The sequence below is a fragment of the Carettochelys insculpta genome, chromosome 2, assembly GCF_033958435.1.
Source record: "Carettochelys insculpta isolate YL-2023 chromosome 2, ASM3395843v1, whole genome shotgun sequence".
Taxonomy (NCBI): Eukaryota; Metazoa; Chordata; order Testudines; family Carettochelyidae; genus Carettochelys; species Carettochelys insculpta.
Window position 1 is genome coordinate 277,122,453 of NC_134138.1, and position 286,945 is coordinate 277,409,397.

The 286,945-nt window shown below is 47.3% G+C and overlaps 4 protein-coding genes and 1 non-coding gene across 24 annotated transcripts; 3 read left to right on the forward strand and 2 right to left on the reverse strand.

Moving 5' to 3' along the window:
* Positions 1–25,748: 25,748 nt before the first annotated feature.
* On the reverse strand, positions 25,749–70,809 carry TMIE (transmembrane inner ear). The gene is made up of 4 exons (XM_074985528.1): positions 70,770–70,809; positions 70,537–70,617; positions 37,271–37,420; positions 25,749–28,760 (listed from the first exon to the last, which is right to left on the reverse strand). Exons 1-4 carry the CDS (start codon positions 70,807–70,809, stop codon positions 28,453–28,455), a joined length of 579 nt encoding a protein of 192 aa, XP_074841629.1. The 3' UTR covers positions 25,749–28,452.
* Positions 70,810–86,996: 16,187 nt separating this feature from the next.
* ALS2CL (ALS2 C-terminal like) lies at positions 86,997–168,165 on the forward strand. 7 transcript variants are annotated; one of them, XM_074985263.1, is made up of 28 exons: positions 87,004–87,050; positions 89,596–89,677; positions 89,869–89,969; positions 122,095–122,203; positions 123,547–123,739; positions 125,275–125,340; positions 127,151–127,316; positions 130,101–130,244; positions 132,623–132,742; positions 134,331–134,407; positions 136,021–136,090; positions 136,586–136,782; positions 140,460–140,525; positions 141,895–141,993; positions 144,287–144,445; positions 146,508–146,619; positions 148,606–148,683; positions 150,806–150,933; positions 153,654–153,827; positions 154,447–154,540; positions 155,883–156,040; positions 158,623–158,691; positions 159,257–159,430; positions 160,044–160,086; positions 161,815–161,876; positions 163,118–163,267; positions 165,470–165,566; positions 166,626–168,165. In XM_074985263.1, exons 2-28 carry the CDS (start codon positions 89,674–89,676, stop codon positions 166,698–166,700), a joined length of 2,985 nt encoding a protein of 994 aa, XP_074841364.1. In that variant the 5' UTR covers positions 87,004–87,050; positions 89,596–89,673; the 3' UTR covers positions 166,701–168,165. The 7 variants fall into 7 exon arrangements, 6 of the variants coding, with proteins under 6 accessions (XP_074841364.1, XP_074841365.1, XP_074841366.1 ...); XM_074985264.1 differs by having other exon boundaries at positions 87,005–87,050; positions 136,024–136,090; XM_074985265.1 differs by having other exon boundaries at positions 87,005–87,050; positions 130,116–130,244.
* TRNAR-CCG (transfer RNA arginine (anticodon CCG)) lies at positions 112,589–112,661 on the forward strand. Its single transcript has one exon. It is a non-coding gene; the product is annotated as a tRNA-Arg (tRNA).
* On the reverse strand, positions 125,125–184,697 carry JMJD4 (jumonji domain containing 4). Of its 7 annotated transcripts, none has more exons than XM_074985275.1 (8): positions 184,651–184,697; positions 182,199–182,883; positions 181,001–181,178; positions 179,378–179,503; positions 177,481–177,748; positions 175,068–175,214; positions 173,370–173,426; positions 125,125–125,160 (listed from the first exon to the last, which is right to left on the reverse strand). In XM_074985275.1, the coding sequence occupies exons 2-8, from the start codon at positions 182,461–182,463 to the stop codon at positions 125,140–125,142; spliced, it is 1,062 nt and encodes a 353-aa protein (XP_074841376.1). In that variant the 5' UTR covers positions 182,464–182,883; positions 184,651–184,697; the 3' UTR covers positions 125,125–125,139. The 7 variants fall into 7 exon arrangements, with proteins under 7 accessions (XP_074841376.1, XP_074841374.1, XP_074841377.1 ...); XM_074985273.1 differs by lacking the exon at positions 125,125–125,160 and adding an exon at positions 144,304–144,360; XM_074985276.1 differs by lacking the exon at positions 125,125–125,160 and adding an exon at positions 144,867–145,155.
* A 118-nt stretch (positions 184,698–184,815) lies between these two features.
* Positions 184,816–215,216, forward strand: SNAP47 (synaptosome associated protein 47). Of its 8 annotated transcripts, none has more exons than XM_074985279.1 (6): positions 184,865–184,897; positions 187,409–187,593; positions 191,861–192,404; positions 196,818–197,302; positions 201,442–201,566; positions 213,349–215,216. In XM_074985279.1, the coding sequence occupies exons 2-6, from the start codon at positions 187,524–187,526 to the stop codon at positions 213,493–213,495; spliced, it is 1,371 nt and encodes a 456-aa protein (XP_074841380.1). In that variant the 5' UTR covers positions 184,865–184,897; positions 187,409–187,523; the 3' UTR covers positions 213,496–215,216. The 8 variants fall into 8 exon arrangements, with proteins under 8 accessions (XP_074841384.1, XP_074841380.1, XP_074841381.1 ...); XM_074985280.1 differs by having other exon boundaries at positions 184,873–184,897; positions 187,533–187,593; XM_074985282.1 differs by having other exon boundaries at positions 184,876–184,897; positions 187,538–187,593.
* The last annotated feature ends 71,729 nt before the right edge of the window (positions 215,217–286,945 follow it).

The following is a 286,945-nucleotide window of genomic DNA, read 5'->3' on the forward strand; positions in this document are numbered from 1 at the left end:
GGAAATTGGAATGCAAAGGTTGAAACAGATAATGAAGGTTGAGAGAGAGTCATGGGAAGGTTTGGATATGGAGAAAGAAAGAAACAAGGTGAGAAACTACTAGAGTTTTCTGTAGAGCATGAGATGGTGATCTGCAACACGAGATTCCAACAAAAGGACTGTAGGACGTGGACATGACAATCGAATGACAGGAAGTCCAAGCACATGATAGATATGATTTTGATAAGAAGAAGATGGATAACATCAGTACAGCAGTACCAAACTTTCCAAGGAGTGGATACAGACTCAGACCACAGTCTAGTGATCGCAAACATCAAGATAAAACTCAAAACAAAATGTAAGACACGGTTTAAGAAAAGAAGAGATGTGGTGAAGCTATGTGAGGAAGAAACATGGAGTGTACACAGAGCAGTGTTAGAAGAGAAGATTAAGAATATCACCTCAGAGAAAGACCTAGATAAGAGAGTCACAGAGACAGCCACTGCTATAGAACAGGCAATTGACCAGACTGTTCCAGGAGAAGAGAAGATCAATAAGAAGTGGATTACTCAGGAGATGCTGAAGTTGGCTCAAGAGAAGAGAGCACTGAAGATCAGAAGAGATGTTTCTGAGATGGCGGAACAGCAATATAGGGTGAAATGCACGGAGATAAGGAAAGCACCCAGAAAGGATAAGGAGAATCATGTATCTGCAATTGATTTAACTCCGTAGCATAGACTAAGCCTGAGACTTTGCTCTCCTTCTGCTCTAGCCAGCCATGGCTGGCTCCTGTTCCTTACAGTCTTCTTCCCCAGTCTTCTACCCTGGAGTGTTATTCAGTTTCACCTTCTCCCATGAGCTCCCAGCCACGGGACACCAATCAATCAGGCGACAAAATCCCCTGTCTCTTTCCCTGGTCCCCTTCCAGTGCACTCAGCCAGACCTCCTTGTGAGTCTTTCCATGGATCTTCTGCCTGTCCTTTAATAGAGAACTCACTCCCAGGCCTTATGTCCTACGACATCTTCCCTTATTTAACACAGGGTGCACTCCTATCTCCTAGTAAGCCCAGACTATCTATCCCCCCCGACACCACTCCTGTCCATACACAAAACCCTCTTACTTGGGCTTAGTGGGGCTTGGAATTTGTCATATTTTTTCAGGGGCTGTCATGAATGAATGCCTGTGTAGTACACAGAGGCACTGAGACCTCAGCTGGGATAAGTGAAGTTTCTGCTCTACAGCCTTGGCTAAGAGCCAGCAGGCTTTAGCTCATGTGGTAGAGTGTAGGGTTTCAGACCCTCTACTCACAGGTTCTATCCCTGGTGCTACCAACCCAGGTCTGTTGCTGTTATACCTGCAAAGGGTTAAACCCTGAGCAGGCAGGTCCTCTTTGGGAAGCAATGGGGAGAAAAGAGGGATGTTTAACTGACACAGGGGCCTGCTGAGAGATGTCATTCTTCTGTGGCTGGAGCAGGGAGAGACTAATGTGCTTGATGTGATGAATCCAGTAAATAGCCTGCCCATATCATAATCAGAGTGTAGGTGTGTAAGTAGAAGGGAAATGTTTAGTTCAAAGTGATCAGGTTATTTTTATTTTGGGTTTGGGGTGGCATTTTCTAGACTGGCTGATTTATTTTCCCCCTGTACTCTATAACATTTAAGCTGAATCCCAGGGAAGTAGCTCTTTGTGCTCTAACCTTAATGTGTTTGTTGTTTTAGTTATACCCAGCAACCAAATATGCTTATTTATTTTCTTGGTGTTTTTTGTCTTTTGTGCTGTTAATAAATTACTTTTTTAAGCAATAATTTGATTCCTATGTCCTAGAGGAGTGTCTGTGTATGTTCATGCCTAGACCTAAAAGTTAGCTATCAGATTACAGTTTAATTTCTTCTCTTTGTTTCCAAGTCTCTTCCAAGGGAGGGGGAAAGCTTGGGGTTACCCCACAGGGAAACAGTGACAAAGGGATAGCCGTGTTAGTCTGTATTCTGTCAAAACAAAAAAGCAGTCAAGTAGCACTGTAAAAACTAACAACATGATTAAGTGAGTCTTCCTGGGTTTTAAGGGGGGTTTCTCATTTGGTGGAGGCAGCTACCTCCTAGAGTCAGGGAATCTGTGACCTTGGGGAGCCTTTTTAATCTGAGACGATAGAGACTAGGCATTTCTAAGGTTTTTGTGGGCCCCCACTTTCTGCATTCTGAGTGTCCGTGTGGGGATCAGCCCTGATAGAGGCAAAGTTGCTCAAAAATGCCATTGTGCAGGGTGAGGGGAAGGCACCAAACTATTTACAAATCGGAGAAATGCTTTCAGAAACAATTGTATTTTTTTGAAAGGTCGAAGTGCTTTGTTTTGACAATTTTGAAATGGAAAGTTTCTCCTTTCCATTTCAAAATGGTTTCATTTTGAAATTTAGCTCATTTAAAATAATAGAAACACTCCAAAACAAAATGAAAACCGATGAAAGCAATTAGTTTTGGATCAATGGAAATGCTTCCTTACACTCACACCAATATTTTTCTGGTTTTGGGAGGATGGTGGCAAATAAGAATCCCTCTGTTTTGATTTGACCTGCAACAATATTATTCCTGGATTTTTCTGTTCAGCCATCAAACTTAAAGTTCTCTTATTCACACAGTTCCAGCTATTCTGTCAATCCAAGGTAGCAGGCACCACCACCATTGTGAGTTACAGCCACTTTGCTGTCTGGATGCCTGGTAAATGACTTTAAGTGCCAATAGTCCTTCAGTGCCTTCCCATAATTCCCTGGTGTGCCCAGACAAGTTCTCCCACAATTCATTGGGAAAGAATCATACAGTGGCCAAGCTCACTACAACGCAAACACTCATGGGAAGTGTCTGACAGTTTTCAAGGTTACTCAGGGTGCTCAGGGGAAGTCACTACTACCTACGTAGATCATAAGAGAACCTCCTCTGTGTCCACAAAGGAAAAGCCTCTCAAATCCTCTGGGTGCCATGAGCCCCAATATTTTCCTCTTCAGGCTTGTGTTTTACACATGCCACTTCATTACACTTGAATGTCTCGAGTCGCTGATCTGCGGCCTTTTCCGAAGCTGTTTTTCACCAGGCTTCACCTCCATTCAATGCTCTCCTTAGCACAAGGCACTTGATGTGTCTACAGTAAAACCAAGCTGAGGGTTATTAAATTCGGCTGGAATTAAGGATGCAACCAAGTGCAAGGGATAGGATTTAGAAACATAAGTTTACAGGTGACAGAAACCTCCAAAATGCAATCTAGAGCCTCTACTTGCTCATCAGGCCTGTCTAATGATGGTACATGCAAAAAACCTGGGATTCGCTTTGCATGAGACATTCCTGTCAAGGCCCTTCCCTACTCTGGCACTCTGAGAGCACAAGTTACACAAGTCTTGGCATTGTGTCTGGTCTTTGATAGACCAGGGTGGAGGACTGCTGGAGGCTGGAAGTATTTCCTGGAATTTCCTGAAGTTGGACAGATAAACACCATAACTAGGAAGGTCTTTAGAGAGGGAGACCTAGTAATCAGCTGACGAAATAGTATTAAAATGGAGGCACCTCACTCTGTTGGTGTAAGTAGAAAACCCAGATCCCTGTCCACCACACAAACATAACACAAAAGTCTATTCAGGGTGGTTTTGCAGACAGATGTTCTCTCGATGTCCCTAGCAGACAGAAAATCTTTTGAGATGTGAGGTCAGATCCTTAGCCAATGTAAATCAGCATCATTCTGTTGATATCCTTGAAACAATGGTGATTTGCATGAGCCGAGGTTCTGGCCCTGTTGATTCCAGTGTGGAGATATTGAGTTGAATCAGCAAGTATGTAGCCCATGAACTTTCATTTGGCAGCTCAGATTCATCTGTCTGAAGCTTTAATGCTTAAAGCAGCAGCCAGATATTACCCCTGCTAACCGTTTGCAAGTTATATTCAGTGTGGCCCCAAATCTGAGGTCCTTATTCACATTTTACATTAATCCATGGCCCTGGCCATTACTCATCTCCATTTTTTCACCCTCCTTCTCTCTGAGCTCCTCCATACCTCCATATTCTCCTCAATTCAGTCCAGCGGCAAACTGGCTGCTCAATATTCCTTCCTGTATGTCTGTATCACCACCGACCCTATTTCTCTCCCTTGGAATCACCCCTTGCTTAGCACATCACATTTAAGAGCCCCATTCTTGTTTTCAAAGCATTGCAATGCTTTTAGGCCATTCCAGAGCTCTGATCTCATTTCTTTCACTGTCACATGAAGCATTTCACAGAGATGGGCAAGAACTGTTCTCATTTATACTGCCTGAAGAAGTGATGCACGGAGAGATTGTAAGACATGTCCAGGGACATACAAGAAATCTGTGGCAGAGGCCACAATCAGGCACATTTCCTTAGGATCTAGTCGGAACTAGGCCAGACCCAAACTCAATAGGAGTCTTTCCACTGACTTCCATGGGCTTTGCATCAGGCCTCCTTCTAAAACCTTAGAGCTTATCCTGCCCTTGTTTCACTTCCTGCAAAACAAGCAGGAGCAGGGCTTTTGTGTTATCTTTCCTCCAAATCCCTCTCTCCCCTTTTCCCTTTGTTTTTCCTCACTCCTTTTTGCTTCTCAAAATCAAGGGGTGTATTTGAAAAGACTGCCTACTTCTCTCAAGATGAAGAACATCAAGGACAGAGTGGAGGGGGCATGGATCGAGACATTGGTTTTGATCAAAGAGGCTGCAGAACAGTTTTAAAACACTTTGAGGTCAAATGCTGCTTGAGGGGGAATATCCTCTCAAATCTCACCATTCTGATGTGTTGGTGTTTTATCCTTGATTTACACAGCACTGCTAGACAGACACTTGGATGGGATCTTTTAAGCTGTCCCAATTCAAAATGTCAAACTATTGAGTGCTAGCTTAATAAGTGCAGTCACTCTAAAAGGTCTCTGAAGTTTTAGTCAGTTCCTATTCAACTTTCTGGCTGTGCTCCCCCTCAGATTTCAAGGGTAAGGAAAACTCTTCTTATGAAAGCTGCTTTAAGGATAAGCAGGGGATATTTCTTTCCAGTGAGGTGAATTTGTCATCTGTCTGGCTGCCTGTCTATGCTATTTGTAAAGCATTCATCGTGGTACCTAGTATCAGTCATAAACATATAGATTAATAGATTAAAGGGTTATATATGAACCATTTGGATCATCTAACCAGACCTCTTGTATAACATAGGCCAGTAGTTCTTAAGGAGGGGTATTCATACCCCTCAGACTATACAGAGGTCTTCCAGAGGCTAATATTAGTGTAGTCTTACAACAGGCTACCTAAAAAGCACTAGCAAAGTCAATACAGACTCGAATTTCATTCACACAGAGACTTGTTTACACTGCTATCTATGCTACACTGAAATGTAAGTACAATATTTACATTCCAGTTGGTATATTAGATAATGATGTGGTAAAAATTAGGAGGTCAGAATTTTTTCCATAATAGAGTGCTGGGACACGTCTGCATTTTTGTTCCTGCTTTTGTAAGCAAGTCGGGTTTTTAAGTGAAGGGAAACCTGGGGTGCAACTCAGACTGCTGCAATGGACACAGAAGTTTGGAAAGGTTGAGAGCCTTTGACATAGGCCGTAGGACTTCTTTGAATTCTGCTAAAGAAACAAGACATGCCACCAGCAAAATAAAATCCTCTGCTGAAGAGAGAGAGAGAAAGAACAGGAACCAATAAACCATATTTAAATTTTCAAGGCTGGATCTACACTGGCAATTTCAAACACCAGCATAAGTGCTGGGGTCAGAGATGTGGCCCCATCCCCCCACCCCTGTCCCGGTTTGAAGAGGTTTCCGTTAAGCAGAGTTTACAGGTTTGTTCAGTGGTTTCACCACTCTTACTGTAAGAATTGTTCCAGCCTGTATGACCACAAGCGTTTGGGTCAGCCCGTAGCAGCAGCTGGATCAGGCCCTTAATCTAGAATCTGGATCCAAACTTTGATAGTGTCACATGGTGATTTTTCAGCTTCCTGGGTGGTTGCCTGAGTGGCTAAGAGAGAACAGTGAAGCGAAAACACGCACGTTTAACAGTCTCAGAGGGTAGCTGGGAAGGGGTGATAGGAAGAATACTTGATGGTTGCTTGTTCTCTTCCTTCCCTCTTGGGCATCTGGCATTGGCCATTGTCAGAAAAGAGGATCCTGGGCTAGATGGACCTTTGATGTGACCCAGTCCAGCTGTTCTAATGTCTCTCACACTGCCAGGATTTGGCACCCCTATTTTCGAAGACCTAGGCTAGGCTCTTCGCTATTGAACCATCACCCTTGCAGAACAGAATCTCCTGCATTTTGAATTTCTGAGTTCCCAGCAAGAACAAGGTTTTAGAGCTTGTCTGTGCCAAGAATGGCAGTGGCTTGCCTTCTGGTGCGACTTTAATAGGTGCAAACCATTGTACCATCTTCCACTTCAGTTTAGCTCAAAGCTGATCCTAATCAACATAAAGAACTCCCGACTACGAGCAGCCTTTTGCTCTAGAAGCAAGTTTATAACCTCCTGCTCTGTGAATGGGAGTGATTACTGAGAGAGAAAAGATGGTTTACTGGGGGAATTGAAACTTTCAGAAAGTTGGATTTTATGCAGTTACCCATAGAAAGGCAGTGCCTGCACAGATTAGGTGTATTTCAGCAACCACGGTGGTCATCTGATGTTTTTATTAGGAATCTGAAGTTATCTTGTTTTTCTTAAAACTCCAGCTCTGGGAACTGAGAATTTCTTCTTTCACTTCGAAAAAAAGCAACAAAGGGTCCTGTGGCACCTTACAGACTAACAGAAAAGTTTTGAGCATGAGCTTTCGTGAGCACAGACTCACTTCATCAGGTGCTCCTGATGTTACAGATCCAGACTAACACGGCTACCCCTCCGATATTCGAAAAAAAGATGTTTCTATCCCTCATGGCCGAAGGGAAATGCCTGAAAACACAAAGCAAGTGTCCCTTTGAGGACTCAGAAACCACAAAGTCAAAAAAAGAGCCCCAGCTCTCTGGTCTTTAAAAATCTTGTGATATTTAAACCAGCCGCTTAAATTTGGAGCGTCTGACTTATGGATTTTGAACACATGGGACTCTGACATATTCCTCTGTTGCATGTAAGTTTGCTCACCTAGGTCCTATGCTCTGAATCAAGCATCTGACTTACTGGTTTTTCCAAATGCTCAAGGTGACTCACACATACACATTGAGCAAACTCTTTCTCATCGGCATTTGTGTTGCCTTTGCATTTGCATGGCAGCCTATGAGTCTTTTCCAGCAGCTCCTTGTCGAACTAACACATGCTCTTTAAAGCCCAGGAGAAAATTACTAGCGAGCATGAAACTTACTTAAAATGCGGCCGAGGCCACAAGACCAAATAAAAAGGAACTTTTTTTGTTTTAAAATCTCCTTTAATACCTCCGAGAGATTAATTGTGGTTTGTCCTTCCGGTGCTCTGACATGCTCGTTTGAAAGCTTGCGAAGATCAAGCCAGTCTATGTATGCCCTTTTAGAGGAATAAAAACAACTGTTGCTTGGGGTTTTCTGGAGCTAGTATAGGACGGGGAAATCAGTGGAGCACAAGAGAATGATTTCTCTGAACAGATAAAGCAGCCTTTTCATGGGTAGCCACACAACCTGATTTTCAGAAATTGCTGGAAGTCTGAAGACGTTTTGAGAAAGTCAGAGGAGAGCCTGATAGCGCCTGGGGCTAAACAAGGCCTTTTTGCCAAACTAGCCCATTTTACCTGGAGCCAGAGCCAGGGCTGGAGGGAGAATAAAAGGAGGGAAGCTAATTCAGTTCGAGGCTGACCAGCAAAGAGGCAGGAGCTGGTTCTGCTGCCCACAGAACCTAAGCCAGAGCTGTCTGTTGGGTTGGTCGCAGGATAATGCAGCCTCCAAACTCTCTCCCAGATGCCAAGTGGGGAGAACTCCAAAGAAAACCCCACTGAGGAGTGGGAACTTGGACTCTTGGGGCCAGGTTCCAAACTGAAGGCACAGACTAGTAAGTTGACTGAAGTCCTACACCCGAGCCCCTGGGTAACACTGGCACCTAACCACTAGGGCACACCACTGCTAGGGGGAGGCTGCTACCGATATCTTAGTGGATCAGACATGATGTGGTGCTCCACTTAGGACTGGTGGTGCAACCTGAGAGGTCCTGCTGCACAGCAGATGAGGAGAGGCAGAGAAGAAGAGAAGAGCATCAAAAACTGCCTTGCACTTCTCCAACAGCTACCAGCCCCTGCCCCTTCTGTGATAAGACCTGTGGCTCCAGAATGGGGCTGGTCAGCCATCACCAGATTCACAAATAGGAGGGTGACATGAAGATGTCCTACTCATTATCAAGTGACCACCAAGAAGATAGTTTTTCATTTATTATATATGTTTAAGAGCATCTCCACTCCCTTTGGTCTGAAATGATGAAGGGCAGGTGTGGTTTTTTTGTTATTCATTCTCTCTTAACCCTGCTAACCTGTCACCTAGGAGAAAGAAGTGTTTCCATCTCAGTTGCTCATAATCATAACGCCTAACTTTTAGGTGCCTAGAAAAATCCCAGGGATGTCTCTGTGGATTGCTAGGTGCCAAGGCCACCTATGCAACGAACAGGGCCCAACGGACATCTCTGCAGGTGAGTCACAAAGCTAGCAGGCTGGGTGGGGAGCTGCCCAAACTAGACAACAGGCCCTGCCAATCAGAGGTGGGCATGCTACACCTATCCCAGTGTTTGCGCTGATTGTGATTCACAACTGGGGAAAGGTAGGCATTCTGTTTCCTGAATCACACATGGGGTCCCATCCTGTGGGCACCTCACTCCCCTTTAGACTTGTTCAGTCACCCAGGGTGTGGGAGATCCCTCGTCTGAGTCCCACTGTCTATCTGGTGAAGAGAAGGGATGTGCCAAGGCCCCGTGACAGCCCTAACCACTAGGCGTAGAGTCACTCCAACTCTTTCACTGCCTTAATTACTATTTAAATTAAGGATAGTAGAACAACTCCAGTAGAAGCAACTGAGGGAGCCCCGCATGAGAATTTTTCCTAGTCCAGTGGGTAGCACAGAGCCGGTAGCCCCTCTATGGAACCTTGCTAGTGAATTTAGCCTTCCCCATCCCCCACTGTCTGATACCTAGTACCCGAGACTTAACCTTAGCTGTGCAGTAGAAATTACAGCCAGGTCTTACACAGTAAGCTCCTTGGGTCAGGAGACATGTTGCAATGAAGGGGCCAGATCCTCAGCGAAAGTAAACTGAAAGCTACAGAGTTATTCCAGTTGACATTAGCTGAGGATCCGGCTGATCATTTTGTGAATTCCCACATGAGATTCCAGAGCTTGGTCCTTTCTGCAATCACAGTCACTTTTAGCCATGTTTAATGACTTGAGTCCCTGAGAATCACAGAATCATAGAATCCTAGGGCTGGAAGGGACCTCAGCAGATCATTGAGTCCACCCCCCTGCCCAAAGGAGGATCAACCCTAACTAAATCATCCCAGCCAGGATTTTGTCAAGCTGGAACTTAAAGATCTCTAGGGATGGAGATTCCACCACCTCTGTAGGTAACACATTCCAGTGCTTCGCCACCCTCCTGGGGAAATAGTTTTTCCCAATACTCAACCTATATCACCCCATTGTAAGGTGAGACCAGTGCTCCTTGATCTGCCATCTGTCATTACTGAGGACAGTCTGTCTCCATCCCCTTTAGAGTCCCCCTTTGGGAAGTTGAAGGCTGCTATCAAATCACCGCTCAGTCTTCTCTTCTGCAAACTAAATAAGCCCCAATCCCTCAGTCTTTCATCATAGGTCTAGTGCTTCATCCCCCTAATCATTTTCATTGCCCTCCACTGGGCCCTCTCCAATGCATCCACATCCTTTCTATCCTGGGAGTGTGGGGAGCAGAACTGGACACAGTACTCCAGATGTGGCCTGACCAGTGCCAAATGCAGTGGAGTAATAACTTCTCTAGATCTCCTGGAAATGCTTTTCTTATGTACCCCAATATGCTATTAGCCTTCGTGGCTAGAGGGGCGTGCTGTTGACTCATTTAGAAATAATTGGAGATACACATCTCCTAGAACTGCAAGGGACCCTGGGAGGTCATCTAGTCCAGTCCCCTGCCCTCTTGGCAGGGGTCCATCCCTTACATCTATTTGCCTCAATCCCTTAATGGCCTCTTCAAGGATTGAGCTCACAAGCCTGGGTTTAGCAGGCCAATGCTCAAATCACTATGCTATCCCTCCTCCCCAACAGCCTCCCTCATATCCAACCTCTCATACACTTTCATTCCCAGGTCCTTTTCTGCTCCACTGCTACTTAGCCAGTCAGTCCCCAGCCTGGGTGCTTGAGATTCTTCCATCCCCAGTGCAGGACTCTGCACTTGTCTTTGTTGAACCTCATCAGATTTTTTTTTGGCCCAATCCTCCAATTTGTCTAGGTCACTCTGGGCCCTTTCCCTACCCTCCAACATAGCTACTTGTCCTCCTAACTTAGTGTCTGTGTCTGTGACAGACCAGACAGCCCCATTTGTTTGTTTTTATGGCCATGGGCGATTTGTAGACATGGCCTTGAAACCAAACCCCTGAATGCTGGCTAAGTTTAAATCCAGTTACCCACTTTTCAAAGAGGGCCTGTCTCTCACCGATTGAACCGTTCAGCAAAAGAGACCTCACCTTTGTCAGTTACAGCCTTCTCACCAAAACAGCCATTTCTCTTAAATAAAGAGATACCAAATACTTGCCACGTGCGTGGGTCATAGCACATTCAGACTATCGATTTAACGAGTTTACTTTACTGGCCTGCAAATATTCCCTGGCTCTGTTATGGCACAGTGGTGTGTCTCAGCAACATTAGCATTTCCATTAGGGGATTTTTGTTAAATCATTTTAAACGTCCCTTGAGACTTTATTAGAGTTTCCTGCAAGAGGACGGGGAGTCTAATACAGTGAAACAGGAGCTTAGACTTTCACACACACTGCTTGGCTTTATATAGGAAACACATTCACACCCTGCAGCCCATAAAACAGGCCCTGGGATAAATGGCCCGTGTGTATATAAATAGAGGCTAATCATTTCATTTCTATGGCTTTCTGTCCAATGAGTCAGAGAGCTGGGAAAGGACAGAACTGCTGTGTAGCCCTGGCCTAGCCGGAATGTGCAGTGATGGGCGTGCCCAAGGGGATAGCTGAATGGGGGAGGCACTGAGGGCTGCTTGGCTTGTGGGTTTGTGGGTATTAATGAATGGCCTGAATGCATATTTGGCCCTTTTCATTTCGCTCAGAGCCGGCCACGGGGAAGCCCGGGCTCGCTGACGGCCATTACGACAGAAACGGGCCTGTTGGAACAATGCCATCCAGACACTGTGCCACCTGTCCATCGTGGCATTGTTGGGAAACACCTCCTGGGAGGACCTGCCTGGTCAGCCCACAGCAAACAAACCCTGGCAGACAGCATTGCTGCAGGAAGCCTCTCCATGGAGACCCACCTCTATCCCCAGGGCTACTGATGGATGGAGGAACCAGGCAGCATTGGGAGCTGAGCAACTACCTACAGGGAGGGTCAGATACCCTAAGACGATGATCACTACTGACTGAGACAGGCAGGAGAAAAACAGAATATGCTACTTCTTATAGACGCCAACGCTGTGCAAGCTCTGGGCCTGAAGCATCCACAGAAGAGCAATAGTGCTCGGCAAGCTTCACTGATTAGCTCTTCCCCCTCTCCTCAGAGCCTTTGGCCGCTGCTGACCAGCTGTTCAGTGGTGGGCAGAAGGCACTGGGGAGAGCGGAGGAGGAGGAGCAGGAAGAGGTGGGGTAAGGGAGGGGTAGGCTTAGGGAAGTGGAGCAAGACAGGAAAAGGCGGGATGGGGAGGAGCAGGGCAGGAAGAGGCGGGGCCAAGGTAGGGTTTGCTTGGAGATGGCAAGCAGGACAGAAGAGGCAGGATGGGGGAGGAGCAAAGCAGGAAGAGGCGGGGCCACAGTTAGGGTGTGCCGGGGGAAGGGAACAAGACAGGAAGTGACAGTACAGAGCCAGAAAAGAGGTGAGAAGAGATAGAGTGGTGGTGGGGTCTGAAATGGGTCAGGGGCTGAGCACCTTCAGGGAGATCAGAAACCCAGCACCTACGCTCCTGCTGCAAAGAAGGGAACTCCTTTGTGGTCATAGGGCAGGAATCTTGCACCAGATTCTCCACAAGAGCGTGCGCGTGCACAGACGCGCACGCGCACGCACACGCACACACACACACACACACACACCGGACAGGTGCAGGGGTGCCCAAGTACCTCATCTCCAGAGCCGGCAGCCACCATCACCCACACAAACATCAGGTTCGCTCCCCAGGTGCAGGTCTTAAGAGCTAACCTAGGTCTCATCCTCATGGCATGTGGAAGGCACAACTGCTCCTACAAGCTGCGAGGGAGAAGGGAAAAGAGGCGATATCCACCATGGAGCAGGAGGTCCCGCAGGGCCAGAGTGCTGCTAGAATGGGAGCAGGTAGTGGAAACCAATGAGTGCGTGCTGGAGAAACACTGGGGGGAACAAGAGGTATCCTTGAATTTTAGGCTGAGCCCCACAGACAAGTCGCTCAGCCAAGAGGTAGCCTCCTAAACCAGTCTGTCCCCTGCCCCAGAGATCTGGAGGAGGGGAATGGATCCAGCCCTCCATTGGCAGAGGAAGGGGTGAAGTTTAAAGATCTGGGAGAGATGGTCACCTCCTTGACATTTGCTTATTTAAAACAAAAAGTTAGTTTGATGTTAATAGCTGAGAACCACATGAACGCTGTTCCTCTGTTATTCCTTAGACACTACAGACAGTTTAAAGGAACATTGCTTAAGTCAAGTTTCTCATGGTAAACAAGCTTTTGTGCTGTGTTTAGGAAGCTGTTTTCTAAAACAACAAAGGGGAAATGTTATCCGTCACTCCTGCTGTTGAGTTATGGGCTTTTGGTCACTGTTACCCAGCAGAGGCTCTAAACTTATCCCAGCACACCCGACCAATGCAGGCCTACTCTGCACCCACCTCAGCTGTGGCTTCTACACTGAAACCAGAGCCAGACCAGATGTGAGAGAGAGGCGTGTTTTTTTCCTGTGGCAGCCCTACGCCGAACAGCACAGAAACCCGAGCTGGTGGGCACCCACCCAAGTGCTGGCTTCACATTATTTGAGAAACAAAAGGCCAAAGTTAAGGGGCAGAGGAATGTATTGGCTGGGGAAGCCAGTGTCTTTGTTTGGGGCATGAGATCCCCTCCATACATTCTGCTAAGAGATGTGTCCTCTTGTTGGTGATAGAGCACCTAGGATGCTAACAAGACAGGCTGTGGGGGAGGGATAGCTCAGTGATTTGAGCATTGCCCTACTAAATCCAGGGTTGTGAGCTCAGGCCTTCAGGGGGACCATTTAGGGATCTAGGGCAAATAGGAGGGGGGAAGGGAATGGTGCTCAGCCCTGCCAAAAGGGCAGGGGAGTGGACTTGATGACCTTCTGAAGCCCCTTCCAGCTCTGTGAGATGTGTCTCTCCATAGACCTTATGTGGTGGTGGACAGGGGAGGCAGAAAAAAGCTGGGGGACACATGTCCCTTGTCAGCTGGCAGTAATAAAAAGGGTGTCGTTTATCCAGTAGCAACATATCCTTCCACCATCTTCTCAGCTGCAGAGCAGCCCACTCCTCACAAGGGGCACACACTCTGCGAGCCTGGCCTAAGACCTTCAAGCTGTCCCAACAGGACCTGTTACTTTCTTCCTGGTCTCTCTAATGGTCCTTCCCTCCTTCTGTTGCCTGGCAGGATGCTGACTCCATCCAGCGCGGATGGGCTTTCCTTGTCCGGCAGAGCATGCAATGGTCTGTCAGAGGCCAGCACTTCACACCAGTCCGTGTCTCCTTCCTGGCCGGTAATTTACACAATTTACAAACACTGACTGTGCAAACGCTCACCTTTTACTTGGCAAAACAAAGGAGGTTAGCGCAGGCAGCAACTCACAGGCATTCCCTGAGGGCTTAACATTTTCCTATCACCCTAACATGGATGTCACCAACACCAACAGACAGAAGAGCCCGACGGAGCCCAGCTGGTGGAACAAAGTCTGGACACCTCGTATGAAGCAAGCAGGAGGATTTATTACACGCAACACTGGTGGCGTGGCGCTTTGCCCATCAGGACTCAGTGGAGTGCTGCCAAATAGGTTACAATTGATTATATAGATCATTGATAGCCCAGGGGGTGGGTAGGGGGAACTACGGAATGGGTGTTACCCAAGCCTGGATAGGTCCTAGCAGCAAGAAGAAATGAGCAAACTAAGGCAATAATCTAAAAAGGTTACGTAGTTCACCCCCCCACCCCCCATTGCTTATAGAACATTTTATCTCTGGTACAAGTGGTTTTCCTTAACAAGTTACTTAAACAAAGCAGACGTTTAATGACATCTATGTGTCTAATTGGATTAGTGATGCGTCTACAGGAGTAATGATGACACCTTCACATGGGCATATCTAGGCGTGAATTATCTAGCAGATTGAAGCAGAAGACAGGAACAGCGCAGAGCAATAACACATTTGTTTTGAGTAACAGACTGGGATAGCAAATGGGATGGTGCTATATCCTGGTTCTCGCTTGCGTGGCCCCTTCTTGGAATGCAGTTGCTGGGGCAACACTCCCTCTCTCCAAACTCCAAGGCTGTGTCCGAGGTGGGGCGACCTTCCCTGGGTCTTATGAATGAAATGGGCGGGGGCGGGGAAAGCTGGGATAACCTTCCATTCATGCTAACTGGTTTTCAGAACCATAGGATAATAGGCCTTCTCCAGACTCTAGGATTCACTTAGGGGGTCTTTAGCTGAATACCATAGCCTGCCTCAGAAATTTCCATCCTACACCACCTCTGCATTTGTCAGTGTTCATTTGGGGCCTGCAGATTTTGGCCTGAGCCTGCCCCTCCTCTGCTAACCTCCCAGCTCTGTTTCTTGTGGTCCCAGCCTATTAGAGTGCATTAGGAAGAGCATTTCAAGCAGATCTAGAGAGGTTGTTTTTCTCTCTGTTCGTCATGAGGCCACATCTGGAATATTGTGTCCAGTTTTGGGCCCCCCAGTATAAAAAGGATGTGGATGTGCTGGAGCAGGTTCAGCAGAGAGCAATGAAACTGATTAAGGGGCTGGAACACAAGACCTATGAGGAGAGGCTGAGGGATTTGGGCTTGTTTAGTTTACAGAAGAGAAGACTGAGGGGTGATTTATTAGCAGCCTTCAACTTCCTGAAGGGGAGCCCTAAGAGGGATGGGTAGAAACTGTTCTCAGTGGTAACAGATGGCAGAATAAGGAGCAATGGTCTGAAATTACAGAAGGAGGGGTGTAGGTTGAATATTAGGAAAAACTACTTCCCCAGGCGGGTGGTGAAGCGCTGGAATGCGTTGCCTAGAGAGGTGGTGGATTCTCCATCCCTCGAGGTTTTTAAGTCCCGGCTTGACAAGGTCCTGGCTGAGATGACTTAGTTGGGGTTGATCCTGCTTGAAGCAGGGGACTGGACTCAATGAGCTCCTGAGGTCCCTTCCAGCCCTAGGATTCTATGATGAGAACATCAACCAGAGGTAAACTCGAAGGCTGTTAATCAGTCCCCCTCAGGGTAATCATTTACACTATCATCCAATAAACCAAGTAGCACTGCAAGGGCAGGCCCCATTATGGTGCCCCACACCTCTCTAGGCAGGCAGCCACAGCCAGAAGAGTGGCAAGAGGAGGAGGTAGGCTCTGGGCTGGAAAGCTGCCCAACGACCATACTGGGGAAGTGACTATGAGCTGTAGCAGTTTCAGGGCCGGCTCTAATGTACATCGCAAACTGGAATGTGAGTGGTGCAAGAGCGATTTAAAGCTGTTTTCCCAGCCCTGGGCTAAGCTACCGTGCTGCACCCACCGGAAATTGAGCACAGATCTTGGCTCCTGGTCTCCCCTTGCTTTCTGGGTGCATTCAAAGCACCAAAGCAGACAATGGTAGTCTGGGGCCCTGGCACACAAAGTCCATCTCCTCCACAGCATTGCTGTGCTGCGCTGCTCCCGGCCAGCAGTGTTGGGCAAAGCCTTTCCCCTGCCAGCTGCTTGGGGCTCCGCCCCCCCTTGAACCTAGGGTCCCAGAGCAAATGCAACACTGCACCCTTGTTAATCCAGCATTGAAGATCACCATCATAGCTGCTGATGAAAGGAAGCCAGATGCCTCTCCCTAGTGTTGGTCAAAACCAGTGTGTTAGGATAGCAGTCGGCACAAGTATTTTGTGCACAGGCTAAATGTACAGGGAGAGAGAGAGAGAGAGAGTGTTGGAAACATATGTTAACTTATCAATTACACACTTTCGACATCCCTGTTCATGTCAGGCACCCCCAGCCCTTTGCAAAGCTGACAGCAGCCCTTGCACAAGACAAGAGGAAAGTTTTCAAAGCAAAGCTGCAGGAAGACTTTGCCCCGAGTACACCTAGGCTGCCCTTGCATGGTACATTAACCGCAGGAATGTAGTATTCCCAGTGAGATCTGGGAAGGTACAGGACAAAGCCGGCACAAATAAGAGGGTTAAACTTATACTTCAAGCGATGAACAATTGCACGTAAAAAAGCAAAGGGTAACTAGCAGGGGGCTTGAGGCTCGACCGTGGACGCACACCTTCCGCATGAGGACAACGTGCCACAGCATCAAAATTCCTTCTTGGAAGGAGGGCCTGGGGGCTGGTTTGAATGCACTGCAATTTTGTGCAAATAAAAAAACTCATAACTCAGCCCCACACTCCAAAAGTGCATTGCGCCAAGCTGCCAGAAGCACAGCAACTGTTTTTACAGAGCTACTAGAAGAGTTAAGTAATTTATTCTGAGGTCAAGAGAAATCTCTTCCACTCAATGGCAAGTGGCCTCCTGCAAATGGCACTTGTTTGATTACGTACAGTAACCACCACGGCGGCACGTAGAATAGGTTGGAAATCAGTTTTCAAGTGGGGGAGAATCACTCTGCATGTACTGCTTTGTCCTTAGGCTGTATGTTTGGCTACGGGTGTGTCTACACTAATGGGAAGATCAAGCCACTCGGGGTTGATTTTCTGGAGTTTGAGTTCATGCTTCTGGTAGAGAAGCACAAAATCGAAACTGTCTTGGGTCAGAAGTTGAGCCCTGTGCTCCTCGGTATGGTAAGGAGTAAGGGAGGTCCATGGGAGAGCTTGTCCTGTCGACCTCCTTCTGTGTGGACAGACATGGAAGTTGATTGCAGACAAGTTGACTCTAGCTACACAATTGCCATAGCTAGAATTGCGTCTCTGCAATCGACTTAACTCCCAAGTGTACACCAAGCCTACATGTGGTCAGCTGCTGTCTCGAACATTCTGAACAGTGCATCCCAAGTGTGGTCCGACAATTGGCTATGCTTTTGAGTCGATAAATAGAGACTTCTTCCCGGACCAGAAGACAACCTGGGAATGGAAAACAAGTCCCAATGCTACCCCAGCCCCACATGCTCCAAAGGTCACCACCCCAAGGGCTCTGCTAGCTTGAGTCAACATCCATGAAAATTAATAGGACTCTAGTGTGGATCTGTCCCTTTAACATTCCTTTGAGACCCAAAGAAGAGTCCTTCTGTGGAAACCGTCCTCCCACCAGCCCCTGCGTTCCTGCTCATGGATCTGCATTGATCCTGGCTGGCAGTATTGCACTGGAAAACGCAGTCTCTCGGGCAGTTCCTGGGCCTTGTTTAAAATAGGCCTCTGCTGCATGGGCAGCTAAGCGTCCGCAGCCTTTCCGAGGTGGAAGGCCGAAATTTGACCTTTCGACCTCTCTGTAAGGTTGGAGTGCCAGGGATACTTTTTAAAGTCACTAATAATCCTGCGTACAACAGCTTCATTAATAAATGAAATAGGATGCAGAGCTTTACTGTTTGGGGGTTTGGGCTTATTTAGTTTACAGAATAGAAGACTGAGGGGTGATTTCATAGCACCCTTCAACTTCCTGAAGAGGGGGAGGGGCTCTAAAGAGGATGGATAGAAATTGTTCTCAGCAGTGACAGGTGGCAGAAACAGGAGTAATGGTCTGAAGTTACATAGCGGGAGGTGTGAGTTGGATATTAGGAAAAACTATTTCACCAGGAGGGTGGTGAAGAACTGGAATGCGTTGCTTAGAGAGGTGGTGGAATTTCCATCTCTAGAGGTTTCTAAGTCCCGGCTTGACAAGGTCCTGGCTGGGATGACTTAGTTGGGGTTGTTCCAACTTGAAGCAGGGGGCTGGACTAGATGACGTCCCAAGGTCCCTTCCCCCCAAGGACTCTATGATTTTAAATATCTAAAAATGTCTGGGATTTTAATACAGATTGAACCTCTCTTATCCCGGATTCTCTGGTCTGGCAACATGTGGTCCAGCAGTACCGCGGATGTTGCTTAACCTGGGACACAGAGGTTGCTAGGGAGTGGGGGCTCTGCTGATCTGGCAGGCAGCCCCACTGGCTGGGAGTTGGAGCCACCGCCGGCTCCAGACTGGGAGCCACTGTGGGGAGCTGCATAGGTGGAAGAGGGGTGGGGATGAGCTCCTGCAGAAAATCAGCTTGCATGCCACTCTTGGCCCGTGTGTGGGGGTTGCTGGCCCCGGCACTACACCATGGACAGAGGTTGTTTAACTTCACCTATAAGCGAAGGTGAAAGTAAGCCGGTGTGTCCTGCTGGGGCACACTGGTCGGAGACTGGCTGCCTGGGGGTGGGGCTTGTCGGGGGTCACAGGGCACCCTGACTCCAACCCCGGGGATCCGCTGGCTGGGAAGCATGGTCCCTACTCACTGGCCAGCCCCAGCTCTGTGCTTCTCCCACCTCCAATTCTCTGCCCTGAGCCCAGCCCCCGATTTCTAAACCCCCCACAACTCCCTGCCCCGTGATCTGTGCCTCCCACAGCCGTATCCCTGCCCTGAGCTCCCCGACATCCACACTCACCCCAAACCCCTGCCATGATACGCCCCCCCCCCCCCCCACACAACCTCCAGCCCACACTTAACTGTCTTACTGGTACTGTCCTGTTGCAAACCCCTGCCATGATACCCCCCCCCGACACACAACCTCCAGCCCACACTCAAATGTCTTACTGGTACTGTCCTGTTGCAAACCCCTGCCCTGGGACCCCACCCCTTTGCAATAGGGCCGCACCGGTAAGAAATGTAAGTCTCTCACCCCTGCCTATAAGCCAGAGTGTATTCAGCAGCTTCCAGCGTTAAACCTCGCTCAGAGCAGAGACTGAGGAAGAACAAGAGTCCCTCTAGTGGGTGATTGTGGAATAACAGGCCGAGGGGAGAAGGCTGCTGCAAATTCCTCCCATCACTGACGGAGGGAGGCTACCACCCTGGGACACTGGTGTTTCTCTTACTTTGAGGGCTGGGGTCAGCCTCCGCTCATGCAGCTGCAGATGTTTCCAGTACCCACACAGGTGTCTGATAATTTCAGCCGAAACCTTACTATATGCTTGCCTAGAGCCTATTGGGGGAATGCATGTTTTAATAGCCATCGACTCAATCACCTATGGGTTTTAAAACAAAAAAGCCATCCAGTAGCATTTTAAAGACTAACAAAATAATTTATTAGGTGAGCTTGACTACTTGACTATTATATTATTAGATTTTATTTCATTAAATTATTTTGTCAGTCTTTAAAGTGCTACTGGACTGCTTTTTTGTTTTGATAGTATATCGACTAGCACTGCTCCCTCTCTGTATCTATGGGTTTGGTTTTTTTTCTGTCATGATCCAATTTGCAAAATGCCATTTCCATAGCTCATGTCATTACTCCGGGGTGGATCCTGGGCTGGTGGAAATGAGTTATTTTGGACCTGTTTCCATCCTGTTCCTCAAATCCAGGACCATGGGCACAGTATAAATAAATGTCTGTGGTCGGTGTTCCCGTAAGCTGAGTGCTTAGGCAGCTGCCCAGGAGAGATTCAAGCTCTGCCCAGGTGATTAGCAGAGTGCCCCCAGTGGGTAGCATGTCTTCCTATTGGTGGTTCACATGCTTCGGTGCACCTAATAAAATTTATTCCACCCACAGATGGAAAAAATATAGAGGGAGCATTACCTGTCTTGTCAGAAAGACAGATAGAGGGCTGTCTAGGTAATAGCCTGTGCCTGTCACTTCATGCTCCTTTCAGTTCTTTCTACCCAAGTTTGTTAAGTTAATGAAAAGTTTCATTAAGAGCAGTTCTGAGAACTCCACTGCACCATAGACATGAAGCCGGCCACAACCTCTCACTCTCACGAGAGACACTGCTTGCCAAAATGAAGTATCCTGGGACTGAACTGAGCTCCGTGCTTGTTCTTCTCAAAGGAGAGGCATCACTTTGAAATTAACAACTTGTTTCTGTTGCATCGGAGGGGAAACAAAATCAATATGCTCTAAAAAGTCATGTGCAGAATGTGTTTTCCTTCTAAGCCTACCCTAAATTAATGAAAATTTACTTATTTCAATATCTCAAAAGGATGCAAAAGCCCGACGGGTGCCTCTTTTCTTTTTTGAAGGGAAGAAAATACAGTCTGAGGGATGGTTCACAACACACGTCCTTAGCAATTCACTCACAGCCAGAGCTTCAGCTGGCAAACAGTGAACAAAGCTTCAGTCTGCCAGTTTATACCAGGATAGGTGACAAAGACCACAGACGAAGAACAGAATATACAACTGTCTTCTGCAACACTTAAGCCTATGCGATGAAATTCACCACACCTATGCCCGTCACTTAAGCTCTTAAAATGCACCATGGGCCGGATGCTCACTGATGTAAATTGGTGTAGAGGCACTGGACTGACACCTTTCCAGACCAGCTGAGGATCTGGCTCCATGTGAGTAAGGGCTGCAAGGCCAGGTTCTAAAACTTTTACTCACCATTTACACATTCTTTTTCCCCTCTCACTGAAAGTGAAATCACATAAAGGAGAGTCTTTGGGGTAGACTCTAGCTGTTGCTTCTTAGTTAACATCTGGGCTTTCTAGGAAGTGAAATCAATTCCCCCTGACTGCCAACAGGCCCTAGGAATTGGGCTACGCTCAGCAGTTTGATGTTAGTTTTTTAATAATTTCGGTGGATGATAATGTTTATCAGGTGGTCCATGACTTACGAACATAGCGACTCATGACCATTCGGACTTACGACCAACCTCCAGCTCACCACCAGCACACGCCAGCTCGCCTCCCACAGTGGGGGGCTCCAGCCGCACGCCTGGGGCGGGGCTTCCCTCCTACCCCCGTGAACCTGGCTCCACCCCCCGTGCCCCAACCGCATCACACTCGGGCCTGGACCCCCCTCCACCCGGCCCCAACCCCAATGGACCCAGACCCAAGCTCCCAACCCCCGTGTGGCCCCAGATTACCCCTCCCCATGTGGCTGGTTCAGCACATGTGGGGCTCCAGCCTGACCCCCTACTCAAGCACCCTGCCCCAGTGCACCCCCATTCAACCCTCTCTGCCACCTGACTCAACTGCCCTCCTCTGTGGTCCCAGCTCCCCCCACCCATGCATGGGGCTCCAACTTCAACCTGTGCCTGGGGCTCTGGCTCCAACCCCCCTGCACTCAACCACCCGCCCTGCCGTATCGCTTGTTCGCCCCCCCACCCCAGCTCAACCCCCTCCCTCCCGTGGCCCCAGCTCACCACCCCCCGTGATTGGGGCTTCGGCTGTCAGCCACCACCAGTGTGCGCAGAGGCTGTATCCCCCCTACCAGCTCAACCCACCTGTGCCCCTGTTCACCCCTGTTCAATACCCCCTCCACCCGGCTCAACCTCCCCATCCCCAGCTGACCCCCCCAACATGCGCTGGGCTGTCAGCCACCAGCCCCTGGGGGGCTCCAGCTGTCAGCTGCTGCAGACGCATGAAGCTCTACCCCTCCCAGCTAACCCCCTGCCCCAATTCACCCCATTCAACACCCCCCCCAATTCCCCACGGCCTCTGCTCACACTGCCTGGCACATGGGGCTCCAGCTTCAACCTGCACTTGGGGCTCCAGCTTCAACCTCCTCCACCCACAACCCCCACAGCCCTGGCTCCAGCCCTCTGGCTGGACTCAACCCCTGCCCCAACCTCTTGGTGCCCAGGTCCAACCCCCTGAAAAAGCCTCAACTCAACTGAACCCTCCCAGCACCCTTACCCACCCCAGGCTTAACCTCCTTGCCCCTCCCAGGGTCCCAAACGACCCCCCCACACCCTCCCTGACTTCCGCAAAACTCCAGGTACATGAGGGTTGTGTGGAACCATCAAAGGATTACAGTATAAGGGTATTTTTGACTTACCGGCAAATCAAGTTACGACCAGGTGTTTGGAACATAACCCGTTCAGAAGTCAGGGACTATCTCTACTCTGAAGCATTTTTTTTCTGATTTTATTGATTTAACATTTCACAGTAGCACAAAAGCATGAATTTTAAGCAATTTTGAACAATTATTTTCCTCTGGTAAAATGTTCACAGTCATGGAAAATTAGAGGCAGGCTCAGTGAGTAATTATTTAATAACAGCAGATGTTGAGCTTCAAAATACTAACACCTGATAACCATTAAAATGCAAAATGTCAAAGTCACATGACAAAACGAGCACCGCTTTCCTGGTCAGTTCCCAAGCAGCATGTTTCTTTCTTTGCTTGGCTCTACGGTCCTTTGCGTAGCGAGGGAACATTGTTTCACAGGTGTACTCTGAAATCTATGCTTACGGACATTTATTGATGAAAGCCAAAGCCTGGTTTGCCCCTTCTTTGACGCTTGGCCCTGACTGCCCTTGTCAGGATCCTGGCACTGGGGAGTGACACAGCTTAATACACTGATGTTTGTCAGGTGCTCCATTGTGGTGGTGGCTGAGTCCATCCAGGAAACTCACGAAAGAGAGGAGAGATGCTTAACATGGGACGGCAGAGAGCCCAGTGCTTGGCTAATTGCAGAGCTGAAGCTAAATCCTTTTCCCCCACCAGCTTCTTCCACAAGAGGCAGGCTGGAGAGAGGGCAGGATGGGCGTAGTACCTACCTGTGCGTTCTTGAGACATCGTCCTGAAGATGCAGCTTACAGTCAGGACACAAGTGTAGTCAGAGGACAGTCACAAAGTTACAACTTGGCAATGCGTTGGCTGCGTATTTGGAAGAGGTGATTGGATTCCCAGCATGATTGCTCTCGGGTGAGCACCAGAGAGGAGATTAACTGTAGACCATATTTAGGTTGAGTACCCTGGATATTAAGAAAAACTTCTTCCCCAGGTGGGCGGTGAAGCACTGGAATGCGTTTCCTAGAGAGGTGGTGGATTGTCCATCCCTTGAGGTTTTTAAGTCCTGGCTTGACAAGGTCCCGGCTGGGATGACTTAGTGGGGGTTGATCCTGCTTGAAGCCGGGAGCTGGACTAGATGACCTCCTGAGGTCCCTTCCAGCCTTAGGATTCTATGATTCTATGATTAGTCTCACGTTAAGCAAGTGCCAATTGACTCAAATTTGCAAATGTTTGTAAATACCAGTCCAGACGCTGCACAAACACAGGACACAAATGCTTGTGCACCATCTTGACTGGTGTTTACAGGTGTCTGCTAACTCATGGAATCGGATAATTGGCTAATTCAAATTAGAATAGGAACAAAAAGAACTAGCCCAGGCACAGAGCGAGATGGAGCAAGCGTGTGCTTTGTCCACGTGTAGCCAGCTCCCCTGAGATCCTGACCCTCCCCAGCAGACGTGCTGAACAATGCCAGCCACTTTTGACTTCAGTAGAGCATGGGAGCAATTCTCACATCCAGGTGTTACAGGGCTGGGCCTGCTGTCATGCAGCTTGGAGTGGCTTGTCCCTGGGAGTGCCTACCTCTGGGCAGATGATCAGAAGGCAGACAGGTCTCCCAAACTGGTGCTGTACTTTATAATTAGATTTCACCAAGCCTGTGACAAATGTCAACCCCTGGATCACTCGACCTGTCAAATAGTCCCCTTGGATTCTTCAGTCTAATTTGACACCTCAGGCCAAGTGGACGTTGGGATACAGGCCACCTACACCAAAAATCACATCACTTTTAGGCTTCTTCCAGTCACAAGAAACCAATCACTTAGCTCCCAATCAAGTGGTGCTATAGATCTTACACCAAGGACAATGCTGGTAACAAATTAATACAGGCTGATTAGCTAAGGAGGTTAAGTTACTGAGAGTTAAAGCATGTAAAATATCTGCACAGCTGAGTCACATATGAGGAAGACATTAGGACCCACCCAGAACAAGATGGCACCTCTGAAATCCAAATCTGGTGAAGTCATCGCTGACAAAGCCAAACAGATGGAGCGCTGGGTCGAGCACTACTCCGAGCTGTACTCACGCGAGAACGTTGTGGTTGACGCAGCCCTCGATGCCGTCGAGCTCCTACCAGTCATGGACGAACTGGATCAAGAACTGACTGTGGACGAACTGAAGAGAGCCATCGACAGCATTGCAGCAGGAAGGGCCCCTGGTCAGGATGGTACCACCAGAGGTAATCAAGTGTGCCGCGGGCACACTCCTGGAACCCCTACATGAGCTACTGTGCCTGTGCTGGAAAGAGGGTGAGGTTCCACAGGATATGCGCAATGATAACATTGTAACGTTGTATAAGAACAAAGGAGACAGAAGCGACTGCTACAACTACTGTGGAATCTCCCTCCTAAGCGTTACTGGTAAACTGTTCGCTCGCGTCATCCTTGGCAGACTCCAGAAGATTGCTGAGAGGGTGTACCCCGAATCGCAGTGCAGATTCCGTGCAGAGAGGTCTACCGTTGACATGGTCTTCTCTCTAAGGCAGCTGCAGGAGAAGTGCAGGGAGCAGAGAAAGCCACTCTACATAGCCTTCATTGACCTGACCAAGGCCTTTGACTTGGTCAGCAGGGATGGTCTGTTCAACTGCTCCACAAGATAGGCTGTCCTCCACGGTTACTCAAGATGATCCAGTCATTCCACGAAGACATGAGAGGAACCATCCAATATGATGGCGCATTATTGGATGCTTTCAGAATCAGGAGCAGCGTCAAACAAGGATGCGTGCTTGCTCCGACATTGTTCGGGATCTTCTTTGCACTCCTCCTGAAGCATGCCTTTGGATCTTCAACAGAGGGCATCTTGCTGCACACAAGATCTGATGGGAAACTGTTTAACCTTGCAAGGCTGAAAGCTAAGTCTAAGGTGCGGGAAGTCCTCATCAGAGACATGCTGTTCACAGACGGTGCTGCTGTAGTGTCTCACACAGAAGACCAGCTTCAAAAACTGCTGGATTAGTTCTCCAAAGCATGCAAGGACTTTGGGCTTACCATCAGCCTAAAGAAGACAAACGTACTCGGTCAGGATGTTGCTGAATCCCCATCAATCAGCATTGACAACTATACGTTAGAGGTTGTCCACGAGTTCGTTTACCTCGGGTCCCCCATCACTGACACCCTGTCGTTGGACACTGAGCTAAATAGAAGGATCGGAAAAGCGGCCACAACTCTGTCCAGACTCAGCAAGAGAGTGTGGAATAACAACAAGCTGTACACTCACACCAAAATGCAAGTCTACAGAGCCTGCATCCTCAGCACCCTCCTTTATGGCAGCGAGACTTGGACCCTGTATGCCCGCCAGGAAAAGAAGCTGAACGTCTTCCACTTGCGCTGCCTCAGGCACATCCTTGGAATATCATGGAAGGACAGAGTGACCAACACCGCCATCCTCGAGCAAGCTGGAATCCCAACCATGCACACCCTCCTCAGGCAGCGTCGACTCCTCTGGCTTGGCCACGTCCACAGGATGAATGATGGAAGGATTCCAAAAGACATCCTGTATGGTGAGCTAGCCTCTGGCAAAAGACCTCCCGGACGCCCCCAGCTGTGTTACAAAGATGTCTGCAAGAGAGACCTCAGAGAGGTAGACATCGAGCTGGACAGTTGGGAAGAGCTAGCAGACAACCGCAGCAGATGGAGGCAGGGGTTACACAAGGGCCTTCAGAAGGGCGAGATGAGGATCAGACAGCTAGCAGAGGAGAAGCGAGCACACAGAAAGCACAATAAGGACTTGCCAGACACCCACTACATCTGCAAGAGATGCAGCAAGGACTGTCACTCTCGTGTGGGTCTTTATAGTCACAATAGATGCTGTAAATGAAGTCCTCAATTGAAACTTTAAAGGGCGCGATCCATAGTCTATGCAGACTGAAGGATGCCTACCTACCTACCTACCTGGAAGTGATGATAATAAACTGCCTCATCCCCAGAGACAACCTGGTACCCTGAAAAGACTTTTGGGACTCTCCACTTTGCATCTGGCACATTTCTGTCTTAGATTCCAAAGAGTCCAGAGATGCAAGATGTCTCTTTGAGTCCACTCCTGGCAGCGTTACTCTGGGGAATGCATTAGAGGGTTTGGACCTTGAGTCATCACACAGGATGCCGCTTGCTTTGTAATTAGTGCTTTCCCTAGGTGTTCTTCCTTTGCATTCCACAAGGCTTCTGTCTTATTTGATGGGTTCTTTAGTTACAGGACTATGCACACTGTCAGTGTTTGCTCGTGCATGATAGCAGGATTCAGATACGTGAAAACAATGACAGTAACATCCCACTGGTATTTCATGTAGTTCGAACAACAGATACGCTCTCATAAATTTAACAATCACTTTCATCTACAGGACCAAGTTAGCCTGGCATGAGCTGGCACCTGATCTGCCAGCATCACAGCCACAATCAACATGACTTAAAGCTGGTTTAAAACAAACACAAGGACATATTTCTTCATGCAGCACATAGTTAACCTGTGGAACTCCTTGCCAGAGGATGTTGTGAAGACCAACCTTTTAATAGGGTTCAAAAAAGAACTAGATGAATTCATGGAGGTTAGGTCCATCAATACTTATTAGCCAGTACCAGTAGAAATGGTGCCCCTAGCTCCTGTTTGTCAGAGGCTGGAAATTGGGAGGGGTCACTTGATGATTACCTGTTCTGTTCACTCCCTCTGGGGGATCTGGCATTAGCCACTGTCAGAAGAGAGGATACTGGGTGAGATGGACCTTTGTCTGACCCAGTTTGGCTATTCTTATGTTTTTTTGACTTAAAGAACTGAAGGCAGCATCACCAGTATCTTAAGGTGCTGCTGCTTTATTCTACATTTGGCATACAGCCTCCTTCGTATGACACCTTTTGTAAAAATATACAGGCTCGGGCTTTTGGAAAGTGTGTTTAGATCATGTCAGGAAAGTGCTCCTGTCAGCATCCCTGAAACATCTAGGACAGTTAGGAAGAAAAGCAAGGGGAAGAAGAGCCTTTTCCCAGGACATCTGTGATCTAACTGTAGTACCCAGAGGCACTGAGACCTCATCTGGGGTGAGTGAAGTCTCTGCTTGACAGCCTTGTCAGAGGCCAGCTGGCCTCTAGCTCATGTGGTAGAGTGCAGGGCTTTAGACCCTATGCTTTCAGGGTCTATCCCTGGTGCCGGCAGCCTGGGTCTGTTGGCATTACATAAGTTTAAAGAGCTTCCTCTCATGGTTGTGTCCCCCCGTAATTATTCAGTACCTGAGTTTGGCCCTCTGTGGAAGGCTGCATGCCCCTGAAGAGTGGTGGAGGGCTCAGCTAATGCTTACCAGTCATGTTGATTTCAGACGGAGGGGGCCAAGTACTCCCCCATAGGGGTACCTCTACACAGCAGTCAGAACAGGAACAGCAGTACATGTAGCCATACCAGAGCTACCTTTGATCTAGCGAGTTTGGGTACCGAAAGCAATGAAGCTGCAGCCACGTGGGCCTGCCACTTGAGTATAGGCCCACGGTTGTCCCTGAATCACTCTTCAAGTCAGACAGTCCTTTTCAGTGCTCTTGTCTATGTTGACACCCAGACAGACTGGACTTGGAGACAAATGGACACATCTACCAAAACCCATATCGCATTTAGGTTGCTTCTGGTCCCAAAAAACCAGCCGCTTGCCACCAGATCAAGCAGTGCGATAGATCATGCACCGAAGACAATGCTGGTAGACAACTCCACGGTAAATTAACCACAGGTGTATCAGCTAAGGCAAGGCAGTTACATTATCAAGAGGTTAAAGCACATACAAAGTATGCACAGGTGAACCTCTGCTTCCGCCCCACTGCTGCAGCTTCCCTGTGATTGGTTCTCGAGCCAGCTAAATTAAAGTTAGCTCGGATACGCCTGTAAACACTGCTGTCACACCTCTGGCAGCCATAGAGACATAGATCTGAGGTTATAGCTCTTGCCATCTCTGAGTCAGTCTGTGCTCCTGTTTTTCACACCAGCCCATGGGCTGGCACCAGTTCTCAATCACATAGCCAGCACTGCATGGGCCATTGGTATTACAGGACTCTCTCTGGCCAGGGAGGCAGGTTTCCCTTTGGTGGGAACGTCACCTCTGGAGAAATGGTGACTCCACATTTCAGGAAATAAATCCAGGAGTTCCAGGGAGCCTCAAATTACTTCCTGGCCTCCCTTTTCCCACTGCGCTCCCCAGGCTGGTCTCACCGCATTACTGCTGTCAGGCCTGAGGTATTGTGCGTGAGCGAGGGGAGCTGTTGCTTGGATCACTTCTTCTGTGGGGTTTTCCTTGCTGCAGACTTGCCATTGCCCCTGGCTTTGCTGCCCACTTGGGTGCTGCCTCCTGCCTTAGTTTTGTCTGGCTCCTTCTGGCCCTTCCCCTTTCTCCCACATTCGGGCTTCTTTTCCCCCTCTCCCTTTCCTCCTTCCTTCTTCCTGGTCCCCTCTTTCCTGGAACCTTCCTTCTGCTCCTTTTTGCCCTCTTTCTTCTTGGAACTATCTTTCTTGCCTTGGGCCCGGTCCACTTTCCCGGAGACGGTGGGCACCTCTTCTTTCTTCTCCTCTGCCACCTGGGCTGTAGGGATTGGAGGGAGAAAGAAAACAGAAAGTTACCACAAAGGAGACCAGTCCTGCCACCCACATCCAAGCCGTGTCTACACGTGCACGCCACTTCGAAGTAGCGGCACTAACTTCGAAATAGCGCCCGTCACGGCTACATGTGTTGGGCGCTATTTCGATGTTAACATCGACGTTAGGCGGTGAGACGTCGAAGTCGCTAACCCCATGAGGGGATGGGAATAGCGCCCTACTTCGAAGTTGAATGTCGAAGTAGGGCACATGTAGACGATCCGCATCCCGCAACATCGAAATAGCGGAGTCCGCCATGGCGGCCATCAGCTGAGGGGTTGAGAGACGCTCTCTCTCCAGCCCCTGCGGGGCTGTATGGTCAGCGTGTGCAGCAGCCCTTAGCCCAGGGCTTCTGGCTGCTGCTGCTGCAGCTGGGGATCCATGCTGCATGCACAGGGTCTGCAACCAGTTGTCAGCTCTGTGGATCTTGTGTTGTTTAGTGCAACTGTGTCTGGGAGGGGCCCTTTAAGGGAGCGGTTTGTTGTTAAGTCCGCCCTGTGACCCTGTCTGCAGCTGTGCCTGGCACCCTTATTTCGATGTGTGCTACTTTGGCGTGTAGACGTTCCCTCGCTGCGCCTATTTCGATGTGGTGCTGCGCAACGTCGATGTTGAACGTCGACGTTGCCAGCCCTGGAGGACGTGTAGACGTTATTCATCGAAATAGCCTATTTCGATGTCGCTACATCGAAATAAGCTACTTCTATGTAGGCTTCACTTGTAGACGTAGCTCCAATCACTTCAGTCTAAGGCTGGGTCTACGCTAGAGAGTTTTGTCGACAGAAGAGGCCTTCTGTCAACATAACTCAGAGAACATCCACGCGCTTAAAGCATTCTTTTGACACAGTCTCGACAGAACTCTGTGTTTTCCTTGACAGTGTTATCCCTCAAAAGTTGAGGCATAACAATCTCTGGACAGAGTTCTGTTGACAAAGGTGCGGAGTAGACACGTCTGTCGACAGAGACTTCCTGTTGCTGGGCGGCCCTCTTTGCAGAGCTGCCGTTCCACTTTCTGGCACCAGAGGGCAGTGCAGCCTGGCAGTTCTCTGTCGACAGAGCAAGTTGTGTGTGGATGCAATCAGCTGACAGGTTCTGTCGAGATTTCTCCATGGACAGTAACTTTTGTCGACAGATGCTTCTAGTGTAGACATAGCCTAAGAATCCAACAACAGTGTTCCCTCTCACCTTTTTCATCTATGTGTGGATTTTTAATTCCCGGGGCAGACCACATTTTTTTACCTGCACCAAGGCCTGTGTGAATGTGCACCACCATTAGAAAGTATCGGAGGGGTAGCCGTGTTAGTCTAGATCTGTAACAGCAACGAAGGGTCCTGTGACACCTTATAAACTAACAGAAAAGTTTTGAGCTGAGCTTTCGTGAGCACAGACTCACTTCATCAGATGCAGCATGTGACGAAGTGAGCCTGTGCTCACGAAAGCTCACGCTCAAAACTGTTCTGTAAGGTGCCACAGGAGCCTTTGCTGTTGGCACCATTAGAAAGAAAATAGATCTGTGAGATTTGCTAATCTGCTGGACAGCATTTGAATCTCTCCCACAAGGGTGCAACTTACCTCTTGCTTGAGCCCTGGAGGGAGAGGGTGCTCTGGAGGGAGAGGGTACCACGGAAAAAGCAGGGATGGGGAAAGGCAGGGTGAGCCAGGGGAGCTCTAGCCAGGAAAGCCCCAGGCTGCAGGGCCTGAGAGAAGGCCTGAGGGTATTAGCACTACAGGGAGGCAGCTAAGGCAGCAGGTCCAACTCTCTGCCAAAGATGAGTGGCCATTTCAGATGGGAGTTTGCTCCTGAGGTATGGGGCGAGATGACGACTAGTAGTGGGTCACTGAGGCAAGGTGGATATAGGGGATTTAGGTAGGGTGACCATATTTCCCTGTCCCAAACATGGGATACAGAGATATGGTGGGAAAGGGTGGCTCTTCCAACCCCCGGGGAGCCGGGAAGAAGGCAGCAGCTGCCGGCGATCCCCCGCAGCCCCAGGGAAGCAGCAGCCCCCAGCGCTCCCTGAGGTTCGGAGGAGAAGGCCCAATACGGGACAATTGGTCCCTTTTAAAAAATAAGTCGAGATGCCTTTTTGGCATCCCAAATACGGGACCATCCTGCCCAATATGGGACAGATGGTCACCGTAAATTTGGGGCTTCCTGGAAGGGGAGAACCCCAGCATGTGAGGCACTGTAGTGGGACAGTAGCCTGAGGGAAGGGGTCTGTGGTCAGGCAGGGACATGGGTCGGATATAAGGTGGAGAGCAAACTCCAACAGTGGGGAGACACCGGCCAGAAGGGGGAGCTCTGGAGGCTGGATGAGCTGCCTCCCAGGTGACCAGCATGTGTCCCAGCAGTGAGTCCTGCCCAGGTACACTTTGAATGGGACCAGGATTTGGACCCAAGATGACAATCAAGGCACATTCCCCCACAGAATTGTCCAGTGTGGGACAGTGTCTCCAGGGAAGCAGCAGAACCCCTATGGTTTGGTCTGTTTTACAGCTGAACTGGGTTTCTCTTGAGGGAGGCACATCCTTTCCAGAAGACTGGACTTACTTACTGTGCCTGCAGGAGAACCTATACTAAGCTGAGCATGGACTGATGCCTCAAGAGCAGCTCAGCTGGTTCTGTCCATCGCAGCCTGAAGAACAAGACGTGCCCTTCACAGGTGTTACTGGCTAGGACCAAATAATCCGTGAGCTGAGCCAAGGACAGCTGGCTGGAAACCTTTTTTATCAAAACCTTTTTTCACTGAAAAATGGCTGTTAATAAAATCATTTCAGCTGGGCCACCATTTCATCCCTAGCCCCTCCCTCCTACCAACAAAGGGTTTCAAGAACGCCCACATTTTAGGAAGAGAATTTTTTTGTTTTGGCTTGAAAACAACTTTTGAAATTTAACTCACTGGTTTTTTTCCCTTGAAAATTTCTTTAAGCAAGTTAAAAGATCAAAATCTGAACAAAATGTTTGTGTTTTATTAGATCAAAACATTTCAAGTGATATGCAATGAACACTTCAGAAACTGGTTTCGCAGGAAAGGTCACTTTCGGTTTGTTCCCTCTTGCAATAGAATTACTGTTTTGTACTAGGAAGAGTAAGATTTAAATCACAGAATTTCCCGTGGCACGAGTTATCTGGTTTCAGCTCAGCCATAATGATGATTACCCTGCATCCCTTCTCCCCTTCAAACTAATGATAACAATTTCACATTCATATCATTGCCCTATGTCCTTAGTGTTCTAACTAGGAATCTACATAGAGGTGATTTAACTATACCTATGCATACATCTTGCCTAATTTGTGCCACGGCTTGTCAAATATGATCCTGGCACCTCTAGGCTTGGCAGTTCATAGCCCAGGCATCTCTGGGCTTGCTTCACCTGTGATCAATGTTAAACCATTACTGCTTGGCATCTCTTCATTACAAACTAAGTACTGTCCAGACATACATTAAACATCTACGTCCTCAGCTGATGTAAATCAGCACAGCCCCATTGACTTCAATGTGGGTTAATGCAACCAACACAGGCTGCAGATTTGTCACGCGGTATCCAGGGAGGTCTTTGATTAACGCTTTGTGTGCACCAGTTTGCTGGAGTCTTCCATGTTAACTACAATATAGAGAAAGTGTAGGCGTGGCAAACCGATGTCTTATGCTTCTCATAGGCTCAGATTCTGAGACTTACTTATCTCCATTATACCAACAGGGAGGCAGCGTGGTTTGTTGGAAAAGGCACTGGACTAGGATTGAGACCTGGCTAATATTCGTGACTCTGTCACTGACCTGCCGTGTGACCTTGGGCATGTCACTTGACCTCTCTGGGGCTGTTTAGACTTTAAGCTCTCTGAGGCAAGAACTGTTTTTTATTACATGTTTGTGCCATCCATAGCACAATGTGGTTGTGATCTTAGCTGAAGAATCTAGATGATCCTGTAATAAAATAGGCAACTGTTCAACAGGAGAAAAAATTCCACAGTCTGGCCCTTAAGTATTAGATGTGTCAACCCTTTATTAATTCTGGCACAGGGTTTAATAATGAATTGTTTTCTTCCAAAGAAAATGGCACTGTTTTTTCTCCTCTGGATTTTTGAGCAAAACATTTGACATTTTGAATTTCTATTTCAAATTATGAAACAACATTCCACCAAGGATCAAATTTCACATTTCTATGGAGGGAAGAAATACAACACTTTGCCAAACTGCAAAATGGTGACAAAGCTCTGCCAGAAACAATCTTCTTAACCCATCCCTGCCTCTGACAATTCCAAATGTCAGCTAGAGGCCTCTGTTCCCAAAACATTTATTCTGGGGCTATATTCCTGCCCAATAGTTTACGCATGGCCAATCTGTAGAATTGGTTCTGAGTAAGTAACCGGATTCCCAGCAGGTTTAACTTTCCGTATCTCCTCCACTGACTTTGGGAGCTACACCAATCTGTACCACCTAAGTACCTGGCTTGTTTTGATTAAATTTCTCGCCAATGTAGTCACCACAAGTGACATTGGTCATGGAAGATTGTGATCTATACATAGCTGCTGTAATGTGTCTACAAATTATTCAAAGGGAGCCGAAGAACAGAGTGAAAATAATGCAGCCTCTTTCTTGTGATGGGAAGGAAATTCTGACACCTGGTAGGAAATGTCAAGAAACACAGATCACCTCCTTGGTCATGATTGTTACAGGACCCAATTAGCATTCCTTCTAATTTTTAACATCCATAAGTGGAATACAGTCTTTTATGTGCACCACCAATAGAAACACAGGCTGCCAGCTGTGGGCACTGTGGGCTCTGCTAATTAGCTGGGTGGCACCTGAATCCCTCCTGGGGGGCCACCCAAGAGCTCAGTTTAGAGGGAACACTGATCTCAATCTAGCTGCTAGGCAAGCCCCTGGAAGGTGGATCAGGCCCTTAGAACCTACACTTGTATCCCCAATCAGAGCAAGGGCCAAACCCTGCTTTGCGTTGCTAACATGACTCAAGGAAGATGACACATGGCAATGTCTCACAATCCCACAATGTATGGACAATCTCATGCCGCCCCTCGTGTGCATCCAGAAGAGACATTGCCTCATGTTGTACAGTCAAGAATTCATCAGAGAACCAATGATCAGCTGGGCCAATCCTTTATGAGAGTAACAGTGAGACAGAGAGGATCATAACAACAAGCAATAACAGTTAATGGTATTTAATGATCGTAATAAGATTGGCACTTAGCATGTAAGTAGTGCTTTCCAGCCTCAGCACACTTAATGATGGTTCATTAATTTAAAATAACTATTTTGTCTTTTGCCTATTCACAGGAATAAAAGCACCATCAAACCACAGGCCAGAAGATCATTGTTGAGCAAATTGATATGGCTCTTTGGACTTCAGTGGGGCCATGCTAATATACCCAGTTAAGGATTTGTTCCTATATATTTGGAGGCTAAATTTTGCACTCTTAAGTCATTTTTGATCCCGATTAACCCCATAAGACTTCAGAGGTGCATAAATTTGTTCGGGACCTCTGCATGGGGGCAAATGTTACCCTTTTAGGGACAGGTCCCCAACTGGTGTAAATCAGCATTAATCCAGGGCAGTGAGTGGTGCAAATCCCCTGCCTTACACTTTGGTAGACAAAAGTACACCATCCTTGAAGTTAGTGGAGTTACACCAGTTTACACAGCAAAGGCTCTGAGCCAGAAGGTGAAACTGACCAGCCCAGGTATTCAGTTATTGGGAAAAGAAACAGGTGGGCCTGATTTCTCCCGACCCTGCAGCACGTGCCACTGACTGTACAAAACAGGAACTTGTCTTTTTGCTGTGCTTTTGCACAAAGGGATCCTGATCTGTGTTTGGGTGCTGCAGCAATGCAAATCAGTAACACTTGATACTTAATGGATGAAGAAATCATGTACACATGGGCAGATGAAGTGTAAAACCCTGCTGAAGAAGAATGTTACATTTTCCTAGCTCAGCTCTAAACCAGGGGTCAGCAACCTTTCCGAAGCGGAGCGCAGAAATTTGACCTTTTGACCTGTGTGTAAGGTCTAAGTGCCGGTGATACTTTTTAAAGCCACTAATAGGCCTACATACAACAGCTTCATTAGGAAACAAATGAAGATGCAGAGCTTTACCAGTTAGGTGATGATTGGTAGCAGTAGTTGGTCTTTTGTTAATCCACAGGCGGCCTGCTTGAGCAAGCTCCCAGCTGCAAAAGGGAGGAGGGGAGGGGCTGAGCTCCTGCTTCGCAAGTGGATGAAAATCGGCTCACGTGCCACTTTCGGCACCTGTGCCAGGGGTTGCTGACCCCTGCTCTAAAGCACCATTGCTCACATGTGGACACACCTTAGCCTGTCCTTTGAAATATGATTTCCTATTTCCATGACTAGCCCAATTCTGCTGTCCTTTACGCCCAGCCCCACTGGGCCAAAGGCAGTCCTTGATTTTACTGTGCTTACTCTGAGGTTGGATTCAGTCTATTGACTTCCAGAAGATAACTGGGTACAGGACATACCCCAGGGTCTGCCTGACTTCATGCTCCTGCTTATGGCCACAGCCTATTACAGCACTTAAGAATGTGATCAATCTAATTAAGCGAGGTCTTGAGATAAATTGGTATAACTTCTGCATGCAGTGGGGCTATACCAGTTTATACAAGTTGAATCACTCTAATCCGGAACTCTTTGGTCCAGCAGTATCCATAATCTGGCATGATTTTACTTAGCCAGGTGGCCACTTATTTGTGGCCAAGTTTCCCACAGTCCCATAAAGTTTGTTTATAGCCATCAGTCCTGGTTCTCAGTGTTCTGTGCAGTCACTTAGCTGTAACTTACCCCTAAATGTCTTCTAAGAACCCATAAGCGGAGGAAGCGTTCATAATGTGCTAGACAATACTGCCCTTTGGGGATCCAGCAAATTCTCTTGTTTGGTACCAGTTAGGTCCCCAGGATGCCGGATGAGAGAGGTTCAACCTGCACCAGCTGAATATCTGACCCGTAATTTAAATCGCAATACATATGAATGCTAGTTTGCACTGGCTTCTCTGGATTTTGGATCAGACCCATGTGCTTAAAGTTAGCTGTGTTCTTAGTGCTATTACTGGGGCCTGAATTCCTTCAGTTTCTCTCTCCATTTCACCCACATAACCTGGATTGGGTTCCTGTGAGGCCTAGAGTCTCAGGCATATTTAGGCTCCTAACTCCTGCTGACGTCAGTGGAAGTGAGGCAGTTTAATACGACTGAAAATCTGGGCTTGAGACAAGGAAGTTCTCTGGAGCTGAGCAGCCACCTGCCAGGCTTACAGAGCACCATTAAAAAGAAACCTCTTAGGAAGAAGACAGAGTGAAGGTGAAACATAGGAAAGAACAATGAGTTCTGAAGTCCACATCTCCTCTGGGAAGCCAGGGAGGGGAGACTCCAAAGAGACAGACAGACATTCCCTCTAGTTTCCTTGCAGGATCATTTCATCTTCTTCCTTCACCACAGGCAGAGAGTGGAGAGGTCTGGACTGGACATGAGCAGAGAGAGAGGAGAGGCTTTCAGCAGAGCCTAGAGGATAGAATTGGGAGAGGCGAGTGACAGGAAAGGAAGCCATGACAGGATCCCAGTGACAGAGGCAGTCTGGGCTGGCCGGGCGGTTAAGGGACAGCCGAATGTTAATCAAGTGGACGGAGGGAATAATTTAGTTTTCATTTCAGAGGCTGAACCCTGCCCCCCCCTCACAAGTTCATCTGGGGTCTAAAGGAATGTTTTGCTTGAGCCCAAATGAACTTATTTCCAGTTTTGCTTTTTGTTTTGCATCCTTCTTGTTTATTTCTCCCTCTTTTTTAAATAAAAAAGCAAAATTTCCAAACAAAGTGTCAGTGCAAAAGGAAAAACTGAAACATTTGTTACTGAAGTGGCAGAAACAAGCCATTACTTTTTTTTTTCCCAAAAACCATTTTTTGGTTTTTTTTTCACTTTTTTCCGATTTTTTCAATTTTTTTTCAATGTTCAGAAATGTTCTTCTGCTTTTTTTGGAAGAGGGCGGGGTGGCGGCCTGTTTGGAAAATTCAACCTGAATTCTCCAACTGTTTTAGTGTCCTGAAAAATGCATTTTTCCCAGCGAATCTTCTATTTGCTGAGGTGCTTTTTGCCCCACTCTTGTTAACAACTCATTTGCTCCCTCAGGATCTGGCCTTTGAAATGGAAGAGCCGTGTGACCCGGGGCTCAGCTAGTTTAAACAGTTGACATTAGTAGAGCTGTGCCCATGGACACCAGCTGAGGATCTGGCCCTTGTATCTCAAAGCTCATGCTTTCAGCCACAAAAGTCACACGATACAAAGAGTGCACACAAAGCCGAGGAGCACGGGGCCAGAACTTTCATTGGTGCAAATTGCCATTGAACTCCCTGGAGCAACGCAGATTTGTGCCCCGTGGAGAATTCTACCCTTGGTGCATGCACAAAGAACTCCCGAGAGAGGAAACGGGTGTGGGCCTACCTCCAGGGATCTCTGTCAGCTCGCTCAGGGGTGGGACCGTCTCCAGCTTGTCTGCGTATGTCTTGGCTGCCTGCCGCTGTGCGTACCGTGCTTCAATCTCTTTCTTTGTCCGCGGAATCCGGCACTTGAAGATACAGCACAGGGTTATAACTGAGGGAGGGGAGAGAGCTGGTCTGAGTTAAGTTTGCTAGCACAAGTGAAGGGTTGGCCAGATTGTTGCCAGCCGATTAGTAGGAGAATGCCAAGCCCTGTAGAGCTATGACTTGGGCCCCATTGACTTCACTAGAACTGGCTGTTGAGGCTCTCTGTCTCCCCTTCATCACCCCAAAATGTCAGCTGATGACCACAGTCAACTCATGTTCTCCTCCTGGGCTCTGCGGTAGCTAAGCTAGGAGCAGCCCCTTACACAGCTGGGAAACGTGGGAGATCAAGGGACTTGCCCATCAACTACATCGGGAGTTTGCTGCAGAGGCCTAAAACTGAACTCAAGTCTCCTGAGTCCCAGCCTGTGGCTCTCACCATCTTCCCATACACCTGCACATCCACTAATCTGATATGGGCCAGTGATATATGGAGATACACATCTCATAGAGCTGGAACGGACCTCAGGAGGTTGTCAAGTCCAACCCCCTGCCTTCGTGGCAGGACCAAGCACCACCCATTTGCCCCAGATCCCTGACTAGCCCACTCAAGGATTGAGCTCACAACCTGGGATTTGGCAAACCACAGAGCTCTCCTTACCCCAAATTTCCAATGCTCATCTGCTATGGGCATTAGACAGTCTCTGTGCTAAAGGCCGAGTGGACAAACATTTAAAATCAGGCATAGTCACACAGCATCTGTAAGTGATCATTTTAACTTCCCTGGACATTTAATAATGCATTTAGAAGTAGCCATCCTTCTACCAAAGAATTGTACCACAAGCAGACAGAGGGAGACCTGAATTGGAATTCATTTGCAAATTTAGTACCTCTAACCTCAGCCTGACCAGAGATCTAGACAGCCCTGTGCTTGTCTCTGACAGCATCCAGAATTAGCAGCTTTAAAGGGAGATGAAAGAAACGCCAAAGTGGAAAATGATAAACTATCACGGCCAGAGGGACAGTTTCCTGCTACCCAGCATTCCGGTAAGCTAAGCACTTGGGCCTCTGCCTGGGAGAGATTCAAGTGCTGCCCACGTGATTAGCAGAGCGCCGACAGCTGCCTACATGTGTTTCTATGTGTGGTGCACATCCATGCTTCGCTTGTTGCACACAACAAAATTTATGCCTCACAGGGACTGAAAAAAAAATTAGAGGGAACGCTGCTCCCACCCTCCAGTTAGTTCATACCCAGGCACAACTTTTGAGCTTCTTTTCCCCATGGAACTCCAGCCATTCGCTGTGCCCAAATAGCCAATCCGTGTCTGTCCCCTGCTCTGCTCCTGACTTCAGTGGCATCTTGTGGCAGTGAGTTCCGTGGGCTGACTGTGTATCACAGCATCCCTTTTGCTCCACTTTCAACTGCTCTGCCGTCCTTTTGAAATGCACAACCCCCTGTATTATGAGAGACAGTAGGCAGCCGCTGATCTACCTTTCTGAGCACTGGACGATCAGGACCAATGGACGTGCAGTAACAGAGTTAGAAGTTACCCTTCTCTACAACAGAATTTTATCACCAGATTACAAAGGGAGACATCTGACTTGGAATTTGTTTACAAATTTGACCCTATTAACCTAGGCTTGAACAAAGACCTTGCTGGCTATCCCATTACAACTGCCTATTTGCAGTTCTATATCACCTGCCATAAACAAGACCCATCAGTCGTGTCTACACTTGGCCAAAATTTCGAAAGGGCCATGCTAATGGCCAAACTGGAGAATACTAATGAGGTGCTGAAATGAATATTCAGCACCTCATTGGCATGCTGCCGACTGCGGCACTTCGAAACTGCCACGTTTCGATTGCACGTGGGTCGTCTACACAGGGCCCTTTTCAACAGGAATAAGGAGATTTCGATATTTGTGGGGTCCTTTCAAAAAGTGTCCCCTGTAGATGAGCCAAGCACAAGTGAAACATGGCACTTTTGAAGTGCTGTGGCTGGCAGCTTGCTAATGAGGTGCTGAATATTCATTTCAGCACCTCATTAGTATTCTCTGATTTGGCCATTAGCACGGCCCTTTCGAAATTTTGGCCAAGTGTAGATGTGGCCATCCAGTTTAATTTTCTTGATTACTTGGTCCTACTAATGACAGGTAACATCCTTTTCCTTCCTTCTCTTTTTTTTCCTGGTACATACATCCTGGATTCTATCATTTCCCCCATCTGATGACGTGTGTTTTACCCTCAAAAGTTCATGACCTAATGAATTTGTTAGGCTCCCTGGTGCCACAGAACCCCTTGTTGTTTCTGAAGTTACAGACTAATACCGTTACCCCTCTGGGATTAAGCACCAATGGAGTTACATTGCTAGGAGTTCACAGTCAGACCATGGGAAGAGCAAGGAGAGAGAAGCCATTCCCTTCTCCATTACTGCCTGGTGTTTCTCATTCACTATGGGTGAAATTTATCCCCATGCACAGGATCAGCAAAGTAGCTGGGCATCACATAGGTCCCACTTATACCTTCAGAGAAGGACTCCTGTGGTGCATGAGCCTTTTGCAAAGGTGAATTTCACTCCCTGGGAAAGAATTTGTGCTACACCAGGCTGGGCTCTCGTAAGTAGGGAGGACACGCTGACAAAAGGCAAAGGGTTCCCGAAAGACACCCCTTTATCACACAGAAGCCGTGTCTACACGTGCACGCTACTTCGAAGTAGCGGCACTAACTTCGAAATAGCGCCCGTCACGGCTACATGTGTTGGGCGCTATTTTGATGTTAACATCGACGTTAAGCGGCGAGACGTCGAAGCCGCTAACCCCATGAGGGGATAGGAATAGCGCCCTACTTCGACGTTCAACGTCGAAGTAGGGACCGTGTAGTCATTGTGCGTCCCGCAACTTCGAAATAGCGGGGTCCTCCATGGCGGCCATCAGCTGAGGGGTTGAGAGACGCTCTCTCTCCAGCCCCTGCGGGGCTCTATGGTCACCGTGGGCAGCAGCCCTTAGCCCAGGGCTTCTGGCTGCTGCTGCTGCAGCTGGGGATCCATGCTGCATGCACAGGGTCTGCAACCAGTTGTCGGCTCTGTGGATCTTGTGTTGTTTAGTGCAACTGTGTCTGGGAGGGGCCCTTTAAGGGAGCGGCTTGCTGTTGAGTCCGCCCTGTGACCCTGTCTGCAGCTGTGCCTGGCACCCTTATTTCAATGTGTGCTACTGTGGCGTGTAGACGTTCCCTTGCAGCGCCTATTTCGATGTGGTGCTGCCCAACGTCGATGTTGAACATCGACGTTGCCAGCCCTGGAGGACGTGTAGACGTTATTCATCGAAATAGCCTATTTAAGCTATAACGAAATAAGCTATTTCGATGTAGCGTTCACGTGTAGACGTAGCCAGAGTGAGGGCATGTGATCATTTTCAGTGCTTTCCTTGCTCTCTGTGCTGGGCAGCCAGTGGAACAAAATGACTGCTCCTCCTTCCAGAGTGTGTTGCAGAAACGATCCCTGGCTTTAAACAATTCACGGAAGAGAAAGCATCGCTAAGGGTGGCTGGAGGGCAGGAGAAATCTGAAGCAAAGGTTAATTGTGGGTAACATTAGGGACTGTAAAACATTTGGCTGGCATTGATCTCTAAGTGGGGCAGTCCTCAAGATGCTTTTAGCCTTTTCCTTTTGCGCTGTCAAGTATTGACATTAGGAAACTGAACTTTGCCTGGGCTGTGTCTTTGTAGCTTTATTGCTACCATGATGTTGCTGTCTGGTGGGCCCATACGTGACCACACTCACATCTGTAATACACTGGTCAGTGTAGGATGTGCAGTTCATTGCATGCCTGATCTCCAGGTTCTGCTGCAGCTCCCCGGAGCCAATCCAAAACCCTTTGTAGTCACTGACAAGGATCTCATTAGCACAGGGCTGTTTAGCCCAGGACAGAGGGACTAGGGAAACCCATGAGTGTTACAAACACTTTTGAGCATCTGGGCTGTAGTTCGGCTATAAAGGATTCACTCACAAATGGTGGTTTATAAATGAACCCCTAGGATATACCTAACATTTTTCAGCCAGAGATCTCAAATTGCTTTTTCAAGGAGGTCAGTATCATTACTCCATTTTACACAGGGGGAAACTGAGGCATGGGCCCTTGCATAAAGTCACAGAGAGAGGAACAAAAGCCAAGTGCTCTGTAGCTCACCTCAGTGCATGGGCCACTAGATCACACTGATCGACCCCCCCGGATGGCTGTATCGTCATATCACAGTTCTAAGCCTGCAGATCACTGCACATATGACACTGCAAAATATTTTGGACCCATTTTGCCAATCAGAGCAGAAGAAATAGCCCCTTGCAGGTGGCTGCAGCAAGGCATGACTTACGGCTGCTCTACATTATCCTAGGGCTGAACTACTCCAGCCCAGCTCCAGGAGGGTGTGTGTGTTTGGGAAGGTAATAAAAAGTCCCCCAACCCAAGCTTTGCTGAGTGCCCGTCACAGATGAGGACTGAGTCCTGTGATGTCACCACATGCTGGTGGTATATATGACATTTTATTATTAGCTGTAAAATGAGAAATAGGCAAGTGAAGACAATCAGGTGAACAAAAGCACTGAAAGAAGGTGGTTCCATATTTCCGCCTTGCCTTCCTTCTTTTATTTGGACTCTGTGTGGGATCAGTTTTCTGTCTTAATAAGAGTGGAAGCATGAGCGGCTTATTAGGAGCGGGCTGGGGCACTTCAGGACAATTTGTGCTCTTGCTAGTATTTATCTTATGGTTTTCCCACCTCAGGTAAGCCTGAGCTAATTGCATTTCCTGAGGATCTGGCTGTTCACCATCACACAAGAAATCAAAGCAACCCCACCTGGGACTCTGTGCCTGACCAACTTAATGTCAGTGTGCTCTAGAAAGCGTCCAGCCTTTTTCATTGCGAAGATCAGCAGGAAATGTAAGCTATTAGTTACACAGTCCTCTGACTGGATAGGAAAAGCTATCAATTTCCCATGGGCCTGATAAGCCTCTCACAAGGCAAGTTTGATTCTCAATTGTTCTTTAACTTTTGTTGTATTTCTTCCTACAACTATGCAGTCACATAACGGGACTTTAAGGCACAGAAACGAACCCCATGGCAGGGTGGTAGCTCTTGGGGCCCTTACTTGTAGGCATTGTGGGAAAGGTAGTTACCTCAGAGGACCTATGAAAAGAGGTCACATGACCACCTTTGGTACGATATAAGGAATAGCTTCAGCTTATCTGACGGGAAGAGGAGGGCTAAGAAAGACCCTGCCTGGGTGACAAGTATCAGAGACAGCAACGAAGGGTCCTGTGGCACCTTATATACTAACAGAAAAGTTTTGAGCATGAGCTTTCGTGAACACAGACTCACTTCATCAGATGCTGGTCCAGATCTCGTATGGCCAGTGACTGATGGGTGACGCCTTGTAAACCAGTGTGCTCAACCTTTCCCATGCTCTTAAAATCCCATGGCTCACTGGTGCCGGGACAACTGTTTTTCTGCACATAAAAGACTGGGCCACAAACAGGGCATTTGCCTGGGTCCCCATGCCACAGAGGCTCCCATCAAGCTACAGGCCTCAATTTCAGCCCAAGTGGGAGAGCTCAAGATGGGTAATTGTCCAGGAGAGATTCTGATGCCATTCAGCTGATTAGCAGAGCACCCACAGCCAGCAGCCTGTGTTTCTCCTGGCAGTGCACATCCGCACAATTCTCAGTGCACATAAAATTTATTCCACCTACGAATGGAAAAAAATAGAGGGAATATTGCTCATGGCTCTGGACTTCAGCCCTATGTGGTGGGGTTTCAGCTTTCTGCCCAGTGCTCCGGAGTGTCTAATACTGGCCCGGCTTAGCAGCCCCCCTCAAAACCTGCTTTGAGACCTAGACTCCCTGGCTGAGAGTCACTGTTGTAAACAACAAACATTCCTCCTTCTCTGTACTGTATAAACCTCAGCCTCATCTGTGCTACAGCATGCTGCTGGCTTCTTTGTTGGTTGGGTTCTGAACACCACCCCATCCAGTCCTCCGACGAACGGAGCTGAATGCAGCCACCTCTTCTGGGGTGCCAGGGGAAAAAAAAAAAGCCCAGGGCTCTTTTAAATTAAATATCAGCTCTGAACCTCTGATCCTGCCTTTGATGTTTCCTTTCGATGCTCAGCTCGCCAACCATCACAGCACTAAATCACTTTTCACTGTTGGAAGGCTGGAAATGAGAACTGTAATTTTTACAACACAGAAACAAGCTACTTTTTCTCCCTTTATTACATATGGATTTAAACATAGGCCCTGGAAAGCATGTCTTACAACAAAGGTGCAAAAATGACTTCCTTTATTGCCGCCTGGAAGATCGGGACATGCAAGTTAATGGACTTCTCACACGCTATTTGCAGCTTCCTGAATCTTAAAATTGTTTTGTCATTTCTAACAAGACAAAAACTTCAAAGGGGAAGGATTGATGGTCAGGTAGGTCTACCAATTGTGGGAGGACCTGAATATGACTCCACAAAAATAATGAGCAGCTGAAAGAGTGGAAACTGATATTTAAATTAAGATGGGATTTTTTTTTTCTCCTGAAAGCTAGTACAAACAGGAATTAATTTGGGGGATGTTATGCAGGACAGAGAAGATGGTCACTGCAGCCCTTCTGCCTTTATAAGCTATGAAATTCACGGCCAACAAACTAGCTGCCCACTCTCTGTGGGGAAAAGCTCCCAGTCAAAATCTCTGAAGTTGCCCCATCCTCCTCCAAGCCTCTTCTCAAACTTCCCTCATCTACAGGGCAGCTGGAAAATGCAGTGTGTGGTAGTTAGTTGAGAAGGGCACGCACATAAATCAGAGAATCAGAGAACCCTAGGGCTGGAAGGGACCTCAGGAGGTCATCTAGTCCAGCCCCCTGCTTCAAGCAGGATCAACCCCCACTAAGTCATCCCAGCCAGGGCCTTGTCAAGTCGGGACTTAAAAACCTCTTGGGATGGAGATTCCACCACCTCTGTAGGCAACACACTCCAGTGCTTCACCACCCTCCTTTACCCCCCTCTCCACAACCTGCACCTTGTTGGGCTCATCCTCCTCGTATCATGTCTCCTGGCCTGTAAACACTTCTGGGGCATTTACTCTGCAGAGCAGGGCTAGGGAAGCTTTTTGGGGTCACAGGTCACTGAGCCATGGAAAAATCAGTCAGGGGCCACACAAGTGAGAAGAACCCCGCCCAAAGAACGCCATCCATGACATAGCCTGCAAAAGACATAGACTGCAAAACAAACAAAGAGCGAGCCAGCATTCCCCCTTGTACAGCAACCCCAGATCCTCGAGTAGATTTTATGGGCCTCCCTAGGCTCTGGGATGGGGATCAGAGTGGGTGGGGGCTGACAGGAAGCTGGCTTGGCATGCGGGGGTGAGGGGGGGCATGCAGAAATGGGCTGGGGGCCTGGGAGGGTACTAGGGTTCAGGAGCAGGCTGGGGGTGGGCAATCTGGCTGAGATGGGGTGCATGAGTGGGCTGGGGATGGGGATCTGGGTGGGAGAGGAGTGTAGGAGCAGGCTGTGGGGTTGTGGTGAGAAGAGGTGTGTGGGAGACGCCTGAGGGTGGAGGTGCAGGGATGGGCTGAAGCGCTGGGTCTGGGCTGATTACCTGGTGTAGCTCCCCGACAGCTCCCAGGCACCTCCTCTCGCTGCTCTGATTGGCTGAAATGGTAGCCAATCAGAGCGGAAGAGGAAAAGACTCTCCTAGTAGCGCTCTGCTGGCGTTCCCCCCCAATCAGGGGCCAGGGAGCAGTGGCAGCACATGGAGTCGTTTCTTCCCCTGACCCAGGGGTGCCCGCTGGCCAGATACAAACCACGGGCCAAGGATTCCCCACCCCAGCTGTACAGCATGCGACGGACAGACCTCTAACAGTTCATTATCATCATCATCATCACCATCATCATCAATAACCGTGGGCTCAGCGCCCATTGGTGTCTGGTGCCTCTGTCACTATTTCCTTCCCTCTTACTCTGTCCAGTGCGGAGTGGCTTAGTTTCTGTAGACTAGCTCCGCACCAATCTACTACATCATCCATCCATTCTCTGTGGGGTCTGCCTCTCCTATTCGAACCATCCATTACGCCGAATACCAGGGTCTTGATTTTTCATTCGTCGTTCATTCTGCAAATATGTCCAAATAGTTGTAGCTTCTGTTTTATACCTTCTGCAGCAGGTTCGCTTTCGGCTGCATCTTCCTATATAATTCCTCATCGGTGACCTTCTGCAGTTTCAGGAGGATGAGAAATAGCATAATGGCCCACTTAAGATTTCACTTGGGAATCTCTGTTTCCTTCACTGTGGATGCTTGGACAGACTATGTCTCAACACTGAGCCTCTCTAGGAAGGTTCACAAGAACTCCGGGGACTGGCCAGCTGGACTCCCTGCCCCGCACCAGCCACCCCATGGCTACGTCTACACGTGCACCCAACTTCGAAATAGCTTATTTCGATGTTGCGACATCGAAATAGGCTATTTCGATGAATAACGTCTACACGTCCTCCAGGGCTGGCAACGTCGATGTTCAACTTTGACGTTGCTCAGCCCAACATCGAAATAGGCACAGCGAGGGAACGTCTACACGCCAAAGTAGCACACATCGAAATAAGGGAGCCAGGCACAGCTGCAGACAGGGTCACAGGGCGGACTCAACAGCAAGTCGCTCCCTTAAAGAGCCCCTCCCAGACACACTTTCATTAAACAGTGCAAGATACACAGAGCCAACAACTAGTTGCAGACCCTGTATATGCAGCACGGACCCCCAGCTGCAGCAGCAGCAGCCAGAAGCCCTGGGCTAAGGGCTGCTGCCCACGGTGACCACAGAGCCCCGCAAGGGCTGGAGAGAGAGTATCTCTCAACCCCCCAGCTGATGGCCGCCATGGAGGACCCCGCTATTTCGATGTTGCGGGACGCGGATCGTCTACACGTCCCTACTTCGATGTTGAACGTCGAAGTAGGGCGCTATTCCCATCCCCTCATGGGGTTAGCGACTTCGACGTCTCGCCGCCTAACGTCGATTTCAACTTCGAAATAGCGCCCGACGCGTGTAGACGTGACGGGCGCTATTTCGAAGTTAGTGCCGCTACTTCGAAGTAGCGTGCACGTGTAGACGCAGCTCATGAATCCACAGTGATTTTTCAGCATGGGCAGAAAGCTCTCCTCAGCTCCACTGTTCTCAGTCCCTTGTGGTTCTGCAGCCTGCACATGGCTGAAATAGCATCATCTCCCATCCCAAGGTCCACATGCCATCGCAACAGCAAAGGATGATGGGATTTGGTTCACTGGGGGGGACATTTTTTGCCAGCCTTCTTGTGGGCCCGAGAAACAATGTGTGCACGTATGGGGAGGGGCAGCCAGGGGGACAGATTCTGCTTGGCGGTAACACTCGCGGGTTGTGCAAAGGTTAGCGAGGCTGAGTTGCAGGGCTACAGGGGCCTGTTTGAGGGTGGCATGTGGGAAGAGCGTACCTGGTGTCCTGCCCCCCTCTAAAATGCCAGCTAGGGGCAGAGCCGGAAGGGAAGAGGTGATCCCAGAGACTTTCCTCCTCTGGTTCCCACACTGCTGCCTTTCAGTACCGTCCCATCCCAGGCAGGCAGCATGGCCAGCAGCTGGCTGGGAGAGGACAGCACTCTGCCTCACCCTGGTAACGTGCTATGGGGAGAGTGCAGAAGCCCTGCGGTGGGGGGTGGAAACAAATCACCTGGGGGGTGGGGTGTAAACAGGTGTGGCCTCACTACTACAGCACCTCCTGCTGCTTACCCCAGGGATTAGCTGTTCAGCCCCTGGAGCACCCTCTTCTGGCCAGCGTCTCACCTGCTGTGACCTGCTTGTTCTCCCCTGTCTAAGTCAGCAACCACATTCCCCCCACTCAGGCTACTGCCCTGGTGCAGTGCCCCATAGCCCCTCCCCCTGGGGGTCCTCCCCTCCCAGGGAACACCACACCCCCCATACCCCCCTTGCCTCAGAGACCCACTACCAGTCACCATCTAGCCCCTTCCTTAGGGGCAAACTACCATCTGAAATGGCCACACACCATTGGCAAGGGGGTGGACCTGCTGTTTCCTACTGCCCTAGCTGCCTCCCTGCAGTCCTTGTATCCTTAGGCCTTGCCCCGGGCCCTGCTGCCTGCAAGTGGGACAACACCACAGCTCTGCCGGCCTTTCCCCAGCCCTACTCAGTCTTAGGAAGCTGCTATAGCTTCCCTGGCAGCCAGCGTCCCACATGCTCCACTGCTGGAACAAGAGTCTCCTCTCAAGGAGCCCTCTATTCATAAAGCCCCAGCTGGGCCCTAATTTGCTGCAGCCCTAATTGGCAGTTAATTGCCTCAGCTGCTGGTTCTTTCAGCCTCAGCCCTGCCCCAGGGCTGAGGTTAACTCTTCTCCTGGAGCAGGGTAACCAGGCTGCACAGGGCTGAGCTCTGAGGGGTGGAAAGTTCTGTAGGGTAGGCAGGGCCATAGGCAAGTTGCTGCTCAGGGATAAGTGAGGGCGGAGGCAGTAGCAGGGTAGGAACAAAAAAGGCCCTGCCTGGTTCCCTACACTGATCCTGTAGCTCTCGGCTGGCGCGCACCATCAGCCCAGCACCCATTGGTAGCCAAGTCCCACCTGCTGGTTGAGCGCTAGCTTCTAGCGCCCCCTGCTGGAGAGAGGAAGCTCCTACACTGATGGTGATGGCTGCACTCTATAGCTGTGTCTACACGTGCACGCTACTTCGAAGTAGCGGCACGAACTTCGAAATAGCGCCCGTCACGGCTACACGTGTTGGGCGCTATTTCGATGTTAACATCGACGTTAGGCGGCGAGACGTCGAAGCCGCTAACCCCATGAGGGGATGGGAATAGCGCCCTACTTCGACGTTCAACGTCGAAGTAGGGACCGTGTAGTCGTTGCGCATCCCGCAACATCGAAATTGTGGGGTCCTCCATGGCGGCCATCAGCTGGGGGGTTGAGAGACGCTGTCTCTCCAGCCCATGCAGGGCTCTATGGTCACCGTGTGCAGCAGCCCTTAGCCCAGGGCTTCTGGCTGCTGCTGCTGCAGCGGGGGATTCATGCTGCATGCACAGGGTCTGCAACTCGTTGTCGGCTCTGTGTATCTTGTGCTGTTTAGTGCAAGTGTGTCTGGGAGGGGCCCTTTAAGGGAGCGACTTGCTGTTGAGTCCGCCCTGTGACCCTGTCTGCAGCTGTGCCTGGCACCCTTATTTCGATGTGTGCTACTGTGGCGTGTAGACGTTCCCTCGCTGCGCCTATTTCGATGTGGTGCTGCGCAACGTCGATGTTGAACATCGACGTTGCCAGCTCTGGAGGATGTGTAGACGTTATTCATCGAAATAGGCTACTTCGAAGTAGGCTTCACGTGTAGACGTAGCCTATATTCTGCTGGGCAGGGGTCGGCCACCAAAAGAGCAAGAAGAGCCACTTTTTTTCTAATTCAGTAAAAAACTCAATAATTCAAGAGCCGCAGTGCATGGGAATATGAGACGGTCCTTAATACATAACTTCAAGCCCTACTTTGTGTAACCCCTGTTTTAAGAATGCAGCGCACACAAAGATTTGTAATGAGATACAGCAGGGTCTCGACCTTTGTGAGGGTTCCGTGTTGAGGAGCCTCGCAAATGTTGAATTTTGCAAATATGGCAGCCGCTCCCACCTGGCGCCCCAGCGAGGCAGTGGCTGCTGGTGCTCCTCACGCTGGGGCCCTAGGGAAGCAGCGGCTGCCAATGTTCCCTACCCTGGGGCCCTGGGAAGCTGCAGCTCCAGGCACTCCTGCTTGGGACCCCGGGGAAGCGGCCACTCGCGAATAATTGATTTTACAAACCTTAAGGTCACGAATGTTGAGACCCAACTGTGCATATTTACTGTAGGATGTTCACAAACTTTTTATATATTCTATTTCCTCACACTTTGTGGCTGTGTGTACACTTGCATTAGTCTTTCGAAAGAGGCATGCAAATGAGGTAAATCAAATGCAAAAGAGGTAAAAAATTCCAAATCTGACACCTCATTTTCATATTCTTATTTCAAAATAGCCTGTTTCGAAAGAAGAAAACCAGCGTAGACACTGCTGTATGGGTACATCTACACTTGCATTCCTCTTTCAAAAGAGGCACACAAATGAGGTAAATCAAATGCAAATGAGGCATAAATCTGCATATTTGGCACCTCATTTGCATATTTTAATTTTGAAAGAATTTCTTTTGAAATAATAAAGCCAGAGTAGACACTGCTCTTTCAAAAGTAAATCCCATCTTCGAAAGAATCCTTCTTCCCATTAAATAAAGGGAAAATGGATTCTTTTGAAGATGAGTTTACTTTTGAAAGAGCAGCATCTACACTGGCATTCTTCTTTCGAAAGAAGAGCTTTCGAAATTAGAATATGCAAATGAGGTACCAAAATGCAAATTAGGGCTTAATTGTATTTTCAATTTACCTCATTTGCATACCTCTTTCGAAAGAGAAACGCAAGTGTAGATGCACCCTATATGTGTGTTTGTACCACTGTCTTCCTGACTTTCACTACCAAATCTTCTCTCTCTCTGGATGATACTAGTGGGAGTTATCCAACGATTTGAGAACACATTGTTTGCTGTTTAGATATGAATTGTTCACTTTTGGGCTTTTAGCTGTTCATAGTTTATCGAAAATAATCAGGAGGGATTTTTCTTTTTTTTAACTTTGCAATTATAGTGTCGGTAGCCACAAAAAAGTCTTTAAAGAGCTACAGGTTTCAGACATCTGCTTTAGAGGACTATGCTTATGAATATGATAGAACTGGAAAATGTTTTATTCAAAATACTTCCTGCAACATATCATTAGAAAAGTTATAATCAGCTGAGTGTGCATATTCCATTTCTGTGGGTGTGTTATTTTTATATCTGAAGTTAGGAATGTGAAGAGTAAACATGTATTACCAGTGGCGCTATGCTAAGTGAGAGCCATTAATGGTACTTCTGGAACTTGATGACGCTTTAGCAAGAAACAATTACATATTTTTCCTATAAGACAGCTCCTAGGAGGGGCTGAGAGTCCCCTCAAGAACAGTGTTTGGGTCATTTGGTATGGGTGTCCAGCTTCAATTTCAACAAGAAGACCTGTGGCACCTTAAAAACTAACAGATATTTTGGAGCAAAAGTTTTCGTGGGCAAAGACCCTCTTGAAAGAGGAATGCAAATGAGGGAAATTGAAAATGAAAATGAGGCACTGATTTACATATCTTCTGCTTCATTTGCATAATCTCTTTTCAGAAGACATTCGTTTGAAAGAAAGAAAGCAGTGTAGATGGGGCTCTTTCAAAAATAAACCCCATATTCAGAAGAACCCTTTTTCCTATTTTGTTTTAGAAACAACAGCAGATCTTTTATAAAAAAAAGAATCCAATCAATTTAAAAATGACCCCACACTTAGCGAGTAAGAATGGTTAAATACCTTCATTGTTAAAAATTTATACCTGTAAAATTTCCTATCCGAATTTGTCAGGCTCCAAATTCCACCCGTTGGATAATTAGATCTTTGTCCACCAGATAGAAAAGCCCTATTTGTTCCACATGTAAGTACTTATAGACTGTGATAAAGCCCACCCTTAAATTATCGGGCACTATTGTCGTCTTATCCTTTCAGCTGCAGCCGGCTTACTCCAGATTTACTAGTAAGTGAAAAGATTGCATGTGAATGAAGATTCCCTGCTCCACAGCACTGGTTATAACTGGTTATAATTTAGTATCTAGCATATCAACGAAAACCAAGCAGTTCCCTTAATTAACTAGAAATGACCTAAATACTCATCAGGGTTCCTCCTCCAAGCTATAGACAATTAATGGAGCATTTAATTAACGCTTAGCAAAGTAATTTTTGTTGCACCAAGTCTATTAAAGAAGTCATTCCATTGCTAATACTGCTGTCAATTAATGCAAATTTATTTAAGCAAGCTAATGGCAGTGATCTTATTTGAAGAGCTTGCTGAAACACCTGGGTGCCTTGTTCACTGCATTCACACAAAGATGTGTACACTCCCAGGGGCTGTCCACCCCAATGCCACAGCATGGGAGCACCTCACAATAGTTCATAAGGGAGAGACTGGTTTTTACAGAGGGAAAAAGGTAGAAACTGAGTTTTCTAAAAATCCCAAGAGGCTCTTTTATGATTGAAAGAAACCTCAGGAGGCCATCCAGGCCCAGCCCCTGCTCAAAGCAGGACCAACCCTAATTAAATTGTTCCAGCCAGCACTTTATCACGTCTGGCCTTAAAAACCATTAAGGATGGAGATTGCACCTCCAGCCTAAGTAAGCCATTCCACTACTTCAGCACCCTCCTAGTGAAATCACTTTTCCTAAAATCCAATCTAGACCTTCCCCACTGCAACTTGAGACCATTGCTTCTAGTTTAGTTGTCTGTCACTCCTGAGAACAGCCTCTCTCTATCCTCTTTGGAACCCCCTTACAGGTAATTGAAGGCTGGTATCAAATGCCCCCTCACTCTTCTCTTCTGCAGACTAAATAAGCCCACATCCTTCAGCTTTTCCTTGTAGGTCATATGCTCCAGCCACCTAATCATTTTCATTGTCCTCTGCTGGACTCTCTCCAATTTGTCCACATTGTCTCTGTAGTGAAGGGTCCATAACTGGATGCAATACTCTCATCAGCGCCAAATAGGAAGGAATAATCACTTCCCTATATCCGCTCAAAATGCCCCTACTAAAGCATCTCGTTATGTCCAAAGCCAGCTTGGCAACAAGGCCACACTGTTGACTTATATCCAGCTTCTTGTCCACTGTGATCTCCAGGTCCTTTACTGCAGAACTGCAGCTTGGCCAGTAGGTCCCCATCCTGCAGCATTGTTTGGGATTCTTTCATCTTAAGTGCGGGACTCTGCACTTGTCGTTGTTAAACTTCATCAGATTTCTTTTGACTCAATCCTCCAATTTATCTCGGTCACTCTGGACCCTAGCCCTACCCTCCAACGTATCTACCTCTCCCTTAGCTGATTGTCCTCCATGAACTTGCAGAGGTTCAATCTGTCTGGTTTTCCAGATGATTAATGAAGACATTGAATAAAATTGCCCCCAGGACCAATCCCTGGAGTACTCCGCTTGATATCAAACACCAACTGGCCACTAAGCCATTCATCACAACCTGTGGTGCCCAATGATCGGTCCAGCTTTCTATGTGCCTTACAGTCCATTTACCCAAGCCATACTCTAACTCACTGGCAAGAATATTGTGGGAGACCATATGAAATACTTTTCTGAAGTTCACATATATCACATCCACCACTTTCCCCATACCCGCAGAGCCAGTTATCTCATCAGAGAAGGTAATTATGTTGTTCAGGCATGACTTGTCCTTGGTGAATCCATGTTAACTGTTCCGATCATCTTTGTCTCCTCCAAATATTTCAAATTGGATTCTTTGATAACCTGCTCTTTATTTTTAACTGGCACTGAGGTGAGGCTAACTGGTCTGTAGCTCCCCTGAAATCTCCTTCTTCCCCTTTCTATATGATGACACTACATTTTCCTTTTTGGAAGTCATGCACGAAGAAGGACAGAGTAGGGAGCTGGCCACTGCTCTTCTACAACCCATTGGAGTGCCCAGGCATCTGGGCTCTCATTTCTCATCCTGGAGAGTAGTTGTTTCTCATTATGTCAATCGCATACCTAGAATCAATGTATTTGCAGTTGACTATTATTAATGGTTCTCAATCCTGCCAGAAAGGTATAACAAGTGGGGTTCTGCAGGGGTCTGTTTTGGGACCGGTTCTGTTCAATGTCTTCATCAACGATTTAGATATTGGTATAGACAGTACGCTTATTAAGTTTGCAGCTGATACCAAGCTAGGAGGGGTTGCAACTGCTTTGGAGGATAGGGTCAAAATTCAAAATGATCCGGAGTAAACAGGATGAAGTTTAATAAAGACAAATGCAAAGTGCTCCACTTGGGAAGGAACAATCAGTTTCACACATACAGAATGGGAAGTGACTGTCTAGGAAGGAGTAGGGCAGAAAGGGATCTGGGGTGATAGTGGACCACAAGTTAAATATGTCAACAGTGTGATGCTGTTACAAAAAAGGCAAACATGATTCTGGGATACATTAACAGGTACGTTGTGAACAAGACAGAGAAGTCATTCTTCCACTCTACTCTGCGCTGGTTAGGCCTCAGTTGGAGTATTGTGTCCAGTTCTGGGTGCCACATTTCAAGAAAGATGTGGAGAAATTGGAAAGGGTCCAGAAAAGAGCAACAAGAATGATCAAAGGTCTAGATAATGTGACATGAAGAAAGGCTGAAAGAATTGGGCTTGTTTAGTTTGGAAAAAAGAAGATTAAGGGGGGATATGACAGCGGTTTTCAGGTATGTAAAAGGGTGTCATAAGGAGGAGGGAGAAAACTTGTTCTTCTTGGCCTGTGAGGATAGAACAAGAAGTAATTGGCTTAAACTGCAGCAAGGGAGGTTTAGGTTGGACATTAGGAAAAAGTTCCTAACTGTCAGGGTGGTGAAACACTGGAATAAATTGCCAAGGGAGGTTGTGGAATCTCCATCGCTGGTGATATTTGAGAACAGGTTAGATAGATGTCTATCAGGGATGGTCTAGAGAGTACTTGGTCCTGCCATGAGGGCAGGGGGCTGGACTCGATGACCTCTCAAGGTCCCTTCCAGTCCTAGCGTTCTATGATTCTGACTGTGAAGTCTGTCCTCACTGAGGGAGGTCGGCCAACGGGTGTGTTTCTCCTGTCAACCTCCCTTACTTCTCACAAGAGCAGGAGTACAGGGAGTCAACTGCAGATCCCAAAGAGATCAATTTCACATGTCTTTACCAGACAGATGAAATCAAACTCCTGGAAGATTGACCCACATCCTGGGAAGTATGCATGCCCTGAAAGTCCAGAATGTGTCAGACAGGCAAAAACACCACAGCTTACACCTACAGTTATCCCTTAGCATATGTCGGCGCTGAAATCCAGAGATGTCATTCACAAACTAGTGAGGCTTTGGCTAGTCAGAATAATTCTACCAGTGGAGCTGCTGTAGCCTAGGCTAACTGCCCAAGCATAACCGCCCCCAGCCAGACTTGTACCTGGGACTTCTGAAGCTCAGTGCAGGAGCCTCTACAGTTTGAGCTAAAAGAGCTTGTACTCAGGTTAGGCTGTAGAGGAGGTTAATTCATTCTTTCTCTCTATGGCTACAGCTGCACAAGGGGAAAACTTCAAAATAGCCATACTAATGGCCAAATCAGAGAATACTAATGAGGCACTGAAATGAATATTCAGTGCCTCATTAACATACTGCCAGCTGCAGCACTGCAAAGGTGCTGCGTTTCATGCGTGCGCGGCTCATCTACACGGGGGGTCCTTTTCGAAAGGACCCTGCAAACGTCAAAATCCCCTTATTCCCATCAGCTGATAGGAGGACAACTCAAATCAGCTGATAGGAATAAGGGGATTCTGATGTTTGCAGGGTCCAACTGAAAAGGAACCCCCATGTAGACGAGCCACATGCGAGCGAAATGCGGCACTTTCGGAGTGCTGCAGTCAGCAGCATGCTAATGAGGCACTGAATATTCATTTCAGCACTTTAGTATTCTCCGATTTAGCCATGATCATGGCTATTTTGAAGTTTTCCCCTAGTGTAGATGTAGCCTATAAGTGATCTAGCTGCTACTACCTGGACACTGAGCCACACCAAGGTGTGTGGGTTACACAAGCACATACCTTAGGTAGCTAACCTGTCAGGCAATGTCTGGACTAGAGGGTTTTGTTGGCATATTTGCCATTTTGTTGACAAAACCCTGGGGAGCATCCAAACGCTGAAGGCCTTCTGTCCACAGTAAATCAACACAATGCTGCACTTTTGTCGACAGTCGTATGCCTCTCCCCACAAGGAATACACCTTTGTCGACAGAGATCTGTTGACAGAAATCCAGTCTGGACATTATGGGGGCCCCTCTGTTGACAGACAGGGCTTCCAGGACACCGGGCAGTCCTGCCTGCTGTACTTCCGGCTGGCCGTTTTGTGGAGACACCGGCCAGGCAGTCCAGCCACTCTCTATCAGCAGAGCAGATCGCTCTGGCGATCGGCTCTGCAGTTTGGCCATGATTTGTAGATAGACGTTTTGTCAGAAGAGCTCTTCTGATAAAAACTTCCATCGACAAATCCCTGAAATCTCGACATAGCCTGAAGCAGAAACCTCCCTGCTCTTTTTAGTGAGTAACCTTGAAAGCTAGCTCAAGTAGGTCCACACCTGCTGGGCTGATGCCTTGTGATTGCTGTGTAGACATGCTGAGGGAGTGGTACAGCCTGTTCCTACCACCCAGCTTTGGAGACTGATGCAAGCATAAAGGAGGGGTGATGGGCTCACCTCCTCCACCTTTTGGAACAGTTTGTGCTCTGAGAGGCCTGGTGTTCTTGATGACCCTGCTCTGAGAAGCACTTTGAGTGGCTGATCCACTGAGCACGTGGCGCAAACAGGCTTAAGCGGCGTCTACACGACAGAGTTCCATTGACTGAAGTCACCGTTGACAGACATTTCCCAAGAGAACACATCCACACCTAATAGGGGCTCCCCCGTCGACACCCTCGGTCGACAGAGAGAGGCCAGACTGCCCTGCTGTCTGTTGACAGAACAGCCAACTGGAAGCTCTTCAAACAGAGCTGCCCAGGGAACCGGAAGCTCTCTCTGTCAACAGAGGGCCCCCTGGATCATGTACACTATTTTTCTGTGGACAGAATCTTTCTACAGAGGTGCTATGCCTCAAACTTTCAAGACAGAACTCTGCCGGGTAAAAGGTTGTGTTCTGTCGACAGATTCTAGACAGAACACGTGTAGTGTGAACGTTCCCGAGTTTTGTCAACAGAAGGCCCCTTCTGTTGACAAAATTTTGTAGTGTAGACACAGCTTTTGTGTTTTAATTCAAGTGTCAGAGGCTTAAATGCTTAGCTGGCCTCCTAAGACCCTTAGCACGTAGTCAACTTCAATCCCTGGTGGTATCCAAAATGATAGTTGTTACACAGAATTAGTTTAAAGAATGACTTGCACTCAAATGGCCATGCTCGTTTCTAAGCAAGGCGAGGACACAAACAGTCAAAGCAGACGCTCTGGGAGTCAGGCAATTTCTGCTTTGTTCCCAGGCTGGTACTGGCTCACTGTGTGACCATCGTCAATGTGTGTCTGCAGTACAAAGCAGAGACAATATTTGTTCTTTTGTAAAGCACAGTGAGGGCATTGTGGTAGTCCTGATTCTGGGTTGGTGAAACCTGCCTCAGTCCTTTTTTTGCAGTATATTATCAAGCCACTAGATGTCTCTTGGTGGCATCCTGAGTTCCAGACAGGAGGTGTGGACCTTAGGAAACAAAAGCCGGCACTCCAAGTCTGCGTCTACTCAAGCATGCTCTTTTTTTTAAAAAAAAAAAAAACTGGCCTTTTCCGAAAGAAACTGTAGAGAATCCACACCCAAAATGTGCTCTTTCAATCTGAAATCGAAAGAAGGCAGCAATTTTCCAGTAGCTCTCTTCCTCTCCCAGATGAGTAAGGGCACCTTTTTCCAAAAATCAGAGGGCTTGCCGAGTTAGTCTGTATCTTCAAAAGCAACAAAAAGACCCGTAGCACCTTATAGACTAACGGATATTTTGGAGCATAAGCTTTCGTGGGCAAAGACCTGCTTTGTCAGATGCATGAGTGGTAGGTAAGGTGAAGTGGGTCTTTGCCCACAAAAGCTTATGTTGCAAAATAGTGTTAGTCTATAAGGTGCCACAAGACTTCTTGTTGCTTTTTTTTTTTCCTGTTGCTTTCAGAAAAAAACATGTGTAGACACCTGGGGAGCCCTTTTTTCGAAAGAGCAGTCCTCATGGCGCTGGATTTTTTGATCCCCGGCTCCTTCTTTCAAAAGAGAGGGGGCTTTTTGGGATGCTATCGAAAGCTCAGATCGGGTTTTTTATCTACTTTTTTGTGTGTGGATGTGCTCATTCAAAAGAAGTTTTTTTCAGAAGAGATCTTCTGGGACAATCTCTTTCGAAAGTTTGCTGTAGTGTAGATGCAGCCAAGCTTTGTGGTAGCCTGATTATGTCTATATTTTGTCATTGTTTAATAAATGCCTCCTGGGTTAAGCCGGACTGTGATGATGTAGATCATGATGTGAGCAGTGAGTTATGTTATGCTGGTGCGTTTCCTGTGTTTGGGTGAAGTTTTGGGACAGACTTTGTTTATTTGATCCCCACCTGCTGTCTCTCTGTGCGCAGTTTTAGATAATACAACAGCCTTTCTTCTGCCCTTTGTCCTAATTATCCTTTCATATTGCAAACATTTCAGGGCACGGCTGCCTAACGTAGTCTGTTCAGCATTCAGCATGAAGCTCAACTGAGGCCAGAACAAATCAGGGAACCAAAACATTTCCTGCGAGATTCTTGGAATAAAAAGTGTTTTACTCTAACATTCAGCTGAAAAAATGTTGGGTTTTTCTATGGGAGGTTTCAAACTGACTTGACATGATAATTTTCGTTTTGAATTGGTGTTTTGGAAATCAAATGGATTCCTTTAGTTTAGTGGCATTCGGTATTTTTTACACCAAAGGAGAAACAAAGATCACTTTAATTCAGATGAAAAAAGAATTTTCAGTTGTACATTCCCAGTGGGAAATATTTCTTTTTATCAGAATGGACTTTTCCTGGGAAAACTCCAGCTTTGGGACAGAACTGTATTTATATATCAGGTAAATTTTTCATAGGTAAAATCTCAACTATTTTTAGTCAAAATGTGTATGTGCAAGTTACTCTAATCATAGAATCCTAGGGCTGGAAGAGACCTCAGGAGGTCATCAAGTCCAGCCCCCTGCCCAAAGTAGGATCAACCCCAACTAAGTCATCCCAGCCAGGACCTTGTCAAGCGGAGACTTAAAGCCCTCCAGAGATTCCACCACCTCTCTAGGTAATGCATTCCAGCGCTTCACCACCCTCCTGGGGAAATAGTTTTTCCTAATATCCAACCTAGACCTCCCCCACTGTAACTTGAGACCATTGTTCCTTGTTCTGACATCTGTCACTACTTGGAATAGCCTCTCTCCTTCCTTGTCAGCGCCCTCCTTCAGGAAGTTGAAGGCTGCTATCAAATCACCCCTCATTTTTCTCTTCTGCAAACTAAATAAGCCCAAATTCTTCAGCCTCTCCTCATAGGTCACGTGCTCCAGCTCCCTAATCAGGTGACAGCATTCATATGTCTCCACTGTGTTGTTAATTGTATGCTCTTAACTGGGGAAAGAACCGTACTGATTTTAGCATTGTAGTTTGAAATCTACAGGAAAGTTGCAATACATACATATATATATATGTGTGTGTGTGTGTATATATAGGTATATTAGCTGATTAAAAAGGAGAGTTGGATCTAGAATCCAAGTCAATGATGGATCAGACAAATTTTAAATATTATTTAAATACATGATACTATTGTGTTGCTGAAATTCTATATGGCCTTTTATGCAGAAAGTGAGATTAGATCATCATGATGGTTCCTTCTGGTTTAGAAGCCTGTGAATAAAAGAACAGTGCAAAACAGGACAGTGTTTCCTGCTGGGGATGACACAGCTGTCCTAGGAAGCTGAAGCAAATAGGAAACAGCAGTTACTTTATTTGCATGTAACTTTGTTTTATCTCTCCTAACACACATGCAATATTTTGGCAGTGTGTTTACTACTTCATTGGTTTCTTCTACATCCCAAGGAGATAAGAGTCCACTGTTGAGAAAGGAGTTGTGATGTTGCAATGATAGTATAATGTGCTGTACTGGGGCACAAATGCTGCAACCTGATCATAGAATCATGGAATCCGAGGGCTGGAAGGGACCTCAGGAGGTCATCACGTCCAGCCCCCTGCCCAAAGCAGGATCAACCCCAGCTAAGTCATCCCAGACAGAACTTTGTCAAGCTGGGACTTCTAGGGATGGAGATTTTACCATCTAGGCTGCATCTACATTAGCCCTTCTTTTCGAAAGGGGCATGGTAATGAGTGAGGTCAGAAGATGCTAATGAGGCGCTGCCATGAATATGCAGTGCCTCATTAGCATAATAGTGGATGTAGAAATTTGAAAGGACCCCCCCCAGTCTTCGAAAGCCCCTTATTCCTAAAACCAAATGGGAATAAGGGGCTTTCAAATGGGGGGGGGGGCTTTTGAAAGGCCCCCGTCTACATGAGCGGTGCATGATTTGAAAGTGGCACTTTCAAATGGCTGCATCTGCCATTATGCTAATGAAGTGCTGCATATTCATAGAAGCACCTCATTAGCATCTTCCAGCCTCGCTCATTACCATGCCCCTTTTGAAAAGAAGGGGCTAGTGTAGACATAGCCCTTGTGACGTGGGCTTTAACTATGATCTTCTGACTAACAGGCACATAAGCGCCAGAGCTGAAAACAAAGGAGCACCTCATTTCAAAGCAATCAGCATGCTTGAAACTTAAACTATTTTTATAAGTTGCAAATAACTGACACTATAAAATTGAGATGGGGCAAAAAATCCTGGATCCAAATGCCCACCAGCCTGGGGAAGATCGGAATCAGACCTAGATCCAGTCACACCCATCACCTAGGATAAGATCTTCATCTGGTGTAAATTAGCTCTCAGGAGGATGCTTGCTGTTCTTTGTTCTGAGAAAACTGGAACAATCCAGTTATTGCATGAAATATGCTCTTCTTTTCTATTCATGACCTTGCTTTCCTAATTTGGTATTGTCTCCTTATTTGGGACTGAGAGATCTGAGCTGTATGCCAACTATAAAAGCTGTGTAGCTTTCTTCCTGAGCAGGGCCTCTCTTGACTGCGCAGTCTGTCTGTGTTGGTTAGTGAAGAATCTCCCCGCAGCTGCTTTATCTCCTTCAGTAAAGGTGCCTCTGGCAAATCTGAGATAAACACAACGTGAAGGCCGTGTTTTCTTCCACACCTATTTAATGGGTCTTAAGCGGTACGTAGATCTTGTGCTGCTGGTCACAATCCTACATAGGTTACGTCTTCCTGCTGAGCAGCACCTGTGGGTCAATCAGAAGAGAACTGTGCTCTGATCAAATAAAAACCCAAATTCCTCGATGGCTTGAGCAAATGGAGAATGGAAGCAAACCCTGGGTAGTGCACAGGCAGAAATTCCCATGTTCTTCTGCTAATGCCTCTGAGCATTGCCACTAGCACGCGATATCATAGTACAAGATGTAATTGAGCTTATATCCCCATGGTGGACCTCCAGCCTGTAGTGCTGTCAATTGAGCATTTCTGGCTGTTATGTACTTTAACTAAGCAGGGACGTTTTCTGCTGCTGCTGCTCCTTCAGCACTTAAACATAGAACATCTCCATTATCAAGTACCGGATAAAGCATCCTTAAGTCATTCTCTGTTCTTCATGGCTCAATGAAATTTTGCGTATTGGCGGAAACATCTGCCCTGCCCATTTTTAACCTTCCAAAAAAGAATGCTTATTTAATGGTGTGAATCTCCTGCCTGGCATTTATACTTCAATGGCAGCAGCAAGGAGGTAAATTAAACCTGTAACGCTTCACATGGAGCATCCTGGAACTGAATTAACTGTGCATGTGCTTTAGCTGTAAGAGCTTTGTTAGTATCTGTTAAATAATAGCAGATTCCTGTGAACATCTGTGTTTGGTTATAATACACGAGTCCCATCTTAATCTCTCACTATCTTTACACTGGTGCGACCACAGGAACTTCAGTGTAATGTCTCCCAATTGAGCTGGTCCAGAAGAGAGATCCAAACAGCACTGTATCTTATTACCGTGGTTCCCAACCACAGCTTCAAGGGCTGATATCCTGATACGAAAGACTTTTGTGGCTGGTACTGCACTGTGGTGCTGAGATTCACTCCTGCATATAGCTACTGTGTTGAGCCCCAATACCCTCCACGGTGCCCTTCTGAGTCAGCCCTGTGAGCTCTCCCCCACCATGCAGTAGATGAGGCACTACTTAGAACGTTGTTCCCATAGTAGCAGGATTTGGACTGGGCCTACTGCCATGGTGATTTAGACTATTCAAGTTCGGGTGGCTGCCACTGACGGGTCTGAGTTTGCCAACACTGGTAGCTGAGAAATCAAAGCTGCCCCCAGTAAATAGCCATGGAGACAGGGCAGGGTCTGGCAATAGGGTGCCTCTTGAGGGCATTACCCACCCCACCCCTCATTCAGCCAAAATCCCAATACTCAGTTTTGCCTGGGTTGCATAACTCACTTAGCCCCTTCTTCCTTCAGTATGGTGAACTGTGACGGTGGCTCCTCCTACGTTATGAGGAGTCTTTGCTTCTGCTTCATATCATGGGCTTCTTCTTCTGCCCCCCTCTTCTTCATGTCAGCTCACCTCAAGCCTCTCCCAGCTGTTGCTCTCACTCCCATCTTCCCCCGGGGACCACACCCTCTTCTCACTCCAGAGTACTAAGTGTCCCATAGGCAGAGGAACGGCCATTTTGGGTCAAAAATGGTCCTTCAAGCCCACCATCCTGTCTTCCAACAGTGGCCAATGCCAGGTGCCCCAGAGGGAATGAATGGAACAGGGCAATATTCAGTGCTCCATCCCTGGTCATCCACGTCCAGCAGCTGGCTATCAGAGGCCTACGGGCACCCGGGGCATGGGATTACATTCTCATCCATCTGGGGGAATAGCCATTAATGGACCCCTCCTCCATCAACGTATCTAATTCCTCTTTGAAAGCAGTTACTCTTTTGGCCTTCATAACATCCCATTGTAACGTGCCCCACAGGTTGCACGCTGTGTGAAGACGTCCTTCCTTATAACTAGTTTAAACCTTCTGCCTATTAATTTCTTTAGGTGACTCCTGGTTCTCGTGTTACGGGAAGGAGTGAATAACTCTTCCCTATTCACTTTCTCCATACGACTCATGATTTGGAGACTTTTATCATACTTCACTTTCGTCACCTCTCTTTTAATCTGAACAAGCCCAGTCTTTTTAATGTCCCCTCATATGGAAGCAGGTCCATTCCCCTGATCATTTACGTTGCCTTTCACTGCCTCTTTTCCAATTCTAATATATCTTTTCTGAAATGGGGCTACCAGAACAGCATGCATAATTCCTGGTGCAGCTTCAGAATATGAATGGATTTATATAGTAGCATGAGAATATTTTCTGTTTCATCTGTTCCTTGGGGTTTCTAAAATTCTGTCAGTGGTTTCGAGTGCTGCTGCACAGACGGTGTTTTTTCAGCGAACCATCCATGGTAACTCCAAGATTTCCTTCTTGAGTGAAAACAGCGAATTCGGACTCCACCGTTCTGAATATATAGTTCAGAATATATATTTTTGTCCAGTTGCACAATTTTGTGAGCACCCTTTGTAATCCTTCATAATCAGTTTGGAACTTAATGAGCTTGAGTAATTTTGTAGCTCCACAAATTTTGCCTTTTCACCATTTAACCCCTTTTCTAGACCGTACACTGACAGCAGAGCTCCTTGAGGGAGCCTTTCTATTCACCTCTCCCCATTGTGAAAACTGACCAATTATTCACAGTGTTTCCTGTCTTTTAACCAGTTACATATCCATAACAATGGCCATCCTGGGTCACACCAAAGGTCCAGCTAGACCAGTACTCTGTCTTCCAAGAGTGGGCAATGCCAGATGTCCCAGAGGGAATGAACAGAACAAGGAATCATCAAGTGATTCCCCCCACATAACCCGTTCCCAGCTTCTGACAGAGGCTAGGGACACCATTCCTATCCTTCCCGGCTAATAGCAATTCATGGGCCTATCTGTCATTAATTTAGCTAGCCCTTTTTTGAACCCTGTTAAAGTCCTGGTGTTGACAACTTCCTCTGGCAAGGAGCGCCACAGGTTAACTATGTGATGCTTGAAGAAATACTTCCTTTTGTTTGTTTGTTTTAACCAGCCTTCTACTTCCTGAATGGAGGCTCTAATGAGGATGGAGAGAGGCTGTTCTCAGTAGTGAAGAATGATAGAACAAGGAACAATTGTCTCAAGTTACAGAGGGGGATGTCTAGGTTGGATAGTCGTGTCACACTGACAGACCTGGGTTGCTAGCCCCACCGCTAGAACCTGCAAGCAGAGGGTCTAAAGCCCTGTACTCTACCACATGAGCTAAGGGTTAGCTTGCTTGCAGCTGAGGCTGTAGAGCAGAGACTTCACTTACCCCAGATGAGGTCTCAGTGCTTCTGGGTACTACATGCTTCCCTGGGCTGAGGAAGTGTGTCTCAAAGCTTCTGAGACCTTCCAGCAGTTCTTCGGCTAAGGCACAAAATGAGCTCAAACTAGCTACAAGCATAAAGGGAAACAAGAAGGCTTTTTACAAATACATTGGTAACAAGAGGAAGACCAAGGAGAGGGTAGGGCCATTGGTCAGTGAGGAGGGAGAAACAGTAACAGGGAATTTGGAAATGGCAGAGATGTTCAATGATTTCTTTGTTTCGGTCTTCACTGAGAAATCTGAAGGAATGCCTGACATACAGAATGCTAGTGAAAAAGGGGTGGGTTTAGAAACTGAAATAAGAAAAGAACAAATTAAAACTCACTTAGAAAAATTAGATGTCTGCAAATCACCAGGGCCTGATGAAATGCATCCTAGAATCCTCAAGGAGCTGATAGAAGAGGTATCTGAGCCTTTAGCAATCATTTTTGGTAAATTGTGGGAGACGGGAGAGATTCCAGAAGACTGGAAAAGGGCAAATATAGTACCCATTTATAAAAATGAGAACAAGAATAACCCGGGAAACTACAGGCCAGTCAGCTTAACTTCTGTGCCAGGAAAGATAATGGAGCAGGTAATTAAAGAAATCATCTGCAAGCATTTGGAAGGTGGTAAGGTGATAGGGAACAGCCAGCATGGTTTTGTTAAAAACAGATCATGTCAAACCAATCTAATAGCTTTCTTTGATAGAATAACGAGCCTTGTGGATAAGGGAGAAGCAGTGGATGTGGTATACCTAGACTTCAGTAAAGCATTTGACATGGTCTCACATAATATACTTATCAATAAACTACTCAAATACAACTTAGATGGGGCTACTATAAGGTGGGTGAACAACTGGCTGGATAACCGTACCCAGAGAGTAGTTATTAATGGTTTTCAATCCTGCTGGAAAAGTATAACTAGTGGGGCTCCGCAGGGGTCTGTTTTAGGACCGGTTCTGTTCAATATCTTCATTAACGATTTAGATATTGACATAGAAAGTACACTTATTAAGTTTGCAGATGATACCAAGCTGGGAGGGGTTGCAACTTCTTTGGAGGATAGGGTCATAATTTGAAAGGATCTGGTTAAACTGGAGAAATGGGCTGAGGTAAACAGGATGAAGTTTAATAAGGACAAATGCAAAGTGCTCCACTTAGGAAGGAACAATCAGTGTCACACATACAGAATGGGAAAGGACTGCCTAGGAATGAGTACAGCAGAAAGGGATCTAGGGGTTATAGTGGACCACAAGCTAAATATGAGTCAACAGTGTGATGCTGTTGCAAAAAAAGCAAACGTGATTCTAGGATGCATTAACAGGTATGTTGTGAACAAGACACGAGAAGTCATTCTCCCGCTCTACTCTGCGCTGGTTAGGCCTCAGCTGGAGTATTGTGTCCAGTTCTGGGCACCGCAGTTCAGGAAGGATGTGGAGAAACTGGAGAGGGTCCAGAGGAGAGCAACGAGAATGATCAAAGGTCTAGAGAACATGACCTATGAAGAAAGGCTGAAAGAATTGGGCTTGTTTAGTTTGGAAAAGAGAAGATTGAGGGGGGACATGATAGCAGTTTTCAGGTATCTAAAAGGATGTCATAAGGCAGAGGGAGGGAACTTGTTCTTCCTTGCCTCTGAGGAAAGAACAAGAGGCAATGGACTTAAATTGCAGCAGGTGAGGTTCAGGTTGGACATTAGGAAAAAGTTCCTAACTGTCAGGGTGATCAAACACCGGAACGAATTGCCGAGGGAGGTGGTAGAATCTCCATCACTGGAGATATTTAAGAAGAGGTTAGATGGATGGCTTTCAGGGGTGGTCTAGAAAGTACTTGGTCCTGCCATGAGAGCAAGGGGCTGGACTTGTTGGCCTCTCAAGGTCCCTTCCAGTCCTGCTCTTCTATGATTCCCAGCCAATGCACCACTTGCAATGCTGACAGACCCAGGTTGCTGGTCCCAAGACTAGAACCTGTGAGCAGAGGGTCTAAAGCACTGCTCTCTACCACATGAGCTAAAGGTTCATGGCCTGGGGAACACTGGCAGAGAGGAACAGTGATGGCAGGGCAGTCAGAACAAGTGCTCAGACGATGAAGGAAGCCAGGTGCCTTCTTCCCTGGTGGGGGGTGAACGCGGGCAGAGGCACCTCTGAATCCTGGCTCCTCACAGACCAAGGCCAAGCACTGTAAGGAGGGAAGGTGAGGGTTATGGCAAAGGAAGTTCTGGCTGCAGAACTCGAGGACAGCAGGTGGAAGGCCCTGCTGGCAGTTCTATGACTAGGAGCCCTGCTTGTGGCGTTTTCCCTAATTAATGTCGGGTTGCTTCCCTGCTTTCATTAACCGCTCAGACTCTGTGCTTACTCAGAGTTGCCCAGAGGGTGGTGTGTTGTCAGCGTACTGGGTTGGGCCAGTGTATAGATGGAAAGGAACCCCTAGCAATTGAATCAGGCCCTGATCGGTGCCAGGTCCACCTGTCAGCAGAGCTATCCTGTCCCTAAGACAGTCCCTGTGCATTGGGGGGGGGGTCCTTCAGCAGAGAAGCGGGGTGCAGCGGGCTGGGAGAGTGGCACACTGGGGTGAAATAAAGCAGCCTGCTGGGTTGCTCCAACTCCCATTGCCATGGTGAGGGTGGGGGTCCAGGGGTGAACCTTGCTCCTGCCCAGGTCACAGTATTACCCTGGCTTATGTCACAGGGAAGAGGGGGAAATGGGGCAGAGGAGGGGAAGGACTTGAGATAAGGGGTGAAGCAGAGGACGAATGGGGGTGGAGTCAGAGAAGGGCGGGGCCTGCAAGGGGAAGGGATGACACAGGCCCCGCCCCGTCGCACCGTGAGGGGACTTGCCCCAGGTTCCATACCCTGCAAGGGGTGGCCCTGCCTGGCATGAAGGTTACATTTGAAAGGTGCTCTCTCTTTCTCTTTCTCTCCCTCTCTCCAACAGAAGTCTGGCCAATCTAAAATATTGCTTCCTCGCCTTTGCGTCTCAAATATCATGGGACCAACACAGTAACACCAACACTGTGTCTCACATTAGCACTCATCCTGCTGTGCAGGAGTTAGAGCTTGGCTGAAACCCTGAAACGGGAACGTTCAACATTTTACCATGAATGAGCCTATCTCAGGACAGCCTTGAGGCTGATATAAATTGATAGCAAAGCGATGCCTGAGGAAGAAGGAAGTTACATGTTCATTTTCACTGGTCCTGGGAATTTAACCAAGCTACGTTGTTGAAATCCATCTCCTCGGGCTCCCCTACTGAAATGCGTTTGTAATACAATCCTGCCATCTCCTGGTAACAGGGAGGATCACAGGCCAGAAACCAGGACCTTAAAAGCTGTCACCTGCTAAACAGGAACAAACAAACAAAACCCCCTAGCAGTCCTGTAGTACCTTACAGGGCTCGTCTACACTAGCCTCCTCCTTTGAAAGGGGTATGTAAATGAGCCCCATCGGAGAAGAGCAATGAGGTGCCGTGCTGCATATGCATCACCTCACTAGCATAATTCCTGCCGTGCAAACTTCGAAGTTAGACAGTGTAGCCGTGGGCACTTCAAAGTTCCCGTATTCCAAAGACTAACAGGAGGGCTCCCCTGCAGCTCAGCTCCCAGAACTCCCTTGCTCAGGTGCTGTCTGGTCCAGTAATGTTTGTGGTCCTGCTGGACAAGGGATGTTGCTGAATGAGAGAGTTTCAACCCGTAGCTGATATTCCCAGATGGATAGAGAAGAATTGGGATATGCTGGCCAGGTGGGTGCAACACAGAGTGGGCCCATAAACGCCATTATCCCCGGGTACAAACGGTGACACAAGGAGAAGATAAAAGAAACCCCACCTAGCTGGCTGCAAATGAATCAGGAAACTGACTACAAGCAAGAGAACAAGTAGCCAGAGAGTGACGGCTGGGGGACAACATGGCACATCTTCTAGGACAGCTTAACTGCCGGGGGAGACATTGTTATCATGCCTGGATGGATGCCTGAACCTTGTCCCTGGGGTGACCACTGTCAGACAAGAGTCCCTCCAGCTTGTGTTGCTGGGGATAGGGAAGTGAGTAACTCACACTGGGAGCTTTCCTTTCAGTCCCCAAGCTTCAGCCCCCTCCCTCTCCTAAACAGTGATCTTGTCCTCCCACTCTGCCCTAGCCACAGATACCGCAACCCCTACCTTGAACCCCTCCGCTCCCCCATCAGGGTGCTGTTCCAGGACACTGCAGGCTGGTCCCCACTGAGGAAAGCTCACAGTGCAGGTTGCTCATTCCCCTATCCCCAATGCCACAACCAGGAGGGACACTTGTCTCACACTTGTCACACTATGGCCAAGTGTGCAGATGAAGGCGAATGTGGCAGAGGCCATAAAGGGCAACTCCTCAAGGAATAACTGGCATCCAGCCTCTTTGTACCCATCCCTGCCTTGTCCACGAAGCCCTCAGATTTGGTACAAAAATAAACAAATGCATCTGGTTTTAGTAAATGAACTTTTTTCAATGCAAATACAAGGGAGTTATGAAAGAGGTAGCAAGAGATGACTTTAAAAGAATAATTCTCATGGATTCCACTGTTTGCCCACCTCTCCTTCCCTTTGTCCTTTTCCTTTTTCTTTTTCTCTTCCTTTTTCATAGGTTTCGCCCTGTACATAGAAAACTGGACATAATGTTGAAAGAACTTCTTTTGACCTATGTTTACCTAAGACTTCTGCCTCCACTGGCTCTGTCCACACTACAGTGGTCCTTCAAAATAAGTTCTTTCAAAAGATCTCTTCCAAAAATACTTCTTTCAAAAGATCGCAACTGCACACAAAAAAACTGATTGAAAAAGCGATCCGTTCTTTCAATAGCGACCACACCCCAGCCACCCTTGAAAGAATGGGCCGGGAAATGCCACAGATTGAAAAATCTGGTGACATGGAGAATGGCTCGTTCTTTATTCAGCTTTGGTGAGGCTGCATCTGGAGTACTGTGTCCAGTTCTGGGCCCCCAATTATAGGAAGGATGTGGATGCGCTGGAGAGGGTCCAGTGGAGGGCGAGCAAAATAATTAGGGGGCTGGAGCATATGACATATGAAGAAAGGTTGAGGGAACTGGGACTGTTTAGTCTGCAGAAGAGAAGACTGAGGGGGTACTTGATAACAGCCTTCAATTTACTGAAGGGAGGCTGCAAAGAGGCTGGAGAGAGGCTGTTCACAGTGGTCACAGATGGCAGAACACAGAGCAATGGTCTCAAGTTGCGGTTGGGAAGGTCCAGGTTGAACTTTAGGAAAAACTTTTTCACTAGGAGGGGGGTGAAGCATTGGAATGGTCTACCCAGGGGAGTAGTGGAGTCTCCATCCCTGCAGGTGTTTAAGTCTCAGCTCGACAAAGCCCTGGCGGGGTTGATCTGATGGGTTTGGTCCTGCTTAGAGTAGGGGGCTGGACTCAATGGCTTTTTTAGGTCTCTTCCAGTTCTATTGTTCTATGATTCTATGATTCTGTGAAAAAAGGGTCCCTGGGCTATCTACACCCATTTTTGCTGAAAGACTCTTTTGGAAAAAGGTGCTCTTCCTCAACTGGGAGTGGAAGGGGGCCTGTGGAAAAAGAGCCACATTCTTCCGATTTAATATGGAGAGATCAAATTTTGTGTGTAGACACTCTGTGGGATTTTTCAAAAGAACCCCAGCTTTTTCAAAAAAACTCACTAGCGTTGACACAACCAACACTATGGTAACATAGCCAACATAACATACATACAACATACAACATACAACATACAACATACAACATAATATGGTAAGTAAAAAGAATATTTTGTGTCCATCGCCCTCTTTTTTTGCATGTGGGGTGCTGAAGAGAAAAAATAATAGATTTTTGTTTTAAATAGGTCAACGCATTTTCCTCTGATGAATCAGAAGCCTTTCTACATGGGCAAACAAATGTCGATAAAATATTGTCTGTTCTATAGAATTGCAGTTTGTTTTTGAAATGAATGTTGGTTTTGTTAATATTTTAATGACAATCCAGATGGAAATCATATTCACCAGATGAAAGCTTCTCCTGGCCATTCAGAAGGTGCCGTGGGTTGTTCCTTTTTAAGACAACTTAGCAACTGTGAAATAACTGCTTTAAACTGTTGACCCCTGGCTAAGCAGCAGTACAGCGGAAAGGGACTTAGGGGTTATGGTGGATGAAAGGCTGGATATGAGTAAACACTGTGCCCTTGTAGCCAAGAAGGCTAACAGCATATTGGGATGCATGAGGAGGAGCATTGCGAGCAGATCTAGACAAGTGGTTGTTCCCCTCTATTTGGCACTGTTGAGGCCACATCTGGAGTACTGTATCCAGTTTTGGGCCCCCCAGTATAAAAAGGATGTGGATGTGCTGGAGCTGGTTCAGCGGAGTGCGAAAAAATGATTAAGGGGCTGGAGCACATGACCTATGAGGAGAGGCTGAGAGATCTGGGCTTGTTTAGCTTACAGAAGAGAAGACTGAGAGGTGATTTAATAGCAGCCTTCAGCTTCCTGAAGGGGAGCTCAAAAGAGAACGGTGAGAAACTGTTCTCAGTGGTGTCAGATAGCAGAAAAAGGAGCAATGGTCTGAACTTACAGAAGGAGAGCAGTAGGTTGGATAGTAGGAAAAAAACTGCTTTCCCAAGAGGGTGGTGAAGCACTGGAATGCGTTGCCTAGAGAGGTGGTGGATTGTCCATCCCTGGAGGTTTTTAAGTCCTGGCTTGACAAGGTCCTGGCTTGGATGACTTAGATGGGGTTGATCCTGCTTGAAGCAGGGGGCTGGAGTAGATGATCCCCTGAGGTCCCTTCCAGCCCTGGGATTCTATGATTTTAAGAACACACAAGCACATACCGTGGAACCCTAATTCCTTGGGAAATGGTGCCTTTGAAAAAACAGACCAAGCACCTGTTGCAAGTGGACACTTCACATCACTGCAAAGAAGCTCTGGTGGGTGAAGGATGGGGCCCCTAGCCCAGGAGCGGAGGGCAGAGAATTGTGACTTACTGACTCCCAGGATAAAGATGGCAAAGATTCCAATCACCTGCCAGAGGCGTAGCCCCCAGAACACCACGGTCTCTGAAGTGACAGGGTCCGGTTTCTTTTTGGGGGGTTCGGTGGTGGCCTAGAGGAGGAAGGAGAGTGGTTAATGCACTGCACCATAACACAGCACAAAGCCTTCCCTGGCTGATGAGAGACAGGTCACTTCTCCACAGCATTGACACCAACAGGCTGTGCCTGTGGGGCTGTGCGGCCCAATAAGTGAGAACACCTTACAGCAAAGTCCTGAGGCATGGCACTGGGGTTCATTAAACATGCCACCAGCTCTAACAATTATACAGAAAGCCTGGTGGTATCATGTAGAGGGGTTTTTTGTAAAGTCCCAGCTCCTGGAGTCATGTGATGATGCAAGAATCACACCTTTAATTTAAAAAGAAAATGAGAACCCCTTAGCTACCTCTACGCTAGAGAGTTTTGTCGACAAAACTCGTGGAGTGTCCACACTAAAAATGCATTGTGTCAACAGCTAATCGACAGAACACGGCACTTTATTGACAGCCTTCCTTCTCCCCTGCTTGAGGCAGAATGCCTTTCTTGGCAGAATCTGTTGACAAAAAGGCTGTGTGGATACTCCAGGGGGCTTTCTGTTGACAGACAGAGCTTTTGGTTACCTGGCAGCCCTGACTGCTTTGCTTCCAGTCAGCTGTTCTGTTGAGAGAGCAGCCGGGCAGTCCAGCCACTCTCTGGAGACAGAGCAGATCACTCTTTTAATCCACTTTGCTGTCTTGGTGCAATCTGTCAATAGAAGTTTTGTCGGAAGATATCGTCTGACAGTAACTTCTGTCGACAGACCACTGTAGTGTAGACGTAGCTCTTGTGTCAGATCTCTGAGGGTGGGTAGGAAAATACATGACTATGACAAAGGCATGGGCCAGGGGAGCAAGCAGGGGTACAGGAGCCCCACGTCAGCATGCAGCTGCTGTTTAAAGAGCTGCCTGGGAGGGATGGGGAAGGAGGTAGGGTAGGCTCTTCAAACAGGAGGGACCTGTTAAAGACATCAGCTCCTGCCTCCATGCTGCCAGCGATGTCAGCCACAGTCCTCTCTTGTCTTATATTTAGGTTGTCATGGCTTTGATTATGTGTTTGCAAGCTGCTTATTCTCCTGCTTCACTGGACTCCAGTGGTACCAACCTTCCTCCCTTAGAGGCTGTGATGTTCTATCCTCTCCCAAGCAGATATTATGAGAAGGAAAGGGTGCAGTATTGCTGGTTTCATAGAATCATAGAATCATAGAACAATGGAGCTGGAAGAGACCTAAAAATGCCATCAAGTCCAGCCCCCAGACCTAAGCAGGACCAAACCCATCAGATCAGCCCCGCCAGGGCTTTGTTGAGGTGAGACTTAAACACCTGCAGAGACGGAGACTCCACTACTTCCCTGGGTAGAACATTCCAGTGCTTCACCCCCCTCCTAGTGAAAAAGTTTTTCCTAATGTTCAACCTGGACCTTCTCAACTTCAACTTGAGACCATTGTTCCGTGTTCTGCCATCTGTGACCACTGTGAACAGCCTCTCTCCAGCCTCTTTGCAACCTCCCTTCAGTAAGTTGAAGGCTGTTATCAAGTCCCTCTTCAGTCTTCTCTTCTGCAGACTAAACAGTCCCTATTCCCTCAACCTTTCTTCATATGTCATATGCTCCAGCGCCCTAATTATTTTGGTCGCCCTCCGCTGGAACCTCTCCAGTGTATCCACATCCTTCCTATAACTGGGGGCCCAGAAGTGGACACAGTACTCCGGATGCGGCCTCCTCTTTAGTTCAGTGTTATAACTTCTACAGCTAGATCTTAGGAGCAGTTAGATCCTGAGTCCTTATGTTGTTTCTAGTAACATAACAATTCTTTTTAGGTGACTGGTGTCCCTGAGACTTTAGCGTATGGCAAGTGTAGGAGGAGGGGAGGGGAGAAAATGACCCCAGAGAGGTCAGCAAAATTCCATCGTGCGATGGCGCTGCCTTCACCTTTCCCAGAGTGATTTACTGGTGATGCTGCTGGATGGAATTCTAGCCCTGTAATTCACAACTCCCTGGTACTGGGGCCTAGATGTAATTCAGCCTCTAGTCCATGCTTAGACTGCCACATGGCTCAGGTACAGATCACATGGCTGCAGCCAGGGTGGTAGCAGAATGATGGTTCACTGCAGGCATCAGCTCATCCATAATTTGTGCTCTGAGATAAGTGTGAGTATGCTTTACAGCAGGTCTGCCGGTGACTTAAGCAAGGAGTCAAGAAGGCCATCGATTCTCTCTACTGGAGCTCCTTAATGGACACCAGGGGAAGACTACTATAATTCTGCCTTGTACAAGTGTGTCGGTCTGCAGCGCTTGGGATCATTATCAAGGGGAACTTGTCATCAGCATGGATGCATGGCAGCTGAAATGCTAGTTGAAGCCTTAAGGGACAAATGAATCTTTTATGCCTGTTCTCGCTTTCAAGTGACATTGTAAACAAGAAGCAGGCAGCCTGAGCTCTCACAAACGTAAACTTGTTCGGCTGAGTCATTGGCTGAAAAAGCAGTAGGTCTGAGTGGACTTATCAGGTCTAAAGCTTTCCATTGGTTTATGTTTGAATGCAGTTAACTTTTGTACATGATTCTACATTTGTACTCTCAATATTCGTGATAAAGAGATTGCATTACAGTGCTTAGGTGAATTAAAAAATACTGTTGATTTTGTTTAATGTGAAGTGAGTGTTTTACACTTTTCTGTTTAGTAATGAAATAAACACATTTGAGAAAATGTAGAAAACATCCAAAATATTTAAGTAAAAGGTATTCTATTGTTGCTTAACTGCATGATTGATTGCTACTATATTTTTAATAGTGATTAATTAGTTAATCACTCAACAGCCCTAGCTAGCAGCAGTGAAAGCCATAAGGGTCACACAGCATAAAACAGAGTCCTAGCCATTACTATCTCACCAGCATTCAGATGACATCAGTCCATGGTTCAGCTCTACCATAGATTCCCGATATAGCTTGCTGAATATTAGCTAGGGTCTCTTGTCCCAAGATGAAGATGATAACATTTCCCTACCTCTCAAGTGTGCTGAGAGTAAATGTTGGGCCTCTCTAGGAAATGACTTCATCATCTTGTGAAAATATTCAGGAGCTTGAAAATTTTTCCTACCTTGAATGTGGACCGAAAGTTTAAAAAAAAATCTTTGTGTGACCCCAAAACTTAGAGGGGAAAAATGGATTGGCTCATTTGAAATGTTTGATTGTTTTTCAATGGATTGTGACTTGTTTCTGACCATGTATTTCCTCTATTTAGCTCAAATGTTTAAAAAAAAAAAAAGAGTGATTTTGTACCAGAAAACCAGAATTTTTCATTTTGAAAAAGTCAACAAAGGTGCTATTGCAACAAGTTGGAAACTTTTTCCCAAAAAGATTGTGAACCAAGAAATTCATGAAAATTGACTCTTTCCAGTTTCTGTTTCAAACCAGTTTCTATTGAACAAAAAAAAATCCCTTCCATTCAAAAATTCCCAACCCCTTCCAAACACACCAGAGACTGTGAAAACTTGGATACTATGGCGATCCAGGCTGTATAGATACTCTGCAGAAAAGCCAGAGTCTGGGTTCTCCCGAACAAGAGCAATGTCTCTATATTTGGTTTGCAAAAACCAAAATCATAGGCAATGCACAGCATGTGGGGGTGGAGGCAGGAGGAACCAGAGAGTGCAGGTCCTCCCATATGTGGTGGGTGGAAGAGGTAAGGGGCCAGCTAGTAACTGGGGAGGGGGGAGTATCAGGTGCGGGTCTGTTGCTCATTGCACTCCTCCAGCCATGTCACCGGGGGGAAGTGTGGGACCACCCCACAGTCACCAGCAGGAAGCAGAGCAATGCAGCTGGGCAGCAAAGCAAGCTGAGGTTGTCTTGGTGCTTTCGCCTGCCACTGCTGGTGAGCGTGTGGAGGGGTGGGCTCCTGGTGCTGGCACCAACCCCCAGCCCCGCCAGTCCCCCTCAGCCCCATTGCATGGGGAAGGGGCAAGATGTGGGGCAGGGTGGGGAGAGGATGGGGCAGAGCAGGGGTGGGGAGATGCCTGGCCTGAGGCAGTAGGGGGTTGTCCTGGCCCATCCCCAGGCTGGGCAGGTCACAGGGCTGGTGGCCACACCTGCCTCCCTTTACCAGCCACCCCAACCAAATGGGAAGATGGTTAAAAGCAACAGCTACCACCAAAATTTGATTTAAACTAAATTCTGGGAACCTAACCCAGCAAGTGAGGGGTGGTTCTCTGGCCCATGTAGAGGCACCTATCTCACTTACACAGAGAAAAGAACAAGTCTCCTCAAGGGAGTTAGCCGAGCGGGATCTGGCTTTTTAGCTCAGACTGTAAACTCTCTGCCACAGAGCTCCCCGGTTTGAGTCTGCCTGCATGCACTTACACCCGGAGCTGCTGGGGCACTTGCTGGTAATTAAGTGGCGTTTTAGGAGCTATGACTGCACTACTGCTAGCAAAGCTGATCTGTTTACACAGACTATGTCTGCTCTCAAAACCTTGCAGCTGTAGCATATCTGTAGCATGGAGACCTTAATACCAGGGTGTGCAGGGGCTCCCCAGCCTCTGCAGTTAATCCACCTCCCAGGCAACAGATGCTGGAACAGCAAGAGAAATTCTTCTGCTAACATAGCGCCGTTTCCACGGGGTGGCGGTTGGTACAACTGAAGGCTGTGCATTTTTCACACCCTGAGCAACGTAGATCTACTGAGATAGGTCTGTAATGTGAACCAGATCCTGAGAGGTGGCCACTAGGTCAACATGTAGTACCCAGAGGCACTGAGATCGCATACTTGGGTGAGTGAAGTCTCTGCTGTACAGCCTTGGCTGAGAGCCAGCTGGCCTTTAGCTCATGTGGTAGAGTGCAGGGCTTTAGACCCTCTTATTGCAGATTCAAACCCTGGTGCCAGCAGCCCAGGTCTGTCAGTGTTACAAACAGAAGAATTCTTCCGCCACCTTAGTACTGTCTAAACCAGGGTTAAATTTGTTCCTCTCTAAAGTGCCCCAGGACTGGTTGTTAGCAGGGGTTAGGTGGGCATAGCTACATTGCATGGGGTGTGGATTTTTTATACCCTGGAATGATGCAACTAAAGCAAAGTAGGTTTTCTGTGTCACTCAGCCCTCAAGCAGCTTAACCCTACTCTGCGACGAGTAGGTTCCAAACTTGCTGAGCACTTTGGGGTGGTTCTTAAAGAAGCGGTTCTGTTGGCTTAAATTTCAGGTTAAGGCCAGATCTGAACCAGCAGCACCTTTCAATCCACGCCGAAGTGGCTGGGGAGCTCTGAAGTGTGCAGAGTTTGATCCTGCATAGTGCTCCGTCCTACTCCACGCATGAAACTACAGTCCTACCGCAGCTGCACGGACGCTGATGGGGAGAATGCAGGTTGGAGCAGCTCTCAATTACATCTCTCTTGGGTGACAGAAAGCAGAGCTCAGTCCTTTCCTGATGCCGATGACCATCTCAGAACAATTCCCATCACACTCTCACGCCGGGCTCCCATTAGACCCCATACGCAGGGGATAATATTTCTTGCTGCATCCGTCTCCTCAGGGCCACACCTGGTACTCAGGCTTGGCTGCATGTGACCTTCCCATCCCCTCTCTTTGCTTTGTGGCAGCCACCATCTTGTCTGACCATCAGAGACTGAACCAAGGAGCTCTAGAGCTCAATAAAAGACCCGAGTTGCTCCAGCTTCTGCTGAGTTTCCCTGGCTAGGGCTGCAATAGCCTCAGATTCTCTGTGGACTGAACACCCCATGGCGGTAGTTGTCAACCTTTGCAGACTACTGTACTCCTTTCAGAGGCATGAGTTCAGCTCTGGGTGGAGGGAAGTTTTCCTGCTAATATTTTTTCCATCCATGGGCGGAATAAACATTGCGTGCTCCAAGACATGTGGATGTGCACCACTTATAGAAACATGGCAGGTGGCTGTGGGCACTCTGCTTATCATCTGGCAGCACCTGACTGTCTCCTGGGTGGCTGCCCAAGTGCTCAGCTTACAGGGAACACTGGTAGCGGGGGTCAGGCTTTGGCTTCAGCATGTATCTTCGCTTCGGGGGACCCCTGCTTGTCACCCTTTAATACTGGCCCTACCTTGGAAACCCCTCTAAACCCATCTCATGTCCCATCTGAAGGTTGCCACCCCAAGTTGAGAATTGCTATTGTAGTACAGAATGCAGTATAACCACGTCATCGCCTGTATGAAATTTTAGTTTGTACTGACTTCGCTACGGCTTATTATGTAGTCTGTTGTAAAAGTAGACAAGAATGCAGATGCATTGACGTACCGCCAACAAGACATCTGCAAACCCCCTGGGTTGTCAGGTTTTGACCAGAAAATCTGGTTGAAAAGGGGATCTGACAGCGTTTAGTCAACCCTACTGACTGGACACCAAAAGTCCAATTATCTGAAGGACCTGGGCATTACACGTATCAGAGGGGTAGTCGTGTTATGGGGCTGTACCACGTGACTTCTGAGGTGAAGCTGCGGGATTTAGGCTTATTTCATCTATTTGAGAGCATCCTTCAACCACCTGAAGGAGGATTACAAAGAGGGTGGAGAGAGGCTGTGCTCAGTCATGACAATGACAGAAAGAGGAGCAACAGTCTCAAGTTACAGTGGGACAGGTATCGGTTGGATATCAGGAACAACTATTTCCCCAGGAGGGTGGGTGAAGCACTGGAATGTGTTACCTAGAGAAGTGGTGGGATCTCCATCCCTAGAGGTTTTTAAGTCCCAGCTTGACAAAGTCCTGGCTGGGATGATTTAGTTGGGGTTGATCCTGCTTTGGGCAGGGGGCTGGACGTGATGACCTCCTGAGGTCCCTTCCAGCCCTAGGATTGTATGATTCTGGGTAACCATCCACACTTGTTTTCCATTCTGCCACTGGGGAGGTGGGAATAACAGCTGCTGTGGGAGCCAGAGGAGCACTCAGGACCGCACAGCTTTAGCTAAGAGAGGTACCGAGGGAGGGATCCCAACACATGTGCCATGTGAGGAGTGGGACTAGCTGCCAGACTCAGCCCAGGCCCCTTTCTCAGCTTCCTTTCTGCCCCCTGAAAATGCCACCTTCCATCCTGCTCATGTCCCTCCACCACCCCTGAGCACAAGTCTCCCTGCCCTATCCTGCCCCTGTCACCCCTTCAGCCCCAGAGCGTGGCTTGCCCTCAGATATCTTTTTCACACTGTCCTCCCACTAGACCCCTATTCACCTGGCAGAGGGAAGGTAATAGAGAATGCAGCATGTTGCAGGGCGTAGAGAAGGGGAGTCAGGCTTAGCATGGAAGACATAGAGCCTGGGCTGGGAGAGGTTCCGGCTCTCAGGATCTGTTTTTCACAAATTAGAGATCTGGTTATTCTACACATCCTTCTGGTGGAGAACCACTGCATTGGGGGACCTATAATACACACATCCCAGGGGGTCAGTTGGGGAAATCCTGGGCTTCTTTCAAGTGAGTCTCACACCACCTACAGCAGCAAGAGAGAATTTAAGAAGCTTCAATGTTCCTGGGACATAAATAGCAAGAATTCCCGGGTGAATGCATGGCCCAGGTAGCGGCACTGCTGTGTGCATCCACCCAGCATGAGTTTGTTCCTCTCTCTGCTGTAGACTGTCTGTGTGACCGTTGAAAAGTCACTCCATCCACTGTGTCCTGTTTTTAAACAATTTAAAATTTACCGGGAATGTATTTGTGTTTATTGCATTTTTTGTATTAAAGCGGGTGAAAATCAGTGCAAAAGATTACATTAGCAGCTTACTAGATAAATATAGGTAGAGTCCTGACGGAGTACAAGTATCTACCATGGATGCAAATGTTTAGTTTCAGTGTATCCTGTCTGGAGTGCGACATACCCACTGCTGGAGGGCGTGGGGGTGGTAGTGGCGAATGGCCAGAAGGAGATACCAGTAGGACTACGTCTACACTACAGTGATCTTTGAAAAGAAGGCCTTCTGGAAGATTTCTTCCGAGAGAACTTCTCTCGAAAGAGTGCATCTGCACTCAAAAGAGTGGTTTGCTTTTTCAAAAGGCAGTGTCCACGCCCCCTCCCACTCTTTTGAAAGAACGGAACAGGATAAAAAAGTCAGGCTCCATAATAAAAGGGTTCGTGGAGCATCTACAGACATTTTCATTTGAAAGAAGATGCTCTTTGTGAAATGGGAGTGGAAGAGCACTTTCGAAAGGAGCGCCACACTCTTTCGATTTAATTTCGAAAGGACACTTCAGGGCCTCCAGAAGAAGGACTTCCTTCTGGAAGCCCCCCCAGGGGCCACGCTTCTACACGGCGTTTTGGAGTCCGGAAGAACAGTCTTCCCGACTCCAAATCACGTGACGTTATGCTAATGAGGTGTGGGGAATTTGCATCTGCGCCTCATTAGCATCTTTTGCTCCATGTATTAGCATGCCACTTCCGAAGGAAGTGTAGATGTGTGTGGACAGTCAGCTGGATATTTCGGAAGAGCCCTTCTTTCAAAAATGATTTCAAAAGAATGTGCTAATGTAGACACGGCCTAGGAATGATGGGACCACACTCCTCACTGTTGGCCACAGTGGCTTGTGGAAGTAGACCTCTGTGGATCAGCAGATACTTATGGCTCTCCATGAATATCTGCATCTGCAGTCAGACATTTGTAGTCACACAGGACTCTAAATAATAGGGTTTAAAGTTCAGGTTTGAGACGACAGAAAAGAAACGCACCCACCTAATGCATAGGATTGATTGGATTTTCTTCAGCATAAGCTGTATTTTTGTGTCATTCGGGGGTCCAAAATTTGGAGGCCAAGCAATAAATGCTAAGAAATAGTGTTGGTAAAACCTGGGAATTTTTCTGTAAAAAGCAATAGAAACCAGAAATAAAGGGCCTTTTCTGACTTGTGTCTCATTCCACAGGAATTTAACTAGGAGTGATCCTTACCATGCCTCGCAAAAGTGTTTGGAGGCTGGAAGCTCTAGGATACCATAACATAAGCCATTTCATCTGGCTGTGGTGCTCTGAGGCCATCGAGATATAGCTGCATCTGTTCCAGCCTTAGTTAACAAAGGTGGGTCTTTTACCTCAGACAGTAGACACTCCTACATTAAAATCTAGAGCTCTGAGTTGCAGCACCTACTGCTAACCAGGCACATGGGATCTCGCATTATAATCAGAAGCACAGAGATCTACAGAATGGCACCAGAGTTTGCAGAGGATGCCAAGCTGGGACGAGCTACCAGGGCTTGGAGAACAGAATTAGAGGTCGAAATGATCTTGACAAAGTGGAGAAAGGGTCTGAAATAAATGGAATAAAACTCAAGAAGGACCAATGCAAAGTTCTGCAGTTAGCAAGGAATACTCGATGGCACACACATGAAATGGGAACTATCTGCAGGAAAAGATTGGCATAGTGGGTCACAAACTAAATGAGTCACCAATGGAATACAGCAGCAAAAAAAGCAAACCTCATTCTGGGATGTATTAGCAGAAGTGCTGCAAGAAAGGCCTGAGAAGAAATTCTTCCACCCTATTCAGCCATAATTAAGGCCTTGGTAGCAATATGGTGTCCAGTTCTATGAAAGATGTGAACAAATGCATGAAAGTCCAGAGGAGAGCAAGAAAAATGATTCAAGGTTTACAAAACAGAACCTACGACGAGGGAAGACAGAAAAAACCTGGGTTTGTTTAGTACGAAGAAGAGGCGACTGAGGGGGACATGGCAGTGCCTTTCTAGAATGTCAAGGTTGTCACCGAAAGGATGGTGCTAAATTGATCTTCTCAGTTAGTGAGGGCAGACCAAGAAGTGATGAGTTTCAAGACAGCAAGAAAGATCTAGGTTAGACGTGAGGTAAAATTTCCTGTTAGGGTAGATAAGCACTGGGATAAATAACCTAAGAAAGTTGTGAAAACTCCATCCTTGGTGCTTTTTAAGGACAAGTTAGACAAACTTCTGTCAGGATGGTCTAGATTGCCCTTAATACTGACAGAATGCAAGAGACTGGACGAGATGACTTATCAAAGTCCCTTCCAGGCTTACATTTCTTTGATTGTACGGTTCTCAAAGAGGCCTGAGGGGATCAGGAACCAAATACTCTGGCATCTGAGCTCTGCATTCCCTTAAGCTTCTTATCTGATGATCTTAAAGCACTTTATGGCCACCACCAGCATTCCCTGGAATCTGGGCACTTGTGTGGTTGCTCAATACCATCCAGCCAATTAGCAGTGAGCCCACAGCTGGGATTTTGTTTCTACTGGGGGTGTGCATTCACATATGCCTCGGGGTGTAACCCGCACCCCCTACGTGTGGTTCACCGGCCCATGTAGTGGCACCTAGACCACTTCACAGCAAAAGAGCAAATATCTTCCGCAGCCTAAACTGAGCAGCACCTGGCTTTTAGCTGAAACTGGCGAGGCACCTTCATTAAGCTGCCAAGGTCTCGGATTCTAGTCTGCCTGTGTGCACACAGAAAACAACTGTTCTGCCCATGGATGGAAAAATAAATCAGCCTATGGATGGAAAACATTAGTGGGAACTTTGGCCACCACGTCAAGTAAGCAAGCATTGTCTGAACCAGGGTGACCGGGAATCACAGACACATAGAACAGAATCCTAGGGCTCGAAGAGACCCCTGGAGGTCATCACATCTGGCCGTGTACCCAAAGCAGTATCAACCCCAACTGAATCATCCCAGCCAGGACTTTGTAAAGCTGGGACTTAAAACCTCTGGGGATGGACATTCCAGCACCTCTCTAGGTAACATATTCCAGTGCTTCACCACCCTCCTGGGGAAATAGGTTTTCCTAAAATCCAACCTAGACCTCTCCTTCTGTAACTTGAGACCATTGCTTCTTGTTCTGCCATCTGCCACTACTGAGAACAGCCTCTCTCCATCCTCTTCAGAGCTTCCCTTCAGGAAGCTGAAGGCTGCTACCAAATTGCCCCTCACTCTTCTCTTCTGCAACCTAAATAAGCCCAAATCCTTCAGGCAGGAAGCCCTGTCCCCTCACTTTACCTACCTTAAGGGCAAGTAACAAAGGGAGGAGATGGACAGGGTGTCAGCTGGAGCCTCTGCCGGAAGAGGCATAGAGAAGGCAGGGCCCTGGAGATGGATTGAAGTGCAGGACCATTGGAGCAGAGCTGTCCTGTCCGTAGAATGGTTCTCGGTGACTGCCCCAGACCCCAAGCTTTTGGGGACCCTGCTATGACCGCCTCAACTGTCCTATGTGCAGGAGGGACTCAGCAGGATTTCAGGTGCCTGGCACCTACAGAAGCAGTGCACAGTGGGCCAGGAGAGGACGGCGGGGTGGGGTGGAGCAGAGAATGTGGGGAGGGGCCCCTAACCCCTGCTGCTGCACCATGCTAAGCTCCGATAATCCCCTGGCTCACGTTGCTCGGGGGAAGGTGCAAGGGGCCGAGTGGGGGAGGGGCGTGGGCTGAGCTGGGGCTGGGCTAGGGAAAAGTATGGAGCAGAGATGGGGTGGGGTGAAGCAGAATCAAGGTGGGACCTGCTGCAGGGAGGTTGCTCATGGCCTTGCACCTGGGACAATGGGGCTGGGGGGGCGCAGTTGGCCCAGGACCTGCACTGCCCTAGAGACAGCCTTGCTCAGGGGAGTGGTGGAGTAGGAAGTGAAGCCACATCTGGGTGTCAGTGCCGCCCCCGCAACCTTCTAGGAAGCTTCCTGCACTCCTGCTTCCTACTCAAAGTAGAGAAACTGAGGCACGGGCAGCTAAGTGAAGTTCTTGAGCTCACAGCCTGGCTTAGCAGCTCCCTGGGAGCAGAGCTCAGGAATCCTGACTCCTAGGCCCCTCCGGCAGCTGCCAAACAACACCGCACACAGAACGTCACAGGCCCTGCAGTTACTGCAGGCCTTAGTTCCACAGCGCAGGGAAACGCTCACCAGGACCTTACGGTACAACTGCCCAGCAAATTCAAACTGTACAAAAACGGAGCAGCGAGCGCCAGAGCCCAGGGCTCGACGTGGCTAGAAATAGCCTCAGGGATGGTCTGGCTTGGGCTGACCTTTGTTTTGGGTTTGCTGGGGACAGGTACTGTAAGGGTCCAATTCTGTGTTGCACCTCTACGGGGCACAGCAGGGAAGGTGGGGCACAGGGGGCGGAACAAACTTGCGTCTGGGTTCTGGATTTGGGATCCAAAATATCCTCCGATGTCCATTTCAGCCTCTCTCAGGCTGAGAAAGAAACTGAACTCCCCTTGGCAAAGCAGGGGGGAGGGATAGCTCAGTGGTTTGCGCATTGAGCTGCTACACCCAGGGTTGTGAGCCTCATCCTTGGGTGCGCTGCTCTTGAGGAATCTGGGGTAAACAGATTTAAAAAAATAGAGTGTCAATAGATGGAGATACAGCTGTCATAGAGCTGGACAGGACCTCAGGGAGTTTAATCCTCTGGGCTCCTAGCAGAGGCAAGCATCCTCCGCTTTCTTTGCTTTTAAAGCAATTTGCCTCAGGCCTCTAAATAGTCCTTTGCAGGGCTGAATTCACAACCCTGGATTTAACAGGCTGCTGCTCAAGCCACTGAGCTATGAGTGAGGGCTGGCAGCTGCCCTCAATGACATCTGAAGGGCCCTTCCAGCTCTGTGCTGTAGGTATAGTACTATGGGCCTGCTCAGATCTGCCCTTTCTGCAGGAGGTTGGAGAAGAAGCAGGGTGACCTTATGGTCCTCCAGCCCCTTGTGTGGTCTCTAGGACTCCTGAGGGACAGGTATGATTCCTCAGGAGTTGGAGTGGAATCTAACTTTCTGGACTGGAACCTGCTTACCAGAGTGGAGAGCGGTAAATCATTTACAGGCCCTTCACATTTTAGGTCAGGACTATTTGACACTGTTCCCTCCAAGTAAAAAAATACAAACAAAATGCTCTGGTTAATTTTTGATTTGTTTAAAATGGACAAAAGCCAGAGTGGAGAAGCCATAGTTCCCAAGTGGGAAAGGTTCTCCCTGCAGGGGGGCAGAGGCTTTATTTGCAGTGTTAGATAATGGAGACGAAAGAAAACTCCTCAGGAATGTTCCCTTTAATTTTTTCCATCCGGGGCAGAATAAGTTTTGTTATGTGCACAGAGGCAGGTGCAGATGTGCACCATCAATAAAAACAAACACACTGCTGGCTGTGGGTGCTGTGCTAATCAGCTGGGTGGCACCTGAATCTCTTCTGGGTAACTGCCCAAGTGTTCAGCTTACAGGCAATGCTGCTCCTCAGCTGTGGAGACTCTTGCTTTCTGTGCTGGGGAGGGGGCTTTGTAGTGCCCCTGTGCTTAGACTGGCTCAAGGACGGCTAAGAAGGGGCCTCCAAGATCACTCAGTCCAGTCCCTGCAATCCCAGGCAGTGCTCTCATATCAGCTGTTCATAAATGTGCTATGAGAACACAGTAAACCCTCAATTTAATGGACTAATACAGGGGGAAATAGGGAGATACACCTCTCATGGAGCTGGAAGGGACCTTGGGAGGTCACTGAATCCAGTCCCCTGTCCTCTTGGCAGGATCAACCACTATCCCTCCCAGTTTTTTTCCCCGCCTCTTAAAATCTATTCACCCCAGACACCTGGGCAGCCAGCTCAAGCCCTGAGCTCACAGCCCTCAGTTTAGGCGGCCAAAGCCCAAACCCCTGAGCTATCCCGCCCCTTTTATGCACTGTCTGTTAATGCTGAAAGTCCGCTAAATCTGAATTTGCAGGACTGGAGGCACCTTGGAGCTGAGTGGCAGGTGGCGTGCAGGAGACTGCCACAGTCACTCGGCAAACCTCACCCCCCACTGCTGCCACCACTGTGCACAACGTGACCCAAAACACGGTCTTTCACTCGCTAACTCCCTCCCAGCCACGGCCATGGCTCCTCCTGCTCCCGCGGTGGCTCTGGTCAGTCATCAGCATTTGTTTGGCAGGGACACTGTCGGAAGTGCCCGCTCGTTCTGAAGCGTGTTAAATCGGGGTCTGTTCAATCGAGGGTTGGCTGTTTGGAATTGGGGAAGCTAATTTTGCCGAAGCAGTTCCATCTGAAAGTCTTTCAAGGTCTCAGTGCAATTCTGGGCTGAGCGTAGACAACACCACCAAATCGGAGCATCATGGAGATTGTAGGACGTCTGGCATCCCAACCTCGTTCTGGAGCCAAAATTTAAAAATATGACCTTGCTTCTATGTAGCTGCTGCTCTGTCACTGTCTTCATAACCAGACAATATACTACAAGTCTTTCTCTAGAACCAAAAGCAGCCAGCTGGTATATGAGCGCCCTACTGTGCCAGGTGCTGTACACAGACAGTGAGGGACAGATCCTTCCTGAAAGACCTCACAAATTATACAGACAAGGCAGGCAACAAATGCAAGAAAAGAAGCATTGTTATGTCTAACTTGCAGGTGAAGAAACTGAGATACAAAACAATTAAGTGACTTGACCAAGATCACACAGGAAGTTTTTGGTAGCTGTAGGAGTTGAACCCAAATCTTCATCTGATGTTCTTTATTATCACAAAACTTTCCTCCCAGCTCTTCCAGAGACAAAATAATTTGGACAATCTGAAATCCAGATTTCCAGGCCTTGGCTCCATCTCTAAAAAAGTCAAAAGCAAACCCTTGAGTTGGTAAGTGTGATGGGGTTCAGGGGTCCCCCTGCACTGCACCCCGTCCTCTGGCAGGAGTGACTCTAACTCAGCAGGTACAACAGGAGGTTTATTAGGCAACAGATGCCCAGTTTCTCACAGAAGCATCAGTACAGCTGTCAGAGTCAGTCTTTCCAATCCGTCCTGGGGAGAAGACCCCTAGGGGTGCCCCTCTGGGGTGTAGCTTTACCCCTCCTCAGGCTGGCTGCCTTTCAGCTCTCTCTTCCCCCAGCCTCTAACTGCTGCCCCTGATACAAAAAACCAGCTCGGCTCCTCCCCCCTCTTTGTTCAGGGCAGAGGTGTTACCTGCCAGTTGTAGCCCCAGGGTCATCCTTAGCCACTGGGAGCTATTCTGCTTGTCTCTCACATCCAGCCTGAGTCTCGCATTTGCACTCCCCCCACTCCATCACAATAAGTTCACTTGGTTATGGAGTAAACTCTTCCCTGTTCTCTGCTGCTCTTCGAGCTTGCCAGTGAGTCTGTGTTAGAGTTTTTAATGGAGGTGATTGTTCAGGAGAGGTGTGACTTCCTGGCTCTAACAGCCTTAAGAGCAGGGTTGGGCAAAATCTGCCCTGGGGGCCAGATCCATCCAACCATGCACTTCTCTCTGGCCCGCCCAGCTGATGAGCGGAGCATGCAGAGTTACAGCAATCAGCATGTGTTCAACTTCCCTTCCCCAACCTCATTCCACCTGCAGCTGAGCTGCTTCTAGGGTTCTCCTGCCAGCTATTGTTCTTTCTTGTCCAAGCCCTTTAATTAACTAATTCAACAGGAAGTGAGTCAGACACAGCATGAGACTCACTCCATTGTTGAGTGGTTCGAGCGCTGTGTTGAGAGACGGTGGTTTCCTGGTCCAGTCTTCTCTCCTCCCCTCTCCCCGTGAAAAGTAGGCCAAGGAATGCCACTTCCCTGGTTTGTGCTGGGGCTTCATGGTGAGCCAGGCAGAAGTTTGCATGGGCAGAGAGAGCCCCTTAAGCTGAGGGGAACCTTTCACAGCAAAAATGTAGGTGCTGAGTGAGTTTAAGCTTCTACAGAATTAGCAGCAGCTGAGAAGGGAATTTTTGGATTGTGAGGCCTAAAATGGAGATGGAGGAGCCTAAATCCCATTGGATCTGGGGATGTGATTTTAAATTTGCAAGAGTTCACACAAGAATGCCACGATGCTCCTCAAACCCACCCCAAGTAGACACTTTAAGTGGGGCTGAACTGACTGTGCCGTACCTTGAATGCCAAGCGGGTGGCAAACCTTCTCTCTCTCTGGTGAGACTCAGCACCTCCACCCAGCTCAGGGTGTTTTAATTAGGTCTTTCTTGTGGTTTCTTTCCATTAGGATTGAGCTAAACCTGCTGTCCAAACTCTTCGAGCCAGTCATTGGGCCAATAGAGCCGAACTTTTCCCTAAAATGGTGGGACACATCCACAAAATGGTGCGGAGGCAGGACATCTATTTCTCGGGCCATTTGCTGTTTTCACTGTGCTTCTTCGATGGGTAAGAAGACCAGCCCTCAGAGCAAGTCGGAGAGACCTTAGCAGAAGAGGAAGGCCGGGTAAGAAGTATAACAGGGTGGGAAAAGAGCTGGGGTGGGATGCAGAGGGTGAACGTGCAAATCAGCGATGTGACAGCTGGCAAAATGTGACACCAGGGAAACTCAGGCTGATGCTAGTGGCTTTTGGGCAGGCTCAGTTTGTAGCAATAAGAAGGTCTGGTAAGGACAGAGACTTCTCCGTGTTTCTCTGAATCAAGTTCGATAATTCTTCTGTCCCGGTATTCACTTTTCCAGAGGTACCCGTGGTCCTACAATGCCCCGGAGCAGCCACGGGCCTGGTACAAATGTGAACTAACTCCATTGATGATGATGTCTGAGAGGAGGCTCAGAAACCTGAGGTGATTGTGAGAGGTGCCTGCCCTGCCCAATTCTGAGGTAAGCATGCCATCTCGGCCATGCCCGCTGCTCTCTTCTCCGGAAGGCAAAGCACCGGGGCGTGGGCTGCTGCCCTCTTGCTGCTGGAGTTCTCAGCTGACGGTCACTGGTGCAGCCTTGGTGGCAGGAGGTTAGGGATGAGGACTAGCTGCACAAGGGGGTTTCAATAGGTTGGGCGTAATGGACGCTGACTCCTTGCAGCTGGACTAGCGCCTCTCCTGGCTCTAGGAAAAGATCTGTTACTCTCAGTCATTTCACAGAATCCTAGGGCTGGAAGGGACCTCAGGAGGTCATCTAGTCCAGTCCTCTGCTTCAAGCAGGATCAGCCCCCACTAAGTCATCCCAGCCAGGACCTTGTCAAGCCAGGACTTAAAACCTCGAGGGATGGAGAATCCACCATCTTTCTAGGCAACGTATTCCAGTGCTTCACCGCCTTGCTGGTAAAGTAGTTTCTCCTTATATCTAACCAACACCTCTCCCTCTTCAACTTCAGACCATTGCTCCTTGTTCTGCCATCTGACACGACTGAGAACAGCTTCTCACCCTCCTCTTTAGAGCTCCCCTTCAGGAAGTTGAAGGCTGCAATCAAATAACCTCTCAGTCTTCTCTTCTGTAAACTAAATAAGCCCAAATCCCTCAGCCTCTCCTCATAGGTCATGTGCTCCAGCCCCTTAATCATTTTTGTTGCCCCCCACTGAACCTGCTCCAGCAAATCTGCATCCTTTTTATACTGGAGGGCCCAAAACCAGATACAATATTCAAGATGTGGCCTCACCAGTGCCAAATAGAGGGGAATAACTACTCTAGATCTGCTTGAAATTCTCCTCCTAATGCACCCTAGTATGCCGTTAGCCTTCTTGGCTACAAGGGCACACTGTTTACTCATATCCAGCCTTTCATCCACCAAAGTGATACCGGTTCCCTCTCTTGTGTGCTGTAAGACAGTCTTTCTGTCCAGTGCAGTGTCTGTCTGCCCCCCTCTATTATAGTATCTGAGGGCTTTTCAACTGCTTGCGACATCCATGGGAGCAGGGCTGTGCTGTTTCCCCCACAAGACAAGGGGCTCTGCCCTAGAAAAGCTAAGTGACTTTTCATTAGTGAGGATGAACTTGAACTGAGGTCTCTAAAACCCCAAAGCTGCTCACTAACCACTGGACCATCCTTCTACTGTTTTTACAAGGACCTTGTTCAAATTCACTGAAATGTTTTGCTGCTTCATCATCTCTTCTGTGTGTGTTAGCACAGCTCAGTTCAGCATGAATTAAGGGTGCTAAGTCCCTTCTCTTTGCATTTCTGTCAGGGATGGTCTAGATGGTACTTGGTCCTGCCATGAGAGCAGGGGACTGGACTTGATGACCTCGTGGGGTCCCTTCCAGGTCTAGTATTTAAAAAGACTATATTGCACCATTAAAGGCCCAGTGAGTCATTTACAGTAACAGCACTTAGGGGTTGGCCTGTTTTGCACCCACCAGTAATAAAGCAACCTTTAGCAATGGGAGAATGAGGCTAAGGCTTATTTCGAAGTAACACTGCCACACAGAAAAACGCATTTTGAAAGAGCACTTCACTATTTCAAATTGCAGCATCTACACCCATAGGCCGTGGCCACACTAGCTCCTCCTTTCGGAAGGGCTATGGTGAGTCTGCCATTATGCTAATGAGGTGTTGCATATTCATGACAGCACCTCATTAGCATACTCCAACGTGCCATATTACCATAGCCCTTCCGAAAGGAGGGGCGAATATGGCCACAGACATAAAGCCAATTTTGAAATACGCACTATAGCTTATTTTGACGCACTATGGCTTATTTTGATGTAGGCGCTATTCCCTGTCTACACGGCCACTAATTCAAAATCTTATCATAGGTAGTCCATCGTGTCCTACAATGACGCCTTGAGCTTGCACAGGCTCATCAGTTGTGGACTCGCATGTGGCTGAGGAGTCCAGGCATTGAACAGCCTGGGTGTTCACAGTGGGGTCAAGGGAATTGTCCTGGCTCTGTTGGTGCGGCTGCTGCTGTTGCTTTCTTCCTCTCATGAGCATCAATGAGGCTCACGCATCACTGCTCTTCAAAGTTGTCATACACGTGTCATATGAGAGCACACCAGCCTGTTTGGTCTTTTGCATGCTGCTCTAGCTGATCTGGTTTTAAACCAGCACGAGCAATGTTGGCCTTCACACAGTCTTTATACCTCTTGCGAGGCCTGCCTTGATTTCTTTTGCCCTGGGAGAGTTCCCCGTAGAGGAGTTGCTTAGGGATTCTTGCCGCCTCCATTCGTATGATGTACCTTGTCCAGCAAAGCTGGGCTTTCAGAAATTCGAAACAGCAGCTTTGAAATAGGCGCTATTCCTCGAAGAATGAGGGTCACCAATTTCAAAAGAAGCCAACTGCTATTTCACGTTTATTTTGAAGTATTCTAGCTTAGGGTAGTTATTTCAAAATAAAGTCTGTAATTTCGAAATCACTCTGCTGTGTAGCCTACCCTGAGATGGGAGAGGGGGCGCTTACCTCCTCTTGCAAAATCTGAATTTGTCCCCCCAGGGTCTGCTGCTATTGTCCGCCTGCCAGACCAATTGCAGGAGCACCCTTGCACGCTGCACTTAACTCCTGAGAGTGTTAATGGGTGAGTTCCTGCTAACCTGCTTAATCTTGATTTTTACTTCAATATCCTTTTTAATCACGTCCCTGCACGGACAGGCTTATGGTTCAGGCCCTCGTCTTACTACAGCCCTCATTTCTGGGTTGTCCTTTCGTGCAGGAGGACACTCTGTTCCCAGATAATGGTAAGTGATGGACTCTGATTTCCCTTTGTAGTGATGAGCCATGGCCTCTCCCCAGCCTGTGCTTCTCCTTCTCCAGCTGTTTTTCCGGTGACACAGAGGAGGAGGAGCAGTGACCAAGAGGTAATAATAGAGGTAAGAGAGAGACCTCCTCCACTTGGACTGGGGTGGGGAGCGTTAGTGAGGAATGTTAGTCTGTCTTCCAACAAGACGAACCAGCAGAAATGTAGCACTTTCAAGACTAACAAAATGCTTTATGAGGGGATGAGCTTTCGTGGGACAGACCCACTTCTTCAGATCAATAGGAGGAGGAGGAGTTTTCCACGGGGAGCTCAGAGGGTTGTCTGCCCAGGGGAATATCTGGTCCACAGGAGTTGCCGAGAGCTACCAGAGCTGAATGCAGAAGGGTGTCCAAGCAGCAGGGGTATCAGAGAGCCAAAGGCTGTTGTCAGAGCTTGAGAGGCGCTGGGGTGGGGACATTACACACACACACACACACACACACACACACGCAGCGCAGAGACGCAAATGACATGGGCAATGAATTGTGAAGGGTTCAGAGGGCCCAAGAGAAGGAGGAGGGACAATTCTAGAGTAGAGTGACTGGCACAGAGGGAAGGGCTAGAAGGAGGGGTTGGCTGGGACCAGTGCAGAGGGATGTAGGGAGAGTGAAATTGTGCAGGGGACTGAGGGGAGGGAGAAGGAGAGGAAGCCAGGAGAGAAAGATGAGTCTGGAAAAATTCTCTTAGCAGCATAACTTTGGGTGCACAAGTGGGACTAAGGGAAGTAGGACATAACCAAGACCGTCTGCCACAGCCATTAACCATGGCAAAGCTGCTGGTAACTCCTGCCTGCCTGCCTTTAACTGACTCCTCACCACCTTAAATGGACAGGAGTCCACAAGTGCCATTCCTCTGACACAGGCCTGCCAGATGCAACAAGCTCTAACTCCACTGAGCTACCTTAAATTCTCCACCTTGGTCCTCCCTGGGTAACACGCAAAGAAAACAAGAACAGTGCAACCTCCAGACTTCACCACCAGATACCCTCTGGTCCCCGCCTCCCACACCCCATCCAAGTGGAGAAGGTTTCTTTCTTACCTCTATTAACTGGCTCATAGCAGCTTTGGAGTAAGACAGCAGGAAGGCAGAGCCCCTTTGCCAGCAGAGGCGATGCTGATCCCACGCCATCTTATTTCCTCTGTGCGCGTCTCTGGCTGGCTCGCTGTACTGGAGCCCAAGCAGGAGGGGTGATTGATAGCCAACAGCACCCTCTGCATCTGCCAGAAGCCGCTGCCTGCTCTCCAGGCAGCCTGGCTTTCCAGACCAGCAGCCGCAGAGCCAGCCCTGAGGAGTCATTAATTAATCAAATCGGTGTCACTTACAGGATGCTTTGGGCTGAGGGGTGGTGGTGCTCTCTGTTCTGATGTGGCCAGCACGGTGGTGACCGGAGATCAGATCCCACTCTCCAGAGAGGAAAACTATTTACCTATTAGCCTCCTGTTTCTGTACAGCTGATGACTGATTCCTGCTCCCTTGTCTTGTTTTCTCCTGGACTGACCGATAGATCTGCCTCTTTCCTACCCAGAAGGTCAGCAAGCCAAGCTGTGTGTAATCAGGATTGTAAAGGTTGAACCTCTCTTGTCTGGAATCTTCAGGACCTGACGGGGGGCTGAACAAGAAAATTTTCCAGACCATGGGTGGTTGATAATGTCTAGCACATCACCAACACTTCCACTGTTTACTGGGCTCTTAGAAGACATGTAGCGTTAAATCCAGCTAAATAACAGCACAGAACACTGAGAGCCAGGACAGGCAGCTGTAAACAAACTTTATGGGACTACAGGAAACTTGGCCACACCCATGATAAGTGGTCGTTCAGCTAACTACAATCATGCCGGTTTATGGATCCTGACAGTTGAGGCAGTTCCAGATTAGAGAGGTTCAACCTGTAGCTAGTTAATACTGGCAGAGTCAATTGTTCCAGGGAGGAGTTTTGAATGTGTTGCATTTATATAGCTTCTTTCGACCCCAAAGACTTTACAACCACATGCTATCAGGTCTTATATGATCTCAAGTTGGTGCCCTGACAAAAGGGGTTGGAACTAAGCTGGAAAAAGACAATAATTCCGGTAAATCTCAGAGGGGTAGCTGTGTTAGTCCGTATCCATAAAAATAATGAGGAGTCCTGCAGAAGCTTTGAGACTATCAGATTTATGAGAGCATAAGCTTTTCTGGGCAAAACCCGCTTCATCACATGGAATGGACTGAAAATAAAGAGGCACAGGGGACTGCATGCCAGTAAAATTACAGCAGTATAATTCAGCTGGGAAACTTCCCCGCGTAGGTGATCCTTATGATTCAAGAGAAGACTTGGACTTTTGATCTCCAGGGATCTCCTGGGTACTGCAGGAAGCCGAGCAGCTGCTGATTTTAGCAGGGGAAACTTGCTGAGTTAGTACATTGCCCAAGCCATTAGTCAGATGAAACCGACGCCACTGTTTGTTAACAGTAAATTGTTAAAATTAAGACTGGCAGGAAAACAACAATGACATTTCCTGATACATTTGGCTTTGTTCTAAAGCAGAAACAATAAGACCTTTCAAAACTTTTAACAGAGGAGGAGAGGGGAAAGGCTGCACCTTACAATGGTTAATAGCCCAGTCACCCAGGCTTTTTCCAGTGTCTGGAACCCCCTTCACCTCCTGACTCAGTGACAGGAGGTGAGAAATTCTGCTGTGAGCAGGGACAGATGTGGGCTGGGAACCCCACATGTTCATAAGTTCCCTCCCCCGTTCCATCTCCCTTTTGTTGAGAAATTTCCTCCTGGACCCACGATGTTCCCAGTAACCGTGTTTTCCAGCGACAGCAATGGAATCAGCATTTTCCATTCAAAGCTTCCAAAAGAAATTCCAAAACAGCAGGATGCAAAAGGCTGATGATAAAGCACATTCTACCAGGTTAATTCAGGGGGATTGTTTTCCCGAGTCATGTAACACCGCCCATCCTCTCGCATAAGGATTAAGCAGTGACTGAGATGCTATCAACAGAAAATGAGGAACTTGGGTCCAGAATCAAGTCCCTCCCTTGCTGCGGATTGTTTTGGAACGATCCTATTGCTATTGACAAATGTCAGTTCCACTGTATCAGAGGGGTAGCTGTGTTAGTCTGGAGACAGTGCAGAAGTAAAGATGGCAACACTGTAGTCTCTCAGCTTCAGAAGGCCCTTTTTGACCAGGACCAATGCTCCCTCTAATTCTTTCCATCCATGTGCAGAATAAATTGTATGTGCACTGAGACATCTGCTGAAGTGCACCACCAATAGAAACACATGCAGCTGATTGTGGGAACTCTGATAATAAGCTGGGCAGTAGCTGAACCTCTCCCAGTCGGCCATCCAAGTGCTCAGCTTACAAGGAAGACCAGCCACGATCGCCATTTGGGGAAGCAATGTGTACTTTTGGGGTCAAACGCCACAAAAAAGCATATTTCAGTCTTTTTTCATGGCTGCAACTTTCAAAGAATCACAGGGCTGGAAGGGACCTTAGGAGGTCATCTAGTCCAGCCCCCAGCTTCAAGCTAAATCATCCCAGCCAGGACTTTGTCAAGCCGGAACTTAAAAACCTCTAGGGATGAAGAATCTACCACTTCTCTAGGTAACGCATTCCAGTGCTTCACCACCCTCCTGGAGAAATAGTTTTTCCTAACATCCAACCTGCTGCTCTCCTTCTGTAACTTCAGACCATTGCTCCTTGTTCTGCCATCTGACACCACTGAGAACAGTTTCTCACCCTCCTTTTTAGAGCTCCCCTTCAGGAAGTTGAAGGCTGCTATTAAATCACACCTCAGCCTTCTCTTCTGCAAAATAAATAAGCCCAAATCCCTCAGCCTCTCCTCATAGGTCAACTTTGGGGGTTCCCTCCTCTTCATATCTTGCAACTGTGAAATTTTGGAACAGTAGATGATCTGAAGAATTTTTTTCAAACAATGATATTCACTGAAATAATAAATTCTGCCCAGCCTGGCTAAATGGGCAGGTGAAGCAAACCTGTTTGTGCTTCTATTTCCCATCAGAGTGGAAGGGGTACCAGCATTGCTTTCTTTCTCTATCCTGGATGCCATGAGAATGAAGGCATAAGGATCAGGTACTGGATGCAGAGGCCAACGAGGGCTTGTCTACGCTTGTGGGGCAGGTGGGTCAGAAAAAACAAAATAAACAAATAAACAAACTTTTTTTCCAGAAAATATGTTGCGCTTTCAAACTGCCATGCATGGAAAGTTGAGAACAAAGGGCTTTCTCCTCAAAATAACAACTCCAGCTCTGCGAATGATTTTCAGCGATCCCTGCCCCCCCTTCAAGGTCGAAAACAAATGTGTGTGACCCAAGCACAGCAATTAGCGGCTTACGTGAGGGCTCCTTTTGCAGTGCTGTGGCTGTGAACCGCGGCTGTGGATGTGAACATTCTGTTTCGCAATGCTGTGGCTGCGGGAATGCGATCTTTCGATTTTGCTTATTTCGACTTTGGGACGTCAAAAAAGTTGTCATAACAAACATGCAGTGTGACCACAACCCTAGGCAGGCCAAAGAAGTGGCAAACCCTGAATTAAAAGTCAGCAAAAGAGACAAAGGCAGGCTATGTCTCTGTGACGGATTCAGCCTGGAGTGTGCCTACTGGAGATGGAGAGAGATCGTACATAGTGTTGTTAATTACAATCCATCCAAGCTATGCCTATTGCAGAGACTGTTTCCTTCTCTAACGATCCACAGCAATATGATAACACCTCAGCAGGAACTGGGGGTTCAGAAACGCTTCCCTGTCTCTTTATATAGAACCCCCTAACTTTCTGTGTCCTATAAATATGCTTCCCTTTTAAGTTCCCTAAAAGCAGCTCCCGGGTCAAGTTGCTTGTTTAAATATTAATGTGGAGTCCAGCCAGGCTCTGGCAGCCTGCCAGCTGCGGTTTCTATGTTAGCAAGGAATGTTTTGCAGTGCACTTTGGGATAGGCCTGTGACTTCCTTGGTTGTAGGTTTTTTTTTTTTTTTTTTGTAAAGCTAGTAAATAAAGTCGCTCAAGAGCCAAGGCTGCTTCTGCCGTCGGCAGCTTCTCCCTCTGCTCACATGGAGCTTTGTGGTCAAGCTGACAACCTGCAGCATGGTAAGGAATGTGTATTGCTCTGTTTCAGCCAGCATGACTCTTGGTTAGGAGAAAATTGAGCAAGGCTGAGATTCAGGGGGTGTTTTGGGAAACAAAGTGGCTTGGCCCAGGATGGAGGGTTTGGGTCACTCCAAAGGTTTCTATACCGCCGTGTGAGCGAGTGGTGCTGATGGTTGTTCTGAGTTCAGCTTGCTGTCTTTCTGGGCAGGTGAAAGTGCAGGGAGTCAGGGATAGAACCTGCTCTGTCAGCCTGGCTGCGGCCTTGATTTGCCAAATGAAAAATGAGAGCGTCCTACCAAATTCAAAAACAGGAAGAAGTCCTGCGGCACCTTATACATGAACAGGTGTTTTGGAGCATACGCTTTCGTGGGCAAAGACCTGCTTCGTTAGATGCATCGGATGAAGTGGGTCTTTGCCCATGAAAGCTTATGCTCCAAGATATCTGGTAGTCTATAAGGTGCCACAGGACTTCTTGGTTTTGAAGATACAGACTAACTCGGCTACCTCTCTGATATTTCATGTTCAAAATCACCTTGGCTTGCAGTGCCTTCCTTGTTCCTTATATGACTGTGTCATGAAAATGCAGCATCTCCCAGTCACTATGCCTGCTATTGCCACAGGTCCAGGGGAATAGGAAACCACTGTGTCCAGTTGGCAGATGTGGGGCAGGGGTGAGAGGGGAAACTGAGGCACAGTGGTCATAGAGGAAAGTCAGGGGCCAAGCCAGGAACAGATCCCACATCTCCTAAGCCCTGGTCTAGTTTCTTATGTACTGACTAGTCCATCTATCCTACCTTCAACACATACCAATAACTAGCCATCTGCTCCTGCACAAGTCGGCGACTTACTGAGTTCTGCCTGACAAAAGGCGTGGAAACCGGCAGGAGGACAGGAGCAGATGGATGCACGTAGCATTGACTTATCCCAGGGTGACGTGGCCCAGCTCTCAGTCATTGTCCTGTAACACCCTAAAGACTAAATTGATTAGGTCATGAGCTTTTATGGGTAAAGCCCACTTCATCAGACGAATGGAGTAGAAAAAACAGAATCCAGGGTTTATATAGCAGGGAGGGGTTTATTTATTTACTTATTTATTTATTCTTCTTTCTTTCCACACCCTTTCATCCCTGCTAGATAAACCTTGGATTCTGAAGTGAGTTTTACCTAGCTCATCACCTGGTGGGGTGGGGCAGGGATAGCTTGGTGGGTTGAACATTGGCCTCCTAAACCCAGAGTTCTGAGCTCAGCCCTTGAGGGGGCCATTTAGGAGCCTGGGACAAATAAATTAAAACAAAAAAAGCAGGGATGGCACTTGGGCCTGCTGAGCGAGCAACAGACCACATTCAATGACCTCCTGAGCTCCCTTCCAGCTCTATGAGATGTGTATCTCTATGCATATATAAAATAGTCTCCAAAGTGTTACAGGACTTCTTTTCACAGTAAACCCTTTCATATCGAGCAACCCTGGGACCAGAAGTTTGCCAGATATTCAAATATTCTGGATAACAGAGAAGTGTACCTACCAATTCATTACACTAAAGAAAAACAAAATTAGATACTAAGAAACCAACAAAAATGTATGCAGAGTACTTTATTTACAAACAACAGTAGTATTGTACACTGTAAATGTATACTGTATTTGCTGCCTTTATTTGTATTTACTTTCACTCTACTGTACTTATGGAAAATGTAACTAAAATTGACTTATGGTTAAAATGCCAGTTATCTGAGAACTCCAGATAATAGAATGCCAGATATGAAAGAGGTTAATGTATCTGGGAAAGGAGTAGCATAATTCAACCAGAAACAATGAACTTGGTTGAAGCAAGAATTACTGGGTAAGGTTCTTAGGTCTCTGTTATGGTCAGAAGAGATAGTTTAAAGGGTCCCTCTGGCCTTAAGTGACAGGAAGGCAGTTCAGATATTATCTTTGCATTCTTAGATGGGGGTTCTCAACCTTTTTCTTTGACCCCTTTCTTCCCCCCCTCAAAAAAAAAATCTACAAAAACTCCCAGGTCCACCTACATCACAACAACATTTTTTTTTGCGTATGCCATAGTTTAAAAGCTGTGCTTGATGGATTGTTATATGGTTAAATAGAATCATAGAACACTAGAACTGGAAGCGACCTTGAGCACTCATAAAGTCCGGTCCCTTCCCCTCATGGTAGGACCAAGTACCATCTAGACAGTCCCTGACAGGTGTCTATCTAACTTGCTCTTAAATATCTCCAGGGATGGAGATTCCACAGCCTCCCTAGGCAATTTATTCCAGTGTTTAACCACCCTGACAGTTAGGAAGTTTTTTCCTAATGTCCAACCTCAATCTCCCTTGCTGCAATTTAAGCCCATTGCTCCTTGTCCTATCCTCAAAGGCCAAGGAGAAAATTTTTCTCCCTCCTCCTTTTCTCCTCCTCCTCCTCTTTTAGATTCTTGTAAAAAACACTATCCCCTCTAAATCTTCTCTTTTCTAAACTAAACAAGCCCAACTCTTTCAATCTTTCCTCATAGCTCATGTTCTCCAGACCTCTAATCGTTCGAATATATACACACGGTATTTTAAAAGGCCAAAAAAGGAACAAAAACTTCTATTTTGAGTTTACTCAGAGTAGAACTTGTTGGTGCTGATCAACCATTCTGTCAAGGTGTGGGAGTACCTTTGACAAGTACATGTACATGTCACGGTCAATGTTCTTCCTGGTTCAAAACTTAGTTTTCATTGACGTCATGGTTGAAAATCCACCTTTGCATAAGGAAGTGGTACTCAAGGGAATCAAAGCTTTCTGTGCTGCAAAAGAAGCGGTGATGTATTCATGGAATAGTCACACCCAAATGTCTCCACCAGCGTTTCCTTGAGCCTGGCTTGGAGGGAGCTGTCAAACCAAATGTCCGTGAGTTCTTCTAACAATTGTGATGGAACATCCAATGGAAGTCCAGCTTCTGTGTTCTCGCTGAAGGGGTTTGTAGGCCACCAGTGTGTAGCAACTTGTAATACTTGGAGAACAAGAAGAAGTCTTGTGGCACCTTATAGACTAACAGATATTTTGGAGCCACAGGACTTCTTGTTGTTCTCGAAGCTACAGACTAACACGGCTACCTCTCTGATACTAGTAATACTTGCTTTCCAAAACTCACAATAGGCAATTTGTTAAGCAGACCAGACAGATGTGCTGCTAACTGAAGCTGAATTACGTTAAAGTCAAGGCTTTGTTCTTTAATGAAGGAATTTAAGAGCACAGACATACCATTTGTGCTCCCAAAGGCGTGAACTTTCCGGAGTTGTAGTTTTCTTTTCAACGTCTCAATTCCTTCATGCTGGACAGTCCAGTTAGTGTTGCCTCTTGCTGCTTATTCATTTCGCTGAATATGTCTGCAAGGTAACCCAGTTTTGCCAGCCAGGTGTTATCTGTCAGCACTTTGCAAATTCAGTTTCATTATCAGGAAGGAGGTACATAACTCGTCTTTGAGATTACATATACAGACATGAATTCAGCCTTGAGATAGCCATCTCACCCCTGTATGCAGGAAGAAGGAATGGTGCTGTGCTGCAAAACACCCGGAATTGGTTGCTCTGGACGTAATAAAATTAATGTGTTACCCATCTATTTAGTATATAGCCTAGACCTGGTTCGCCATATTTTGCAGGAAGCATTTACTGGTGTAAAACTGTGTGTCCAAATAGCACAAGGTGCAATGGCTTTTATTAATTATTATTATTATTATTATTCTCTGCACAACACCAGACTGCTTTCCGGTTATTGCTGCTGCTCCATCCCTGCAAAGCCCGGCGCAATTAGTCCCGCTGATTTCTGCAGAAATCTTAGAATTAATCTGACCGTGGTCATCTGACCGAAATAGTCTTATGTTCTTTGCAAAACAAAAAATCTTTTATTTCCTCGTTCTGCAACATTCCAGATTGACGCAAAACAATGAGACACTTTTGAAATGTCTGTGGATTCACTTACTTGGATAGTAAAATCATTGCCATGCAGCTAATCAATACCTGGAGAAACAGTCAGTGACAATGTCATTTGACAGTGCCTTGGCCTCCTTCTCTCCCCGTGCTCCCTTTGTTGTTGTAGAGATACACATCTCACAGAGCTGGAAGGGACCTCAGGAAGTCATTGAACCCAGTCCCCTCTCCTCTTGGCAGGACCAAACTCCCTCTCCCTCCTTTTTTAAAAAAAAAGAAATTTAATTGCCCCAGGTGGCACCCTCAAGGATTGAGCGCACAACCCTGAGTTTAGCAAGCTAATATTCAAACTACTGAGCTCTCCCTCACCCTTTAAACTGCCCTGCCAGGGCTTGGCAGTTGCCCTGGGAGGCCTTCTTATGGGGAGGCATAAGGGAGGTTGATGGGAGAAACTCTCACATCTGTGAGGATGGCCAGATAAGCTGATCCTAGTTATTGCACATTGCAGAACTGGAAGGGACCTTGGGAAGTCATTGAGTGCAGTTCCCTTCAAAAACAAATGGCACAATCAAAATCTCAGCAGCCATATATGATTTGATTATTTTTTAGCAATTTTCTGTGCCACTGTGTAGGATGACCTTTAAGTTTTTATGTGTGGTAGTACTGGATTTCATTAATGTTTTACTAATGTTTTACTACCATGCTGGGTCTTGGCTTTTCGCTCCAAAACTGAACAGTGCTTATTTGCAGATGTCCTGTTTTTGTAAAGAAATGTCTCTGTAACTTGGAGGAATTCAGATATTTGTTGAACAGTAATTGAGCCCAAATTGCAGTCTGTGGTTGAGGTATATCGCCACATCTGGAATAAATGAAACTGAAATGCAATTAGCTGCCTTCGTATATCCTGAATTTCGCAATGTTAATGGCAGTTTGGTTTCTCGCGTCACCTGTGTGCTGTTCTCAGTGGGAGAGATAGCTCAGTGATTTGAGCATTGGCTTCTATAATTCCAGGGCTGTTCATTCAATTCTTGAGGGGCCATTTAGGGATGTGGCACAAAGAGTTTTTTAAAAAAAGTTACCAGAGATATTGGTAGGTCCTACTGTGAGAGCAGGGGACTGGACTCAATAACATCTGAAGGTCCTCTCCAGTTCTACAAGGTAGATGTATCTCCATTTATAATTATTCAGTTTTTACAGTGGTTGAACATGTTGAAGGAAGTTGGTATCATTGTTCTGTGGGTTCCATTGTTTTGAAGCAGATGGTCAAATTAGGGATAACATTTTTATCTGATATGTATTTACAATTTATGTATTTTCACTGTGTAGCTTGTCCTACTCCTATTGAAATAGCTTCTTTCCCAGACGGTAAAGGGAGCTAGCTAACTTGTAAGGCTGGAATCAGACTCAATGGGCCAAGGGCAAAAACCAAGGAATGAGCCTTCACCTGCAAAGTCTTTCTGGGGGCAGAGCTGGTACTGGATCAGAGGCTTTAAGACATATAAAACCCTCACTGGTGTAGTAAAAGTGAGCAAAGAGTTATTTATTCCTTCCCATAATACAAGAACGTGGGGTCACCAAATGAAATTAATAAGCGGCAGGTTTAAAATAATCAAAAGGAAGTTTTTCTTCAGGCAGCGCATTGTCAACCTGGGGAACTCCTTGCCGGAGGATGTTGTGAAGACCAAGTCTACAGTAGGGTTCAAAAAGAACTAGATACGTTCATGGTCGTTAGGTCCATTAATGGCTATTAGCCAGGATGGGTGGGAATGGTGCCCGTAGCCTCTACTTGTCAGGGGAAGGGAGTGGGTTATAGGGGAAGGATCAGTTGATGATTTCCTGTTTTGTTCACTCTTTCTGGGGCATTGGCCCCTGTCAGAAGACACAATACTGGTCAAGAGGGAACATTGCTCATCGCGTGGATTTTTACCCCAATGTGCATTAGTTTGCATCTCTGACCTTGCTGTCAAGGGGGACAAGAAGAGTCACACTGAGCTGGCACAGGTCATGCTACCCAGGCAGGTTCCTAATCTGACATGGGGATGACCTTTTTCTCCTTCTCCTCCCAAATACTTGGATTTAGCTGACTAACACAGTCCCTCCCCCATATGCTTCAGAAGTGGTCTGATGGGAAGGGTCGATGATGCTGTGCTATTTCTGCTAAAGGGGAACGATCATTTCGAGGAAGTAAGGGGAGAAGGCGTTTTAGTTTCGTGACCTGATCTGAAACTTTGTGAATGGGTCAAATTGACCTTGTGAGCTGCAGAGGCTGGTTCTGCATATCTCCAGGCTTCAGCGGTGCCTTCAACTGAAGCACTGATTCATTGTCTTTAAGCAAAGGTCAAGCCTGAAACCAAGAACTTGCCCACAAGCCTAAACTCCAATAACAGATAGTTCTGGCCTGTACCTGGAGTGGGCACTGTCCCTGAGTTGTCTGCAGACTATTCCTCTGGTCATCCTCATCATCATCATCAATAACCGTGGGCTCAGCGCCCGTTGGTGTCGGACGCCTCTCTCACTCTTTCCTTTCACCTTTCCCTATCCACTGCAGAGTGGCTTAGTTTCTGTAGACTAGCTCCGCACCAAGCTACTACATCATCTATCCATTCTCTGTGGGGTCTGCCTCTCCTGTTCAAACCATCCATTATGCCGAATACCAGGGTCTTGATTTTTCGTTCATTGTTCATTCTGAAAATACGTCCAAATAGCTGTAGCTTCCGTTTTATAACCTTCTGCAGCAGGTTCTCTTTCAGCTGTATCTTCCCATATAATTCCTCATTGGTGACCTTCTGCATCCATCCTATTCTCAGAATCTTTCTATAACAACTCCTTTCGAACGTCAATATTCTTCTTTTCAAATCTTCCATTATCACCCATGTCTCATATCCATACAACATGCTGCTGAATACACACGTTTTCAAGACCCCCGGCTTTGTTCTTAAGCTAATTGCTTTGTTTCTCCAGATTTTATCCATCCCCTTCAAACTCGCTCTTGCTTTCGCTATTCTAGTTGCTATTTCCTTCTTACAGTCTAGACCATACGTTATGTTGCTCCTCAGATATGTGAACTTCTCTACATTTTCTAGTTCAATACCATCAACACTGATCTTCCTTCCTATTTCCTTATCTCCAAATACCATTGTTTTTGTTTTATCGATGTTCATAATCAGTCCGTAACACTTCCCTTCTTCGTTTAACACCCGCACCGTTTTCGCTAGCTTCTCCTCATCTTCCTCAATAACTATATCATCCGTGAACCTCAAGTTGTTAATTCTTTTCTCATGTACAGATATCCCTTCTACCTCCTCCTTGATCTTGTCCATCGCTCTCTCCAGATGTGCAATGAAGATATTGGCGATATTGGATCTCCTTGTCTCGTACCTCTACTTGTTTTAAACCAACTTCCCAACTCCCCGCGTGTTCTCACCGCTGCCTCCTCATTATCATTGACATCTTTCAACAACCATATCAGTCTGCTATCCACTCCATATGACTCCAACACCACCCAAGTCACTTTCTGATCTATACTGTGAAATGTCTTTTGAAAATCAATGAAGCAAGCATACACGTTTTTGTTCTTTTGTCGAGCTTTCTCCGCTATCAGTCTTAGTGCCAATATCTGCTGTGTGGTACTTCTGTCTTTTCTGAACCGTGCTTGCTCATCTGCTAGATGTTCTATCTGCGATCTTAGTCTCTCAGTCAGTATCATCATCAGCACGTTGCCTAGATGACTCGTTAGGGCAATTGTTCTGTAGTTCTTGCACTCCAATGTACTTCCTTTCTTGGGTATTGTCACTAGCCCAGATCTTGTCCATTCCTCTGGTGCTGACTCAGAACTTCCACATCAACTGCCTTGACACCACCCCCAGGACAGAGCAGAATGTGTTGCAACAGTCCTCCAGAAGAGAGGAACTTCAGCTGTAAACGACTTCTTTAACAAAGCCCCGACAAGGGTGAGGAGCTGGGGAGAGGGAAATTAATTCCATCATTACAGAAAACCCTTCTCGGGGAGTAGAGCCACATCCTGAATTGATGCAAATCAGGCTAGTTGCCTTACAGCTCCCTTCAGCTCTGGCCGGTGATGTCTGTTTCTGGAACCATAACCATGTAGTGCCACTCAGATGAGACGTTCCTCTGCCTGCTGCCAGAGCTCAGAGACCATCCTTTACTTCCAGAGCTGTAGAAGACCTCTTCATGCCAGCTGGCTAAAGACACAGGGAGCCCTATGTGTTACAGCAGTGAGGAACGACCTAAGCTCGTGAGTGGGCTTCATGTGTGTCCCTCTTTCCTCACAGTAAACTGCAATATTATAGTGTAACCATACACTATCCTTGGATTGGGTAGTTTTGCTAACTGTGCTTGTATACCATGGACAGGCAGCGCCCAATCTGGGACCTCTGGAGCTTAGTGCATGAGTTCCTAGCTAAAAGCCAGCTGGCTCTCAGCTAAGGCTATGGGGGAGACTCATTATTCCCTCTGTAAGACGGACAGGGTGCACACAGCTCTCCCAATCAATGTGATGTGCAGTCAGCACACAGCTCACATGCACTTGCTTTTCCGGCATGTCACTTCAGTAATACGGGCAGGAAAAAAAAACCACCCGGACAAAACCTGGAAGAATCTGGCAACCCTGTGTGGGCAGTGATAAGCAAAAAGGGAAATACATAGATCCCCTATGGACCCTGTGCAGACCACCACTGAGTTACAGGCATCCCTGGGGAAGGGGAGGCTCACGTTTGTTTTACTTCACCCAAGAGTGTCCTTTAGGTTTTTCAGCACATTGGTCAGCAAAATGGATGAGTGGAAAGTTTCAAAGACGTGGGTGGGAAATTAGGTTCCGAAGGCCTCGTAGGTAAATGGATTGTATGGAGAGGCATCCCTCTCCAGACAGGAGGTGGGAGACCCTCCCCTCCTCAGTGGAATGTTGTGTATAGTGTCTCCTACAATAGCAGTCTGTTAGCATAGGCTCCTGGGAACTTCAGCAGGAAAGCTAATAGCAAGAGATAAACAGCCGGACTTTGGAAGGGAGGAAACCAAATTTCTGAGCTGGTATAGCTTGTGGGGAAGGGGAAAGAGGCCTGGGAACCCTGCAGGCAGAAGCAGGCTATGAGTGGGTTTGGCCTCAGGACAACAGGGGCTTGGCCATCCTGGCTGAAAAGTACCACAAAGAAGGACTTGGGGGTCAAGCAGTACTTTATTCAACAGGTGTGTGGATTGTTAGCTGAGGTTGGACCCTAGCCTAGGTTGTGATTGTGTTCTACAAACCTTCCCTTTGCTGCCAGTGTTAGTCGGCTACCCTATGCAGCTGCTTTTTGATGAATAAGCTTCCCCTTGCTTTCTCCCCCAACAGGTCTGAGTTCTGCATTTGAAGCAGGGCTCCATGCGTGGATGGAGGCGGGGGGAGGCCTGTTGTGTGGGGAACGGCAAGCCCGGTAATTCTGTGCTCAGTGGATAAGATGCCGGACACCACAGGGGGATGCTTTACGGACTAACACACCAGCCTCTGCCTCCAGCCTTCCTGAGGGGGCAGCAAAGCCTACTAGGCCTTGTGCTTCAGAAGGCTGGGAGACCCAGCAGGTACAAATGATGCTTTCTCACGCTGACGGCAATGTTCCCTCTCATTTTTACCCATTCATGTGCAGAATGAATTTTGTTATGTCTGCTGAGCCATGTGTGGATGCGCACCACCAGTAGACGCGCAGGCTGTCAGCTGTTGGGACTCTGCTAATCAGCTGGGAAGCACTTGACTCTCTCCTGGCTGCCTGCCCAAGCTCTCAGCTTACGAGAAACACGGCTGGGTACCTGCAACGCCCTTTGATAGTCAGGGGATGTCACATGCAACTGTGCTGCTCCTGAGGCCATCAGGGAAACAGCCATGGAACAAGGTGGCTCCCTGATCTCCTGCACTTCCATCCTGCTGTGCAAGGAGAGGAGGTTGGCAGCTACTTGGATTTGATGGTGCCGAGAGTAGAGATTGTACCTGAGGATTCACGGGGGGCAGACACTGAAAGGAAACTAGCTAGAGAAGCCGGGAGGGGGAAAAAGAGGCTGAGAGATTTAGGGATTTTGCCACGGTGGCTAGTGGCAGAAGCCAGAGTAGGGCATAGACAAGGGCACTGCTCGTTACACCTGCGTACTACCGGACCCGGGTATATGAGTACACAAAGACTCGGGGGTAAAGAGTCTAATTAAATCCAAGAGTGGCTGAAGGCGTTGGAGGACAGGCCGGTGCAATGGCCCTGTGAGCATGGCCTGGTGCTGGGCAGAGCAGTATGTGGGGTGTGAGTGGTAGAGGAATTCAGCAGGTCAGAGGAAGGCAGAGGGGGACGGTGGGAGTAAAGGGACTTCTGAGAATGAGTGGGAGGTTCTTAGGAGTTGATGGTGTCATGGTGGTGACTCTTTGCCCTGGCCAGTCATCCAGGAAGGGTGTTCTTGTGGCTGAAGGACAGGAGAGGGTCAAGGCAGGGAGCCGGGGAGCTATTTCTGGCTTAGATTTCAACTTCATGCATGAGCTGCTCAGGAATTTTGCTGAAAATTCTGTATTCTGCTGAATTTTTTTTTTTTGCGGGGCGCGTTTTCTTTCTGTTTTGGAGCATCACAATGAAGTAAAGGCTGCGCCTTCTAAATCCGGCTCTCTCCCGGCCGGCAGAAACATGGGTGTTCCAGGACCAGAGAGTCCAGGGTCAATGCTGAAGTGACATCTGTGGGGTTGGGCTCCAGGTGGGGGCTGGCAGCCAGCAGCCCAGCTAGGGTGGAGCCAGCCTCCCCCGTGCCGGTGTTGGGCAGCCCAACCAGGGTGGCGGTCGGGGCCTGGTCAGGTGGAATCAGAGCTGGCGGTGGGGAGGAGCAGTGGTCTGGGGGCTACAAGCAGGACATCTCCTGTGACCTGGCAAATTCCCTCGCTGGGGACAAGCCAGGTGCCAAGGGTGCAGAACCAGGGAGGTCCAACCTGTATTCACGTCGCTGGTGGTCCCAGATCAGAGGTGGCAGGGCCACATCCTCATGGCCTGGAGCCCCCTTCTCCCTGCCCTGTGCAGAAGGAGGGGCCTGAGTGCATCCCCCATCCACATCCCTGTCCCCCAGGCTCCCTGTCCAAGGCAAGAGGGGGGACCCTGGTTCCCCACAGCTGCCCACGCTACTGCTACTCTGACCTGTTTCCAGCCAAGGGGCAGGGCCTCAGATGGAGCCACCGCCCGGCTTTGTCAAGAGCCGTGTGGGCAGCTGTGGGGAGCTGTGGTGCAGACCCTCCATCTGCCATGGGTGGGGAGTCAGGGATGTGGGCTGAGAACTGCTGTCAGGTCCCCTGCACCCCAGGCAGGTGGACGGTACATGTGGTTCCACGACTGCCGGGACGCCATCCGCCAGATGAGTTGGGCCTTGGGGGTGAGAGGAGGGGAAGGGAATGGGAGGGTCACAGTGGTGAAAAATGGAGAGGCCAAGCCACTTTCAAGAAGTGTGAACTCCGTGGCCTGCCCGCTGACCCTCCCGGTCTGGTGCCGCTGTCCCAGATATTAGAGGCACCAGAGGCGGGAGGGAATATCTTCTTATTGGGCTCATTTCTGGTAGGGAGAAGAAGAAGCTTTCAAGCTACAGAGAGCTCTTCCTCTGAGGATATGGCTAGGCGGCCGTTAGGCGCCCATGGCCAGCCTGCACCGGCTGACTTGGGCGAAGGGGCTGTTTGTGGTGGAAGCACTCAGGCTCAGGGTGCAACCTGGGCTCTAGAGTCCCATGAGCTGAGTGAGTCCCAGAGCTCTGGCTGCAGCTCCTCCCAAATGTCTTTGTCTACACTGCAATGACACAGCCCTCAAGCCTGCCCAGCTCCAGGCAGGGAGGTTGATACGTTGGAGGGTTGGGAAAGGGTCCAGAGTTACCTAGATGTATTGGAGGTTTGGGCCAAAAGATATCTGACGAGGTTGAGCAAGGAGAAGTGCAGAGTCCTGCACGTGGGAGGGAAGAATCCCAAGCACTGTTACTGGGGACGGACTGGCTAAGTAGCAGTGCAGCAGAAAAGGACCTGGGGATTACAATGGATAAGAGGCTGGATATGAGACAACAAGGTGCCTTTGTAGCCAAGAAGACTAACAGCATTTTGGGGTGCATTAGAAGAAGCATTTCCAGCTGATCTAGAGAAGTTTTTATCCTCCTCTGTTCGGCATTGGTGAGGCCACGTCTGGAGTATTGCATCCAGTTCTGGGCCTCCCCGCATAGAAAGGATGTGGATGCATTGGACAGGGTCCAGTGGAGGGCAGTGAAAATGATTCGGGGGCTGGAGCACATGACTTGTGAGGAGAGGCTGAGGGATTGGGGCTTATTTAGTTTACAGAAGAGAAGACTGAGGGGCAATTTGATAGCAGCCTTCAACTTCCTGAAGGGGGATTTTAAAGAGAGGGGAGAGAGGCTGTTCTCAGTAGTGGCAGATGGCAGAACAAAGAGCGATGGTCTCAAGACACAGTGGGGAAGGTCTAGGGTGGATATTAGGAAAACCTATTTCCCCAGGCGGGTGGTGAAGCACTGGAATGCGTTGCCGACAGAGGTGGTAGAATCTCCATCCCTAGAGGTTTTTAAGTCCCAACTTGACAAAGTCCCAGCTGGGATGATTTAGTAGGATTGATCCTGCTTTGGGCAGGGGCTGGACTCGATGACCTCTGGAGGTCCCTTCCAGCCCTAAGATTCTGCTATTCTAGGGGTCTTATTGCAGAGCAGACCTCTCCAGAGCGTGGCAGCTAAATACATGGTGGAACAGATTCTTTAGCATAACATTTCAAGAGACACCTTGGGGGAAGTGCCCCTTATCACCCTTTCAGGGCTGCGTCTACACGTGCACGCTACTTCGAAGTAGCGGCAGTAACTTCGAAATAGCGCCCGTCACGTCTACACGTGTTGGGCGCTATTTCGAAGTTGAAATCGACGTTAGGCGGCGAGACGTCGAAGTCGCTAACCCCATGAGCGGATGGGAATAGCGCCCTACTTCGACGTTCAACATCGAAGTAGGGACGTGTAGACGATCCGCGTCCCGCAACATCGAAATAGCGGGGTCCTCCATGGCGGCCATCAGCTGGGGGGTTGAGAGATACTCTCTCTCCAGCCCTTGCGGGGCTCTGTGGTCACCATGGGCAGCAGCCCTTAGCCCAGGGCTTCTGGCTGCTGCTGCTGCAGCTGGGGATCCATGCTGCATATACAGGGTCTGCAACTAGTTGTTGGCTCTGTGTATCTTGCACTGTTTAATGAAAGTGTGTCTGGGAGGGGCCCTTTAAGGGAGCGACTTGCTGTTGAGTCCGCCCCGTGACCCTGTCTGCAGCTGTGCCTGGCTCCCTTATTTCGATGTGTGCTACTTTGCCGTGTAGACGTTCCCTCGCTGTGCCTATTTCGATGTTGGGCTGAGCAACGTCGAAGTTGAACATCGACGTTGCCAGCCCTGGAGGACGTGTAGACGTTATTCATCGAAATAGCCTATTTCGATGTCGCAACATCGAAATAAGCTATTTCGAAGTTGGGTGCACGTGTAGACGTAGCCCTCGGGATAAAGGTAGGGGAGAAAGGCATGGGGGGAGGGGGTCTTCATATTTATGGATTCCAGCTCCCCAGCTTCTCCCGTGACAGGGTTACGCAGTTTTGCTTTGCCCATGCGAAGTCAGAAGTCAGCTGTAGCAAGGCCGTTCTGGGAAGTGTGGGCCCACAGGCGAACTGGTGTTGTGTCGTGTTTGTCTCTGAATTCAAACAAGGATGCAGGAGTTGGTTGGCCACATGTGTTTGTTAGTGCACTTGATGATTCCAGAGTTCTTGAAGCTCTGGAGAAACAGTGTCCTCCTAGCATCTGCTGTTACAGACATGGAGACTAGGACCCCTGTGGACGGGGTGGGATGGGCCATGCTTGTGCGAAGAATAGTGAGAGTCTCTCATTAAAAGTACCAGGTGGCTGTGCCATTGGAAGTTCAGATCTTTGCCCAGCCCTACCTGAGAGAGATATGTTGATGTGGTGCCTGCACAAAATAAGCCCAAATATGGAATGCAAATAAGCTGTAAATAAATCAATCACCTGCACAGAAAGATGACTTCTGCTGGGTGGGATACCACCAGGGAATGTGACTTCCCCTTAAGCCCCACCAAGTATGTCAACTGCATATTTGAAAAGCAGTTTCTAGCAGTTGGTCCAAGGCAAAATTAGCTTCCAGTGCTCCATCCTTGCACTTCCTGAGAAGGCCAAAAGAAGCACATTCACCTTTCAAAAGAGCCATGCTACCCACAATGCCTTACTGTCTCATTGCCCCTTGGAATGAAATCTTTTCACACACCTTTTAGTAAGAACTGTTCTCCCCATTTTACAGATGGGGGAAACTGAGGCACAAGTGTAACCTTGGTCAAGTCACTTAACAGGAAACGCATGACAGAGACAAGACTAAGACCTAGAATCTTTGGCATGGAACTGGGCATTTAATCATAAACCCCTTCAGCTCGCCTTAAGTTTATGGGCTAAATTTGAGGCTATCGTTGAGAACGTACCAGTTGAACCTCTGCAGTCCGGTATCCTCTGGTGCTGAACAAGAGAACTTGCCACGCCATGGAAGGTCAATATTGGCTAGCAACATTATCAACACTCCAACTGCTTCCTGAGCTCTGAGAAGACCTTTAGGGCTAAATTACAGCTAAAGAACAGTACAGAACACTGACAGCCAGGACTGGTGGCTGGAAACAAACTGTATGGGACCAGAGGAAACTTGGGCACACTCATAAGTGGTCAGCTGGCTAACTAAAATTGTGCCGGATTATGGATGTTGTGGGACGAGAGAGATTCAACCTGTAGTAGATTGGAAAGGAAAAGGGACCCATCTTGCCTTATAAGATTGTTCTCTGCAGGGTGTATAAACACACAGGCCTTATATGGAAAAGCTTTCTGCACACCCAGGCTCTGCACGTCACCCTTGCAGAAATGGACGGTGAATTATAGTGCCTGGGCCCTGAGGAAAAAAACATGGAGTTCCGGGGAAGCTGGGGTAAGTCAAGCCAATAGAACAATCGCTCTCTGTCTCCACTCTCTTTTATGTATCAGGTATGCGCTGATCAGAACAGTTTTTTGTTTTTTTTTTTAAAAAAGAAAAAAGGAGGCTCTAGTACTCGGCCGGGCCCCGCCTCTCCCACCCCAAGCCAATCCCATGACTGGTGCAGTCGAGGTGCCGGTACATAGTACCAGCACAAAAAAAGAAAAAGCCCTGTCCCTGAATCTCCTGTGTTAATAAGTTCCAGTGGCTGTACAGTCCCTTGAAATCCTACAGCTGGGGAGGCCAGCCAGTGAATCGAAGCGTCTGGGGGGTCAGAGCCTGGGGTTTTGCTTCGCAGCACTCCTGAGGCGGGCTTGCAGCCTGAACATGCTGTTGGAAATCGACTAGAAAATCCAAAGGCCTCTTAGGCCCAGGGCTCTGGTAGGTGGGAGGGGAGGTGTGGTTTAAAAAACCCCCTTTGATTGCTGCACACTGTGACAGGCAGCACGAAGGTGCTTGTGTGCCACACTGTGGGATACTCAGGGCACATCTGTTACGTACCTTACTACACACTAAATGCAGTGCTAGGGGCACAGTGTGTGTCAAATAGGTACTATTTTCCAGTGCTTTGAGCTGACTCTCCTGCAGTCCTTATGAAGCCAGGCAAGTGTGAAAACTGCTGAGCGAGGTAAATGATGCAAAAGACGGTGGAAAGCCCAGAAATCCACCCAAAGAAGGGGCCCTACATAGTTTGGAGCCATTCAAGGTGGCAAGGCTGAGGGTGTAACATAGAGGAGAGGAATTCGTCCCCCGATTTTTAAATCACAGGCCTATTTTACATGCCCATACATATAACAGTAATTGACCCATTGTGCTGGGGAGACAGGGCTTTTGTTTCCAAGCAACGAGAGAACAAAGGCAAAGAGCAGCGGATGCCCCGCTTGCATTGATTTGGGTTTTGTCATTCTGCCTCTGGCCCTGTGTCTCTTGCCCGGTTCACAGGCCTCGAACTTTGTCAGCAAAATAGGCAACTTGCTGTGGGAGGGAGGAAGGGAGCTGTGGGTGTGGTGAGCTGTGACTCCTTAGTAAATCAGCGCTCAGAAGCCCAGAGGAACTGAAGCTGCAGCAGCCCTAGGAAAACATGATTGTACATCTTCTGTAAAGTAAGTTCTTTTCTCCACCGGTGTGCGTGGAAGCTGGCCTCTCTTGTCCTGAGAGGACCATATTGCAGGAGGGGGTTTTTAAGGCAGATCTGGAGGGGTGAAACAGACACGGGGATATGCAGTAGAAATCTTTTTGAGCATGGGGAGCCCTTTAATTATGCCTGGGGTGGTAGAGACCAGGGCGTTTCCTGAGCGTGTCTGCCACAGGCTGGGTGTATGGGCATTCTGCTTTCTGAGCAAGGGGAGGGCAGGGCAAGGATTGGACAGCTGGGTGGATATTGGCGTTACTGGGGAATGTAATTTACAGAAGCACCTGGAGAGAACTGAGATACCTCAGCAATGTCACAAGGGTAAAGTAGGAGCCTGAGATCTCTTAGGAGCCAGGTGACAGGGGCAGAAAGAATCTATTGGGAGCCACCTTTTCCAGGCAGAGGGACCGGAGCTTGTTTGTGTTGGAACTTGGTTCTGTAGCCAACGCGACAGACCCGCTGGAGGCACCGATTTAACCTGGGATTATGAACTTGGCAGAGCCAGATTCTGAACCCTGTGTTCAGCTCAGGCGTGGAGCCTCCCTGGCGGAGCAAAAACACATACCAGGCTTATTAGTCACACTGGAGAGGCTCTGGGGAGGGTGCTGGGTACGCTGCAAATGGCACAATTGCTGTCATTCTCCAGCAAGTTTCATCATGGGCGGTCCCGAATGAGCCTGCAGGGATTGGAAGCCCTGCTGGAGAGTTGCAGAAGGCAGGTCTCCTGTCGGTGAACAACAGCAGCCGGAAACGCCTCTCAAAGCACTGGTATGTTTCGTGAGGTGGCACTGACTTTATTTGTAGTCCAGGACCTCTTGGCGGCCTCCTCAAGCCATGAAGTGGCCTGTTGTGCTAGGCTCTGGGCAGACACCTGATGAGTTCCTGTCTAAATAGTGAGTCGCCTCATCCTCCTCTGGAGGAGACAGGGACCAGCACTGACAGTCCTGTACTCAGGGGCCAATATCAGTGATAAGTGGACAGCTCTGACCTATCACAGAGGACAGGCTGCCCGCAGCTGAACACACTTGCTTAGGACTTGGGCTGAAGCGCAGGATGCAGGCTTCCTGCAGGACCGTGGGCAGGCTGCTTATTCTGGAGGCCTGCATTTGCTGTCCGTAAAACAGGCCCGGCCTCAGAGAAGTGTCGTGAGGGTGACTATGAGAATGGTTTTGAAGCACACGGGTGTAAAGGTGACAGATGCCAGGTTACTGGTTCATGGACATTTTTGTGCCAGCTTTCGCAATGCTTTGGAGCTGTGGGGGTGACCAAATTGATTAACAGTCCTTAGATATTTGAGAGCCAGGGCTTGTCTGTTGGGGCTTCAGCCTTGTGGAAGGCACCTGACAGAGTCTGGGGTGTCAGCCCTCCTGCTGCTGAAGTCTCAAGCCCAGGTGTGCCCTGTGAGGCATAAGCCCTGAGGGCCTCCCCCAACTTCTACTGGGTAGAAGTTGTTACCCCACTCTCTGTCAGACTGAGCTCCTTCCTCAGGCTTGTAGTGGAGGAAATTAAGACTGTACTACAGACCCAGTGGCCTAATGGATAAGGCATCAGCCTCCGGAGCTGGGGATTGTGGGTTCAAGTCTCACCTGGGTTGTTTTTGAGGGGATTTGATAGCAGCCTTTAACAACCTGAAGCTTGGCTCCAAAGAGGGAGGTTCTTGGGCCTCATAGAGGGCAGAATGAAGAGTAATGGTCTTGATTTGGAGTTGTGGGGGCTGTAGGTTGGATGTCTTCATCCCTGGAGGTGTTTAAGAGCAGGTTAGATAGACCTCTGTCAGTAATGGTCCTAGGGGATGCTTGGCCTTTCCATGAGGTTAGGGGACTGGACTGGATGACCTCCGGACATCCCTTCCAGTTCTGTGATTCTAGGCTGGGCTGTGTGGCCAGCGCTTTAACTGTGAAAGAGCAGCATGCAGGTCGAGAGCCACGTTTTGACCCAGTCTGCAATAGTAAGAGTAAGAGCTGAGTATGAGCTGGAGCTGCAGAAGAGGGCAGCTAGGGGAGCTGGAGAGGGCCTGGGTAGTTCTCCCCTGCCCCTGCTGGTGGATTCCAGGGTGTGGCAGAGATCACAGCCCCGCAGATGGCTGGCACCTGTCCAGTAATCTGGCATTCGCTGCCCAGAAGGTTGGCACCTACCTTACCTGGATCCATTTTAAGGACATCAGGGAAGGCAAGATGTGGTGTGAGGGGCAGGGGGGTGTGGCCAAGCGACTGCGGACAGCCAGACTGGTCTCCCGGAGTTTAGTTCTCCACAAGCTGTCCTGGCAGAACATGCTGACCTGCTCTGAACTGGTTTCCCTGGCCTGGGCATGGTGGTCTCTTATTCTCTCTAAGCCTCAGGCCATGTTCTCTGGAGAAAAGTCATTTCGGGCCTGATCCAAAGTACATTGTTTGTGGAAGGACATGGCCCAAACTTAATTGCTGTAGGTTAGGGCCACTGGATCTGTCTCTCTCCAGTCTTCAAGAGCAGGGTTGTTTTCAAAGGCTACCCCGGGAGGGCAGTAAAGGGGCCAAGTCGGGAGTGGGCCTGGCTCGAAGAGGGTGGGACGGGAATCCATTCCTTCTGCTGCTCAGCACAAAGGCTGGGCCCTGGTTCCGTGCGCCCATGGGCTGCTGCTTGGGTTGCCAGCCGTCTTGTATTACAAGGAGTGCCCCTCATTTAAACGGCAAATTGCCTGCCCTGTACGACATCCAAACCAGGTGCCTTTTATTCTCTCTTTCAACATAGTAAAAAATAAAGTGCAGGGTGCGGGTGCGGACGCAAAGGCGGGTTATTTCCTTGCCTTCCACGGATACAACGGCTGGGCAAGGTGGTAATGCAGAACGGAGCTCACGAATGACTGAACCAATGTACATGCAGTACAGAGGTCCCCAAGCTATGGGGGGGAGGGGGGCAGGAAGGTTACTGGAGTGTGTGGGCTCAGAGACCTGGTAGGGCTGTGCTGGAGTCAGGAAGAGGCTCTGGCCAGCTCGGGGAACAGACAGGGCTTGTGCACGTGGTCTCACCTGTCAGGACCACCCTCCCTGCCCACCTCTCTCCCCAGTCTCTGCTGCAGCCACCCAGCAGCTGCTGTGCGCCTCTGCTGCGGAGGGTGGTGTGGAGTCTACAAGGGGGGAGGAAAGACAACACCCAAGGAGCACTCACCCCCCCCCCACTGCTAGAAAGAGCCCCTCCTTGACTGACCCCTCGGTGCCTGGGTTTCACCTGCCCGGGTCCTGTGGCACCTTAGGGATTAACTGGAGCTTAAGCTTTCGTGGGCAAAGACCCGCTTTGCCAGGTGCAGATTTTTGTGCTGGGTCTCGCAATGCTCTGGGGTTGTGGGGGTCATGTGTTGACAGTCCTTGGATATTCGAGAGCCAGGGCTTGTCTGCTGGGGCTTCAGCCCCGTGGGAGGCACCTGACAGGGTTTGGGGTGTCAGTCCCCCTCCGGCTGAAGCTGGAAGCCCAGATGTGCCCTGTAAGGCATAAGCCATCAGAGGAACTGCCCCCCGTTTCTGCTGGGTAGAAGTGCCTACCCCACTCCCTCACTGCATGTCAGAGAGCCTGAGCAAGCCCCACAGGCTGGTCGTGGAGTAAGCAAAGCCTCCGTCACAGGGCTGGGGGCCTCAGGGTTAAAGCATCAGCATCTGAAGCTGGGCTGTATGGGTCCAAGTCCTACCTGGTTTGAGCCTTCTAAGGAATTTGACAATATCCTTTAACTACCTGAAGCTTGGTTCCTGGGGGGCTGCTTCTCCATCCTGATAGAGGGCAGAATGCGGAACAAGGTCTCAGTTTGCAGGAGGTCTAGGTTAGATACCAGGAACAGCTATTTTCCATCCCTGGCGATGTTTAAGAGCATTGGGTGAAGCAGGTCTTTGCCACGAAAGCTTGTGCTCCAATAAATCTGTTTGTCTATAAAATGCCACGGGATTTCTCCTTGTTGTTGTGGATACAATCTGACATGACTACCCATCCGATACCTGACACCTAGGGGGTGTAGGTCCCAGGCCTGTGTAATGGCACCCAGACCACTTACACAGAGGGACCCTGAGTCTCTGCCACAGCCTTAGCTGAGAGACCCCAGACTTTTCGCTCAGACTGTAAAGGCTTGTGCTCTAAGCTCCAGAGGTCTGACGTTTGAGTCTGCCTGTGGGCAGTTACACAGGCAAAGCAGACCAGGGTGTGCTCTAGGACCAGAGTCAGGAGGGGTCCCTGCATAAGAGAGGGCTACTAATCACACATCCATCTCTTTCTACCCCTCCTGACCAGGGGCCTTTCAGTGCTTCCCGGTCCCTTCCCCTGCAGAGGGGGGAGCAAGATGGGTGGGGAACCAGGGTCCAGGAAGCCAAAACAACCTGACCACTGCAGGGAGCATAAGGCGTCCTCACCTGCTTCATGGCCAGTACCCGCCACCTGCTGTAGTATTGGCTCCTCAGCCGGATGGGTACCTCACGGAGTGCTAAGAAAACAGTCCCCTGTTTTTGAAATACCATCTTGACCCTCCTACCTGCAGTCCCTTGGCAATTCTGGTTCCCCCTCCTCCAATCTGCCCACAACATCCCAGCTCGTGGAGAGCATCCATGTTCCATGCAGTTGTAACCCCCAACAAGTGAACTTGAACCTGAAACAGGTGGCGCTTAGTGCAGGCACCTCTACAGTTGGAGCTATAAACCTCCTAACTCTCAGCTAATGCTGTAGAGGAGACTCAGTTTCTCTCTGTAAGTGGTCTAGGTGCTGCTCCATAGAACTGTGACCCACACTTGGGTGTGCGGGCTCCGTAGTGAATCCACAGAAGTTGTGTACTGGAGTTGGATGCTGCCTGGAAGGGTTTCACCCGCTAACTCCATAATTAGACACCTCAGGCTTTCTTCACTGTGCGAAGTGAGAGCTGCCAGCTTGGACAGGTTGTGTTTCCTCCATGCACGTCAATGACATGTGCAGAGCTCTGGGAATGAAACCACTGACTAAGCACCCTGTGGTCCTGCTGACTTATTCCACTTGACCTTCTCCCCCAGCTCTGAGATCTGTAACTTCCTCGTTAAACTCCAGGGCCCAGGATTCCTCCCTTTTAAGACTGCTGGAGCTTCATCAGTGGGCCCAGGATTTCACTCCTGTATTAAAGGGGGTGGCGGTAGCTCAGTGCGTGGGCATCATTTTGCCTCCCAAGGTTGTTTTTAGAAGCCTGTCCAAATAACACGAATGCTGCCACAGAAAACACCTGGGTTTTGCAAAACTCTTTTTGTCAGATCCAATAATAACCAGTGGTCTTGGGCTTCTTCTTGTCCCCTCCCTGATGGGGGGTTGGGGCGAGAAATCTGAAAACCCAACTTCTCCCCTGGGTTTGATGCACCAGACTTCAAATGAAACTGCTTCTGATGCTGCAGAAAGTACTGCCCATTCTTGGGAGCAGTTCTGGGCAATGCTAAACTCACTGGCGTCCGCACCAGGGGTCAGCAACCTTTCCGAGGCGCAGCGCTGAAATTCGTCCTTTTGACCGCTCTGTACGGTCCACGTGCTGGTGAACATAAGAATGACCATTTCTGGGTCAGACCAAAGGTGCATCTAGCCCAGCATCCTGTCTGCTGACAGTAGCCAGCGCCAGGTGCCCCAGAGGGGGAGGACAAAGACAATGATCAAGTGATTTGTCTCCTGCCATCCATCTCCAGTGTCTGACAAACAGAGGCCAGGGACACCATTCCCACCCCTTAGCTAAGAACCTTTTATGGCCCTAACCTCCATGAATTTATCTAGCTCGTCTCTGAACTCTCTCATGGTCCTATAGTGACCTCTTACAGTCTTATAGTCATACTTTTTAAAGTCATAAATAGTCCTACTTACAACAGCTCCATTAATAAATAAATGAAGAGTCAGAGCTTTACTGGTTAGGTGGTAGGTGGGTGGTAGCACTAGCTGGGCTTTTGTTAAGCCACAGGCTTTGAGCAAGCTCCCGGCTGCATGGAGGAGGAGGGTGGGGCTGAGCTCCTGCCTCACATGCAAATAGAAGTTGGCTCGCCTGCCACCCTTGGCACCCGCGCTGACGGTTGCTGAGCTATACCTTAGGTATACGAAACTCAATAGGTCAAGATCATGAAAACTGTTGGCAACCTGATCTTTAGTCCTCCTTAACTAACATTGGGTCCATAATAATACTTACCCGGTCCTGCTGAGTTCATCTTATTTCAGCATTTAGCCTGCATCTTCACTGCCAACTGAGTGAGTTATGGACTTGAGTGAAAGGCAAGCCTAGGCTTTAACCCAGCATCTCCTGCCGGGCATTAATAGGCCATATTAAAGTTTCCATTACCCTCTCCTCTGGAATCTATGTCGTAACCCGCCCCCCCGTGATCTCACCCGCCCTCTTCTGTGGGAGGCATTGAGTCATGCCTCACCGCAAGGGGCCTTTTCTTGAAATAAATGAAGTGGGACACAGGGCTGCAAGTTGGACTTGGGTTCTGCTCTGACTTTGGGCATTTGACCAATCCAAAGCTCAGTGTTTGAATAAGTTAGTACCTTGAAATATTCAACAAAAAGATGGTATGGCCTCCCATAGGCTTAGCCAGAGGTGCGTATGTGTAACCGCAAACACCAAGTTTTTTCACGAGCAGTTTTATCCGAAGAAAGCTATGAAACCATGATGTTCTCATCTAGGAAATGGAAGAATGGATTTGTGAGGCCATTGAAAGATTAGTCTGCCCCTATACCAGGCCTTTCCTGATCATATTGTCACCTGTCACGCCACCATTTTATTTGGCTGGTTTGCCCAGCCTAATTCTAATCTCTGCCACTGGAGGGGTCACCTCGCCTCTATACATGTGTATGACCCTACTCCTACTGGGTCTGAAACTTTGTTCTGTCTTAAAGGCATTCCAAGGGTCCTGTTTCTTGTAAGGTGTTTTTGAGCATAGCTGTTATACTTCATCTTGGTGGGTGGTGGGGGGAAAGATAGACCCCTGGGTGAGGAGGGGTTTGAATGCAGGATTGCCTCAGTCGTAACCCACTGCTCTAACCACTTGGCTATGCTGCCAGTCCCCAACCTGGGATGGGAGAGGGGGGGCAGTGCAAATCCCAAAGGAGAAGATTACCAAAGACCGTCCGTCTGTTTAGCTGGGATTAAAGGCAGCTCCCATCCGATGGATGTTTGGCTCTTGTGAGGAGAGTTTAAAGGGAGGACTTGGATATGGATTCTAGGTCTCACTTACCACCGAGCTTTGAGCTACTTGGTGACAGCTTTGTGGGCCACAGAAACTGAAATACACCAACACAGTAGAGCAGTGCTCCTTAACCTTTGTTATACTGGGGCGGGCTCACTGCCTTCCTAAACTCTGCCAGGGAGATCTCAGGGACTGGCACCCATCCATGGAACACTGCCCTAGAGGACATTTTCCAGGGCCCGTCCTCTGAAGCTCGGCTCGAAGCATGCTGACAAGGCAGCGAAGGGGAACCTTGCCCTATTGCTCTCCTGCAGATCAGCAGAGGGTTTCCTTCTTTAAGGTGGCCAGTTTGACTCCTTTAGCCGGTGCTAAATCAACACAGCTTTTAATGCCAGGGCTCGTGGTTATATGCAGATGAACACGGTAATGTGCACCGCCTGTCAGACATGCAGGGAAGTTGTCAGCTCTGATGTGGAATGTCGTGGTCCGTGGCTGGCACAGCATTGGCGCAGAATTAATACGGGTGCACACTTCTGCAGGGTGGGCATGCCAGGCCTGCTTTAGCATTATGGATTCAACAAAACTTCCAGGAGATAACAACTGAGTCTTGGGAGCCTTCTGCCCAGAGGGGCCGTGTAACTGCTGGAGCTCTCTGGTGACGTTCAGTCCTCCTAAGTTACTGCAACGTTGCAGTTTGCTTTTAGCTCTCCCATGAGCGCACCCACACAGGGACCCGTGGTTGGCCTCGCCCATGTACACACACTATTTAAATAACTGGGGAAACCACTTGAGCCAACAGAGTTGGGGACTCCAGGTGAAATTCTGTCCTTACCCCATGTACCTCATTAGATCATGTTTTATAGCAAGCTCTCATATCCTGTATGTTGCATCGAAAGCTACTTGAAATATCTACTATGTAAGTGGCATCAACCCATGACTAATTTTGAGACCTAGAGCTACTTGGGAGCCTTCCAGTGAAAGACTGGGACTTTCAGCTCAGAAAAGAGGCTATGAGAAAATCAGGAGCGGTGTGGAGAAACTGAGTAAAGAAGCGGTACTTACTTGTTCCCATAACGCACAAGAATTAGTGCCACCAAATGAAATTAATAGGTAGCAGGTTTAAAACAAACAAAAAGAAGTACTTCTTCTCACAAGGCACCGTTAACCTGTGGAACTCCTTGCCTGAAGACGATGTGAAGGTCAAGACTATAACAAGGTTCAAAAAAAGAGCTAGATGAGATCATGGAGGTTAGATCCATCAATGGCTATTAGCCAGGATGTGTAAGGATGATGTCTCTAGCCTCTGTTTCTTAAAAGCTGGGACAGGGCAACAGGGGATGGATCACTTGATGATTATCTGTTCTGTTCATTCCTCTGGGGCACCTGGCATTGTTGCTGTCAAGAAGACAAGATACTGGGCTAGACGGACCTTTGTGCTGACTCAGTACAGCCATTCTTATGTTCTCATGAAAGCAAAAACTGATTACAAAAGCTGTTAGCAATGTAGTGTTTCTTTGGAGCTCTCTTCTGAATACAGCGTGTGGTGTAGAATTTTGGGGCAGTACCAGGATTTAAAAACTTCTTCATTCTGCCTCTAGTGGCCTTTTCTCTGATGGTTCAGAAGAAGGTATTTCTGAAGCAAACAACATAGATCAGAAGCATGTCTGGGATTTGAAAGCGGAGGGAACTTCGTGTGGGAAGTGGTGCAGAACAAAAAGCTGTCCAAAATGGCACCATTTAACCAAAAACCTGAAATTTCCACCAGTTTTGCAATGGTCCATTTCAGCCCAGTAAAGCTTCCTGTTTTCTGTGGATCTAGTAGATCTCTGACTGCTTACTTCAGCCATACCCAACTAGAAGGCAGAATAAACTGTTATGCACCTCCTGGCTGGCATGCTAACCCTGATTAAGGAAATCTCTTCATTCTACAACCACTCAGGTGCTTTGATTCAATGGCTGGGTTGCTTGCTTGGGCTTTAGAGCTCTAAGTTCAAGGCTGTGCTCTACCAAAACTGGCTGTGTTCTTGGCCATGTCAGTGAACACCAGGTTTTTTCAAAGGTGTCGAAGACCCTAAAGATAATGGCGGGTGTCTCGTGGGATTTACAGTTGCACTTAGCTGGGAATTAAAGATGGACCCTGCTTTTGAAGTGTCCAAGTACCTTTAGATATCTGCCTCTTAGGTTCTCTGTGCCTTCTCTTAGGTTCTCTGTTTGCCAATCTGTAAAATGGGAATTATCGTATTTCCCTAATTCATGGAGGTGGTGTATTCCAGGAAGTAGAATAAATGTGCCTAACATCAAAATTGTTTCAATGACCGCAGTCTTCTTGCTGTCTTTGTGACCTGTTTCACTTCTGCTTTTTGGTTCATTCATCCCCAGCAGTTGGGCCATTTGGAACTTGGAACAAAGTAAAGGTGAGAAAGGTGAAGATTCCTTTCTAGTCTTGATTTTATTATCATGCATAGACATTTCCTGTCCCACTTGAACTACTGATGTTCTTGCAAGAACTAGCTTGTTAGGTCATTCACCCTGGGTGCATAATCTCCATAGTTACTGGGTTTCATAACCCTTTTGTTTAGGAAAGTGAGTGAGAGAGAAATCTCTGAGCTGCAATTTATTTGCAAATTTGACTACATCAACCAACGGTTAAACAGAGACTGGGAGTGGCTGGCCCCTTACGAAAGCAGCTTCTCGGCCCTGGGTGTTAACATCTCTACATTATACTCTGACAATGGGCCATTCCCCCCATCTGATCTGAGTTGCTTTTTCCTCTTTTGATACATACTACTGATAATGGGCCATTTCCACCTTGACTGAATAGACCTTGTCAGCTCTGGCCCTCCCTTTTACTGGGACCCCACTCTTTAAATACCCCTCTGAAATCACCACCCTGCTCATGCATCTGACAAAGCATGTCTCTGCCCATGGAAACTTATGTTCCAAAATATCTGTTAGTCTATAAGGTGCCACAGGACTTCTCGTTGTTCTTACAGCTATCACAGAGCACCTCAAGAAATGTGTTGTTTGCAATCTTAGTTCCAGGGCCATGTTTATATGTGTGGTACCTCCAAACCACATTCACCATCCGTTTGCCTTTCTTCACTGCTTGGGTTCCTTCCGTTGTGGTTCTTCACAATGTTAGCTAGGACCACTTGATTTTATACTTTTGTCCCTCTTTCTAAAGAGGAAGCAATAGGAATTCACTGGCTGGCCTGTTCATGGGAGCGCAAGCTTTATTACACAAGCACTTCCGTCATGTACTGCACTTTTCCTCTGTACAGCAGGGGGGTTAGATGTGGCTGGACTATCCAAAGGCAGCCGAGGCAATCAGACTGCTCCCTTGAATAGGGGTGGATGTGGTCAGAGCAGGGGATGTGGTGGGTGGTGTGGTGGCAGCAAACCAGGCATTTTGCTGCCGGCGGAGGTGAGTTGAGGCTCATTGGCACAAGGCTATCGGTGGGGGAAGTTTGCATCGACCATTTGTTTGCCGCGTTTTCATTAGGCATAAATGGACTTCCTGGAGGAACACTCAACTGGCACTTGCAGGCTCAATTTAGTGTTACAACAGCTCAAGGCTTTTTGTGAAAGCTCTGCTGCTGGTTGAGGTCCTGGAAAGAGGCAGCCTTGTCCATTGACTAGAACAGCAGTCTAAGAATTAGTGTTTGGAGGAAGGAAACTGCTGTGTTCCAAGCTCTGCCACAGGCCTTGCTGTATGACCTTGGGCAAGTCACCTCACCACTCTGTGCCTTCAGGTCCCCTCCCGCTGCCCTTGTCTAGTTCTTTTGGTCTCTCCCTGGGCGTGCACAAGGAGGATGCAATTTGTGGCCCTGCAGGCCCTGCGGTGATACTCATTATAGGGTTCTCTCCAGTGAACAGCTTAATTTTGCTTGCACCCAGGCCATGTGTGCCACTGAAGCGACGGAGCTGCTGCTACGGAAAGAAGAAACCTTCTTGGCGTGTCTCGCGCGTATCGACACTGTCATTCTCAAGCCTCTGCTCCAGGCGGGTAAGTCCACAGAGGAGACTGTGGCCACCTGCTTGTCAGTTTCTGCTTCCCAGCATGGAACAGAGGCTGCTCTCGGGTTTCAGTGACAACAGGTGTCTGAGTGCCCAGAACTGACTGGGGAAGGGGCATTGGAAGGTGTTTTCACCTAGGGAAGAGGGATCTCAAACCAGTTCAGCTTAATCCCTGCCCTAGGGCTCGTTGTGCATGATACTCTACCCACAATGGTGCAGAGCGATAAGCAGCTGTGTGCCACAGTGAACTGCAAAGTGCGTCCATGCTGGGTAGCTACATATCATGTGTCTGCCACAGGCTCTGGTGAGGGCAGGCAACAAGAAAGGTGCCATTCCCTGCAGAGGCTTGCAGGGCTCCCTCTAAGTTTTGCCATCCGGGGGCGAAATAAATTTTGTTATGTGCACCGAGGCATGTGCGGATGTGCACCGCCCATAGAAACACACTGCCTGATGTGGGCACTCTGTGAATCATCTGGGTGGCACCTGAATCTCGCCTGGGGGGCTGCCCAAGTGCTCAGCTTACAGAGAACACTACAGGCTTGCATGAGCAGGCAGCTGTTGAGAGTACGTATTCTGGTGTCTACGCTCTGCTTGCCTTAGCCATACCTTGCTGTTCACGCTGTCCAGGTTGAACCTCCCTAATCCAGAACTCTTTCGTCAAGCAACATTGAAAATCCAGCATAATTTTAACTAGCCAGACAACCACTTACCATGGGTGTGGCCAAGTTTCCTGTGGTCCCATCAAGTTTGTTTGCAGCCACCAATACTGGCTCTCAGCATTCTGTGCTGTTATTTTGCTGTAATTTATCCCTAAATGTCAGGAAGCCATGGAAGTGCTAGGCAATATTGACCTCCTGTGGGCCAGCAAATTCTCTAGTTCAGCACCACTCAGGTCCCAAGGGTGCTGGATGAGAGAGGTTCAACCTGTACTTAACCCAGTGCAAGGGGGCCCCTACCATATCCTCTACCTGCTACCAAAGGTGTGTATCACCTCTTCTCCAAGACCGAGCGTTGTTCCCTTGCTCTTACTGGAGCTGATTCAGGTTGTTACCAGTGGGAGAATAGAGGCAGGCAGCTGAGGATGTGATGGGGTGTGTGTGTGTGTACATGAGCTAGCCATGAGCCCTTCTCTCTGTAGCCTATCTTGGAGGCACTGTACAGGGGGCCACTGAGGAAATACAATACCAAAGTCATGCCCTCATGGTGCATCTCTCATGAGATTACTTGTAGTCTCATGAGAGTGCAGGGCAGAGCTAGCAGACTTCTGGAGGTTCCTTCCATTCCTATGCTCTGTGGCTCAGTAGTATCGTCTCTTCTTGGTCTCTTTCAAAGAGCCTGGTGAGCAGAAAGGAAAGGATAACTTGAAACTATTGCTGCTATTGAACGACCACTTCCACGCCCTCTGGAACCTGACTGAAGAAAACCACCGGACGCTGAAACAGACCTTCAGTGTCTCCGAGTCCCTCTGCCTCCAAGACCTTTACATCCTGGGGGGGGCAGACTTATTTCTCAGCGTCTACATCCAGTAAGTAGAAAGAGTCTGTCATGTGGTTTATTTGGCACTGGTGAGGCCACATCGGAGCACTGCGTCCAGTTCTGGGTCCCCCAGTATAGAGAGGATGTGGATGCATTGGAGAGGGTCCATCAGAGGGCAACCATAATGATGCGGGGGCTGGAGCACGTGACCTATGAGGAGAGACTGAGGGATATGGGCTTATTTAGTTTGCAGAAGAGTGAGAGGGGGATTTGATAGCAGCCTTCGATTTCCTGAAGGGGTGCTCTAAAGGGGATGGAGAGAGGCTGTTTTCAGTAGTGATGAGGAGCAATGGTCTCAAGTTGCAGTAGGGAAGGTCTAGATTGCATATGAAGAAAAACTGTTTCCCCAGGCGGGTGGTGAAGCACTGGAATGCGTTACCTAGAGAGGTGGTGGAATCTCCATCCCTAAAGGTTTTTAAACCCAGCTTGACAAGCCCTGGCTGGGATGATTTAGTTGGGGTTTGTCCCGCTTTGGGCAGGTGGTTGGACTTGATGACCTCCTAAGATCGCTTCCAAGCGTAGGATTCTAGGATTCTGTACAGATTACCAGAACAAAACTATAGATTAGAGGATCAGGATGAAATCTTGCTCTATGGAGTAGTTATTCTTTCTCTAGCTGTGCCGGTGATTTTTCTCCCAAGAAGTTTAAGATTAATACCTGCCTTCCAGTGTACCCCAATAAGTGGGGCTTAAAGGGGAGGATAGTGGCGATCTAAATCATGTGCAAACAGTTTGTGTTTGTGGTTGGGGTGGGTGGATTTATGTGTAGATTCCAAGGTAGAAGGGGGAGCCACAGACCTCACTGGGACACCAAGTGGAAAAAAAGCCATGTTACAAGCATTAGAATCTGCTAAACTCCAGTAGTCAAGGAGACGTGTCCTGTGCAGAAGTGTTTTCAGGATTGGGGTCTGGTGTGGAATAAACTCCTTGTCAAAATCCAGGAATTGTTGCTCTGCTGTTCCTCAGAATTCACAATGATGAGGATCACACCTTGTTCCCTGTGTAGACCTGGCTCCACCTGGGTGCAGGGGCTCGGGTTAGCAGAGTGAACCTCCTACACATCCTGGTCCCCATCCTGCCAGGTTCTGTGCTTACTACGCCAAGTGAGCTGACTTTGACACACGTGTGTGTGTCCACAATGGTTGGAGACAGACATGTTCATACCAAAGTAGAAGTCCAGAGGTTTAGAACACAGATCTTGGTTTCGGTCCTTGCAGACCATCCCTCCAGGGCTGTCGTTGCCTGAGAATCAAGAAAGTCCCTTGAGACCCACTTTAATCACTGGGAGGATGTTGTCCCTTTATACTCCCCAAGGGAAGTCAGACAAGGCATCGGAGAGCTTCGTGTAGGGGACACACACACACCGCATGCAGGGAATAGTCCGGAGGCTTAGTCTCCACCACTGACACCCTTCAAAAGAAGCAACAGACACAATAAGCTTTCAAAGGAGCCCCAAGATTCTCTCAGAACCTATTAAACCTGCTACTAAACCGAAACTTGGTCTCTCCTTCTCTTTTCCTCCAGGTACTTTATCACCTTTGCTAACTGCGTTGTTGTCCAGAGCTTTGACCAGGTGCCCAAGAATAAAAGGTGAGTGTCTTCTGGCCCTCCATTGTCCTGTACAGCCTGAGGAAACAACCCCGTTTGCACAAGGGAAAGTTAAGGGAGAGAGTCTTCAAGCAGCTCCGGGAGTCACCTGGCCCGTGGGAGCTGGAAGCACTAGAGTGATAGGCTGGGCTGGGGTGGGCTATAATTTTTGATAGAGGGCCCCTCTCAGAGTTTGGTCAGAGGTCCAGGGCTGCACTTTTCTATGGAGGGAGGATCTGGAAGGGCATTGTGACCTGGGGCAGCGGGGAGGAGGTGCAGGGTCTGGGAGCGGGTAGGTGTGCAGGAGAGGATTCTGGCCGGGGGAGGGATGTAGGAGGTGGTACAGGGTCTGGGAGGGCCTTGGAGTACGGTGCCAGAAGCAGGCAGTGGCTGGGAGGGACTTACTTGAGCAGAATCTGGCCAGCAGCACCCTCAGGCTGGCTTCCCTGCCAGCCAGCAGCTAGAAACCAGGCAATGGGAGCTGTGACATGGTTCTGCACTGCCTCTGGGAGATTTTGCAGCAGAAGCTCTCCCCTCTCCGCAGCCATGGGGGCCAGATTAGGTGGCTTGGTGGGCTGCATCCACCCTGCAAGCCGTATCTCCCCACCCCTGGACTAGACAGAGCCTCATCACTCTAGGACAGTGGTTTACAACTGCTGTGCCGTGGCACACCGGTGTGCCATGAAAACTGTCCAAGTGTGCCGTGAAATTTTGTCAATTTCCCCTCTTTCAGAGTCACTGATGGGATGGGGGGGGGGGGAGTTTGAAATTGATGACCCTGTGCCAGCTGGGGCTCAAACGGCAAGGCTGCCTGAGTCCCAGTTTGTGTGGGGCTTGTCAATCCCACCCCCACTCCCATGGTGTCTCTTTGCTAGGCTGACCATCCCTTCCGTATTGAGCGGGACGGTCCCATATTTGGGACACCAAAAATGTGTCCCTACTTATTTTTAAAAGGGACGAACGTCCTGTATTTAGGCCCTCAGGAGCTGGGGATGGGAGCAGGAGCGCCCGCGGTCACTGCTTCCCTGGGGCTCTGGGCAGGGAACGCCTGCAGCCCCCGCATCTCCAAGGCTCCCAGGGCGGGGACTAGAGGCTGCTGCTTCCCCGGGGCTTGGTGCAGCTTGGAGGAGCTGCCCCTCCCCCCATATCTCCCTCTCCCGTATTTGGACAGGCTTTGCAGAGCCACCAGGAGGGGAAATGCCAACCCGACAGGGACCCATCCGCACTGGGAGGCAGCTGAAATGCTGCTTCCCTGCCCGAACAAGCTGGTGGGGAGCCCATCCCCACTCCCTGCTGTGGAAAGGGGCGGGGCGGGAGCCTGTTGTAGCTGGGATGTGGTTTAAATGCTGCATCCCAGCTCCAGTGGGGTGGCGGGGAGGTGAACCTGCTCTGTGGAGCCACCTCCCTCCACCTGCGAGTAACTGAGTAACCGCGAAAATTTTCAGCGGTTACGCATTTACTCAACATTCCCAGCCCGGTGTTGTGTCTGTGATCCCTGTCTAAGCCGGCACAGTCTGTGGTGGTTTGGAAACATTAGTGCATTTGCTTCTGGTTTAGCTTGTTGTAGGTACGGCTGTGTTGCAAACCTCTCCAGTAAGGTCCTTTTGAATGACTGGGACAACCCCCAGGAAAACTGCCTGCTTTGTGCCCTCCTACTTCCCCCTCTTGGCAGGCCGGGGTATGACTGTATGTCCAGCTGAGCTGGTGGGTGGTGGAGAACAGCTGCCACATTAAGAAAAGCAGGTCACAGACTGAGTGTGGGAGACGCATGACCGGGAACGAAGTGGTGTCTTGTTGATCGGAAACCTTGCAGTGAATTCTGGAAGACGCACAAGACAACCCTGAAGCAGTTCCTGGCAGACTTCACCTCTGAAACATCTGTACCAGTGGCCCTGTATACGGTGCTTCATAAACCTCTCCAGGATCATGTGCAGCAGTATAACCTCATCCTCACCAGGCTCGGCGAGGCCATTGGCAAGGTACTAGAGTATGCATACGGGCCCTCGCTTTTCCATACTCAGAGCTCTGGAATATTGTGAGCGCTGTAACCACCATATGCGCTATGGAAAATGTACGGAACAGGCAGATAGGGTGGCAGGGGGCTGGTTTTGTGCAGATTCCTTAACCTACATGTCCTAAAACTCTTACTATAAAATCATAAGGCACTGCCAAAAGTTTCTCCCAGCGCGACATTAGATAGATGTCTATCAGGGATGGTTTAGACAGTACTTGGTCCTGCCATTGGGGCAGGGGGCTGGACTTGATGGCCTCTCGAGGTCCCTTCCAGTCCTAGTATTCAGTGGTTCTCTGATTCTATGACATGCTAATAGTCTGTTCATCAAAAAAATGCCCTTGTGATCAGCCTGCAAAAGTTGTTTCCCAAATCATTTTCAGCTGAACCAGAAAAAAAAATCAAAACATTTTGAAAATGTCCCATTTGTTTTGACCTGACTGAACATTATCACGTTGGTTTCTGAGGCACCAAAAATTTCAGTTTCAGTTTTGGTTTTACCTGATCTTGAACTTTATTTTATTTTGCAATTGCCAATGCATAGGAAAAGCCACCCCTTGCCCAGCCTGATTGCTAACTTGGTGTAGATCAGTGCAGTGCAGAGGAGAGGTGTAGCTTGCCGGGTAAAGCATTGGCCTTGTAAAGGTAGGCATATAAGTCCAATCCTGAAAGATCTCATTTAGGGATCTGGGCCAAATAGATTTTAAAAAAATCTGTCAGGGAGGGTGCTTGGTCGTGCTGAGAGGGCAGGGAACCGGACTCACTAATCTCTCAAGGTCCCTTCCAGCTTTGTGAGATATATATGTCTTTATATACAGTAGGATCGCAACGTTCACAAGGGTTTCGTGTTCAGAACCCTTGCAAATGTTGACTTTTGTGAACGGGGCGGGGGGCTCGGAGCCCCGGGGAAGCGGCCGCATCCACTGGCGCTCCTGGCCCTGGACCTCCAGGAAGCATCAGCTACCGACGCTCCTGCCTGGGGCCCTGGGAAGGGGCGTGGGTGCTCTCCATCCCAGAGCCACTCATGAATAATTGGATTGGCAAACATTAAGTTCATGAATGCGAGGCCCTTACAGTATTGTTATAATACAGACAGGTATACAGGGATGCAGGGACTGGATTAAGTTCACCTAATAAGCAGAGAAGACAGACATGGGACTGGATCCTAGAGGCTTTATGCTGTAATGTGCGTTAACTACTTGACATACTGCCTCCCAGTACACAGGTAAGTAGTGTATAACTCAATAGTACTCATCACCATACACATTTTGAAAGTGATCCCCACATCCCCATTCCCAGCTGTGTCTGAGTTTGGCACCCTCAGCCATTCTGAAAAAGTTTTTAATGGATTTTCCAGTGTTTGGACAGGGGAGTGTGGGGTGTCTGTGTTCGGCCACAGTCGGCTGTTTTTTTAAAGGAAAGGAGCTTTAAAACCCCAAAGTTTTGCTTAGGCTGAATAAAGAGGGAGGCTGTGAAAACAAAGAAAGCTTGTTGATTAAGGGGAAAGACAGTGAAATAAGTAGATGGGGCGAGTTTAGAGAATAAAAGGAAGGGAAAGCACCAAGAGAGGGGAGTTTGTTGTAAAAAAGAATAGTTTTGCTGGGCCTAAAGAACAACTAATGAAATGGACAATTAAATAAAAGAGGAGGCAATAAAAGCAAAGAAAACTTGTGAGTGAAGGAGAGAGAGGTTTGAAAAATGAATAAAGCTAAATTAAATTCTCTCCTTCACCCACAAACTTTCTTTACTTTCACAACCTCCTCTTTTATTTATTTAGCCTTGTGTTCCCTTTTAAGCTCAACAAAACTGTTCTTTATACAACAAACTCCTCTTCCTTGGTGCTTTCCCTTCCTTTTCTCCTCTACACCTACGCCATTGATTTATTTCTATTTCTCCTCAACCAACAAGCTTTCTTGACTTTCGTAACCTCACTCAGCCTAAATATAGAGTTTGGTTTTTAAAACTCCTTTTAAGGACTCTCTCTTAAAAAAGCAACCAAGTGTCTGCAAACACAAGCATATCACATCCCCTTGACCAAACAATAAAAAATCCATTAAAGACTTTTTTTCAATATTGCCGATGATGCCAAACTCAGATGCAGATGGTGGCAGGGAGGGGGAGGTCATAATACTTTCAAAATGTGTATGGTGAGGAATTCTGTGGAGTTACATACCAGTGTTCCTCAACCTTTTTTATAAAGTACCCCTTAAAAATAAAATTAATAAAAAAAGTGATGTTACTGCAGTTCCTACAATTTTTGGACACACTAAATTTTTTTCTGCCATTACAGCACATTAAACAACTGAATCGTAACTGGTTGGTTGGAAGAAATTGCCTTGAGGCAATAAACTTGCCATTTTGCCTATGATTGTGAAACTGATAAATCAAAAATGAGATGAACATAAAATAAGTCCAATTTTTTTATTCATAAAAAAGTTTGAGAAACACTGAGTTAATGTACCCTATTGAAGAGGTCCACATACCCTTGGCTGAGAACCGCCATTATATACTAGAGTACTAGTTCCAAACTCAGATGGGATGTCTGCAATCATCTAGTCTGACCTCCTCATACCACAGGCCAGAGAACTCCTCCAGAAGCATCTCCTAAATCAGCACTTCACAAGCTAGTGTGAAGGGTCAGCCGAATGAACTCAGAGCTGCTTTGGAGATCCTACAGGGGGTGGGCGGGAGGGGGATGGCGTTGGAAGAGAAGGAGAGATCTGGTACAGCTCTAGCTGAACCGTTCCTAAAGGTGCCTTGTGGACAGAGCCCTGAGAGACAACTCGTCACCAATGCTGCCAAGCAATACGCCAAGCTACAGTCTTTCATCAGCCAAGTCCTGGATGAAGCCTGCCTGACCAAAGCCCTGTGGAAGTCTTTGGGACACAAACTCACAGTGAGTCAAAAACAGCCCTCTAGTCTGGGATCCTTTGTGCTCATATTGATGGTGTAGTTAAGGCTTTCTGGAGCATCTAAGGCACTGAGAACTGGAATGAAGTTCCAGAACTCACAACTGCATGAAGTGAATCCTTTATTGCACCCCCTTCACCAAAGGGGTGGCCATTCCAGCGCTCCTCTGCCGTTCTGGAGAGCTCAGCCCTCAGTCACAGGTCTTACATTCACAGGTTTAGTTCCATAACTGATTCACTTACTAAGACAACATCCCCTTCCCCAAAGACAGGAAACCACCCAAATACTGAGGGGTCAGGTTGTCTTAATTGATTAGCCAAATCTCTTAGTCTCCCTCCAGCTGTGTAACATCCCCCGCTCCTGCCTCTGACCCCCACACAATTTATCCAGTCCAATCTCAAAATGCCCCCTTTTCAACCTGTACACTTCCCCTCTGCCCTCCCTTGCTAGGAGGTCTGTGTTCTGCCCAGGTGTGGACAGCACACTGACCTCTGAGCAGGGCCTGCTGCCTGCTATTGCTTTGGCATCTTTACTCCGTAAACGGTGCAAATAAAGGGTGGCCAAGCTCCTGCTGGCATCTTGAGGTCTATACAATACACATGGCCTCCCTAATCCTCTAGCTGGGGGTGGTCAACTGTCTGCTCACTCCACTCTGGGGCTTACAAGAGGGTTTCTCAAAGGCTCCTTGGCCCCATGCTACTGTACCTGGGAGCAGCAGTAGGCTCTGGCTGTAACTCATAGAATCACAGGGCTGGAAGGGACCTCAGGAGGTCATCTAGTCCAGCCCCCTGCTTCAAGCAGCATCAACCCCCACTAAATCATCCCAGCCAGGACCTTGTCAGGTCGGAACTTGAAAACTTCCTGGCGTGGAGAATCCACCACCTCTCTAGGTGACACGTTCAAGAGCTTCACCACCCTCCTAGTGAAGTAGTTTTTCCGAATATCCAACCTAGATGCCCCCCCATTGCAACTTCAGACCGTTGCTCCTTGTTCTGCCATATGTCACCACTGAGAACAGTTTCTCTCCATCCTCTTTACAGCTCCCCTTCAGGAAGCTGAAGGCTGCTATTAAATCACCCCTCAATCTCCTGTAAACTAAATAAGCCTAAATCCCTCAGCCTTTCCTCCTAGGTCATGTGCTCTGGCCCCTTAATCATTTTTGTTGCCCTCTACTGAATCTGCTCCAGCACATCCACATACTTTTTATATTGGTGGGCCAAAACTGGATGCAATATTCCAGATGTGGCCTCACCACTGCCGAATAGAGGGGAATAACCACTTCTCTCGATCTTCTCACAATGTTCCTCCTAATGCACCCCAATATGCCATTAGCCTTCTTAGCCATCTTCAAAGGCACTTCCAACACGTACTTGCCCTCACCAGAAGGGAGAGAACATTGATCCAAACACCTCCACTGCAACGTCTTCAGGTCTGTTCCAAAACTAGGCAGGAGTTTGGGAAGCTTCCTGTGGTACCTGCTTCCTTCTACCCGTCCCTCTTCCTGGAGAGGCCAAGTTTGTGTTCCTCCTACATGGTTGTCTTCTCTCCGGCTGCGAGACTGGTTCAGACCTTCTAGAACCAGGCCCCATTCAGGGGTATGGAATCCAAATGTTCTTGGGGATAAAGACCAATGTAAACTCCCAGTGAAGACTTGTCTAGGTCTCCTGCTTCCATTGTGTGGCATTGGAGGTTTTCCAAGGGTTCTCCATCTCTGGAAACCTTGCATGGATGAAGCTTTAGTTTGGGGAAACTCCCGTGTTTGGCTGCTTTTGCTGCTCTGCTCCCAGTACCTGTCTAACACTGGCAGTCAGCTAATCTTTCTGGCTGGTTCTCCATGGAGGTGGCATGGTAATGAGGCCATTCGAAGCAGGCTGATGAGGTGCTAACGTGCCTATTCAGCTCCTCATTAACATAATGGCAGCCACTGGAATTACAAAGTGCAGACATAGGCTTGCAGATTGACAGTGTCGACGGGGGGTGGGGGGAGCTTCGAAATAAGCGCCCCACTGTGACATTCGCCTACTCCCATAAAACTAGATAGGCGTAAGGGAATGTCAGAGTGGGGCGCTTATTTCCAAGCTGCCCCCGTCTACTCAGTCAATCTGCACGTTGAAGTCTGCACTGCGAAATTCGCGTAATCACCATTATGCTAATGAAGTGCTGAATACGCACATTAGCACCTCATTAGCCTGCTTTGAATTGCCTCATTACCATGCCATGTCCGACAGGAGGGGGCGAGCGTAGAAGCAGCCACTGAGGGTCAATGATTAGAGTGATATTCCCTGTACTTAAACCTGTTGATGCTTCTCTTTGGAAGTCCTCGAGCTCTTTGTCTCTTACATACTTCCTCGGTTATCCCGGCAGGACTCACTCTGCGTTCCTGAGCGCAGGCTGCTGGAAGACAGCAAAAACCTCCCAGTCTTGGCCAATGTGGGCCGAACTGACAGGGTTCTGCTCTTTGATGACATCCTAGTGCTGATCCAGGTGAGTGGGTCCTGGGAGAAGGATAAATAGCCACCGCAGTCCTCACGCAAGGCCCAAAGCTGCTGAAAGTAACACCATGTCAGTTCAGGTACTGTGGCTGCAGTTTGAAATGCTCCAGCTCCAGATATATTTTGACTCCCAGCGTAGATCAAGAGAAGAAAGCTGGGGAGGGTGGGAAAAGGAGAGCGCTAGCATATATTTTTTTCCCTTAACACACTTGTGCCATCATAACAAGCCCATGCTACTTAACGTCCGTGGTTAGATATGTACTTGGCTTTCTGTTCTGCATCAGAGAGGCCCCTGAACTGAAGAGATTCGTCTAAAGCAGGGGTCAGCATCCCCAGCACAGGTGCCAAGAACTGCACATGAACTGATTTTTCGTTGGCACGCAAGGCAGGAGCTCAGCCCTGCCCCTGCTCCTCCAGGCAGCTGGGAGCTTGCTCAAAGCCAGGCTGCCTGTGGAATAACTAGAGACCAGCTAATGCTACCAGCCACCACCGAAAGGATAAAGCTCTGCACCTTCATTTATTTACTAATGAAGTTGTTATGAGTAGGACTGTTAGCGACTTTAAAAAAAGGCTCTAACCATACTTGGACTGTGCATAGAGGCCGGAAGGTCACATTACAGCCCTGCTTCGGAAAGGTTGCTGACCCTGGTCTAAAGTGTCATTCTGCCACTGCATATGCCTAGGGTTGTATGATTGCAGGATCTAGGACTGAACAGCCTCTGAATGGGAAAGAGATGTTCCAAAGCAAAGCAAAGTCTCTGGAAAATTTTAAGTAGTGGAACAAACTTTGAGCCAGAACTACTGTAATTTTTAAATTCATTTCCTCTCTCTGCGTTTCCTGGGCTTCCTTCTCCGCACATCAGTGCGGGTAGAAATGTAGGGGCAGCTTGGAATCATATTGAGATGGGACAAATGCTACCACAGCTGTGTGAACAACGTTTTGTGGGTGGAGGTGCGGGGTTCCTGGCAATCCTAGCATGGGAAAAAAAGTTGGTCAGAGTGAAGCATACTGTTTGAATTTTTATGGATTTAAAGGGTTTTGAATTTTTAAAATGTGAAGCAAGTGTTACAACGGTCTATTTAAAACTGAACAAAGCAGCAGAAATGTAGCACTTTAAAGACTAACAGAATGATTTATTCGGTTATGAGCTTTCATGGGACAGAGCCACTTCATCAGATCCGTGAAGTGGGTCTGTCCCACGAAAGCTCATCACCGAATAAATCATTTGTTAGCTATATTTCTGCTGCTTTGTTTGGTTGGAGTATAGACTAACACAGCAACCTCTTGTTACATTTAAAACTGGGAAATCAAAACAGTTGGCTTAGGAACTGCTGAAACAAAGCATGCAGACTTTCAAAATCTTGTGTCAAAACAAATATTCTCAGTGTTTTAGGGTTACCAAATTTGCCTTGCTTTTTCTTGTGGGGTCAGTGGGTGGGGGGGATCAGCCAGACAATTTCATCCAGCTCTATTGTCAAAAACCCATTCCCTGTTTAAACATCTGTTAGCTCAGTGCTAATATCTGGGTCTGTAATATCATCTCTTCTCAAGCTGCGCATCTTTTGCTCTGCTTCTTTAGGGGAACAACTTCCAGAGTTTTGACCTGAAGCTCGTGTGGGTAGATGGATCCTGCACTGAAAAATCAGCCCCAGAGAAGTAAGTCAAATACTTTTACTCTGAAAACAGGTTCATCACTGCATACTTCCCATCATTCACTCTGGGACCAGTCTCCCCAGCCTTAGTGAGCTTGAGTTGGCATTGGCTATGGGATATGCATGATCTGCTTGCAGACAATTTCCATGTGTAGCTCTGGTTGTATGGATATTTTAAGAATAGTTGATGACCAAATTTCACCCCAAACCTCTGCCCCAGGTCACAACCCCCTCCTGGACCCTGCACCCCAGACCTCTGCCCCAAGCTCCCTTCTGTAGCCAACGTTCATATTATGGAAGTGTGCAGCCCTGGACCACTTTCCTACTTCTTGGAGTGGCCCCCACCAAAAATTATTGCCCACCCTTCACTAGATGGTCAAAATGGTCCCTCCTGGTCCATGAATCCAAGTGACAATTACTTGGTTGCCGTGTCTGATTCTTGAATAAGCTCACAGAGCTGAAGGCTAGAAGAACGTATCAGATTATTGTGTGACCTCCTGTCTGCCGCCAATGCCACCCATCATCCTCCCACCAAACCCAACAACCGGATGGAGACCAAAGCGTCACAGCCCACAGGAGTCTGGACCCTCAGATGCCACAGGCAGAGAATAGGAGACACCGAGGTGCACCACTACCTGAGGCCCCTACATTAGTAGAACTGAGTGAGAGACACAGGGATCATCCCAGCCAGTGACACGCTGCCATCGCTTGCTGCAGAGAGATACAAAGCAACCTCCAAGTCACTGCCGATCTGACCTGGGGGACCATTGCTTCCCAGCCCCATATATAGTGATCACTTACTCCCTGAGAGCAAGAACCAGCCGGTTAAGCAGTGTAGAGAAAACACTTGGTTCCATATTAGAGCCCTGGCCCATCCCATCCCAGGTCCCATGTCCAGCTGTGGCTGTATCTGGTGCTTTGGATGAAGGAGCTGAACCTCCCAGAGTACACATGGGTGAGGGGGAGGGGGAAATCCCTTTCTGACCTCTGCACGTGGCCAGCAGATGCCCTGAAGCATGAGGGTTTTTTAGGCACATAAACCAATGGTCTTGCTGCCAGCTGCCCTTAGAGCAGCAAAGGGCAACCATGAATTGTGAGCGGGCTGCACGAATGGCCCTCCTGCACCTCAGCAGCCCACAGGGGTTACCCCCGTGGCCCCGTACCTCCTCCACCCACCACCTTGTGCGCACAGGCGCACCAGAGCCCTGCACTTAACCTGATCCCCCCTTACCCTCCCAACACTTTCAGGGCCCCACAAATGACCTCCTTTGTGGTCCATCTCTGCTCCTTTCCCTCCTAGAGCTGGGCTAGCGCAAACACTGATTCACAGCTCTTCCAGCTCTGTGAAGGAGGGGGTGCATCAGGGGTGGACGGTGGTTCAAGTGATTCACATGCTCCAAAAGTGCTGGGAGGGAGGGGGAGTACTAGGAAGAGTGGGGCTGTCATGCCCCAGTGTGTGATGGGTGTCGGTGGGAAGAGGGGGACAACCAGGAGGTCCACAGGCTGTAGGAGGAGCCCCTGTGAGCTGTATGCAGCCTGCAGGACTCAGGTTGCCCACCCCTGCTGTAGAGAGAACCCTCCCTTCACCCCACCTTCCTAATGTTGCCTTTGGGCCAGCAGGCATACGCTCCGTATCGTCACACCTGAAGAAGAGTTCCTCCTCTCTGCCAAAAAGCCTCAGATAAGGGTGAGTGAAAGCGAGAAACATGCTCTGTTCATTCATTCCGCAGGACCCCAGGGCTGCCTGGCCTGTTGGAAGGAGGAGACAAAACTGGAGCTTTAAATGCCCCAAACCATGTTTGCGTTTTGGTATCAAACACTTCGGTGCTACCTAAGCTGCCTTGGGACACCCACTCCTGGCTCATGTCCTGATTAGAAGTAGTAGGTGGCCATGGGTCTGCCTGAATCCAGATTGGGCTGGTCCAGTGGGGTCCTTGAACCTTCTGCTGAAAGGCCTTCAACTTGTAAAGTGAGCTCCTGACTGAGTAGCTGTCAGGGGTTTTCTCCTGTTGGAGCAGTGATCCGACGTGGTTATCTCGTGCCAGGGAGATAGGAGTGATTTAGGTCCTGGCGGTGGCCGCTCACCTGTTTCCCTGAAATGTAGCTGGTCATGAGCCAGATGTTCTTTCCGTTTCCCCTTACCACCTCCAGCCTCAATCCTCTGGTCCCTTTGTGCCCTCAGGCAGTCTGGCAGTGGAAGCTGGACCAAGCCGTGCGCCAGGCACTGCATGGGAAGAGAGATTTCCCTCTGTGGGGCAAGGCTGGGGAGGGAAGTGAGCCCCCCGCCCATCGCTTCTTCAAGCATACGTTCCGAGCGGAGGGCAGCTTCAAGAATGCAGTGTACGAAGGTGAATGGCTCTGGGGGAAACCACATGGCAAGTAAGGACCTCCGTTTGCACTTCCCATTTTGGGTGTAAACTTTGAAGCTCCCTATCACTCTTCTGAAGTGTGACTGGTTGGGACCAGGCCAGCGACACATCCGCTGCCCTCCATCTGTGTTGTGTATTGGGTTGTTGTAGCGATAGATCTGATTGTTGTCATAGTCACTGAGATAGAGCATTAAGGGCTTAGCCCAGTTGGTTTTCATAGAATCATAGAAACCTAGGCCTGGAAGGGACCTCAGGAGGTCATCAAGTCCAGCCCCCTGCCTAAAGCAGGATCAACCCCAACTAAATCATCCCAGCCAGGACTTTGTCAAGCCGGGACTTAAAAACCTCTAGGGATGGAGATTCCACCACCTCTCTAGGTAACGCATTCCAGTGCTTCACCACCCTCCTGGTGAAATAGCTTTTCCTAATATCCAGCCTACACCTCTCCCACTGTAACATGAGACCTTTACTCCTTGTTCTGCCATCCGTCACTAGTGGTTGATTCTAGTGTGAGACGGAAGAAGCAGGAAAGCAGCTCTCTGTGTTCAAGTGATTACTTCCTAAACTTGGCAACTCCAAACAATATAACAGTCTGGCTGTGCCAGTCAGTCCTGCTGAGTGGCTTTTTCTGGCCCTCTTGGCTAGGCACGAGCAGCGATCCTGGCTTGGGCTATAAAGGGCTGTGCGTTGAACAAAGATGTGGCCAAGGCTGGTGGAAAACTCTATGTGGGGCTGTGCTTAAACCTCGTATAACATGATGAGACCCAGTCCATGTATTTTCTGTCCCTGGTCCTCTGCTCAGGCCACAGTCCTGCAGTATTGGACCTGGTTGCCTTTGCTGGGGTATGAGCCTTAGTTCCAAGGCCCAAAAGGCAACAGGTAAAAAGCCCCAGTTTGATCAGGCTCTGTACCTAGTCCTCTCAGCCTTTGGCTGAGCCTGCAGGAGCTGCTTATCATCTTTGCTGTCTCTGGTGTTAATATCAAATGTCTGCACCACTCTCTAATACCCTCCTTGCTTATCTGAACCACAACCACCCACTCTCGCTCTCTTTCCCCCCTCCCTCCCCCCATGCCCTCTTAAAAGGCAGCCTCAAGTGGGAGCAGCTGCCCACTTAATTGATTTAAGGCAGCCTCTTCTGCAGCTGCTCCTGCTCTGCCTGATTGCAAAAGCTGTTTCAACCTGTTTTTCCTCTTGTAAGTTGCTCCCCTAGTCTCCCCCATCAAAAAGGTCACTGTTATAAAGTCACAGATGGCTGCTACAGCCTTGAATGTTCAGCGGAACTTGTCAAGGTGAGTGGTTTGCTGACAAATAGAGAAAATAATCTAAGTGCTGGCCAGAGCTGGCCCACCCTGGTGTGGCCGGTGAGGAGAATTGCTAATGGCTGATAATGTCTTCTCCTCTTCCAAGGCACTTATTTTGTTAAGAGCTCCAGATACTGGCCTGATTTTGTGTCCACCTGTAGTAGGCATGGCCCTTCTAGCAATTCACAGCTTCTCAGGCCAGAAGGAGCCCTTGTCTGGCACATGCAGTGAAGGTTGAACTGGAAAATGGAGGCTATACTACTGTTGGTGACAGAGGAGGGTGGATGAAGTGAGGTGCTGGGTGATTCTATGTTAAAACTGACACCTGGATATTACTGAATCATCCCTGAGGGAGAATTTCTGCCTGGGTTCATGAGGCACCTTTGGAAGAGCAGATGGTTTCCCCTTCAATTGCACCTAACAGGATACTTGTGTCAGTAGCACCGAGCTGAGAGCAGGACCCCTTCTGGTGCTTGTACGTGGTCAGACAGAGCACCTTCAGTCTCACCAGAAGAGAAGTGTTATCTCAGTGTTACCAACGAATCGCTTCGGCACAGACGCTGAGGGCATGTGCTGCTGGCCCATGCCAGCTTGCTGTGTAACTGCAGTGTAGGCATTTGTGCTCTGCATGGAGCCTGGTCTGTAGGATCCTCCCACCTCCCAGAGGGCTGAAACCCTGTCTGTCTCTATCTGTTGTCAGCTCCTTGGGTTGGGGACTCTTTGTTCTGTGCTTTGTACAGAACCTAGTATGATGGGCTCCTGGGATCCTAGGAGCTGTTCAGCCTGCAAAACATTTCACCAGGGGCTGTATTTTTACTCCCATTTTACAGTTTGAGAAACTGAGGCATAAACCATGGAGTGACTTGGCCAAGGTCATGTCACAGGCCAGTAGCAGAACCCAGATCTCCTGAGTCCCAGCCCAGTGCTCAGTAATCTACTGTGGGCTGTTAATTTATATGGTGGACAAATCTCAAAGGGCTTTGTGTACGCATTATGGGCCTATTGGGGTTAGGGGGCCTTGGCCAGGCACCAAAGTCTTAGGAACTCCTTGTAAGGGGAAGGTGCCCACATGGGAACTGTGAAATAAATCTGGTTCCATGGCCGGTACTTAGAACAGGTTGAAATGCTTTTGACGTGCCCAAATTTTGATGCAAATGATTTTGCAAAAGCTTTTTAAAATATTTTGCAGCGTTGTGTGTGTTTTGTTTTTTTTTTTTTTTTGATCCAATCGTAATGTTTTTCCCAGACAAGTGTCCATTTTATAAATATGTTGGCCAAACCTTTCGCTTCTGCCCCATGCTAACAATATCTTGGAAACCAAGGGTTACAATAACAGAAGACCAGTTTTGTCATAACTGCTGGGGGTCAGATTTGCAACGTCCCAAAGAGACAACCCCTTAATTTTATTTGACCCCCTTCCTTATCTGTGTATCTCTGCTTGGAATCAAATAAGAACAGCCAAAGCAGAAAGAACCAGTGGCTGTTATAATGCCTCAGTGTTAATTCTCTGGGGCTGGTGCCACACTAGCCTGCTCCTTTCAGAAGGGGCATGGTAATAAGGGATTTTGGAAGATGCTAATGAGGCGCTTCCATGAATATGCAGCACCTCATTAGCATAATGGCAGCTGCATGCAATTTGAAAGTGCTGCTTTCTAAACGCACGCCACCTGTGTAGCTGGGGTCCTTTCGGAAAGGACCCTATCTACACGGGCAGTGTGTGTGCTCCGAAAGAGGAACTTTTGAATCGTGCACAGCTGCCATTATGCTAATGAAGCACTGCATATTCATGCCAGTGCCTCATTAGCATCTGCTGAAATCCCTCATTACCATACCCCTTCCAAAAGGAGGGGGTTAGTGTGGCAATGGCCTGAGATTAGGTCTGCACCCCAGCCTTATTTCGAAAGAAGCTATTCCTGAAGAGTTTGTTTCAAAATAACACTGCTAAACACAAAAATGAGTTTTGAGATAGCACTTAGTTCCTTCAACATACATGTATAAAGCCTGTTTTGACATAGAGCCGTCGGACGCATTAGGGCTTAGTCTGAAATAAGCGCTAATCCCTGTTATAACCGTACCTATTTCAAAATAGGCGCTATTCCTCTTGGAATGAGGCTTACCAATTTCAAAATAAGCCAAGTGCTAGTTTGAAAGTATTTCAAAATAGCAGCTGAGTTGCATAGATGCTGGGATAGTTATTTCAAAGTAATTGTGCTGTGTGGCCCCACGCTCGGTATGGGTAGGACAATTCCTCCATGCATTTGTACTGTGGGGTGGGGTGTGCCTAGAAGTTGGGCTATCATATGTGCTTCATTCTCAAGCATAGTTGGGAAAATTTGCAGCTGTTCCCATGCCGCTTCCCATTGTGACTCTTGCTCTGACTTTCAGGGGGACGCTGAAGTGGCCTGATGGCCGGAACCACGCTGGAGATTTCAAAGAGGGCCTGGAACACGGGTAAGCCATGTGGAACGGGCGCCCCTTGCTTATCAACCCACGTAGAGGGGAGCTGGCTGTGGAAGGAGCAGCGGTACTGGAACCCGAAAGCAGGTGGTTTTTCTTGCCCAGCCTCTATGGAGGGAAACATGGAGCTGTCACCACAATCCACAGGGCCAAGGGAACAATTTTCATGCCTTGCATCCAACCCTCTGTGCAGGTGTCTTAGTCTCTAGGTCTAGCTAGTGATGGCTGAACAGCAGGATTTGAGAGGAGTTGCTAGTCCAGGCAGAAGGTAGGGCAGCAGCCCTTCCCACCAGTGTTTTTGAGTTCCTGAACTCTGCCACGTTCTTTCTGCTGCTCAGGGCTCTCCAGGTGCAATGAAGGCGCAGTTGTACTCTTACAGGGGCATTAGCTAGCTGGTGTGCAAGAGAATGAGAGCCAACTACAGTGAGTAATTGGATGACAGGCGAGAGATCACTTTGACTTCCTGTTCTCTTCATTCCCTCAGGCATTGGCCTCTGTTGGAGGACAGGACATTGGGCTAGACAGACCTTTGCTCTGACCCAGTGTGGCCGTTCTCATGAGTAGCTAATGGGCACGCTCCTTTGGCGCAGGTGGCCTTGGATTGAATTCCCAAGCGTTAGAACAAGAGAGGACTTTGAAGAGCACAGAGTCCCCTCTTCTCTGCCCAGAGGCCTGGTGAGGCTGTTGACTTCCCTGGGTAGGGGGTCACTGCACAATTTCATCCTCGATCTGACCAGCAAAAGCACATTCTCGTACCATTACCTCTGCTGGGGCTGGGGGAGGAGGGCGGATCAAATGGACTCTTTTGCTGTAAATGCACGGAGCTGATTCTGGAGTGGGGTAATACCACAGACTGTCGCTTCATTCCTGCTGGGGGCAGCAGGCTCATCCCCCAACCTCTCACACACACAAAGTGGAGCCAGGAGAGAAGCATGATACTAGGGCTGGAAGGGACCTTGGGAGGTCATCAAGTCTGGCCCCCTGTCCTCATGGCAGGACCAAGTACTGTCTAGACCATCCCTGATAGACATCTGTCTAACCTGTTATTAAATATCTCCAGAGATGGAGAGTCCACAACCTCCCAAGGCAATTTAGTCCAGTGTTTGACCACCCTGACAGTGAGGAACTTTTTCCTAATGTCCAACCTAAACCTCCCTTGCTGCAGTTGAAGTCCATTGCTTCTTGTTCAATCCTCACTCTGGACCCAGCTCATCTGCTGACACCAAGAGGGACGGCTCTGACTCCGTGTGTGCTGATTGTTTAGGAATGATGAACGGGGCCCCCTGGTTAAAATTCTCCTCATGGGTTTGTTCTGCCCCATCTGTGCCCCGTACTCCACCCTGCACTCTTGTCTGTCCTCTAGGTTTGGAATCTGCCTGATCCCGCTGGCCTCCGAAGACAAGTACGACTGCTACAAATGCCACTGGTGTGAAGGGAAAATGCGAGGCTATGGAATCTGTGAGTAAGTAATGCTCCGAGCACTGCATTTGCGGGAGGAGGGGGATGCAAATTCCCAGCTGCTTGGTGAGTGGCGGCTCCCTTCTTGGTCACAGAAGAGCCAAACGCAGCAGAATGGGGAATCTACTGTTCCTGCTGCCCAGCTCCGTGTGGCCTTGTTCTGCAGCAGCATGGGGCCAGAGAGGCAGGCTGGGGTGGCTGCCTGATTCACAGGCCTAAAATCTCCAGGGTTTAGGAGGATCACAGGGCCCTAGTCTGGGTTTCCCAGCCTGTGAGCTGTAATATAGGTGATAGTGCCCAGGGAAACTGCAGCCTCTGTGCACCATGGCAGAACCAGCATTTTGGGGTTTCACCCAGATACCTCCTTTAACAATCTTGGTGTCTCGTCCTCTGTCTGTCCTGTGCCTTGTTCCTAACCTGGGCTGTGTGGGCATCACTGAAATATTGAGGATAACGATGCACCTAGCTTTCTTCTGTCCCTTTTGGGGTCTGGAGGAGTTAGAGATGCCTGCACCTTAGGAGGGAAGGGCCATCGTTGTTCCGTTAAAGAGCTAAGCGAACAGGGCCATTGTCCGTGCAGTGTGCTCTTGGTTCTGCTTTCCAGGCCAGCTATGGTCCAGGAATCCTGACAAGTCTGGCTGGAATAGAGGGTAACAATAATTATTTCTCACAGAGTAGCATTAGGAAAATGGTGGCCCTAACATATTGAACTACATGGTTGGTTGTGTCTAAACTATAGAGGAGCTGGGTAGAACCCAGACTGACCACAGCCATGCGATAGAAATGCTCCTATTCTGCACTGCAACACCCTCTTGTTCAGCTAACACAGGGCTCCAAAACAGGACCTTTCTCAAGGGGTTACTTACAAACCCACTCAATCAGCTTCCAGCCCAAGTTAACTAAGTAGGACTGGGCCATCTTCTCTTGCGTGTACAATTCCTAGAACAGCGGAGCCCTAATCCTTGCTGTGGACCCCTTGGTGCTTCTGTAATAGGTATAATTGGAGATACACATCTCCTAGAACTGGAAGGGACCTTGGGAGGTCATCTAATCCAGTCCCCTGCCCTCTTGGCAGGACCAAGCACCATCCCTGACATCTATTTGCCCAAATCCCTAAATGGCCTCAAGGATTGCACTCACAGCCCCAGGTTTAGCAGGCCAATGCTCAAACCACTGAGCTATCGCTCCCCCGCCACAGAAAATAAGCTATTCCTATCCTGGTACAGTTAATTTCATACAGACCCATAAATACCACTGAATCCAGACTCCCACTCCATGTGACTTAGCTGTGTGTCCTGTAATGACTTTGAACCCTTCCAGTTGTGGAGGATGAATGGGGCAACCAACCCCTGCTTCAGAGTGCAAGATGTTTCCGGGAGTCAGCAAGAAGCTTCCCCACATAGCAAGTGGCTCAGCTGGCCAAAAGCATTCTGGGTTTGCCAGCATCTGAAGCTTCAAGTGCTTGTCCCCTTCTGGGGAACGGGGAGTCGATCAATATAAGGGAGTGTGCCACTGGGTGCAAAAGCTCAGAATCATAGGACTCTTCTTTTAATGCTGGCTGTTTAGGTACCTAATGTTCTGCAGAAAATACCTGAATTGTGGACCAGACTGAGGCATATACAATAGTTCTCTAGCTATGTTCAAAAATTAATGGTTTTATATAACAAATAGGCCATAGAAGGGGAACTCCGATATAACACTTGCTTCATGCCTCTCATGTTTGGAGCATAACCTCATTTAAGCTTCTCAAAAGCCCCATGACTCTCAGAACTGCTGCCTTTCTAGAGGTAGAGGGAAACCTAGTGGAATTAGGACCAGAGGCTGGCCTATTCCCTGAAGCCTGGGTAAAAACAAAACATTAAGAAGTTTACCAAGGTTTTATGGTAGCACCAATCCAGCTGAGGGCAGGAGTGACCCAGTAGCTGTCATCTGCCTTGGCTGAGATCCTGTGTGAGCAAAGGTGAGTTCAATACCAGTTCCTAGTGGTGTAACAAACATTGGCACCCTTGGTGGTGGTCTCCAAAGAAGTCAAGGACTGAACTAGTCTTTGGCTTAGAGGAGGGTCCAAGTTCAAAGCTTAGATTGGGGATTCTGGTTGTCCAAGACCATCTAGCCTTGTCCCTGTAAATGGTATCTTGTAGGACTGGGTTGAAGCATGCTGTTGGTGAAGCTTGCAGCAATGTTGCCTGTCCTTAGTGCCAGAGGACTTCAGGTTCCTGGTGGCACAGTAACACCAAGAGAAATAGGTAGATCCTGTTGGACTGTCGTAAAGATGGCGCTATCCAATCTCTCTCCAGGTATGGCAATGAGATGGTTTACAAAGGCTACTTCAGTGATAATCTGCGTCAAGGATTTGGCATCCTGGAAAACCCTGCAGGAGAGCATCCATTTAAGTACACAGGACAGTGGGATAACGACAAGAAGAATGGGTATGGAGTCTGGGATGACAAGGACAGGTAATGTTCAGGAAGGGAGCTCAACAAACATTCACATTCATGCTGGGTTTTCAGCCTTCCTCGGTCTGAAGCACATGCAACTTGAATTTGAGATGGGGCAAAGTTTGTGACAATCTTAGAGCTGTGTAGAAGATTGGATATTGTTTCCCAAAGGATTTTAGAACTGGGATTCATTCAAATTTAAAGATGGAAGGAAATAGTGAGAGAGGCATCAGACACCAACGGGTGCTGACCCCACAGTTATTGATGATTCATTCCAATTTGGAACAAGCCCCCCCACCCTTTTTGAAATTCTCCATGCCAGAAAAATAAACCACCAAAACATAATTTTGGCTCAATCAGAATGCTATGTTCTGATTTTTTTACTTTATTTCTATTGGGAAACTAAAGTTTCCCAAACACTTTTTTTAAAGCCAAAATTCTGATACACTTTATCTGAAAATTCTCATATGGACCATAGAGTTCCAACCATCTCCTTCTCTGTACTTCCAAAATGAAAATTGACACAAGTTTGCATGGTGATTAGATATTGATGGAGCTGCTCTTTCCAGCAGATAAATGGTTCCATCAAATTTCAGATGACCCACAGGATTGCCTTGGAATAATGTACTGAGGCCAAAATTCCATGTCTAGATGAGGGGTCTACAACCTGCAGTTCTGCAGCCACATGCAGCTCTCTAAGGACTTCTTTGTGGCTCCCGATGCTATAACTGCAAAGTTTAAAAACAAAAAAACCCTCCTGATTATTTTTGATATTTCAGAGAACATCTAAAAGCCCAACAATGAACAACTCATATCTCAAAAAGACAACGGTATGTGACCTCAAAACACTGGATAACTCCCCTTTTAATAATATATGTAGTGTTCTTAAAATTGAGGTTACAAAAAGTACAGTTGGACACTATTTATTAAGGACCATCTTGTACTCACGTGCACTGAGGCTCTTGAATTATGGAGTTTTTTTACTGAATTAGAAAAAAATGTCTCTTGCTCCTTTGGTTGCCAACCCCTGGTCTAGACTGTGATTACTGTCCAATCGCACTTCCTTCAGGTTAAAGTGGGTCCCTGCTGCCTCCTACCATGCGTAAGTCTTAAAGCAGGTCATCTCTTTTGGTTCCAGGGCACTCTAAAAAAACTCTACGTTGTCTAGGGCTCGGCACGGTTGAGCCGGAGGGGATATCAAAATAATGACCAATGCCCTTGACCCACAGATAACCCTTGCTTTTGCCCCATTCTCCATTGAACCATATGTTACAAGGGAAGAACCATGGGAGACAGACAACCCCTTTGGCTGCATCACAGGAAATCTATGTCCTTGTGAAAGCTCAGTCCTTATCTTGGCTACAGTTTAGTCTTACTTTTCTGCTGTCAAGTAGAAGCTTGGAAGAGTGGGAAGCCCCACTGTACTACAGGTAGGAAGTAGGGGTGCTAACGGTTAACTGGTAAGCCTCCCCCTAAAGGGAGGCCATGGGACAGGTGTTGCTCCAGCCCCTTGGGGCCTGTCAGGACTTGGGGGTGGGGGGCACTCCAGCCTGGCCAAATCAGTCCCTGCCCACAGTGGAGGGGGCCACTCTGGCTCAACCAGGCTGGAGCAGCCTCCCCACCCCACGATTAATTGGGTAACCGGCTCAATGTTAAGTTTAACCAGTTAACTCGCTAAATGGGATTTTACATCTGCAGTAGAAGGCTTTCATCCATGTGATTAGCCCAAAGATCAGCCATCAGTGTAACATCAAATGTAGAAAAGGTCTGACATCCTTGCCTATATGAGTTGCAGAGCCCTGATCAGTGGCACCACTCTGGGTAGTGTCACCAGAACCTCCCAGCTTGCCTTTCCCATCTTGCTAAATCTGTCCCTAATTCACACACTTTTGCAAGCTGGGGTGCACACCCAGGCAGTCGTTCAGAAGCTGCCTATGGTGTAAGGCTCAGGCTCTCGCACCAGGCAGATGTAAGCAGTTTCTTTCACCTGGGGTGAAGCTGTCTCTTTGTCTTAGTTCTCAATGGTCTTGTGCAAAGTTGTCCAGTGGCAGTGTATGGCAGCCTCCTGTCTCTGTTCTAGAGGGGAGAGGTACATGGGGATATGGCAAGACGACCACCGGCACGGACAGGGCATCGTGGTCACCCAGTCAGGCGCGTGCTACCAAAGAACATTTCATGCAGATAAAATGGTGGTGAGTAAATAACTTTCCATGGACATGGGACCCCTTATTGGTGTTGGAAAGATGAGAACACTCGTATCAAAGTAAGAATCTTCCAGGTGCATAGGCGGGAGTATCACTTGAGCATTAGTTTATTACTACAAGCTCATCTCTTAACTTGAGGGGAAGCCCAGAACCCTTCATGTGATGAGATTTCCCCATAACCTCCTGCAGCCTAGGTGTTCAATTTTTCACCACCTCCCTTAGGTCTCCCGCACCTGAACTGTACCATATGGGGTATCACCACTTACTCGTGATCTAGAACAAGAGGTACTCTATGAAATTGGAAGGAAACTTGCATATCTGTGTTATGGCACAGTGCCTATGGGACCCAACTGTGAGTTTGGACTGTATTATTCTAGTTGCTGTTCCGGTTTGTAACAAACTGACCCATAAACTCCTCAGGGTGCAGGCAAAGTAACAGGAAACCCATGGAAGTTGTTACCACAAGGTTGATCATTGAGGCCAAATATTTAGTAACATTAATAAAAGAATTATCCACTTGCATGGCTCATGAAAACTAAATTTCACTAGACACTAGGAAGGATAGAAAATGGAAATCTCTTAACATGCCACTATTTAACCCTGAATCAGGATCAGGTCAAAAACATGGTCCTTTCCCCTTAGAACCCAAAGGGAACTTGTTCCTGAGTGATGACCTGGAAGAAGCAAGAAGTGAAATTGACAAGAGCATATCATCTGGGTAGCCAAGGAGCTGTTGTCACTTTGCCCACAAAAGTCTTTGCAAATAGAGCCTTTTCCCCAGAGAAGAATCGTTGTGCTGGCAGAGTCCAACCAGCTCAAAATATTCAATGTCATTTTTTTTCTGCTCTAGGTCCTAATAAATAGTGATAGAAATTAGGAAACAACTTCCCCTGAGCACTGTGTTCTATGTTTAGCCCCTCGAGAGTTTCTTCTGGCTTTCTCTGATGTGTGAATACTGTGACCGTTGATGTCTGTAGATGCTGACACCACTCATTAATGGGTACTGGGGTATGTAGCAGAATCAGACTTGCTACTTGATTGGCTACAATCAGAGGTGGGATATTGCACTAGAAGAACTACTGGCTTGATATATATGGCAGTTCTTTGGCTCCTGCTGTACCACCAGCTGCTTAAGTCAGATGCTTGGGACATGAAATCAGTCTTTCATAGAATCATAGAGCTGGAAGGGACCTCAGGAGGTCATGTAGTCCAGCCCCTTGCTTCAAGTAGGATCAACCCCAACTAAGTCATCCCAGCAAGGACCTTTCCAGGGCGGGGACTTAAAAACCTCAAGGGATGGAGAATTCACCACCTCTCTAGGCAACGCATTCCAGTGCTTCACCACCCTCCTGGTGAAGTAGTTTTTTCCAAATATACAACCTACACGTCTCCCTCTGTAACTTCAGACCTTTGCTCCTTGTTCTGCTGTCTGACACCACTGAGAACAGTTTCTCTCCATCCTCGTTAGAGCTCCCCTTCAGGAAGCTGAAGGCTGCTATTAAATCACCCCTCAGTCTTCTCTTCTATAAACTAAATAAGCCCAAATCCCTCAGCTTCTCCTCATAGGTCATGTGCTCCAGCCACTTAATCATTTTTGTTGCCCTTGGCTGAACCAGCTCCAGCAAATCCACATCCTTTTTATTCTGGGGGCCCAAAACTGGACACCAGTGCCAAATAGAGAGGAACAACCACTTCTCTAGATCTGCTCGCAGTGCTCCTCCTAATGTACTTTAACTAGTCCTCCTGTACAAAAGACGCTTATTACATTGATTTCCTTGCAAGGAACCTCCTTTCCCATGCAGCACCTACCCAGTAGGATTGTCCTACTATAGCTGGCCATCCATGCTGGATTTTACAAAATGATCTCTGCAGCTACACTCCATAAATGGCCTGCATTGGGTAAAATGCAATAACTTAGTGGAGCCAATGTGTGTCATTCACTGCTTTGCACTCTGTCTGTTCTTACATCTCAAGGGGTCTGGGATTCTCCTCTTAGAAGATGACTCCGTTTATGAAGGCAACTTCACTAGGGATCTGACCTTTGTTGGCAAGGTAAGTCGTTTGCCTCTGCTTGCGCCAGCTGTATTAATGCTAACTTTCAAGAAAGCTGGCATTCTTATCCCTCAGATTTCATGCCATTGTTCTTGTAAATAGTTACTGTTCCTTTTTGATTTTTGTTTTTTAAAGCTGAATAAGAAACACTAGAAACTTTGCAGCAAAGAGTTAGCGAGGCCCATGCTTTCTGTGATTCTGTAGGTGCAGAATCAGGTGCAAACATTGCTTTCCAGGATACAAGCTCTATCTGCTTTCTAAAAAGCTTTTAGCCTCTTAGTGGTTTAGAGATCCCTACAGAAGAAAACAGTGCAAAAACAACACCGCTTTGGTACCTGAGTCCACACTAGCCTGAAACAATAGCTCAGAGTTGTGAGCTGCCCCATTTGCTTGGGTGGTTTAATTGCAAAACACGAGGATGACCATTTCAATCAATATATTGAAGCATTTTGCTGCTGAGCACAAACAAATACACAGTGAACGTGATTATCCTACAGTCCTTTAACTTGCGAAGCCTCCAGCTTGTTACTAGGTCAAGCAAGGGTTGTATCACGTTTATTTACCATCCATACAGTGGTCACCTAATAAATTATTTTGTTAGTCTTTAAAGTGCTACTTTACTGCTTTTTTGTTTTGACAGTGGTGCTCAGCAATACATGGATTGTTGTGTTGGCTAGCAGCTGGCCTACAAGAAGTTGATGGGGCTTAAGCATCTTACGACTAGGGTGTCAGGGCTGAGTTTTCTTAAGTTCAGCTAAAGCACTTGGGCACATCTACCACCACGACTGACGAGAGACCTCTTCAGGCCTTGACCTTTGGCTCACAAGCTAAGCAGGATGGCTACATTGAACTGTTTAATTTCTAAACTCATTAAACCTCCTAGCTGCAATCAGGCCACCATAGAACTTCCCATCTGCCACCCTAGGGGCCTAGTTTCTCAGAACAGGGCTTGCCTTAGTAGTAACAAGTACTCAGAAGGGACCCTTCTCTTGCAAGCTTTCTTGGAATGGCTGTCGTAGGAGGTGAGATTACAAAGACTGGGACTCTGTAGCCTAGAAAAGAGGTTAATAAAGTGGGATATGATAGAGCTCTATAAAATCATGACTGGTGTTGAGAAAACAAATAAGGAAAAGTTATATTCTTGTTTCCATAAAATAAGAACCAGGGGTCACCAAATGTAATTAATAGGTAGGAAGTTCAAAACAATCAGAAGGAAATATTTCTTCACACAAAGGACAGTCAACCTGTGGAACTCTTTGCCAGAGGATGTAGAAAAGGCCAGGACTTCAGCAGGGTTTAGTAAGAGTTACATACATTCATGGAGGATAGATATTTAAATGGCTATTAGCCAGGATAGGTGGGAATGGTGTCCCTAGCTACTGTTTGTCACAGCTGGGAAAGGGCGACGGGAGAGGGATCACTTGATGATTACCTGTTCTGATCACTCCCTCTGGCATTGGCCACTGTCAGAAGACCAGATACTGGGATAAATGGACCTTTGGTCTGTTCCAGTATGGCCAGTCTTACATTCTTAAGCTTTCCAGGTGCATTTTATATGGGCATCTCCTTCTACTCACCTCTGCACCAATGATGCCAAGCCTGCTGGTGCCTTACAGGAAAGGGGAGGCACTAAACAGAAATTAGGCTTCCAAACTTTGCATTCACCCTGGCTTAGAGATGGAGCCATCTCTTTAAGCTTAGGCCAAGACCTTTGTGGCACAGAAGCAATGACGAACATTAGATTTCTACTCGTCATATTAGTCCCTTACTTTGTATTTCAGACAGGTTTTCCACACCCTGAGTCCAATTGGTATGGACAATGTCACTCAAGTTGAATGGACTTCTGACTCTTGGGTCCTGAGCTCTCCTGTCTTCCTTCCAACATATAAAAACAAGAAGTCCTGTGACACCTTATAGATTAACAGATATTTTGGAGCATAAGCTTTCATGGGCAAAGACCCGCTTCATCAGATGCATGAGTCAACATATGGCCCTTTTGGTGGAAATCACCTTCTTAAACAGACTTCCTGCTTGTGGGTTTCACAAGGGTGGGACTGGACCCTTCTCCAACCTCCCGCTCACTGAGAGCATGGTAGAATAAGCCTTTATTTTGTGCTTTCAGGGAAAGCTGACCTTTTCCAATGGCTTCACTCTGGAGGGCACGTTCAGTAACAAATCTGGCCACGGGCTCCAGACGCAAGGAATTCTGAACACTTCCAGCGACCAGCGGGATGACTCAATAACCAAAGTGTGAGTGACAGGAAATAACTCCATGGGCTGTGAGTCGTATTCCACTAGCACCTCCCGTATCCTCGCAGCATTAGGTACTGTACGTCCAAGCAACAACGCAGCCCCATCCCACAGAGCAGAGTCTACATAAACAAGGGTGGCTAAAGGAGAAAGAAAACTCCCTCATTTTACAGATGTGCAGATGAACTGACTTTCTTAAAGCCACTGTTGAGCCTGAGGGAAGAGCCAGGAGTTTTGAGTTCAATTCAGAGCCATAAGCACAAGGGCAGCCTTTCCTCAAAGCCTCATGGGGGTTTTTGGAGGTGCCGTTTCCATCCATCTAGCCCGCTAAGAAGACCTTGCCACCTAGAAGAGTTAAGAGCTCGCACTGAAGGTTTCTAAGAACACATTAAAAACCTGGCAGAGATGTCCTACATACCCTGGTCTTGCCACCGTGTGGGGCCATGAGGCAGCTCAGGTCTCGAGATCCTTTTCCAATCCGACATTTCTGCTTCACAAAAAGAGGGAAAAGTGAGGGTTAAATATTTGGCTTACTACCTGCCCCCTTCTCATGTTTGCAGTGTACTGACAGATGAGGTAGGAACAGGGTATTAGAATGGACAGCGATACAAGGATAGAGTGACACCATGTGAATTGTTTAGCGGGGCATGGACAGCTTGAATTAGGAAGCATGGTGAGTAGGTTGGATCTTCTTGCACGGTGACTATTTTCCTATGAAGGAAGCAGGCAACAGTAATTCTGACTTGAACCCAGTGACCAGATCCCTCCAGCACAGTATCTGTTGCAAGGTCCCCAGTAGCAGAGCCCTCTGGAGAGGGGTGTGAAACGTCCACAGCCTCCTTCTCCATTGGAGATAGTCATTGCAATGCAAGTGGGAGTGAGCTGGGTGGTGCGCATTGCAGCAGAGAAGTTCTGGGTCAGTCCCAGCTCTTGATACATCCGTTAAGGCAGCAGATGAATGCTGCCAGTTTTCCCCGAGATAAATTCCTGGATAGGCAACCTGGTTACATCATTTCCTTCTCCCCAGGATGCTTCCTCACAACTTGTGGCTGGCACCTTTGTTGCCTGACAGTTGATCCTCTTTCCTCTGCTCATGTAGCAGCAGTTATCAGCAGAGGTAGCTGGGCTGGTTCTGATACCAGCTGCTTCTGGAGTCTTTACTGAAAAGTATCAGAGAGTGGCTGAGTTAGTCTGTATCTTCAAAAACAACAAGAAGTCCTGTGGCATCTTAGACTAACAGATATTTTGGAGCACAAGCTTTTGTGGGCAAAGACCTCCTTCGTCTGATGCAGGAGTGGGGCTGGGGGGAGTGTTTCAGAGGAGGATTTAAAGAGGGAGTCTCAGTCAAGCGGAGGGCCAGAGTTGAAAAGCTCTATTCAGTCACAGAGGATATGGCCCATTATCAGCAATTAATGTGAGGTTGTGAATATCAAGGCTAAGTCTACACAAAGGGAAAACTTCAAAATGGCTATGCTAATGGCCAAATCAGAGGATACTAACGTGGTACTGAAATGAACATTCAGTGCCTCATGAGCATGCTGCCAGCTGCGGCACTTTGAAAGTGCCACATTTCACTCGCATGCAGCTCATCTACGTGGGGGTCCTTTTGGAACAGAGCCCCATGTAGATGAACTGTGCATGAGCGAAACAAGGCAATTTCGAAGTGCCATGTCCGGCAGCATGCTAATAAGGTGCTGAAAAGTATTCTCTGATTTGGCCATTAGCACAGCCATTTCAAAGATTTGCCCAAGTGTAGACTCGACCCAAGAGAGGAGGAATCAAGTCAGTTCAGTCAGGGGGGATGTGACCCATTATCAGGAGCTAATGTGGAGGTATGAACATCAAGAGTGGAGGAACTGCTTTTGTAATGGGCCAGCCACTCTCTGTTCAATCCCTGGTTGATGGAGGTAAATCTGCAAATGAATTGCAGCTCTGAAATTTCTCTTGGCAGTTTACTTTTGAAGCTTTTTTGTTGTAGGACAGCTGCTTTTAAATCTGTTACTGAGTATCCAGGGAGATTGAAGTGTTCTACAGGTTTCTGTATGTTACCGTTCCTGATGTCTGATTTATGTCCATTTATTCTTTTACGTAGAGACTGTCCAGTTTGGCCAATGTAAACTGCAGTGGGGCATTGCTGGCACATGATGGTATATATTATATTAGTAGATGTGCAGGTGGGCCACATCCTTCGTGACTGAATAGACCTTGTCTACTCTGGCCCTCCCCTTGACTAAGACTCCCTCTTTAAATTCTCCTCTGAAACATGATTCGCTCTCCCCTCTACTCATGCATCTGATGAAGTGGGTCTTTGCCCACAAAAGCTTATGCTCCATAATATCTGTTAGTCTATAAGGTGTCACAGGACTTATTGTTGTTGTTACTGAAAAGAGCCTCTGTGTTTGCAGAAGCAGCTGTAAGCAGGAAGGAGAGCCCATAACACAGGACTTGTCCACTCTGGACCACCAGTAGTCCACGTGTCACACTTTGGGACCCTCTGGTCAAATGAATCTCACTGCCAGCAGAATAAGTCTAAGCTGACCACTGCCAAACTTTTTCCTGTTGCGCCTCGTTACATCCCCTAGGATGCTCCTAAATCTCTCTGCCCCAGGGCTTGTGTTGGTGGCTGGGAAAAATGTGTTCGTGAGATGATTAGAAGGGCACGGTCAATGGGAGTGTAGGAAGAGGTGGGAGGAAGACCTAACATTGTCTGTCTTGTGCAGTCAGTTGGGTCTTGATGAATTCCCAGTGGAGAAGAGATGGCAGGGGATCTGTGACCAGTTTCTGGAATTCATCCGCTCTGGCTGCAAGGAAGAAATGGAAGAGTCCTTCACGGGCTTCCACGTACAGACCAGCAAGGAGCTGCGGAAGTCTCAGGAGTACCTCTTCTGCCAAAGGTGAAAACAGGCTTGTCTGGCCGCAGAGGGGGTGAACCTGGGGGGCTAGAATGTTCAGCTTTGGGGTTCACGGCTTGATCTCAGGTTGTCTGACCACCCCGGCAAGTCTGTCTGTGGGTGGCATTGTCTGGCTGAGGCCTGAGACCAGAACCTGAGAATTAAAGGTGCTTACAATGCAGCTGATAACTACTCAATGCCAGAGTTCACTGCACACCTTGGTGCTCACGGTAGGAGAGACTTGGAGGTATTCAGCTAATCAAGTGCCTTATACCCCGTTTGATCTGCAATTTGAAGGGATCCCAGTGCCTCATTGGTTGGTTTAAGTTCTGCCCCTCCCTCTCAGGAATGGTTTAGCCAATAAACTTTACATCACAGGAAGCAGAAGAGGGGGGAAAGTAACTCCGTGTAAATACAGCAGTCTGAGGCGAAAGTTGTGGATAGGCCATAAATGCAAGGGAGAGGCTGACTCTTGTCTGCCTCAGGAGTCTGTTCCTTCTGTGCAGAGCGCTCACGACTCAGGTAGCGGGTGGCTCTGCAAAGCACAAGGTACAGCAGTTAGGCCCAAGGGGTGCAAAAAACAACTCCTCCATCACCTTGGCAATTGTTTCGCACCTGGCAGGGGGCCTGAGGATGTCTCCGGGAAGATAGAAGATGTCCTTGAAGAACTAGTTCAGCATCAGGATGGGGAGTCGCTCCAGTGTTATTTACAAAAGGTACCACTCAGAATGCACTGTGGGGCCCAGGGTCCTGGAGCTCCCAGAAATGCACAGGGCTCCTTTCAAAATACAAACACAGCTGCTGTTCAGTGGAATGCCCAAATGAGACCTCCAGCCCTGCAAAAGGCTCCATGCAGGCAGAGCCCTACTGGCCCTATACTGAACTGGGCCTCAGCTTGCATAATATATGGCAAAGCCTATGTTTCCTGAGGGCTGAGCATTTGGGTGGCCACCCAGGAGGGATTCATCTGCTGCCCAGCTGATCAGCAGAGCACCCACAGCCAACAGGATGTGTTTCTATGGGTGGTGCACATCCACACAGGCCTTGGTAGCAAAATTTATTCTGCCCATGGATGCAAAACATTAGGTGCAACCCTGGTCAGAGCCCTAAATAGAAGGGCTGGGATGGGGATGGGACCAGAGGAATGAAGTGACAATTAGATCCTGTGGCTGCCGTATCAGGGACAGACACATTCAGGCGGCTTACAATTACTTGGCAGCTTTTCCTCCCGCTTCAAGAGGAATTCGCTCACTGGTGGCTGAGTCCCCTGCAGTCGGAGAGTTGACTGTGCTAACTGGGGAGGGCCAGCAGTTCTGACCAATCCACAGCCAGTAACATCCAGGGTTCTCTTTTGGGAGTCTTGGGAGGTCTGGTGGTGGCAGAGAAGAGGCTTAGCTGGACTGTTTTCAAATATTGGGGAGTAGCCATGTTAGTCTGTATCCGTGAAAACAATAAAGTCCTGTGGCACCCTGTAGACTAACAGATGTATTAGAGCATAAGCTTTCATGGGCAGACTGGATTGCTTTGGAGGCTGAAACTTCATGTCTAACTGCACAGCACAAGCAGGGGCAGTACAAATCTTTTGCTGTTGTGAAAACCATGGAAGGACCAGCCCTGTGGGAGTTGAATCTCTTCCAGCCCTTGTCAGCCTCTGCAGGGAGCCTGACCTTGCTTGCCACTGAAGGCTAATGGCAAAATGCTGTTTGTATGGCTGTAGTGTCTACAGGCATCAACTTCAGTGTGAGCGGATTCAGTCAAGAGAATAGCAGCATTTTCCACTAAGAGATGGATCTAAATAGAATCCAGCCAGGCCGGCTTTAGGCAGAGGCCACCTGGAGATGGAGCTGGGTGGTTCGCTATCTGCCAGGAGGCTGTCCCCCCTTGGGATGTGCCTGGGTATAGACCAAGGGCCACCAGACCATTTTCCGTAGGCTAGATTGTCTCTCTGGTTAATCTGTGGCTTGGATTTGAACATCCCTCTCCTGCCAGTCTAAAGGGAAGACTCATCTTTGCAGTTCATTTCTTAACAAACGCCAAACTTTCCTCATTGTCTTGCAGGCTTTTAAGTCTTCCCTGCACCCACTAGGAAAGCTGCTGAATGCCCTGACATTAGCTTTTCAGGCAACCTACTCTGGGATTGGGGCAAACAAGCACCTGCTGAACATGGCCCAAGAGGAAGTCAAGTACTATGCCAAGAAAATATGGGAGTTTTACCAGTAAGTCCCATGTGTAATTGGCTTCCATATTCTGGCAAGGAACACTTGCTAGGTAGTCAGTTTTACTCATGTACTTTGGGCCAGTCCAGTCTCTTTCTATCAGATAGCCTTCAGAGGAGTCTGTCTTGAAGTGTTGATGCGTATGACCTTTATTGCTGTAATGCCTAGCTAAGCTTACTCGCCTTTACTCCAGATACAATTCTAGGAAGTATGAGAGAGGTAGCCATGTTAGTCAGTATCTTCAAAAACAACAAGAAGTCCTGTGGCACCTTAGAACCTAACAGATATTTTGGAGCATAAGCTTTCATGGGCAAAGACTTGCTTTGCCCACAAATGCTTGTGCTCTAAAATATCTTAGTCTATAAGGTGCCACAGGAATTCTGGGAAGATAACATGTGCCATGCTGAATCAGATCCATTGTCCATCTAGACCAGTGGTTCCCAACCTGGGTATTTCAGGGGGTCTGTGAGGAAAAATAAAAGAAATAAAATTATTAAAAAAAAAAAAGAGAATTGGCTTTGATGGGGGTCTGCAAACCTTTTGGGTGGTGGTTGGGGGTCCAAGAATGGTTTTAGGGGGTGATTGTGGGTCCACAGTAATGAAAAGATTGGGAGCTACTGATCTAGACCATTTCTTATCTCAGGCAACGGCCAGCAGCAGACAATTCAGAGGAAATGGTGAGAAATGCCTTAGTACGCAGATGTGGGGTAACCTGCCCCCTTGGAGTCTCCTGAACTATAGCTGAAGGAAGTGCTACTTTGAAGAGTGGCTATAGAAAAATTAAAAGATCTGTCTGAATCAACAGATCTGTTCCCTGTATCTACACACATTGATACCTTCCAAAAGGGGGTGATTTTTACTCCTGTGTCATCGGCAAAAGCAATACAATCTACAGAAGGGGTTGGATTCTGTTCCTCCTGGTGCATCAGCAGGCTGTTGAGGGTTGTATGAACCCACTAAACAAAATGGCTGTATGGCCTACATTTGTCTTCACACCTTCCTTACTGGTGATGTGTGAGAGGAAGAACCCAGCTGGCTCCAAAGCTGGGAACCAACTAAATCTCTAAGGCTGTCTCTACACTGCAGGCTTTTGTCAGGAGACTGGAGGTGTCCTGGCAGAAGTCTGCCACATCATAGGCATTTTGCTGACATCTCTATCCTCCCTGTTCCACAAGGATGAAGGGATGTCTCAGCAGAGGGGGTTTTCCCAACATTTGGCCCTGTGTAGAACGACCAAATGTTGGGAGAGGCTTTCCCAACAGAACTGTCAGCAAGAGATAAGCAAATTGTGCAATGCATTTGTGTATTTTTGCATTTTTCGGCAATCTGACACAGCCTAACTAACTAGAACAGATTTGGTTTAGGAAATACTGAGACAGAGTCCCATGTTTAGCTGACTTGCAGAGGACAGCTGCACTTTAGATACGTCTATTTTTCCAACTGACCTCTTGTGCTCACAGATGAACTGAGAAGTTCTCCAGAACAAGATGTTTTCAGGCATCTTTCTTGATCCGATACGCTGTCTAGAGACACAAAGCTATTGCGGATCTGTGAGAGTGGAAACACTGTGGCAGCCCTACAAATGGGATCACCTTAGACATTAATGTGCCTTGGAAAAGGCACAGAGAAGGGCAACTGAAATGATGAGGGGTATCAAATGGCTTCTGTCTGAGACGAGATGGAAAAGACTGAGACTTCTCAACTTGGAAAAGAGATGAGGAGTGATGTGATGGAGGTCTATATAGTCCTGACTGGTGTGGTGTTTACTCGTTTTCAGTGAGAACTAGAAGTCAACAAATGAAATTGCTAGGGTTTAAAACAAACACAAGGAAGTTTTTTCTTCATACAAGGCACAGACAACCTGTGGAACTCCTTGCCAGGGCATGTTGTGAAAACCACGACTGTACCAGTTTAAAAAAAAAAAACAAAAACCTAGACAAATTCATGGAGGATAGGTCCCTCAATGCTGATGAGCCAGGAAGGGCAGGGATGCAACACCATGTTTTGAGTTTCCTAGCGCCTGTTTGCCGGAAGCCAGGAGTGGACAATACGGGATGGATCACTTAATTGCTTTGTTCTGTTCATTCCCTGGGAAGCACCTAACTTTGGCCGCTGTTGGAAGATAGGATACTGGGTTCAATGGACAGTTGACCCAGTGTGGCCGTTCTTACATTATGTTGTCTCTTCTAGAGACTTAATCCCAGGAGGATTCCTTATGGATGCAGGTGATACGGAAATTCATTCTAGCAATGTAATTCAAGTAATCTGTTGTGAGCTGACAAGTAGGCCTACTTGTCATCTTCAGGTACTAAACTCTGTCCCAGCAGGGGTTTCTATGCAAAGGTTGAAAGCCCCCAGTCCAGAGATCTAAAATGGTCACCCAGAACAAGTTATTCCACCTTCAACAAAGTATTCTTTCATTTGAGTGTGCTAAGTAAGCTGTTCGTCTTCTTTGTACTGGTACTGTTATAGCTGCCATTTGGGGAAGGAAAGAGGGAGAGGATTTGGCTAGTGCTTATCAATAAATAACTGAGCTAACATTGAAAACAAGCATCTAAGTCGTCTTCTAACTTGCCTTGCAGAGGTTTACTTCATCTGGCATTGGAGCAGAAAGGCCAACCACATGTGGAGACAAAAGATGGAGCGAAAAGGTGGTCCATTTGAGTTTAATTGGATCATATTTGGGTTACATCTTCTACAGAAATGTTAGGCCTGGAGACAATCTTGTTTCCTATGGCTGCTGTGGTGCAGTCAAATAGCTGTTGTGGCTGGTTGGAGATGGAGATCTATTCCAACAAATTTTCACTTATTTCCATCTTGGGACCAGTCCCCCAATTAGTTCTGATGTTGGCTGTGAGCTCAGGAGACGCATCTATGACGCACATGAGGAAGTAAAGCCACGAACTGACAGTCACCCTGTTGACCATTGTTCTGTGCGGGGCAAAAGGGTTGAACAATTTCATCCTGAGTCTCCATCGCCCATGTCCCACAACCTGATTACTCTTGATCTTAACTGCTATGAATGTTGTATTCTGAACTGGCCACAAGCATATCCCCTTACAGTACTGAACTCTGGAAAGGTGGGCAGGGGAGAGATGGAGACATCCTTAAGATGGCATATGTTGAGCCTTATCTTACATCCTGTGTTAACAGAACCTTTAACAGGCGGGTATCAACCATCGGTAGGACTCATCTTGGCTTTCCTCTCTACCTCAGTGACTTGAATGCATATGGAGTGATTCTGCCTCTCATCTTGCCCTGTTTCTACCCGGAGCTGTTCATGCTGTACATGCTCTACCATGAAAAGGAAGATGACCTCTACTGCCAGGGGATTGTGGATCTGAGCTTATTCCCTGATGTTAAGCTGCTAGAGTTCCTGGACGTACAGAAGTGAGTAACACAGCACCAAACAGATCCCCAAAACTGCTGGGGCACAGCAGGGAAAAGTTCTGTTGGGTGTGGGAAGCAAAAATTCAGTGATAGACCCACGATTAGTTCTAGTACTTAAACTTTTCCTGTGTGGCAGTGTTAATACTTTGACACTGTACCAGCAACGTAGATTGCATTCCTGCATGTCAGGAGTGTTATTGAAGGGCCAGGACTTACATTTTCCATGCAGATCTTGTTCCCCTCATTCCTGGATGTGTCTCTGTCCAGCCAGAGTCTTCCAGTTGCTTTACCAAGCGAATGGTTTTACTTCAAGTCAGAAGGGTCTCAGAGGGGCATATGGTGAATGGTGACTCAGAGTTGAAAGAACCAACACACTGTGACACAGGCCTGATTCTCCACTAGTTCTTAAATTGGGGTCATTCCTTTTGGTTCAGTTAATTCAACAGTTCCTGGTTCTAGGATGGTGCTAGAGTAGAGAATCAGAACTCGTGGTGGTGGTGGTTCCACCAAGCGTTTCTCTAGCTCAGGGTGAATGAGTGCCTGAGCATCGAGAGTGTAACATGGGAATGGACTTGAAAATAGGTCTGTACATCACAGCTGCTCTCTCTTTCAGGCACCTGTGGCCTCTCAAAGATCTCACGTTAACGACCAATCAGGTAGGTAGCAAGGCTGGAATAGTATCTCAGAGAAAACTGGGGCAGCTCTATTGACTAGAGTGAAACCACTTTAAAAGAATGGAGCCATGCAGAATGACAGCAGCTGAAGAGCTGGGCCTTAGGTCTGAATAAATCTCACATCAATAACCGATCATGGACACCAGAGCACTGGATACAATAGAGGCTGGATGCAGGAAAAAAATGGGGACAATAGACAAGATATGGACAAAAGACGTCCAGTATTATCGGTGGGATTTCTATCTTAAAAGCACAGGGCACTGCCACGCTGTTGCAGGAGTTCACTTGTCTGTATTATGGCAGTTTCTAGAGTCCACAGTGGTAGGTACTAACTTCCTTCCCGTCCCAAGCAGGTGCGCCATGTTGCTGCACGACGCAAAACATCAGCATTCCATTCCAGAGTTCTGCTCAGGGCAAATTTAAAAATCAGGTTTGAACACACGCCTGGGCTGAGCTCAGATGGCCTGAGATGGCTCGAAAGAACTCGCCTGACCCAAACCTATCAGTGCCACCGCCTCCTCTTTAGGAGTCAGCCTGGTGGGGACTCCTGTGAACGTGGTCAGTCTCCAGCTGGCTCCTGGCCATTGGGATCAAGCTGGTGGCCGCATGCACCTCTCCTGCCATTTGTAGTCGTCCGGCACCGTGTGCTGCAGAGACAAATCAGTGTCCCCCACCCACAGCATGTGCTCTGTGAGCACAGCGCCGCGGATGAGCAGTGCCTGTTGGGAGCAGGGAACTCAGCCGTCACTGCACCAACCCTACAGGCAGGAGGAGCTAGTCAGATGACTCTAACCTGAGAAGGTCAGGCCATGCAGGGTTCTGCTGCTGATGCACTGCTCTGCGGCCCGGGCGGCTGCATTTCGTCAGTGAACAGATTGCTGCTGCTGCTGCTGCTGCTGCTGCTGAAGCCCTCTGGGAGGAAAGTAGGGAGGTCACAGAGTATCTGTCTGGTTGCACAACTAACCAATAAGCATCTGCAGCCCCGGCCCCAAATAAATACCGAGGGGCTGGCTCAGCCGCTGTCCCTGCTTGCCCTGGGATCAGGCAGTTTCTCCTGCTGCTCTGCATTTAAAAGCCTCAGCCAGCACTCAGGCTGACTCAGCTTCTGTTCCTGCAGAGGGGATTGGATCCTCTCCCCCTCCCTTCCCTCTCTGCATGTAAAGTTTAAATGCAGAGTGGCGGGGGAGGGGGAAGGAGCTCAGCGAGGAAAGAGCCGGTCCCCTCAGCCAGGACAGAAGCTGAGCCAACCTGCTTCCCAGCTCAGCCTTTTAAATGCAGAGCAGCAGGATGGGAGGGAGGGCAGTTAACTAAGCAACTGACAGAAATTTGGGCAGTTACTTGGTTACCAGATTACTTGCTCTTTAACATCCCTAGAGGAAAGACCATCTATAGAAATTACTGTATAACGTGCGCTTTGCTGAATCAAGGGGTTTCAAAGACCACCTAAGGCTTCCCAAATTACTGGACAAGCTAATATCTTTGGCCAATGTCTTTAAATGATTATACCAACCACGAATGGAGGAGTGAATACCATTTTGGACCAAGCTTTGTTGGTGAGAGAGACACACTGTGGCTCGAAAGCTTTTCTCTCATCCCAGCAGAGGTTGGTCCAGTCAGAGAGAACCTTCCCCACCTTGTGTCTCTAATACTGTGGAATCAACACAGCGACAACTGTCCAGCTACTAGCACAAACATTTATCTCCCTTTCAGAGACATTCTCTTGTCAAAGACAAGTGCTTCCTGTCAGCTACGGAATGTCTGCAAAAGCTGATGTAAGTGGCCTGCCAGGATTTCTTACTGATGTCTAAGCAGAGATGGATGATGGAGTGGTTAAGATCCCTTAGTTCAGTCTGTGCTAGGCCTGGGTAGAGTCTTCCTGAAAAACATCCCCAAAGACTCCAGGTGAGGGACTGAGAGCTTGAGGAAAAGGGTGGCCATCTGGTCCATTTTCCCCGGGACAGTCGCTTACTTAAGCTGTCTCACAGGCATCCCAACCTTTTTAGAAAAACAGAATCCTAGGGCTGGAAGGGACCTCAGGAGGTCATCTAGTCCAGCCCCCTGCTTCAAGCAGGATCAACCCCCACTAAGTCATCCCAGCCAGGACCTTGTCAAGTTGGGACCTGAGGGCTGGAGAATCCACCACCTCTCTAGGCAAATAGGCAAATTGTCCTGTATTTCGCAGGGCTGCTGTTCCCTGGCACCCTGTGTCCTGTGGTGGCAGCTTCTCCTGCCAGGGAGCTCCTCCATGGGGTGGCTGCCCTGTTCCCCAGAGCTTTGCACCTTGTGGCAGCAGCTCCTGCTGCAGGGAAGCTCCTCTGTGGGGCAGCTGCCCCATTCTCTGGCACCCCAGGGTGGCAGTCCCCACTGCTGGTGAACTCCACACTGGGGAGATGCCTCGTTCCCTGGTGCCCCACACTTAGGGTAGGTGGCTCCTGCTGCTAGGGATCCCCCTTACGGGTCAGCTGCCTCGTTCCCCAGCCTCCCACACATCAGGGGGGCAGCTGCTGCTTCATTCACTGGCTCCTCCCTGTTTTGGAGGAGGTTTTGGAACACCCTCCTGTCAGGGAGTTCTGGAGCCCCCATCCTCCACTCTCCTTCATCCTTGGTGCCTCCTATTGGATGCTGCAGAGCCCCCATCCCTGGTGCCTCATCCTGAAGCAGCAGCCACCATTGCAGAGAAGCCCTGACATGGGACAGCAGTCCCCCCTTCCCCCCCAACCCCGGAGGCCAGTGTCCTCTATTTGCCACAGGGCAATGTGGTCACCCTATTGAGAAAACAAGCTCTACTGGTGAAATGCTACAGTGTAGAGAGCTCCCCACCTCATCCTGGCCATCCTTCATATCCTGAAGCATGAGGCTTGATAGCTCTCTTAAGCCTTGTCTTCATTAACACACTTGGTCTTCCCCCTTCAAAGACTGAGACCCTCTTCCCTCTGCTTTTGAGGGATCCCAGGAATGCCATTTCTCACCTCTTAGCTGGGTAGCAATGGCGCATGTATCTTTATATTGGCAGCACAACCGTGGACCCCCGAGAGAAGCTGGAGATCCTGCAGAAGACATACGAGGAGATAGAGAGCACCGTGTCACGAGTTGTGGAAATGGACTATAAACTCCCGATGGATGACCTGTTGCCGCTGTTGATGTATGTGGTGTCACGGGCTAGGTAAGAGAGAGTTTCGAGTTGCCTACTTCTAATATAAAGCAGAGTGTCCTGTGTATACATTCCATTAGCAGCAGGGCTGGCTGAAAAGGGTTGAAAACTTTGGGGGTTTAATTAAATGAAGTATTTTGCCAAGTTTGTTTTTGATGCAGATTGGGGCGGGATGGGAACCCAAATACAGGTTGAACCTCTCTAGTCCAGCACACTCGTGTCTGGCAACAGATGTAATCCAGCATGATTTTAGTTAGCTGGATGCTCATCCATCATGGGTGTGACTGAGTTTCCCGTGGTCTCATAAAGTTTGTTTCCAGGGGTCTCAAAGTTTGTTTCCAGCCACCAGTCCTGACACTGTGTCCTGTGCTGTTCTTTCACTATCATTTACTCCTAAATGGCTTCTAAGAGCCCAATAAGCAGAGGAAGTGGGAGTTAATACTGCTAGACAATATTGACCTCCCGTGGTTTGGCAAATTCTCTTGTTCAGCACTGGTGAGGTCCTGAGGGTGCCAGCTAGAGATGTTCCACCTGTAGAAATTTTCCATGAAAAATGAAGGATTTTGGCCCGACCTCTGAAACTTGGATTTCGAGATGTAGTGCCTCATGGGAGCTGTAGCTTAAACTGAAGCAAGGGAGGTTTAGGTTGGACATTAGGAAAAAGTTCCTAACTGTCAGGGTGGTCAAACGCTGGACTAAATTGCCTAGGAAGGTTGTGGAAACTCCATCTCTGGAGATATTTAAGAACAGGTTAGGTAGGTGTCTATCAGGGATGGTCTAGACAGTACTTGTCCCTGCCATGAGGGCAGGGGACTGGACTCAATGACTTGTCAAGGTCCCTTCCAGTCCTAGTGTTCTATGATGCTCCCTGGCCAGACTGCATTTTTCATGATGAACAGCCAAAAGAGAATGCCAGCCTGACCGATAGAGGAGAACATTTGAACTACAACTCTCTTAAGGCATTGGCAGTCGTCTCAAATGGAAATATTTCACGTGGGGGTGGAAACTTTGACAAACAAAAGCCTTTGACCACCTGTAATTACAGTGTGTCTCTGCATGCCTCTAAATCCCCAAACCACACTGCAGATGGAAAATGCCCCACTCCTCACTCTCACAGCCTGTGCCTTCAGTAGCAGCCATCAGTAATACAGAAGCTCCCAAAGAAGGATGCTGTAGTTGTGGCCCCAGGCTCGGGATGAGGAGAACTGAGCTGAGATCCTACATGGCTATTTGGACAGTCCGACAGGCCTAGTCTGTAATAGAGACCTACTTCCTTCCTTGCTGGGGTGTCCAGGGCTGCCACTGCAGGTGGGTGGACAAGGGGGTAGCTGCCTGTGTTGACCCTTTGAAATGCCATGGCAGTGCTGCTCCAGCTGTGAGGGGGTAGGCCAATGCCATGATCTGGGTGATGCTGAGGGTTGATTGCCCTAGGCCCCGCCCCTTCCACTATTGGCCCCACCCCTTCCTGGGTATGGAGCTGGGCCTCCTCCTGCTTTTTCCCAAGGTCCGCAATGGCTGTTGACTGTACTGCGGGATGTTGGTGTCTAATTCATAGCTGTGAGGGATTCTGAGTCGCTGGGAAGTGTCACTGAAATGCTTCACTATGAAGCTTCACTGGCACAGAAATAGGTCTCAAATGATTAATTTCCTGTAAAAGACATTGTCTGTGCTGTCCTAGTGAGCCCAGGCAGAGTCAGTAAGAAGGGAGCTGAACTTTTCTGTGAGCTTTCCATGTTAACTCTCTCTCCACTCCTTGCAGGCCTCCGCCGTTTTTGGTTATGTTACAGGCTCCTGTTGTGCCATGTGCCACCCAAGAGAAAACAAGAAGCTTTGGGAATCTGATTCTGCCCTTTAGATTTAGGGATGGGAAACATGGGATCCTACATTTTACAAGGCCACCCCAGGCGAAATGCTCATCATAACCTTTGTTTCAAATACAGATAGGGAAACTGAGGCCCATGTTAAGGGCTTCATTGTTCTTAAATGCTGAACGCCCTAAAGATCAGGGGATTTGCACTACCAAAAAAAAAAAAACACTAGCTCAAGGGCACAGAGCACGTTGGCTCTTGGAATTAGAAATGGGCTCTTAGCACGGTTCTTGCACCTGGCCCTGTTTACTGCATCATCGCTGTCCTGTAGGGAAGATGCAGTCTCATTCCAATGTATTTGTGTCTGAGGTTCTTTAGAAGAATGGCCATTTCTTTTGTTTTCTAGAATACAACACCTAGGAGCTGAGATACATCTGATCAGAGATTTGATGGACCCTACCAATGAAGGAGGGATGTATGACTTTCTGCTAACAGCATTGGAGGTAAGGAAGAACATAGGAATGGCCAGAGTGGGTCAGACCAAAGGTCCATGTAGCTCTGGATCCTGTCTTCTGACAGCGGCCAGTGGCAGATGCCCCAGAAGGAGTGAACAGAGCAGCTAATTATCAAGTGATCAGGTAATCATCGCTTGATCAAATGTCACCTATTCCCAGCTTCTGACAGACAGTCTTGGGAGACCATCCCTGTCTATTCTAGGTAGTAGCCATTGATGGACTCCTATGAATTTATATACAGGAGTTCTTTTCTGAAGCTTGTTGTGGTCTTGGCCTTCACAACTTCCTCTGGGAAGGTGTTCCACAGGTTGACTGTATGTTGTGTGGAGAAGTACATTCATTGTGTTAAACCTGCCAGCTATTAACTTCATTCAGTCACTCCTCATTCTTATGAGATGGAGTAAACAGAACTTCCTGATCTGCTTTCTCCATACCAGCCATGGTTTTATAAACTTCTGTTGTCCCCTCCTCTCCACTTCATAGTCTTTTATTCCGCACAGTTTCCAGAATTTGTAACCAAGTTACAATATAGCAGGCAAGCCTTTCTTAAAGAGTCAACAACTTCTTTAGGATTCTGTCGACCAAAGAAATTGTGAGTGGCTATACTGTGGACTGCTGGCCACCGCCTATTTGATCATATTTAAGGGGGTTCCAGCTCCCATGCATGAGGGTAAAATGACTCTTTCAAAACTGAGGTCAGAAAGCACTGCCTCACACCTTGGGAAAAGTCCCATGAGGCCGGTCTGCAACTAGAGTATTGACTGATCAGCCTCCAGGTCAGGGTGAGTGGGATAGAACATGGGAACAGTGGTTGCAACCAGTGGTATCGATGGATCACAAACTGTTCAAGAATGTGGTGTGTAACTGTTGATGATTAAACCAATTCTTCCACCTTGCTCTGTTGACCACCTCCAGAGTGAATATGTTCAAGGTGCTGCTTTGTAGTATCCAGTTCTCATCTGTTGGCTGCAGGGAGATGTTAGTCCACAAGAATGCTGTCAGATGGGGACATGCTTCTCCTTACTGATTCTGTCTCTTCTTCTCCAGTCATGTTACGAACACATTCAGAAAGATATGAGGCTGCATCAAAGGGAGAGCTGGCAGGTGTCACGTGACCCTTGACCTTCACAATCCAGAGGAGATCCCAATCATGCACTTTGACCAAACACTGGCAGTAGACGAAGAGGGCAATGAGTCACTGCTGTTCTAGTTCACTTTCCAATGGGAAGAATGTTGGCTTATTCTAGACTCAAGTCTCTCTTTGAAGCACACAACAGCTCGTGTCTGGATTTGTGGCGATGCTTGCTGTCTGCAAGGAGCAAGATTCATCCGCCTTAACCTCCAACCTTAGTCCTGACAAAATGTGGCCCTGCACTCCTCCTGACATGTGAATAAAGCAAAATCTGTCATACCGTCCATACACATACAGCCTATGTACATTCCACACTATTGGATACTGATCTTAAAGGTTCAATTTGCAGCTTGCCTTCTGCACAACACTCTGACCTTCCACCTTTCGAAATAAGCCATTGTGTGGCCTTTTGCCAAAAATTTCTCTGCTTAGAGATAGTCCTGTGTTTCTGCCTCATACAAGTCTGTCTCTGCTCCACGATTTCATTTAGCTTCCTCCTAGTTCTGTTCCTGCCATTTATTTTGCAAGGCTAAAAAATAGCCTACAGAGGGTTTGTATGAAAAACTTTAAAACCTCAATGGAATGAATCTGTTTTGCCTGCATGGTCCTGTCTGATGGAATCAGCTGCTCAGAGATAGAACACTTTTCCATCTCTGGGTAGAGGTTTTTGGGGGAAAAGGATGTTGTATAGTGGAGTAAAGGATCTCCCTCCCCCTATTGTTGTTAAATGCGCATCTAAATCCCCTCCCTCCCATCACAGCTTCATTATATGGCTGCTATTGAATAATTTTGATTTTTATAGTATTTCAACTGTAAATGAGAAATATTTTTACACCACGCTGAATCATTGAACCTCAGGGATGAAATTACTCTGTAAATGTCCACACCTTGTGCAGATTTGGGCTAGCTGGTTTACGTGGCACAAGGGGAAACAGAACTGCCCTGCAGTGAAAGACCTCTGACATGCTGCAAGGTGATTAATTACAAACAAATAGGATTCAGCATGAAGGATCCTGAGGAAAAGCCATGATCTACTTCTAAAGATGTCATGTTGTGCTGACAAGGCACCCTGCTGACTCACTGGGGTGTAACTCGGGACAGAATCTAACCCATTATTTCTATGATTTTTATTAATTAAAAAGGCAAACTGTACAGAAATGCACTCAAACTGAAATACACTAAATATGGGTGTCTGAGCACCATATGAGAACAAAAGTTACATGCTTTAGAATCATTAAATGGTGGGCTTTAACTTGATTTGTTGAGATGGTCATCTCTGATATTGTAACTACAAAAAGCTATAGACTGTAACTATCACAATTATGTTTTAAACAGTACACTGGATGCAGGTGTTAATACATTGATTTGGGGCTGTGTTTTGTACAGGGGTTTTATATTTAAACAAACTGGTTACATTTTTTAAAAGGAAAGCCTCCAATAAATTATTTAAAGGTTTTCTCAGCCCATCTATGCTCTGTTTTGATGCTGCTGCTATTTGTTTGGCTGATTTTCTGATCAGAGTTCATCTTGTATTACCAACAAATGGGATCCCTGACTTCATTCACAGGCTGGAGCAGGCCCAGGGAGGACTCAGTTTGCAGACTAAAGGTTTCCAGGGTGCAGCCTAAAAACAGTCTTCCTTGCAGCCCATCACCACCATTCCATAATTTGGTAGATAAGGAGAAAACTATCCTGGCACTGAGTTAGCTCATTCAACATCAGGCAGTAGAAATGCTAATATGATCACCCCATGATGTCACTGTGCTGCATAAAACATGAAGCATTACATGTTTAATGCTAGAGAAATGTGGGTACAAATGAGGTTGTGGCTGTTCACAGCAAACCAGTGACAAGTGTACCCTGTTTCCCTGACTTTGATGCTCTACCTCCCAGATGTAATTGTGGAGGAAAAAAAAATGAAGGCATCCCTCCAGGAAGATACAAATAAAGGTGAATTAGAGGGGTCCCCATTTAGTTCCCATCACATAAAAGGAGCAGGATCAATTAAAAGTGCCCATGCTTGATGCTATGTGTGGGCACCCCATTCATCCCAAACAGAGAATGAGCCTCCATTTCACCTAGAAATGGACCCTTAGCGCCAGTGGCCTGTTGTTCGTGTCAATCAGCTGTGGGTAGGACTAAAGCTAGTTGAAAACCACATCTATCCTATTGAAAATTCTGACATTTAATCTTCACTCAGAGCAAGGTCTGTTTTCCAGGAGTCAAAAATTCCAAAATTATTTAGATCTGGGACCATTAAAGTCCACAAAACCAAAAATATAAAACACCGTGGTTCTATCTACACTACAAAAGTAACTTTGAAGTTGCTTACTTCAAAGTACACCTTCAAAGTAAGCAACTTTGAAGTTGAGCGTCTACACACACCCTACTTTGAAGTTAAACGTCAAAGTAGGGCACTACACCATTCCTGGGAATGGACTAAGTAAGGGAAAATGAGTGTAGACGTGCTGCTGGCTACTTAGAAGTTAGTTCCTAGAGTAGATGCACCCTGTATGTCATAGTTATTAACAGGAGTGTTATAAAAGAAAATGTAAGTATTCTTCTCCACTACAGCTACGTCTGTCCAGAGGGTTTTGTCAAACCTGTGGAGTGTCCACACTAAAAATGTGGCCTGTTGACATAATGTCTACAGAACTTGGCACTTTTGGCTGGGTCTACATGGCATGGCTTTCCCAGCAGGTCCATCCTAATGAGCAGCCTCAAAATTGCAAATGGCTGCTCATTAGCATGGTCCAGCAGCTCATTAGCATAGCTGCACTAGAGCTCAGTCTCAGCAGAGGTGGGTGCTGGCAGTAAAAAGGCTGTGTGCCTCTGCCAGCAAAAAGCCCCTCTGTCACCAAATTCAGGCATAAGGGTCTGGCAACAGAGGGGCTTTTTGCCAGCAGGGGTATGTCCACATGGCCTCTTTATTGCTGGCATCCCCCTCTCCCGAGATCAAGCTCCTGCATGGCTATGCTAACGAGCCACCAGACCATGCTAATGAGCAGTCATTTGCAATTTTGAGGCTGCTCATTAGCATGGACCTGCCCAGAAAACCATGCCGTGTAGACCCAGCCTTTGTCAACAGAATTCTGCCCCCTATCCCCCCACCATGAGGCATAACACCTTTCTCAATGGAATCTGTCAAGAAAAAAAAGGTACGTGGCTGGTCCGAGGGGCCCTCTGTCGACAGAAAGGGCTTCTAGGTCACCTGGCAGCGCTGTCTGCTGTGCTTCCAGTTGGCCATTCTGTAAAGAGAATGGCCGAGCAACATGACCGCTCTCTGTCGACAAAGCAGATCGACTGAGCAATCAGCTTTCATGTGTGGCCATGATCTGTCGACAGAAGTTTTATTGAGAGATATCTTCCAACAGTAACTTGTGTCAACAGATCACTGTGGTGTAGACACAGCCTACTCTAGTGCAGGCCTAATCAGCATGGAGTACTGTACCCATTTATGGGTGCCATATTTCAGGAAAGATGTAGATAAATTGAAGAGCAACAAAAAAGACCAAAGGTCTAGAAAACATGACCTATGAGGGATGACTGTTTAGTCTGGAAAAGAGAAGACTGAGCGTGGATATAACAGTTTAAGTACCTAAAAAGTTTTAAGGAGGAGGGAGAAAAAATATTCTCCTTAACCTCTGATAGGACAAAAAGCAAAGGATTTAAACTGCAGCAAGGGAGGTTTGGGTTGGACAGCCAGAAAAGCTTCCTGTCAGGGTACTTAAGCACTAGAATAAATTTCCTCAGGAGGTTGTGGACTCCCCATCATTGGAGATATATAAGAGGTTAGACAAACCCATCAGGGATAGTCTAGATGGTGCTTGGTTCTGTCATTAGTGCAGCGACTGGAAGTTCCTCTCTCAAGGTTCCTTCTGGTTCTATGACTGTATGAATATTTTGACCATACTAAAACTGCTCACTTGGACTTTTTTCACATCAAATGTTGCTGAAATTGACACATTCCAGGAGCCAGCAGAAAATGCAATTTCATTGAAATGAAGTGTTCAGCTGAGATGTTCAGCCAATTCGGTGACCTAGAGAAGAACTGGCTTCTCCTTGTACATGCCAGTTTGTAGGAGTGTGAACAGCAAACCTGGGCTGTTCCACCATAAAGATGAGGTACCGCTGAAGATACAGGAGGAAACACCACAGTATGTAAAATAATGGAGATTATGCATTACACAGCCATTTTCCCCACTTTTGATGTCGCAGGAAAGGGAACTGTCCCACTTAACTTATTCGACCCAGAGGTCCTCTTAATGATAGATATTCCCCCCTTTTTTCCTCTTTATCTCTGTTTTTCCTTCTCCCTCCTTTCTTCCCCACTTCCTGTTTCATATTTACCATTTGCTCATTTCAGCTCCAGAATCTGATGAAGTGAGTCTTACCCACAGAAGCTCAGTACCTAAAAACAGAATTGTTAGTCTTTAAGGTGTGATGTGACTGCTGCTTTTTTTGTGTGTGTGTGAAGCCACAGATGAACTACTAACACGGCTATCCTTCTGAGACTATTTACCATGGGTTACTCAGAGTGCTGCTGGCAAGGAGCTAATGCCTAACTAAAAATCAAGGCTTGATCCCTGTCTGGACATGCTCAGAAAGCAGCACAGTGGCAACCACCAGCAGAGAAAACAGAGTGAATTTGTGGTTAGAAGAAAGATCCAGGATGCCTGTTTGACAAATCAAAGGACTAGTTCAAATTTTCAACAAGGAAGTCTCCTATTGTGCCTTCTAGCCACATGCCAGTTGTGCAAATTCTATTGAAACAGAATTTCCTGGAATGCTTAAAGTCCTACAAACAAGTGTAAGAAAATCCTCATAGTAATATGATCTACACACACAACCCACCACCAATGAATCTAGCTGGGTTTAGGCATGTTGCTTAATGCTTACTGGGAAGATGCTTGGACAACTGTGAGCATAGTAGAAGAACTTCTTTGGAATAGAACACCACAGCCAAAGGTTAAAGCTGTAAGATCAAGCAAGGATCAGTACTCTCACTGAAACATTATTTTCCCAGGTACCTGGGTTAGACATGCCTTGGATTCTGGGTGCTCTCCTTCCACCACACTCAATAGGAGTGGGAAATGCTTGGTAGCAGCTGGTATGCTGTAGGACTGCGAGCATAATGGATCAAAATTTGCTCTTCCACTAATGAAAATCAGGCATGACTTCACTGAAGCCAATGGAATTCCGCCACTATGACTGAGATCCCCTTCCGCCCCCATGAATCTGCCGCCCACTCCAGGAGATAATGAACACAAACAGTTGCCTTGGCTGCTTGACAAAGTGAAACTCATTCAGTGCCAGGTGTGTGTTGTTTGAGTTTCATAATTACTCAAAAGTGGCAACTTTCCAGTCCTAAGAGAGGGTCCCAGAAATCCTTCTTGAGCCCATGCAATTTCCACTCCTCTTTCCTTTCTCAGAAGAAAAGTCAGATTCTTCCACAAATGATGGTATTAGTGAACACAGTTCCCTGTTGATAGTCCAAAATGCCTATTATTAAGTACATGTGCAAGACAAGTTTAACATACTGATTCTGAAGGCTAATTTTTTTTTACCTTACAAGAATGACATATCAGCTGTTACTTTTAAATATTTTAATGTGCAATATTAAAAACAGCAACAGTTCAGCTCAGTGCTTAAAAACCTGTCCCTTCGAAGTTTCAACTCTAAGCTTAATGGAAGCACCATTGGTTAGAATTAAACTTTCCACACCCATGGTTTAGAAGGAGACTCAGTGCAAACCCCTAAGGGCAATGGGAGTGTTTTTTAATAGTTTTACTGAAAATACTGGCAAAGCCACTTCCTTTGCAATCTAAGCTCACAGGTTGTGCTCTGTAACCACACAGTGCTGCTCTTAATGTATTAATACTCTGCCTTTCATTACCACTTTGCTGAAGACTACATACATTTTGCCTTTCTAAAACTTAATTCACTCTGATTCCAGGTGACCACTGCACACAGAGGTGAACTTGTTGTAATACACATGCTTTGGTATGTAGGACTGAGAGGGTACATATCAAAAGTTCCTTTTTTCAGTTCCAGACAACTCAAATGGCTCAAATTCCTTTGTGGCTGATTCTTATGACTGTAACTTCTTCCTGTTATGGTCAGCTTAGCTGCTTGCATTCTACTACATAGAATGAATCTGACTCTGCTGAAACCTTCTTCCCTTTTTAGAATGGTTTCAGTGCAAGAGGACATTTTAATGTCATGCACTCCATTCCCTAACATGCTTTTTTCCTCTTGATTCTGTATCCCCTTCGTCTTTCATCCACATTTAAGGCTCATTGTGCTTAAAATCTAACGGAGGAAAATATGGTGACTTCATGATTTGTCTACATGCAGTCCAGTTGTAATAGGTACATTTTACAAATACTTGAATAAATATAGAATTATAACAGTGCTGTGTCTATAGCTGCTTTCAAATGGTGCAGTAATGCCTCAGGAGGTGGGGATAGTGATTTGGGGTTCAGTTTCTTGAAATCCTCATTAGCATTTAAGGATGTTAACACTTGCACAGTCCTCTTTAAATCAAACACTGCATGCAGCATGCCCAAAGCAGAGGTAGCAGCTCTGTGAGTGTTCTTTGCTGATGCTTCTTCATCTAGAACATGGTTTAAGACAGAAATCCTGTTTTCTGCAATTACCTTAAGGAAGTTGTAGAACTCCTTATAGTCTATGCCTGTGCAAGATTTCATGATTACCTGAGGGGAGGAACAAAATTCATTAAACTTTGACTCTTTACTGACTGCACTAGTAAGTGTATGTCTACACAGCAAAGTTATTTTGAAAAAAACTATCCCAGCGTCTACACACTGCAACTGCTCTTTTGAAATAATTTCGAAATAGCAGTTGGCTTATTTTGAAATAGGTAAACCTCACTGTACAAGGAATAGCGCATATTTCAAAATAAGCCATATTGTGTCCAAAAACTCTTTTTCAAAATAGGCTCTATGTGTGTAGATACTGTATTTTGAAACAGCTAGGTGCCATTTCAAAATATATTTTGTGCGTAGCAGACTTATTTTGAAATAAGATATTCTGGAATAGCTCTTCTGCTGTGTGGGCACATCCTAATAGAGCTAAAGGAAGCTGTTTTATCAAGCCAGTAAATAGCTGAAAGCTTCTCAATGGGTGAATCCTGATGCCTGATTGAAGTAAAATATATTGACAGGAAATCTCACTAAGCCCAATAAAACATTTCTCAGGATCCCCAGAGTTTCCAGTTATTTGACCAGTTCTACTGGCTGTGGTTTCCCTAGCTCAAGAGCACAGATTTTACTAGTTCCAGCGGAGAGAGATCTCACGCAGGGAACTACTATACCCAGCATCTCCTATGAAACACACAGCTAACCTAAATGGTACCACAAGGTCTAGAAATTGAATTAGTGGGTGCAAATTAACTAACCAACTTTCTTTAGTCACATATTCTACACCTGCCTGGGGCAGCAAATAAGTACAAGCAGTAGCATATACAATGAGGTCAGTTCTACACTGGCACTTTACAGTGCTGAAACTTTCCAGCTCATGTACGTGAAAACACCCATCCCCAAGCACAGCAAGTTACAGTGCTTTTAAGTGCTTGCGTGAACCAGACTAGAGCACAGGGAACCACACTCCCAGCAATGTCAGCTACTCCCCTTGTGGAGGTGATTTACGCAGAATGCTGGGAGAGTTCTCTCCCAGCGCTCGTGCCATGACCACACTTCAAATTTAAAGCACTAAGGCTACGTCTACACTAGCCCAAAACTTGGAAATGACCATGCAAATGGCCATTTTGAAGTTTACTAATGAAGCGCTGAAATACATATTCAGCGCCTCATTAGAATGCCAGCAGCCGCGTCACTTCGAAATTGACATGGCTCGCAGCCGCACAGCTCGTCCAGATGGGGCTCCTTTTCAAAAAGACCCCACCAACTGCAAAATGCCCTTATTCCTATGTGTTGTTAGGAATAAGGGGATTTTGAAGTTGGTGGGTTCCTTTTGAAAAGGAGCCCCATCTGGATGAGCCGCGTGGCAGTGAGTCGCGTCAATTCCGAAGTGCCGTGGCTGCCGGCATTCTAATGAGGCGCTGAACATGTATTTCAGCGCTTCATTAGTAAACTTCAAAATGGCCATTTGCATGGCCATTTCCAAGTTTTGGGCTAGTGTAGACACAGCCTAATAGAGATGTAAGGAATAATCTATCACTTAACAGGACTGTTCATTTTCCAGCTTGCAGTAGAGCATGGCCTCTGAACACCAATCAGTTTGGTGTCCAGTATCTCTCAAATGCACCACACACAGGAGCTATAACAGTCCCAGAAAAGCAGGGCTCACGTCACTTCACTGACTGGGTGCTTTACCTGGCATTGCAGGTGCCAGTCCTCCATAGTGTCTCTCCATTCACTGATTTCCCGTTGCACAGCAGCTAATTCATCCTGCAGAAAGCTCCACATGATAGCAACATTGCAGCCATTCACCCAGTTGTGATTGATGGAAATAGTATCCTCCTGGAAGAAACCATCGAGTCTAAAATAGTTATTCACCTTAGCCTAAGAGAGCATGTAGTGTGAGGTCTCTGACCGCCTCCTGATCGTCACAAAACTGGACTCAACAGGTGGAAATCCCTCCTCCTCAATGAATGGAAAGGCCTAAACCATCTTCAGTGTCCCCCACCAAACACCTTTTAACTCCCTGGCTCATAAAATGCTGCCTCCCCCACACTCAGCCCTTCTCTCTGATATCTGGCAATTGTGCCCACATCTACAACCAGTGCTGTCCCTTGCTATAATGCCCCTTTTCAACATACAGGCTTTAATTAGCTGAAGAGCTGATATTGATGAACACACTGTATATGGCAGAGCTGGATGTTTGAGATCCGCCTATGCCATCTACACCTTTCCCTGCCAGTGCAGGATAGAGATGAGAATTGTGTGTTTTACTTCACATTCTAAATGATCAAGTGGTAAGAAGCAGCACCTTTTGCTATGTGTAAAAATTGGACAGGATTAGTCCTGTGGTGTAACTTCAACCTTGTTTCTACAGAGACTGATCATTTGGGACATTATTTTATCTTGTTCAGAACAGACATAAAAATCATGCACATAGCATAGAAGCGATTAAACTGCTTCTAATGCCTATGGGAGAGGGCTGAATATCTCGTGACATCAGAGATTGTGATGCACACCAAGCATCCAGTTATGAAAAACACTTAAAACCAAACGTCACACAGATATCCTGTTACTTTCCCCCTCTATAAACAAAAACTCCATTTATTTCAGGATTCCACTCAAAACAATCTTCCTGGGTCTCTCTCTTGCAATTGGATCCATACGGGCACAAGGGATCTGAGGAAGGGCTGAAGGCTTGGTTTCTTGAAGCCCTAAACTTCTTTTTATAAACTTTGATACAGATCCGCAAAGGTATTTTGGCTTCTAACTTCTACTGAAATCAATACCTAAATACCTTTAAAGATCTTGGCCTTTATCTCTTTTTGCTGCCTGGCTTTTCCTCATCACACCTCATATTTTACCGGGTTTGCCTCTGCTGTAGCTGTGATTTCTAAAAATGAGCAAAAATTAGAATTATGTTTTTAAGAGAACTGCTAAACTTTTGGTAATGTGGAATCATAAGAAGAGGGATCTGAGAGACCTCCTACACCTTCATTTTGCAAAATCCAAAGGGCAAGGTTTTGCAAAACTCAAGTGGGCCTCCTAGGTCCATCTTGGGAGCTCCTTCCCAGCAACAACCAAGCTGAGAAATGCACTCTAACTGATTAGAGTTGGAAACCAATGAGAAATTGTAAATTGGTCTCTTTCTTGTTTTAGAATTATCTAAAGACTCAACAGAAGTTTATTGCTTACTCAAAACCTTTTGCTCTGTTAATAACTCCTAGAAACTGTGTTAGTAGTCTGAGCACTGCTAATCCTTTAGGTGGAACCTGAGACAAAAATAGTATTTAACACTTTGGCCATTGCTGCATTTTCTGTTTACTTTCCCACCTCATTCAGTAGTGGGCTCACCATGGCCATGTCTACACTAGCCAAAAACTTCGAAATGGCCATGCAAATGGCCATGCAAATGGCCATGTTCAGCGCTTCATTAGCATGCAGGCGGCTGTGGCACTTCGAAATTGAAGCGGCTCACCGCCGTGCTGCTCGTCCCAACAGCGCTCCTTTTTGAAAGGACCCCACCTACTTCGAAGTCCCCTTATTCCTTTGAGCAGATGGGAATAAGGGGACTTTGAAGTAGGCGGGGTCCTTTTGAAAAGGAGCCCCGTCTGGTCGAGCCAAGTGGCAGTGAGCTGCGTCAATTCCGAAGTGCCGCGGCTGCCAGCATTCTAATGAGGCGCTGAATATGTATTTCAGTGCTTCATTAGTAAACTTCAAAATGGCCATTTGCACGGCCATTTCCAAGTTTTGGGCTAGTGTAGACACAGCCTAATAGAGATGTAAGGAATAATCTATCACTTAACAGGACTGTGTTGAGTGTTTCTCTTGCTTCTAATAATTAAACATACTGATGATTTTGTAGCTGCACCTAGAAACGGAATCCCTTGGATTGGTGTTACACCAGTCACTTTTCAGAAGAATGGCTGCTTCGGGTACAGCACTGATGCTTAATACGTGGGATCATACACTGCCATTGTTCTAAGAGTGTATTTCACATGGATCTTGACTGTTACCTTCACAGAAGCAGCTCTGGCTAGCTAGGGAAACTCTTCAGACAGTTTTCAGGAAGTTAACTGACATAAACCTTAGCTGTCTATTATCTTACCAGGTTGTACACCTGATGGTGCCATCCACTAGGGATGAAGATTATTTCTCCTGCTTCCTGGATGATTTCAATGGGTGGGCAGCTTTGGGCATAGCGTGGGTAAATGCTGCTGTTCTGAAGATCAGGTGCAGTTATGTCAAAGGGCAGGTGACCATGGCGATCTCTAAGATACTCCTCCTGTTTGGGGGGAAAGAGCAGCCATTTCTTTTTCCCGCAGATATTGGCAGACCAGCTATAGGAGCGGAAGACGTCGGCGTGAAATGGAGTCCTGTGGGCCAAGTCAAAGATTTAAGCATGTTTGGTGCAAAAGATAAATGCACTACAAACAAGGACAAAACAATTAAAATTAAGACTAGGGGGTATTTTCTGGCTTCCGATATATCCACACAAATCACTCTGAACTGTGCAGACATAGCTGAAGCAAGAATATGGCTATGTCAATCTGTTTTCACTTGCCTTGTGTTAGAGGGTCAAGAAGGCACCCTGTTAATACATTGGTGTGAACATCTCCCCATTCCAACACCTGTTTTGTCTCTGCCACAATATTAGTCTTCAGTGTGAATCTCACACATCAAAGACAAAAATCAATGAGTAATCTTGGGGCAGCTTAAAGACTTAACAGAGTTATTTGGGCACGAAACCCATGAAAGCTTATGCCCAAATAAATCTGTTAGTTTTTAGGCACTTTAGCATCAGAACTCCTCATTCTTTTTGCAGATACCAACTAACACAGCTTGCCCCTGAGACTTCAAAGACAGCAGAGGCTGCACTTTGGGCTGAAGCAAAGACTGAAAGGGATTCTTTATCACTTATGAACGGCAACATTTTAGATTCAGGCTCAGCTCCACAAAGGTATTTAGACTCCCTCTGTTTTCAGTGGAAGTTATGAGCTTAAAAACCTTTAGTGCTGTGGGCCTCTGTGGTGTCCATCTGTAAAGGGCTTAACTAATCAGCATCCTTAAGAAACGGCAGCTGGCACTGCAGGTTTGGAGAATTCCTTCAGTACTTTAAATGAAGGAGTATCTGAGATGCTTATACACTGTGCTTTTATTAGAATGATTGTGAGTTCTATTATTTGTCAAACGAAAAAAGTCATCACATGGCCCTTTAAAGACTAGTGGGTCTATCCCACAAAAGCTCATCACCTAACAAATTATTCTATTAGTCTTTAAAGGGCTACATGGCGGCTTCTTTTTTGTTTTGTGAAGATACAGATGAACATGGCTATGTCTCTGTGACTACTCAATTATTTGTATTGCTGTATGCCTAAAACTCCCAGTCACAAAACAGCCCCCACGCTGCATTAAGTAATACATAAACACAAGTACAATCTAAGTAATATACCTGAGTTTTCTCTCTTGTTTTCTTTTCTGGATACTCAGAGCTGGAGAACCTAATGCAGGTGACTAGTTCTAACCTCTATGCCCCCCTGCTGGACCTGGTTGCAAATTACAGATCAGATTTTACAGCCCATACTTGGACAAACCTACCCCCTCATTCTTCCTATTAAGGATGCAGGATGGAGCCCTGCATTGGCCACACTGCTCCCTTTTCCCTGCTGTCTGTAGGTTATATGATTACAATCATTGTGAGAGATGTTGGACAGAATGGTGCTGTCACACGGTGTCCCACTGCTACATTAACTATACGCAAACTAATATGGGCAATTTTAGTGTCCCCAATGCGGCCTTTTCTCTCTCTCATCCCCGGCTGTGTTCTATTTCTATATGTCACCTCTTGTCTTTCGTTAGATTCCATGTTCCATGGAGGGAAAGGGCTGCCTTAGGTTATACTTGTGTGGCACTCACCACAGCAAGACCCTGATCCTGAGTGACAGCTTACCACAGTAATAACCATTTAAAACAATGCATTGGATTTTTTTTTAAAGTCACTTTACCATGAACCCTTAGGTCCCATGTAAACAAATCGGTAATCATCCAGGCCTATGGTATCCCAGTATTCATTGAGCCAGTCAGAGGTGAAATAGACGGGGGTTGTATAAACATCTTGCTCTGGGAAAGCCCTAAAAAGATAAAGTCTCACATTTAGGTTGCAGGGAAAAGAAACAATGATTCATCATCTCTGTTTATCCAAAACTCAGCAGCAGAGACTGGGCACGTGACTGCAGCGCTGTCACATCCAGGCCATTCCTACCTTACTATGTCATCTGCTACAAGTGACGTAACTCTCTTGGAGTGAGATTTACAATGCCCCACAACACTTAACATTTGGGCAGCTGGATGAAATTCACAACCTGGCATCAGGTGCCAGTACAATGTCTGAGAAGTCAGGCACCCTACAAAAGGGATCTTCAGAAGTCAGCTGCTGAGCAGGAACCACTTAAGCCAGACAGTAGGAAATGCTCAACAAGGTTGGACCTACAGGAACAGAGGTGACCAAAGTCCTCAGGCACCTGCAGCTGAGAAGTGATTTTGTGAATACCAAAATCTAAATGTTGGATTTAGACATCTAAAAGGGGCTGTTATGCTTAAGTCTCCCTTGTCAAGCTCACCCTTGGTGCAGCACATGAATAGAAATGTTTTTCTACCTCACAAGTAAGTTGTGAGAGGTAACTAAATTTCTCTTAGTAAACAAATATCCACTCCAATAAGAAATCTGCACAATTAGTCATTCATCCCACTTGGTTTAACAGATTCCAAAAAAGCCAAAGCTGGATTGACTGTACGCTTTTCCATGGCATTTGGCAGTAGTTCTTCAACTGACCCGTGGAGATTCGGCCAATATTAAGATGCTGCTGCACTTCCAGTTCCTTCTACAGGCATCCAGACTCTTTGTGGCAAAAATAACATCTAGATGTCTGTAAAAACAGACATATGCAAAGAGGGCCCTGCCTCAATGCCTCTTTGGGAAGTCGCTGCCATACAAAGGGAGAATGAGAATTCAGGCGTAGCAAACTTGAATTACCAGCAGAGCTCCGAGCCATGAGCAGCAGCCATTCAAGCAGACAGGAAGCAAGAGCAGAGGGAGAGGTGCACTAGAAGGCTGGGTAGGAAAAGGGGAGGATGCACTGACTGCATGCATGAAGCAAAGAAGGAGCAAGGAAACTTATGCATGGGGAGATAGGAACAGAACAGATAGCAAAGGAAAATTAAATGAAGAGCAAAATATCCTCGTGATTTAATTTAAAAAAGAAAAAGCGCTTATTGCATTAGACAATTAAAAGTGGCAAGGTTTCTTTCCTTACAAACCAAAGGCCAAAGTAAGAGCAAACAGATTATCCAGGTTATTGCCAGCAGGATACTGTCTGATCACAAGAAGCATTGTGAGTGAGAAAAGAGGTGTCCCAGAGAAAGTCTCCCTATTAAGATGCAGTAAACTTTATGAAAATGTTTAAGATGTCTGATGTGGGACAAATTTTGATCAGTACAGCGAAAAAAAAAGGTATTTCAGTGGGCAGCTGCCTTTAGTCAAGTAATCAGGTAGCAAGAGGCCAGTGTTACTGTTTAATGAATTTGCTGCTGTCTTACGGCATGCTAAGGATTCCAAAGTGCTCTCTTACCTGCACAAGTGCCAGTCTTTGAGATAAAGGCAGCCCCGGGGTGACTGGTAGTTTTTTTTAATGTGTTCCTTCCAATAACTTATGTACTCCTTGAGGGGGATCTGTTCCTTTGGATTAGAATTGTATTCCTTGGCATCACAGTTGGCAACAGGTACTACAGCCTTCCCTGAAATATAAACTTTTTCAGCCCATTGGGGCCAAAACGATAATCTTACATATTTATTTTATGTAGGCATCTAATAACCAGGTCTTGTTGTGCTAAGTACTGTACAAACACATGAAGGTATGGTCTGTAGCTGGTCTCACTTTCCTGCTGTCTCTGCTAAAATTAGGCGAGCTCAAAATATGATTTATGAAAGTGTTAACTGAATGAGGCATGTAGTAATGACATTGCTACAAACTGCATCAAAGCCAGCCGCACTGGGAATGGGATACAGGCGATAGCCAAAAATCAGAATTGCTCACAACATTAAGAGACTCTTAGATATTTTACAGTAGCCAAACCTTCTTCCTTGCCCACACATCCATATAGAGTCTACAAGTATTTGAGCACATGCCTGGGATTACTCACATGTGTAAAGTTAAGGAGTGTAAGTTTGCATGGTAGGATCCTAAATGATTTCCAGTTTGTTTTTAAGACAAAATTAAAGCTTGGGGAGAAGAGGAAAGTATAAACAAGGGTAGAAAACTGCGAATAGGGAACTACTATTTATCTCTTTACATAGTAAAAGAACCAGGGGTCAGCCAATTAAAGTAACAGGTAGGAAGTCTGAAGGGAGCATAAGGAAGTACTTCTTCATTTAAAAGGACCAACCTGTGGAACTCATTGCCAGGAGAAGCTGTGAAAATTCACAGAAAGGAATTGGACCTATCCTCCATTAATGTATCTATCAATGGCTGTTAGTCAAGATGGTCAGGAATGCATATTCTGAGTATCCCTAAACCTTTGACTTCCAGATGTTAGGATGACAGAGGTTGGATCCCTCACTAATTCTCTTGTTCTGTTCATTCCCCTCTGAAGACTCTGGCACTGGCCCATCAGAAGATTGGATACTGAGCTAGGTGGACCATATTTTTACTTTTTGATAACCTTTTAAGGCTTACAGCATATCTGTCATTGGCCAGAGAAACAATTCTTAAAAAACTCTGACTTTTATGACTCATAATAGATGACATATTAAAAACTTAAATCACTTACCAAAATGCTGCAGTAGATAATCAAAGTTAGGCTTCCCATCCTGGGTCACCCAATTCCTTCTGCTGCCCCAGCCCTCAGTGAATTTAGCTGAGAAAATACAGGGGTGGTTGGGAATCAGGTAGTCCCTGAAAAAATCGGAGTAGCTGAATGATTCTACCTTTTCAATATAGTCAACATGTCCCTGGGGCAGGCAGACTGCAACATGAGATGCACTGCTATAATCACGAAAGAATGCAGTTGAACAGGCAAATGCTGCTCTGTCCATTCAGACTATATAATTTCCTGGCACTCAGTCAAGAAGGTGCTGATCAGACAGTATTAAGTTACGCTAAAATAAACAGCTGTACATTAATCTGAAGGGATCTTTCAAAACTATGAAAATTAACTCACAGTTAAAAAAACATCCAGCTCCAAAATACAGAAAAAATCTTGCACAAAAAGCCTTGTTCTTCTCATTTGTGTTTCACCAAATAGGATAAGAATGTCCTTTAATGCTCATAAGTGTTTATGGCCATCTTGATCTGATAACTACATTACAAAGCACAGTAACCAAAGCCTACACTCCTTGTAGACCTCTTTCATGTCAAAGGCAGATAATCAAATTATGAGTTCATATTAAATTATTTCCATGCTTTTGCTTAGCCTTCTCCATGGGTTGCAGCAGAGAACAGCCACTTGCTTGTCTCTAGAAATAAACAGCAGACACGTTCATTTCAGTGGGATTTCACCCCAGCTCAGTGAATAAAGAGAAAAGCTTTTTGGCAAACAAAAAATAAACAAACAAAGCATCCACTTTTAAGACTACCAGCCACTGTAGAAATCATTAAGCAGGATAATATTAAAAGGTTAGACCCTGCAGGAATGGAGCTGGGCTCCTGTATTTATTTCATACTCCCTGCACTGTTCTGGCTGCAGCATACAGACAGGCAGCTCCTAATCATTAAAAAATAATGAGGTAGCTGAGAAGTAACAGGGAGTGACAGTAGCAGTGCCTGGGGAAAACTGAGGCAGGTGGTTGGGCAGGGAAGGAACCTTCCCAGAACATCTAAATGGAAACCCAAGAGACTGAAACTCACATGTAGGCACAGCCCCCAGGAGAGAAGGGGAACTGGGGTCCTGCGATCAGAGAGCTGGAGGGTTCTGGGATCCCCATGATAGGTGTGATTGGTGAGGGGCCCTGGAAGGGAGCGGGGGGAGCTCTCCTGCTATGGGAAGGGGGTGGAGGCCCAAGCTTTATGCTATGAAGAGCGAAGGGGCTGAGCTCCCTGCTATTGTGAGGTGAGAAACCTGACCATCAACCTTCCCCCCACTCCCATCCCAGACCACTCAGCTATTCAGCCCTCCCCACATAGTGGGAAAATCCCCGTGCCCCATCCCAGGCCCCTCAGCCCTCCCCATAGCAGGACATTCTCCACCCCATCCCGGGCCCCTCAGCCCCCCACCCCACAGTGGGGAATTCTCCCTATCCCAGCCCAATCAGCGCCCCCCACAGCAAGGGAACTCTACGTACCCCATCCAGGGCCCCTCATCCCCCACCATAGCGTGACACCCCCCCCCCGGCCCACTCAGCTACTTAGCCCTCCCCACACAGCAGGGAACTCCCCCTGCCCCATCCTCACTCCCTCATCCCCCCACAGCAGAGTACTCCATGTCCTGGGCCCCTCATCCCCCTCATAGCGGCACACCCCACACCCCCTGCTTGGCTCCTCATCGCGGGGCACCCCACCCCCCCTCCTGGGCTCCTCATCCCCCCACAGCGGAGCGCCCCACACTCTCTCCTTGGCTCCTCATCCCCCCATAGCGGGGCTCCCCACACCCCCTCCTTGGCTCCTCATCCCCCTCATAGCGGGGCTCCCCACCCCCCCTCCTGGGCTCCTCATCCCCCTCATAGCGGGGCTCCCCACCCCCCCTCCTGGGCTCCTCATCCCCCTCATAGCGGGGCTCCCCCCCCCTCCTGGGCTCCTCATCCCCCTCATAGCGGGGCTCCCCACCCCCCCTCCTGGGCTCCTCATCCCCCCCATAGCGGGGCTCCCCCGCCCCACCCCCCCTGGGCTCCTCATCCCCCCCCCCATAGCGGGGCTCCCCCGCCCCACCCCCCCTCCTGGGCTCCTCATCCCCCCCCCCATAGCGGGGCTGCCCCGCCCCACCCCCCCTCCTGGGCTCCTCATCCCCCCACCCCCATAGCGGGGCACCCCCGCCCCATCCCGGACTCCTCCCACTCTCCGTCTTGGGTCTCTCCCCCACAGCGGGGACCCGCCCCCCCATCAGCTTCCCTGAGGCCCCTCCTCCCAGGGCCCAACAGCCCCTCACGGGGGACGCCCCGCGCTCCATCCCCTCACCACCCCCCTTGCGGGGACTCCCTTCCCAGCGGCCCGCGGTCCCAGCAGGTGGGGGGTGGGGAGGGACGAGGGCCCCAGGGAAGGCGGGAACCGCGCGACAGCCGGTCACGCACCCTGCGCTCGCCGCCGCCCGGCCGCCTGACTGCTCCGCGAAGATGGGCGGGGGCGGAGCCGGACTGCGCATGCTCCTGGCGAGCGGCTGTTCGGGTGGCCGGAACCCGGTGCGCGGGGAAGCGCGTTCCCGGGGGGAGAGAAAGTGAGGGGAGGGGGGCGGCGAGCAGGCCAATGGAACAGCGCGGCGGGCGCAGGCGCGGAAGGTAGAAACGGCGGGACTTGGCGCTACCCCTTCCCTTGCGGGAGGTGAGTCATTCCTGCCCGTTGGGTGTGCGCCCCCCGCCCGCTCCGTTAGAGGGCAGCAGACGTGTTCCGGCGGGGGCACTGGGGGGCGGCGTGGCGTTAGGCTTGGGGGTCCCCTAGGCGGGGGCTGTGGGGTGCCCCTTGGCTTGGGGTCCCCTAGGCGGGGGCTGTGGTCTCCTCCTAGTCGGTTGCCCCTATGTTTGGGGGTCCCCTAGATGGGGGCTGTCGGAGTCCCCTAGGCGGGGGCCTATGGAGTTCTCCTTGGCAGGGGGCTGTGGGAGTCCTCTAGGCAGGGGAATGTGGGGTGCCCCTAGGCTTGTGCCCCCCCCCCAAGCGGGGGCTGTAGGAGTCCCTTTGGCTTGAGGGTCCCATAGGTGGGGGCTGTGGGGTTTCTCTAGGTGTGGGGATTGCAGGGTAGGTCTCAGGGGGAGGATGGCAGGTGGCTTCTAGGCAGGGGGGTGGGAGCTGCTGTAGGAAGTGGGGAACCCTGCATGTGGTGGGCCCCCAGGGACAGTGCTGTGCTTGGGGTGACAGAGTCCAGCATTTCAGAATACAACCATGATAATCACCTGGGCAGGAACATCAAACATGACTGACACCATAAACAAAACTGCTGTACCAAGAGATGTTTGAAATGGGTAACTAAAGATCAGTTATATTAGGAAAATCAGATAAGTCTGTGGGGGTGGGGATTCCCCAGAAAGACATTCAGTGGGAGAAAGAGGAGTAGGAAGGTTTAGTGTTGGGGCTGGCATGAGGAAGGCACATTTCAAGCACATGATAAACTGCAGCAGTTGGCAATGTGATGTAACAGCATGTGTAGAAGCATGATGTCACAGACTGGGGAAAAATAGTCATGTTTGCCATTTACATAATGCTTTTCAGGTGGTGATGTCAGTGGATTTTGAAAAAGAGGGAGAATCTCCTAATACACATCAACTCAGTAGAAAATGAATCAGAGAGAGGTTAAGGTATAACCCTAACTCTACATAGTGATGTTGGTGACACAGCCAGAAATGGCATCCAGGTCTGTCCGCTCCCTGTACAGTATCCTACCCCTTCAATCACGCATCTCTTTTGGAACTGAATGTGGAAGAAGTTCTTGGTGCCACGCCACTAGAAAAAAACTGACAAAAATGGGAAGGAGTTCAGAGAAGAAGAGTAAAACTAATTAAGAGGCCAGGAAAGATTGAAAGGATGAAACGTTGACTTGGTTAAGTAGCGATTAAAGGACTGGGGAGAGATATGTGATAAAGTATAGATATCTAAAGGGTTAAATATGAAGGTAGAGTGGAATTTGGTGTGATAGACAGGGCAGTAACTAGGAGTAGTAGAATGAAATTAAAGGTATAGCGGGGGACTTATTCTAAATTGAACTCAGGGGCCATTTCTACACATGCCACTTGTTCCAAAAGCGGCACGCTAATAAGTGTCCTGAAAAATGCTAATGAGGAGTGGATATAAATTTCTGAGGCCTATTTAGCATATGGTCACATGATTCAGAGTCCGGAAGAAGCTTCCGGGAGATCCCCCACGGTCTACATTTCTACATGCTGTTTTGGAGTCCAGAAGAGCTTCTTCTGGACTCCAAATCATGTGACCGCATGCTAATGAGGCCCTGGAAATTTACATCCATGCCTCATTAGCATTTTCCAGTCTGTTCATTAGCGTCCTGCTTTTGGAACAAGTGGCATGTGTAGAAACAGCCAGAGAGAGAGGGAGTGTGTTGTGAGGGAGGTGTGTATGTGATTCTCTGCTGCAGAGTTCTGGGTTGCTGTGATCCTGTCCGGGCTCCATTTTTCCTGTTCCCCCCAGTGCCAATATCTCTGTTTTGACTGCTTCAGGTGGCATGTCTGGTGATTCTTAGCTGTTCAGAAAAAGTAATCACAACTCACCACTGGTATAGCCACCATTAGGAATAGTTTATGGCTGGAACAGAATGTTTAATACATGTTTAATTCTGTCCCCTGCTCTCTTTTCTCCAGTAGGAGACAGAGAGGCAGGGTTCGGAAGGGAGGGCAGGTCTTTCCCCCTGTGGTAATCAGGCTTCTTGAGGTCTTGGTGTCAATTATTGAGTGATATTTTGTGCTATTAAATAGTTGCCACATTCTGTGCCTTTGATGGCTTCATTGTAGAATAAAATTATTCCTGACTGACTAGTTTATATACCATTTAAATTTCTAAAGCACTTGAGATTCTCTGAGGAGAAAAAAGCCTGCTCTTATAACTACTGTAAGATGATTATTAAGCGTATGCAATTAGTTTCTGAAGTCACAATTAGTAACAGATCCTTGCTCATGCATTCTGTCCTCAGACACAGAATGTAACTGACTAACAAGGTGAAGTATGCATAACCCTCAAGTGAGTCAAAACTCACATGACCTAAGTGTACATGGCATATGTAAATCCCCATAGTTGATTGTATTCTTCTTCTGGAGAGAGAGGAGGTCGATCAGGTGTTTGCTTTCTAGCAAAAGTTACATTTTTGCTGGTGTCTTTATTGTTTTTCTTTAGGTTTTTTTCTTTTTAGTATCAGATGTAATAGGCTTTTGCCCTTTCAGCTGTTCATTTATTTTTGCTTGGGCATTAAGAAGCAGAAAGAGAAAACAAACAAAAATTATTATTTTCAATGCAAAAGGACAGACCTACAAGGATAGCAAGCCTGAGGCTGCCTGAGAATCCTGAATCTGCTGACAGAGGTACGTAACTTGATGTAATATTTATTATTCCAATTATGGTGACATGGTTGCATCGGAGATTTTAGTTCACGTATAGGATATGGGAAAAAAAGTTTGAATGGGAAGCTATTGGATGTTAACATTGAAACGATCGATATTCTTATGGATTTTTCCCAAACCTGAGAAGTGGCTCATATCCAGTCTGAAGTCTGGTAAAAGTTTAGAGTGAATTGCTTTATTCAAAAGTATCCTTGTTCTCCGGTATACAGAATGTGCTACTAGACAGTAGGAGAGTGCATTATTACAAGCAGGGCCTGACATCTGAGAAGCAGCTTATTCTAGTGAATAGAGCACAGGGCTTGGTGTTGGAAAACCTTGATTAGTTTTGTGGTTCTGCCACCAGTTTCCTATGTGATCTTGAGGAAATCTCTTAATGACTCCTCGCCCCAATTTCATCTTTTTTAAAATCTGGCTGATAGCCTTTTACTTAAGAGAGGTAGTGTGAGAAATGTATTAGTATTTTGGGGTGCTCAGAGTTCATGGTGCCACAGAAATGGCTGTAAGTAAATGAGTAAGGGAAATAAACTGATGTAAGCTTAGTCCTAAACTAAGTCTGGGATATAGATATGCCACTGCCTTCTCCATGTACTCAGACATATCTGTTAAGGTTGCTTGGAGAGCTCTTTCTGTCAGTCCTTCCGACTGACGTGTAGACTTGGCTTGTTTTTGGACTACATTTAGATGCTTGGAAGTTTGAGAGTACCGTATATTGTGTTTATCCGGTTTAGCTTCTGGTCAGTGTACTGACAATATGACTGTTCTGTGCCCTGGTGTCGCAGCCATGTTGGTCCCAGGATATTGGAGACACAAAGTGGTTGAGGTTATATCTTTTATTAATATCATAATACAGGAAGTCCCCAACTTACAAATGGGTTATGTTCCAAAAGTTCATTTGTAAGTCAGTTGTTTGGCACTTGGAACACATTTTCCCATAGAAACAATGTTATAAATGGTAGTTAGGTTCCCAGGCTGGCCCACAAAAGACTATTTAACTCCTAATGTAGTTGAAAGATTGTATAATTGCAAAGAAAACTAGTAGAAATAGTTTTTTGTTTAACCTTGAATTTTGGTGCTTGAGGAAAGACCGGTTTAATTAGAAGAAATTGAGCAGGTAGGTGGAGATTCTGAAGAGGACTGCTAGGTATGCTCCGATGACCTGCCACTTCCACACAGCGCCTTCATATTGGTACACAAAACAAAATTCATGTGGTGTGAATGGGGACAAGGGATTCTGAGCATGTTAAGGGGTTCAGGCTTGAGGCAGAGGGTAGGGATGCAGCAGTGTGAGGGCTCTGTCTGGGCGTTCAGGCTCTGGGGATAAGATGCTCAGGGATGAGACAAAGTGTTAGGGGTGCAAAGGCTTGGTCTGAGGTGCAAGGACTCTCAATCAAGGTGTGGACTCTGTGGTGGAGATGGGGCAGAGGGTGAGATGCAGGGCTATGGGTGAGAGCATGAGGTCAGGCTGCCACAGGGAGGATACAGGGCTGGAGGGCTCTGGGTCCAGGCTGCACCCACCACGGTAGGGCGAAAGGGGGTTTGGAGTGGAGCGGATGTGTGTTTCTGGGTGGTAACTGCAGGGAGGATGGGTTCTGGGCTGCCCTGATAGGAGGGTGGCCAAGGTCATTCAGGGCCCTGCCATGTCAGGGAAACTCTGAGGCCAGTCCACAGCAGGTATGGGTCCTGAGGCCGAGCCTCTCTGGATGCAACAGAGGGACTGTGGCCAGACCACAGTTGTCTTTGGCCTCAGAGAGTGCAGCAAGTGGGGTCCAAGGCCTGCTGGTTAACTACCTATTTACAGGATTTTCTTGTTTATTTTGTCCTCAGCCCCAACGGTAGCTGACTTGGAAGTTGTAAAGGAGTTACAGTGATGTATGTAGGGTTGTAATTCTTCTAGGACAGCGTTTTCCAAAGTGTGGTCCACGTACCACTGGTGGTACTCGAAAGGATTTCAAGAGGTGCATGGCAGAAAATAAGTTACTAAAACTCACTAGATAAACACTGTGATGGCCCTGGGAGAGGGGTACACCAGTGAGGCCAAAGTCCCAAAAAGGGTACGCAACTGTTTTAAATTTGGGAAACACTGTCCTAGGATAAACAGTTATTATTCAAACATACATCTTGCAAACATCTGCTGTGGGCTGGATTCTGATGTTCTTACTCACATTGGTTTCAGAGCGGTTACTTGTGGAACAAGGAGCCAAAGTTGAGTGTGTCAGAATCTTGCCCCGTTACTAGTTTTTGTGCAAATAGATCTGTTGATATAACTGTGACTAATAGGATGAGTTAACTACGGGTAGAGCCACAAGTAGCAATGTCAGTGTGAAGGGTGTATATGAATGTATGAGCTTACACATAGCCCCATGAATTTTTTCATATTCATACTACAGAGTCATGTAGTGAAAACGTAAACTGCTAATGGAGTTTGAGCAGTCCCTGGACCCAGAGGTGGCCTGTTATTACTGTAGGCCTAAATTCAGCAGTTAGAACATTTTGGAATGGACTATTGTTACACAACACACAGAATGGAGTATGGTTGGGTCTCCCAGCATCTCCTCCATACAGCCTCTTTCAATACTTCAGCCCCTTAATGTTGCCTGGCTTGAGTCCTAATGGGTGTTCAGAAGGCAAAGCTGCTGCAGCAACTATGTTCTATTGCATTATAACAGATATACCTCTTCCCACCTCACCCTTCAAATTCCCCAGTCTTGAGCTCATTGAGGGCCAGACTAGCATCCTTTCAGTGCTGCTGTGTGCTTGGCTTTTGCATTCCAGCAGGGTAAATTTAAGTGTTTTTTTTAATTACAATTTTTGCATAGAATAAATTGTAGGCATAATAAAAGCTGTGTTATTCTCATGATCACCTCTGATTTCATGGAAAACATAAAATCTCTGGAAAAAGTCAGTGTCTGACAGTTATTTACCGTCCAAACTTGGAGAAAAATCTGACAGACGTGGATGTGATCATGGACAGGTAATTTCTTTTCATAGTTGTAACAAGCATGTGTGTTGTATAATGGATGTCAGGTTCAAGGACCTTGTATAAAGATGCTGAGCTGTTTAAGTGACTCTTCCTGACAGTCAGAGAAAGTGGAACCTATTCATTCAAACTGTTTTTATAAAAGGTTAGGCTCAGTGTCCCTCTGAGGCTAACCTGGGACTCAGGAGTTGTCATGGGAACAGTTGAGCTTGGGTTGTTTAAGTCAACTGACAAAGTAAAATCCAGGCATGGCATGAATTTGGACCTTATCCAGCACATGTATTATGATAGGAGCAGACCCATAGAGCCACTTGCTTATACGTGCCCAGGACGTGTTTTGAGAGCTATACAGTGTTCATGCTATGTGAAGAATTATATAATGTTTATGGGCTGCGTTGGTTTCTTTTGGTAAATCAAACAAGTTGTCTTTTGTGCTTAGTGTATTAGAAATTATTTCTGCTTCTCTGACCTTTTGAAAGCCTCTGGACGGCACAATGGGCAGCCAATGTGGCATGTGTTATTTACAGTAATATATTCATTGATGTGTGTATGGAGAGGGACATACACATGAAAGTCTGGACTGTTTTTGTAAAGGTGGAATTTTTCCAATAACTACTCTGTTTTGATATTTTTGACCTATATTAAATAAAGTGTGCTCATACATGTATTCATAAAGCACGTCCCTCACCACCTCAGCACAGGCAGCCAGAGCACTAGATTATCAAAATGCAACCATATGCCAATGATTCAAATATCATAAACATACAGTATAAAATTACTTTGGTGAAATGAGATCATTTGGGAATGGGAAGGAGAGGCAGGGGCAGACTGGAGTTGCTTCCAGAGGGAATAATACTAAAATGCTTTGTAACAGAGAGGCAGCCGTGCTAGTCTGGGACTGTCCCACGAAAGCTCACCTAATAAATTATTTTGTTAGTCTTTAAAGTGGTACTTGACTGCTTTTTTGTTTTAAAATGCTTTGGTTTTAAAGGAGTCTTTTCAAGGGAAAATTGGAGATGAATGAGAAGAGGTGGCAAATTGCACCCCCTGAAGGTCTCAGCAACCAAATCTTGATCACCTGCTTGCCAGAGATGATTTAGTGACAGACAGCATTAAAAACTGGCTGGTGCCTGAGATCAGTTACCCACAAGCATGATGCCTGTGGGAACATGTTGGGTCTGTGCACCTTATGTTACAAGAATGTCTATTTTTCTGCCATGTTTACTTGTTTTTTCTTTCCTCATTTTGAAGGTGACCGCTCTGTCATCTGTGTAGAAAAGGATCCTACCAGCAAGCTAATGAATGAGGACATATGCATCCATGCGTGGCCCTGTTCCTATTACTTAGACCATGAAAGACGATGGGTCTCTGGCAGACTGTCACTGACCCCTACAGCAGTCAGATTTACAGCTGGCAAGACAGGAGAACTTCTTGTCAACTTCCATCTTTCCAGCATCAGTGAGATCAAAAAGGAGTCCTCCAGTTTAATATTCAGCTCCCTCACAGTTCTGGAGAAGAATGCCAAGCATTGGTTCAGTTCCCTCCAGCCCAATAGAAATGTGGTCTTCAACATCCTTGAGCACTTCTGGAGGGAGCAGCTGCTGCCGCATCCAGAGGCTGGAGCGCAGGCAGATTCTCTGCAGACCACCAAAGGGAAAGAACTGACTGGCTTACTCTCTGCATCCCAGAAACGTCTGGAGGATACGGCAAAGGTGCTTCACTATCAGGGTGAACAGTTTGATAATGTCATGAAAGGGCTGAACAAGATTGACTCTGATATGGATGTAGCAGACAGGTACAGTTGCAGAACAGTAATTGATGGTTCATATTGTGTATGCCTGAAACCTGACTGCAAGCTCTTTGCATTCTGTCCTGATGTTGCTCCCTTTCCTGCACCTTTTATTAAGATACAATGTTTTACTCTTCATTTTTGGGCTAATTAGGGAGTGTACCATATGTCAGATGGCCTACTGATTTTTGTGACATGCCCTTTGCTCTAGTGTGCGTGAGGCAGAGAGAGATAATATACTACTAGATGGATCTGTTCACTGTAGAGGGGATATGCGAGCTCTGCAGCTAAAGGTGAGAAGTGTCCTTCCTGCACAGTACTGAGCGCACAGCCTGGGATTTTTGGATGGGAGAAAAATGACTCTAGAAATGTCATCCCTGTCTTCTGCTGGTGTAACTGAATCGTGCAGCCACTTGCATTTCGTCACAAACACTCACGTCTATTAGATGCGAGCAGAATCAGTACAGTTGTGGAAGAATGAGCTGCTGGGCTCTATTTTGTCTTGTGCCACATTGATCAAAATGTCATCTAAATTGTATCTGTAGGAGGTACTTTACTTACACGGCACAGAAAGCTTGTATTGATTCTTTTTTCAGATCTCTGGCTGAGTGCGCAGTGCTTCTGGTTAGAATGTTTAAGACAAACCTTTCATACAAGTTATATGCCTAAATCCATATTTAAGCATAAATAAGTGGCATGATTTTAGAAATGCTGAATTGCTGACTCCCAATGAGAGCAGCTCAGTGGGGCAGGTGCCCCCCAGGGTGCAATGCAAGCTGTGACAAGCTGCAGAGCCTTCACTTTCACCACCATGTATATATCTGCTGCAGTGGGATGCAGGCATTCTGACCAACCCCTGCATAGGAAGGCTATAGACAGGGCAATTCCTGGCTCCGCAGGCACGCACCCCCACTGGAGTCTAAACGTAAAATTATGTTGTCTTGTGCTGCATAGGGACTTACACAGTGTGAGCTCATACAGTTTGCCTCTTCCTTCAACGTGGAGAGGACTAAGCAAAGCCTTTTTGCTCCTCAGCTAAGATTCCCATGTACTTCACTCCAACTCGCCCTTCCCTGCTCTCATCTAGATTGAAAGTATTTTATCTAGTGAGCGTTTCCCAGGTGTAACTATATTTAAGTTCTAGATAATCAATATTTATCACTTCAGATACAGTTTGTTGAATGCTGTTTGTATGTATGTATAATTTCTGTAACTTTTCTAGTGACATCACTAATGTAACCATTGTGCCAAAGTCCTGCTTTCATTGACATAGATCCAAGATATAGTCCAGTAAACTCTTCAGCCTTTTGCTTTCTTTCGCAACTTGCTGTTGCGTGTACATGAGTATGTGTAAAATCTCTATATAGGTAATCTCTCCCATGTTATTGTTGTGCAGAAGGAGTCCTTAATGTATGTTCTTCATTAATCCCTAAAATATTTTTGCCAACTTGGTGAATAGGTTGCATGAGCAACATCGTTTATGGGATGGTGCCCTCATAAGAGATCAGTAATCAGTGTCTGATGTCGTAATTAATGTCCAGTGTAGACTACTTTGGAGATGAGTCAACATAGCAAATGGCTCACCTGAGTTTCCTACAAAAGTTCTTGACCATCTGCACCAGTGTCTTTTGCTGGAAAGAAAAGCCAGCCAACAGCTCAACATATGCACTTGAAGTATTATGTGGTTAGGTTGAAATTCCCCTCTGTGCAAAGGACCAGAACACAAAGCCGTTTGCACCACTAATGCCCTACATAAGCCTTTAATGTCATTCCCAATTTTTAGGGCTTACCTTAGCTCTTGCACTGGTCTCCCGTGCCAGGGCGGGGGGAATTTCATCTTAGTGTCTTCACTGAATTTAAAAAACAAACAAATGACTCTCCATTAAATACCATGATATTACGTGCCTTATTAAAACCTGAAATTGATAGAATGGAAGTAGAATAAGTTACTCGTGTAGAAGACAATTCCTTTTGACTGTGCATATAAAGCATGGCTTACACTGATATAATACAGTCTTAGGTATATTTTTGTACTGGAATCTTTTTTACTCCCCTTGCCCTCATAGCTAATTGATTTTTGTATAGTATGATTTCCTTTCTATAAAGTCTTGGGAAGCGTGGTTTTGTAGAACCTTGTTAGTTACCTGCCAAATGCTATTTTGTGTATTTTTGTCATAAGCCAACAATTATATGTCCCAGAGCCCACAATCACTGCACTAGCTTGCAGTAGCAAATGTTTTATACATAAGACTACTTTCTCTTCTAGCCCTGGTTTTTTTACTTCCCATAATGTATTTTTTTTAATCCTATAATGAAATTTTTTCAATACTTGGCCTCAGGTGCTATCTGATCTGTTGATTAGAATATGCAAATTAATGTTCTGAAGTTTAGAAAAGGTTCACCGCAAAATTAGACCCAGAATAATTAGAATGAATACTCTGTACACAGGGGAGGCTATGGCCGTGTAATATTTTTATTTGCTCAGTTAGCAAAATGGCAAACTCTGCAATCTAGCAAAGAAATCATACAGAATGGTCAAAATAGCTTGCATTTGGGAGAAGAATAGCTCAGTGGTTTGAGCATTGGCTTGCTAAACCCACAGTTGTGAGTTCAGCCCTCAAGGGGGCCATTGAGACATCTGGAGCACATATTTAAAAAAAAAATCTGCCAGCAATGGTAATGGGTCCTGCTATGAGGGTAAGAGATTGGATTTGATAATCTCTCAAGGTCCATCCCCTCCAGTACTGTTTTATAGGTACATCTCCATACATTTGTTGCAGAAACCTAGAACACATGAGTAGGCTTATGGCTGTCTTGCCAAGAAGTTTGTGATGGTGCTGTTGAGGGTTAGCCCTGTTATGGAGTTTTATTGCGCCCCCCCACCCCCACAAATATACATAAGGATATTCAGCCTTCTCTGTCCAAAACCTATCTTCCAGAGTCATTACTCGTGTTGCTTGCTGTCGACATAAATATCTGGTGTTCAGATTGCAGTTGGGAGTAGGCTGTTGAAGCAATTTATTCTTCTTTCCTCTTTTATTATAAATTCAATGGCTTGTTCCCAATTTGATTTTTTTTCTGGATTTCTTAATTTTTTATCTTTCAAATTAGATGGATTTCTTCTAGCAGGCCTGTTTGAACTTGGTACAGAACTTTGATGGCTAGTGAACAAAGAATGTTTGGTTATAGCTTCCTTTTGAGATTAAGTTCTGTGTTTGCAGCCAAACTAAACAGGATCTTGACATCTCAAAATTGTGTATAGAACAGCTTTAATACTCATATAATTCGTTATTTTCAAGACATTGCCAACATGATGCATCACTGCATCGGATACTAACTTTGTAGAGCATGGAAAAGGCAAACATGATTAAGCCAAACATATTTCCAGCAAATGCCTATAAACCAGTAAAACTTGTGTAGTGCTTTATTGTGCCAGCATTTCTAAATGAGCTTTAAGAGAAGTAAATACACTGTATCTGGCATTTTTGGGTGAGGGTGTCTTATCTTTATCTGCTTCATTTCTAATGATGCTGGACGGTGAAATTCGTGTTAATAACCTAAGCCTCTTTTATTAAGTAATATCCAACAGAAAACAGCTTGAATGTAAAAATACCAGTTTTGAGGATTTATTTAGGGAGTGGATGCACTTGGCCCCCCATAAGCAAGGATGCCCATCCAGCTGGCATCACAGGCTGGCAACACCACTCAGATTCGGCCTGGTGACCCTCTGCCATGGGTGGTGTTAGGCCAAGCACAAGTGGTTCTGCGATCCTGTGAACCAGGTTGCAACATGTGGAGCCAGCCCCAGCAGAGTGAATGTGGTATGGGTTTGCTCTCCAAGCTCGTGCTCCTCCCTTTTGGGCCTCACCTTAGTGGTAACTCTTTGGGAGTCTAGAGGACTCCCTAAGTTTAATATTTTGCTGCAGGCCCCCAAAATCTTGTGTGTGATATTGCTTCTGACACTGACAGAACATTCCCCAGTGATACCAGCCCTCATATCCCCACACTTCCTAACCCCCGTAAGTTCCAGTTGTGTGCACGCTGCAGTGAGTCTCTTCAGTGCCCAGGTAACAGATAATAAATTTGAACATCTGGCACACGTTCATGGTGAAAATAGGGGTCTTGATTACTGGTTTGATTCCCAGCTCCAACCTGGACTTGCTTCAATGAGTCACTTATTTTCTAAGCTTTACCAATGAGATGCTAGGGTTTTTTCTCAAGTGCTTTGAGATCTCTGGATGCAATATGCTTCAGAAATGCAAACTGGTGTTGTTGTTATTATCACTATTATTTATGGGAATGAAGAGTTCGCTTTTGGGTGGTTATTTCTTAAGAAAGGTCATTTGTTCTGAGATCGGAAGATAGTGGGGACTTTGTGTTTGGTTTTCATTCTTTTTCATATTGTCTCATTCCCATTAGGTTGTTGACAGAACTTGAATCGCCTTCTTGGTGGCCATTCAGTGGCAAACTCTGGAAAGGGTCATTGGAAGCAAAGCCAAAGGAAACAGCCACAATTTCAGGGTCAAAGAACCAGGAAGGGGTAATAATCAGAATTCCCGTTATCATCACCCACAGAACAAACTCTACAGCCATGCCAGGAAAACTCACACTTCTGGTTTCTGGCCTGGAAATAAGTGACTCCAATTCTCAGGTCATTCATCGGTTTGAATTGAAAGATATAGACGATATCAAAGTTCACACGCCATATGAGATCAGCGTCCGTCAGAGGTTTATTGGGAAGCCAGACACCTCTTATCGGCTGTTGTCAGCAAAGATGCCAGAAGCAATCCCAGTCTTGGAGATGCAGTTTAGCAAGAAAATACAGTTTTTGGAAGATGCATTGGGCTTTGTCAGTACAAGGAAATCTCCGCAGACCGATCTGGGCAATTCCATTTGGCAAGCAGGTAAATGACAGAAATGATGAGTCACAAAGCTGGTTTGTTGGTAAGAACTGTTCTTCAATAGTTTGGAAGAAAACTGGGTGTGTTTAACAGTGCAAATCCTCTTCCCTGTCTTAAGAATCTAATGGTGAGGAGACCACACAAATGGTAAAAGGAAACCTTTGGTAGTAAGAGAGAAATGTTAGCTTATCCTCACTAGTGACAGGTAATTACACATGAGAGCAAGGCATGGGAATGGAGAGATGAGATAAGCAGTTATATACTAGCTTGAATGTAATTTTGCCAGTGTTTGGTTGTACAGCCTATGTTATCCAGAACAATCAGTAACTATGGCTCCCTTGATCCCCATTTCCCTTCCCCTTGGAGCTCAACCTGAAACATCTTAAAGGAGCCAGATTTTCAGAAAGAGCTGAGCACTTGGTGAAGCTGTTACCTACATTCATTGCTTTGGAAAAGGATTAGTGTTGATTTCAGTTTCCTTCAGCTACTTGTCTCCATTTTAAGTACCTCTTTGCTCTCTTACCCTCTTGGACTTTGTGCTTGTCTTTTGACTGTGGGCTTTTGAGAGCCACTTCCCCACCCCCTGCACGCTTGAGTCATGTGTCATAGCTGTTTTCCTTTTGACTAATGATGACTGGAAGTAACTCCACACTGAATTGGTCATTGAGTTAATCACAGCCTGTATAAAACTGCTAACTTCTGGCCCAAGATGATTTAAAATAACCAGGGTGTTAAACACCAACTTCAATAAACATGATGATGATAATTAAAATTACAGCAGACCAAGAAGCAATAGAGTCCAATTACTCTACACTTAAGCCTATTACTTTCCTGTACAAGATAATTTGTTTTTAAAATGATATTTGTTCACAAGAGCCTACTGGTTCTACAGGCGAGTGGATGAATCCCTAGTATAGCCATTTTAAGGACATGCCGCAAGATTAAAAACATTTCTGTAACAACCAGAATGAAGTTCACCATCACTGTTCCCAACTCCCTTTTCACCCATATCCCGCAAGCACAATTTTCTGTAACCCCAAATCAAGAGCTGGTGTTTCCTTGACATCTAGTAGGGAATTCAGTAATACCCTTCTAAACTGGAAGGCCTTGGATTTGGTGAGTTGAGGCAAAATTAAACTGGTACTGAGATATGGATGGATTCTTTTTGAATGGGCCATGGACTGAGGAACAAACCTGTTAAAAAGCTACATTCCCTGTGGTTTAAAAATTGACATGCAATAGAAAGCTGACATGGCAAATGACTAGATGAAATCAACATGCTTTCTATTCACCAATCTAAAATTGGATTTCAGCAGGGACAAAATGTTCTCTTGATGACCAGTTTTCAAGAACTGGAGTTTGGAAAAGCTTGTTAAGTTTTAAGGAAATAACTCTTAAGCATTTGGCCTAAAATGCAAGCACAACAATTTAGTGGAAAAACAGCCTGCTGATTTCCAAGCACTGAGTTTTATCTAGGCAAATTGCTGTGCAGCTCCTAATAGACTTAATGCTCGTTACATAAAATAATTGGTTGTAAAGCCTTATTTTTGCATCGTTTCTCACTGCTGTACTCTGTTTGCGTCCGAGTCAGTGATCTGAGGAGGCTGCTGTCCTATCCCCACCTGCATTTTTACTGTTTAAGTTGGAAACGCTAATAGAAGAAACTGGAGTTGGTGGAAATCATGACGTCTGTGATTCCACCAAAACTTCTTTCTCTTGTTTGTTCATTCTGCAGATCCAGTACCACTGGCCTATTGTTGCCACAAGATGGCAGTCATTGAATGCATTTTAACCTGTGTTTTTTCCCTCCCTCCCCCCAATACCTCTGGCAGAAACATGGTATTTTTCTAATCTAAAGAAAAAAATGAATGCTGAATTTTAATTCATGAACTAAAATACACAGATAATCTTTTGAACAGATGTCTTTGCAGTTGAGACTTTCCGTAACAGCAGATACTAATTCCTGTCATTCCCATGGTTTTGGCTGTTCTAGAGATGTGCAGCTTTTTGTATAGGGTACTGCCATTTTAATATGCCACATGAATATAATTCCATAATTAGAAAGTTATAATGTTACATGCTTCACATTCATTCAGATATATACATGTATTAAGAATGTGTATTTTCTTTATAGTTTTGGCTGTGATTCAGGTAAAATCTTGGTGAAACATTCTGTATGTACTAGTTTGCTTGAAAGCAATTGTCCTACCTTGGATTTACTTACTAGTTATAGCCTATTGGACAAATGCATACTGGGTGTTCGACAGCCTACAGTTATTGAGTTCTTGTGCTTTAGGTTAAGATAAGTTGTATCAGACTAGGCAAGACCACTACTACAAGACCTGACCAGCTTCTACAGTGAACTGTGCAAAAAATTCTGCAGTGCCAAGTTATGGAGTCGCCTTTCCCCAATAGTCAGAGGTTGCTTTACATCTTGCAGCATGAGAATTTTACATCCTTTCCAAAGCCCCTGAATTTGTAATTCTTACCATTGTGCTCAGTTTTCCTTGTTATTCATAAACATGTCTGATACTTTTTTTTTGAGGCCTGCTAAGCTTTTAACTCTTAATACCTTGTGGCAAAGAGTTCCCTGAGCCTACTGTGTTTTGTGTGAAGAAAACTTTTTTCCATTCATAAGCTTTAAATAAGCTTTACCTTTCAATTCAATTGAATCTGCATTTTGTTATGTAAATTAAATATACCCAATCTCCCTCCTGTATCCCATTCATTATTTTATGTGCCTTTATCACATCCTCTCCTGTGTGTCTTTTCTCCCAAAATAAACAGGGCTGGCTATATTTCCCAGTGAAATAACTAGTGAATGAATGTTGATTATGAATTTGCTAATCCATTAACTAGTTTGAAATGGCTTTCAGTTGGAGACAGAGACAGAGAATTTTCTCTAAACACAGGCAGATTATTTTTTCCATGTTCCTTTAGACAAGACTGAAGTATTAGTGTATTACCATTAGTATTTTTTAAAATACTGATACTCAGTGGCTCAAAGCAAAAAAGAGGAAGTTGGATAGAGTAGCGCTAGTATGGTGAATGACTTGCTTGTATTAAAGCTTGACTGATTCCAGTAACAGACAGGCTGATAACCAAATAATTCGAGGGGATTATGAGTTTGCAGTAATTACTTGTGAGGGATTTAGGGTTTTGTATTTTTAGTTTAGCTTTTGTCTCCTTTTTCATTAAGAAGTAACGCTATCCAAAGTAGTAGCGTATGTGTTGTCAGGCAGCCAGCCAGCTTGGCACCAGTTCGTTGGATCCAGAGAAAGCTCCAGCTTCCGACTTATTTACTTTCTGTCCTGATGTCTCTAGCAGCTGTTATCGTTGTGCCGTGTTAGGTCAGGCTGTGCGATAGCAGGCAATGGCAGCTTCCTTCGAAGTTCAGTGCCCCCCTAAGAAGGACCGCTTCTGGGATGTTTGGAGTGTCTTGATACGTAAATACGGTTGGTGCTAAACATCTGAGATAATCTGCATTACAAATAATGGCCTTTAATTGTAGCACTTCTCTGGAACAAGAGGTATCAGATATTGCAATAGGAGCCAGTGCTTTAAATAAAGGACAGGTGGCATGCTGCCTCAGAAGTCAAATCCGTGCTGCTGCACTGATTAGCTCTGTGTGCGTTTTTACCGTCAGTATTGCCCTTTTGTTCGGAGGCTAGCTGACATGATTCACAGGTGTTCTCCAGGGCGGGCTGTGTTCTGCAAATTGCATTGACTAACGGGTGAAGGTGAAGCAGAAAAAAAGCCTAAGTTTGGCCTAACATCGTGCTTCAGAAGTACTCCCTCGTTCAGGTGGCTGCTTGGGGTCCAAAATTAATCTTTTAACGGTTAGTCCCAGTTTCCCTGTCTGGGGCACAGCAGTCCTTCCAGTTGCTCCAATCTGCAGACTAGTTATAATTACACAAACTGCTTCTCAGAGTAAAGTGACATGTTCTCTGATGTGTTCTGTAGATGAAGGTTTTTGTTTTGGGGGAAGTGTGTGTTAATAACTGAGAGGTTGTTTGTTCCCCTTGTACCCCAACAGAAACCACCACAGCCCAAAGCATAAAGCACTTAACTTGGTCTTCCCTCCTGCGTTCTCCACCAGTACCAGCAGATGTCACTGAATGACTGTGGATATCTCTTTCCAGCCACCGGCCTTGTAGAAAGCGTGGTACAACCTGGACCCTCATCCGGAGGAGGCAGCCATGGCCAGGCTCAGCTGCAAAAGCAAGAACAGATCGTGTCCGAGTCAGAAACACAAGAACTTAAACAGGTACTGTCAAAATGAGCCCAGCTTAAAGCAGCACACACTAAAGCCCTTTCATTGTGTCTTTCCCCAAAATGTACTTGCTGCGAAGGGGAACAAGGTTCATCTATAGGTCTTATCCACGGACCCCTTCATTTACTACAGTCCAGGTCGTCTTATGCTCCCTTTCTCTGGAACAGTGAATGCACACACAGACACAATTTTTTGTATAGATATCTATCTCCAACCAATGAGTGCTTACCAACCACATTTTTTGGGAAGGTGGGTGAGGGATGTGTTTTTCTGTTGTTTATTGCCTTGTTTTGTGACAGCAAGGATTTACCCTCAGAGTGAAAGTAGCTTTGGGATTTTGATACATTGAAAAGACACAAGCTAATGCCACCTCCACTTTATACTGAAAATTCAGTGTTTGACTATGGGTTTTCCAGCTCATGTTATTCCCATTTGTTCTTTCTGGTTCCCTGTTTTATGGCTCTCTAAACACACCATCACCTTTTGTTTTGAATGATCATTTATTTGTATTGCAGTAACATCTAGGGGTGACTTTCAACCAGTTGTGACGCATTAAAATATTTCCAAAAGAATATATTCGGGATGTTCTTGGCAATGTCCTTTTTCTCTCTCTCATTAATGATGCTTTTGTGGTTCAGTGATCACGTCATGCGACATAGCCACCTGTTCTGCTGCATCTAGTGTGTCTTGTAGTTGTTCATTCTCCCTCTCTCATGTAATTCCAAACACAAAACCCTGTTTTTAATTAAATTGATCTGGAGTTTGCGAGTACACAGCTGTAATTTTAAGAGTGATTAAAAATGAAAATCTTCAAAAAATACTGTCCTGATCAAAATTCACTTAAACCAGTGCAGGGGCTTCAGAACTAAGGTCAAGCTTAACAGAAATCCAAATAGTTGAAAGGTTTTATTTATGGGGAAACCAGCTAATGATCTTTTTTTAAGAAACAAAAAGCTAAGTCTCACTAGTCATTTCAAAGTTCACCAGAGCCCCACTGGCTCCAAGGGGCAATTCTGCTATTCCTAGTAAACCCAGCTAAGATCTTCCTAAGTGACTGATTATAGGGGCCTTCATTTTTCAGTACGCAAATTGAAAGGCCTGGAAAGGGTCTGCATTTTCAGAAAATCCTGAGCACATGCTTTCTGAAAATCTGGTCCCTTTAGTTGCTCCAGATTGGGCCCCCAGTAATTCAGGTTACCCATAGGGTTGCCAGCTCAGACAGATTGGATGCATTTGCTGCAAAGGGTTTCAAGTCCATCAGGCTGAATTAGCAATTCTAGGTATACAAAATAACACTAGAGAAATCTTTGCACTCCACCTGCTTCTCTCACACAACGGTAAATTCCATAATACACCTTTTTGGACAAAAATGGGTGTGTCACCGTGACTTTGTGCCTTAAACTCAACAGAAATTTCTAGATCTGTCTGCTTTGGCGAGAAGGTGAGGGAAGAAGGGGAAATGTAAATTATGGCAATATATTATTGTTCCCCTCTGGGGAGCTATGCTCCTCACACTAGCCCAGCAAGGAGCTGCATTAGGCCAGATGGGCCCAATCAGCTAATTAGGCTGGAGACTGCTGGTTAGATCTGTGCTGGGATAGATGGAGCTGGTATAAAGCCAAGTACTGCGCTGCATTGAGAGGTTGTTGCTGGAGCTGGAGTCGGGGAGGGATAGCTCAACAGTTTGAGCATTAGCCTGTTAAACCAAGGGTTGTGAGTTCAATATTTTAGGAGGCCATTTAGGCATCTGGGTCAAATAAATTAAAAAAAAAATCCCTCAGGGATGGTGCTTGGTCCTGCCAAGAGGGCAGGGAAGTGGACTTGAGGACCTCCCAAGGTCCCTTCCAGTTCTCTGAGATGTGTATCTCCTTATATATATATTTGTCTTGTATGCATGGAGGGGCTCTGCTTGTGTTGTTGCTGCTCCCAGAAATTCTCCAGGCACCATGTCTCATTGCCACTCCAGAGCAGAGTCATGCAGCCCGGTGAGGCTTAAGTGGACCTCGTCCTTCTTTGTTGAGAAGGATTGTGATGGAATAGATTAGAAAGGAAAGAGGTATGTGGATGTGGACATAGAGAACCTAGGAGAGTTTGATGGGGTGGATGGCTACTACTGAAGACAGATGTACAAAGTATATCTCTTTAAAATAAAAATAAAAACAGGTAGCTCAGGAAGTTCCATTTTTATCTTTAAAAATGTTCACAGAGCCTAACAACTTTAAGTGCAAACGTTTTGTTACTAAATGGAATAACATCATCAGTGCCTAATGAGACATCTTCAAACCGTTCCTCATATAGTCCTTTCACATAGACCTTATCCGTAATTAGACCCTAACGGATTACACGTATCTTCAATTTACGACCAATTTGCACCTAATCACACCCTCATTGGCTGTTCTTTTTCTACTCTCCTTTGATTCAAACACCGGATCTAAATGACCACCAGTTTGTGAGTTTTATTAGAAGGTGTCTGTACAAAAATCAAAACCCTCTAATTATGGAATCTCCGGTCAAAAGGATAGTATTACCATACATTAGAAACATCTTGGAAATGGCATTGAGGGTATTAGAGCCCTTTGGAATTAAAACAGCAGACAGGCTGACGAATAAGTTAAAGAATGTTTTATCTAAACCAAAAGATGTGATTGAGTATATGTGCAAAACTAATGTGTTTTAGAAGATTCAATGCCTAAATTGTTCCAAGCACTATGTTAAACAAAGGGGAAGAATGTTAACCACCCATATACATGAACATCAATTGGCTGTAAAACGGCTTGATCCCTTATCATTAATCTCATTGCATGAAGATAACACTGGCCACAAATTTGACTTCAGTAATGTGAACATAATAGGACAAGCTGGTTTGAGACAGCTGTTAGGGACTGTGGAGGGCTTTATAGAGCTTTTGTGCAGTGGGTAACCCCAACAGAACATGTTAGGATCGGAGAGATCTGAGGCGAACGGATAATTGACAGACATGAGAATATCTGAGCGAGTGGGTAGACCTAGGGAGAAACATTCATAGTTGAAGTTCTTTTGCAAAACTACTCAGTTCTTTGGGTTGCTGATACAACTGAATATTAAGTACTTTTCATTAGAGCCGGAAGCTCTGAATAGTCTGGAATTGCGATTGGGTGCTTAAGTGAAAGAACTGGCCAGGTCTTTATTATGAGGCATTCATGTCAAAAGCACAGTATTTTGTGGTCATGTGGGCAGCGTTCCATTAGCTGGGCTATAGATTTGCAGAAAGAATTCTGAGTTCCTGTGGTCTGTGGCTGAGTCCCCGTCTACTGGCTGACCATGGCTGACATAATGTCATTGGGTGTGGGAAGGGATATGGTAATATTAGCTTAAGGCCTGTGGTTCAGAAGGGGGAGTGGGATTTTGTTCACTAGATTTGGTTTGGCTACATAAATTCTGTGCTTTCTAATTTCCTTTCTGTTAAACCTTTCCTGCCAAGGAGCTATTACTCTTGTGTTTACTACATCTGCAGTTTGCATATACCATATAGTAGCTTGATTTCCGTAGCATTTGTGAAACATCCATGGATTTCATTGTGTATCTTGCCAGTGGCTTCTCTGTGCCTCTCTGGTGAGTGATAGTGCTATTTTAGCATGGTCACTTCACTCTCATATGTGTGTCTGCATTTACTGACCTTTGTCTTGCGTTCACACTTCATCTTGGGAAAATGTAACTGTTATGACTCCAAAGAAACAGGGCTGAGTTCTTCACAGCATCAGAATGCTGGAGTAGCTCTATTTGTCTGTTTATTTGTGAGCTCTATTTGTGAGCTTTATTTTCCTTAAGTCTTGATGAAACAAATAACAGGTACAACACATCTTCTAGAACTGATCTGTTGGGTGTTCTCAGCTGTTGCAGACAGAAAACACCTGCTGTGCTGTTGAGTGTGCCTGTTTTAGCAGTTGTGCATTTAATTTTTGTGCCATAGGAGGCATTCACCTCTCTTAAGAACTAGAGGACTCCAAATGAAATTAATAGGTGGCAGGTTTAAAACTAATAAAAGGAAGTTCTTTTTCACACAGCACACACTTAACCTGTGGAACTCCTTGCCAGAGGAGGCTGTGAAGGCTAGGACTATAAGAGAGTTCGAAGAAGAGCTAGATAAATTCATGGAAGTTAGGTCCATAAAAGGCTCTTAGCTGAGGGTAGGAATGGTGTCCCTTGCCTCTGTTTGTTAGAGGTTGGAGATGGATGGCAGGAGAGAATTCACTTGATCATTATCTTCGGTCCACCCCCTCTGGGGCATCTGGCACTGGCCGCTGTCGGCAGACAGAATGCTGGGCTAGGTGGGCCTTTGGTCTGACTCAGTAATGGCCATTCTTATGTTCTCTCCTGGAAGTCCCAGAAGAGAGTATTTGAGGTGTGAACCTCTGGTTTTAAGTGTTATACTGCTTGAGTGCAGGTGTGACTTATGCCCAGTGATATACATACCATGTACAATTACATGCCCAGGGCCCCAGTCTGCAACTGCCCAAAAAGATGCACATGATCCCCATAAAAGCAACCTTCATATGAGCCACCGTATACTGGCAAGCCACATACCTGAGCCTTTCTGTTCCCACAGCTCTGGTTTGGATACACCGGGATTCAGATTTATCTGAGCATGAGCTGAGTGTATGGGCTACAGCTGGATTGGGGACCATGCATTTACACAAACAGATCCTGGCCTTACCCCTTTGTGGCACAGAGCCTGTGGAGTGGATTCCCTGAGGTATTCAGGGAAACCAAGATCAGATCAGCCAGCTGACATCTTATCACATCTGCCACATTTATCTTATTTTTACTGGTGGATTCTGTAAGGTGGAACTTGTCCAAATTTGTCCACTATCTGTCCTCACGTCAGGTTACCACAGTTCGAGTCATGGTGTTTGTATGGTCTGGACTGAGACCAGGGCCCTGTTGTGAGCCCTCAAAGACAGGACAGTTATTTTATTTGTGTATTGTGCCTCCCACCATGGGCTCAGGCTGTATGAACTACCCTAATACAAATAGCATAGTTATGAGAGGTGCAACACAGACACCTAGAAAGTGACAGTCCCGCCTTGCCAAGCTTACACTGTAAGTCAGTTAAAGTTGGAGGCAGTGAAGTATCGCCCTCATTTTACCGTAGGAGGGCTAAGGCACAGACAGATGAAGTGATTTTCCCAAAGCCCCCAGCAGGAAATCTGTGGCATGGGTGGGGGTTGAATCGGATTTTTCGGAGTTGAAACCAGTGACCTAGACACAAAGCCACCCTTCCTTGGACTGCTGGAGCTGGAAAGGCAGGAGGTTACTTGTGAGGCTGCTGATCTTACTGATCAGTTCTCAATGCAAGAGGCCAGGAAAGATGTCTCATAACTTCAGGCCTCAGTATTGCATCTTCTACATAGTAGCATGTTGTAAATAGAAAGGCGGGATTTCATCTCTTGATTCACAGCCCAAATGAGGTTTTGGCACAGAAGGCAGCCGGTCTTTTAGTGCTTGGCAGAAATTGTACATTGATGACTAGACATCTTGTCATCATTTTGCTCCACCAAAATAGCAACCATTTTTTCAGCATTGGCCAGACTGCTGACTCTAGTAATCTTTCCAACTGTCTTTTTGTGGGCAGCATTAGATGCATCATTTTAACTGTCAGACTGCCTTTCAAAGAAAAATGTGTCCACACACAACTTGTCTGCAATGTGACTAGCAGGCAAAGGGTTAAGCAAATTGTTACCAGATGCACAGTGTGAAAACAAAGGAAATTAGGGCTGAAAATGAGACACTTGCAATTTTTTTGTTCTGTCTATCAGAAAGTACATCAGACCCTTGTGAGCAGGTAAAATGAAAGGAGAAGTGTAGCTGAATGAATTTTCATTTTAAAAGCCTTCTGTTCTCAACTATTGTACCCTATTCGGTATTTTAAGTTGAAGCCCCAGAGGGATAGATGTTTTACTCTGTATCTGTAAAAACAACAAGGAATCCATGGATGTAGAGGCTCTCTGTACTAACATCCCACACAAAGATGGAATAAATGCTGTCCGGAACAGTATCCCTGATGATGCTACAGCACATCTGATGGCTGAGCTCTGTAACTTTATCCTCACACACAACTATTTCAGATTTGGCGACGATATATACCTTCAAATCAGCGGTACAGCTATGGGTACCCGCATGGCCCCTCAATATGCCAATATTTTCATGGCTGACCTGGAACAGCGCTTCCTTAGCTCTCGTCCACTAACACCCCGTCTCTACTTACGCTACATTGATGACATCTTCATCATCTGGACCCATGGGAAGGAGACTCTGGAGGAATTCCACTGGGACTTCAACAACTTTCACCCCAGCATCAGCCTCAGCCTGGAACAGTCCACACGGGAGATCCACTTCCTGGACACCACGGTGCTAATACACGATGGCCACATCAATACCACCCTGTACCGTAAACCCACTGACCGCTACGTTTACCTTCATGCCTCCAGCTTCCATCCCAGACACACCACACGATCCATTGTCTACAGCCAAGCACTAAGATATAACCGCATTTGCTCCAACTCCTCCAACAGAGACAAACACCTACAGGATCTCTACCAAGCATTCTTGAAACTGCAGTACCCACCTGAGGAAGTGAAAAAACGGATCAACAGAGCCAGACGTGTGCCACGAAGCCTCTTACTACAGGACAAGCCCAGGAGAGAAACCAACAGAACACCACTAGCCATCACCTACAGTCCTCAGCTAAAACCTCTACAGCGCATTGTCAGGGATTTACAACCCATCCTGGACAATGATCCCCCCACTTTTACAGGCCTTGGGAGGCAGACCAGTCCTTGCCCACAGACAACCTGTCAACCTGAAGCAAATCCTAACCAGCAACTATACACCGCACCACAGTCACTCTAACTCAGGGACCCATCCATGCAACAAACCTCGGTGCCAGCTCTGCCCACATATCTACACCAGCAACACAATTACAGGACCTAACCAGATCAGCCACACCATTGTGGGTTCATTCAGCTGCCCATCTGCCAATATAATTTATGCCATCATGTGCCAGCAATGCCCCTCTGCTATATACATCGGACAAACTGGACAGTCTCTACGTAAAAGAATAAACGCACGCAAATCAGATAACAGAAATGGCAATATACAAAAACCCGTAGGAGAGCACTTCAATCTCCCAAGCCACACAGTAGCAGACTTAAAAGTAGCTATCCTACAGCAAAGAAATTTCAGGACCAGACTCCAAAGAGAAATTTCTGAGCTACAATTCATCTTCAAATTCAACTCCCTCAACTCAGGCTTACACAGAGACTGAGAATGGCTGGCTAAATACAGAAGCAGCTTCCTCTTCCTTGGTGTTCACACCTCCAGATCAACTGCTGGTAGTAAGCCTCACCCTTGCTGACTGAGAGAACCTTGTTATCCCCACCCTTGCTCTGGCTTATTTATACCTGGCCCTGCAGATTTCCAAGACCAGCATCTGATGAAGTGAGTCTGTGCTCACGAAAGCTCATGCTCAAAACTTTTCTGTTAGTCTATAAGGTGCCACAGGACCCTTCGTTGCTGTAACAAGGAATCCTGTAGCTCCCTAGAGATTAACTGATTTTTTAGGACATAAGTTTACATCGGTAAAACTTTCTTCATCATGTGAAATGAAGAGGAGGTTAAAAGGCCGGTATGTATAGAAGAAAATCCCTGCAAATAAGTTATGTCCATTGTAAATTAGGGTGATCAATCATGGGGGTTGTGGTCATGTGAATGCTCATCCCAGACAAGTTGCCTCTGTGGAGGGTTAACCAGTTACGATCCTTATTGAGGCCTAATGTATATAGTATTGAATTTGCAAGGAGATCCACTTCAGCTGTTTCCCTTTGGAATTGATTTTTTTTTAATTTGAAGTGCATTTTAATTAATCTAAAGCATATCAAAACCTGGTTTAAAACTAATAACAGGTCAGATATTCTTACAGTCCCTGTTTGCTTTTGCACAGTTTATTCTGCAAGTTATCCTGGCCTCCTGAGGAGTGGAAAGTCCCTCTCTTTCCTTTCTGGCTCCTCTTGTGCCACCTTCTTTTAATTTGTAAAAGTGTTTGAGCCTCTGATTGGCATATCAGCAGCCGCACTGATGGGCACCATGATCTCAGTGGATTTCACAAGCTAAACTGGGTCAGACGAGGTCAATACTTGAGCTTACTGACACTTAACAATTAATAAGAATCTTTGTTTGAATTCCTGGTTCCTGCAGGAGGTGCTGGTGGTGATTCAGTAGAGGAGTTCCTCCATCTAATTTTGCATTAAACCTGTGCCCCAGCATGGAGTTGGGGATAATGTACTGCCGGTGAGGCCATCTTTCCAACTAGGTGTAAAACTAATTTTCTGGTGACTTATGATTTATATCTGTGCCTTTTCATCTGAAGAAGTGGGCTTTGCTCGTGAAACCTCATGGCCTAATAAATTTGTTAGTCTCTTAGGTGCCACAGGACTGCTTGTTTGTGATTTACAAAGTGAGCTGTAGTAGCCATGCAAGAGTAAAGTTGTCCATAAAACTCCAGCTGATATCCAGTTTCAATTAGATGTGTCTCCTCCAGTTTCAGTTAGATGTGGTAATCTTCATTTCCTGTCCCAAGCTGATGTGTTGTGTAGCTGCTGACCACTAGACAGCTGCTGCCTTTGATCCCAGAGAAAGGTGAAGTGACCTCCCTGTCCCTTATCTATGGAACCTCCATGGAGGTTTTGAGAGGATTCATGAATTAATATTTGCAGAGAGCTTTGAGATCCCTGAATAAAAGTGGTGCCAGAAAGTAGAAGAGAGAACGTGCCTCCTCCTCTTTGCTATTCTTGTTACTACAGAAACCACATTGGTAGGTTTTTTCCCTTTAGTGCTCAGTGCTGTATTAAACAAGGATCAATTGCAGAATCATCAACAGGAGGGTCTCATCTAGGGATTCTGCTGCAATGGGGATGAGCAGAGTAAATGGACCTAAATAGAAGAGAGAGATGTTTACACAGCTCCCATTATGATTGAGTGAATAAATACAGTAGACTCCCAACATACACGATTTCGACTTAAGCCTTCCTTGCATTAACACAAATCAAAATTACGATTGGCAGGGAGCCAGGAAGCAGGCAGCAGCCTGGCTCTCGGCTCCCTGGGAGCTGGGAAACTGACTCAGTCCATGCTGCCTGCCCCTTCCCCCACCACCCTCCAACCCCAGAGAACAGAACTCGGGGGCGGGGGGGGCGGGGAACAGCAAAAGGACCGGAGCAACACCAGGTACATCTACTAGCATTACAAATAATGCTGCTTCACACTACGTTGTACAAGTTACTGCTCCCACATGGAACCCTAAGCAATCATCCAGAAAGACTGCACAGCAAACGTGGTGTGATACTTTCCTGCACAGTGTGTGGAAAAGCCCATGAGCATTGTTTCAGATAAGGGAGAAACCTCCGAGGTGAGTGTAGAAAAGGCAGGTCCACACACATTTTTAAGGCCAGAAAAGTCCATTAAGATCATCTATAGCAATTTACTAGGCCTTTACCAGCTCTAATGTCTGGGGTCACTTATGGTTAACCCCCAAATAGAGATCCAAATGGTGAAAAGCGGAAACTGAACTTCCGTTGCAATCTCTTGCTGTGCTGTCCAGGCACTCCTGTTGCAGTATGCCCTAAAGACAATGAAAACCTTGCCACCTCTTTCCTCCCATTGCTGCACCTTTTATAAGCCTCCGTGGTTCAGACTAATCAGCTGATTAAAACTATCTGTAGGCACTGGCAGATTTTCTGACAAGACTTAGCTATCTTACCTGAGAGATGGCTAAGAGGGAGATCTTGAAAACCTGCCTTCTATCATGGAGATGAAAACCACATGTCTCAATTCCCCTCGACTAGAAACTGAGTCCTTCTGCTGCCATTGACACTTTGTGTGTTCACGGGTACAGTAGACCCCCAAGTTACCCATAGGTTGCCTTCCTGGGCAACCATACATAAATCAAATTTCGCGCAAGTCGGGAAGAGCCGGGAACGAGGCGGCAGGCTGGCTCCCCACTACTTGTGGGAACCAGGAAACTGATCAACACTGCTGCACTGGTTAGTTTCCCAGTGTGATGGGGATCTGGGAACCAGGTTTTTTCCTGGCCCCTGCAAGCGGAGGGGAGGGAGCCAGGCTGCCACTTGGTTCCAGGCTCCCCACCACTTTGGAAGCCAGGAAACTGACCAGCGCAGTAGTGGGAGGGAGCTGGGAGCCAGGCTTTTCTGGCCTTAAAAATGTGTGTGGACCTGCCTTTTTCACACACACCTCAGGGGCTTCTTTCTTAACTGAAACAATGCTCATGGGCTTCTCCAGACACTGCATAGGAAAGTATCCCACGCTGGTTGCCATGCATTCTTTCCAGGCATTTGCTTAGGATTCCATATGGGAGTGGTAATTTGTTAAGTGTAGTGTGAAGTGTGCGTTATTTGTAACACTAGGAGATGTAGCTGCCATTGCTGGGGTCCTTTTTTCTGGGTCACTTCTTCTGCAACCGCATAGGGACCTTTTGCACAAGTGAAAAGTCTTCTCAGTTCTGAGCTGCTAAGCCAGTACCTGTCTTCATTCAGATTGTTCCTGAGACTCTCTACTGCTGTAGTGTTCACAAGTAGTGAGTTAGTTATAACTGATGCAGCTAGAAGCACAAATACCTGTACTGAGAAACTGTGTAACCTGACTGCTGTAACCCTCACGTTTACTCATTCGGTCCGTTCTGCTGCTCTTGCCCTACCTACATCGTGTCTAAAATTAGATTATTGGTACAGATTTTCTCTGCTTGCCCCACAAAGCACTTATCCCTTTCTGGGGACCCTGTAATATTAAATGGTGGAAATCTTAGCCCTATCAGGTTGCTGGATGTGCGGAAGTAGGAACCGATGATTCATAACTTGCACATTACAGTTACTCTTTACATCTGTCCAAGTGTGTTGTGAGTGAATGTCTGTAAAGGGTTAAACCCAGGGATGGGGGGTGCAGCCAGGTAAGCCAATGAGGAGAGAGGCATCTTTTTGAATGGGAACAACTGCAGGCTAAGGGGTCTCTGTTATTCTGTGACTGGAGCACGGCGAGACCAAAAATGCTGAAGAATCCAGTAAATATCCTGGCCACATCATAAACAGAGCATAGATATTAAGGAGAAAGCAAGTGCTTAGTTAGACGCGATCAGGTTACTTTTTGGATTTGGTGTGGGATTTCTTAGGTTTGTTGATGATTTTTTTCCCCTGGTACTCTGTAACCTCTAAGCTGAATCCCAGGGAAGTAGTTCTCTGTGCTCTAATAACAATAATTTTTAGTTGCTTGGATTACATCTAGCAACCAAGTATACTTATTTGCTTTGGTATTTTTCATCTTTTATTTTGTTAGTAGCTTTTTTTTTGAGGTAAGGATTTGATTCCTGTGTCCTAGAGGGGTGTATATGTATAAACCTAGGCCAAAAGAGTCAGCTCTCAGATTACAGTTTTTTGTTTCCAAACTATCTGCTAAGGAAAGGGGGAAGCTTGGGTTTACCCCGAAGAGAGAGATTCAAGTGTGTCTTCCTGGGTTTTAAGGGGGTCATTTTCACTTGGTGGTGGCAGCAGCATTACCCACTCCAGGGTCAGGGATCTGTGACCTTGGGGAGCTTTTTTAAGCAGAGCCTTTATAAGTGAGGTATTTTTAAGGTTTTTGGGGGCCCCCCACTTTCTGCACTCGGCGTCTCGGAGAGGGGAGGCAGCCCTGACACAGTCATTCACTCAGTGCTCTTGATCTCGTCTTCTGACAGATACTGAAGAAGCTCAAGAGCCTCGCCTTGGAAACAGACACCGAACTGGAGAGACAGGATGAAGTTCTTGACGTCATCACCACTTCTGTAGACCGGGCAACCTTGAATATTGACAAGCAGAATCGTAGAATGAAGAAACTAACGTAGCACCCATGTGCACAAGTGTGTTTGGTAACGAGGGATTGTGCAATTCTATATTTATCAGACTATTTGTAGACCTCGATTGTAAAGGAGCCATCTTGAATGTTACTGCAGAACTTGGGGGAGATGGGGAGGGTAGAGGAAAGGAGTTGTGGAAACATTTCCACACTGGGATAACTTCTAAAGGCATTTGAAAATTTAAAGAGGGTCTAGCTCGTTAATCATTGGGAAACAATGACTGTGAAATCCCTGCCATAGTAAGTCCTTAAATACTAAATACTGTGGCATTATTTGAATAGACTGCTTTTGAAAGGTAACTTTTCTGCAACAAATGCATGACGATGAGAAGGCCATGATTTCAGTGTCTGTACCAGGTAATTACACTCCAAAAATCTTGCAAGTTCTCTCCAAAAATGAAGGTGAAGTAGAAGACGGCCAGTTCACGCTTAACACCATTACAAGGTGGTGAATTTCATGAATTAGTGATTGAGTGAACAAGCCTAATTATGAAGGATAAAAACTGTGTTCCCTTATTGTACAAGTGTAACCACATACTAATAAAGGTTCTAAAACAATGAAGTCTTAATAATGGAAAACCTTGCCACAGCTCTGGTCTATGAAATCTTTGGCAGGTAAGTAAAACAGACAACGTGCGTGAGAATTAATGAAATTTTACACTCGGTGGGAGGTTCAGTTGAGTGTTGCCAAAGGATAAGTGTATTGCTACATAAGTAGTTCACTTTGTTTTGACACTTATTTTAAGTAGACACTTAAATTTTCCAAACAGGAATTCTTAATACTTTGATGTGTACTTGCAACTGTTTTGTCTCTTACACTAAATGACCAGTGCTTAGACATAATAGTACAGCATTACACGATAATTGTTTTGGTAGAATTGCCTGAAGTGCACTAGTCTATTCTGAAATCACTTGGAGTACCTTGTGTTCATAAAGAGCATCACTTCTGAAAAAAGAGCTTTTCTGAATAAGACGCTTTGTGGCTGGCTGATGTCCTTACGCAGTTTTAGCTCTCTAGAAATCCAATCATGGCTTGCACAGATCCTCTGTGATATGACACATCATTTCCATCATCTTTCTTGGATGCCGGGAGGTCTGGATCCATAAATTGCTTAGCGTTCCTTTATTTTCCAAGGAACACACTCATGATTTGTGTTCCTGTCTCACTGCTCAGATACAGACTCTATGGCTATATTTACACGGCTCCCTAGCCTCAAAATAGGCTATTTTGGCACATGGCACTGTCTAAATGGCACCACAAGCCAAAATAAACCGCTATTTGAGGCATCCCTGTACTCCTCCTGCAGTGAGGTGTACAGGGATGCCAGAATAGCATATCCGTTATCTCAAAAACTTTCTCGAGACAGCTGGCACGTTCCTTAGACATGGGCATCTATTTCAGGATAGCGCTGTATCCCGAAATAGTGCCCACTGTGTAAGCATAGCTCTTGAGAGCTCCATGGGGACCCTATAGAGCCTGGTGGTTCTGCTTCACACCTATTGGTTGAGCCTCCCCTGATCAATGTTGTAAATATTCTGTGTGTCTCTAGGTATTTATGGACGCTAACATGGTGGAGCACCTCCTTTCATGATGTGTTTTTTTTCTTTGAAATAACTGGGATGTGTGAGGACCAGACTTCTTGTCAAATGGGTCTTGTGTTATTACTGCATTGCTTTCAAAAATAAAAGGCAGTAGTCATAAATAATGTATCTAAACTATATTACTGATTTTATTATCATTGATTTGAGTCATAATTCACAATCTAAATGTCATTTATTTCAGTTAAACACAACTGAATGTGCCCTTTTTTCTCCAACCATAAAAGCCATTGCCTATAACAGGTTCCAAATCGCCTGTATGCAGGGCGGCTGACAGCCTACGCCAAACCCTGGGCCCTCAAAACCATTAGGCATCAGGCAGAAGAGGCGGGCTTAGACGCCAGCCAGTCAGCATTGCCGCACACCATCCAAGGCCCTGGCGGTGATTTAAAGGACTGTAGCAGCAACCAGGAGCCGCTGGCCTTTTTTAAATCACTGGGCCCCAGGACAGCTGCCCACTTCCCCAGTGGGCAGTGGGTCTGCTGGTAAGTAGCATGTAGCAGAGAACTTGGAGGGGATTCATTTCCTCTTGCCGCTTCCCTTTTTTCCACTACAGCCCATTAATTACTTTGTTTTAAAAGAAAACTATTGTAACCTTGTCACTTCATGTGTTTTATGATAAGCTGATGGTGAATTTTCAGCATGGAACTTTACCAATGAGACCTTTTTAAATGCTTAAGTTGTTAAGTGGGAAACCCACTGATGATTGCCATGGAATTGCCCCATTTCAAAGTAACATGGATTCTAGTAGAAGTAATACAGTGAACCCTCCATTTAACAGATGCTGTCTGCCAGCCCACCTGCCTCCTCCAATCAATGCCAGAAACTCACCAGAACCGCTGCTGGGGCTGGAGGAGCTGCCAGAGCGGCTGGGGCCACCAGCGCCAGAGGAGTCAGGAGCCGGGGGCTGTGGTGGGGCGCAGGAGCTCTGCTCCCCCCAGCCCGGTGTGCGTGGAGTGTGTCAGCACCCAGCCGCCACTGCCTGCAGTGGTGCTGAACAGCAGCCATAGTGTCGGAGGCTGCTGCCTGCTGGCTGGCTGGGGACGGTCACACTCTACCTTCGCGCGGGCATGTCGGAGCCTGGGGCTGGAGGAGCCTCAGTGCTGAGAGCTGCAGGAGGTGGAAGGAGCCAGGCTGGCATTCAGCTCCTCTCCTGGTAATGGGGAGGTGAAGATGGAGATGAGAGGGGAAGAGTGGGGCGGGAGGCAGAGGACAGAAGTGAGTGATGGGCTGGGAAGGTCAGTGCATCATCATACGGTAAAACCATTCGGCTATAATGGACTTTCGGCATTAACAGACACCCCTTCCCGCATTAATCTATTAAATCGAGGGTTTGCTGTATAGGGAAATGGCCTAGAGAGTAAGTCCTGAACACAGTAGAGCGTAGATCTCTCTAAAGCAATAGCTGGTTAATTTCTGAGTGACTTGCATTTATGCACTACAAGTCCCTTATCCACTATCTGAGTTGATATAGGCATGTATTCGTGTCTTGTTCAGTGCTCCTGAATGGAGCAATGTTTAGGTGTAAGAAATACGTACATAAGTACTTCACAGTAAATTATACCATCTAGCGCATCTGTTTCTTAGTTTTAAATATCCCAGGTAACTGTTGTCTAAATGTGATGAGCAAATGTATGCAAGATAATTTATTTTTATGAAACTTGTTTCGAAAGTCACTGCACAAAATGCACATTTGGCTGCGAAGAAATTCGAACCTGGTGCCGAGGTAGAGTTGATTCCTAGTGTTAATTAATCCAATAAAATTGCCAAAAGCAAATACCATTTGCACTTAACTGGACTGCGTTTGCCATTCTTTTGTCGTCTTGTTGCTGTGTTTTAGCTTCAGCTATGGCATTTAATCCAGTTCTCTCTGTATGCGCTGGTTTGCCTTGGTCTAACGTGTACCTAAAAGCTGCTAGTATTGTAAAAAAAAAAAAAAAAAATTAGTTCTGTGCATTCTGTCTAGCTGAATTCCATCTATCTGGAATTCACTTTGAGTTTGTAATTTGTCCTTTACTCTTATTAAAAAAAAATCTTGAAATAGTGGGTTTTGTCCCCTCTCTCTTCATTTGCTTCCCCACGGTTTTTTCCTCTATGGGGAGGGCGGGGGAGACAGTATTTTTGGTGTGGAGCACAAGAGTGCATGTCCCATTGAGGCCTTCAGTGCTCACCCAATTGCGGCCATCTGCCAGTTTGTTTGCAATTACGTAACATCGCTGTGGCAAGTGCAGCGATTGCTTACATGGAAAAATGACTGAGGTATATTTAGGTCGCTTTAGAGCAATAAATGTGCTGACTTTTTTCTACATGAGGCAATCACACTCTTACATTATACACTTGCGTACCACCCTTCCATCTATGCTGCAGCCCTCTGCTGGTTCCCTGCAAATACTCTGTGTGTCACTGTAGTCTTTAGAAGACCACAGCTGGGAACTCTCTAGTTCCTACCTGTTTAGTAGTACCTTAAGCAATACTTAAGCTTGTTGGGACACCCACAGGACTTCACTCTAGTGTACGTCTCTTCCTCATACCTAAGGAACCTCAAATACCTGACAGTGAACCAGAATCCATATTGAGCTCACTTTCCGTCACTTTCTGACTGTTCAAAGGATTTGTAGGTGGGAACCTGAATTCTCCATATTCTAATATTGTGTCTCACAAGCAGGCTCTGCTAATGCCCAGAACTTACTTGAATGGGAAAACTGCCTCAGTACTCAAATTTTCAATCATTTGAGCAGTTACCTGGCATGTGTTTTTACTGATCAGGTTCTACAACTTTTGCAAGAAAAGAGCATCTCAAGTTTCTGTCATTGCCAGCCATGAGAGAGGGCTTGTATGTTGGACATAAAGTTGAACGTCTCTCTACCAGCACCCTCGGGACATAACCAGTGGTGAATGAAAGACTTTGCCTGACCACGAGAGGTCAATGTTGTCTAGCAGCATTACCAACCCTTCCACAGCTTCCTGGGCTTTGAGAAGACATTTAGGGGTAAATTGCAGCTAAATAACAGCACAGGACAGTGAGAGCCAGGACTGGTGGCTGGAAATAAACTTTATGGGACCACAAGAAACTTGGCCGCACCCATGATAAGCGGTCATCTGGCTAACTAAAATCATGCTGGATAATGGATGTTGCCAGACAAGAGTGTTCCGGGTTGGAGAGGTTCGACCTGAACTGATTTTTTTTTTTTTTTTTACAAAAATAAGTGTTGATTGCAAATACAAAAGTCACATTAAAGAAGATGCAGTGGCCAATGTATCCAATATATGCATTGTTTTGATTCTTCAGTAAAATAATCTTTTTACACAGTCTAAAATTTATTTTTAAAAGTTGTTCCTTATAGGTAAAGACTAAGATATTTGAGCAAGACACTTTTATCAAGTGTGTACAATGTCTAGCACAATAGAACCTGAATCCCAAACATAAATAGAAAATAATCTAACAATAAGGATTCTAGTCTAACAAAGTAATATCATTTCAGCTGGGTGTTTTAACCACCCAGCGAATATGACACAAATGCACGATGCATAAATAATCAGCTTTCAGGTTCATGGGCACAAGGAGTGATTTCTGGATTTAGCCACAGCCTGCGGCTTTCATGTGGAAACTAGTTTTGCTCCTGTGGAATCAATGAAATGTTCCAGTAATAAGCACAGCACTTTATGCTTCTCATCTGAGGCTTGCAAGGAGTTTTGCAAGCAGTTAATTAACGAGAGCCTGACAACAGCTTGCTGTGACTCCAGAGCCACATATTCTGAGAACACCACGTTGTTCTCCATCAAAGGAAATGTAGTAAGTCTGCCCACAGCTGCTAAGGCTGCTTAGGGTAACATTGGCTATGAAAGAAACTGGCTGAAGTCACTGTCCTGATTCATTTTTAATACAGCAAAACATGGCAGTAGCATCACTTGCTTTCCACTGTGTGTGGATTATATCAAACCTCGGCTTGGTGAAGGAAAGTAATTTTGTAACTTGGCCTAGTCATGAATTCAGCTGCTCGGGTTTGTGAATTATCCTATCCTAGCTCTCTAGACCTGAGAACAGGTTCAACCTCTCTAATTTGGCACTCTCTCAGGTAGCAAAATCTATAATCTGAAATGATTTTAGTTAGCCAGACAACCACTTATCATGGGTGTGGCCAGGTTTCCCGTGGTCCAATAAAGTTTTTTTCCTGCCACGAGTCCTGATTCTGTGCTCTTTGCTGTTATTTAGCTGTAATTTACCCCTAAATGTTTTCTAAGAGCCCAGTAAGCAGTGGAAGTGTTGGTAGTGTGCTAGAAAACCTTGACCTCCCATTGTCTGGCAAAAGCTCTCATCCAGCTCCAGTCAGGTCCCAAGGGTGCCAGATGAGAGAGGTTCAACCTGTACTGTGGTTTTGTTTCTGGTATGTGTTTTTTCTGCTCAGGCAGGGCTGCTTCAACATTCCCTTGATGATGTGGGTAGAAGGTAGAAACTGTCAGTTCCACATATCTGCTGGGTTTCATCCATCAGACTCGTCTCTTGATAGGAGTGTTACTCACAAGCCAATCACCAACAAGGCTGGTAGATGTTTTCTCGGAGCCCAGTTAGCCTTCGCATGAGCACGAATCCAACTGTGGTTAGGCCAGGGTGCCAATGAAGGACCAAGCACCTGAGTTCAGACTCCAGCTAACCCTGCTGCCTGTTTTAAGTGGTGCAATGTTTGCTTAATGGTGTAAAAGTCGAATGTGCTTTCTGTTGTGGGGCTTAATTTTAAACCATGTTCGATTAGCTTCCAAATGACTGTGGCACCTAAATACTCACCATGTGTCCTCTCCCCATTGGGTGATTGCTCAGTGTTGTGGTATGAGGGCCTACCAGAGGAAATAGCTGAGTCAACTTGAAAGACCTCAGAACTCTGCTATCATTAAGCTTAGTGGGGTTCAGTGTGCAGTTGTTAAGTGGGTGGCTGGGTGATGCAGAAAACTGACTAGATGGTGCATTGGTCCCTTCTAGCCTTGAGCTCTGACACTGGCTGGGAGTCCTGCATTCAGAGATGAGCTTTTGTGGGACAGACCCATGAAAGCTCATCACTTAATAAATTATTTTGTTAGTCTTTAAAGGGCTGCTGGACTGGTTTTGTGTTTTGATAGTATAGAGACTAGCACTGCTATCTCTCTGTTACTACATTCAGAGACATTCTTAGGATTTACAGAGGCCCTATGCCGTACTATTAAACTGGTGCCCCTCTGCCCGACGATAGCTCCTGGGGGAAGAGGAGGACATGATTATTTCTAGAAACGTGATTTTCTGTAATCTTCAGCAACACGCTGATGAAATATTTTTAAAACAAATTTTAAACAACGGCCCTGTTGATGAACACAGTAAATGCAGAAACTGATAGTCTATACCTGGGGTTGCCAAATGCCTGTTAAATGACCCTTTCACAGGTTCAGAGGACAGAGCTGAGCTGCTCGAATTGGTCTTCCCCAACTCGCAGCCTTTCAGAGATCCACTTCCCTGCTGGCTCTTGACACAAAGCCATTACTAGGAGGTTTGAGTAATAGATAAAAACATCTGGGGATGAGGGGGCATTTCCTGTAGTGAGGAAGCAGAGTTGATCTTAAATCCATGAGCCCTGTTGAGTTATGGTTTTGAGAGAGAGGAGGAGGAAAAAAGCCTACTCGGAAATGTTCTTATTTGTTCCATGTTGCATGTGTTTTTAATTTAATGCTTTATATGGCGGTGAGCGTTGTTTACAGCCGTGAAGTCACAGATAGAGACAGGGAAGGTAATTGCGGGTAAGTAGTCATGCCAAGGTCTCCCTTCCATTACAGCACGTCCGTTGAGTGCTGACAGCCTTGCCAGCTCCCCATGTGCCAGAGGCAGGAGAAAAGGAGCAGTGTTAACTAAAATAACTTTCAGGCCCTAATACTCCTTAAGAGCTGAATCCACTAGGCTGCCTCTGAGGCCTAGTTAAAAACACAACAAAACCAAACCACAAACTTGTAATTTCTTAAATGTACAAATGGACGTTGTATTTCTTGTGTGGTGCATGTATGGAGCTTAGGCCTGTTCCTTGATGGATGATTCTAGGGATTACTGCCATATGAATAGGAGTATAGCAGCTTTCAGCTCCACATCTCAAAGCACTTTTCCAATGTGTGGTGTCCTTTCTACAGATGGTGTAACCGAGGCCCAGAGAGATTGAAGGGAGTCAGCCTCTAACAGAGGACTCTAACAGGCCAGGACTCTAACAGAGTTTAAAAAAGAGCTCGATAAATATTTGGAGGTTAGGTCCATAGATGGCTATTAGCAAGGGGTAAGGTATGGTGCCCCTAGCCTTTTGTCAAAGGCGGGAGATGGATGGCAGGAGACAAATTGCTTGATCATTGTCTTCGGTTCACCTCCTCTGGGGCACCAGACATTGGCTACTGTCGGCAGACAGGATACTGGACTAGATGGACCTTTGGTCTGACCCAGTATGGCTGTTCTTAGGCTCTTTGGGAGCCTAGAAGTGGGTTCTCTGTCTGGCCTGGTGATCAGCACAATGTTAAGGAACCAGAAGTCAACCGGCAGGTCAGGAACCAGGGTCAGCCCAAAACAGAAGCTGAAGCTCACTGCTGAGTTGGAAGTCAATGAAGCTAGGGTTGGGGCAGTCAGAAAGCAGCATGGCAGAGTTATGAGGGGTTGGAATGGGGCCGGGTTGCAGGCAAGAACCAGGGATGAGGCTTAGGGATCAGGTAGCAGATGCCAGAGTCTGTCATGGCAGTAAGCAGGATCCGTCTCCTGGCTTACATTTTGTACTCAGCCAATCAGAACTGTACTACAGTTCCTCCAATCAGGTCCATGGAGGTGGTGCCAGCAGGTAGTGGAATAGATGCAGAAATAACCTGTACACCCAGGTTCAAGACCCACAGATTCTCACTGCTAGTGCATCTAAATTCATAATAGTCTAAATAAATGTTCTGCTTTGTTACAGACTCATTGATTTAAAGGCTAGGAGGGACCACTTTGATCCTCAAAGCTGACCTCCAGTATAACTCAGAATTCCTCAAGTAATTACTGGACATAGCACATAAGTTTTGATGCTCCAGAGTGTGTCTCCTAGAAAGACAACAGGAACCAGAATCAAGAACTATGGCTGAAAAACCCTGAGTGACAAAGACTCAACTCACTGCCAGCTCCAGCAGATAACGTCTTCAGCAGACCTACAGCTCTGACAATCAGGACCCCATGTATAGCTGCCTAATTTTGACCCCCCACATTTGAAAGTGTCAATCTGTGCAACTCGCCCTTCATCCAATGTGTGTCAGTGTCACCAAGGCTTGGAATCTGTCTCCAGACTGAGGAGCTAATGTTATCTCTAGAAGAAACACGCTCGGGCTCAACAAAAAAAATCTGCTAACCTCCATGTTAGCCAGCTGTGATCTTCTTCTTGGTCTACTCCAGACTGACTTCAAAAGGTAGGCAAATTCAGACTGAACATAAGGTGCAAACTTTTAACAAGGGCATGTGGGGAGGGGCAGTAATTAACCATGGGAATAAATGACCAAGGATTGCAGTGCATTCGTCAGGAGTGGCAATTTTCAAATGAAGATTAGGTGTTTTCTAAGAGATTTGCTCCAGCTCAACTAGGAATTAATTCAGGGAAGTCCTAACGCCCAGAGGTCAGACTAAATGCCAGGGCTACACTAGACCTTAAAGTCGATTGTAGATATGCAATTCCAACTATGGCTACTGTGTAGCTGAAATCAACTTATCTACAACTGATTTACCTAGCCATCCTCACTGAGGGAGGCTGACAGAAGAAACTTTCCCATCTTACTCCTTGCAAGACTGAGGAGTACAGAGTCGACTGGTGATCCCCGATAGTTTGATTTTGTGCATCCCCACTAAGCTTGCGAAATCGAGTCTTGGAAGGCCGACCCTGACTGGGTCGAGTGAAGACATACCTCAGATGATCACAGTGGTCCCTTTTGGCCTTGGAATCTGTTTTGGTTCTTTCATTTCTTGTTAATCAGCATGTTATCTGACTAGAAGCTTTCCAGGTGACAAAGACATACAGTCTGGGTGTGACCATTGGAACTGATCCTGCTGAAAGGATACTTTTCCCGTACCCTATCATGTTTTAGCCTTGAGAAGAAAAGTCCAGTTCAAAGACGATTAAATAAATTCAAGCTTTCTACTAAGCACTGAAGTATGTTCACAAATAAAAAGCAGTCCTACAGCACCTTAAAGACTAACAAATTTATTTGGTGATAAGCTTTTGTGAGTAAAACCCACTTCCTCAGATTATTGGAGTAGACAAAGTATGTTCAAGTACTTGCATAGAATGAGATGAACAGTTACGCTTAAAAATGCTGTTAGTGTGAGTGAGAATCAGACCCTGTGGCTGTTTCTACACATGCCACTTTCATGGCTTGCTAATAAACAGCCCGAAATATGCTAATAAGGCATGGATGTAAATTCCCAGGATGTAAATTCCCAGAACTTCCTTCCAGAAGATCCCCCAGGGGCCGCGGTTCTACACTCTGTTTTGTAGTCCAGAAGAGCTTCTTCTGGATTCCAAATCATGTGACCCTATGCTAACGACACACCAGAAATTTACATCCATGCCTCATTAGCATATTTTGGGACATTTATTAGCAGTGGCATGTGTAGAAACGGCCTGTGTGTTGTATTTTTGTCCATAATTCTTTACTTCCTGGCTGGCAAAGAACCACCAGATCTTTGGTGGTATTGTGGCTCTGTGATAGGAAATAAGGAATTCTGTGAGTCACAGGAGGTCTAAGAAATAATTCTTACTTCAGCCTCCCTAGTCTCCTTTTGTTAAAAGCATGTAAGCCAACCCCAATGGCCATGGCACATCAGGAATTTCATGGGTTAGATGCCATTTCTGATCTAGAATCTTCCTCAGACACAGAATCGATGGAAGGAGGAAGAAAGGAAATAAAGGACAGGATGATTGGGTATCTCTTCAGGCATCTCTTTGCTCTTATCATCCCTACTTTTCTAGAGGATGTTTATTGATAGTAAGTTCTGCTGTAGTCATGGGCAACCCAGGGTATCAACTCAGTTCTCTATTTTCCTACATATGTAGATGTATCTAGCACCTGACATCTGTTGGTGCTGACCGCATTTGCAAAACAAACAGAATTGGGCGGCACATCTGGCTACATGTGCCACAAGTAATTGATCCCATAAAGTCACTATATGGTGCTATTTTAAATCCCAGTATTCACTAGGTTCGGGGGTGGGGAGGTTTTTTTATTTCTATACCTGGGAATGTGTAGTCAACCAGGTAGTTTTTGTTGAAGAGTGGTGTTTATTGCCTCCTCTGACTGTTTGAGGAAAGGTATGGGTATCACAATGCATGCAATGGTTGGAAAGATAGCTAAATCCTAAATGGCTTAGTCATCTGTTGCTTATTGCTTATGATTTCAGGATCTGACTTATACTATCCTTGGCATACATATTATACCTCCCACCCAATGATCTCAACTCCAAGCTTCACAAACACCCCAATGAGGTAGGAAAGTATTAGCTTCTGGGAAAGGAGGGTAGCCTTGCACTTAAAGTAACTGCCTGAGGTTCTAGAGATGTGATTTTGTTTCCTAGCTTTGCCACAGATGCCTGGTGCAATCTTCCACAAGAACTTGCTGATGCCCAGTTCTCCATCAGGAAGACAGGGATAGATTCTGTTTTAGATTCTATATGGGACAGAAACTCTCTTATTATGTTCTCAAAGTACCTGGTGTAATGGAGCTTCGATATCAGCTGATGTCTCTGAGTGCAAATGCAATATAAACAATAGTAATCACTATTTTACAGATGACGAGCTGAGAGACAGGAAGTTGAACTAACTTATCCAAGCTCATATAAGCCAACACCAGAGCCAGGAACTTAACCCAGATTTCCTGGCTCCCAACTTAATGCCTTAACCGCAAGGTCGTTCCTCCATTTAATAACCATCCTGAGTTTATTTTTCATTTCTTCTTTCCTCAAACTTCATGCAACTTTTCGGCACCAGTCTACATAAGGCAAGGAAATCAAAATATATGGTCCCTGAATGACATTTCACTCACTTTGCAAAGACTTCCGAATCTCTGGCACTTAAGATTCTCATGTATTGATTGACTCAGTGCAAAACCGTCTCCCAAGAGAAGGGTTTGTGTTGAAAGGCATCCGTGTGAACACTGTTAATTGACAAAAATACCAAGAGTTGTGTGTTAGCTTATCTAATTTATTTACCAGAAAAAATTCACAGGAACAGAAGAAGCTCTCAAGAGTGGAGAGCAGTGATAGAATTCCTTTGTGTCGTGGCATGTGTCCATGGATGTTGCCCATAATCTTCCAGTTCCCTTTCCTTAGCGTCTGAGTGAGTTTTGACTTTTGGGAAGCCACAAAGTGAGGGTGTTAGATTTTGGGTTATGTATAGATTTGCCTAAAGGCAGCTTTGGAAGAGAGAGAGTGGTATAAGCAGAGGGAGACTTAGGCTATATCTACACAAGGCAAAGTAAGTCAAATACGGATATTTAATTCTAGTTACCGCAATTGTGCAGCTAGCATAGATGTATCTGCGATCAGTTTACTTGGCCATCCCTACTGAAGAATGTCAACAGGAGAGCTCTTCTCGATGACCTCCCTTACTCCTCACATCTTTGCCCATGAAAGCTTATGCTCCAAAAAAAATCTGCTAGTCTATAAGGTGCCACAGGACTTCTTGTTGTTTTTGTGGATACAGACTAACATGGCTACCTCTCTGATACCAGTCACACCAAAGGCCTTGACAATTTTATTGCCTTATTAAATTGTTTAAGTATCTTTGGTGTTGATTTTATTAACAACAGGAAGTTTATTCTTGTGGAATTATATATAACTTGGCCTATAAAATCTTGACTGGCATGGAGAATGCAAATAAGAAAATGTCACTGACTCCTTCACATATCGTAAGAACTAGGGGTCACTCAATGACATTAACAGGCAGCGGGTTTAAAACAAAGGGCTGTATTTCACACAATGCACAGTCAACCTGTGGAACTCCTTGCCAGAAGATGTTGTGAAAACCAGGATTTTAACAGGGCTTAAGAAAGAACTAGATAAATTCATGGAAGATAGGTCCATCATTACTTTGTAGCCAGGATGAGCAAGAATGCACTACCATGCTCTGATGTCCCAAGCATCTTTTTTGACAAAAGCTGGCAGCGGTCAACAGTATGGATCACTCAATGATTCCCTCTTCTGTTCATTGCCTGTGTGGCATGTGGCATTGGCCACTGTTGGAAAATAGGACACTGAGCTACATGGACCATTGATATGACCCAGCATGACCATTCTTTTGTCCTTAAGTTTTCTGTAGTGAAGATGTAGCCAAAGTATTTTGGAAGAAAGGACTAATTTAAACAATAAGCCTCTCAACGTTATATGGGGTTCCTAGCAAATCCCTGAGGATAGGGGAATGCAGGCTACCCCTTCCTGTTATGCATCACCCTGAGGTAAGAGCCATTGTTGGTCTACCTCTTCTTGTTATCTGCAGATCAAAGTCCCAAACCACATAAAGGAGTGACTCCAGATTCATGGACCAAGACCTAGGTGGTCAGGCCTAGTGGTCAGAGTAGGAGTCAGGGCAAACAGGCATAGTAGCCATCCAGGTTGGGGAACAAAGCCATGGGTCAGCATGAGAGATCAACTGCTAATTACTAGGGCCCGGGGTCGAACCAGAGTTGGAACCAGGAATAGGTCAGAGCTAAGGTCAGATACCAAATGCCAGAGTCAGGGTGAAAAGCCAAAGCTGGGACTAGTCACTGGTCATTGGTGGTGAGGGATAAGGGCAATAACTGTAGGAGAGGTGAGGATCAAGCATGGTGGGAACAGAAGCAAAGACAGGGGTGATGCAGGAAAGGAACAGGAACAGGGTGGGATGCACAAGGCAGGGCCCAGTGCAGCAGCCAAAACACTCCCCCCCCACACACCTTGTTTCTCAGACAAACTTTTCTATGCCTCTTCTGGTTTAAATAGCACAGTGGAACCTACCAGTGGAGCCAGTTGATCCTCCAGTCAGGACTGTAATGGGTGGTCCCTTGGTTTAGGTACTAACTCCCCAGCCTACTAACTTTCAGGAGACTTTGGGTGGAGGCTAAGTTGCAGCTGCCATCTGGGAGCTCCTAGATTTGGATTCCAGACCTGGGACATTCCAAGGCTAGGAAAACCCTCTCTCCACCCAGACCCCACCTCTGCTCCTCTTCTGCCCCACCTCCACCCCACCTCTTTGCTTGTAGCTCTTCTCTACCTATATCAACTGTGTTTGATAAGCAATCTTCTCATCTGCTTTTAAACGGATTCTTGCTCAGGAAATTAGATCATACCAGAGCTCTGGCTGGCTTGCTGTTGAACCCCCCTCCCTGGTTGCCTTTCTAGTATCAGCAAAGGGGCAGTTTTGAAATGCCATCGATAAGGGTCATGACTGAAAGTCACGTCATATAATTTACAGTGGTCTGTAAATGTGTATCTTGAGTGCTGTGTGGAAGACAAAGGGGTTTTGACTTTCTGCCCATTCCAGGTGGAAAAAATGTGTACTCAAATGTTAATAACAGACGTGGTTCTCTGTGATGATATTCTTTGCATACCTAAGGAGGTGTTTTTGGCTGTTTGGTATGTGGTTCCCCTGGGATTATAATTGCTTTTCTTATAACGGGATTTTGACTTTAGCTTTTAACGTGTAGTGAGGCTAGTTGTCATATACGCTAGACCAGTGGTTCGTAACCTTCTCACTTGTGCAGACTCCCAATCATTCACCAAACCATTTGCAGGCCCCAATTACAGCCTCTATGTACACTTCATGCAATGAACAAGGAATCCACAACGTAGATTTTGGGACAGCAATTAATAACATTAATGGAAGATATTTAATTTTAAAATGATAATGGATTGCAACTTTGCAATTTATTTAAAACTTATTTTCTATGATCATTTCTATTTATCTTTTATTTTTCTCACAGACCCCCTGCAGTACCCTCACAGACCCCAGGTTGGGAACCACTGCCCTAGACGATACTTTCAGTACTAGCTGTCTCCCAACATTTTATATCCACATGTGGCAGAACAAGGGAAAAAACTGACAGAGAAGACAATGAAAGTTCAAGAGAGGAAAGATCAAAAAGTGACACCTATGGTTAATGTAGCTTCAGATGTTTAGGGTCCGATCTCTGGGTGGCCAGTTGTTATTCTTAGCAACTAGGGATTTATATTATAGTGGCAGCAAAGGCCTTGCCAAGTGCGGTCCTCTTGTGCTGGGTGCTGTGCAAACTAGAAAGGCTCTGTATTTATTAACACCATACATATACAAGGACAGCGGTGTCAGGCCCTTTCATAACATTTGAAGATATTCAGGTCTGACATGAAAATGACTGATCCTCCCAGCTTCAGTCACATGAACAAGGGTCAGTGGAAGCTCAGGCACTCAGAAGATTGACACCGTGGTATGTTGGGGAGCAGAGGAAGAATTTGGAAAATTAATATATTGGCTCATATAATACACCCTCATTAATTCCCAAGTCTAGTACAAGACCATTATACCTTTCTGCTCCTGTTTTCAAGTAAGAGGGGGTAGGTCTACACAGCAAAGTTATTTTGAAATAACTGTGCTAGTGTAGTACCCAGAGGCACTGAGACCTCATCTGGGGTGCGTGAAGTCTCTGCTGTACAGCCTGGGCTGAGGGCCAGCTGGCCTTTAGCTCAGGTGGTAGAGCGCAGGGCTTTAGACCCTATGCTCGCAGGCTCTATCCTTGAGGCCAGCAACCCAGGTCTGTCAGCATTCATCTAGCATCCACACAAGATGACTTATTTTGAAATTGGTAAACCTCATTTCAGGAGGATTAGTGCCTATTTTGAAATAGCTATTTCAAAATAGATGCTGTGAATATGTGGAACAGAGTCTATTTCGAAACAAGCCATAGTACAGCCAATTTAGAAATAGGCTTTGCGTGTAGAGCCTCAATTTCAAACTAGCTAAGTGCTATTTTGAAATATATTTTTGAGTGTAGCAGCCTTATTTTAAAATAAGCTATTTTAGAATAAGGCTGCTGTGTAAACATACCCAGGAAGCATTTTAGAACTCTATAGCTGTTTTTACACATGCATGCCTCTTGTGAAAAAGGAATGCGAACGAAGGAAGTCAGTTTCTTTCAAAGATGGAGTTTATTTTTGAAAAAGCCCCATCTACACTGTTTTCTTTCTTTTGAAAGAAGCTCTTTTGAAAGGAGAATATGCAAATGAGGCACCAGATATGTAAATCATTGCCTCATTTGCATTTTTATTTCCTTCATTTGCATGCCTGTTTCGAAAGAGAAATGCAAATGTAGACACAGCTTATGGCTAAGGCTAAACTATTGTTTCTATTTCAGGATACATTTGTTGTATACCAAAATAGAAACCATGCAGCCAAACACAGTGCTTGAAATAGACAGGGCTATTTCGAGCATGGTGTTTCATTCCTAAGCACCCTTATTGTACGAGGGGTACCAGGAAGCACTTATTTCGATCCCCAGTACAGTGTAGCCTACAGCGGGTGTGAAGTAAGATGCTTTGAATGGCATAGCCCTAGCCTGTGGATTTACTGAAATATTAAAACCCCATGAAATGATTGGAAGTGTTCCGTGACAAGTGTTAACATGAGCCAGGAAAACACTGCTGATGGCTTGGCTGAATGGAGCGAGATTGCAAACGACTGTGTAGTTCAACCTAATCGCAGGAAACTTTATAATGAAGCAAGTCTCAGTAAAAGTAACAGGCAACTCATGTCATTTTGGAAGGAAACAGGTAAAAGCCATCAGTTATGTCAAAATAAGTAACATAGAGTTAAGCAGCTGATATAAGAAGATAAGAATGGCCATCCTGGGTTAAACTAAATGTCCACCTAATACAGAATCCTGTTTGATGACAATGGGTAATCTCAGGTGCTTCAGACGGAATGAACAGGTAACCCTCAAGCGACATATGCTTGTGTGTATATGGTATTGAAAGTGTGGTGTATTTCTTACTGTGGAGCATTTTCGTTTTATTATTACTGCTTTTTAAATTTTTCAGTGAAAGTTCAAAAATAAAAAATATTTCACTGAAAATCAAAAGAGATGTTGATCCAGAAAATCTGCTGCAAAGCTGGAAGGGAATTATAGGTCAGTTGCTTTGTATTCCCATTCTCTTCTACAGACTGGACTACCAGTTCAAACTACATCTCCCTTAATACACCGTGATCTGCCCTGACATCCTGGGAGTCCATGGCCAGGTTGGGGGGCCTCATGGCATATGCAGGCTAGCCAGGAAGCCCATTCTGGCCAGGAGAATGAGGTTCGGAGCAATGGTCCCTAATCTTTTCCATCCACGTGCAGAATATTTTTGTACGCACTGAGGTATGCGCACCACTTGTAGAACCAAATCCTACCGTGGGCACTCTGCAGTGAGCTGGGCAGCATATGAATCTCTCCTGAGTGGTCACACAAGTGTGAAGCTTACAGGAAACACTGGGTAGGAGATACCTGTGTGACACTGACAGCACCGTTTCAAAATCAACATTTTTCGATTTTCAGCCAAAATATTTTGAATATTTGCTTGATGATTTTATTTATTTATTTATTTATTTATTATTCCTGGAAAGTAGACACTAAGGCTGGGCCTGCACTACAGAGGTTTGTCGACAGAAGGGGCCTTCTGTCTCAGGGAGCATCTCCACACTTAAAGCATTCCGCCGACAAAGCCTCGGCAGAGCTCTGCGTTTTCCTCGACAGTATCATCCCTCAAAAATGTGAGGCATAACGATCTCTGGACCGAGTACAGTCGACAGAAGTGCGGTGTTGACACTTCTGTCAACAGAAGGGACTTCCTGTTGCCAGGCAGCCCTCTCTGCAGAGCTGCCATGCCTCTTTCTGTCCCCAGAGAGCAGTGCAGCCTGGCAGTTCTCTGTCGACAGAGCAAGTTGTGTGTAGCAGCAATCTGTCGACAGATATTCCATCGCTATTCTTCTGTCGACATACGCTTCTAGTGCAGACACAGCCTGATACTTTTGTTAAATTTCAAAAACCCGTTTTCCATCAAAAATAAAATATGCAGCCTGCACGTGTATGTTTTGTTGCCCTGGAGTGAGACGCAACAGGCTTAAGCCATATAACTTCAACTCTGCCCCTACTGGGATGGCAGAAAGAACTGGGAGTGGAACAGCGTACTCCATCTCCCTCACCCAGCCTGCTCTTCCTTCTGTGCCCATCACAACTCCCAACTGGCACTCCCATGGGCCTTCTGTGATTCAAAGAGGACGACTGCGGTGGACATCACTTGAGGTCGGTTGGCAGAAGTGGAAGGGAGCGGGTTTTGTGATCTCTGGGAGGTCAGGAATCTAAAGGGGGCAGAGTAACGTTGGTTTGGCTGCGTTGTGAGCTGGGCATTAAACTCTTACCTTCTGGAAGAGCACGTGGAAGCAATGCACTTCTGAGAGCGTGCAACCTTAAATCCAGCTTGCTTGTGTGTGCAGCGTACAGCTGTTCTGAGTTACAGCTGCCCTTTGTTTCCAGAGGACCGTGATGTCATCTGTCGTGATCTGCTGCACGAGTGCACAGCTAACACTCGCCAAAGGCTTTTTCGTGTAAGGTGCTCACTGCTTCCAGCTGCTGTGAGCATGGCAGCAGGGCTCCGCATCTGGTGAGGGTGGGGTTTATGTGCGTACCTGTGATAAAGCAACATCACGCAGCACACCGTAGCCCTTCTTCCCACAGGTGCAGCCTCTTCTCTGGCTACCACGTCCCCCTGCAGGAGGCGCATCGTGCAGGGACTGCTTTTCTGGGTTTAACCCTTTAAGTCAGAGCCAAGCGACATGGTTCGAGCCTAGGCCTGCTAAACCCAGGGCTCTGAGTTCAATCCTTGAGGGGGCCATCTAGCGATCTGGGGCTAATAGATTTTAAAAATATGATGCTTGGTCCTGCCAAGAGGGCAGGGGAAGGGAGTCAATGACTTCCAGATGTCCCTTCCAGTTCTATGAGACGTGGGTGTAAACGCTGCTGTGAAGCGGTCATTTAGCAAGCCGGCCTCTTCTTTTTGCATCTCCCTCTCTTCCCCATGCTGTGTTTGGCCATTTGTGGAACAGCTGCGTTACCCTGCAAGCAGCAGCAGATCAATATTCCAGCCACTGGAGGGGAAGAGCGTCAGCCTTGGTCAATCTGTCACACTGATTCTGGACTGGTATGTTTCAGGGTCTGCTTCCACATCCTGTTCTTCTTTGTGTGTGTTAAGGAGGAAAGGGCGCAACCCAGCCTTTGTTTCACACTACGAAAATCCCTCCCCTTAGCTAAATATGAATCAACAGTGTCACACTTGCAAAACACACACACACACACACACACACACACACACACACTTGTGGGATGTATTAACAAGAGGGCTGTGGTTAAACTAGTGAGTTTTGTCAATGGAACTGGAGCAATGTCCACATGCAAAATGCGTTTTGTTGACAGTTCGGTGACAAAATTCACCACTTTCTCCAGTAGAGTTCTGCCTCTGTGCCATGAGGCACGAAGCTGCTGTGGACAGGTTCTGTCGACAAAAAAGCTGTGTGGGACTCTGTGAGGGGGGCCTTGTTTCAAGAGACAGGGCATCCATGGCGGCGGGCAGTCCTGTCTCCTGTGCTTCCGGGTGCCTGTTTTGTTGAGAGAGCTTCCGGGCAGCCTGGCCACTGTGTCGACAGATCGGAGCGCTCTTTTGCGGTGGCCGCACTCTGTCAACAGAAGTTTTGTTGGGAAATCTTTTCTGACAGGCCATGGCTACACTCGCACCCCGCTTCCGAAACGGGGATGCTAATGAGCCACTTCAGCAGATGCTAATGAGGCGCCATCATGCATATGCAGCACCTCATTAGCGTGATGACCTCTGCGTGTGTTTTGAAAGTGCTGCTTTCAAAACACGCACCGCTGGGGTAGACGGGGGCCTTTCGAAAGGACCTCCCGGATTTCGAAAGCCCCTTCTTCCCAAAACCAAATGCGGCCACATTTATGCTAATGAGGCACTGCATATGCATGACAGCATCTCATTAGCATCTGCTGAAGTGGCTCATTAGCATCCCCCTTTCCAAAGGAGGATGCTAGTGTAGCCACGGCCACAGAGACTTCTGTCGGCAGATCACTGGTAGGCCCTGTCTTTTCTGGAAAAATTATATCATTTTAGATATGATATGGTTATCTCCAGTAGGTTAGTTAACCACGAGGTACGTTATTCAACCTGCCTGTTGTGTGAAGAGTTGCAGAATGGGTGTGACTCCTGGTAAAAAAGAGAGACAAATCTGGTGCTCGAGCAGAGTGGAAGCCTGATTGCTTGGGGCTGAAGGGCCGTGTCTACACGTGCCCCAAACTTCGAAATAGCCACTCAAATGGCCATTTCAAAGTTTAATAATGAAGCGCAGAAATGCATATTCAGTGCTTCATTAGCATGCGGGCGGCAGCGGCGCTTCGAAATTGACGCTCCTTGCCACCGCGCGGTGCATCCAGACAGGGCTCCTTTTCAAAAGGACCCCGCCTACTTTGAAGTACTTTGGGGACTTCGAAGTAGGCACGGTCCTTTCGAAAAGGAGCCCTGTCTGGACGCGCCGCGCGGCGGCAAGGAGCATCAATTTCGAAGCGCCGCTGCCGCCCGCATGCTAATGAAGCGCTGAATATCCATTTCCGCGCTTCATTAGTAAACTTCGAAATGGCCATTTGAGTGGCTATTTCGAAGTTTGGGGCATGTGTAGATGTAGCCAAGGTATAATAACTGGCTCCTGTTTAAGACTATCTTTGACTTCATATATATCATGAGAGCACAGGGAAAAACAGAGTTGCTAGAGTTTTCTTGCTGGTGTCTTCTCTAAATTTGACATAGAATTGGCTGAAAGAAAATATGTACATTTCACGAGAACCCTGGCAGAAATTAAAGTTTCTTTTTCTTTTCATTTTATTCCTCATTTTCCTTGAACTTTTTGGTTTTTAAAATGAAAAGGATCTCATTTTCTAAAAATATTTCAGTGTGTGAGAGTACACGCATATGAGTGAAGGAGCATTGTCTCTTACTTTAACATTTTTCCTACCAAATTAAAACAAAAATCTTCCTGAAAAGTGAAATATTTCAATCAAAATTACAACTTTTCCCACACACAAACCTTTGTTTTGTTTGAAAAGGCAATTTTCCATCCAGAAAAAAAGTTGGCAATAATAAACTTTTTACTTCCAACAGCAAAGCATTTTCATCCAAAATAGTCACATTATTTACATGATACAGGTTGAACCTCTCTAGATCCATAATCAAGCATGATTTTAGTTAACGAACATAATTTTAATCATGGGTGTGGTCAAGTTTCCCGTGGTCCCAAAAAGTTTGTTTCCAGCCACCAGTCCTGGCTCTGTGTTCTGTGCTGTTATTTAGCTGTAATTTACCCCTAAATGTCTCCTTAGAGCTGAGTAAGCAGTGGAAGTGTTGGTAATGCTGCCAGACAATATTGGCTTCCTGTGGTCCAGCAAATGCATTCGGTCCCAAGGGTGCTGGCAAAGAGAGGTTCAACTTGTATCCGCACACTGGATCAGGACCAGGGAAATATGCATTCAGTTCCCGGTTCTGCCACTGACTCTGTCTATGACAGAGGCAGATTACTCCAGCTCCTTGCCTCTCCGTTCCCCACCTGTAAAATGAAGATCTAAATTCGTGATGTTCAAGCCTCCCTGGTGCCCCATGTGTACCTACTCATTTTTCAGCTGAGTGAAATCCAGATAGCAGCCTCATTCTGTCTGGTCTCAGCAAGCCAGGCAGAGTACAGTTAACATAGCTATACTGTGTGTCATTTACAATAGCAGCTTCAGCAGCGACGTAACCTATGCAGCTGTACAACGCCTTTCACCATGGGGCCCTGAGCTCAGTTAGTGCCCTGTGAGCCTATATTTAGATATATGTTCAGACAACTTTCACCCTCTCCCACCACTGCTGGTTTACACCAGGTCAGCCTGAGACACTTCACTGCGAGTGTGCAGAGTAATATTTTTCAGTCTAGGATTTGCACATGTTGAAAACAGTCACAGCCCAATGAGGGGGGGGGGAGAATCCCAGATCCACCCCCTTTCTCTAGCTCAGTGTTCATTAGCCAGGTGTTTCTCCGCTATTGGGTTTTATGGCGATGTTGAAATGATGCAGTTCAGAAGGGTTTGCTCCCTTCCCGCGCCATACGCAGAGTCTTTCAGCTAATGGCTCTCCAAAATAATAACCCGTAGGCATCTGCTGTAACAAAGCACAAAGGACTCGTTCCAAACAGTGAGGGAAGCCAAAACTAACTCCAAAGTCAATTTTCTCACTCTGGGAACTTGCTATACTTGGAATTGACAAATAATAAATGGAAGAGCAAGTGGAAAAAAGTGCAAGCCTGGGGACACAGAAATAATGGCTTCAGGCTGGGTGGGGTCAGCAGATTTTGACAGTTCAGGTAGAAATGGGCTGCAGTTCACGGCCCGAGGTGCCTTTACTCACTGTTGCTCTGATGGGACCTCGACGCTTGAGGGTTAGTATCACTTAAATATGGCACTTGGGGAACAAAATTTGTCACAGGCCTGAGCAGCAAAGCCAGACCATGCTAATTTTTAAGTGAAGACCAGGTCTGAGTGGTGTTCGTGTAACCCCCATGCTACTGGATGTGGTTTGCTGTCCCTTGTAGTGACGCTAAGACCACTTACAGAGAAAGAGATTGAGTCTCCTCTACAGCCTTAGCTAAGAGGTAATCTAGCTTTTAGCTCAAGCTGTAGAGGCTCATGTACTAAACTCCATTGGTCCGCGGCTCAATTCCACCGCTTGGCATTACACTTCCTCCTTCACCACAGCTCTCAGAAGGATGGTCTTGGAGCTAACACATTGCACGGAGGCTGGTCTGCACCTAAAACTTATGTCACCGTAGGTACGTCACTCAGGGCTATGAAAAACATACACTCTGAGCACCGTAGTTTGTTCAGTCTGCACTGGAGACACAACTGGCCCATGAAAGGATTCTTCTGTTGACCTAGCTACTGTCTCTTGGAGAGGTGGATTGCTGACATCACTGGAAAACCTCCTTCTGGCCACGTAGATGGTGTGTACACACCAGCCTAGAAGCTGTGCAGCTGCAGTGTAGCTTACCCTGCAACTCGGCAGATTTCACTTCAGTTGCTGTGTGACCGAGGCTGAGTCCTATCAGCCCATGTAGAAGTGAGGCAGATCCGTTCCACCTGTAAGATGATGATGATGCTTCCTGATTCTTGTCTGTTTAGATTATAGCTCTTCACGACATGGTCTGCATGTTACTATGGGTCTGTATAGCCCCTAGCAAAATGGAGCACTGATTTCAATCCTGGCTTCTCGGCTCTTCTGTAATACAATGGTTCTAGCTGACAGCTGCTTATCAGCCTGTGCAAAATGAAGATGGTTTACTGCCTCTAGATTCTAGCTGTGTTTCCTCCAGTGCACATAATGCTCTCAGGGGCACCTGGGTCATTTAAGACTCAGAGGGTTACTCTGAGACCACCTTTTGCTTGCCACGAGAGCAAACACTGGATGCAACCTAATCAGGCATGTCAGGGATATTGCTGCAGCATCAGGGTTGTCTCCAGTGGGAATGAGATCTCACTCTCTAGGTCACTGTGCAGAGGTGACAAACTTATAGCAGGGAGTATAGGTGAGTCAATAAAAATAAAGTTCTTGGACTATTTATTTCCCTGTAGAATATCTATGCCCTTGTCCTCAGCATTGAGTAAATCTTCAGCAAAGTGATGTGTTTGCCAGAAGCAACACCTTTTAGGGCTTAGCTCCGTCTCCAGGGGAACTGCAGATCTAAGAATCCAGATGAGCACAGTCAGAGCTTTGACAACAAGCCCAGGGTAAGTAGCAAGGGGAGCCAATACTTAGCAGACTCCTGTTTGCCTCTTTCACAGCCTAGTTGTGCAGCATTGCTACTGCTCGGTTTGCTTGTTCTTTAGATTAAGCAAATCCAAATGGGCCTGGGCTCCCAACACAGGAGTGATTTAGGAGGTGGCCACCCCTCTGAAGTCAGGCTAAGCGCTCTTTTATGATGTGATAATCAGGTAGGCCATTCTGTGGCGTACTTGGATCAGTAGCAGTGTGGCATGCCCACTGCTGGTAGCCCCGCTTTAAAGTGTGTAACGAGAAGGGTGATAACCTTGGTTTTGTGTTTACGGACTGACATTCTCTCTCATGCTGGCGTATATCTGGAGTCACCCAGCTCATGTTAATGGAGCAATGCTGTGTAAAACAGATAGCTAAGGGATTGGAGTCCAGGTAGGACTCAGGCCAGGCCTGCACTACAGACCTATGTCAATATAACTACATCTCTCAGGTGAGAAGTATCAGAGAGGGAGCTGAGTTAGTCTGTATCTTCAAAAACAACAAGAAGTCCTGTGGCACCTTGTAGAATAATGGATGTTTTGGAGAATAAGCTTTCATCAGACGAAGCGGGTCTTTGCCCACGAAAGCTTATGCTTCAAAATATCTGTTAGTCTATAAGGTGCCACAGGACTTCCTGTTGTCTGTACGTCTCTAAAGGTACATCTTGGCCATTGATTGGATCTGTGCTGCAGTGATCGATCCACCGGGGGTTGATTTAGCATGTCTACCAAAGCCCCGCTAAATCGACTGCCGATCTCTCTCCTGTCGAGTCCAGCTCTCCATGAGGATGAGAAAGGGTAGTTGATGGGAAAATGTATTCGGTTGATTCAGTGCAGTGTGGACCTGCAGTACGTAGATTTAAGCCCAATCAATTTGAGTTACACTCCTAATGTAACTCAAATTGCATAGCTTACATCGACCTCTCCCTGTAGTGTCGAGCTCCCTTCAGGAGTGTGAAAAACTCACACCCCTAAGCAACATAGTTATGATGACCTTAACCACCATGTAGCCAGCAGGTTGAGCTCTCTACCATCAGTGTAAGAGGAGCTTCACTCAGGTGCTGCATTGAGCAGGATTTTAAGTGCCGACCTGCCCTGCAGCACCTGTAGACACACCCATGCTGGCTTTCATCTAGCTCGTTCATATAGCAATGAAGCTGTAGGACAGGCTTGTACAACTGCATAGAACATTGTGCTCACTATCTCTATGCTGCAGTTAAAGCCAGTGGCTGGCCGGCGTTAGCTGGCTTATGCTGCAGGCTGTTTAATTGCAATATAGATGTCTGAGCTCCAGCTGGTGCCGCAGCTCGAGAATCTGCAGGGTGGGAGCATCCCAGAGCTCTGGCATGAGCCCAAACGTCTACATCACAATTAAATGTTTGCACCGCAATCAGAATGGGTGGGAAAGGTGTCACAGAAGACTGCACGCCGGCCTGGGATCATCACAAGCTGAAGGGGGTTGGTATGGCTGGGCAAAAGCATTCCTGGTCACACACTGGAAAATGGGATTTCATCAAAACTGAAATTTTCCTTGGGAGATGTTTGAGAAGAGTTTTTGATTTTTTTTCTTTCTTTGTTTTCGTTGTGTTGGGGAAATCGAAACGAAAGACTTGCCTTCAAATTGCCGTGTTGACTAAACGCAGCGTGGTCATTTCTGAAGTTGAAATCTTGATTCTAAGTGAAATTTGTCGTTCCAAATTAACATTTCCAAACAAAAAATGGAGTTCTGATGTGTTTGCCCTCACTGGAAAATATCAGTATTTTATCTTTTATTGGCCCAACATCTCTTGGTAGAAGAGAAAAGTTTTCCGGAGAATTTTGTGTAAGCATGAATGCACATCTTCTTCACCAGCAGAGGTCAGTCCAGTCAAAGAGGTCTTACCGCTGGGTCTGTATTCTAAAATGATTTTGTTATAGTTTTCCATTCTGTGACAGTTTTCGACGTTGAAACTTTTTGTTCTGATTCTGCATGAAAACAAATCTCAAAATGTTGAAATTTCCCAGTAGTTTTGCACTAGTAGTTGGCATACAAAAGGGGTCTTTTTTCTTCTCCTGTAACTAAACAGGATTGTCTGAAAAAGTGGGTCTGTCCCACAAAAGTTCACCACCTAATAAATTAGTTTGTTAGTCTTTAAAGTGCTACTGGACTGCTTTTTTGTTTTGATAGTGCATAGACTATCACGGCGATCTCCCTGCTACTAAGTAGAATTGATATTTGATGCATCCAGTCCACTTTGCATTGTGACAATTTTGAGTGTTAATCTGGGGTGTGATAATCCCCCAATTTTGGACCGTGGGCCCTCCAATAATGGTTTGACTATGATTATGCTATTTACTTGTCCATGTCTGTAATGAGGTTGTGTCCTCCCCTAAATGAATTGCCAGGATGTTACCATGGGGCTTGTTTCAGACCTACAGAGGACTCTGAAGAGCAAGCTATCCTTGTTAAACCTTGGCAGGACACAGCCTTCTGCTCAAGGGTGGGCACGCAAGGAGAAATTCTTTGAAAACAAATTAATATTTGTTGACAGTGCTTTATTTCTAGCAAAAAAAGGTGCCGGAACGCAAGTCCCACCGGCAGCCTCAGCCCCAGGATCCCTGGCAGGGAGGGGACCCTGCAGCTGGGAGTTGGCTGGGGCACAGAGCCCTGCCAGCAGCACTAACTGCTGGAACCCTGGCCGGGAGGCAGGCGGGACCCCACAGCCCTGCAGCTGGGAGCCCTTCCAGCAGCTCCCACTATGGGATCCCTGGCCGAGGGAACAATGGTGCTGGAATGCAGTTCCTTTGCGTTCCAACAGAAAAAAAGCCCTGTATGTTGAAAAGAAATAAGTAGTTCTCATCTAATCTATCAAACAAAGCACAAGAGGATACATAACACATTAAAACACAATAGAGTTACCATTAAAACTCATATAATAAAATGATGCAAGAAATTATGATAAAACTAAAGAACCCAGGGAATACACAGGCTATACTGACCATATAACAATGCAATAGGTACATAGCTGCTGTGCAGAACCAGTGGCCACAGTGTTATAATGAGATATAGTTGAAACTCTCTGGTCTGGAACTTTCTGATGTGGCAGGACCACAGATGTTGATGGACCAGAAAGCACCAGTGCCTGGGAGCGCGGGCTGGCTGGGAGTCTGGCTGCAGAAGGGCCAGCGGCTGGGAGCTCGGCTGAGGGAGCTGGAGGCTGGGAACGGGGCTGGGCCAGCAGCCAGGGCCAGGGCCAGGGCTGGGAGCAGTACTGGGCTAGGGGAACAGCCACACTGAGAGAGAGACAGGCCGGATGGCTGGCAGCAGGCGGGGAGCCTGGATGCCAGGGCCGGTGGCCAGGAGGAGTTTACAGGGGCCCCTCCATGTTGCCTCTTTGGTTCATTTTTAGTTGCTTCTTTGTTGGTTTGTTAATTGCAGGTTTTTCCTTGCTGCTGGTCTCACTAGGCTGACCTCTGCTACCATGTTTCCATATACTGTGTGCTGGGTAACACCAGGAGGAGACTCCATGTTCCTGAAATACAGTTAGTATCATTGTGCTCACAGACCGTCTTCTGATGTCTCCTCGAAACTCTTCCCTCCTGCAACCAGGTTCCATGGAGATGGCTACGCTAACTACAATATTTAAATACAGTTATAGAATCCTAGGGCGGGAAGGGACCTCAGGAGGTCATTGAGTCCAACCCCCTGCCCAAAGCAGGATCAACCCCAACTAAATCATCCCAGCCAAGGCTTTGTCACACCTGGACTTAAAAACCTCTAGGGATGGAGATTCCACCACCTCTTTAGGTAACAAATTCCAGTGCTTCACCACCCTCCTGGGGAAATAGTTTTTCCTAATATCCAACCTAGACCTCCCCCACTGCAACTTCAGACCCTTGCTCCTTGCTCTGTCATCTGTCACCACTGAGAACAGCCTCTCTCCATCCTCTTTTTCCTCCAGTGCAGTTGCTCTCTGTCTACTATATATTTCTGCAAAATCTCCCACAATGCCTCTGGAAGTAACTGCTCCCCCTCACCTTAGTAGCCATGCATCCAATCCACTTGAAAAACAGTCACATTAGTTTGCCTTTCTTGTTGTCCTGCCCCGGCATGAGTTGCAGTAAAGGAGAAACAGGGAGCTGTTGATTATGAGAGTCCATAAGGCTGTACGTTTTTTCAGGGTAGGCTAAATCCAGTAAAGGAGGCCCTGAAATTCATGCAAGGCCAACCATGGATCATCCTGCTATAATATCCTATAAGCAACATGAAGCAAACATCTCTTTGAAGGTAAGAAAGGCCACTAAATCCCATAGCAGGTGGTCCATGTGCAATTGGACCCCTGATGTAGCATCAGGCATAGACTGATTTCCCTCTTCTACACCAAGATGTAGGAGAACTGCCCCCACCACCCTCCCATGAGAATCCTGAGTGCCCTGCCTGGTTATTTTCTAAATTGTTTTATTGTCTGCACAGTGCGTGTTTAACCTGTGGAACTCGCTGCCACAAGATATTGCCAAGACCAAGAGCGTGGTTCAACTTTTTAAAGGGTTAGTGAGTTCTGTGGGGGATGGGAGCATCTACAGTTTGTATATTTAAAATGTATACAAGACGAAAGCCATCAAGCTTCAGAGCGTAAACCAACGACCAGCAGGCTGGGGTTGGGGAGAAATCCTCTCTATGAACATTTGACAGTTTAATTAATCTCCCAGGCTGTTTCTTGCATCTTTATTTTTCCTAAAGAATTTGATACGAGCAGCCAATGTTCAGTCTAATGTTTTCCATCCAAGTGTAGATTTTTGTTCATCCGTATGAGGACTATTTTTTTGTGCACTGAGGCATGTGCAAATGTGCACCACCAATAGAAACAAACTACCCCCCACCCCCACTTTGGGCAGTCTGCTACCCAGTTGTGTGGCATTTGAATGTCTTCTGAGTGGCTGCACAAGCTTATAGGGAACACTGGTGACAATCCTAGTAGACAGGGGTCTCCTCTGGATAGAATCATAGAACCATAGAATACTAGGACTGGAAGGGACCTCGAGAGGCCATCGAGTCCAGCCCCCTGCCCTAATGGCAGGACCAAGTACAATCTAAACCATCCCTGATAGAGATCTATCTAACCTGTTGTTAAATATCGCCAGCGATGGAGATTCCACAACCTCCCTTGACCACCCTGATAGGTAGGAACTTTTTCCTAATGTCCAACCTAAACCTCTGTTGCTAAGCAGTTTAAGTCCATTGCCTCTTGTTGTATCCTCAGAGGCCAAAAAGAACAAGTTTTCTCCCTCCTCCTTATGACACCCTTTTAGATACCTGGAAACTGCTGTCGTGTCCCCCCCAGTCTTCTCTTTTCCAAACTAAACAAGCCCAATTCTTTCAGCCTTTCTTCATAGGTCACATTCTCTAGACCTTTAATCATTCTTGTCGCTCTTTTCTGGACCCTCTCTAATTTCTCCATGTCTTTCTTGAAATGTATCACCCAGAACTGGACACAATACTCCAGATGAGGCCTAACCAGCGCAGAGTAGAGCCAAAGAATGACTTCTCATGTGTTGTTCACAACACACCTGTTAATGCAGCGCAGAATCAAGTTTTCTTTTTTTGCAACAGCATCACACTGTTGACTCATATTTATCTTGTGGTCCACTATAACCCCTAGATCCCTTTCTGCTGTAGGCCTTTGTTCTGAGCTGGTATGGCAGTTCCAGTATCGCTATCTTACTTGTGCTTTGCCATGGAGTTAGACTTCAGTTCTGAAGCCTGACTCCACCCACATCAAAGCGCTGCTGAGAGCCAAAGATTTTGATCCAGGTCTAAGCGTACATGTACACTTTCCAGGAGATTGACCCAATCAGGGGCGATCTTCTAGGACTGGATTTAATGTGCCTAATGGCGACATGCGAGAAGGAACCACCACGGCTTGTCGGTCAACCCTGGTACTCCTCGTTCTCATGAGGGCTGTGTCTACGTGTGTCAGATCTTCCAGAAGATCCTCTTCCGGAAGAGAGCAGCTACAGGCAAAGAGGCATGCAAAAGAGCTGCCCGGTCTTCCGGGACATCACGTCCACACATGCGCGGACACTCTTCCAGACGATCAGGGCAGGAAGGTTGGAGAGCACCTCCGGGACACCGGCCATGCAGTCTGTTAAAGGCTGCCCTCCCCAGCAGCCCCTTCCCTGCACTAGCTGCTGAGGCTTGTTGTGCTGGTTTCAGCACAGCTCGCTGTCTTGCTGCTCCTGCAACAGCCCACGTGCCGGCCATGGACCCTGAGGTCATGCAGCAGCACAGGCTCGCCCTGACCAGGGTGCTGGAGAGCCTCCTGGCCACCTTCCGCAGCCTGCTGCATGAACACAGCATGAGCTCCAAGGTCCTGACCCAGCCCTGCCCCTGCAGGGCCCCTGAGAGCCCATCCACCATGTCTGGACCCATGCTGCCAGCAGCGACTGGTGGGACTGGGTGGTGACGGTGCAGGGGGACGACGAACGGTGGCAGTGGAATATGCACATGGCGAAGGGCATGTTCTGCAAGATCTGTGCCTGGCTGGCTCCCCTTGCTGCACTGCCAGGACGTGGGGATGCGACCAGCCTTCCCAGTGGAGAAGTGCTTAGCCATCACCACCTGGAAGTTGGCCACCCTGGATAGCTACTGCTCCATGGTACAGCAATTCAGGGTGAGCAAGTCCACTGTTGGGGCTGTCATACTGGAGGTAAGCCATGTGCCAGGCCCCAGCCCGGCTCAGGGAGAGGGGAGTCAGGTAACGGGGACCTGGTGGGGGCCTGGACCCAGGGGCCAGGGGGCTGGCCACAAGGGACCCCAATGCTTCACCCATACACAGTCCCTCTCCCTGAGGGGCACCCTGCTGGGGGGGTGGGTCATAGGGATGGAGGGATGGCTAGGGACCAGCCCAGGTACCCCTGGGCACACCCGCGAGCATGCACACTCTCTGTCCCCTGCTGGTCATGAGGGCTCACAATGACGTGCTCGTGCAGGGGCTTGTGCACCTCAGGGACCTTGAAGCGGCCGTGGTGGGCTTTATGGAGCTTGGGTTCCCCCAGTGCCCACCACAGGTCTCTCAGGGCTGCTGCAGGAAGCCCCCGGGGAAGGAGGGCAGCTAGGGCCTCGGGGCAGGGCTGGTTAGGGCCTCAGGGTCAGTGGGGAGGTGGAGGGGGCAGAAGGAAGGTGGCGGGAACAGTGGGGGGAGGAGGGGCAGAGGGAGGAAGGGTGGCAGGAGGAGGGTTGGCGGAGGGGAGCTCCATGAGGGCTCCGCAAACCTGACAGAGCAGCCCCACCATCTCCCCCCATGTGTCCTGGTGCCACTGAAGGTCCTCCACCTCCAGGGCCTGGTGCCTCTCTGCCCCATCATTTTGGTGGCAGAGGGCGGCCGCATACGCCGCTGCCTCCTCCGCTGGGTTCTGGCGACAGACCCTCTGCACTTGCTGGGCTGCAGCCTCTCGCAAAGGCCCTGGCCTAACGGGGGGACTTCCTGCACCTCCAGCCTGGATGCTGCTGGTGGGCCCTGGGCTCCTTCAGTGCCTCTCCCTTCCCTGGAATGGAGCTGCTGTAAGACAAGTGGGGGAAGGGGTATTAGGGCCCCAGCGAAGCCCCATGTGGCAGTCCCCTGGCCTTCCAGACACCTCCCGCAGGCCAGGCCCAAGGGATGCCCACGTAGCACAAGCCCATGGCTCGGCACGATGGCCTGGACAGCCCCTCACCTTGGGGAAGCTGCCACCTGTGAAGGGCCCCACCCGGCAATGTGGCACCAGGCAAGAGCGGTGTGGTTGGGCACAGGGGACTCCCTGCCCGGGGAGTGGTAGGCTGGGTGCAGCTGTGCACCCCAGGTTCCCCCCTGCAAAGACCTGCATGTGCAGGGGCTCCTGGAGGGGGGGGTGCGGGGTGCCCTGCAGCTTGCCTGCAGCCCTGGGGTGCACTCTGATGGGGGGCGTTGGGGGGTGTGGTAGGGGGCCTGCATGTGCCCCCACCGGGAGACTGTGTCATGCGCTTACCTGGGGAGACCACATATAGGTCCAGTGATGCCTGGCTGGAGTCACCTGGCTGCTCGGCCCTGAGGCCACAGCTATGACCAGGTACCGTGCGGGGAGGAGTTCTTTGAGGGTCCCTGGGGCTGGCTGGTGAGATCACCCTCCTCCCCGGCCTTTTCAGAGGACCCCTGTCCTCCCCCTCTGGCACAGCAGGGGTGTCCATGGCTGCCACGTCCACGAGGTGGGGAGGTGTCATTCCCCGCAAGGATGTCCTGAACCTCCCAGTAGTAGAGACACCTGGCAGGGCTGGCACCGGAGCGGCGGCTGCTTTCCCTGGCCCACGCATATCCCTGGTATAATTCTTCTATCTTGCACTGGACCTGGTCTGCGGGCCGGGCAGGGTGGCCACGAGCAGCCAGGGCTGTGGCCGGGTGGGCGCAGGCGGGGGCATTTCTCTGGTGCTCCAACGTGTCCCTCAGCACATCTTCCTCATGCCAGAGTGCAAGCAGGTCTCCCGGCTCTGGCTCCATCCAGGCTGGGGTCCTCCTCTTCCGGGGCTGCTCCCCTTCCATTGTTTGACCCTCCAGGGCTGCCCTGGGAGGCGTGGGGAAGCTGGCTGCTGGCCATCAGTTCTGGGATGACAGTGGTCTGGGTGCTGTAACCCAGCTTGTGCTGCCAGCCTCCACAGCCCCTGCTTCCTGGTCTGGGGTTTCTAGGTCCTTGCAGCTTTAACTGCTCCTGGATCCAAGCACCATAAAGCCCCCCGAGGCTTGATAGACTGTCTCCAGGCTCTGGCCGGGAGCCGCCATGCTGGACCGCTACTTCCAGAAGAAATGGTCCATGAGCGTCCACACGTGCTTTCTTCCAGAAGAAGGTGCTATTCCTTTTACAGAACCAGTGTTAGGGGTGTGTTCTTCCTCATTCCTTCCAGAAGAGCGCCTTGCAAGTGTGGACACTTCCCAGATCTTCCAGAAGAAGCCAGTGTTCTTCTGAAAGATCTGACGCACGTAGATACAGCCGAGGAGTAAGGGAGCTCGATGGAAGAGTTTCTCCCATCAACCTCCCTCAGTGAGGACAGCCAGCTAAGTTGACTGTAGATACGTTGATTCCAGCTACACAATTGCTGTAGCTGAAATTGGGTATCTAGGATTAACTTTAAGGCCTAGTGTAGACCTGCCCTATGTTTGTAACTATTACTGAAGCAAAGCGAAAGGGGCTGACCATGTTTCCATGTGGAGCCCCATAATGCTGACAGTAGAGATGGTTTTGTATAGCATCAGGAAATTTCCCCATGTCATAGTGATCTCTATTGCATCCCACTGCTCTGTTCCCCAGAATCCCATTTGAATCGTTTTCTGCTTTTCAACCCTTCACCATCTTTCCACTCCACTGCCGGCAGGAAAGAATAAAGAGGGTTAGTATGGGATTTTGGCAGAACTTGGGAAAAAAACATCATCTTTTTTAGAGTCCTTTGCATGAGTCCAAATTTCAGCTCCTGGAAGGTAATTGCTTCATTGCTCAGTTGTGGCTTGGGGTCCCATTTGTGGGTGGGGGGCGGGGAAAAAAAGGGCTTTTTCCCTAGTTAGCTCTCTTCTGGCCTGTGGCCACCCATGCCAGCCTCACAGGGATGCATCTGCAAAGGAGAACATTCATTCCATGATGCCTGTTTGTGATTAATGCCCTGCTCTGGTTATATTTGAGGCTGGGTGCAGTAAAGCGGTGCTTGTTCTTCTTTGGCAGTGGGGAAGCCAAGTGTGAGACGTGTTTGTGAAAAGCCATGGGCTGGAGAGCGAGCAAGTGAGGAGAGCACCTTGCAACAAAGAGGTCTTCTCAGCAGCTCCTCTTACCCACATATGAGTGTGCAGCGCCTCATTAGCATCATGGTGGCCGCACACCCTTCAAAACTGCTGGTTTCGAAATGCAGCCTCCTGTGTAGCTGGGGGCCTTTTGAAATGAGCCCCCTGATTTCCACAGCCCCTTCTTCCAATCTGGTTTTTGGGAGAAAAGGCTTTTGAAATCAGGGGGTCTTTTTGAAAGGCCCCTGGCTACATGGGCAACTGCGTATCGAAACTGGCAGGTTCGAAGTGCGCTCAGCTGCCGTTATGCTAATGAGGTGTTGCATATTCCTGGAGCACCTCATTAGCATATTCCTAAGTGACACATTACCACTGCCCCTCCAAAAGGAGGGACTAGTGTGGCCACAGCCTGGGTGAGGGCAACCCACACACCTCCTGGGTGTGGTTCCCTGTCCCATGTAGTGGCACTGAGACCACTGACACAGAGACAAACCAAGTCTCTTCTGCAGCCTTAGCTGAGAGCTAGCTGGCCTTTAGACTCCTGCCCTAAGTTCTAGCGATTCCAGGTTCTCGTCTGCCTGTGGGTTGTTACATGAGGTATTGTCACTAGTATATACAAATCCTCCCTGTTCCCAAAGAACTGAGGGTGTGTCTACACAACAAAGTTATTTTGAAATAACTTTGTGAGTGTCTGCACAACGTACCCCCTTATTTTGAAATTGGTAAGCCTCGTTCCATGAGGAATAGCACCTATTTCAAAATAGAAACTGTGGAGACAGGAATAGGAGGTATTTTGAAATAAACTATTCCAGAACAATTCATTTTGAAATAAAGCTGCTGTACAGACATAGGTTTTTGGATTTAATCCGAAATAGGCTCTATTGTGTGTGGGCACACTATTTTGGAATAAGTTTTGCTTATTTTGGTGCTTCCCTGTAGTGTAGATGTGTTATTCTGGAATAGCTTATTTTGGAATAATAACTCTGGAATAAGCTATTCCAGAATAACTCTGTAGTGTAGACATATCCTCAAGGTCTCAAGAGATATGGCAGAGTTGTGACCTCCATTTTACAGATGGGCAACTGAAGCCCAGAAGATGAAGCTCTTTTTGTTCTGCGTTTGCACAGCACCTAACACGATGGGATCCTGGTCCGTGGCTCAGTCACCAAGACACTAAGGTAACACAAATAAAAATGAGCTTACTTGTCCAACACCACACAAGAAAGTTGCAGCCGTGTCAGCAGCAGATGGCAGATCTCCTGAGTCCCAGTCCAGTGCCTTGCCTCCAAGACCATTCTTCCTGTTTGAGAGTATACTGTGATGGCCAAGATTGTAACAGGGTTAGAAAGAATTGCTTGATGAATCTGAGGAAGCTAGGTTCACCAAGGAGGCTATAACACAACATGGGCAGAGATGGTGCCCCTAGCTTCTAGAAATAGAGAATGAGGGAATACATACATAGTGTTATACATCTAATAGATCTGGAAGGGACCTCAGGAGGTCATCAAGTCCAGTCCCCTGCCCTGTTCACAGGGCCAAGCATCATCCCCTGACTTTTTTTAAGAAATGGTCTATTTTGCTCCAGAGGGACCCCTTAAGATTTGAGTTCATAACCCTGGGTTTAGTAGGCTAATGATCAAACCACTGAGCTATCCCTCTCTCAAGCATTTGCTGTTCTGTTTATTCCTCTGAGGAACTTTGCATTGGCCGCTGTTAGACAGCTTACAGCACTAGATAGACAATCAGCTTAGCTCCAGAGATCAACCACTGTGTATTTAGAAGTCTGAGCAAGTCCCATATGTGTATGAATGAAAAAACTTACTAGTCACTCCTTTGACTCAAGGCTGCATTCTAGGAATGACTATTTTGTCTTTAATGAAAGCGTTAACAAAGCTTTTCTCATTCTGCCTTTCTTAATAGGGGCCTTATTATTCTGGCACATACTCTATTAATTAGCGCAATCACTTTAAGGAAGACTAGAAAGCAGCCTTCCCCCTCTATATAAATAGCTCCATTTCCAGACAGGTCAGGATGCCAAGTTCACTCCCTTGTCCAAACGGCAGGACTTGCCAAATTTGCTGTCATTGAGCTTTCTCACCCTGACGGTCCTGATTTCCAAGTAAGGATGGAAACACCAATGTGGATGATAGCAGAGCCTTTGCAGGCTGTTAGGCCAGCTTGGCCCTGCCGTGAAGAGACCCTTTAGATGTAAAAGTGGTGGGGAACGTTCCTGCCCCTGTGTTCCCAGCTCTAGGAGGTCCCTGGTTCCAGCCCCCTTGAAGAGGGGCCTTGCCTGTTGACCAAGGGAGAGCTGGGGGTTAGTGCATTGGCCCTGTAAATCCAGGGTTGTGAGTTTAACCCTTGTGTAGGGGCCTTTTGAGGGTGAGGTTAAAAAGAAAAGTTTCTCGGGATGGTGATATGTCCTGCTGTGAGTGGAGGAGACTGGATTTGGTGACCTTTCATGGTCCCTTCCGGCAGATGGGATGCTGGGCTCGATGGACCTTTGGTCTGACCCAGTATGGCCGTTCTTATGTAGCACCTGGTATTGGCCACCATCGGCAGACAGGATACTATGCTGGATGGACCTTTGGTCTGACCCAGTATGGGTGCTCTTAAGTGCTCATAATATATATTCAGGCATGGTGATTACCAAAAGTCTTAGTCTTTCCTAGTTATTAAGCACCAGCCGCTTCCAAATTATGTGAACCCACATCTGAAGTCCTTCCTTAGGCTAGGTTTACGCAGCAAAGTTATTGTGAAATAACAGCCATGATTTTGAAATGACTATCCTGGCATGTACACAATGTAACCGCTATTGCCAAAATCAATTTGAGGTAGCGGCCGTCTTTTTTTTTTTAAATTGGTAAACCTCATTTCATGAGGACTAGCGCCTATTTTGAAATCGCTGTTGTTGCTGAATCCCCATCAATCAGCATTGACAACTATGCGTTAGAGGTCGTGCACGAGTTCCTTTACCTTGGGTCCACCATCACTGACACCCTGATGTTGGACACTGAGCTAAATAGGAGGATCGGAAAAGCGGCCACAACTCTGTCCAGACTCAGCAAGAGAGTGTGGAATAACAACAAGCTGTACACTCACACCAAAATGGAAATGTACAGAGCCTGCATCCTCAGCACCCTCCTTTATGGCAGCGAGACTTGGACCCTGTATGCTCGCCAGGAAAAGAGGCTGAACATCTTCCACTTGCGCTGCCTCAGGCGCATCCTTGGAATATCTTGGAAGGACAGAGTGACCAACACCGCCGTTCTCAAGCAAGCTGGAATCCCAACCATGCACACCCTCCTCAGGCAGCATCGGCTCCACAGGATGAATGATGGAAGGATTCCAAAAGACATCCTGTCTGGTGAGCTAGCCTCTGGCAAAAGACCTCCCAGACGCCCCCAGTTGCGCTACAAAGATGTCTGCAAGAGAGACCTCAGAGAGGTAGAGATCGAGCTGGACAACTGGGAGGAACTAGCAGATGACCGCAGCAGATGGAGGCAGGGGTTACACAAGGGCCTTCAGAAGGGTGAGATGCAGATCAGACAGCTAGCAGAGGAGAAGCGAGCGCACAGAAAGCACAATAGGGACTTGCCAGACACCCACTACATCCGCAAGAGATGCAGCAAGGACTGTCACTCTCGTGTGGGTCTTCATAGTCACAGTAGACGCTGTAAATGAAGTCCTCAATTGTAACTATAAAGGGCGCGATCCATAGTCTATGCAGACTGAAGGATGCCTACTACTACTACTACTATGTTTTGAAATAGGAGCTGTTCAGACCAATTTCCAAATAAGCTGTAGTATGTCCAGTGGCTCTGGCTCAAAGCGGGCTCTGTTGTGTCTAGATGATGCTGGTTTGAAAGGCGGGTTGTGTGCAGCAGTGTTCTTTCGAATAAGCTATTTTAAAACAAGCCATTCTGGAATATTTTATTTTGGAGTAAGGCTGCTGTGTAGACATACTTTTAGGGACAGATTCTGTCATTCATGTCCGTGCTGAAGAATATTTATGCACTTCCTTTCTGAGTTTTCTTCAGCAGGGCTGCGTCTACCCTGCCCCTCCCTTTCGGAAGAAGCATGCAAATGCAGCCAATCAAAAATGCAAAAGAGCCACTGATTTGCATATTGATTACTCCATTTGCATAATAAAGGCCACTTGCTGTTCTAGAAGTGCTGTTTTCGGGGAAAAAATTTTTTTTGAAAGATCCATTCTTCCTGAAGCAAAATAGGGAGAAGGGATCTTTTGAAAACAGTTAGTTTTCCCTGAAGAATCCCCGTCTACACAGCTGTTTTTCCCCTGAAAGCAGCACTTCTGGCACCCGACTGTAAGAGTATGCAAATTAGGCATGAAACATGTAAATCTACACCTCATTTGCATTTTTGATTGGCCATATTTGCATGCCCCTTCCAAAAGGGAGGGAGCGTGTAGATGTAGCTCAGGACTGATGGCAGAGGCAGATGCTAATCATGTGAATAAGGGTGATAGAATGTAGCCTGGGGATTTCCATTAGTCATAACTCATGCAAACTCCCCTGGACTGTTACTGAACCGGGGCTGGTTCTTAAGGACCAGGTGTGGATGGCCTGGCCTAGTGGTTAGGGTGAGAAGCTGACCCAGAGGTGACCAGGCCTCGAGGCCAGAACCCGAATCAGGAACCAAGTTACCAAATCTAGGGAGGAACCTGAGACCAGACACCAGAAAGGAGGGGCCTAGGGTAAGAGGCAGGGTTGGAAGCTGAATGCCAAGTCCAAGCAGCAAGACAGAGCCAAGAGGCTGGAGCTGGGTGTCAGAACTGGGTTATCAGCCAAAGGAGGAGCTGGCAGCATGAGCCAAGAACTGGAAGCAAAGCGTAGGGGACCTGGAACAGGGACAGGAACAAGGTGACAGGGAGCTGAGAGCAGACGGGAGTGACAGTATGCTCTGAAGGGTTGGGACATGGACCAGAGGCTGCTTGTGGTCCAGGGCTCCCCACAGCAGTCTGGGCTTCCAGTGTGGCTTTTAGCACAGCCCAGCCGTGGCGTCCAAAACAAAGAGAAGGGAGAAGGGGAGGAGTCCTGGGGAGGAGGCAGGGCCATGGAAAGGGCATGGCTGATTGTCCCACCGAAGACCCAGTCCTGCTGCTGGGTTTAAAAATGGGCCTGCTGGAGTCTTCAGCCCCACAGACGGCCGGGTTCATTAGCTGAATCATCTGGGGTCCGTCTGCAGCCACCTGGGCGTTTGCAGCCTGCTCGTGCGGCATTTAGCATCCTGCACACACTCTAACTCCGTGGGCACTCCGAGGCGGAGCAGCCAAGAAGGCAAATTAGTGGGTGCAGGAGAGCACTCCCTGGCACCCCATCTCCCTTCTGGCCCTCCCCCCCCATGGGTCAGGGCCCCATTGACAAGCTTCCTGCCCTCCCAGCACTAGCAGGAATGGCTGATTCCCAGTACTCAGGAAGCTCTGGCAAACTGGGAGGAGTGGGGATGGGACACACTTGGGGAAGAGGCAGGGTGGGGGTGGGGCAGAGCAGGGGCCAGGGACTGGGGCCAGGTGGAGTGAAGGATGGTCTTAGGGCAGAGGGGTGAGTCAAGCAGCCCCCGGCTGGAAGGGAATTCAGCGCTTACGGCATCCTGGGGCTACCTGGGGCCCGGATTCTTAAGATGCGTGTGTCATGGGTTATCCTAATATTCACGAGAAGGATTACTAGTCTCTGTGCTGGGAGAGGACTTCAGGGCTCAGCTCCCAATGCCTTTTTTATTACAGGTTGCACCTCTCTAATCCAGAACTTTTTTGTCCAGCAATATCCGTAATCCGGCGTGGTTTTAGTTAGCCGGACGGCCAGTTATCAGGGATGTGGCCAAGTTTCCCGTGGTCTTAAAGTTTGTTTCCAGCCACCAGTCCTGGCTCTCAGTGTTCTGTGCTGTCCTTTAGCTGTAATTTACCCTTCTGTGTTTTCTAAGTCTGCGTCTACACTACAAAATAAATTAGAATGTATTAAAATCAATTTTATAATGCTGTTTTTTCTACATTTGATTTAGAGTATCCTCTCATCCCACAGACGCCCAACAAATTCGACACGTTGCTTCCATGCTGAAATCGCCCAACATCGACTGTTGCAGCAGTGCATTGTGGGAACCTATCCCACAGTTCCCTCAGCCCCGCATTCTGAGCCAGGAGCAGCCCTGCTGTCAGTTTCTGGGTCCAGCAGCCTGGGGGACCAGGGAAACTGACAGCGCAGCAGTTCTGGTCAATTTTCCGGTTCCTGCTAGTACAGTAAACCCTCCATTTATGGACTAATAGGGCTGTCTGTTCTTCCCCATAGTCCCTTAAATGTCAGGATTTATTCCCCCTCCCCACAGGCTCCCTCAGCCTCAGTCCCAGCCTAAATTCCATCCCCACAAAACAACCTCCTGAAAACAACCCCCCCAAAACACCCCCCCGCCCAGAAAAAAACCCTCTTCAAAAAAAGAAACCAAACACTGCCCACTCACCGGCTCTGGTGCAAAAGCTGCTGGAGCCCACTGGCTGGGGGTGCCTGGCTGCAGGTGGCCAAGGACACCTGTAGGGTCGGTGCCTGCCCATGGGCATCCGGCCCTGTGCATGGCTCCAGCAGCCTGGCAGTGGGGTGCCTGGCCCTGTGCATGCCTGGAGAAGCCCGGCCCCAGGATGCCTGACCCTGCGGCAGCTTGAGCAGCCCAGCGGTGAGGTGCCTGGCCCCACACTAGATCAAGCCTTCCAGTGGCGGGGTGCCTGGCCCTGTACCAGCTTGAACAGCCCAGCAATGGGGTGCCTGACCCTGCAGCTTCTTGAGCAGCCTGGCAGCAGGGTGCCTGGCCCTGTGTCAGCTCAAGCCACCCAGCCCCAGGGTGCCTGGCGCCTTCCACAGGCATGCAGCAGCCTGGTCAGTTTCCCAGCTCTCACTAGTAGCAGGGAGCTGGGAGCCAGGTGCACCATGCCCAGCTTTGTGGGATAGATAGGGGGCACCAGTGGAGGCTAACAAATTCGATTTTAGGGCATGGCGCTTCCACACTGCCCTTTGATCGAACTCCTGAGTTGGAGCTTGACGCTACACCTGCCAGGTAACAGCGACCTTGTAATCTCGAGATTAGTGCTCCCTAAATCGAGCTAATGGCACCTATGGTGAAGACAGTCACATGGTCATATTGAGCTAACTGCCTTAAATTGGAATTTATCTCATAGTATAGATGCAGCCTAAGAGCCCACAAAGCAGTGGAAGTGTTGGCAATGCTGCTAGACAGTACTGACCTCCTGCGGGTCAGCAAATTCTCTTGTCCAGCACCGGTTAGGTCCCAACGGTGCTGGATTAAACAGGTTCAACCTGCACTAGAAGAATTTTCAAAACCTTCACAAAGGCATCTCTTCCTCCTTCCCCACCAAAATGCATTCACCTCAGGGGGGCAGGAAAGCAGCTGTTATGTTATATTCAACTTAGGAAAGGAAATAGGATGAAATTTCAAGTAGGCAAAGTTATTAAGCAACTGAGCTTGGGCCATTAGTAGGGTTTGAACCTGGGCTCTTCAGCACCTGAAATATAAACGTCCACCACAGGTGTGGTGCTGCTGGGAACAATTACCTGCTGCTGCATATCAGGGGCTGGGTCAAGGGGCCTAACGTAGTCATGCGAACACCCTCCCTGAGGCTGGAGCCTATGCTCTGAAACCCGGCAAAGCAGGGAGGCTGTCAGAGCCTGGGTTCCAGGCACGTTGGAATGTCTACATGGCTGGTTTTGGCTCCACAAAGCTGAGTCAGTTTATCTGAGCTCTGAGGCACAGTGCTATGGGGTTTCCGTGCTGCGGACACGTGCCCTGGCAGAGCAAGGGGCTGTAAACCCCCACCCTCTTTCGTGGACTATTCAGCCACTAGCAGGTTTGAAAAGGCCCGGTGCAGTGGTGAGTAACTTGTGGCCCTCAGGCCACATGTGGCCCACCGGGCTCCATCTGTGGCCCACGGACCCGTGGCTGCCGCTCTTCCCCTCGCACCTCTCATGCATCAGGCTGCCAGACCGCCTCAGGTCCTCTGTCTCCCCCTCCCTGCTTCCCTCCCAGAGCTGGAATGCTGGCAATCAGCTGTTCATGGCTGATCCAGGTCTGGGACGGAGGGAAAGGTGCAGGTAAGTTTGGGGCTCTTGTGTCCTCATGTGTGAGAGGTGTGTGGGCAAGGGTGGGGGGGTGGAAGGGGGGACTGCAAGATGCCAGGTGATGGGGGGGTGTTTATTCAACTCTGGTAAGGCCACATCTGGCAGATTGTGTCCAATTCTGCACCCCTCCCCCATTACAAAAGGGATGCAGATACATTGGTGAGAGTCCAGCGGAGGGCAACCAAAATGACAAGGGGGCTGGAGCGCATGACCTATGAGGAGAGGCTGAGGGATTTGGGCTTGTTTAGTCCACAAAGAGAAGAGTGAGGGGGGATTTGATAGCAGCCTTCAACTTCCTGAAGGTGGATTACAAAGAGGATGGAGAGAGGCTGTTCTCAGTGGTGGCAGATGACTGAATAAGGAGCAACGGTCTCTAGTTGCAGTGGGGTAGGTCTAGGGTGGATATTAGGAAAAACTACTTCCCCAGGAGGGTGGTGAAGCACTGGAATGCGTTACCTAGAGAGGTGGTGGAATCTCCATCCCTAGAGACTTTTAAGTCCCAGCTTGACAAAGCCGTGGCTGGGATGATTTCGTTGGGGTTGATCCTGCTTTGGGCAGGGGCTGGACTCGATGACCTCTGGAGGTCCCTTCCAGCCCTAGGATTCTATGTTTCTAGGCAGAACCCCAGAGGCCCATGGGATGCTGCGGCCCACTGAGGTGAAGGAGGGCCGCTCGTACTGGTTGCCCATCCCTGGCCCAGAGTGTAAGCGCAGATATCAGAGCTGTACCCAGAAGCCAGAGCCTTATGCTTGAGCCACAGTTTGTGCTCTAGGATGCCGTGGAGTTCTGGTGCTCCCTGCGCCATGTGCGGGCGTGTGTTTGCCTCCTTCCCTTATCTCGTCAGCCTCACACTTTCCTTTCCCGCTAGCACTTGTTTGTTTTTCCGAGGTGCCCTCAGCTCGCTCCCGGGGGCAGACGTCTGTTGTTATTCCCACTCGACTGGACAGGTGTGTCTGGAAAGAGCAAGCACGTGGCTGAATTCAGAGGCAAAGATGCAGTGATGAAGGGAGGGAGGGAGTGGCTGTAGATTTCACAGATGCTTTTTGACTCTGCGCGTTACACCCAAGTGACGTCGTTGAGGCTTTGTCCTGCTCTTGTGGGTCATTTCTCAGTCAGGCACATGGAAGCTGGTTCAGACCCAGCGTACAGGATCAAACACGGCACTGCCATAGCAGAACCTAGCATGGGCGTAAACGTTTTGCCCAAGACCAAAATGCCAGCGAGGTGACCATTCAAAGTGGCAATGGAAGCAGCTTGGCCAGCTTGAGGAGCAGGGTTATTTGAAGAGCAGGGAAATGTTGCACTGATTTCAAAATAAGTGTCGCTAACCTTGTGCACACGCCTAGCGTAGACCCACTTAAATCAGATTAACCGGTGCTTTTGCTTATTTACACGTGTAAGCTAAACCAGTTTAAGAAGAGCCAAACCCAATGAGATAGCTCTACATTAGTGGTTCACTTCAAAGTAACCAGGTTGTTTTGAAATTGCGGTTAAATCGACTCAACTTTTCCAGTGGAGACAAAACGGCCACTGACGGGATGTGCCTTGAACAAAACACCCCAGAGGAGGACAGACCCTCAAGAGTGGCCACAAATTGCCCTGGAAAATGCTTTTCCTTCTGATTTTTTTTCTGCCTGTGGACCATTCTTCCACACTGCAGAAAGGATTGAGGTTGGAAGGCCGTAGGATGGTTTGGGGCGGCTGCCCCAGGCTCTGGGCTTTGGGGAGCTCTGCAGTGGCCGTCTCAAATGTGCTATGGATGGTGCCCAGGGTGCTTCGGGGGATGACCTGTGGGTTGGGTCCTGGAGTGGGGCGGCCGCAGGGGTCGCCCTTCTCTCACCTGGGTGGTGGGAGCCAGAGTGATTAAGCAGCTGGCTTGGCTCCGCTGTGTCCTGCTCCATAGCCCTCTCCTAGCTCCACTTCCTCCTGCTGTGGTAGAGGGCGGTTGGACGGGGCGCAGTGGAACAAGCTGCTGGGTTGCTCCAACTCCTGCCTCTGTGGTTAGTAGGGGGAGGGAGGTAAGGCCCCAGCTCACTTTGCTCCGTGTAGGTGGCTTTGGGCAAAGACGGGAGGTCGGGGGGGTCAGTGGCAGGGTTTGGGGATAGGTGCAGCAGGTGCAAGGCCTGCAGTGAAGGGTTGCCCTGGGCCCTGTACCTGGGGTCTGGGAGAGGCTGGAAAACACAGAGGGCCCGACTGGCTGAGCCAAGTGTTCTGGGCGTGGCCTGAGCTGCACATAATAAAGCCCAGAAGAGAACCCCTGGTTGGATCCTGCCCTTCTGACACGGAATTTGTGTGTCATAATGGAGCTGGTTGTCCTCATTTCTGAGCGTACCGCTCAGGGCACCCAAGGCAGTTGACCACGATGATCGAAAAATTAATCAAAATGAGAAGTCCTGTGGCAGCTGAGAGACTATCAGATTTTTTTTGGTGCATAAGCTTTCGTGGGCAAAGACCCACTTCGTCAGCTGCGTGACATGACGTGCAGCTGATGGGTCTTTGTCCACCGAAGCTTACGCACCAGAATAATCTGTTAGTCTATAAGGTGCCACAGGACTCCCCCGCTTTTTTTGTGATACAGACTAACACAGCTACCCCTCTGATATTTGAACAACAAATCCAGGCCGCTGGAACCCATGCAGAAACGTTAGCACTTCTAGCGGGGAATGAGCCCCTTTTGAGGGTTGCATGCGACCCTTACAAATGCTGTTGCTTCCTGAGAGCTGCATCCAATTTCCTCTCCTCCATCCAATTCAAAGGTGTTTCCACTTCACTGCCTCTCACAGGGTGCTTTCATGACTGGCGATGAGCAAATAAGAGTATCTATCTACCAGTGCTAACTTCCTTTTGCACACACTGGCTGGGGTGAAGCGCAGAGTCCGGGGTCTGAAATTATTTGCTTTGCTCTCATTCAGGTATTAATCTTTCCACTCAACATACGAGTGCTTCCCCTGCATCTCAAATAGCCTTCCGGCCTCATATCACTGGCTATCAGAATGCCAACCCTGTGCACACCAGCTGCTCGACCAGAAGGGGCTGTGGCCAACATGTGCTTACATAAACAGAGCTTTCCAGCTGGTGTTCTTCAGGTGAACTAGAGGGCTCCATGTCTAAGAGGGGCAGGATAGCTTAGTGGTTAGAGTAATAACCCTGTAAACTCAGGGTTGTGGCTTCAATCCTTGAAGGGGCTTTCAAGGGTCTGGGGCAGGCTAGTTTTTTTTAAAAGCCTGATAGGGATGGCAATAGGTCCTGTCGTGAAGGTAGGGGGCTGAACTCAATCACCTCTTGTGGTCCCTTCCAGCTCTAAGACTAAGAGCAGAAGCAAGATCCTCGCTTGGAAATGAATGCTGCCTTGCTTGTGCGAATTGCTGTCAGCCCTCTGGGGATCACACTCGTGGTCAACTTCAGTGGTGAGTTTTTATAAGGTACCAAACTCCAAGGTCTGAGTGTTGGGAAATTCCCACTAACTCCAGCTGGAAGTTTGCCTGATTGAGGCAGAACCTCACAATGGAGTTTGGGAATAATTCGTAACCTCACTCCAACCATGCGGTGACCTTGGCTACTCGTATCCTGCAGGAAGCACGCCAGCTGTAGAACCAGGCCAGATTTCGGTGCTCTTTAGCTCATTGGATGCAGCTGGAGTGAGTGCAAAGGAGCTGGTTGTTGCTATTTTGTTCCTAGGGACAGTTGTTCTACCAACCTGGTCCCTAGCGTAGTTTAGAGCAGTGCCAAGGCTGCTCTAAAGTATTACAGCAGGCGTTGGAGCCTGGCTGATGTACAGGCTCTCCTGTCAGCCTCATCCTTCTCTCTGTCATGGTGGCTCTTCCGTCACCTGCCTTATTAGTCTCAGGGGCAGATTTTCCATTGGCCCACACTTTGGCATGACACGCTGCAGGGGAACAACACTCTGCCAACTCAGCGCCCTCCCTTTGCAATTCTGCAAGTGGCTGCACATGGCAGAATCAGGCCCTTACCTCCCTGCCCTGTTCCCCGTACAGGATCCACCATTGCCTAGGAATCTATTTAGTGACTCACTAGTCAGCTATGATACACACACACTTGCCAAAGACCATCCTGTTGATTTCAGCGGCCAGGATCAGCTGGGAGCATCTGATGACCTCGTCTGACCTCCTGTATATACGAGGCTATTTAATGTCACCCAGTTTCCCTGATATGGAGCTCAAAGACTTTTGTATGAGCCTCTGCAGGGGACAAACAGTTGGTCCAGAGGCAAAGGACAGTCGAGACTGAGTTACACCAATACCCAGGACCTCTGCAATTGCAGGGAAGTGATTAGATTAGCTAGTCACAGGCCGAACCTAACAAGTGATCCACCCTCTAAGCTGTAGACCAGGGGACGGCAACCACCAGCACGTGCACCGAGTGGCACATGAGCTGATTTTCGTTGGCATGCGAGGCGAGAGCTCAGCCCTGCTCCTTCTCCCCTCTGCAGCCGGGAGCTGGCTCAAAGCCATGTCGCCTGTGGATTAACAAAGGACCAGCTCATGCTGCCAACCGCCACCTAACTGGTAAAGCTCTGCAGCTTCATTTATTTATTAATGAAGCTGTTTTAAGTAGGACAATTAGTGACTTTAAAAAGTCTCAGGTGCACTTGGACCGTACATAGAGATCAAAAGGTCAAATTTTGGCCCTGTGCTTCGGGAAAGTTGCTGACCCTTGTGGTAGACTAAGGCACGATATTTCCAGGTCTCACCTAGACCAAGCTGGGGGAAAAATTCCTTCCTGACCTCAAACCTGGCCTTCGGTTTGACCCTGAGCTGGGGAGCAAGACACCCCAGTCAGGCCCCTGGAGAGATGGGGACTGACTGGTTAAGCAGCAGTACAGTGGAAAGGGACCTAGGGGTTATGGTGGATGAAAGGCTGGATATGAGTAAACACTGTGCCCTTGTAGCCAAAAAAGCTAATGGCATACTAGGGTGCACTAGGAGGAGCATTTTGAGCAGATCTAGAGAAGTGATTCTTCCCCTCTGTTCGGCACTGGTGAGGCCACATCTTGAATATTGTGTCCAGTTTTGGGCTCCCCAGTACAAAAAGGATGTGGATTTGCTGGAGCAGGTTCAGCAAAGGGCAACAAAAATGATTAAGGGGCTGGAGCACAAGACCTATGAGGATAGGCTGAGGGATTTGGGCTTGTTTAGTTTACAGAGGAGACTGAGGGGTGAGTTAATAGCAGCCTTCAACTTCCTGAAGGGGAGCTCTAAAGAGGAGGGTGAGAAACTGTTTTTAGTGGTGTCAGATAGGAGAACAAGGAGCAATGGTCCCAAGTTACAGAAGGAGAGGTGTAGGTTGGATGTTAGGAAAAACTACTTCACCAGGAGGGCGGTGAAGCACTGGAATATGTTGCCTAGAGAGGTGGTGATTCTCCATCCCTAGAGAATTTTAAGTCCCGACTTGACAAGGTCCTGGCTGGGATGACTTAGTTGGGGTCGATCCTGCTTGAAGTAGGGGGCTGGACTAGATGACATCCTGAGGTCCCTTCCAGCCCTGTGATTCTATGATTCCTAGTACCACCTCAGTGCACTGCTCCTGAATACATCTGGCCTATTGTGTATCAGAGAACACAATGTCTTCCTGCCCCTGGAACACATGAGACTGAATGATAGTCCTCACATTATTATCATGTCCCATGCTCTATTATAACACAAGCTTCTGCATGAGTAGGGCAGCCAGACACTCTACAGCTGAGAGGCAGCAGGAGAGAGAGAGAGAGAGACTGTGTTAAGTGCTGGGGTGAGCAGTAGGACTGGGGCAACATTATGCTTGCTGATGAAGTCCAGTGCATGGACAAAGCATGCAATAGGGTACTGAAACGGAGGGTTGAATGGTGAGAAACCAGAAAGCGGGAGGTGAAGGGCCATGAGCAGGGTTCCCTCTCCTTCGTTCCACCCATGTGCAGAATAAATATCGTTACATGCACTGAGGCATGTGCAGATGCGCACCCTTCACAGAAACTCCTGCTGACAGCTGTGAGTGCTGTGCTAATTGGCTGGGCTGTCCCTGGATCTCTCCTGGGTGACTGCTCAAGCTGTGAGCTTACAGGGAAGACTGGAAAGCTCCAGAAAGGCTGAAGCCCGGGGTGGCAGGAGGCAATAAGGATGGCGAAGCAGGCTGTGCTGGGCAAAGGACAGAAAGTTACCCAGAGGAAGGCAGGGGGTTAGCAAGCAGTGAGAGAGAAGCAAGTGATTATGTGGGTTGGAGCAAGAATCTGTAGTAAACTGATTTATTCGTGGACGCTGCCCATTTCTTCTGATTATAATCATCAACATCCAGGCTTGAAACAGACAGGAGCACATACATGGAGCATCTCTCTACCCGCTTGAGGAGCAATCCTCCGTATCTAGCAGCATTTCAATAATGCACAAGCACCTGGCATCCTGCCACTTACAAAGGGCAGCCACTTAGGAGTGGGTATGTTCCCTAGCAGAGCCAACTGAGCATTCACTCAGGTTTAATGAAGTTTAACTAAACCACTTCAAATGCCCACCTTTACTTAATTCAGATTAGCTCTCCCAGCTGTTCTGCTGTAGACAAAAGAGCTCATTCGGCAGATGAGCAACTGAGGCACAAAGGATCAAGTTATTTTGCCCACACTTACACAGGAAATCTGCACCAGAACCAGGAACTACCCCAGCTGCTTTGAGGGCCATGTTAGCAGTTTAACAGTTAGCCCCAACGCTATGTGTTCAACAATCACGCCCACAAAATAATGACGGTTTTTTTAAATGATGATTTTTTTTCAAGCGCAGCCACAAGTTTGGGGTTCTTTGATTTGCCTCCTGGTTTCTGAGCTGCCATGAGTCTGATGCTTTTTCTCCACAACCATGAGCGAGACGTTCCCTTTTGTCAAGCAAAAGCCACACCTGACTCTGAGGTTTTTTTTAAGAAAAACACGAGATGTGCAATGAAATCATGGGAGTTGCCAAGCCTGCAACCACAAGCCATCTCTGAGCCAATGAAGTAAACCACGCTGCAGATGACAAGTGTAAGAGACCAGGCCATAGATTGTCTGGCGTGGTTGTCACAGCTAGGTCATGGGCCAAAAGTCAGCAGTGGCCATGGAGCGGCAATCACAATAACGGCTGAAGCTGAGCTAAGCCAGCATGAGTCAGGGTGAGAGACAGGTGCTCAGAGGCCAGGCTGGGGTAAGCAAGGTGAGGTGTGGAGTCACACAAGCCAAGTGTCTTCACAATCACCTAGACAACTTCCAGGCCAAATTCTTGGGCTCAGCAGTGAGCCTGGGCCAATCAGAAGGCCACAACGTTCTGTTCTGTGGCTCCCTGGGGCGGTACATCCTGTGCTTGACCATCACAATGCGCCGTGGAAGGAAACTCACATGGTCTGGCAGTGAGGTGGGGACGTCAAGAATCCTAAGATGGGCTCTTGTACCCTCACAACACAGAGGTCTAAGGTGGGCTTCTCGCCGACTCACGGAAGCCCTATGTTCTCTTAGCGGCAATTTCACTTCCACAGCGTCAGCCAGCCCACTAAAACCAGTTCACCCAGTCAATCCCCTTCACCTCTCCCTCTGCTCTCCCAAGAGACTCCGTCAGTCTTGCTCCCTGCAGCTTCCCAGTTCTGACTCACCCGACACCTCTCTTCACCAGGCCCAGGTGCCTGCTTTCAAAGCCTCCTCTGGCTCAGATGATGTGGACTGGCTCTGCTCCATCCTAACGGGCCAACGTCCCCCTGTGACAGCAGGAGGACAGCATCTTCTTCTGAAGTCTGACCTTCTCTGTGTTGTCACAAGCACGAGCTGCTCTCTGACCCCCTGAGAAACCCACACTCCTGCTGGCATGGAGTCAAATAAAAAGCAGGAGGAGAAATAAGCCAGTTTCCAGCTTCTCCGGTGCCAGACACATCTGGCACTAAGCAGCTTCTTTTTGAGTGGTGTCTGGCAACATCAGGTCTTATTTTCAACAAGCCCCATTAAAGGATTATAGGAGCCTAGTTAAAATTAAGCCCTTCAAGCCGTGACTGGAAGGAAAACAAGGCCCAACACAAAAGGTTCTATCATCCACATTGTTACTACTTTCAGTGCCTTGAAACCAAAAATCACTGCCCTGGCAAATGGAAGAGAAATATATAAACACATACAGACAAATATGGCTATAAAGTGCATTTTTGTTTCATTTGTGCTTTAGGGTACAGAAAAAAACCCTGTTCCCATTTTGACCAATTACTCCTGATACTTTGCCATGGCATTTAATACCTTACCTCTAAGAAATAATAAATTTTCTACCCACTCAAAAAAAAAATCTAAAAGGGAATCGCTAGGCTCTCTGTTTTGAATAGAAACCGTTTGTTAAACCTTCATGGTAAAGTCAGGGCATTTCCCGTGAGCCGGCATATAAATAAAATAAATAAATCAGTTGTAAATATTGTTTGCCAGGAGCCGTCACAATTTCCAAATAAAATGGCTTGGTAGGGAAGACAGGCTGACTCAGGGGAGAGGTAATGGTGGAGTTTGTCATTCTTCTCTGCCCTGCTGAGAAGAACATGGCTACCCCCTGAAACAACCCAGGATGGCACAACAATGAACGCTGAAAGCTCCCAGCTGTGGAGTTTACATCTTTTCATTCAGTGACCTCAAAGCACTCACAAAAGAAAACCAGTATCTTTGGCCCCATTTTAGAGATGGGAAAACTGAGGGAGAAGGTGCGGCTCAGCTGAGAGCACACATCAGGAACAGAACAGGGCTCTCCTTAATTCCAAGTTCAGTGGATGTGGATTGGGCCAGGCAGAGTAGCTTGGATAAGACAAGACATTTACAGCACTTTTCTACTAACCTGTAGAGGCCTAGAAGGCAGAGGCTGGGTGGTCCTAGCTATGATGGAACACTCTGGAAGGTTTAGTTGACACCATTTACTATCGTAGCCCTAATGACTGTCTGGGATGATGACCAGAGGAATGGAGGGAGGTTCAAGCGGGACAGCAACTTGAGTGGCCCAACTCTGATGCTGCTGCAGAATTTAACTCTAGGTACAAGACCTTGACATGCAGTTTGGAGTCGAACATCAACCAGGGTTGCCCCTGGAACAGCTGAGGGCTAGCAGAAGAGAGAAACTAAAACGCCAAACTGAACTGGAAGAGGATCTGTGTAGACTTGTGTCCTTGATGCATTCAGCCACCAAAAAAATCACTGTCCTGGCAGTCTGAATTTCCAGGATTCACCAGCAATGGACCAATTCACAGACATTCAGCCAGGCTTGCAGATCAAGGTCTGTGAAAGGAGGCCAAAGACCTTAAGAGAAGCTGTGGAATTTACCCTGGAACCTGAATCATTCCTTGCACTAGTCCACCAGACGAATCAGGAGCCATTAAGGAGGAAGCTGGCAGCTGAGTCTCATGATCCCTGTAAATACCGTAGGGGCTTGCCATTCATGAGTGCCACATTCACAAATTCAATTATTCACGAGTGGCCTCACCCCCCCGGGCTCCGAGCCGCTTTCCCCCCACATTTGCGAAAATCAACATCCATGAAAGTTCTGAACACAGAGCCCTCGCGAATGTTGAGACCCTACTGGACAGCCTTGTGTCTAGTATATATTGCCAGCAGATTTATCAGGCACTGCTTGGGTCCTAAACTCTATAAAGTGTTTTTGGATTTAGGAAAGCAAAAGGAAAATGTACATGCTTTATTTAAATATTTCAAATTTAAATTATTTGAATTTACCAATTTTAAATTTAAATTATTTGTATTTTTCAGAAATGCAGTGTGATTTTTATCAAGTTAATTTTATTTTGAGTTTTTTTAAAGAGAGATTAAATTCTTTCTGTTTAATATTTTGTGACTTTTTTAAAAATGGGAATTCCATCACCTCTATTTTATTTCTTCATCCCTAGAAACACTTATTGTTCACTATGCTTTAACGAAAGAGAGTTATAGTAAATTTGGTTTCCCAAAACATTTTCTTCTAGTTTTTAAAACTTAAGCACAGATTTAGCTGAGCCAAAACAGCGCACTATAATTTTTCCATTTCATGTCTTTCCTGTAATGTTTATTGCAAAGAAATCCCATTGCAGGTTCATCTTATTTTTCTGGCTTCTCTTGGTTTAGTTTCTTTCAACATTCACTCAGTTATAGCAGTGTGGAGAACTGTATTTGATGTAGCAATTGTTTCTTTTCTGTTTGGTTGAATGAGAAGCAATCCCATTTCAGATACATTGCCTGTTCCTGGCACAACCAGACCTGATGCTGCTTTAAGTTAGAATGAGACGAAGCTGTATAGCTAATTTTGTGGGCCTCGCTCTTACCATTTAGGAGGAGTTCTTGATCAAACAGAAAAACTCTGTAAAATATATAGTAGATGAAAGAAGGGATTCCAGTCTGGTTCATGATGGTATTGAACAATGAGAAGATCAACAGGAAGGGGAATGCAAATTTGGCCAATTGGAAATGCCAGTGAGATGCCGAGTTACATATTGTGTGCCTCATTTGCTTAATGGTAGCCACTCGCTATTCCAGAAGTGCTGTTTACAAAAAACAAAAAAACAAAAAAACAAAAAACAAAAACAGAAAAAAAAACAAGCAGCGTAGATTGGGTTTATTCAACGCATAGCCCTGTCCTGGAGCCAGGTGCCAGCTTCCTACCACTAAGCAGCATAGAGTAGGGCTAAATCAGTAGCTTGTGCAGTGACCTGCTAAACTAGGGGCTCTCAGCCCAATCGTTGGGGGGCAACATTTAGGGATCTGGGTTGAATATTTTTTTTTAAATAACAAAGGAGAGGGATGGTACTTGGCCCTGCCAAAAGGGCAGGGGACTGGACTTGATGACTTCCTGAGGTCCCTTCCAGTTCTGTGAGAAGTGTGTCTCCGTATGTTATTCTATTAATACATCTGGGTTGTAAAATGAGGGAAACTGGCAAAAATGCAACAATTAAGGGAAGCAGAGCACATAAATGCTGGTTCCATGCAAAACTGGCCACAGAAAGGGTTGTGATAAATATAAGACAGGCCAGAAATGAGAATCACAAATGTCTGTGTAAACCTCCTCACTCAGTTTGGGAAACAGAGACACCAGGCCAAAGGGCAAAAGTGTGGCCATACAAAGATCAGATGCAGGGTTTTTGTGTAGTTCTGGGCTGTTTAACGTCACTCAGAGAGTCTGGCTACTAACACTTGGTCTACACTAGGCAGATAAGTCGATTGCAGATACGCAACTCTAGCTTGGGCAAATGCGTAGCTGGAATCTACTCATCTGCAATTGACTTACCTGGCTGTCTACGCAGAGGGAGGTCGACGGGAGAAATTCTCCTGTCAACTTCCCTTACTCCTCACGATATCAAGGAGTACAGAGGTCAACCGCTGATAAATTTGGAATTTATTCTCAAATTCAACACTTTGCATGTTGGCCTTAATAGAGATAGCGATTACCTTACACACTACAAAGACAACAAGAAGTCCTGTGGCACCTTATAGACTAACAAATATTTTGGAGCACAACTTTTGTGGGCAAAGACCCTCTTCGTCATCTGACGAAGTGGGTCTTTGCCCATGAAAGCTTATGCTCCAAAATATCTGTTAGTCTATAAGGTGCCACAGGACTTCTTCTTGTTTTCGAAGATACAAATTAACACGGCAATCTCTCTGATACAACAAAGACAGCTTCCCCATCTTTGATATTCATAGTGATCTCAGGTAAGTCACTCAACTTAATAGACACTTGCCGTAAGTAATTTCTTCACTATCCGTCACCTCCCCACCAGCTGATTTGTTAGTTTTCATTTCATTTTTTTGCTGTTTTCTTTCTGTCTGTTATTATTTGTCATGCCAGTTCCCTTTCACCGCTATCTCCAGATCTGAAGAAGTGGGTAAGCCCCACGAAAGCCCCTCACCTAATAAATTATTTTGGTAGTCCTTAAAGTGCTACAGGGCAGCATTTTTTTGCTTTGTCCAGATTGTTAGATTTCACCCGTCGCTACCAGGCCAATCTTCTCCGGAGTGTAGACATACCCTAAGTACGTAAGAGGATCTACGAATGGCACAGAAGCAGTGGACAACATTGGCTGAGACGTAACCATTACTAGACCAAACTTGCTAAAAGTTCTAGAGACTAGTGGACCTAAAACTGAAGTATCTGATTGGTGTCAGACGTAGACAGTGACGGGGAAACATGCTCCTATCCCAAAACCGAGATTGAAAATTGCACATCTGGAACTGGAATGAGCCATCTGGTTTTCCAAGTAGTGGATGAGCTAGTAATTGGTTTGGATTTCATTATGGCTAATGACTGTGTATTCAGTGCCAGGAAGAGTGTCCTACAAAGTCAGTCTGTGTGGCCTGGTTGAAGCAAATGACTTGTAGGCAGTTGGTTTTCAAGAATCACGTCCTACCTGCAGGGGTGGAAACCATAATAGCAGTGACATGCCAGGGCAGCCATCCAGCAAGGGAAAGATGAGGAGTGGTTGAGATCGGCTTTAGACTCAGGGCCTCAGGGGACTCTCAGCTTTCTTGCAGAATCGTGATGTTCTTGTGGCTCGGAAGCAGAACTGGATTCCTGTTTGTTTTCTGGATGTTTCTGGCAAAGAGTAAATATTAAAAAAGGACCCCCAGAAGCAAACAGTGTGCTTTTGAAATGTAAAATAGCCGTGTAGATGGTGTTCCTCCGAAAGGAAGTCCTGCTTTCGAAATCAGCTTTCTTCCTGAAAAAATTAGGAAGAGGGGTGCTTTTGAAAGTGGGGCTTCCTTTCAAAGGAACTCCATGGACTACACAGCTATTTTGCATTTTGAAAGCAGCTCTTTCGACATGGTGAGTGGCTGCCATTGTGCAAATGAAGTGCTGAATATTCATATCAGTGCCTCATTAGCATTTCGATACACTGCCACTGCCTTAAAATGCCCCTTCCAAAAGGGAGGGGCAGTGTAGTGTATACACAGCCAAATAGCTTATTTTGGAATAATAACTCCGGAATAAGCTATTCCGGAGTAACTGTGGTGTAGACATACGCTTTGACTCACTGAGATTTCCTGGTGAGCTGCTCTGTGTTTAGATTGTGGTGTCTCTGCATCTTGTTCTAATAACAATACTGTTTTAATCACATCCCAGGATTTTAACATCAAGAGCACTGGCCTGGAAAGAGGCACTGGGCCTGGGTTGGCTCTCCTGCTGAACACCTACCTGTTAGTTTCACATCATCTCCTCACAGTCCCTCTGTGCTGGCATCCCCTATCTTACCTTCACCAGCTGCTACTGACTTTGGTGAGCTGGGTTAATGGCACACTGGACTGTCCAAATTCAGGATCTTTCTCTTTGCTCAGGATCTAATTCTGGCATCTTGTCTCTGGCTTTTTACTTCACTGGGCTTTGTAACTGAAGCAACTGTTAAGGGTCTGGAGCACAAGACATATGAGGAGAGGCTGAGGGATTTGGGCTTGTTTAGTTTACAGGAGAGAAGACTTAGAGGTGATTTAATAGCAGCCTTCAACTTCCTGAAGGGGAGCTCTAAAAAGGAGGGTGAGAAACTGTTCTCAGTGGTGTCAGATGGCAGAACAAGGAGTAATGGTCAGAAGTTGAAGAGGGAGAGGTGTAGGTTAGATATTAGGAAAAACTACTTTACCAGGCGGGTGGTGAAGCACTGGAATGCGTTGCCTAGAGAGGTGGTGGATTCTCCATCCCTTGAGGTTTTTAAGTCCTGGATGGAAAAGGTCCTGGCTGGGATGACTTAGTGGGAGTTGATCCTGCTTGAAGCAGGGGGCTGGACTAGATGACCTCCTGAGGTCCCTTCCAGCCCTGTGATTCTGTGATTCTGTGAACTGTCCATTCAAATCGCTGGAATTTCCACTGAAATCAAGAGAACCAGGGAGCATCCAATCAAGTCTGTAAGCTCTTTGGGGCAGGGCTGTCTTTTTGGACGAGAACCCCTTGGCACCTACAGACACTTGAGGATCTGGGTCTTCATTCTTTGACTGTACAGCTCCTTGGATAACAGGGTTTTGATCCATGGCATACATTAAAAGGTGGAAAATGAAAAACCAATAAAAAGAAATCCTTTTTTCCCCATACAATGCATAATTAGATGGTGGAACTCATTGCAACATGAATTCTTTGATATTGAAAAGTTAGTAACGTTCAAATAGGGACTGGGCATTTTTATGGATAGTGTTATGTGGATATATTGGCCCTTTAAGATAGTACAAGGTGGGCGCAGATCCTTGCTCTTCCAGCCAATAAGGAGGAGCTCTCTGGAGTTAAGCAGTATATAAACCACCCTCTTCCTCAGAACAGGGGACACACTGGTGAGGGAAGGAAGCCAGGGCTTGCAGGGAAAAGGCAGTAGTGCTGTGGTGGCAGAAAGGCTCGGTGTGGATGTCAGAAAAATCAGAGGTAACTAGGAACCTTTGCATTGCAATAAAGGACTTTGTGCTGTCTGTAAACTAGCCCCAAGCAAAGGGCAATATGATACATAAGAAGGGCTGGGATGGTGTGTAACAAGGTCCTCAAGAGGTAGAACAGAGGAAGCCTACTGCAAAGCAAACTGTGGCCATGATGGATGGCTCAGTAGGTGGCAGCCTTATTGGCTACATCTACACTTGTATTCCTTTTTCGAGAGAGAAATGCAAACGAGGGAAATTGAAAGTGCAAAGGAGGCACTGATTAACATATCTCATGCTTCATTTAAAGCTCAGTGGTTTGAGCATTGGCCTGCTAAACCTGGGGTGGTGAGTTCAATCCTCAAAGAGGCCATTTAGGGACTGGGGCAAATAGATGTCAGGGATGGTGCTTGGTCCTGCCAAGAGGGCAGGGGACTGGACTAAATGACCTCCCAAGGTCCCTTCCAGTTCCAGGAGATGTGTATCTCCAATTATTATTTGCATAATCTCTTTTCAGAAGAGATTCTTTCGAGAGAAAAAAGCAGTGTAGAAGGGGTTCTTTCGAAAATAAACCCTGTTTTCAAAAAAACCCTTCTTCCTGAAACAAAAGAGGAAGAAGGGCTCTTTCGAAGATGAGGTTTATTTTCAAAGAAGCCCCATCAACACTGCTTTTTTTTCTTTTGAAAGAATCTCTTCTGAAAAGAGATTATGCAAATGAAACACAAGCTATGTAAATCAGTGCCTCATTTGCATTTTGATTTGCCTCATTTGCATTCCTCTTTTGAAAGAGAAGTGCAAGTGTAGACGTAGGCATTATGTTTAAACATAAACACAGACTATTAAATTCATTCACTATTGTTTATTGTTTATATAATCAGAGTAACTAACAGCTTTAATTCAGATCAGGATTTCATCACGCCAGACTCTTTAAAAACACACAGGAGGACAATTGTGTCACTATACAGCTGATCGCTTTGCCCTGTCAACATCGGGATGGTAGATTGCTCAAACATCAGTTTGCTCACCTTAAAGCACCTTGCGTCCACACACAACCCTTTTTGCAAAGTGGATTATTTGACATCTCATGGTCAACTGACTCAGACTCTCAGGACTCATGCTACAGAGCTAAAACAGCAGTTTTAAACAGCTAAAACAGTGGGCTGGAGTTAGGGCTCAGACATACCCCCATCTCGTCAGGTTACAGAACTTGGGTCCGAGCCCAAGGGGGAACATCGGAACATCTAGGCTGGTAATGTTAACACCACAGTGCCAATCTCAGGAACCTGAGGCTATGTCTAGATTACAGGGATTTCTCGGCAGAAGCTTGTGTCAGAAGATATTTTGAGACAAAACTTCTGATGACAAGCAACAAGAAGTCCTGTGGCACCTTATAGACTACCAGAAATTTTGGACCATAAGCTTTTGTGGGCAAAGGCCCTCTTCATCAGATGCATGAGATGAAGCGGGTCTTTGCCCACAAAATCTTATGCCCCAAAATTTCTGGTAGTCTATAAGGTGCCACAGGACTTCTGGTTGTTTTTGAAGATACAGACTAACACAGCTACCGCTCTGGTACGTCTGTTGATAGATCATGTCCAAACCATGAGGCGGCTCGAAAGAGCACTCACTCCACTCTGTCCACAGAGAGTGGCTGGACTGCCCAGCTGCTCTATCCACAAAATGGGCCCATAGGGCTCCATCAACCAGGGTCACAGGAACCCGGGTGAGAACCCAGGTGAGATGCTCCCTTAAAGGGATGCCCCCAGACACCCATTCGCTGCCTCTGTTGTGGGTGTGTCTAACTCCTCAAGAGATAGCACAGCCGGCACAGGGTGTCATGACTTGGTGGATGACACAGCTGCTCCCTGGAACCTTTGCTGCTGGACCGACCCCTGGGGGCCTTGCCGTGGCCCCGCACCAACATGCTGCAGCACATGCTAGACTTCCGGACAGCCGCCCTCTTCTTCCTCAGAACGGGCAAGTCAGAGACCACCTCCAAGGACCTCGCCATGGCTGCAGGACGTTCACACCTGCTCCAGCCTCCGGTGAACCGCCAGCTCTGGAGGCACCGCGCCAGTTCAGACTGGTGGAACCGGCTGGTCATGGGGCGGTGGGATGACCAGCAGTGGCTGCAGAACGTCCGCATGTAGAAGGCCACCTTCCTGCAGCTCTGTGCCTGGCTTGCCCCTGTCCTCCGGAGACAGGCATCTGGCTGCAGCCTGCCATCCCAGGGGAGGAGCGGGTTGCTGTTGCCCTCTAGAAGCTCACCACCCATGACAGCTACCGACTGGTGAGCAGCCAGTTCAGCACGGGGGAGTCCACCATTGGGGCCCTCCTCATTCTGTCCTTGCACAGGGGGTGTCTTGCCAAAGGGGGGCCCCCGAGAGGCTGGGTTGGGGGAGTGAGGTGTGGGGATGGGGTCGCGGGGGACAAGCCTTGTCCCGGGGAGACCAAACCATCCCACCCATGCAAAGCCCTGTTGCTGGGAAGGCAGTCTCATAGGGGGGCTCCTGGAAAGCTCAGGAGCAAGGGGATGAAAGGCAGACTGGGACCCCCCAAAAGCCCAGGGACTCCTCCCTCAGTCTCTGGTGTGTGGTCCAGTCACCTCCCTTTGCAGGTTATGACAGCCATCAACACAATCCTGCTGGGGAGAGTCATTCATCTGGGGCATCCCAACCATGTCATGGCCGGATTCACAGCCCTGGGGTTCCTGAACTGTTTTGGGGCCATCAGTGGGACCCACATCGTGATCCACACACCAGAGCATAGCGCAGCCAAGCACATCAACCACAAGGGCTACTTCTTCCTGGTGCTGCAGGCCCTGGTCGACCATGGCGGACACTTCATGGACACCCACGCGTACCGCAACTCCAGCCTACGCCAGAGGATGGAGGTGGGCACATTTGTCCCCTGCCATGAGCTGCAGTTGGGGATTGGCAGATAGGTGGGAGTGGCTCGGCCTGGTGGGGTGGTGGGGGTAACTTGGCCCTCGGTCGGTGCAGGTGCAGCAGTAAGGAAGACAAGGAGAAGAGATGGTGAGTCATTCATGCAGCACAGCCCATAAAGCTGTGCCCACCACCAGGAGCACCGACCAACACCTGCTGGGCAAAGGGATGGGATTATTCCAGGAGCAGAACCATGTACGGCCTGCCCCGTGGGACCTGCTGCGTGGGGGCTCTGAATCGCCTCTGAGACCATGCTGAATGCTGTGGCCTCCCCCACCCTCCCAGGAAAAGGGGGATGTCCAGGCCCAGCCTTCCTCTTCTTCCTCACAGAGGGTGTATCGGAGACCACCTGTGAGGACTTGCCATGGCTGCAGGATGTTCACACCTGCCCCCACTCCCCGGTGCACAGGCAGCTCTGGAAACACTGTACCAGTTTGGACCGGTGGGACTGGCTGGTCATGGGGCGGTGGGATGACCAGCAGTGGCTGCAGAACTTCTGCATGCAGAAGGCCACCTTGCTGGAGCTCTCTGCCTCGCTCGTCCCTGCACTCCAGAGACAGGCACCCAGCTGCAGCCCGCCATCCCCAGGGAGAAGTGGGTCGCCGTCGCCCTCTGGAAGCTTGTCACCCCTGATAGCTACCAAACTGGGTGGCTACCCTCATGGGTGGTGGGTGAGCTGGGAACAGCCTGGCCCTCGCCAGAGCCTACGCACACACCTGCAGCTCACAGCACTTCCTGCAGGAGGGGTGCTGCCTCTTGCCTGTGGTCTTTCCCACGGGCTGGGTACCACACTGCTTGGTATGTCTGAGTTCAGGCTGGCGCCCGTGTGGCCAGCCTGCTTCCAGCCATGGCAGGTGCTAGGAGGACCCCCACCGGGGCCTGAGGCTCATCCAGCCTGCTGTGAGCCTGGCAGTAGGCTGCCACCCATTCCTGTGGGGCTGTCTGCTAGGTCTGAGTGGTGCGCACTCCCACTGACATGGCTCCATGTGCCGGCACTACAGTGCAAGGTCACGCCAGAGCCAGCTGAGTGATGCTCACAGCACGCCCTGTCTGCGCCTGCCTCCCACAGCCTGGAATTGTGACACACGAGGTACTCACCGGAGGGACCCTCGCCCAGCTCTGAAGCTGCCCTGGACGTAGCCTAGCTGGTGGAGACTGGGCCCAGCACCAGGATGAGGCTGCTGGCCTCTGAATTGGGCTCCAGTTGGGGATGGGGATGGGGTGCCTCCTCCTCATCCCCGGCTTCATCCTGCAGGGGCTGCCACTGCAGTGGGAGGGCCTTAAGCACCATGTCTTGGGGGTGATGTGTCCCCCCATGGTGGTGTTGAGCTCCCTGTAGCAGGGCCAGGAGGATGGTCCTGCCCCTGAGCATTGGGCAGTGTCCTAGGCCCGCACATATCCCTGGCAGAGTGCCTTCTCTTTGACGAGCACCTGTACAAGGGTGTGGCAGGGGTGGCCCTGTTCAGCCAGCCCTGGGACCATGCAGCCATAGGTTTCCCCTTTGCAGCACCTGGCATGAGGGTCTTGGAAGGTCTCTTGCTCCACCCACAAGTCCAGAAAGGCTTTGATCTCTGGGCCAGTCCAGGATGGGGCCACCCCGGGGAGCCCCAGGAAGGATTCTGGGACCCCTGAGGCAGCTCCCATGGCAGCTCCCTGCTGTTCAGTCATGGCGAGTGTTTTCAGCAAGGGCGTGGCTGTGAGGGCCTTGGACACAGCAACCTGCTGCTCTGCTGCTTTCATGCTCTCAGCTTCCTTGCACAGGGTTTTCCGGGCTCCCTGTGTCTTTGTGAAGGGCCGGAGGTAGGAACCATAGACACCTGCTTGCTGAGAACAGGGTGTCTCCCAGGGCACCTGTGCAGCACCCCAGAGGCCATTCTGTCCACAGACGCCTCCCTGAAATGCCCAGACTGGCGTTTTGTTGCCTGATTAGTCCACAGAGGCATTACTCCTCCTGGCAGGCGGGCACAGCGGTCAACAAAAGTGCTTCGTTCTGTCGGCTTATCGTTGACGGACCACGGCCTGGAACACTGGCGGCTCCGCGGGTTTTGAAGAACGTGAAGAACAGGTCCTGTGGCACCTTCGAGACGAAGCGGGTCTTTGCCCACGGAAGATTCTGCTCTACAATACCTGATAGTCTATAAGGTGCCTCAGGACTTCTTGTTGTTCTCAAAGACGCAGACTAGCAGGGCTACCTCTCTGATACCTGAATAACAGGTGCCTCTCAACACCTCCTACCCATCCTTCAGGCCTTTTCCTGCTCCCGAGCCCTTAGTGCTTTCAGGAAAGTGTCCCTAAAAATATTTTCAGAGCGGCGGAACGGAGGATCTGTTGCCCAAAGGACCCAGGAGGCAAATTCAGCCAGACAATGGCTGGTGTCACCTTTTTGATCACACAGGCTGGTGTGGCAACACTAAGGATGTCCAGCAGAGGTCACTGTTTCCTAATGATTTGTTGGCCACCCAAGCGCCTGGGAGGGAAACGGGCAGCAGGTCAGGTCGTGTGTAATCAGAGAGAACCCAGTGGGAGCGGCAGGATCTTTGTAACAGGTATTACTGTGCCTTCCCTGGAGAGATGTTAAGGCCCAGCCAGGCTGGGTGCGTTCACTTACTGCACAGCAGGGGGCTTACGTACATGCACCCCATGCAGAGGTGAACATGTCCGCTGCTGAGCCGCCATCCACCGCGGCTGCCATTAGAAATAGTGGACCTGAGAAAGGAGCTACAGGCTAGGACACGGCTGGAGATTGCATGCAGGGGAAGGAAGACATGATAACCTCAAAATAACATTCAGCCCGTTTATCATTAACAGCTGAAGAAGCGGGTCTGTCCCGTGAAAGCTCATCGCCTAATAACGACAAGAAGTCTTGTGGCACCTTATAGACTAACAGATGTATCTGATGAAGCGGGTCTTTGCCCACAAAAGCTCATGCTCCAAAATATCTGTCAGTCTATAAGGTGCCACTAGACTTGTTGTTCTCGAAGCTACAGACTAACACGGTGACCTCTCTGATACTTGTCACCTAATAACAAATAGTTAGTCTTTCATAGAATCATAGAACTCTAGAACTGGAAGGGACCTCAAGAGGTCAGCGAATCCAGTTCCCTGCCCTCTTGGCAGGACCAAACGCTATCTGGAACATCCCCATCTGTAGCACTTTAAGGTGCTACAGAATTGCCTGTTTTGTTTTGGGAAGATACTAACACGATTACCTCTCTTCCAACCAGGTCTACTGAGAAGCATCAGATTAAAGTGTGATGGGATTAATGATCTGCACATATTAGTGGGCACACAGGTCCTTTAATTAGCTGGACTTGCTAGCCCAGATCTGGGGAAGTATTAGATTAAGAGCAGAGAGGGATTTTAACTAAGCTGCATTCTCCTTGACAGAGGGTGTTGTGAAGACGAGGACTTTAACAGGGTTCATGAAAGAACTAGACAAATTCAGGGTGGTTAGGTCCATCAATGGCTATTAGCTGGGATAGGTAGGAATGGTGTCCCTAGCCTCTGTTTGTCAGAAGCTGGGAATGGATGACAGGAGAGGGATCGCATGATGCTTTCCTGTTCTGTTCACTCTCTCTGGGGCATCTGGCATTGGCCTACGTTGGAAGACAGGATACTGAGCTAGGTGGACATTTGGTCTGACTCAGTGTAGCTGTTCTTATGTTCTCTAGGCAGCAGCCACAATTACAGTATAAATTGCACCCTGGTCTGAGCTAACTGAGTCTCAGACCCTAGTCTTTAGGGGATTTTCTTCTATTTGCACTTCAGGATAAGTCATTTGGAAAGCACTATTAATGGGTCCTTTAGTGTTCCTGGGGCGTCCAGCCATTAGCTTGGGGTGTCAAATATAGCCCATGTGATATAGCCAGATTCTCAACAATGTAAGCTTGCTTTCTTCCTGTTCTCTTTTGCTTTCAGTTTTTGTCTGAAATAAATTTTTGGCCTTCATGGATACAGAAAAAACCTTCTAAGCATGCAGTGGTGTCCACCTGAGTTTGCAGGCAGCCTGAACCAAAGGTTTAATCTATAGCAAAGGGGATTTTGGTTAGATGTTAGCAAAAGATTTCTAACTTTAACAATAGTTAAGCTCTGCAATAATAACTGTGTGTTTAATTATTACATAAAGGTTAACATTATCTCAGGGATCTCTGCTCAGATTTTCTGCTTATATCAGTGGGTTTCTGCTGCGAGCTGTAATTCTCAGTGTACACCCCAGCCCTTAGAAACATAATTTAGCCCAGTTCTTTGAACGAGTTTGACACCCTGGTAATACAAAGTCACATCAGACTCACTCACTCATGTTCCCAAAACCTGACAACAAGAGCTGGTTGAAACCTCTGAATTTTGAAAAAAAAAATGAAATTTTGAATTTTGGTGGGGGAAAAAAATCCCAAACCAAACCATTTTGACTCCATTTTAATTCCATATTTACCAATTTCAACATTTGGACAAAAAAGAGAAGGCTTATTTTTAATTTTAGCCCTATTTTTCCTGATTTTGGGTGTTCTCTAAGCACATGCAGGCAGAGAAAAGGTTGCTTTTAAAACCTCTTTGGATAGATGCAGGCTCCCGGAGTTCCATGAACAATTATTACAATTGAATGTACAAATTTGGTAACTGCTATTGAAGTCTCTAATCTGCTTATGCATTTCACTGTATCTGTGCACAGTGACTATTACAGGCATGGAAGAATTTTGGATCAGGACCCAAATGTCCATGAGTCTTGCTCCATGACTAGTCTTCCTCCATGACTTCCCCTGAGGGAAGTGGGGAAGGGAGAAGGAACAACAAAAGGAGGACCACACCTTTGAAAGGAGAAAGTGGGCCAGTTAGCTTATTATCTAAAGTGTTTGCATACAAATGCAAGAAGCCTGGGAAACAAACAGGAGGAACTGGAGGCCCTTGCACAGTCAAAGAAGTATGAGGTGATTGAAATAAGAGAGGCTTGTTGAATAGTAACAGAGAGAAAGCCGTACTAGTCTATATACTATGAAAACAAAAAAGCAGTCAAGTAGCACTTTAAAGACTAACAAAATAATTTATTAGGTGATGAGCTTTCGTGGGACAGACCCACTTCTTCAGACCATAGCCAGACCAGAACAGACTCAATAGTTAAGGCACAGAGAACCAAAAACAGTAATCAAGGTGGACAAATCAGAAAAAAATGATCAAGGTGAGCAGATCAGAGAGTAGAGGGGTAGAAGGGGAGGAGCCAAGAATTGGATTAAGCCAAGTATGAAAACAAGCCCCTACAGTGACCCAGAAAATTCCAATCTTGGTTCAAACCACGTGTTACTGTGTTGAATTTGAATATAAAAGAGAGTTCAGCAGCCTCCCTTTGAAGAGTGTTGTGAAAATTCCTCTTCAGTAACACGCAAACTCTTAAGTCATTAACAGAGTGGCCCGCTCCATTAAAATGCCAGCTAGCAAGTTTGTGGCTCAGGAGTGTTTTTATGTCTGCTATGTGCCTATTAACTCTTTGTCTAAGACAGTTTGAAGTCTGTCCAATATACAAAACATCTGGGCATTGTTGGCACATGATGGCATATATGATGTTAGTTGAGGAACATGGGAATGTGCCCATGATTCTATGAATAACCTGCTTAGGCCCAGTGATGGTATCTCCAGAAAAGATATGTGGACAAAGCTGGCACCGGGCTTTGTTGCAAGGAAAAATCCCGGACAGGTGTTCCTGTGGTATAGATTGTGGCTATTGGTGAGAATCCTCATAAGGTTGGGAGGTTTTCTGTAGGAGAGAACAGGCCTGTCACCTAGGGCCTTCTGGAGTGTGCCGTCCTGATTAAGGATAGGTTGTAGGTCTTTAATAATGCGTTGCAGTGGTTTGAGTTGGGGGCTGTAGGTGATGACAGTGGTGTTCCATTCTTGGCTTTTTTGGGCCGATCTTGGAGTAACTGGTCTCTGGGTATTTGTCTGGCCCTGTCGATTTGTTTTTTTATTTCTCCAGGTGGGTAATTCAGGTGTATGAATATTTGGTACAGATCTTGTAGTTTTTGGTCTCTGTCAGTCGGCTCAGAGCAAATGTGATTGTACCTAAGGGCTTGACTGTAAACAAGACTTGTTGGGATGACTCACGTAACTGAAGCACTGTCACGGAAGGGTATAAACTGTTCAGGAAGGACAGGCAGGGGAGAAAAGGAGGAGGAGTTGGGATTTGTGGGAGAGAGCAGTATGATTGCTCAGACCTTCCATTTATGGAGGGAGTAGAGACAGTTGAGTGTCTTTGGGTTAAGCTTAGAAGCTGAAGCAACAGAGGCGATGTAGTGGTTGGTGTCTGCTACAGGCCACCTGATCAGGGAGATGAAGTAGATGAGAAGTTCTTCAGACAACTAAGAGAAACTTCCAAATCACAGGTGCTGGTTCTCATGGGAGACTTTAATCACCCAGACATTTGTTGGGAGACCAAAACAGCAGCACACAGACAATCCAGGAAGTTTTTGGAGAATGTTGGGGATAACTTCTTGGTACAAGTGCTGAAGGAACTGACCAGGGCCATGCGCAGCTTGACCTGTTGCTCACAAACAGGGAAGAAAGAGTAGGAGAAATAGAAGTGGGTGGAAACCTGGGCTGCAGCAATCAGGAGATGGTAGATTTCAGGATTCTGACAAAAGGAAGAAAGGGGAGCAGTAAAATACAGACCCTTGGTTTCAGAAGAGCAGACTTTGACTCCCTGAGAGAACTGATGGGCAAGATCCCCTGGGAAGCTAATATGACGGGGAAAGGAGGTCAGGAGAAATAGCAGTATTTTAAAAAGTTCTTATGGAAGGCACAGGAACAAACCATCCCGATGTGCACTAAGAAAAGCAAATATGGTAGGCAACTAGCTTGGCTTACAGGGGAAAACCTTGGAGAGCTTAAACTCAAAAAGGATGCGTATAAGAAGTGGAAACTTGGACAGATGAGTGAGGAAGAGTATAAACATATAGCTGCAGAATGCGGTGGGGTGGGTGATCAGGAAAGCAAAAGCACATTTGGAACTGCAGCTAGTGAGGAATGTGATGGGCAACAAGAGGGGCTTCTACAGTTATGTTAACAATAAGAGGGTTATCAGGGAGCATGTGGGGCCGTTAATGGGTGAGGGAGGTAATCTGGTGACAGATGATGTGGGAAAGGCTGAAGTACTCACAATTTTTTTTGCCTCAGTCCTCACAGACAAGGTCAGCTCCCTGACTACAGGACTGGGCAATGCAGTAAGGGAAGGAGGTGGGCAGCCCTCGGTGGGGAAAGGACAGGTTAAGAGCTATTTAGAAAAGCTAGATGCACACAAATCCATGGGTCCAGATTTAATGCATCCAAGGGTACTGAGGGAATTGGCAGATGTCATTGCAGAGCCTTTGGCCATTATCTTTGAAAACTCATGGAGCTTGGGTGATGTCTTGGGTGATTGGAAAAAGGCAAATGTAGTGCCCATCATTAAGAAAGGAAAGAAGGACAATCCAAGGAACTATAGACCAGTCAGCCTTACTTCGGTCCCCAGAAAAATCATGGAGGGTATCCACAAGGAATCCATTTTGGAGAACTTGGGAGAGGGGAAAGTGATCAAGAGTAGTCAACATGGATTCACCAAGGGCAAGGCGTGCCTGACCAATCTGATTAGCTTCTATGATGAGCTAATTAGCTCTGTGGACATGGGGAAGTCAATGGATGTCATATACCTTGACTTTACCAAAGCTTTGGAAACAGTATCCCACAATATTCTTGCCCATAAGTTAAGGAAGTATGGATTGGATACATGGATAGAAAACTGGCTTGACAGACAGGCCCAACAGGTAGTGTTCAATGACTCAGTGTATGGTTTACAGTCAGTTTCAAGTGGAGTGTCTCAAGGATCAGTTCTAGGGCCAGTACTGTTCAACATCTTTATTAATGACCTGGATGAGGGGATGGATTGCAGCCTCAGCAAATCTGCAGATGACGCTAAACTAGGGAGTCAGGTAGATACATTGGAGGGTAGGGATAGGGTCCAGAGTGACCTAGAAAAATTGGAGGATTAGGCCAACAGAAATTTGATGAGGTTCAACAAGGGGAAGTGCGGAGTCCTACACTTGGGACAGGAGAATCCCAAGCATTGTTACATGCTGGGCACCATCTGGCTAAGTAGCAGTGCAGAAGGAAAGGACCTGGGGATTACAATGGATGAAAGGCTGGATGGCATATTCGGGTGCATTAGGAGAAGCATTTCCAGTAGATCTTGGCTGAGTCTACATTTGCCTCCAACTTCGAATGGGGAATGTTAATCAGGGTGAAGGGAGATTCCTAATGAAGTGCTGCTGTGAATACGCAGCACTTCCTTAGGCTAATTCTCTCCTGCGGCAACTTCAAACTGCAAAGTGCTGGCATGCATGTAGCTGCGGGCACTGCGAAGTGCCTGCACTACTTCAAAGAGCTTTTACTCCTCAAAATTTTGGGGAATAAATGCACTTTGCAGTGCCTGCCGGCATGCGTGGAGCCATGCTTTGAAGTTTGACCGTATGAAATTGATGCAGGGGAGAATTAGCCTAATGAAGTGCTGCATATTCACCACAGCACTTCATTAGTAATCACCCATCATCCTGATTAACATGCCCCTTTTAAAGTTGGGGGCAAGTGTAGACAAGCCCTTAGAGAAGTTATTATTCCCCTGTACTCAGCTCTGGTGAGGCCTCATCTGGAGTATTGCATCCAGTTCTTGCCCCCCTAGTACAGAACGGATGTAGATGCATTGGAGAGGTTCAGCAGAGGGCAACAAAAAGTATTAGGGGTCTGGAGCACATGACCTCTGAGGAGAGGCTGAGAGATTTGGGCTTGTTTAGTTTACAGAAGAGAAGACTGAGAGGTGATTTGATAGCAACCTTCAACTTCCTGAAAAGGGGCTCTAAAGAGGATGGAGAGAGACTGTTCTCAGTGGTGACAGATGGCAGAACAAGGAGCAATGGTCTGAAGTTACAGAGGGAGAGGTGTAGGTTGGATATAAAGAAAAACCATTTCACCACAAGGCTGGTGAAGCACTGGAATGTGTTGCCAAGAGAGGTGGTGGAATCTCCATTCTAAGAGGTTTTTAAGCCCCGGCTTGACATAGTCATGGCTGGCATGATTTAAATGGGGTTGATCCTGCTTTAGGCAGGGGGCTGGACTAGATGACCTCCTGAGGTCCCTTCCAGCGATAGAATTCTATGATTCTATGACTATGAGCCCAGGATCTTGTGGCTGGCTTGCTTTGGACAGAGTATGTTTACTGACTAAAATGAGATCATGCAATTCAGGGGTCAGCAGCCTTTTTAAGACGGAGTGCTGAAATTTGATCTTTTGACCTCTATGTATGGTCCAAGGAGCAGCAATACTTTTTAAAGTCACTTTCAGTCCTACTTACAACAGCTTCATTAATAAATAAATAAATACATTGAGATGTATCGGAGGATTGCTGAGTTACTCTGTATCTGCAAAAACAACAAGAAGTCCTAACACATTTTTGGAGCATAAGCGCTCATGGGCAAAGACTTGCTTTGTCAGATGCAAAGCTCTACCATTTAGGCAGTGGTTGGTAGCATTAGCTGGTCTTTTGTTAATCCACAGGTGACCTGGCTTGATCAAGCTCCTGGCTGCACAGGGGAGGATGAACGGGTCTGAGCTCCTGCCTCACATGGCAATGAACATTGGCTCACATTCCAGTCTTGGCACCCATGGTGGTGGTTCTGAACCCTGATGCAATATAAACAGTCACATGGGAATAAAAGATGGCTTTGTAGGTCAGACGTTAGACTGGGACAAAAAAAGTGTAGAATCTAGAAGTAGCTGCAATTTTCCAAATTCACATTTTGACAAAAATTCTTTTTATACATTTTTCACCAAAAAAATAGCCTGTTTTCTAATCAGCTGGTTGAAATGTTAAGAAATGCAAAGTTTTGACTGAATGATTGCAGTGATGAATTGCATCAGAAAATAGATTTGGGGTGAATAGGTGTGTGACTTTTTTTGTAACCGGCTCTGGATGGGATGGCTCTGTATGTACTGCATAACAATTGGGTAAGATCCTACCTTGAGCTTTTCTTTATTGCCTTGGTGATGGCTAGCATCAAATGCTTTATAGACAGGCTGCTGGCTGAGTCGTACATTTTCTATCTGAGGGTTTTTAAGCGTCTTTACTAGAAAGGCAGCCTGGGCTTTTGCCCAGGTGCTGTTTATGAGCCCTTTCCCCTCACCACACAAGCACTCCCCCATTTAGTAGGGGTTTCGGCCCAGATTAACTGGCTTATATGAGGCTCAAGGCTAAAACCCACTTCTGTCTTCACTTGATCTGGAAACCAATCCACTTTGCAGCATGAATGCAAACAAAATCGCAAATAGTCCTCCAGTTGTCTTCCCACAATTCCCCTTGTCTGCCCACAAGGAGAGACAAGTTCTCCCATAATTCACTGGAAAAGAATCATAGAGAGGCTTGGCTTATTGCAGAAGAAAGAAACCTAGCAACGCGTACAAGACAGCCTAGATCCAGTGAGGACACGGCCCATCCACTAGGGTTCTGCAGAGGAGCTAGGTCACCCAGGTCCCTTATGTCACCCAAGTTCACTCTGCATTGAAGACCTACCTTAGTAGATAAATATAGGCTTGAACCCTGCAGCATGAAATATAACATCCCTTCCAAAATATTACGAATTTATGGCCAAAGAGGCTAATCTGAATTCAGGTCTGTCAGTAGATGGATTTTTTTTTCAAATAAGTGCAAGAGGGACAGGATCTTGCCAAAGATAATTTGTTCTGAAAGTGGCTCAGATATTTAAATTTGAAAACCAGCAGCAGAGCAGAGGAAGTCACCCTCCTCATGCCTCTTCTTTCCAGGCCCAAGGGTATCCTCCGTTTAAACCTGAGGCTGCAAACGGAATGGGGAGAGACAGAGCAAGGGAATTGCCAGCCAATGACAAAGGCGGCATCTTTGGGAAGGAACCAAAGAATGACTAACATGGAAAACAATGTGCATGGCTGGATGTCTGTTGTGGCCCCAGTCAAACCAGGAACGAGTCCCCCTCAACTTTATCTCCCATATGCATGTTGTGAAGAAGCTACTCAAAGTCAACGGAGTGGCTCTAAGTCACTGCCTGCCTTCCCCCAAGTGTTCTCCTGCTCAAGAGGGAGATGGGACCCTGAGCAGAAAAAACTTTACTGCGGTTGAGAGGTTGGTTTGTGAGTAGAGCCGGGAGCATCATGTCTGGGATTCACAGGAAGGAGAAAGGTGGTGGCCAGCTGTTGGCTTTATGTGTTTTGGGATCTAGTGGGCAGCATGTAGGAAAATAATGAAGAATGGACCTCAGGCCCCTCAGCCTGATTCTGGAGCTACAGGTCTTATCCCAGAAGGGACAGGTGCTGGTAGCTGTTGGAGGGGCATCAGACAGTTTTGCTATTCTTTTCCACCTTTCCTCATACTATGTTTAGGGCACTTTTTCTAGCCCTGTCCCCGTGTGGGGTGAGCAGCAAAGACCCTACATAGGGCTGCTCAGTCATGGATGCAGCAGGTAGACCGTTTCATCACCTCAGTCCTTGAAATTGAACAACTGATACATACACCCACCGCCTCTGCGCCAGTCCATGACTGAAAGGTTCCACATTACACAGTCCTGTTCCCATTGCCAGTTGCCAGTCACTGTAGGGCTTAAGCTTAGGACAGTAAGAGGCCTGCTGCTGGGGGATGTCTAACTTAGTTGCCTGTGGTTCCAATGTGGACATACCCTCTGAAGTCAGTGGACCTACCCACTGCACAACACACCTTCCCCAGAAAGGCTACATTTGTAGTGGCTGGTGCATTATGGGACAGCTCTTGGAGGACTAATTGTCTCATTTGTTTATATATGAAACTAGCCTCTGGTCGCATGGGTGGTAAAATGCATAGAGTTAAACTCAACTGAGCCTCCCCAAATGAGTGAGCTCCAAGACAAATCTAGGCTACTAAACACCTCCCAGACCGTGCCTGAGGTTATGGCTACATTGTGAAAAAGACCCAGGCTAGTAAGTCAGAACATAATAGCCACAGTAGGTCAGATCAAAGGTCCATCAAGCCCAGTATTCTCTCTTGCAACAGTGGTTAATGCCAGATGCCATGGAGGGAATGACCAGAACAGGGAATCACCAAGTGATGCATACCATGTTTCCCATTCCCAGGTTCTGACAACCAGGGGCTAGGAACACCCTACCTGCCCTTTCTGGCTAATAGCCCTTGGTTGACCTCTCTTCCATGAATTTATCTAGTTCTCTTTTGAAGCCTGTTATAGTCTTGGCAACATCCTCTGGCAAGGAGTTCCACAGGTTGACTGGGTGTTGTGTGAAGAAATTTTTCCCTTTGTTTGTTTTAAACCTATTATTTTATTTGGTGACCCCTAGACCTTGCATTATGAGAAATAAACATCACTTCCTTGTTTATTTTCTCCACACCAGTCATGGATTTTTTAAACCCCTGTATTTGTTTCTTTTTTAGGTTAAAAATTTCTCCTCATATGGTAACCATTCCATATTTTTGATATTTCCAAACCATTTCCAATTCCAGTATATTTTATTTGAGATGGGACAACCACATCAGCACAGTGTATTCAAGATGTGGATGTACAATTGTACAGTGAACTTATATAGAGCCAGCTATAAGTTTTGACTGCTGCTGAACATTGAATGGATGTTTTCAAAGAACTATACACAGTACCTCCAAGATCTCTTTTTTGGGTGGTAACAATTTATTTAGAACTCATTGGCCATGTCTACACGAGCCCCAAACTTCGAAATGGCCACGCAAATGGCCATTTCGAAGTTTATTAATGAAGCGCTGAAATGCACATTCAGCGCTTCATTAGCATGCGGGCGGCCGCAGCACTTCGAAATTGACGCGCCTCGCCGCCGTGCATCTCGTCCCCATGGGGCTCCTTTTCGAAAGGACCCCGCCTCATGAGCTGATGGGAATAAGGGGACTTTGAAGTAGGTGGGGTCCTTTCGAAAAGGAGCCCCATGGGGACGAGACGTGCGATGGCGAGGCGCGTCAATTTCGAAGTGTCGCGGCCGCCCGCATGCTAATGAAGCGCTGAATGTGCATTTCAGCGCTTCATTAATAAACTTCGAAATGGCCATTTGCGTGGCCATTTCGAAGTTTGGGGCTCGTGTAGACGTAGCCATTGTTTTATACATGTGTAGTTAGGATTATATTTTTCCAAAGTGCATTACTTTTCATTTATCAACATTGAATTTTATCTGCTCTTTTGTAGCCTAATCACCCAATTTTGTAAGATCCTTTTGTAGCTCTTTGCAATCTGCTTTGGACTTAACTATTTTGGGTAGTTTTTGTATCATTTGGAAATTTTGCCTTGTCACTGTTTACCCTGTTTTCCAGATCATTTATGACTAGGTTAAATAGGATTGGTCCCAGTACAGATACTTCCAGGGACACCACTAGTTACCACTCTTGATTCTGAAAACTTACCATTTATTCCTACCTTCCCCTGCACATCTTTCAACCAGTTGTTCAAATCATAGAATCATGGAATACTAGAACTGGAAGGGACCTCAAGAGGTCATTGTGTCCAGGCCCCTGCTCTCATTGCAGGACCAAGTACTGTCTAGACCATCCCCAACAGATATCTACCTAATGAGATATCTATCCATGAGAGGACTTTCCCTCTTACCCCATGATAGCTGACTTTGCTTAAGAGCCTTTGAGATGGGACCTTGTTAAAGGCTTTCTGGAAATATAAGTGCACAATATCTACTGGATCCTCCTCGTCCGCGTTTGCTAACCCTCCCAAAGAACTCTAATAGATTAGTGAGGTATGATTTCCCTTTACAGAAATCTTGTTCACTCTTTCTGAATACGTTCTGTTCATCTATGTGTTGGGCAATTTTATTCTTTACCATCATTTCAGCGAGTTTGCCTGGTGCTGAAGCCAGGCTTCCTGGTCTGCAATGTCTAGGATCTCCCTGGAGCCCTTTTTTTAAAAAAAGAAATTGACTCAGACTCATGCTATAGGGTGAAAATAGCAGTGCACATGTTCCCATTCAGGCTGAAATCATGCCCATTGGGCAGGGGCGGGAGGAAGGGAGGGATACACAGGATAGGCCTCTGAGCTGGGGCTCTAGCTCAAACCTAGACATCTATACTGCTATCTTTAGCCTGGAACGTGGACCCCACAGGCCCAAATCAGGTGATCTGTGTTCTGTGACTTGCTGCTGTGGGGCTTTCTCTTCAGTATAGATGCACCCTGAGAAGCTTTGTTGTGTAGCCACCTGCTATGATCCAAAGGAGGCTAAATACAAGTGAATTCTCTGCTGAAGTCCACCTGGCTTCTTTGCCCTCTGGCTGGCACAGTGGGCAGCAGTAGTGAGGTACCACTCTGTTGGGGGCAGATGTCTCCAAGTGAAGGGGGCTTTGAGCCATCTGAGCTTTGGAACAGCGCAGGACAAGAACCGCTTGACATTCGAATCAAGAGAAGAAAGTGGGGATGGCGAGGCCACACTCGCAGAAAACCATCATCCAGCAGAGTCCGCCAAGCTCTCACATGGAACCTACAAGGAAATTGCAAAAGAGGAAGACCTCGAATAATGTGGAGAGGATTTACTGAGATTGAAGGACAACAACTGGGGTACTCTTGGGGTCAGCTAGAAGTTTTGTCCTGAGACGGAGTGAAGTGGAGGAGACTTATTGATGACCTATGCCCCACCCCAGAGCACAAGGTGTTAAGTCAAGTAAGTTGCTTCTCCCTCCCTGTCCACCCGCTCCACCACGTACAGGTCCGGTCACCCTGTAGCAGCACTGCCCTACGTG

Coding starts and splice junctions, on each gene's coding strand:
- TMIE (XM_074985528.1), bottom strand. CDS start 70,809: ATGTTTAATGAACCCCAGTGCCATGCCTCAGGACTTTGCT. Junction 70,618..70,769: donor CCATGCCTCAGGACTTTGCT/GTAAGGTGTTCT, acceptor TTCCTCCTCTAG/GCCACCACCGAACCCCCCAA. Junction 37,421..70,536: donor GGGGGCTACGCCTCTGGCAG/GTGATTGGAATC, acceptor CCCCTCCCTCAG/TTATAACCCTGTGCTGTATC.
- ALS2CL (XM_074985263.1), top strand. Junction 140,526..141,894: donor AAAGAGGGCCTGGAACACGG/GTAAGCCATGTG, acceptor TCTGTCCTCTAG/GTTTGGAATCTGCCTGATCC. Junction 144,446..146,507: donor GTCTGGGATGACAAGGACAG/GTAATGTTCAGG, acceptor TCTCTGTTCTAG/AGGGGAGAGGTACATGGGGA.
- JMJD4 (XM_074985269.1), bottom strand. CDS start 182,463: ATGGACAGAGCAGCATTTGCCTGTTCAACTGCATTCTTTCGTGATTAT. Junction 179,504..181,000: donor AAAGACTGGCACTTGTGCAG/GTAAGAGAGCAC, acceptor TTATCTTTTTAG/GGCTTTCCCAGAGCAAGATG. Junction 177,749..179,377: donor ATGGGACCTAAGGGTTCATG/GTAAAGTGACTT, acceptor CTTGGCCCACAG/GACTCCATTTCACGCCGACG.
- SNAP47 (XM_074985279.1), top strand. CDS start 187,524: ATGCAAAAGGACAGACCTACAAGGATAGCAAGCCTGAGGCTGCCTGAG. Junction 187,594..191,860: donor TCCTGAATCTGCTGACAGAG/GTACGTAACTTG, acceptor CTCATTTTGAAG/GTGACCGCTCTGTCATCTGT. Junction 197,303..201,441: donor CAATTCCATTTGGCAAGCAG/GTAAATGACAGA, acceptor ATCTCTTTCCAG/CCACCGGCCTTGTAGAAAGC.